Source organism: Genypterus blacodes, unplaced genomic scaffold (assembly GCF_046128005.1).
Source record: "Genypterus blacodes isolate CSIRO-AG114 ecotype Tasmania unplaced genomic scaffold, CSIRO-AGI_Gbla_v1 ptg000041l_1, whole genome shotgun sequence".
In the NCBI taxonomy this organism is placed as follows: Eukaryota; Metazoa; Chordata; class Actinopteri; order Ophidiiformes; family Ophidiidae; genus Genypterus; species Genypterus blacodes.
This window is the reverse complement of record NW_027466854.1, coordinates 243,397-528,085: the sequence shown is the minus strand read 5'-3', so window position 1 is coordinate 528,085 and position 284,689 is coordinate 243,397. Positions and strand designations below refer to the sequence as shown.

The following is a 284,689-nucleotide window of genomic DNA, read 5'->3' as shown; positions in this document are numbered from 1 at the left end:
GTTGCCTTTTAATCTTCCACACATTCACTACTCACCTTATAGGAAAGAACCAACATTTGTCTAGCAGTTTGTTTACATTTATAACTGCTCGGTTGACTTTTAAGCAGAATTTGTAAAACCAAGAAACCCTTAAACCCCCCTCAAATGGCTTTTGATGAACCTTTATGGCATAAATACATGGTCTAATAGCCTTTTTCTTCATACCTAAACTGTGTCATCTGATTAATTTGGCTTCGGGAAAGAGGAAGAGGTAAATCTGAGGCTTATTGGAAAGACGGTTTTCTTCAAGTGCTTTTGTTGGAGGTCAAGCCATAGCGGAAGTCTGCCCGTCTCTCCAGACACGTCTGAGTAGCTCCTCTGCCTGGCTGTGATGTGAGATGATGCTCCTGTTGCCCTGAAGTGGAATTTGATTGGGAAAGTGAGAAGCTTAAAAAGCGCCCATCAGTGCTCGTGACCCCACATCGCCCCGGGCAACAACCAGAGCTGCCTGGGATGCTTCGGGCGAGTAACATAAGACAAATTCTGCGAGATGCTTTTGCGGCGGCCCTGGTGTGGCACGCAGTCTTCTCATCTCTCTGAAATACCTTCAAAGCCCTCATCGATATGCCAGCTTAGATACCCGGCTTCCTTTCACAGGTCATGGAGCCTCCATGCACCATTTTCACTTTTTGACATCTCTGTTGCCTGTTTGTTTGGTAAACATGCTACACCTGTCAATGGAATGCCGGTTGCTAACGGGGCCAAGTCCAGAAGCATTTATTATATTCCTCCGGTACTTTCCTCTCCTCACCTCTCCACACTTTCCATCTCTTGCCCTTGCAGCAGTGCGTAGAGTAAGTGTGAAGGAGTGAAAGTGTTAAGATGAAGGTGTGTGTACGTGTGTGTGTGTGTGTGTGTGTGCGTGTGCGTGTATTTGATCATGCGTGTACTGCGTGCGGATGTGTTTGCACGTACACAAATGAGGGCTACTGGGTTGTTGTCTGGATCGCTGTCTTGTAATGGAGATAGCGTGTTTTTATTTATCCCTCCCCAGCTGTCACTGTTGTGTCTGGAGCCCTTCACTGAACTCGGGCCTATGGGACACTTGGAAACCTGTCAAGTCCATAAACCCTCCCAACTATGTAGAATGCTTCAGCCCCAACACACCCCGCATTCTTGTTATGGAAAACAAAAGCTATGAGGGACATTTAAGAAATGTTGGACACGTTTATCTGCCTCTGCTACCTATAAATCTGTGAACAGTGAAATTAGAGATGGAGTCATGTGATTGGCTGCTGCTGATCCTCATTTCTAAGTATTAAACTGGCTTTTAATCATATAGAATCACAATAAGGATGTTGGGCGTCTTTCATCTGATCTTAATACAAGCTGACAGGAAGACTAGAATGCAAAACTCTGACGTAAATCAACAACAGAATGGATGAGAAAGGAGCACATTTATATTTTGGTTTCCAGTCTTATGGGACTCATTAAACCATTGATTACTGCTGTGGTCATCCATCTGTCAATCTATTTAGGAAAGAGGCCACCAGCAGGTTCAGGAGGTTGACACCAGGATTCAGTTCATTATTGATGAGATGTTATCATTCTTTCATTTTGCTGTGAGGACAAATTGCTAACTTGACTTATTGTGATCCCTTATTTTATAATTGTGATTCTGATTAATCCATCCACTTAGTAACTAGTATAAATAAGTGATTCTTTCAAAAGCTGCTCATGAAGAACTGTGAGAAATATGCATCTTTATCTCAATAACAACAAATTTTGCAAGATATTCAAATTCATCAACCACACATAGGAATTTAAATGAGATCTCCTCCTGTGCGTACGAACAAATTCACAACATCTCTGGGATTCATCAGTCGTGTTCATCATCATGGCGTGTACGTGTCGGCATCCTGGATGTATTGCCTTCATTTCTGGGATGGTTGAGCTCGCCACATACCGTCCTGCTCCTGCGTCTGCTGGCTGATCTTCCAGTGGTGCAGGATCGTCCAGTGGCACGACACGATGCAGCTCTCATGCATTCAGCCCAGAGACATTTTGTGCTCCTAGTTGGACTTCAAACCACTTCTTCACTTCTGACGTGCCCCCTGTTTGCCCTCTGTGTTCCTGTAATTTAGCTTCTTGGAGTTGATATCTTACACACACACACATACACACACACACACACACACACACACACACACACACACACACACACACACACACACACACACACACACACACACACACACACACACACACACACACACACACACACACACACACACACACACACACACACACACACACACTGTCATGTGCTGCCCTTTCCCCATGCCAATCACCAACTCAATTAAACATTAAGAGGGATTCATCTATAAATTTGCTGGTGCTTGATCAGATGATGCGATTGTACGCAGGTATCATGAGTCGCTTTGTTTGTATGCTGTCAGGTACGATAACATGTTGGAAAGAAAATAACCAGCTAATGATGAATGAGGCCCGTTCTTCCCTCTGCTCTGTGCTTCATCAGCCTTTTCAGAAAGACTTGGACAACAGCAGTGAATGTGTAACAATGTTTCCTAATCTGTGTTCAGCTGAAACCCAGTAGTTCTGTTTGTGTTCAGCTGATGAAGGTCAGGCAGTGAAGATGAGAGTCTATTCATTATGAGCACCAATCATCTGGTCCACGATGAGTCTCATTCTCAGCCGCGTCTTCAGTGTGTACGAGTGTGTATCTGTGTTGCCATGTCCATCAGCATGCCCCTTGTTTTAGGACGCCTCCATTAGAAGGCCGGGCAGCCGCTCAGCAGGGGCGAAACTAAGCGCTGCTGACAGGCTGCTGGACGGGCTGGAGAGGAGGGAGAATGAGCCGAGTCTGCACAGGCACTCAGAGGCATATTAAGAATACCCACGCACACAAAAACACACACACACACACACACACACCACAGCCACCACAGCCATATTCATATTACAATCCTCTCATACACATACGCACCATAACTGGCTGCTATCTGATGCCCATGAAAATGTTTCAGCGCCATACAGCTGAGGAGAGTTTGATTTATGAGATCCAGCTTATGATCTGAACTCACTGGGCATTAACTCAAGTCACACTTAAATGAGTTTAGTTTAGTGATTTAGCGATTAACATTCACCTTCTGACCAACAGGGGGAAACAACAGGCAGCTTCAGCACAGAAACAGGAGGAAGTACAACGTAAAGACACATTAAGCTTTGTTTAGGGAGAAATAATTAATCAATAAAACCTCAAACTATTCTATTTACAAGGATTCCAAACCTGTTCTTACTCAGATATTTGACTGATGACATTTATGACACTCCTGATAGTTAAGAGCTTTTTTTCTCTCTTCAGTTTCCTCCTTTCCTCTCTTTATTGTCCCTCTGTTTTTATGATGGTGGAGCTTTTCTGAACAGGATTCAGAAAATGTATGATCTCATTTTTTGATCATCCTCTGGTTTGGTTATGACATGTTCAGGGACTTTTTAAGACACTTTTGTCTTTGTCTGCCTAAACCCAATACCAAAAAAATCTCAGAAAAAGAGAAAGATGCCAAACCACAGTCTCAATCTAACATATGACACATGAGCCATAAGTCAAAACAGCGGTATTATCCTTTAAGAATGTTAATCACACTGGTCTGGGCAGTGGCCATTTCTGCCTCAAGGGCCTGTTTCCTCAGCAAGTGGAGGAGTTTATGAGGGAGGTTAAGATGTCAGTCTGAACTCCTTTCACTGTCCCCCAGCCTGACCTCCGGCGCGGGAGGGAAGAATGTGATGGCTTGACGCTAAGCGAGTGCCCTGGCCTTCCCTCCTGTCTGACCCCCCGTCCCCCCCCCCTCCGCCCCACACACCCCCGGGGGGCTTCTGTGTCGGCCACCGTGTCCCCAGCAACCTCTTCGCAGTTTTGCAAATATGTGCTTGATATGGCCGGCATGTCGTACGCAGATGTCCCGGTGGCGGGAGATAAATTTGAGAGCAAGGAGATGTCAGGCTGGCGACAGCTGTAGGCTACAATTTCACCAGATGTCCGCCATTGCTAACCTTCAGCAGACATGAGCTGGCCGCCCCCTGGACGTACTTTACATGCACAGTAAATATTTTCTCAACGCGAAGCTTATAAGAGGCGCAAAGCAGAATGCGGTTGTCACGGCTCACATGGCCAGTTGCCTTCAGAAGCATGACTTACAAGATCTTGAAGCACATACTGATGAGACGCAGGCCTGAAAGAGAATCACAGCTGGAGCAGAGAGTAGTGACAGATGGAAAATAGAGATATTCTCTCTGAACACACACCGATACTCCCAGATACTCTTACTGGATCTAAAAGGCCGCCGAAAAAGGATCTTTAAAAGTGCAGAGGTTTGCTTCTAAGCCTGCCCCTGCCTGCTGGTGGCGCTGTGAGGCCTGTGTGTTGGTCAGACTGTGCTGATGGGTTGACTGTGTGTGTGTGTGTGTGTGTGTGTGTGTGTGTGTGTGTGTGTGTGTGTGTGTGTGTGGACAGAGTTTACATTCCATTGCGGCACAGTATGACACGAGGCAGAAGGTGCTGCACACACAAATATGGCACTTCCTGCTGCGCCTCTTTGGATGGTGTCCAGATTGTGGCACAGAGACATTTGGACACGGGCCTCCTCCTCATCCTCGTCCTCGTCCTCACAGAGACAATCATGCAATCCCTCCTGATGGGACCGAGCCCTGGATGACTCTGGTTACATCTGCATGCTTCCTGCCATTGCTGAAATCTATTCAACGCCTTTTCAGATTGTTTTGATAAGAGGGCTAGTGTGGTGTTTTGAAAGGCCTCAGATGGTGAAAGAGTCGCTTTTGTGTGTGTGTGTGTGTGTGTGCTTGTGCGTGAGTGTGTATGAGTGTGCCAGTGTGTGTGTGAGATGACTCCTTGTGACTAATTGTGGGGAGGAGGTGTGCGATGATGCCTGCTTGTGTGTTTGTGTGTGTGTGTGTGTGTGTGCGCGTGTGCGTGTGCGCGTGTGTGTGTGTATATCTGGAATTCTGTGGCGGTTGCCTTGACAGAATCACCTTACAATAAGTTTGGCACTTGAACACGTCTGACCGAGTTTACCCCATGGTTGATCTCTTTCCCATCCTCTGCGTCCACCTGAGGGTGTTGGAGAAGGTGTGTGCGTGTGTGTGTGTGTGTGTGTGTGTGTGTGTGTGGCAGCTGCGCACATTAACTTGGCTGTGTCAGGAAAGGTGGGGCTGAAAAGCAGCAATTTAGATTACAATGGAAAAGCTGACTGATGACATATTCATCACATTTTCCAGCGTTCCACAGCTTTTCTTTCAAACAGGAGCAGAGGATTAATGGATCCTAAAAGTCAACAATGCATATCAGCCAGCAGCACACACAACTTTCATTTAAACCCCAGACTCCCATCAGCGGGGCGTGTTTGTGTGAGCAGTGAAAGTTTAGAATGATTCATCATCGGAGCGATCATGTATGTTCTTCACAGGCTCTGGCTGGGTTCCATCAGAGTGGCTTGGATCTTTAGGGATCATTTACCTGAGCTGCATATGAGCTTCTGTCAAGATTACAGATAGTTGGTTTGTGCGTCTTGTGCAGTGCTGAGGTGAGGGGGGGGCTGAGGACCCACAGGCCCCTGGGGCTCAGCAAACCTGTCCTGCAACCTTACACACATTTTGTTTTTCAGACCTGCTTGTTCAATACTGATGTGCTTTGTGTTACGGGAATAATGAAGGCGATTGGAAGCCAGCCAGTGACAGAGTGGCAGATTTATATAGGCTTTATGTTTGCTGAGGCGGTAGAATCAGTCACCCCAGGATTTCACAAGCTTTCTGCTGATTTTTGTGATTGAAACAACAAATTCAGTAATTTCCTGAATTTTGCAATTGTTTCTCTATTAATCACAGCTTTTACTTTTTATATTTATTTCCACAAGCGTTAAACAGATCTACATGACACACAAACACAAACAACATGCACACAGCGACACGTCATCGACATTCTAATCATCATAATCATCTAAAGTGAGCGGATTGAATCATTCCGGTGATCCAGCCTGATAATCATCTTATACAACAGGGAGGAAACCCCCAGACTGACACTTGTGTGTGTGGCCCTGTTGCTTTAAGAGAGGAGTGCAGCCTTCACACCCAGCAGCTCTCCACTTCACTCCCCTGGTATGTAATATCACAAGAAAGAAACAAAGACTAACTAAACGTTAACGTCTGTTCTTTCCCACTCCTTTGCCTTGAACATGTTTCAGTTTCGTTGTTTGCTTTTTATGTTTCTGTTACTGTTACTGTTAAATGGAATGGAACTAAACCACATCAGGATGTAGTGTAGTGTAGTGTTGTGTAGGTGCTGTGTGCAGACCTGATGAGCAAACATGACACTCTGACACTCTGACACTCTGACGCTCAGTGATCAATGTGTTTCTCTGCTTCCTCACACACAGATTATATAATATTTTGTGATCGTGTGCGGTTATATAAAAGATTATGTGGTGATTATGAGGTTAATAGAAAATTATGCAGCAACATTTTGTATTGAATTGGCATTGAATTCCACAATCTGTGAACTGTGAACCTGGAGGGACTGATCATCAGGTGCGCACACACACACGAAAGGGAAATGTATGATATGCAGCAGCAGTAACACAATTTGTGTTTCCTTAGCCTAACTGAACATCTTAATGAGATATACTATTATTATTAGCAAAACAGAAACTATTGTCCCAGGTATTCCTCTGTTTCCACGGTGATAGAAACAGCATGAGGAATGAAACCTGTTGTTATTGTTGCATGTATGTGTGATTTATTTGTTTGTTTCAGGGTTTAATCTTAACAATTTACCTTTGAACATCCCACTGTTTGAATTTCAGGAGTAGAAAAACACAAGCTTCAGTTTTATAACTTCTGTTCATGTCGTTCATTTGACATAACTCTGGTTTCTTTGAAAAGTACAATCAGATGTGACTCAGTTCAAAGGTCAGAATATTAAACCACTACATCAATGTTTCTGTACAGTGAGATAACTGATCCTGATGACATCACCGGGGTTACTGGAGACATCTCAGGGTTCATGATGGTGATGAAGGCTAAAGTTTGAAAACTAAAGCTTCCCCCAGTCTTTGGAGAGGTTGAATTGTATGAGAGTTAATTCTGTTTTGCAGCCCTGTGCTGTCTTATGGATCATATTAAGTTAAAGTTATGAAGGAAACTGATACACATGAATGAAAACAACATTCTGTTTAACACAACAATCGTGATTTCTGCGGTTTTAGTTCTGGCAAAATTCTACTCTAGTTGCAGTTTTGTCCCTCAGTACCTGAAGGGGTTAATGACTATTTGAAGGTGGCTCAACTTTATGTGATCGCTGAACCAGGTGTCCCCCAAGGTCTGCCAAGTGACTCACACTCCACTTCTGTGACGTGAAGCAAAAGGTTGATATGGACGCCGTCAATACTAAATGTCACCTATGAACTTTTGAGGTGCAGACTGATCCTCCTGGGTCAGCATCACCTACTTACAGACGCTCAAACGCTTCCTCAGCGCTCAGTTCATTTGGCAGCAGGTAGAGAGAGATCATTGCAAGCAGCAGTACGGCCTCACACAGTTCTGCCTCCGTATCTAAACTCCCAAACGGATGCATACGTATAATCACAACCCTCTGGCTGACACTGACCGCTGTGTGACGTTATCCTGCTGGAACCTGCTCTACCTGACACTGCAAACAATCCCTCCAGACCCACTCCTGCTGCCCCTGGGTCAGCTTTCATATGTGGTCATTGCAATGTCAATTCTCTAAGCCTATCAATTAGCATTCTAGCGCTGCGGCTGACGTCGCCGCTCGTACATGCAAAGTGTGTCAAAAAGACAAATAAGAATGAAAGCCTAATAAAAGCAAGGTCACGTGGTGGAGGTCGAGGGCTGAGACTTTTTATTGAGCGTGACTCATGATAGGAATGTCACAGTGAAATCAGCACCAATAAACGCCAGCCTTTCCCTTTATGCTCAAACCCACACCGTGAATTCTGCCGGAGCAGGTGAGGGAAGTGAGACGGGGCTCGTGTGGATACAGGACTTATGTTTGTCATTGTTCTGGGATCCAAAGTGGAATTTTAGCAATATTGTTGTGTGTCCTGTCACAGATTTTGGGCCAAATGGTTTAGTGTGAACCTGACACACACAGCAGGCTGACCTCCTCCTGTTTTCTGACGGCTTCGGTGTGTTACAGTACTGGACGCACTATATCCATCCACTCATCAGAGACTGAAAGAAATGCTTCTGAAATATCCACTTTCATTCAAGCATCCCAGCACATTGACAGCGTGTTTTATTTTTAAAGCATATCCAGTGACAAAGGACACTTCAACCTCTTGCTTAGATTACATGTGGACGAGTGTAAGCTCATGGATGGAGGATAATGTGTCTGAGCGGCCTCTAGGCATCATTATATTCTACACATACATGCTTTTTAATAGGTTGAGGGGCAGACCAATCACACATGTCAAGCTGTTGCCAGGATACCGGCGGTGTGGTTGCTAAACACCGGTCCACAACTTTTACATCATGGACTATATTTCTGAAAGTTAGAATATGAAAGATTGTGTTACCTCACAGAAGTGCTGAAGCAGAGCCCAGGGCCACCTGCTCGCTCTGAGCTCCATATCATCACCTCTGCTCCCAACAACACACAACCTCCTCATTCTGAGCCCCTCAGGATGATCACGTCTGATTAGAGTCTAATCCTAACAACACATCCCTTCATTAGGCCTCATCATGGCCGAGGAGCACACTGAACAGAGAGACTGTTTGAGTTCAACCGTAAAGTGTATTGAGCTTCATAAGAATCATAATAATGAGGAAATCAATTCTGCTAAAGTAATTGCAAAAATAATCTCAATTTGAATGACATTTCTTGAATTTTTGGCTTTTTTTTTCTTGAGATTCTATCATTAAAACTTAACTTTTAACTTAACTTAACTTTTCTGTGTTTTATTAGTTTATACAGATTTGTATTCTCTCAGTCAGTCAGTTTGATTGATGTATTGATTGGCTTCTGCTCCTTCATCGCTGCTCATTGCTCTTTGTGTGATTATGTTAAATTTATTTTGCTGAGTGCTTGTTCTTTAAATGCTCTGTGTGAAAAGAACCAAGAGATAACTTTTGATTTGGCGCTATACAAATAAAGCTGAGTTGAATTGAATTGAATTGAATTGAATTGTTGTAGAAGACAATGTGCAAGGTCCTCTGAGGTCCTCTACCTCTTCCTCTTCCTCCTCCTCTGAAAGTCATTTTAATCAGGTCATGGTTCATTGCCGTTTGTATCAAAAAGTCCCCTTTTTTGTTTCGCTTCATTTTGTTACGGTGAATGTAAAATCGGACTGAAGCAACACGGTGCTGTGAGTGCTGACTGACTGATCAGAAGGTGGCCGAGGCAGGTTTAGTGTTGGATTAACTGTGATTGATGCTTTGCGGTTCACTGGATGTCTGCGTCTCAGATCTGAGCCTGAGAGCTGCAGAGCTTTGGTTGTGTTTACCAGAAGTGCTCTGCTCTGATGAGATTCTGTGGCCTTGGGAAGCAAAACAAAGCGATCCGGTCGTGCTCGTTTGAACCGCAGCAGGTTTTAATCCACAGTTTTATCTTTCTGTTTCGTCTGCAGTGTCTCGTGCCCCGCTGCTTCTCCAAATTTAGACAACTGTACACTGTAAAAAAAATAAGTCTGTGAACAGTAAACATAAATATATAGAAATAATAAATAGTAAAAAAAAAAGGTTTATTTAATGAACAGAGCAAAAGTTTTAAATTTAAAGTAAAAAATATGCAGCAGTACAGATTGTTAACTGTATTTTTCACAGTTAAACTCAGTAACCTATCTTGTGTGGAGGTGAGCAGTGAGAGTGAGGCTGTGTGTGTGTTTGTTTGTGTGTGTGTGTGTGTGTGTGTGTGTGTGTGTGTGTGTGTGTGTGTGTGTGTGTGTGCGCGTGTGTGAATGTGTGTGTGTGTGTGTGTGTGTGGGTCATTTCTCACCTCCTCTCCTTTTTCACTGCATGTCCACTGAATCAAAGCAACGAGCCTGTAAATCAATCACACTTCAGACTGGGAGATTCTCTCCGTCTGAATCTCTACATTTACTGTACATGTGACAGGATTGGACCTTTTAACAGTGTAGGCAGGTTGTTTGAGTTTGAGTTGCTTGTTAATACACATTCGCCCTTTTAAATGCCAAAACTGAGTGCAGCATGCGTGAACATTTATGACAATTGATTAAATGTAAATGTGAAGTACATTTCCTGTGTTTATTCCGTTTGATGTAATTGCCTTTGCCCCACCACAGTAATTATATGAGTGCATAAATATCCAACAAACAAATCTGGTTCCCACTGAAAGCTTGTTATACTGGATGGATTCATCAAATCTGGCAGGTTGCCTTTTTGTTGCCGCTGGCAGGATGGATTTTCCCATGGTGACACAAACTGATCTCAGGCGTAAAAGTCACTGTGACAAAAGACACACAGGGAGCTGAATCATACCGTGGGAAAGGATCCATAATTGTCTCAGAGTCTCAATATCGAACAAATAATGGTTTGGAGATTAGAAATACCGGTTTTACAGGTTTCCATGGGAACACTTCTGCTAGTTTACTGCTGTTAAACTGAAGTGGTGTTATGGAAGGACAGGGCCGACTGAAGAGGGTGGAAAGGTTTCACGGGCTAAAATGATTTGTTCACCTTAAAGAAAAACATCCTTCATGTACGTAACCTTATTTATTTGTCATTTTATTGTTTGATTTTTTTTGCGTGATGACATTGATGGATTTATTTCTGACTCATCAAATCGTTCTACTCCTTCCATTTCACGATCTGTTGAGCTTCAAGCCACAGATTGTCGTTAAACAGGCGGTTTCACTACAGGGATGATATGAACAATACGCTGTTGCTGGGCAGTTTAGTGCGTCGGCTGTAAATTATCACCTCTCAGACGCTGCACCGGACACTGGGAGTTTTGACTCATCTGGATTTCCCCGACATTAGTCACCAACTGGAATATACACACACATGCAAGTATGTCTGCATAACCCCCTCACGGAGCCGTCTGATTGGCCGAGCGTGGTGTGTGTGACTGCCACTCATAATACATCTCCCCATAGCACCGCCAACGTCGGAGCTACTTCATCAGCTGCTGCACCAACTGCTCTTTGGCATCCCATAAGTAAACTCTGGACATTAATAGGCTTTTTGAATGAGGCCGCACAATGCGTTGAGGAAGAAGAGCACACAGACAGTGCATGGAGGAGACGTTGGGGTGTAGAGTGACACTGACGAGCCCTGTTTGCTGTGTCCGGCTTTGCCCGCTGATACAATTAGAGATTAAAGGCCGCTTAGCACTGTGATCAAGCTGCTCTGCTCTCTAATCAGAGCCTGGTGAGAATAATAAGCACATCAGAGATATGTGCACTCCTGCTGATGACAGTGACGGAGATGACACTGACGTAACTGCTAACTCATAAACACACACATATATCTGAAATGAAGTAATAGGTGTTTGGTGACCAGCTCCCAACGCCCGGAGCCTAAGAGCAATCAATGACGTAGTGGTTTCATGTGTCTGTGTAAATCTCAGATTTAATGACATATGGAGGTCAGTTTGTCCTTGTTGTGTTGAGAGGTGGACACGGTCAAAGCCACACAGTGCATATAAAAGGTTTATTAGAGAGAAATCTTCATATTGATGCAACATAATAATCACCTTGGGGTTTTACAAGTGTGTGTTGTTGTGATGGACTTTGTTTCAGTGAGGAGGCTCGTTAACAAAGCTTGTTAACAACCTTTAGTACTGACAGAAGTGAGATACTTCAGACTGTTACACTAAGATCAGGCGTCAGGACATTTGTTGGTCAGAGGATGAGTATGATGGCCTGGAGGAGGAGTTTCTGTCTATAAAACACTTCAAACTTAAAGATTATTGGGATTTGTTCAGCACGATATCTGAGAAGGCAACGGATCTTGGTCTTGATTTTGTGGAAATTGGGTCACGAAAGAGTTCATTTGATTTTGAGGGAAATCTAGAACGGGACACTCGCTTTTTCTTTAATAGAACAAGATATACATATTTATTTATTTAAAAAAAAAACGAAGACACAGATCTTAATGAAAGAATTCCAGCGTGTGTGTGTGTGTGTGTGTGTGTGTGTGTGTGTGTCTGATTGAGTGTCAGCAGGTGCAGTTCAGCCCAGATCCAGGGCCCGGGCTCATATTCATGAGGGTCACCGTACATCACGTACATCAGTAAATAAGACATGAAACATTTGGTACCTTAGATGATGATGATGATTCAACAGTTACAGATATACATCCAGCAGCAGATGGTGTCTGATAAACCATTTGCAAATCAATTTCAAATGAAATAACCGCAATCAGAGGGCTGTTGATGGAGTATTCTTATATCATATCTCTGTGGGGAATTCCTGTGTGATAACTTAAATATAATAACAATAATTATGATAACGATCCTGTCTCTTTTTGTCAGTCCACTCCAGGTGATGTGACTGCAGTCCAGGTTTGATTGAGCTTGGTGGAGGGGTGGGGCTCGTGTGGGGAGACACACACACAACACTCAGCTGCCAATCTGATTCAGTGGCAGAACCTGGAATTTAAAGAAATGAAAATTCCTCTTATTATTATAGCTGTTTCTTTCCTTTTCGCCTTGTTTATTATTAGAAGATTAATTTTGTCTACCTTGTTCAGCCTTGGTGGAGGTATTTGCCCTAAATTAAAAGTATTCCACTTAGTAAATCTGCTCTCTTTATCCATGATGACCCAAAAGAACAGAATCAAAGCCGTATTTCTTTGTTTTTGTATAAATTTAGATATTCGAGGAGAAACAATTTGAATAACTGACCTGAGTGTTATAATTCCAGAATGAAACCTTGTCTGATATCGAACTCTCTCCTTTTGTTAATCAAACCAACAGCTGGGTGAGCAGACTCTTATGTCACCGGGCTGTCATATGTCCGGTTGATGTATTAGTGCGGTCTTTCATAGGTGCATTACATGCGGTTAAAGGGAAGAGAGGCTATATGTCTTTATTAAAAGTACAAGAGAGCAGCTTAGAGGTTTGTGTTCCCTGGATACACCACATCTATTTATTATCATTCCCCCCTCGGTGACCCCACCTTTTATTTTAGCATGCTGATTCATCTGCTGCTCATTTCTAAAAACCACACAAGACATCTCGGTTTACAATTTCATGCTGCTTGGGCCAGAGGGAGAGTCTGATATTGAATGGGAGTTATGTAGCCGGATGTAGCATGATATCTGTTAAAAATAAGAGAAGTTGATGTAAGTACTGTTCTACCTCAATGCTCCTCTCTTGTGCTGAAGATACTAATTTACTTTTCCTTTCTCTTCTTTTCTTTCATTTTGATGGAGTCGCCACCACATTGAGTCAAATGGAGTCTCCACCTCTTTCACTTCCTTCAATCAAGTCGCGTTTTTGTCAAGGAACTTAGCGGACAAATCTGTGGGGAAACATAGGGCACAGATATTCAGCAGGTATTCGGACACCTCTTTGAGTTTCAGTGATGCAACAGGGCGCACACGTCCTCCAGACCACAGGGGAATCTGGGTAGAAATGTCAGAACAGGGCAGAGAAACACATGGAGGAGTGTAGGGTTGAGCTTTTCAGGATAGTGGCGAGCCGTGTGTGTGTGTGGGCGACTGTGTGTGTGTGTGTGTGTGTGTGTGTTTGTGGGGTTGGAGGGTCAAATGTAGTTGCTTGATATCTATATCCTAGCAACTGAGGGTGAGTGATATTCTGTACAACTGTAGCTGTGGATTGGTCCGAGCGCTGGCTCAAGCTCCTCCTATTTGTGGGGTAGCCTAAGAAAAAATACCTAAATTCAAACATCTCTCTATCTTTCTCCACTCTGCACTGTACCCTCCAGCACTTTAATCCTGACCTCTTGATTTATTCTATTGATCATTTCATCCAGTGTATCTGCTCCAGTAGCTCATGCACGGTCACTGACACATGTGTGTGTGATCTGCTGCTACTTCTGAAGATTTCAGGACAGTGAAGCTTGGCATGACAACATGAATTCACCATACACAGCTGTGCAGTACTGCCCAGAATTTTCCATACATCGGTGAGTACCATACACGCTGTACAGGCTGTAGTAGTGTGTGTGTGTGTGTGTGTGTGTGTGTGTGATGTCATGTGATTTTCCACTTGAACCAGGCTCTGTCATTGTACAGTATAATGTCTTGTATTGGACACTGAAGTGGCTGGTAATGTCCTTGTCCATAGTCGGACCCAGACTGATCAATCCGAAGGTCCAAAGTGACCCAGGAACAGTTGCGTCTGCCCGGATCCTCAGCTGCTGCTCTGCCCTGATATTTATAAGTGTGGCATACTTAAGGCAACAATGCATGTGTAGAAAGACATCGGTGCTGAAGGGGCACACACACTTCATGACACACTCTGACTTTAGGGTTCATGTCTTACACCTTGGTTATTTAATATTTATGCCATTGATATTGAATGAATGGGTTGGCACAAACATCTATCTATCTATCTATCTATCTATCTATCTATCTATCTATCTATCTATCTATCTATCTATCTATCTATCTATTTATCTATATCTATCTATCTATCTATCTATCTATCTATCTATCTATCTATCTATCTATCTATCTATCTATCTATATCTATCTATCTATCTATCTATCTATCTATCTATTTATCTATATCTATCTATCTATCTATCTATCTATCTATCTATCTATCTATCTATCTATCTATCTATTTATCTATCTATCTATCTATCTATCTATCTATCTATCTATCTATCTATCTATCTATCTATCTATCTATCTATCTATCTATCTATCTATCTCTCTCTCTCTATCTCTCTCTCTCTCTCTCTCTCTCTATTTATCGATAGATAAATAGATAGATAAACACAAATGATTGAAACATTCTTGCCCAGCTTCTATGAAACTGTGTGTGAAATTGTAAAGCGGTAATGCAGAAACAAAAACTGCACTAACTCTGCTGAGCTCCGACTCTTCGGCCTCTTCACTCATACATACGTACCTGAACTCATCTTTCTCTGGTTTAAACAATAATATAAAGATATATGTAGATCACAGCCGTCTCCATAGCTGAATGAACTTTGCTGTGCGGTCATAATGTTTATATGACAAAGTAGAGTTTGGTCACAATAATATAATATATTTATCTAACTTTGTCTTGACATTCGGGAGCCACAGGCAGCTCCCCTCTGTAATGCACTGGAGTAAAGGATGTGTGCTTTATAATCATAATAATAATGATAATAATAGTAGTAATGATAATAACAGTATTACCACTAATTCTGTATTATTGTTGCACAGCCGGACGTGCTGGTTATGATTTCTTTTCAGCAATTACCAGTTGTAATATTTCTTGTAGAGCATGTTGTCATGCATGATGCCATGTCTTCATTATTACAGAGAACACGGCGTTCACATGCTGCACAATAATGCTGTTTGAACACCGTATGAACTTTGTGTCTCGCTTAATGTCCGTACGCTTTGACTGAGGACATTTCACTGTTTCAGCCTAGAATAATTCATTTATTATATCACTGCTTTAGGTTTGTGGGCTTTTAAACGCAAACCTGATGCCAATTATATTTAAATATATGTTAAGCAAGGATGGTTAAATTTGAAGGATTGTTTTTTTAATTTTGTAACAAAGTACAAATTACAATCTGCTTATTCTTTCCTCCTATTTTACCTTATTTTCGTTCCAAACCATAAAGGAATGCGCGAGTGTGTGTGTGTGTGCGCGCGTGTGCATCCTTTTGCCCCAGAGGATTTGACTTCAGACTGTTTCACTTCTATAAGGGTGAGAGGAGGAGAAACTTTGGGGCTTTCTATTGTTTAGCAGTCATGTCCCTCTTCCAGCAGGGGCTGACAGATGAGGGGGAGAGGGTCTTAGGGCTTTGAACAAGTGATTAATAAAGACACTGGAGAAGGCCCCCGATCGGCTGGGCTGTTTGTTTTGATTGCATTTTCATCGGTCGGTGTGCCCAACCTGCCAAGAGACAATGGCCGTCCCTGTTTAGTGCTGACCTCTGCCCTAGTCTCGTCTGGAGGCGCTGCACCGTCTTTAAGTGGATGCTGAACAGCCTTCGCCTCAGGCTAACTGAAAAACTCTCTGAGTAACCTGACACCCAGGAGCAGACACACGGAGCTAAACTCATCTGTCTGACCACGGATTCACTATCAAACACTGGGGTTTGATCTATAAAATACAATTACTAAGATATAGTGGTTAAATTCCTTAAACACGGAACAAAAGCCTGGGTGTGCATGATGGTGGCATATAAGGGAATTTCTATTTTTACTGTTACTATTGCATATATATATATATATATATATATATATATATGTATATATATGAGTATTTGACAAATCCATGACTTCTATGTTCAGATTTGCTTGTTCTGTATTTTTGATGCCGTTCAAAAAGACGTGAGAGTTGCCGACAGCTTTAAAATAACTCCAGCACCTCGTAAACACGGAGATGTGTACTAACTCAGCAGGACATCAACTTCAGATTACTGACATACACTGTTGTTTAGACACTATATTTGTTTGTTTTTTCACCTTTATTTCTCCAGGCAGGTCATTAGGAACAGATTCTTATTCACAATGGCAGCCTGTCGAACAACAAAAGCTGTTTAATATAAATCACACACACACACACACACACACACACTCACACATATATATATACAGTATATGGTAACAGAACCTGTTGTTGTAAATGCATAAAGCAATGGCGTAAGTCTTCTCGACATGTTGATGAGATGATGACAGCTTAACCTGCCCTGCTAATTAGAATTCACCTTTTAGAATCAAACATCAAACAGAAGGAAGGTTGACAGATGGACCACACCTTCCTTCTCCCTCCTAAATCCACAATAAAACCACACCTGCACAAACTGATTCCTACTTCTTATTAACTCTGACTCTGTTGTTGTTCTCTTGGAGTCATGTTGGCGGGAATAAATCAGTTCTAATTAAATTGAATTGAAAAGAAAACCCCACTAACCAACAGGATTATTGGAAAAAGTGTGGTAAATGTGTGAAGTAGAGCCGTTGTGTTGTGTTATGTTGTGTTGTTCATGTCTGGATCCTTTTGTCTGCCTGGGTTCTGTCATAGCGGGCCAACAATGTGCCTGACAGAAAGAAGCTGGCCTTTAGTCCAGCAGCCATCAGTCACACTTCATTAGCTACACCTGTGCCTGTCCTGATTATGTGCTGAGAAAAGGCTCTGTTATTCCACTTAAGGTAAATATATCTGAGTTAAGGGGAGGAGGAGGGAATCCTGACCCAGAAACACTGAATTAGCTACCGGTAACTAGCAAACAGGCAATAACCAAAGCTAAGTTAGTTCATCGTAAAACAAACAACAACAAAAATAGTCAGTTAGCTCATCGCATAATAGAAAAACTCTTTGTATTCACTTAATTTATTGCATGAAAATACTTTGTCGGTACATATTGTTGTGTATTTAGCAGCATGACTGCAGCTTGTTAACTTTGATTTACTCCCAGTGCATTAAAATGTCTAAATGAACCCTTATGAGCACAGGTGTAACTAAATAACATTAATAACAGCTCCATTCCACTCAGGAGCACCAGGTTCGCCCTGTGCGGTGGCTCAGAGGCCTTATATGCTGATATTCAATCACAAATGCAGGCAGAACGCAGATACAAATGATGCTTTTAATGCAAGATGCCAATGCAAGTCCCAACATTGGATGTCAAACCCCAAACCTTGCTCCTCATGTGTTTCTGTTGCATTGGTTGAATGATTTGCTCCATTAGATATGCCTGTATTTGTAAGCTGGGTGTTAATATCATTCACCACACAGTGTAGGGGAATTCCAAAGCCTTAAATAGTGCCAGCTTCAGATTATGGCCCCCTCATCTCCGCCACCCATCCCCCCCCAAGCCCGTCCAGCTGTACGCATACCAAAAGTTGCAGCAGTGCTATCATATAGACTGCGGGGGGAATTCCGCCTGTCTCAGACAGCAGCGTGCGCCACTTCAGCGGGAACAATGGCAGGCTGAGCTCTGAAGCAGGTGTAATGTTTCAGGGGAGCAGGTCAAAGTGCCTCTGTCTGAATGGTGCATAATCACCATTATGTGTAGTACAAATATTCAGCATTATGCAGGCTGACTTCTTCACAATGGAACTGCTCCTCATGAATGGCTGCCAGCAGGGCTCCTCCTCTGCCTTTCCTCCGCTGGCTGGGTGGCCACATCTCAACCCTGCACATCAACATTTACTGTGAATATTTGCCAACACTGCAACTACAAACTGCCTATTAAAGTAGTTGTGCCTTTTTCAAAAACGCCTCAGCCTTTCTCATTGAAAATATGAGCGATAACATGAAGAGCGTTGTGGTTGATTCTGTCTCCTGCAGACTCAGGGACCCTTCTTCCTGTTTGTCCTGGAGAGAGAGCCCCTTCCTCACCGCCATGTCCCAGAATCAGTCGGCACAGACAACTGACTTCTTCAACCAAGATGTATTCAACCAACTGTTTGATATGCTGGACCAGTAAGTGATTACACCAAGAAAACACAACACTGTTTTCAAACTTTACCATTTTGCAAACTCCTTAGAATGATCAAATCCCCCTTGGTTTTCTTTCAGATCTGCCATTCACTCAGTCCAGCCTATTGAGTTCAACTTCTCTGACAGTCCCACAGACGGTCCTGCAGGAAACACCATTCAGATCAGCATGGACTGCATAACCATGCACAGGCCCGATGAGATGCTCTCTGTAAGTACATGGCTTTGGACAGCTGCAACTTTTTTTTACTATTAGTTTCCACTAACAAGCGGAGTTGACTGTGATGGGTTTATGCCGACAAGTTCATCTAGTTTCATTTGCAATATTCCCTACATATATTAGTGTTAATCTAACATTGTAATCTATAAATATAAACTCTGCAGTGTCCATTTTCCTTTTTCGGCAACTTTTCTGGCTCTGGCAAACTACAATAAGTAAATATTTAAATAATATACCCTAGATTGAACAACATACACATACAGTACATATTTGAAATTTTAGAGCATTTTTTAATTTGCTTCATTAGGGCTACTTTATGAATTTGAATATCTGACATCATTGTCATTCATAACAGATGGGACTTCCAGTGGTAAATCCCATAAACTGTTCACACAGCAAACACATACAGCTGGCCATCTTCATGTTTACAATGGAATTTCCCCAAGACACATTTGAAAATGTGGTGCAGGCTATCTTATCAGCCACAGAATCAGGCCGGTTGATCTGTTTCTGTCTGCGATGTGGCTGTAAGGAGATGATATTATCTCCCTTAGCCTCAGTCAGTCGTGCTTGACCTGGGTGGCCCCTCTGAGACAGGTCGCTCTCACAGTCTGTTGATAGTAAAACGTGTATGTAGACAATCGCGTGCCGGACAATGTGCTTCAAGTAGTGAAAAATGAGTTTCCTGTTTTCTGCTTTTTCAGTTGAAGTGTGTGTGGCGGTGGCTGGCCTCGTGTTTGTGTCAGCTCATTAGACATAGCACATTTATTTTTAGCATTAAATGTGTCTAAATGTGCCTCTGTTGGACTTGTAGTGCAGACATACCTCGTCATTCCTGCTACTGAAGGATGGTGTGCATGCTCCCCTCCCTGTGGAGGAATGCTGTTGTCCAGCCAGAGTGGAAAAAATAGCAAATAAAATTGAGTATAAGGAGTTGAGTAATGCTACCCTGTGCATCCCCCCAGGGGGGCTGTGCTCTGTTGAACTGGTGATTAATGTCCCTACCCCCGCCACCCACTTCCCGCCCCATCAAAGAGGGCGTGGCGCGGTGATTGGCATGCCAGCGAGTCGGACAGCATCCATGTGGGGCTGAGAGCTTACTGCCATGGCCGCCTGCCAATCACCAAGCCCTGATCATTATTACCACGGGAAATGTTGAAATGGTGAAAAGCTGTGGTGGGCAAAGCGACTCTCCTGCTGCCCCACCCCCTCCACCAATGTGGAGGTGTGCCTCTTTCATGACTCATTAGAATGCAATTCAATGTTTAGTGCCCCGGGGGACTTATTTGTATTGTGTAGGGTTTATGTATAATCTGAAATTCCCTTTACTTCTGGATTTTTTTCTGTAGCTGCAGGGCAACAATTGCAGGCAGCACCTGCCTCTCCTACAGAGGTCCCTGCTCTCATCTATCAGTATGTGTCTTCTCTATGCAAAGGTCGGAGGTAACAACAAGGGGGAAGGAGGAGAGCAAGGGAAGGGTAGAATAACATGAAGGAATGTAGCTGGAATAGTGGCAAGAGAAACGCTATATCCCACCCCAAACAGCTGATTTTACACCAAGATAAAGCTCTGATCAGCTGTGCGTGGAAGACACAGTGATGAGCAGTGAGACAGGACTTCTTTTCAGGGTCTAAACAACGTCCCAGCAAAGGAACTCAATCAATCGACGCATGGGTTTTCTGAGATCTAATTGCATGTTTGTGTTTAGGAGCCTTGCATCTTCCTCCTCTGTGTGTTTGAGCGCTGAGCACCAAGTGCAGTTCCTGTGTAACTTAACTGATCTTCTACTTTTTACTTGGAACAGCGAAATCTGTAGAACAGTGGGTGTCAAATGTTGAGCAATAGTCTCCGTGGTGATTGTGTCACTATGGGATGTTTCTGACTGCAGTTTTCATAATGAGTCATTTCCTCGCTGACACACTACTCAGCGTTACATAGGTAATGTAACTCTGAGCTGTGAATGGTTGATTGCAGTTCAGGCAAATCATTTGTTTGAAGTCATCAACTAGTTTAACAAGTGTGTTTCATTCAGAATCATTACCAGCTAAGTTAAATATAAAGTAAAGGGATTTTTCTTCAGGTTCTTAAACCAGGTCTGATTCAAAATACACACATACCAATTAAATGCACATTTAAATTAAAATGAACAATACCATGGAACAAAAACACTATGTAGACTGTGAGTGTGTGTGTGTGTGCATTTATCACTCATATTGTATTTCCAACTCCATAGACAGCTCTCCATAGAAAATGCAATTATTTGTATTATGATATCATACAATGTTAAAACTGAAAAAAGAATAATCCCCTTAAATAGATTCTATAATCTCCAGTCAATAATTTAAAATAACAGATATAAAGAAGATTCAGGTCAAACTGTATTTGCATATTTATGTAGCATCAACATATTCACACAATATTGTATTGTGCCTTTTAAAGCAACATCTTATGCATTGCAAGCTGAAGCCATAATAGAAGGCAAATGGATTGTTTCTAAATGCACTGATCAGTTAAATGTGAAAGAAATTGCAAAATGACAGAAACTGATTTGTGAGTCTGCAGCAGTTTCCTTCCAAACAGAACTGAATCTCACCTGAGCCACACAGAACAAATGCTTCTGATTGGGTTCTCTGGGCCTCTGGGCTTGATAATGGTGCAGCATCTTACAAATCAAATTGCCAGTAGTTAAACAAAAGCCTTTAAAGCATTTGATGAGCTTGTGTTTATTTGTTCAACCAGCCGATAAGGACTCTGTGGCAGTGGATTGCAGGGTCTTAGGAAGTGCCACCCAAGCATTGCTGTCTCTCCAATCCGTGCTTACGTCTGTCAGTGGACGGTGCTTCCTCTGTTTTCAGGACAGGTGTCTGTGCCGTCCCAGCCTCTGCAGCCTGACACTTGATACTACACTGATCTGGCTGACTTAAGGAGCAGCCCCTGTAAAGAGAAAAACTTGAGCAAAGCCTCTTTTGTCTGAGCCCCTGGATCTTCAGCCCCAATCTTTAGCCTCTGCCTCTCGGGCCCGGCTCTCTGCTGAGGTCCAACCACCTCTGCAGCTTCTGACTTAATAGAGCTGTTAAGAGAAACTGAACTCTCTGTCACTGTAGTAAATGTTTGCTTGGTATTAGGATGCTGTTGACATCATTGTGGGTTTGTTAGCGCCTCTTCCAAAGAGGCCGTGTGTGTTGATTGGTTTGTGTGTTTAGCACTCTGAAGGTTCCACTGTGCCATCATTGATTCCTTCTGTGAGCCTTTAACATGTTCTCCTCATCATACATGTTAGACTGAGTCAAACTCAGGCTCCTAAAATACGGCATCAATAAAAAAACAAACATATTATTAGGATAAGAGGTATCTTGTTTATGTTTGTGAGGCCCTGATGGACGTCTCTGGTGTTTAATTTCAGAAAGAAAGCGTCTATGAAAAAGCAAAACATGCTGAGGTTCAGCAGCAGGGCGTGTCAGATTTTTTCCGTTTTTTATTCTGCAGTGCCTTTGTAATGTAATGTAGCGCCAGGTGGAAAAACCTCTAATAAAGCCTCTGCCTATTAAACCCCTCTTATCTGGTATATTTAGAAAGGATCCATAACCAACCACTCTGCTTCTCCCGTCTTCAGCCTCTTGTCTCTACAGTCATACAGCCGGTCCTCACCATAACAACGAGTACCCTAACTTCTTTACAGATGCCAATGTTGTTTTAACATAATTAGAAGTTTGTTTAGCTAAACTAATTGTCACCTTCAAAAGGTTTGTCCCGCACCGCTCTGACGCCTGGGTACCTTGGGAGGCTGTCCCATCGCCTCCTTTAAAGTGTTGCCTTGCTTTGTGACCAGACTGACCTGTAGAGCCGTAGCCCCTGGGCCTAACCAGGGTGTGGCGAGTGTTGGGAGACACTGACCTCAGGCCATAATTGTGCTTAAGTTTTCAAACAGCTTTTAAATCATCATGAGCGTGGTTTTAGCCCCTGGCTCTCTGGGAATAGAATTGATTTGTACTCTATTGAGCAGTCTCCTCCCTTCTGATCCAGCAGCACAAGGCCACTGCTCACTCACATTACCCTCTGTAGCATTGTCCCACTCTGTAATTAACCCTTAGATATGTAGAAATTCTCCTCTTACTCACTATCTTACTAAACGGTAAATGTAACAGGCTGTCATTATTGCTTGTGTAGCGAATTGTTCTCGAAATATCCGCAGCTCAATTAACGGCTCAAGTCGCTGTGGTGTGAAACATGTTGTCATCAACTCGATATCAGAAGTTTGAAGTTATTCTGAGCTTGAAATCCACTGGGCCTCATTCTCGTGGGGCCTAATTCAGCTTCACAGAGTCCATAAAGCCTGGAGGTGTTTTATTGCTTCAAATCTTTACTGAGAGTCATCAAATCAGTCACAGCATCACTGCAGTATCTGAAACAACAATGCATGTTTCCCAAACAGATCTACAGCGGTCATCTCTGATAGATACAAGCTATCTACAGCACTCACGTTGTGTTTCTGGAGGCCCTGTATTGTGATTGCTTAAGGGATGAATGAGGATCTAATTCTTATGCTAAACAGCTTCTGTAGCTGCAGTTGATACCCCTCCAGTCCTAAACCAGACTTCTCCCTCAGAGGCTTCAGACTCTGGCCTGGATTTCTCTCTGCATTAAAGTTAAATAGTAAATGTTTTCTTAGTTAATTTATACTCTCATGCATGTTGTGTGTGTTTTTCTATTGTCCCATTTTGAAGAAATTGTCTTTATTACCTATCTCTTTGTTAAATGGGAGTTCAGTTCTTCTAAAATGCTTTAAATTAAATTCAAACTTAAATGTAGAAAATAATCAAGACCAATAACATTAAGACAACAAATTTCTTATTTTTTTTAATTGTTATGTTTCTGGATTTTCATATTTTGCAAAATTAACAACCAAAAAAAGTCAAATGCACAAAGTAATAAGAAACCGTATGATTGAACCGTAATGATAAAATTGTTCTTGGTTCATATTAAGCCGCGTTGCACAGTTTTACGGTGATTTGCTAAAGTTGTAGCTTTACTGTGGAGCAGAATGAAAGGACAGGCTGAGGAGACGAAGCTCCTCTCCTGGAGATGGGTGTGGAATCAGGTATTGGACAGGTAGCTCCTCAGACCCCTCCCCTCTCTTCCTGGTATATATGAGATTCCCATAGATTCCTATAGAAGCTTCTTCTTGTCCACATTGCATCTGTAGACCACACCACTCTCTCTAGAAAATCTTTACAAATTGCCGTGGAATCCTGGAGCCAGTGGAGCAAACAGCAGCAGCTCTGCTCAACCTCAGCGCCAACATGTTGTACCTGGAGACCGGGACGGCAACGTCATACAGCGAGGTAAGGACAGTGGAGAGACTGGGACTGGAGCATCAGGGGCTTCAACCAGAGACTCACTCTCACCCCATGTCGGTGGAACAAACCAAATACCTGCTAGAAAGAAAAGGCCGAGAAATCTTTGGATCAAGTCTTTTCCAGATTTCCAAATATTTCTAAATGAGAAAAACTTTTCAGATGTGTTTTGGGTCGTTAGAGACTTCATTGTGTGATTTCTTGATGATGAACAAAGAAAGAAGTCTTCATTCACTCACGGTCACTATAGTTCATATACAGATAATGGTTCTATATACTTGATTCCTTTCTTTGCATTTTTAGTGACAGTGTATGTGTAGGTGTGTGTGTGTGTGTGTTTGTGTGTGTGTGTATGCATGTAGTTGTGAGAGTGCAGAGAGCAGGAGAATGTAAACACCGGGAGAATCTCTTGAATCTTTGGTTCTTTTGAAATGGCTGCTGTTTGACTTGCATTGATTTAATGGCCTGCTGTGATTTACCTGCAGTCTGCACGCTGCTGGAGAAGCTCCACACGTTTGATTCACATCTTCAAGACCTCTAATATGCTTTGGAGCGTTTTGATTGTTTAAATTCTCCAAAAGGACCCTTTGAAATAGATCCATAAATGATTGTAATGTGGACCTTGGCCTTCTACATTTAGAAGGCGGTTATTATACAGTAGTGTAGTTATTTTTAGAGTATTTAATTGTGTGTGGCTCGCTTGTTTTAACTGAATCACAGCAAATTAAAGCCATAAAAATTTGAAATGTTAATTATCACCATGAAAAAATGAAAACACAAATTCCAAAATGAATTCTCAAATATTTTGGTGAATTTGAAATAAAACCTTTCAGCTGTAGCCGTGTTCTTTAAGTTTGAGTAGAAAAAACATCATAGAGTTTGACGCTGAAAGTACAAGTGACATGAATGATGGATGATGTGTTTGCAAATCAGTGATAGTCGAAGGTGGATTTACAGACGTAAGAGTGAATTCCATATGAAACAAGGCTAGAACTGCAGTTATTCACAATTTAAACTCTACTCGCCTCATCTAAAGGCTGCCGTGAGCGTGTGTGCCTTTTGTCAGCTTCATTTTCTTGCAAACAATTTGGCAAATAGTAAAACTGATACATCTTATTTTAGAAAAGTAAGATGTTTAATTTCTATCTCAAGTCAACATCTGAAGTTCATTCCCATTTTGTCGTGAGTCAGTCTCTATCTGATCAGCGGCTTTGCCCCGCTCTGCCTTTAGTTGTGTGTGTAAAATGGTGCGTGCAGTATTTTGCATTTTTCAAACCAAATCCTGCATCCAAGCGTGATGTCAACCAAAAAGAGCTGTGCTGGTTTCTCAGATTGCAGGTTGCAGATAGCAGGTGTGTCAGGTCACCGTCTTTTAAGTTGTGGAGCAGGGGGTCTTTAAGTGGTGTCCGGCTCAGTCCCTCCTGTGTGTGAGGTATCAGGTTCCCCCCCCCCCCCCCCCCCCCCTCTCTCCCCCCTCCTCCCCCAGTCTCCAGGGAGCCGCTGCAGCCATTAGAATGTGGCTGGCCAGGCGCTGCTATTTAGTTGGGGATCGTAATTGCTTTAATGGTGTGTTGATGTAGATACAATCACCTGCTCTGCCCACCCCAGCAGGTATGAGTTGTAGATAGACCTCCACCCAGCCCCACCTCAACCCCCCCACACCCCTACACCCCCATTGCCTGCTGAGCCTTTAATGCCTCCCTCCCCTGTGGTCACTCATCTGTCCCCTAGACACTCTTATATTCCAGCCCAAGGTGCATGGAGCTCCAGAGAGGCTGGAATGAGAGCAATTCCCCCTCAGGCAGGGTCTGCTCTGGTTCCTGTCATCTACTGGCAGGTTAAAGTTTTGGCTCGATCACCCCTCACACCTTTGTGACCACCTAACATGGGGAATAGACAATATTGCAGAACTTTGCTCTCAAATTTAAGGAGTTATCTATCCGGCATTTTGATGATAAATGTAGGGCGCGCACACACACACACACACACACTGTTCACAGATATCACAGAATCTTATCGCCTGGTATCTACTGAGTCTGAAACCCACAGAGCAGCCATCAGACACGTCCCTTTGCATGCTTAACCTTATTGTCAACTATACTTTATTACTATTATGACTTACTGCTCAGATTTCAAATAAGGAAATCCCATTTTAAGTGCATATACTTTGGCTCTTGGGTCTTAAGATAGTGACCATAGATCCATAGAGCTGAAGGTGTCAGTAGGTTTGTTAAATGTCACTGTGGTGGAATGAGCAGTAACTATTTCTCTTAAGGTCAACGCTCTCTGACTGTTGCTGAAATGCTTACCCTCACATCTGTGTCAGACAAAGAAGAAGAAGAAGCCTCAAGCAGACTGCACAACCTTTTCACAAACATTATTAAAGGCTGTTGAGGATGTCAAGACTGCTGATTTACCGTTGCTGCACTAAGTAGCCTGACATCCCCAAGGCCTAAGCCACAGCGTTTGGCTATAAACAGGAGGAATGTTTAAGAGCAGCTAAAGTAGTTATTAAACTGTTGCTGTATTACAGTGGAATCAGATCTGGTTAGAGGAAACTAAGGCCCAACTCTTTCCTGGTGCAGCCTTTTAAAAGCGGAAAGCTCACTTCCAGTCAATTAAACATTCAAACATGATGAGGTTTAGGTGAGTGTCCCTGTATCTGGTTATTATCGCTTTATCTCCATTCCTCATCTTTGATCCTTGCAGTCATTTACACCATGAGAGGCTTTATCCCAGGACCGCCATTCAATGTTCAGGATTCTGTGACTGGTTGCAGGCTTTTATCTCAGATTGGTCCCTGGCTGGCGTCGGCCTTTCATCGGAAAAAATAATGTGACATTGATAATTGGTGCCTGTCACGGCCGTCGTCGTGGCAGCGGCAGCACCGGGAATGGGAGAGGCTGTGACATATGTGAGTGTGTGTGTGAGTGTCTGGGAACCAAGGTGCTGGGACTGCAGTAAACCTCTGGATTGCGCCACCATTCATGAGAATCACTGTGTATCACAGGCTGTGACTCACCTCAGACGGGAAGACGTTGTCAAACCAGGCAATGTCTTTTACTTTTAGTTCCCATTAAAATCTGGGAATCCAATTTGGCCGTGTCTCTCATGGATAGAATGAAAAGTAAAGTGCTGATGTTGTTCTTCTTTAAAAAGTTTTTAGTTCGGATCCCCATATCCACTTTAGACCTTTATTATATAGAATCTAGAATTATCCTATTGTTAAGGCTGGAGAGTCACCAGAATGGAGCTTACCTTCCCTCTGTGTGTGTGTGTGAGTGTGTGTGTTCCACTGACAAAACACTTGTCCCCTAACACCTGCAAACCCAGCATATTGTTCTCCAGACAAGCTCTCCTGAGCCCTGGTGTCATTGTTTCCGGGGGGGGTTAAGCAGCCTTGTGCCGCACACACACACACACACACACACACACACACACACACAGTGACCCTCATCCACACAGCCAGTTCCCCTGTGGCGCTGTTGCACAAGTATGCTGAGGTTGACTTGAATGACCCCTCTCAGGTGCTCTGTGTGTGTGTGTGTGTGTGTGTGTGTGTGTGTGTGTGTGTGGTGTGTGTGTGTGTGTGGTGTGAGTCTGTCAGTGCATGTGTTGGTTTTCAGCATAAATGAATATCAATCGTGTTTCATAGTCGGCTAACCTTCATCAGTAGTTTGATAAGCGATCGGCTCTTTGTTGTGTCGGTCGCCTAGCACACCAATCACACCTGGCAGTGCAGCGGTTGTGAGCTGGACAGCTGTGGTCAGCCGGGCTTGAAATAAACAAGAGGCCCTGGAGAGATTAATGGCTGTCTAAAGAGTGAGAGCCCTGGCACCTCGTCCAGGAATGTGCCTTTTATAAATGGAATGGAATGGAGTGAATGGCAAGCAGAGAAAGCAAGAAGAGTTTGGCTGCAGCCCAGGCGTATTCCCTATCCAGATATTTTAATTTCATTCCTCCCGTGCGAAGAGCTTGGGTTGTAGAAAAGATAAGCAGAAGGCTGAAGTGCAAAGATAATGTTTTTGTAAATGTAAATGAGCATAAGTGGTTGATGTGAGGAAGGAGCCGGAGCAGGAACTCAGCCCAGCCTCATGCTTGGTCTCAGTGCTCGGTCTTCACTGTGGGCCATGCCGGTCTGCTTTTCTTTTTTTTGGTTGAAACTAGATCTGTACTTCCCCTCACACACTTTGTTCAGGTGATGTGAGCCCGCACAGCCTCACTCCAGCGTTTGTCATACAACCCCCCCTAAAAAAAAAAGTACTAATTTCATGTCAGTAAATGTAGCCTGAAATCTGTGGCACGCAAATTAAAAGCTCAAACTTACTGGAAAGATAAAGGTCTGTGAATGTATCATTAAATGGTTTAACTGAGAAGAATCTCTAAGAAGGTTTAGGCATTTCTTCAGTTGAACAAAACGCATTTTCATTCCATCAGTGTGTTTATTTACTTCAGTTCATTTTAACCTTCTCAAAAAGTCTAACATTGCCAAAATACTCTCTTTTTACAGCTTTGTACTTTCATCAGAAGTTCTATTCAGTTAGATTCAGTAATGTTCAGCTGTAGTTGATCTGAAGTTGTCTCTGCTCTGGTGACATTCCCCTGTAATGACCTCAAACATTCCTTTGTCGTCGCTCCCTATCCCCCCTTTCCCCTCCATTTTGTTTGCAGTCCCAGTATACAAACCTGGGGCTCCTGAACAGCATGGAACAAAACATCCAAAATGGAAGTTCCACCTCCACCAGCCCCTACAACAACGACCACGCTCAGAACAACGTGACCGCCCCGTCACCCTACGCCCAGCCCAGCTCCACCTTTGATGCCCTGTCTCCATCACCGGCCATCCCGTCCAACACAGACTACGCTGGGCCCCACACCTTTGATGTGTCCTTCCAGCAGTCCAGCACAGCCAAGTCAGCCACCTGGACGGTAAGAGAGCAGAACCAGAACCACAATCACACAAACGGCTTATTTACACTTATGTCCAAATGCTTCAATCACATTGTGTATTGAATATTTAGATTCAGAGGCAAACAGGTAAGTTGTTGTGTGGTGATCTTCTCCTCTTCTGTCCATTTGTCCTTCATCTCCCACACACAGTAACACACTCAAATCACCTTTATGCCATTGATTGAACTGGCATGGTAGTTTAAAGGTATTCCAATAAGGTAAATCTTAAAAGATGTAGACATATTGATGTGGCAGTCATTTGTCAGGTTAAAGGTAAAAAGACGCATCATCTAATCTATCTATCTTCTATCTTCTAACCATGAAATTCTTATCCGGCCCATCGGTGCTCCAGGCAGATTGAGCTGCTCAGTATTTGAAGGGCCTCCATTACACAACTGGAAGAATGTCACTTTAGATGTACAGCTTGAAATCATGACAAATCCTCAGGCATCTGTCTCTAAAGCTCAGACGCTGCTCTTCACTTAGTAAGGAAAGAACAACTCTCAACCCTGACACACACACACTGTCACACACACTGTCAGAGACGCTCCGTGTTCACAATAATATTCTCTTATACATCAAATCAAGTCACTTTTATTTATAAAGCACATAAACTGAAGGTGCTTGACTGTGATTTATGTCATATCATCATAAATCTGTCACTCATATGGACGTATGGTTGAGCTCCCAGGAGTCGTGACCCCTGTTCAGATTTGGGGGCAGAGAGCCGTGGTGTTTTGTTGATTACAGAGGTCGTGAGTGTGTCCAGGTGTGACGGCGCTCCGTGCAGCTCGGTGTCACCATGTGGCGGCTCAGTAACCAACACAACCAGCTCCCCCTGCTCTGTCATTAAGCCTGACAGGCCTGAAGGACAGCTGTTGCATCAGAGCTCCACCTGCATGTTTTGTTTATGTGTCTGCGCTGCACCACGCTGGGCAGACAGTCACACACACACACACACACACACACTCACACACACACTAATAGCTCAGTGGACAGTCACGGTAGCTGCCTCTTTTTTAAATTTAGCATTTCACCTCCATTGAACCATGACTTTGCTCGTTTGCTGAATGATCCCCATGAGTTACCATGGCGACAATTAAAAAAGCTGTTATTAGCTGAACAATAATACATGTAATAACAATCCAGGCAAGCTTCCCTCATAAATGATGTCCAAAGCAACTGTTGAAAAACCTGTTGATCTTCTTGCATAAATTTCAACGCCAGTCTGAGTAAACAGGCTGAATGTAGGGAGTGCTGGGCGATCTCACCTCCCGCTTTGGCCTTGAGGAGTGTGGGATTATGACATTTACTCATTTCCCACAACGCCTCGCTCATCCCTCTCATTTTCACAGTCCAAAAACAAAAGTGTTTGTCTGGCGTGCAGTTGTGCCGAGGCTAAGCGTGTGTTTTGTGAGCGGCGGCACGCCCCTGAGTTTGAGCGGCGCTGGTTTAGGACACATCCCATTGCGTACACTTATAGTGCAACCGACCAGTATATCCCACAATCACAACACATGATGTAAGACAGGTTTGATTGGTCTGAAGTAATGAAGTCTCTACGGCTCTCTGTTGGACTGAGGAACACAAACGTCTTCACCTGGTGCCTCCACACAATACTTTGTGTTTACTGATCAGGTTTCATCCAAAGTCAATGACAAATGGAATGTTCTTATAAAGGTTTCTACATTTAAATTGCTAGTTAAACTCCAGTGCATCATCCCCCTGCTTCCACTTACGTAACTCTAAAGTGCAGACTCTTAATCCTCCCACCGTCTTTGCACCTTAGCGTCTTTAGTCATGCTTGTTTTTGGAGGCTCTTGCTCGTAGAGAGAGTTCATTCTCACTCCCGTCTCCGGCAGCAGTCAGCCTGGTTCTAAAGAATTGTGATTATAGTGTTGGTTCCCATCTTGAAGGAGGCTCCCGCACCTGATCTTGGGAGATCTTTTGCAAAGCTCCCATAATCTCAACCGAATAGCTCAACCGCCGGACCGACGGACTGATGGCAAAGCGCCAGTGAAAACGTCACCGCCGCAGCTTTAGTCTGTGCACAGATCTACTAATGCCCCCTTTTGAAGGCCTGTGGGATCTTCCATGGGACTTAGTGGACTTGTGTACTGTGCTTTTTGATGACTGTTCTTATGGAGACACACCTAATCCCTAACCCACACCTTAACCTCTTCCTGTCTGGGATGAGTGTGACACACAACAGAGGTGTAACACGTCAACATTTCCCAGAACTGCTCCCACAGTTTCCTTTGGTGCTGCTCACCTGAGCCGCAGTCTTCGGGGCTTTTATACTCAGCCTGAGGTCAAATTTATAATGTCTACAGGGTTAAGATGTGTTTTGTCCTCTTTGCTTTGCTAAATTAATGGAGTGTCGCGAACGAGGCGGCCATTGTTGACTGGCAGATGAAACTATTGTGAGGCTGAACGCTGCTTGTGTTTGCCGTGCGTATTAACTGCCACCACACAGCAGTCAAAGGAGAGGAATGTCACGGTCCGGGCTATCACCGGGACGCTGCAGAGCTCGGGGGGGATTACAGTAATGGATTGAGGGCCTGTAGATAATACTTGTGTAAATACTGCGTGCCTCTTCCCTGAACCCTGTGCTCATGGAGTGGGCTCTGTCGTTTTGAGAGAGTTAAGCTTGATGGTTCCATCTCACATTGCGCCGGAGGAGGAGGAGAGTCCTTGAATGCTCAAAGAGAAGAGTGTTCCAGCGAAAGGCGGCAAGACGCAGCTTGCCCCTGGAACATCTGCGGGCCCGTCCCACGCCTCACGAGATGGGGCTGAGACTTGTTTGTGTCAGGAAGCTTGTCAGGACTCGCCCGTCACATCACAGGGAGACGAGCCCTGGAAGCCACAGATGGGAAAAAAAAGGTAGAGGGGAGATTTTTTTTTTTTTTTGAAAGATTGAGTTGAAAAGGTTTTTATGATATGAGCTATGGGGTTTCTCAATCATCGGCGTGGAAAGGCCCATTCTCCTGCAGTTTAGATTACAAACACCTTCTTTACCTTCAACAAAGAGGGCCTCACAGATTCCTACAGTGTGCTGCAGCAGAAAACACAGGAATACTGAAGTTATGAATATGAAAAGAAGACAGAAGATGAGACTTCCTTGTTCCTGCTTCCTTAAACACAATCAGACCACACAGATTGTTTGGAAATCTGTTTTTGGGGGTAATAGAGACAGAAGAGAGTTTGAGTTTTGTGCAGGGATTTTTAAATCTATTTGTAGTCCCAGCTGATTGGCCGATCCCAGAGTGACAGATGCTCCTCTTCCTCTCTCAGTCTCTGACTCCACAGACATGATGCCACATGTGACCGTACAGATCTTCCTCTGGACGTGTGTCATCATGTGTCATCGTGTGTCATCGTTGGTGCTGATGACTGCAGAACAACATTAAATTAAAGAGACAGAAATGTAGAATCATATTTGATCGTACTTCACATTTAGCTCCTTCTTTATATTCTTTAAGAAGCAGGTGTTCTACGTCTTTTACAGACAGAGGAGGAAGAAAAAAACCCTCCTTTGCATTATTGTTGAATTAAACAGGTTGGGGAGAGGTTTGAGGCATGATGTGACTTGTCAGGTATGAAGAAGACAAGACCAGAGGCGCCAAACTGTGCTTGTTTAAGGCCTGATGTTTGTCAGGACTTGACTTCTGCATGCGCCCGCAGCGCCTGTCAGGGAGAAAAGAAGGCTCCAGCTGTGGGCCTGCCTCAACCCGCACGCCACGGGAAGTGTGTATTTGTGTGTTGGTGTTCCATGTGAGGGAAGGTAATTGCACACATGCAGCACTGTACAAGCATCAAAACAAATTATATTCTGCATTGAAGAGTTCTTCCGTGAAGGTTTAGATGTGGTGTGATGGCTCGCTGCCTGACTGCAGACTTTAGGAGCACATGTGTGTTTTTTGTTGCACAGAAGTTGCGGAGCGACGTTGTGTTTGAAAACCCAACCGGCCCGGCTCATTCATTTGTTCCCTCGCTGCCACTGTGTCACGCCAGCTCCTTTACAAACACTTAAAGGTTTTTCTTTCAAATGATTGTGATTAAGCAGCTCTGCATTGTGCGCTGTGTGTTCCCCGGCTGTGTAATTCACATTGTGACCAATGAAAGGCTCATAATTACATGTTAACACCTGAGCACCGCACCCTGTGTGAGCCACTCAATCCCATCAGTCAACTGCTTGCCCTCCACCCTGAGCAGTGTTAACTTTAGCCATGCGCTGCTTTCAGCAATCAGCAGCGGCTCGGCTCTGGCTGCTGAGCAAACAGCACCGGCAGCACATACTTGTCTCCTCAAAGTTTGTAGCTGGAGGGCTGGGATGGTTCTCTGCTCTCTCTCTCTGTGTGTGTGTGTGTGTGTGTGTGTGTGTGTGTGTGTGTGTGTGTGTGTGTGTGTAGACTTGGAGACAGTAGGTTTTAATCTAAACAAACTTTGTTTTTCTAACATTTCTGATTAGATCTTAGCACTTTTTGTTGTGTTGTTTTCACCCTGAGCTACACAAAAGCAGCACCCTGTAATTATTCTAAACACCATGTTGACCCTTCACACCAGGTTTCTCTCTCTCTCTCTCCCTATTGCTCTCTCTGTCTTCTGCTGCCTCTCTCTCTCTCTCTTTCTCTCTCTCTCTCTCTCTCGCTCTGTCTTCTGCTGCCTGTCTCTCTCTCTCTCTATCTCTCTCTCTCGCTCTGTCTTCTGCTGCCTCTCTCTCTCTCTCTCTCTCTCTCTCTCTCTCTCTCTCTCTCTCTCTCTCTCTCTCTCTCGCTCTGTCTTCTGCTGCCTGTCTCTCTCTCTCTCTATCTCTCTCTCTCGCTCTGTCTTCTGCTGCCTCTCTCTCTCTCTCTCTCTCTTCTCTCTCTCTCTGTCTTCTGCTGCCTGCCTCTCTCTCTCTCTCTCTCTCTCTCTTTCTCTCTCTCTCTCTCTCTCTCTCTCTCTCTCTCTCTGTGCTTTGGCTTCTCCACCTCATTTAGCTGACTGACAGAGGCGTACGGGGAGTATCAGGTTAGGAGCAAAGCGACAACTACAGCCATTCATCTTTGGGAGAGCTGCTTTGATTTGAAGCAAGACAGAGTTCAGTCACCGTGTTGATATGCGTGTGTGTGTGTCTGTGTGCGTGCGTGTGTGTGTGAGTGTCTGTGTGTGTGTCTGTGTGTGTGTGTGTGTCTGTGTCCCGCAGCTCCAACCGCACTGCCATTCACACAGACTTCATTAAATTAGTGTGTGGCACTACCTTGAAATGTGTTTAGCTTGTGAATCAAATGAGGAGCGAGAGACAGATGAGTGATGAAAGGAAAGGTTGCACCTGGGGGAGAGAGAGAGAGAGGGAGGGAGAGAGAGAGAGAGAGAGAGGGAGAGAGAGAGAGAGAGAGGAGGCTGTCAGTGCCAAGCTTGTGTAATATTAAAAAGGAACATGGATGACTTCTTTTCTTTGGAGGAAAACTTAATAGAGGTGGAACGTTATGTGCCATTGTTTCCAGCGCTCAGCCCCGGGGCGCTTTACACAATGTTCACTTTTCTTCACTCAGAACTGAACCTGACAGGAAAGTTCCCCCCCCTCCTCCCTCCTCCTCCCTCCTCCTCCTCCTCCTCCTCCTCCACCCTGTCTCTCCTGCACACGGAGGCTTTAACACTCTGCTTACACTGCACTGATTTGAATGGTTTGTTTACACACTGGGGTTATGCCCATGAGTGTTAATTCAATCTTTCTGCTCGCTCTCTGGTTTCCAGCCGTGCCAGAGAGAGAGAGAGAGAGAGAGAGAGAGAGAGAGAGAGAGAGAGAGAGAGAGAGAGAGAGAGAGAGAGAGAGAGAGAGAACACATCCATTATTCATAACTCCTGGATTATAAACCTGAAAGTCTTGTGATTAGTCTTTCATTCTTCTGCTCATTTCAACCGAGCCCCACAATGGAGAGTGTATATTGGACTTAACCACACTTTGTGCGCGGGTATAAAGCTCAGCGTTGCCGTGGCTCTGCTGCGTGTGATGAGCGGCCATCAGACGCTTCAGCTGCAGCTTCAGCTCCGCCCTGCAAGATGAAAGCCAGGCCCAGTTTAATTGCTGCTGGAGGGGTCCGTCTTTATGGCTCCCCTCGGAAGTCCCACAGGCTCTCCATCAGACATCTTTGAGGTTGCTCAATACACACTCAAGCCCTGTGTGTGTGTGTGTGTGTGTGTGTGTGTGTGTGTGTGTGTGTGTTTATCTAAGTGGGTCATAATCACAGTCTTGTCTTTACACTTTCTGCTCCAGGGGAAACCAGACGTTCACAGTCCAGCTAACAGGTGTTGCCCCGACCCATCCGTCCTCTCGCTCTCTCTCTTCTCTCTCTCTCTCTCTTATTTTGAAGCCTCAGCAGTTTCCTGATGTGTGCAGCAGCGTTGTTGACTTGTACACAACATGGCCTTCATCCTTCATCCCATGTGACCTTGTGTCTCTGTCCCCTGTGCTCTTCCTCCTCCACAGTACTCCACAGAACTGAAGAAGCTCTACTGCCAAATTGCCAAGACGTGTCCGATCCAGATCAAAGTGCTGACCACGCCCCCGCAGGGCGCCGTCATCAGGGCCATGCCCGTCTACAAGAAGGCCGAGCACGTGACCGAGGTGGTGAAGCGCTGCCCGAACCACGAGCTGAGCCGCGAGTTCAACGACGGTACGTGTTTCATTGAATTTGTTTTAAAGAATGATCACTTGTAACGTTTGTTTGTCAGCTCGGTGATCGTGGTCTTCTCCTTTAATGACATCACTGATTCCACCTCCAGGTCAGATCGCTCCCCCCAGCCACCTGATCCGTGTGGAGGGAAACAGCCACGCCCAGTATGTGGAAGACTCCATCACGGGACGACAGAGCGTCCTGGTTCCATATGAACCCCCCCAGGTGAGCTGTCCATCAGCCTGGACCCACACACACACACACACACCCCTCACCCTTGACTCTGACAGATACAGTGACAGGCTCCGAGCCTTCAGCTGACCTGTCGTGTCTCTCATGTCAGCCCCTCCAGCCCATCAGTCAGTCTGTGCTGACACGAGAGCCCAGACCCATCAGTGTGTCCCCACTTCATCTACACACACCTCACTAGCAAACACTCTGATATTGTTTTGATGTAGTAGGCTAATCTAGTTGAGGTCATGAGTTATGACTTTACTCTGGCTTCAGCTTTGTCCTCTGAAGCTTTACCTCCTTATTGAAAAGCTTCCAGTGAACTCTAAGAGCATGTTAGTCAGATAAAACACTCAGCTGTGATCTATTATGCTGCAGGAGTCGACTCTCAAGTCTTATACTGTGGTAGAAGATGAGGAAGATCAAAGTAAAAGGATGAGATCGGCCTTGATGAAATGATAAAAGCAAAGTTATACAATGGAAAGCTTCAAAAAGGTTCTAATAAATCAAGCGTGTGTGATTGAGGTGTAGCTCACCCGTCTCTCTCCTCTCCTCTCCTCTCCTCTCCTCTCAGGTGGGCACAGAGTTCACTACAATCCTGTACAACTTCATGTGCAACTCCAGCTGTGTGGGCGGGATGAACAGGCGCCCCATCCTCATCATCGTCACCCTGGAAACCAGAGAGTAAGACACAGAGCCGCCTCTCTCTCTCTCTCTCATCTCGCCTCCAGCGTAGCGGTGGAGTTGTTTCTGATCCGGCTGTAATCCCGTCTCTCCTCAGCGGTCAGGTATTAGGCCGGCGGTGCTTCGAGGCCAGGATCTGCGCCTGCCCGGGCCGAGACAGGAAGGCGGACGAGGACAGCATCCGCAAGCAGCACGTCACGGATGGAACAAAGAGCAGTGATGGTACGAAGCGCCGTAAGTAAGGCTGGGGCTGGTGAAGGGCTGACTGACTTTGGTTCTGTGACACTCTGGACCCTGGACCCTGGAGCGAACGCATGCCGGCCTCTCTGCTGCCACTCTCACTCTTTTCCTCGCTGCTCCTGCTTTAAGCCCACTGTGTGTGTGTGTGTGTGGGTGTGTGTGTGTGTGTGTGTGTGTGTGTGTGCGCACTCACTGTAACCAGCGGTGCTCTGAACACTCTCCCCTCCTCCCTCCAGCCTTCCGCCAGGTCTCCCACGGCATCCAGATGTCCTCCATCAAAAAGAGAAGATCAACAGACGAGGAGGTTTTCTGTTTGCCTGTAAGTTTGATTCCCTGTGACTTTGCTCCAGAAACAAAGTTTGAGAGTCTGGGCGGCTTATTGACGACGTCTCTCCCTCCCTCTCTCTCTCTCTCTCTCTCTCTCGCTCTCTCTCTCTCTTTCCCTTTCCCTTCCAGATCAAAGGCCGTGAAATTTATGACATTTTGGTGAAAATCAAAGAGTCTCTGGAGCTCATGCAGTTTCTGCCTCAGCACACTATCGAGTCGTACAGGCAGCAGCAGCAGAATCTCCTCCAGAAACAGTGAGTACCAGCATAAAGCCTCTCCTGTCTCACACCTCCAAACACACACATCTGCGTTCCTGTGCCGTCCGTCTCCACTAACTCACCTGCTGAATGAAGGCAGAGCTAAATCTCCCTTAACCTGTGTGTGCGCCGGTGTTGTTGTTGTTTTGCGTCTCCTCTTACCTAACGAGATGAACTTGTTGCCGTGACGGTGCATCACGTTGATAACGGCCGTGCATGAGTAGCCTGGATCCTTTTTATTGTTGTCGCCGAAGCGTTGCAGCCATCAAACAAAGGCCGCTGTTGGTAAGACAATAATTGCCCTTGAGAAGCCTTAAGTTGCTTTGTTTATCTCAGCGTGAACACAGATTTCTCTCAACGCCAGAGCCTCCGGGCGATCTCTGCACCGTGGAGCCCTGATTTATTTATTTGTTCCTTTCGCTCTCTCACGGGATACGAGCCAATGCTGATGATTCGTGACAAATGAACCTGGCGATGCTTTGTTAAGGTGAAGCTGCTAAAGGCTGCTGGTTACGCCTTTGGGTGCTCTGCCAGCTTTTGCACAACAGCAGCAGTCACACACACAGAAAAGAATCCCTTCGCTCGCTCTCATCTATCGGCTCGTGCATAATTAAAACTGTCTCAGACGCTCACACACACACACACACACTCACACACGCTCGGCCTGCTCCACGCCCAGTTTACTTTAAGCTATGGAGAGAGGGCTGATGGATGTAAATGATAGTTGACAGGCCTGTGATGATAATTACTGCTTGTGTTATAGTTTCCCATTAAGACACTGACACACACACACACACACTGGCACACACACACACACACAGAACACTGCCATTTGCTGCTTCTAACCTGTTACTGATGACATCACTGACACGATGGTTTGAGTGACTGATTTAGATTTGAGATTAGATTAATTTATTCTCATTTTTAGTCTCAATTTGCTGTTTTCTGCGTAGGATTTGCTTTATTTAGCTTCGTGTACGAGTCCATCTTCCTCTTGTTTATTCTTCACCTCCTCTTCCTCACTGCCGTCTCGTGTGTGTTCTGACCTGCGACACGTTTCCCTCACACTCTGAAATCAAAAGCCTCAGCAGGTGTGTGAGGCTCTCTCACTTCCTACATGCTGATCTGTGTTTGCATACTGCCACCTTCTGGACAGTGGCGTTAGTGCAGCCTGCGCTCCTTTTAGAGTTAGTATTATTTAGATATGCTACTGTTATAAAGTAAAGCGAACACTAACCCTTCACACATAACAAAGTCATGTGTGTGTGCTGTGTGTGTGTGTGTGTGTGTCCTTCACTTATATTCCATCTGTGGAGCTTGGTTTCTTGCTGTCTGCTCCTCTGGGCCTCTGTGTGCTCTCTTCTCTCTCCTCCTCCATCAGTGAGCCCTTATTTCTGCTCTCTCTTCTCTCTGGTTCCTCCCTGCAGTCTGCTAAAAACTCGCCTTGGTAACCAGCTGCTGGAGCCTGCAGGAGAGCCCAGGCGGCGCTGCACCTCCTCCTGAATCTCTACCCCACATTCCTCCTCCTCCTCCTCCTCCTCGGACCTCTGTCCTCTCTCCTCCTTTGTTTCATCTCCCTCCTCCCTCCTGTTGGACTCGCTGGGATCTTGCACTGAGGAAGGGATTTCACTCAAACTTTGTTTCCTGAGTAGAGTGACATGGAACTAAGAGGCTCTCCTCTCTGTGCTCATGGTGCAAAGTCAGTGTGAGCTCTGCTGAACCGAGCTCTGCAGGCTCTCCAGGCTCTCCAGGCTCTCCAGGCTCTCCAGGCTCTCCAGTCTGGTCCAGTCTGGTCCAGTCTGGTCCGCTGGCTCCAGTGAACTCCACAGACTGAGACGATGTGTTGCATGCGTTATGTTTGTCATTAAAGTGGATCTTTAGCAGGGTGATCCTCAGGCCACGCCCTCTTATTTACATGGCAGTATCACTTATCCGTTGCATAGAGATTGTTTCATGAAAACCTCGACCCAGACGTCCTCTTTAACCCACGGTGGACTGGAACCAAGCTTCCATGTTTGTTTGTGTTTACTTGAACCTCTTTGTTGTGTCTGTGCTCCATGTGAGAGCTGGACTCACAGAAGGTCCCGGAGTGTGTGGGGTTTTATTGGGGGAAGAGATTTTATTATTGAGGTAACTTTGCTAATGCTGGTCATGATTTCTAAAGACACTGCAGGTCAGTCTGAGCGTTTGTTCTTCATGGAGTTTATCAGAGGGAATGTTTACAGATGAACGTTTGCCTCTAAGGCCTTTCTGTTTGAAACAGATCCTTTGGTTATTTTTGTGGCTTTTGCACTTTTTGTTTGTCAGATCTTAATAAATGCTTTTTGCTTGAACTCTGTCCTTTCTTTCTATTCTATGACTTCATCTGATCATGTCTCCTTACATGCTTATCTGATTCCTCATGAATTCTACTCAGTGTTAAGTGTAACCACCATGTTGGTAGGGGTCGTTACCTTGATTGATTGATTGAGGTTGATTGATTGTAACGGCCTGTGACCTCCCCTCTCTCTCTCTCCCTCTCTCCCTCGTCCTCCTCCAGGAACTCTATGCCATCCCAGCCTTCCTACGGCTCCCTCTCCCCCACCCACGGAAAAATGAACAAGCTGCCCTCCGTCAGCCAGCTCATCAACCCTCAGCAGCGTAACACACTCACCCCATCCAGCATGTCTGGAGGCCTGACTGACAGTAAGTGTGCCCCCTTTGTTCCTCTTCCTGTCTACCTCAGGCCGTGTCAGCCCCCCTTCCATCCCTCCTGGGCTTATTATATATATATATGTGTTTAAGGACAGCGTGTCCGGACAGGCGAGAGGGTCCTGTACACCTCTCAGCCCCCCTGACACAACGCTTCCTCCCCCTAAAATAAGAATGTGATCCCTGTGAGCCCCCCTCCTTTCCCCCTCGCCTCCAGCCCGCTTTGTGGGCCTGGAGGACCTGTTGTGATGCATTACCTGTCATGTTGAGAGTAACCTCTGCATGCTCCCCCCCACCTCCATTCCCTATGTTTCAGCTGACATTACGTAAGCTTTAGATCCCAGAGCAGTAGTGGAAGCTCACGGTAGCTGCTTTTGTCTCTTCAGTGACTCCTATGATGGGCACTCACATCCCCATGAACGCTGACATGAGTTCACTGAGCCCCACACATGCACTGCAGCCACAGCTTCCCTTGGTGCCTTCCTCCCATTGCACTCCCCCTCCTCCATACCCAATGGACAGCAGCATCTCCAGGTACCTGATCCGAGCACAATGGGACACATCTGGATTTCACAGCTCACCGCAAAAGCCAGCGTAGTAGGGAAAGATTAAACATAGACACTGTCAAGGTTGAAATAGTCTTTAATTATGCAGCAAAATAAACTTTGGATATATTTAGGAACTCACAATGAAGTAGTTGCATGTAGTTCCCAGGAGGGCACAAAATAAATCACAGTTAGAAAGAAAGTAGCTACATTTTAGATTTTCTTTTCAACATAAAAACAAAGGAGACACAATCTTACCTCAGGACACAGGAGCCTATTGATCCACATGCTTAGTTTGACGTTAGTATGAGCCAGATTAGATACGAGCACTGATGCATTCTGAAACATAAACTATACACAAAGTTAGTGGCGCTTCCACCGCTGACCTCTGACCTCCTGCTCCGCCCCACAGCTTCCTTGTTCGGCTGGGCTGCGCAGGCTGCCTGGACTACTTCACAGCACAAGGCCTAAGCAACATCTACCAGATTGAGAACTATAACATGGAGGTGAGCCATTGCCTATCCAACACAAGTCATTTGAGGGGTTAGAGAGAAGAATGGCTCCGCCCCCCTCCTGCTGCGAATACTAACGCTACCCTGTGTAATGACCATTAGGACCTGTCCAGGCTGAAGATCCCTGCTGATTACCAGCACATCATCTGGAAGGGAATCATGGAGCACCGACAGGCCATGGATTTTTCCCCTCCTCCTCACATAGTGCGCACCACCAGCGGGGCCTCCACAGTCAGTGTGGGCGCCTCTGAGGCCCGAGGCGAACGCGTCATCGACGCTGTGCGCTTCACCCTTCGCCAGACCATCTCCTTCCCACCTCGCGACGAGTGGTCCGACTTCTCCTTTGACCTAGACCCTCGCCGTAACAAACAGCAGCGCATCAAGGAGGAGGGGGAGTAAAGACAGAAGGCTCCACTCACGTCTCCGCCTCCTATTTTTGTTTTGTTTTCCCATTTCACGCCCGCTGTTGGAACATTTCATTTCTAAAACCTGGTATTTAGTGCAAATGCTGTTGAGAACGAAATGCATATTGAAATAAAAATGCACTTATTTTTGTTAGTGTTCTGATTCTTGGTGGAAAAATGGTGTAAAGGTGCATTTTATTATGTTCAAATTTCTTGATAGCACTTCAGAAATGCTGATAAGAGTGTTTATGTGTTCATGATTCATTCCAATGTTAAAGCATGACTGGAAACAAAGCTTGTGTTAGAGGGCTTATTAGGGCTTTTATTTCTGCTGTGGCTCATGACGTATATTTGAGTTTGTAATCGACTATGTGACCCCATTATGGTTGTACACTGTAGTTAAGTACACTGGTTTTGTTCTGTGGCATAAGTCAGCCTTGATTGTAAACATTTCAGAAATATCCTGTCAGAAGTATTATGTTGATTGATGGGTGTTTTTTTCTGCCGCAGCTTCTATATTTTTGCTTTGTCATTGTGAGACCAACGCTTCTCCTTGTGTCAGATTCTGAAGTCTCATTTGTTTGTTCTAATGCTGTTGACCCAGTGTTTTAGAGTGGTAACATACCATGACTGATGTCCTTTGTATTACTGTTCTTTATATTTTACCGCTGTGCAAAAGCCGTGATTTCATTCAAAGGGCAATCTTGCCTTGCACAAGTATTTTTGATTCATGAACCACGTTGTTTTGGTAGAGGTTTGTTTTTATTTTGGCCAAAACTTATGGTATAAATGTATATAAATTTGTATAGTTATTTTTTTGAAAGTTTCCCTTAAAAAAAACAAGATTTTCATCAAGTCTGGTAGCTTTTATCAGGAAGAATCACGTTTGGAGCACATACAGTGTGTGTGTGTGTGCCCTTCATAGCCCATAGTCCATGTTTATGTAGCCTACATTGTTAAAAAGCAGAGAAAATCTGCGCTTCCATATTTTTGTACAATGTATTGTAAATATGTTGCAATATACCGGGGTATTTTGATATAAATCAAAAATAAATATCCATAGTTGCTGTAATACTCCTGTGTGTTGTGTTATTGTTGTTAAAGGTACAAGCACTGGTGTGTTTGCTGTGTGTAAGAATAAAGTCAGACATTCTCTACCTGTTTCCATTTTAAGGTTGACATTCCAAAATGTTCCTGAAATTTTCCGAAATTACGGAAATTTCCCAAAAATCTTTCGGAAAAAAACAATTAACCAACATTTTTCTTTACAAATTCTGAAATGTTCAGATTTTTTTTCTGAACGAGACAGAAATTGTCAGAGAAATTGCTGAAATTTTCCAAAATCTAAAAATGTTTCAATAGTTCAGAAACTAAAAGGGAACATTTTGAAAACTCTTAAGTTAATTTTGGGAAAGTTTCAGAATAATTTTGGTAAATTTTGGCCTAGGGAGCCCCCCCACTTCAAACCACTGAAGCTGTGACCAAAGCAGCGCTGTATAACAATCTGTAGAGTCACACAACAACAGAATGACTGGAGGATGAAGAGTTTCCTACACTGAGGAGACATCAGTCAGTCAGGAACAGATGACATGGAGACACAGTCATATCATTACCACCTTTATTTCTCCTGAGCTTCAAATGTTTAGCTTTTGTATCTGCATTAAGTATATTGTTAAATGGAGCTATTAACAGAAAATGCAAAGACCAAAGTGTAAATGTGCATGAGAGGAAACACAATGAACACACATGATGCTAAGCTGGAGCGACCACTCCTCATAATTCACTTACAGAATGTACAATTTAAGAAAAATAGCCATCTTTTTACATTTCACACAGATTGGGCCAGATGTGCTCCAGTCACTCCACCTCTGCTACATGAGCCACCTCCACCTCCATGGTCTGAATCACCTCAGTCCCGTCCTCTAGTTTCCCCCCGGTTATCGCCTGTTGGGCCAGAACATAGTTCACCACCTGCATGATGCCCTGATCGGACAGCGTGGCCACAGACGGGTCGCCCGCCGCCTGAACGGCCTGCACGGCCTGCACCGCCTCCATGGCCTCCACCGTCTCCTCCGTGATCAGCACCGTCTCTATCTCCTCTGCCGGCTGCTCCTCGGCCGGGCGGAGCTCGGGGGGCAGGTCAGAGGTGAGGATGCTGACGGCGTGCTCCACCTGAGTGCCTTGGTTGTGGAACTGCAGCGTGTCTTTCTCCAGCATGATCTTCCCCGGCAGGTTGTCGGCGTGGTACTTGGCCATGTGCTTGCGCAGAGTTCGTGCGTCGATGTGCGCCTCCTGGCAGATGGGACAGACGTACGGACGCTCCCCCGTGTGCGTGCGGACGTGGCGCTTTAGAGATCGAGCGTCGGCCCAAGCAACGCCGCAGGTCAGGCATTCAAACGGCTTCACTCCTGAACGCAACCACAACAAACGTCACGACACAGATCACACACATGAGCTCTCACACACACACGCACACGCACGCACACACACACACACACACACAGGGGCTCACCTTGGTGGTTGTTGATGTGCCGCCTGTATTCCCGCAGCATGGTGAACTTCTTCCCACACTGCTCACACTGCCTCTCCAGGTTCTGCTTCACTCGGCCCTTCTTGCCGTGCGTTGCTTTCTTCACGTGCCGCCTGAACAGAGCTTTCTCAAAGAACTCCTTCCCACACACGTTACACCTGAGGAGAGAACACATGACGCACAGAGGCATGAGCTCATGGAGCGGACACGGTACTCAGACTCAGATTGAGTGAGTCCAGAGTGTGTGTACTCACTTGTAAGGCTCGGCCACGCTGTGTGACTTGACGTGGGAGTACCAGTCTTTCTTCCAGCTGTAGCATTTCCCACACACCTCGCACTGGAAGGGCCTCAGACCCATGTGCTTGTTCATGTGCTGCTGTAGATCTTTGGACTCGTAGAACGTCTTCTCACAGCTGCAGCAGAGGGGAAACATAAGGTTCATGCAGTAAAGCTCATCTTCGTGTTCATCGCTCGTGTGCCTGTGGACAGATACTCACTGAGAACAGGCGTACGGGCGGACTTCAGGTTTGGGTTGATGCTTCTTCAGGTGCTTGCTCAGAGCCGACGCTCGGTGGAAAGTGGCCCCGCACGTGTTGCATAAGTACTTTGATTCACCTGCAGAGAATCACAACTTTATGGCACAGCTGCATAGAGACAGGTGTGGTTAGAGACAGACAGGAAGCTGGCGTACAGACCTGTGTGGACGCTGGTGTGCTCCTCCATGTTCCGCTTGCTCACAAAGGACTTCTTACAGTATTCACACTGGAAGTGCTTGGTGACGTCGTGCAGCGCCTTGTGCATCTTCAGGTTGTGTTTGTGAGCGAAGGTCTTGCCGCAGGCCTTACAGGAGTGCGGCCGCACGCCCGTGTGGCTCAGCATGTGGATGCGTAGAGAGTAGAGTTTGGGTAACGTCTTCCCGCAGATGTCGCACACAAACTCCCGCTTGGTGTGTCGGGGCGACGCCTTCTCCTCCAGGTCGCCGTCGGCTTTGCGCTCGGCGTTCTGCTCGGCGGTGAGCTTGGCGACGGGAGGACGCTGGCTGCTGTGCTGCTTGTGTCTCGCCAGGTGAGCTTGAAGAGAGGCAGAGTACTGGAACTCCTTACTGCACAGCTGCAAGGTCACAGAAACAACAACATGAACACCAACATGAAGTCACAGGGAGACTTCAGACTCTGATGTGGCTCAGGATGGTGAACATGTAAACTCACGCTGCATTTGTAACCCCGAGCTTTCTCGTGCTTTAACGTGTGCATGATGAGAGAGTAGCGTCTCTGGAAGGACATGCCGCACTCTGAGCACGTGTGTCCCGGGCCGCCCTCTCCTGGAGCCTGAGCCGGTTTGGATCCGGCCTCTGGTTCTGGCTCCGGCGCCGTCTTGGGAGCCTCGTCGGTGCCGAGCTCTCCTGCCGTTATCGACTCCACGGCTTTGGCCACTGGGTCTGTCTCTGCCTCACATGAGGTCTGTCCCTCCTCCAGACTCTCCACTGGCTGCTTGGGCGGTCTCCCTCTCTTCCCGGGCCGAGGACTCACCTGAAAGACACAAGCATGGTGGAAATGAATCTAATTTGCACACAGATGACCTGAAAGTATGACTTCTTATAAAGCTTATTGATGCAGAGTAAATCCCTCCTGGTTGACCTTTTGGACGGGGGCTCTCGGTGGAGTTGACCCTTTGTTGTCCTCCTCTTCGTTCTCCAGTCCCATGTGCAGACGAGCGTAGCCTCCTTCCCCGATGGAGCGCTGCCTCAGCCGCCTCCTGTTGGGGTCGTCAGCTGTGACCTCCAGCTTGTCTCCCTGGTTGTCTTCAGCAGGAGCGTCTCCCTCCTCCACAGGCACCTCCTCCACCAGCACCTCCTTCTTCACCTTCGCTGGACGCCCCCGTTTGCGTTTCAGCGGCTGTGGGGTTTCCTCTACCATCTGGACCTCGGCTGTCTCCTCCTTGGGCGATGTTGTTGTTGTGTTGTTCTGCAGCACGGCGGCTGTGACCTCAGCCAGAGACATGGCTGCCTCAACCTGGCTCTGTTTCTCCGCCTCCATGTTTATAAGAAAGCCTTCTGCTTCCACCTGCGGCTGCTCCATGGCTAAGCAGGCTGAGACCACAGCCAGGGACTCGCTGGCTCCGGCCTGTCCGCTGTGAGTGATCACAGTCATGGTCTGTCCCTCCGCTCCGTCTCCTCCGGGTGAGATCAGAGTCACCGTCTCTCCTGGCTCCTCCGCTCCAGAGTGAGCGATCAAAGTCATCGCTTCACTTTCTCCAAACTCTCCGCTGTGGACCTGCACCGCCTCTTCCTTCCCGCCCTGGGTGAGGATGGTGATGGGCTGCTGGATGAAGGCTTCTTTGGTGGGCGTGTCCAAATCCAAGGCCTTGTCTGTGACAGCGCCGTCCGTGTGCGTGACCTCCGCCTGGTCCTCGCCCTGTAGGGTCACCATGAAGGCGGCGGCTGCTTGGCTGGACTCGTCCTGAGAGATCTGCTGCAGCTGCACCATGGTGTGGACCGGCCCCCTCTGATACACCGTCAGCTTGTGATCCTCCACCTGCTTGTGCACAGACTCACAGATCTGCAGCACCTCCGCCATCAGCAGATGCCGCGCCAGGTTGGCGATGTCAGCCATTACGCAGAAGTGGAAGGTGAGATTGGATGTGTAAGCAAACTCCAGCAGCGGCAGGAAGCTGGCTTTGGTGAACCCTGGACAGAGAAAGAGACGGAGAGTCAAACAGAGCCGTCAGAGAGACAGGATCCACACAGAAACGGCCCAGAGACTCACCGGACAGATCCACCACAGCTTCATGAGTGGAGGCGGCGCCCTTCTCGAAGAAGAGCTCGTTGAAGTATTCGCTGCACGCCGCCAACACGGCTTTGTGCGCTCGGTACTCGTCTCCTTCAATCAGCAGAGTGATGTCACAGAACTGGTTACTGAGGCGCTGCTGGTTGAGTTTGTCCAGCATTGTCTGACTGTGTTTGGGCAGGAACTGGTTAACTTCACCTTTACTGTCCACCTGTCAGACACAAAGAGACACAGAGGGACACACTCACACCTGGGTTTACAGGTAAACATTGTAATTTCACTTCTTAGGACTGTAAAGACTCTGTGTGTCTGTGACTCTTACAAAGATGAGCTCATGCTTGGTCACTGGCTTGGCCCCTCTGGACTTAGGCAGACTGGATGACTCAGTTAAGCACAGCTCGTCATCCTCTTCTTCTTCCTCGTCACTTATGCTGACGGCCCCTTTGCGTTTCCACGGCCGCGTTAACGGACGAGTCCCCGAGCCGTCGTCCGAAGCCCGTCTGCTGTGACACTGTACACACTCTTTAATGAAGTGTTTCACATTCTGCAGGATGCCTGAGGAACACAACACACAGATATGATACAGATGTGACACTGCTGAACAAACATCTGGTTCAAACATCATTACAAATGTGTGTGTGTGTGTGTGTGTGTGTGTGTGTGTGTGTGTGTGTGTGTGTGTGATAGTACATAACTTTAAACTTTGCATTGTGTGACTACTTGCCTATTTACATCAGGTTTTTTTATTTTGTTTACATTCGTCATTCTATATAAAACGATTTTTATTATTAATGCGATTCATAAAAGTTATGAAAACTGGAAATTTGAATAGAAACCCTTGTGACATAACGTCTCGCTGTCATCCGGAGGCCTAAGAGAAACACAGAGCCAAAACATTCCACCAAACATCCGGCAGGTGGCAGAAGAGAGCAACCTGCTACACCATCACACAACCAAACACAGCGGCTGTTCCGCTGATTAAACCGCTGAGTCTTGAGTTAAATGTAGTTCTATAAGGAACATAATTACCTCTCCACCAGTATTTCTGTGAGATAGACTCCCAGGTGAGTTGGTGGTTGAGATGCTCGCCGTCCTCGCTGATGTGTGCCTGCTTGATAAGTTCCTTCCTCCCTCCTTCCTGCAGCACCACCTCCAGCTCCATGAAGCCATCCCGACCTTTCAACCGACGCTGATAATATAAAGTCCCGTTTCGTACAACGTAGCAAGTGGCCGCTTTGCGTATTTTTCTCTTCGTATTCCCAGGCGTCCCCGGCGCGTAGGGTTCACGTTCATCAGTCAGATAGCGTCTGATGGCCAGGTAGCTTTCTTCACACGACATGTCTCAAACGGCCCGGGCTTCATACGCCGAACTACGCATTTATATCGAACACGAGCGCCTCCTCGGACTTCTACAATTTAAGTCGATATTTTCTACGGCGCTCGATTAGAAAATAACTTGAAAATGGAAACGTAAATACAACATTTCGAAATGTTTTCCAAGGTGGAACTGCTGTTCGTAGCCGCCAGGGATAGACTTGCCTGAACAGACAAAATGGCTGCTGCACACCCGGAAGCTGCGTAAGCAACGGCGGAAGTTGACGACCACACGTCATGAACCATAAAGTCCACTAGATGGCGACACGTCCAAACACACGAATGGCTGCCGTGGCGGTTGTGTTGCTTTTGTCTGTTCACAGCTTGTTAAAGTGCAGATTCTAAACACGTAAGGTTCTCCAGTCCGGTCCAACCCAGTTTAGCACAACAGCACTGCGAACCCTACATATGTGTGGCGGATAAGGTTCAGCTTTTGTTGACATTGTCTCAGATGTCATGGTACTAACAGGTGTTTTGGAAATGTAGTCAGTCCCCTTGTGTAGTTACAGTGGTGTGAAATACTTCATTACGGCACACGATTGTCATACAAATACTTCCTCATTTAGACTTGATCTTTATTTTGCCTTACAGCCGTGTGGAGTGCTGGCTGATGATACACATACTCACTGTCACACAAGATATAAACACTACAGTGAGTACAGTTATTATCCAAAAATAATAATTTGGATATTTCAGCACAATTAACCGCAACAGCCAAATTCATTTTACTCAAGTTTTCTTTCTAATGCGTGAATTTTATTCAGAGTCACTCTTAACAGAGTCCTTCTTCACTTAAAATCCAACTTTGTGACACCGCCACTGCATATATGATTGGACCAGGCAACATATTAGAATCACATCTCAGTGTGACTCAGTCTCTCACAGCGGCAGCGCTAACAAATGGCCTCAACAATTACCACTGAGTTGCATCAACCTCTCTCTGACACAATGTCAACAAAAACTGGACACTAATGCGACATAAATGTCCAAAACACAGATCCTCCTGGCTGTGAAAGCCCTGTTGTTCAGTTTGTCTGGATAAACCAATGAAGGGGCTCAAACCCGTCAGCTCCCAAACCAGCCCAGGCCGTCCAGGAAGACAAGACGGAATAATCCCTGTAAAATCTTAGCAAGTAATTAAACAAAATCATAAGTCTAATACTCCACACATTCTGCATTAGTTTCAGTTACAGACATGCATCCTCAGGTTAGTGGTTCTCACTCTGGGTGTTGAGAAACCATGACGATGCACACGGTTCCCTGCAGTAACCACATTTGTTGGGCTAAACCATCTGTGTTCACTTAATCAAGGGTCGGGGGTCCTGCCAGATCTTGCGTGTGTCTAAATTTGAGATGGAGAGGATTGAGACTCCATGGGTAGATGATCACCACAGGTCCCGAAACAAAGGCCCTAAATAGTAACAGTCCAGCTGTATGAGTGAGAAGTGTGAGAAAATAGATGTTATACCCCCCCACCTAAAGAATCACAGCACTCACTTACTAACCTGTACAATCTCATGTAGGCTCTAGGGATTTATCTTTGTCTTTATTGATACATGAGGGGGTTTTATTTATTTTCACCCTGCACAGATTGAGGTCAGAGCAGAGAGGATTTGTCTGGAGGACGAATTCAAACTTGGCAGGCCTCAGATCTTTCACCTGAAAGATGGCTCCCCAGACTAGATTAGACGGCGTGCTATGTGAGGTGAGTGCCAATCCAACAACCTGTTTGGACCGAAGAGGGAATGTGAAATCACCAATGTCACCATTCTGCCATCCCCGTTTCACCTGGACCTCATTGGTTTAAAGGAAACGCCTCATTCCAGTTCCTCAGAGGCCGAACCAATCCAACCCCCAGGTGAAGCTTAAGGGTGTGACATCATCGTATCCTGGGATTCAGAACGGGCTGATTGTGTCTGAGGGGCACGGCTGCATTTGTTGACATACTGGGTTTTGCCCAACCTAGGGAGGATTCTTAATTTCCCCAAAGAAGTCCTATTATTTATGCTTCACTCGCAAAAACCTGTCATCAGTTTTGAAAAGAATGTTCCTGTGATGCATTTGACTTCAGCATTCATGCATTAAATATAACACTGATTGTCCCAGTCTGCACTTGATCACTTTTAGGGGGAAGGAAACGTTGGTACACAGTGAAACGCAATTATCCCTGAAGCTCTGTGTGATCGCTCAGTCCTGTCACCATATTTGTTCCTCTGTTACGATACAAATCGGCACAATCAGACCAGAGCTCTGTTCTTTCAATGGCAGCTGTTGTTTTCTCTGCAGCCTCTGGCTACTCATCTCGGTGGCTGCTGCAGAGGCCGATTTGTGGTTTAGCCTGAGCTCTGCCTACCAATCTGTGACTCCCTGACTGAACTGGTGGCTGATGTGGCTGCAGATCCAGTGTGCCTAACATCCACACAGGCTGGAGCTGTAACCCTTCCTGTCCAGCTTCACATTGCTTCCTCAGATGAAACTTTTCTCGTATTTGATGAAACAGTTTATTTAAAACAAAGTCCACTGCTTCCTCTGTTTGTGGCCTCTTCTCCTTTTCTTTCCTTCCTGGTTTAATACAACATACAAATATGATTCCATTGGTTGTTTACTCTAAGTGGTAGAGAGAGAGTTAACAGGCTGATCAGCACGTGTGTGTGTGTGTGTGTCTCTGTGTGTGTGTCTGTGTGTGTGTGAGGGGAAGCTCGATTTGCGTCTGGACAGTGTGTCACTATGTCAGGTGACACTTGTTTGCATCCTCCATATATCCATTGAGGTTTGGTGGATGAATGATCCCATCTTCATTCCTTCATATAGTTTCTTTAATTCACGGTCATGGCTCGGCTTGGACCTGCTTTTGCACATCTTACCTCATCTTACCTCTTCCTCCCCACAGCATCTTTCCTTTTTAAAGAGCATTGTTTGATCTAAGCAGGTTTGCTGGTGCCAAGGCGTTTATGACTCAATATAGATAATGAGCTTCTCTGTCATTCTGGGGGGGAAACAAACTTAACATCTACCCACGACAAGGTGCTGTGTGTGGAGAAGCCTTTCAGTCATATGCAAAGAGGATGACGAGTTAAGGCACTCGGTTGCCTTACGTGACATCTCAAAGAGATTACTCATGTGTGACAAATGAAGAATCGGGTTAAACTAACATTTGCCTGTGTATGGAATCAACACACAAAGCTTGTTCTAGTGTCCTGTATAAGATCGTATCTACACTTTGTGCTGTTCAGTTCGGTCTTTTCTGGTTTAGACACACAGCCACTGGAATACTGCATCCAATGTTATACCTGAACATTTCCCCATTGACAGTAAAGATTGATTAACACAGGTTTGATTCCCGTCCTTTATACTCAGAGTGCATTTGTCGTAATCCATATCTGCCTTGACGAGCTGGAGATGACTTTCTCTCTGCCCCATATCCCTATTTATAACCCACTCTGATGACCTCACAGCCACACTGATGCCATACTGAATGAGTGAGAGGAAATTGAATGACGTCCCATAATAGATTCTGTCTGCTGTAGTAAATACAACTTTTAAAGCCCACTGCTTTAAAAATGGATTATCTGAAACTGGAGTGTCTTCCATGTACAGAACAGCAGACGCATACCAGCCAAAATGGTTTACAGTAATGTCCTCCTCGTACTCTAACCTTGAAATGTGAGAGTAAGCAGAGCTGCTGGCGCTGTGGAGCAGAACTGGAGCTCTGATCGGTGCCCGTATCGCCCCCATGGTTTGCCACTCGGTGTTTGGTTGTGTATTTGCTGTTGAATCTATTTCCACTCGGCTTAATCAAGCCAGTATTGACTGTACACCAGGAGAGGAAGACTGTGGATTCTCTCCTGTCCATCCTAAATGAAGAGTCATGACCTTGATAGAAGTCATCATCGCCCCTCAGGCCTTTATTGTCTTTATTGTTATTCTTGAGTTTAGAGCGTACAGATCCTAACATCCTGCACTCAAAGTTGCTGATGAATGGACTTGATAAGCTCAAACTCATTTCCGGTCCGATAATAAAAATGAGTTTTCGGTACAAAGTGCGCCCGCCAGTCCTGCTTTCTGCCCATAGATGAGAAATCATCCATTATAACCTGTGTGCCTGGCTCTCAGACCAAAGAAAATAAATAAGAACAATAAGTCTCAGGTGTGGATTTGTAGTTCTCCTCCCATCTGTCCGGGTTTTTTTGCACTAATGGCTCTTAAATCAAGCTGAAAGGGAGTCAGAACGTTCTTGTGTCTAACCCAGACTCCTGGACAAGATAAAGGTCTCTGTCTGGGGACGAGTGCAGCTGGTCGGGGGGGGGGGGGGGTGAGTGAACTAAGAGGAGACTGACTTATCTCTCATTGTCTTGCTGCTTCTCTGCTCAAGGCCAGACACATTGATAGGAAGCTCGCTGTGGCTCTCGTGGCAGTGGAGTACTTTTCCATTACCCACTGCCCGAGGAGGCCGTTGGTGCCACGCCTTCATGTGCCACAGAGAGAGAGAGAGAGAGAGAGAGAGAGAGAGGGAGAGAGGGGGGGGCGAATAGAGAGAAAGAGAGAGGAGGGAAAATCTGAGCTCACCTGTAGATGAAAATGCACTCTTGTCCCACAGTCATTGCTAAACTAATAACAGAGTGTGGGTGGACATTTTATGCCAGGATTTATTCTGTAACCTCATTTCTCCAAATCTGTTTCCAGCCCTGTGTTTCAAGCAGCACACTGCTCTTCACAGCGGGGGGGCGCAGGAGGAAATCCAACATGGAGGACGCTGGCAATCACAGAGTTTCGTCAAGGAAACCAACCTTTGCTGCAGAGAGGACGGAATGGAGGATAATGATGTAAGAGCTCACAATCACCGCGGCGCTTATGTCACCGTGCTGGCTTATCCTTCAGTGCTTTGTTGTCTGGCTGGCTGAGAGGTCTTGCCCGCGTTGCAGGTCTTTCCAAAAAAAACGGCCTGAAATAAAACAAGTGAGCACTTTTTCCTCCTCAGGCCTTAAAGGACCCGGCGGCCTCGGGTGCTGGGGATGACGTCACAAACCGGCATCGCTGAAGAAAAGTGAGCGAGTGAGGAAACGGAGCCAAGCGAAGTCCAGGAGAAGAACTGACTGTTAATCATTACGGCTTTACAGCATTTAATAAAAACTACTGGTTCATGTGATATGAGAGGCAAACATGTGGGTAATAAAGGCAGCGCGGGCGCTTTAAGGCGGCGTGATGCCACTGCAGGGGCACCTAACTCATAAATTCAGTCAAGGCCGAGGTGTTGGATGTTATCTCTCGGATAAGAACGCCTGCACATCAAAGCGCACGGTTCTATTTGTGCAAGTCTGCGTTTATAATCACACATCTAAAAGAATGGAATGCTCATGAAACAAACAATAGACCCAGATTAGGGATTAATGGCCTCCAAGATCAAAGCCTGGAGAGAAATGAATAATTATATCACTTTAACATGCGATTCCTGCTTTCTCTTTGTCCACGAATCAACAGTTGGTGTTTGTTGACCGACTTAGAATTACAGAGCGAGGACCTCCAGAGGGACACATGGAATGAAAAAGTAAAGAGTGTTTGTGCCACCAGCAGCCGTTAAATAGATGCAGGGGAAGTGTGTGTGTGTGTGTGTGTGTGTGTGTGTGTGTGTGTGTGCGTGTGCGTGTGCGTGTGTGTGTGTGCGTGTGTGTGTGGCCCCTTTGTTTCTGCCCCTCTTGCATATGTTAATGAGGTTGGACAGAACATTAAAGGGGACATACAGTGCTTATAGTGTAATATACATGGCTGCACACAAAATGCATGTGTATAGAGCTGAGGCATTGTCTATTTTAGGCCGGGCATGTGGACCTGCGTACCGCTTATGTGCAGGCCTGCTAATACAGTTAGAGTTTGAGCTGAACTTTCACATGAAGTTCTCCCTTAAAAATGCCTCCAGTGAGACAAACACACACACACACACACACACACACACACACACACAGAGGCCCCAAACTACAATCAAAGCTGAATCCTTTATGTCTTTAACTTGTTTTCATCTACATGTAACACAATTCAATTTAATAGTAACTTGTCACTTCCTGTGAACTCTGTCCTGTACCTTGTGATGTACTTTTCTATACCCTGTGGATCTCAGGGAGTGGAGCTAAACTCTCAGACACGGTTGGGTTCCATACAACTAAGACAGGAGCACGTGCTTGATGGTGTGAGAAGAACCTGTTTTGTGTAACACAATCGTGGTACCGCTCTTCTCTCTGCCTGGGCCTCTGGCCAGCAGTTGGATTAACATACTGAAAGGCCTCAGTGCATCTTTTACCCTCACTGCCTGACCTTTCACCTGCCAGATCCAGGAAAAACCCAGAATTAAGTCGGACACCTTTTCAAAACAAAGCCTGCTCTGTGTGGCACCATGTGTTTGGTTCTTAGGCTTCCAGGAAATGCTGCCACAAACTAATCCTGTCCAATAGGAGGGACAGAATAGCCAGCAGGAGAGTCATCGGAAATATTGTGGTGTTAACATTTCCAGTCTGAATGACTGGAAACAGCAGATTCTGGCTTCCTAGTCACGGATCCATCCAATCCCCATCCCAGGATATAAAACGTCTAATTTACTCTGTGCAGTTCCAGGCCCAAGAATGCAGCGATGTAGAATCCAAGAGCAATAATAATGCTTTTGTCTAGAGGTGCGCTGCAAGCAGAGAGAAAGTGAGAAAGCCAAAGGGAAGGCTGGGAACCAGTAGGTCACTGATCTCACCTTACACCTCTTTTTTCCCACAATACTCTGGCTGCCTCCCAAATCACGACCTGCTCCTGCAGTCTGTGATCCATCCAGCTTCTATTTTCTGATAGCACCATTTTGTGATCACTGGACCAATGTGTGTGTGTTAATGTTGTTTAAAGTGCAGAGTCACCTGCTGAGTCCTCAATGCAAAGAATCCTAGAGGTTTTCCAAAGACCCACAAAAGGAAATAGAGGTTTAGCATCAGATTACTATCAGTTTATTCTCAATTATTCATTCAAACTGAATCTGTATGTATGCCGTTTCATGTGGTTGATGCTGGTAGAATCATCTGTAGTTAAAGGGGTTGATATGTCATTATTTTGGCCGAATGCTTTCATCCGTGGCACACAGATGTGATTTGAAGGCACAGGTTGATACGTGTTCCTTTGTGTCCTGTCCCTCCTGTTGGCAGCTCATAGTTTGGTGATCCGGCCTTCACATGCATGGTGTAGGCAGCTCTCACTGAGTGGGCTTGAACATGTTGCTGTGTGTCTACTCATGCAAAGAGAAAACGCTGTAAACAAAGTCAGTGGTGAATCATAAAGCATCAGAGAATCAGAAATGTTGCAGTGTAAAGTTAAAGCTAAACTTCTCCTCTTCTCTTTTCTCACTCTGTAATCCATGTTCCTTCATTGTGATGTAGATTGTATTTGGTTACACATTATTTGTCAAGTGTAACGTTGTGCAAACCGTGTTCCGGAGGCTTTACCCTGAACTGTACCCCTGTTTCTGTCAGACATGAACCAAGGCAGCTGTTTTTGTCCTTAAGTGAGAGCAGTGAGAGCGGGCAGAGGCTCCCTAAAATAAACAGGCTATCTGTGCAGCCCCAGGGTGGGTCAGGGTCACACTCCATGGTGCTCTTCCTGCTCACTCACTGATCTCTGCCAAACAAAGCCCCTCCATGCTTCTCTTTCAGAGAGTTCAGAACAAAGCATTTTCCTTGAAATATGCAGAGACTAGTTTATCACAAAAATGAGGGATTGTTTGAAAAGTATGAAAGATGATCGCTGCACCTGTACATTGCATCCCTGAAATACTTTCTATTACATTCCATTGACAATTTAAAAGGAAGAATTACTTAGTTTCAACACTGAATATGTCTGTGAAGTATAATTAGAAAGGTTCTGTAGCGTTCACAGTTAGGGATCAGGATTCAATCGCTCTCTGGTCCTGGAGATTGTTCTTCATTTTAAAGCTTTATGTGACATTTAACTCTCAACTCTCTAAGTAACGAAATGTATTGGAATATTGTTAACTAATCAAAATCAGTGATATGCTTATCAGACTTCACTGAGCAGCAGAGGACAATGGTTTAAACCTGAATGAATACTAATGTTATTAATGTTATTAAGTCAACAGGCTCTTTTGTAAACACACATGTTTCTGTGTGGGGCACAAGATCTGGATTGCAGCTAAATATACATCCAGTCCTGACCTATATACAGTTACAAACATTAGAGTGCAACCTTAAGGCCAATTGTCCTTTTGAACTGAATAAATGAATACGTTATCTGGATGATGATCTGATCTGGATACTTTTTTAAAGCTACTTCTTCTTTCTCATTTGAGCAAAGAAATTCAGACCAACTATAATAACATTTCTTCATCATTCATCATTTCTGCTTTGTCAGGACGCAACAGTAGCATAGTGGTCAGCTCTGTTGCCTTACTAAGGTCCTTGGTTTGAAGCTCTGAGCTCACTGTGGTTCCTTCTCTGACAGGTTTCCATGTTCTTGTTAGTAGTCATGATTAGAGAAGGAGAGTAAACAGGACTAGATAATGAGATTGTATGTCAGATAATCAAAATTCACATGTTGGCTTCTCCGCATGCATTTCCTCACCTGGCCTACTTCCTCTACAGCAGCTGAACCAGACAACCACTCTATGAAAGTGTTATAGTTGTGAGGATGTGAGTCTGAGTCTTCTATTTGTGTTAACTTTCAATAGGGGGGGAGGCAGTAGCTCAGTGGGTAGAGCTTCCGCTCGGGAACCGGAGGGTTGCCGGTTGGAGTCCCTGCCGAGTTGCCCCTGAGCAAGGCACCGAAACCCTCAATTGCTCCCCCCTCTGCGAAGGGAGGTAATGTAAGTCGCTTTGGATAAAAGCGTCTGCCAAATGATCGTAATGTAATGTAATGTAATAGCAGGTCGATTAAACGGTCAACGTTGTATACCAAAACAATGTCTCACTCAGTACAGTTTAACGCACACTTAAACTGTGAGTATACACATAACCCATACACATAGACCCATAGACTGTAATCAAGATAAATGTGTGTATGCTTACTCAAAGTCAAAGACAGAGAGTATTGGATTCTAACTGAATTGACTCTTTAATCAGACCAAGCCACCTCCTCAGTTACACTTATATGCAGTGAATGGATGAATCCTTTTAATTCCATCACCACACACAGCTGATATTGATGCCTTGGGTTTGCACACTGATTCATAATGCAGTTTACATCCAGCAAATTACTGAAACCATTTTCAGTGGCCTGTTATTCTGAGAAACCAGAGCTGGCAAAAGCAAAACAACTGCTGTGTTTGTCTCATTCTGGGCTGTGTCTGCCTCACTGGATCAGAGCTAATGAAGCCAGTCGCTGCACCGACTGGCCTCAGCTTCTGTTGAGAGAAAACCTTCTAAAGGGATTTGGCCATAAATAGAAACACATCACCTTCTTCTCTGTGAATCAACGACGCTTGATTACTGAGACGTTCCACTGCCATTGATCATTCTCAGGTTTTGTATTGAGTGCTGCAGTCTGATGGCTTTACATTGTTGTTGTCATAGCGCCACCATAATGTCTGCTGATGGTTCAGTTTTTTGCATAAGAAGTGAATCTACACACCCAGCAGGTTTGGTGACTGTAAACAAATTAACCCATGCAGCACTTGGTAAGGAATGAGCCACACACACATGGCTTCAAGATTAGACTTTGATTGGATTTCGTCCAGAAACTCCACCTGAACAGTTTTAGTGGAAAAAAAGGTTCAATGTAAATGAGTCAACATTAGAATCCTGATTCTATGACTTATGGTTTAAAACTTATAGGCCACAAGTGGTTACAGCGCCACCATCAGGCCAAACTGGAACAGGATCTTCCCTGGATCCTGTCTCACCTGCCCACCAAGTTTCATGTAAAGTGGCTTATAACTTTCAGTAGTTTCAGTATTCTTACTGATAAGCAGACAGAAGCCTCCTCTGGGAAGAGTCATTTGAAGTTTGTTGTTCTATTTTTCCACACTATTGTTTGCATACACATTACTCTGGGGGTTCTGCTCTCACAAGAGTTACTGTCATATCTTTATCAGCTTACTCTAATGTCCCTACATGAAATCTATTACACGCCAATTATGGATGTACAAACACAGATCAAATGTCCGTGAAAGAGCTCAATATCTCCATGCATAATAATTAAGAAGTAGGTGTTGTCTTTAATGGTTCTATATGCGTATCTTCCTACAGAAGTTCTTCAGCTGCAGCTTTGTGACAGTGAATGTAGCCTTAGCTCTTAATTATATCATAGCTAACTGTATATTTCCAAGGTGACTGCAGCTCTGTGGTTCTTCCTCTAGACAGGAATTACAGGCAGTTTAAATATTGTTTTGAAAAGGACAGAATGTCACTCAGCTGCAGCGGCGCTCCGTACTGAAGGAGCCGGACAATGAATCCCCATCATTCCCAGCTCAAGCAGGGAATTCCACCACAGGGATTCGGGTCTCCAAGGGAAGGAGGCTCCTGCAGGCGTGTGACTCGCCATCGGCCACACGCTCAGGGGACAGCTGTGTCCCGCTGCAGCGTCTGGCTCCATGCCTCAGCACAGCAGTTGACATAAACAAACAGGGCTGAAAGCCACTGGTTCAGTCTCCAAGTCTATTCAAGACGCTGTAGAGCCCACTGGCCCTCGCCCAGCCTGCTCCATTAAGTTAGAATGGATGGTGAGCAGCACTGTGAGGAGTTCAGCTGGTAATGAAAAGCTGCTGACCCCGTCCTAAACCAACAGAATGGAACGGGATAAAGTGGCTTTAAGACACATGTTTGTGAAAACAAATACTGGGAAAGTTCACATGGCTGTCACTCAAAATGAGTGGAGGCTACATTTATACTGCAGGTGTCGGTTCTCAATTCCAATTCGTTCCTATATCCAATTTATTTCCTGCCGCTTTCAATCTTCCTGTGTTCACAGGCCAGAGACCTGAAGCCCACATGAGCAGACAAGGGTTTAGTACCTGAGACAGAAGCAAACTAAACACTGTAGTGGATGCAAATGAGACCCAAATAAAAATAGAAGCTACTGCTTTTGAAGAATCTTTAGAGGTTTGCAGTGCTGAGCCACAGACACATATCAGACTTACTTCCACATATGACTGCGGCCCAAAACAGGATCAGAGAATATCAGAGTCCATGTGTTTCTAACTGTTTACATGTTTACATTACAGTCGCATGGGGCCACAATTCTTGAACTGACCCATGGAAAATCTGTGAAAATCTATGTGCATAAATGAATTTGACCCAAAACTTCTATGTGTCACTTTGTCTTTGAGCACACATTCTTTAACCAAGCAGCAGGAGATCCCTTTGCTTTTATTTCTCTTCCGCTTTTGATTTTTCAAACAAACACATCAATACAAAGCTAATTAGAGGTCAATATCAAAGTCCTGGGTGTTTCCTGCAGCATGCACATGCATACAGTTGACACACTCTTCCCTTACACTCTTTGTTGTGGCAATATGAATGTGTATCTTATCCAGGTAAAGCCAAAGGAGCTGTTGAGATAGTAACAGCTCAGTTAAGAGGAGATAATGCTCTCAGATAATATCTCCCTCCCCCCATAGACACGCTAACACTCTGTGATTGAATACATCTGTATAAAAGCATGTCCTGAATATATTTGTCATGATAAAAAATGAAATTGAATCTTCCCATCATGTGTAACAGTTGAACTTTATTGGTTGATCGCTGCGTTCTGAGTGTGAACACGCAGATGCAAAATCAATAATTGGCCCGACGAGCGAAGCAAAGGGAGGCAATGCTTTCATCTCATTTTTACAGGCAAAGTTGCGTGAAACATGGGTTCAATACATTAGACAGATAATTGCCAAACTGAAGAAGACACATTAATAAAGCAGGAATCCAAAGTCCATTGAAAGCAGGTGTGGTGCCTTTACTTGCATGCAAAGCTCAGGCTGTGGGGCAAGAGCCAGTGATTCTGAAAGAGCTTCTTGATCTTTCCAATATATAGACAATCCTTCCAACGCACAAGCCCAATCCCAGGACCCCACGGCTCACGCAACGATTTTATGAGCATGAAAATCATGCAAAGCGCATTTTTGGCCGTCACAGTCAGCGGATCTTAACTTTCAGCTTCTGGAACAGATCCTCACGCAGAGTTTCCCACCACCACAGACAAAGCGACTCACTTCCAGCCTCCACCTCATGCTTCTCCTGCCTGCTCCGTTTTATATATGAGGCCGTTTTGCATGATAAACTAGCAACATTCCTTTGAATCTACACATACGTACTATATATCAAAGGCAATTAGTTCACAAGTAGTAAATACAAAGGCTTGTGTGTTCATGTGTAATATCATAGAATGTTTTTATGTGTTTAGAGTAAACATGTATGATTAGTACTAAAATGGTCTAAATGCTGCTGACATGCTCACTAATCTATAAATTCTGAAATTCACAGTCAAAGTCTGTCATTCTGCACAGGATGTACTTCCACTGCCGATCTCTGAAACAAAGCACAACACAACAACATGTCATTTACACAACCACAAATCTCGGAATTGTTTTATTTCTCTTGAGTTTGTTTTGCCAGTAAATTCAGCTCCTAAGGCGTCACTGCAGAGGTTCGGCTATGAGTGTCTGAGGATTTCAAATATTTCTGGGCGGATTTGACATTTTCTAGAGCCAAACTGCCGACTCATGGGATCAACATTTATCTTGGAACAAACAATTGCTCTGAGTAAATTCTGTCAAACCTCAGCACGCCGCTGAAGGTGGTCTCGGCTCCTCTGATGAAGTAACCATAACCAGGGATCACCAGCTCAGCCTCCTGTTTGTGGTATTCAGGAATGTCATTGGTCTTCCTGCGCAGAACAACAAAAATCTATTTAGTGTTCTGGAGAGATCGACAGCAGTCTGAATCATGCGTAGCACTGTGGGAACATACATGCAGGAGTAGGGACAGCGCTTTTTGTAATAGCAGCAGTAGAACTGCCATTCCCGGTCCAGAACGGATTCAAAGTACTTGCTCTGCACACCAGCTACCAGGCCGTTACGAGTGCATGTGGAAGTCCTGCAAAGACACATGAGAGTCATTAAGGCAGATGAGTCACAGTCTCATATCCCAGTGAGGACACGTAGATAGACACTATACTCTGATTAAAGTCAGAGTCAGAACACAATTGTAATCTGATTATGATGTTTCCATGAGGTGGGAGAATCTTGAAGGGCATTTTCCACCTGCATTCACAAAGATATCAAACATATTCGGGGTAAGTGTTATCTTTAGGCGTAGGGTGATAAAGCACAGATCTTCTATACTACAGTATTTACTATGCAGCCATGTTCATACAAAACTAATACAAAGGTACAACATTTCAAAGTTAAGTGCATGATGGAGATGTTATAGGAGACGCTACAACATGATGTTTGAAAACAAAAATGTTCTGCCTCAATCATAATCGTAGGTAGTAACATGCATGTAAACACACAGTATTGTCCTGTGTCGCCTGCCGTATGCTGTAAGGGCCATTCTGCCATTTAGTCACATTAAGAAACACTTAAGGAATAAATGAGGAATGTGTGTCAGGCTAAATTACATTATGACCCAGGTGGCTGTGAGGAGATGGACCTCTGGATTGAATGTAAACACGGGTGTGTTGACAGTACAGTATGTTTATGGCCCGTACAATGCACTGTCATCACAACACATCCATGAATATCAAGGCCAAAGCAGCAGGAGCTGCAGCTCTCCGCAAATTTTGTCATGGCAACATGGATACAGCCTGCAGTCATCTAGTCAATGGGAATAGGTTAGCTCTTTCCCAGCAGGGTGATGTCTCTGCCAGGGTAATTCAGACAGACAGCTGTGTTAAAGAGAGTCAAGTGTGACAGCCTTTGGTGTTTCTGTCTCTGAATCAGTGGGTTTGTTGCAGTTACATCTGATCTTAATACACCACAAGCAAATCTGAAATAAATCTCAAGAGCCTGCAAATCCAAAGTGCTCATTATGTATTTACCCTGAAAACCACCTTTGTTAAAGGTCCTTCAGGTCCTTCAGAGACATTAACCATCCATCGCATCTTGACATAGATGAGCATCACTTAGATTAAATGAGGTGTTTGAGGTTTTGGCTGTGGGTGCTGTGAAGTCAGATCAGGCTGTAAAGGGAGTCGCTCAAAAGGAAATTCCAGGCAGAGAAATGATTTATCCTCTTCCTCTGGATGAAGCAGAGAGATGTACTGGCTCACTAGCTGCTGGATTTTCTTTCCCCCAGTTCTTCCGTTTTATGAATGGAATGTTGCAAAAGTTCAGGAAAATGTTGTAACATATGGCCAATAAAATGCAGCAGGGACTCCTTAAGGACGTTTAACAGCCGTTTGGATGTTGTTTACTAAATTCACTAGAGACTCTCGTGTTTCCAAGAACTGTCAGCTGTTTCATTCGCACTGCCTTAATGGAGAAAAGTAGTTAGAATCCACATTTTAAGACAGGGAAAAGGAAAGATATACATGTTGCAACCTTTTAAGATTGTGTTTTAATCCTTCACAGAGTAATAATGGGAAGAATATAGAGGAAATGTAGTATGAAGTATTTTATTATGGAGCAGTTTGCACTCCTCGGTTTGAAGTGACGCCTCGTTTGCAGCTGTATCTGCTCTTTGCTCCAAATGTGATTTGGAGGTGTTCCACATGTGTGTATACATTTATACCAACCTAACACGGGTGGCTTTGTTACTGCAACAGCTTCAGCAGCAAACTCCACACAGCTCTGCTATGGGCCTGTGTTGTCTGGTAATAGTGACCTTTCAGCACATACATCGGTTGTGAAAGTGTGAAAATTGGGATGAAAGATCATCTTTGGTCCCATGTTTCATTTTTAAATTCAAACTATTTGCATGTTTCTGTATTGAAGTGATTTGTCAGTGCAGATGAAACAAACTAGTCTTTCTTAAATCATCTTCTATCAAATTCTTCCTATCACACTTGGTCAAGGACATAAATCCTGCTCAGTCCGGTTATGTGATTCTTAACTGCATTAAAAGCTGTAAAGTCACAGCTCAGTGCAGTGAACATTCAGCTACTGTTCAGACATCTTATCAACAAAACCATTAAAACATTTTACTGCAGAGGAAGAGCTTCTGAACTCTGCTGCTATCAATGCAAGTCACTCACTGCCTTCAGCTCAGATCTGTTAAAAGACCAAGAAAACATCCATAGGTGGATAAAATAGTGAGGAGATATCAAAAAGGACTTACCACTCCATCCCCGCACGGTTGATGTCGTCCCACCAGCAGTCAGTGGCTTCCCCCAGAGACTCAGGGGTGGGCTGGCACTCAAACGACCATAAGCGATCTGAGCCTTCTTGTTCGTTGAAGAAGCTCCTGATGGCCACCAGGGCCTCGCCAGGGTGGCACTGGAAGTTGAAGCCTTGTCGGTAGACATTGACCCACTCCATGTCGTGGTGGTCGGTAGCCTGAGCTGCCACCGAGGCCAGCAAAGGAAAAGCCCACAACAAGAAAGCAGGATTCATCTTAAGGATTGTCTGCACTGCTCTCTCACAGCTGCCTCTATCCACGCTGCTCCAAGACGTTTGTGGTCCAGATGTTTTCTCCAGAAGTTGATGTGTAATTTGCTCTCACAGGACAAACCCAAAAGTTGACCTCACTTGACATTTTAAGGTGGACTGCAAGATTCTGCCTTAACAAAATCCACCATAGATAAAGGCATTCCTTAAAAGACAGCATCCACATGAAGTTCAGTCTTAATTAATGCAGTACAGAAGAATCAGGCCTTTGCTTCTGTTATTCAGGCCTGAACAACCTCAACACATGCATTTGTGACAGTTTCACAAGCATCTGTTGTAACCTTCCAGTCACACTCCAACACATCGATACATGGGTGACATTGACCTGAATCAATCACTATTTTGTCGACCTAAGTATTGATTGTGTCACAATGTTTTGGGGGTTGAACGTGCAGAGGCATTTTTATTGAAAATTTCACTCAGTGACATCTAATAAGCCCACAGAGTAGTGTCACATAACCCTACGCAACCTTTAGGACACAAGAGACACAGTATGCGTTTCCCCTCATGTTTGTAGTGCTACACGGTGTTTGTGTTGAACACTGACAAAGCTTGATCAAACCCAGAGCGCCCAAACTGACTGGAAAGCTTTGCTTCTGATAACTTATTTACTTTCCCAATTTATTTCCATGTTTTGTTTACAAGGCTTTTGAGAGAAGGCCTTAAAGAGACAGTACCTAAAAAGAAAAATGCATTTTTCACTCAGTGGACACAATGGTGTTGCAGCAAGGGAGAATAGAAGAGGGGGTTGATGTGTGTAGGACCCTAAATGAAGGATAAAAGCATTGCAGTCTGTGTATCATGGCCCCTTTAAGTTAAAATTACACTACGTATCATCACACACAATTCTGTTTCTGGTTTCCTATCACAGTCCGCACTCTTACATGCACATTAAAACTTACTTATCCTAACTATACTGCAGTTAAAGCAGTAAATATGTTTGAAATGTCATATACCCTTCCCTGTGTTTGCGCTTGGCACAGCCCGGCCCCGCATTATGGAGCTGTAAATGGATTTATTGTGGCTTTTAAACACCTCGTCTCTCACACTGCCATTACACAACACATCAGCACAATGTTGTTGATTCCTTCCATGCACACAGCTTCAAGTGATATTATGATTTTTTACAAAGTTTTTCAGGGTTTATGTGTGATCTGGGTCACTGTTGTTCTTTGTAAGTTGGAGCATTCAGGAGATATTTCACATTCCCTTAACAGATCCATCGCTCCTCTGAGTGCACACCAGTATGGATCTCTGTGTTAAACATGGAGACAAACCTCACACAAACATCGTCTTGTCATCTAGGTTTGGACCTAAAGGACTGAAAATCTTCACTGATCAATCAACAATAAGTGGAATTGAGTTTCGTAGGAGGTCACATCCTTTTCCTGCAGAACTGAACATGTGATTCAGCGCCAACATGCAGATGACCATCCTCAAGAAGCACTGATCCATTTTCCTCACTGTGTCACAGGATGTAACAGCCATAAGATTTCCAACAGCTTTTCCTGTTCCTGTGAATCTGTTCTTGCTAAAAGCTGACTGGCAGACAGATTGCCGCACTGTTCTAAAACGACTGAATATTTATAGCAAAGGCAAGTTTATAAATACAACATTTCATATGCAAGATCATTCAAAGTTCTTTACAGGCCATGTTCAAGAGATAGAACAGATAAAAAGAGCTTGTGTGAGGTTGGAGGCATTTTCTTGATATTGATATTCTTCTTTGTGTTTTATTGATCTGGTTGGTTTTGAACTTTGTAAAAGTCAAACCGTGTTCACACTGATGATCTCATGCAACCCAACATTTACATCCGCCATGTGTTTTAAAACAGAAAATACATCTTGAGGTCATTGAGACGGTCTAAAACTTAGTTTGCCTCTGACTAGAGAGGACGGAAATCCATTTTATGAACCAAAGCTTTTGATCCCACATGAGAGATCATCCTCAAAGCAAGTCAAATTAAATAAGAGCACGTGTGCAGCCGGTGTGTGTGGAGTTCCACAAACGTCAGAAGAGAAGTGGTTGGTATTTATAGATGCATATCTATTTAAAAATCTCTATTTAGAGCGCTGCTATTGGCACTTTGAAGATACAGGGCTCAAGTCACAATGCTCAAGTTTGACTGTAATACTTCACTGTGCCAAAGATCATAAACCGGAGACAGGTCCAGATCTTGATTCAGATAAAGTGACCAAGACCCAAAGACAGGCTTCTTTCACTTACATTAATGGAAGGGTCTTCCAAGGTAAACATTTGGGAGCTACGGTGCACATCTGCTTCTCATTGTGTTCCCCAGCAGCTTTCACACACCTCTCCTCCTGCTCCTACACTCAACGCTGCCTGTGCTGTGTTTTTCAAAGTTGCTTCATGATTCCTGTGATGAGTGGTGAATGCCAGCAGACGCCGGCTCGTGCTTTTACAAAGCTATAAGCCCTCTCAAAGTTTGTAATGGAGGTGTTGGTTCCACCTCATTTCAGATGCAGCAAGGACAAACACAAAGCCACAGAAGCCCAGCTACGCAAATACATTATTCACATTGAAAATCTAATTCCACGTTGTAGGTTGCAGGTTGCAAACTGTGGCGAGCAGATAAATGAGGTGTTACAGTCTGGCCTTTCCTTACAGAGCTGAGGCGTGTGGGCTGTCTGCATCTCTCCTTCTGTTTACACACCGTGGCTTTCTTCACACACAAGAATCTAAAGTATATACAGTACATGTTGAACCTCTTTCCTTGGTAAACATCTTAAGTGAAGATGGACATTGTCTTGCAAAGATAGTATCTGGCTCTTTGGGTAGAATAACAAATACAAAGAGGTATCAATACACAGATATATACACTTTGACATATGTTAGATGGCTTTCTGTTGCATGTTTGACTTTGATCCTAGTGGCTTCAAAGTAACGCCTCCATATTCCGTCTCTTATCATGGAACAACACTTAGACTCACTTTGACTCCCTGGTGTGCAAATTATTCATGTCACATTTTGCGTTCCCAGGTTTGCACTTTGTTCTTCTCTCTGTTTGCTGATCCACATGACACAGATGACTATTCTTAGTGAATTTCTTGTGTTAGGTGTGGTGCAACCTGTGACAAACCCCTGAATCAGTAATGTGTCAAGTGGAATCCAAACAATAATGTGTCTTAAGACATCATACGCTGAATGAATAGATAAGGAAATAACAGCATAACATGATGAATCAGTCTGCATGCATTTCCTCACATGTCAGCCTCTTCCTCATGTGCCAATTAATCACTTCATCATCATATGGAGTCCTATCAATGCTGTACACTTAACACAGATTTTGCTTCAATTCCAGTACAGTAAAAACGGGAAAACAATGACATCTAATTCAATCCGCACATCTCAAACTGTCATTATGGATAATATCAGGATACTACACCTCTAAAAACACAACCCACTCTGGTATGCAGGGTTATGTAACTGCCACTGTGAGGATGTCAAAAGGTCCCCTTGCATGGTCTGTTTTCCCATAAGACCTTGCTGTCTAATAGTGCTTCACTGATGAAATTAAGGGGCCACCCGAAAGGAAACTAGAATAACGTCTCCAAAACAAATCACTTTGCTTCAGGCTCTAACCTCATTAGAACAATGCGTGCTGGTTACTGGGAAGATGTGTCTGAGCCGTGGCTTGTAAAGCAGACAGGCAAAGATAAGCCTCAGTGACAGTGGTGATAATGGGAGAGCAGGAACGATTGCCTGGAAAATAATCACGCCCCAAAGTATTTCAGGCGCACGATACCCTGTTCTCATTGGTTGGGCTCTATCCATGCTTTAACTTCTGTCTTTGGCCTCAAGGTTATTTGTGAGATGATGTGCAACCTTCAGAAATATTTGACTGATCTTTTCAGAAAATTGACTTAGACAATCGTCCTTGGTGAGAGTGAATTTGTTCTAATTGCATTAAATGTAAAATGATGTTACACAGAAAACAATCACCGACCGAGCCGTGTTATTATTCTGTCAAAATCAACTCTGTATTTTGTGTGAGACATTGAAATTGAGGGAAACTATTCATTCTATTTGGAGAAACCCTTACAGCTCAGTAACTCTGTCTCATATCCTCTGACAGATCCTGAAAAAATATCATACAACTAACAAACTTATGCATTAAGTTAACTTAACTTAACTCTTTTGTCAAAATACATGATTTAGCCTTAACTTAGTATAATTCAGCATTTTCCATCTACATTTTGGTTACCATTGTTGAGTATGCGACCTGATTTAAATTAATTCACTACAAACAGCCATTGGATCAATAATCTGATCCCAGGCAGACAGAGATGTGGGTCGATAATGGTCATGAATGAGATCATGTTAAAGCAACATGAGGAATGACTGGGACTCTGTTGTTCAGCCACAGTTAGAGTGCTTAGTTATGTCTCCACCTTCTTCCTCAGGCTTCTCATATCCTTACATATTTAAAATTCAGAGCAAAACTCAGTCATGGAGGCATCAGAGGTGCTTCAGCGCGTCCAGGCTCCATCCGTATCAACATTTCCACTATCTTTGGCCACTTATTAACCACAAATCTCTGTTAATGTGCACTAAACACATGATTACTCTCCCTAAAATAGACCAATAGAACTGATCTAAAACAAACATGAAACATGATTAACTCCTGATTATCTTAGCACTATCTAAACATGTGTGTCAATATCCAGTTATTACCAGTAGAGAGTGGAGGTAACAAGAATGCACAGTGCTGCTGGAGACGACAAACATGTTGAGGTACATACACACACACGTACACATTCTCATGACGTAAAACAACAATCCTGTTTAGCAACCACCCAGTTATAACCCATCAACAACCCAGAGAAGAGGTGAGATGTTACTGCTGTGGTTGTTTACTATATATTTCTTTCCCAAGTAAAATATATTTCTAAATTAAAGATAATATATAATATCCTAATAAATGACGAGATGATGTCATGAGTGTGTTGCTGCACCTTGTTATTAGTAAACACGTTCCTACCCAAATGAAACTGCTTCATTATTTTGTCCCTGATCTTATTTTCATTTTCCCCACTGTGCATTGATCAGAAAACCCAATATTCCCTCTTATCTGAGTGTGGAGATGATCTTCCACGCTGTTCTGTTTGGCCGTCTGAGTAAAATCTCTCTCGATCTTTACATTTTGCAGAATATTGCAACATTATTATGCCCCTGTTTATTTGAATCGGCTGTTTCAAAGATTAACTCCTCACGTGCTGCTGCTGCTGCTTTCTCTGGGTGAAACTACAGGAGAGGGAGAACATAGATCTGTCTCTGCGTGACCTTCTTTACTTTGAATGGCCGTGTCAACGCTCTGCAGATTTCTGTAGAGGATTGCTAAATTTGCCTCACACTAACCAGCACAGAGCTCATCCACTACTATGTTCTATTAATTGTATAATAGGTCAAATAGATCATAGTTCTCAATTAAAACTGCCATACTATGTTAGCAGATTGTGTTTGCTGTGGCCTGGCTGTAATGTTTGGAGCAGTGGCCACCAAACGGATGAATCTTACTCGTTTGGATTATCTACAATTTAAATACTCACATAGTTTATAAACTGGACTACCAAACTAAGTCATGTGCTGCCAGACATCCTAGAGTTCGACATAACAAGCTGTTTGTTTTGACATTAGGCAAGGTCAGACCTCAATTGCAATATATTTGAATGGACTTTGTTGGTGAAAGACAGCAAATGATGAGCAGGGACTGAGCATGCAGGGTTACAAGTGGACCAGCATTCAATTTGTGCTTTTAATGTGTTAACCCGTTAATTTAAAACATCTTAAACAGTGATGTGGGTGACTGTGTAGAGCTAATGATGGTTTACTGAAGACACAAGGCTGTCAGTCACAACATATAGTGATAAATAATTACAAAATCACACTCGAAGGTTCGCAGCCTAGACATTAACTGCCAACTTTATTCCTTTGTGTTAGAGATGCAGTGTAATGCATGCATGTATCCCAACATACTGGAGGATTTCCTGTGTCCATAGCCTATGTGTGTTTAAGTTCAGCACGAGTGTTACACATAGTGGCTTTAATATACTGAGAATACAAACGCTGGAGCCAAAATGATGTAACTCAGTGATAAAACAGATCTCCGACATGGATTTGATCTTTTGAGAGGATCGGCTCACGCTGTGGACTCATTATGGAAAATAATGTGACGTGCTGCTTATTGATTTTTGCCGTGTAACTCAGACAACTGCTGCTCGCCATTTGGCCTTCAGGGCATATTATCCATCAGCACACACAAACCAAACATCCCTGCCATTACATCAGCCTCTGTAACTGTGGAGTATTTCTGGAGCAAATATAATGGATCTTATTGATCAAATGGTAACTTGGTATTTTCACCATTTTACATGAGAAGGCAGTAGGAATCCCTGGATTTCCAGCTGTAGCGGTTCTTCTCTGCTAAATCACTTCCATGAGACATAGCCACTGGTGTCCTGTTGATCATTTTGCCCACAGTGTGAAGGCACGGTAGGCCTGCTTATTCACGTGTGTCATAGCATAATGGGTAGGGCGCCACACAGCGAGACAGCTGCCCCATAAATGGTATAAGGTCAGATACAATGACCTCAGAGGGACCAGGGGTTGTTTATGAAGTTAAGAAGTAAAATATGTGTGGACCCGGCTGGAATTTTGTATCTTTTCTAGGTGGAAACAAACCCAAAAACAATTTCATGTCTACATTGATACCAGATAGACTTTATAGTAGAGCACAGAATAAGCTGTACATGACTCCAGGGTGAGGATTATAATGTTTACATTTGCTCTGAGTAAGTATATGTTGACATAAGCTCATTTCAATGGTGTTATGGTGTTCACAGGGTTGAAAAGAAAGATTGATTACTTCAGTTTTGAGTATAGTTGATGAGAACTCCCACTTTGGATGATATAAGTTAAATATTTTATATACCTGCAGTGGAAAGTTCAATCAATGAAAGGCAGAGACTCCACCGCCACAACAACACTCTCAAAATAGAATGCCAGAATTTTTAATCCAATTCCTTTCAAGTAAAGAGCATAGTCAATGCTGCGACTGCTTTAAAGGATCAGGGAATAAAGTAAGAACTTGTGTTTGAATGCCTCTGGACACAACCTGAGGGGAAATGAAATAAGTATGTCTCCTTTCTTGAAACCAATGTGGCATGGCAGAAAAAATGTTAATAAAATGGAAAGTGTGTGTATCAGGAAAAATGATTAAAGTGAACCAAATGTTAGGTTTGGTAATGCAATGTGACCTGCTGGGCGTCTCATGGAGCTGAACTGAAAACTGTTGACATTAATAGTCTGTCTTTCTAGTGGGACAGTGTGATGGTTCTGTATTAAGGTATAGGTGTGAATCCACTGCACAGCGAGAGGATCGGGTCCAGGAGGCCATCAGCCCTCTGGCCTGCTGCATAGACATGCTATTGTTGAGGAGCTCAAGTCCAGCTCACACGCCGCATACCAGATTCCATCCACAACCTATCTCAGAATGCTGCACCTCGTGGTAATCTTGGCAAACCCTTGATCTATGTAAACAGTGAGCTGCTATGTTATCACTGCAGAATCAATAGTCTTACAAAGGGGTGCATTACAGCATATTAAAGATCACATAACACTGTCTGCTTTATTAATCATTAAAGAGAAATATCTGTTTGGCAGAAACTGAAAAAAATCTAAAGTCTGTTCTGTGCTTCAGTCAAACAAAAAGTGAGTAAGACATAAACATGGCTGGAAACAAAAGGATTCCAAATTCTCCCTAAACTATTTGAAGTTAATCTCACATGAGGAAAAAATAAGCACTGCACACACTTAATCAAACACGGAGCTGGACATGTGTCTTCCCCTTCACAGAGGCATGCTGCATGCCATTCCAGAGTATAGTTGTCAACGTCTTCTGTACTGGACATTCATTAGGGATTGACATGGTTCCCCTGCTGGCTAGTTTCAGTTTATGACTTCTGCTGTTGTTGTCTCGTGTTACTTTCATTGTCTACTTTTCCGAAGGCTCCACCTGATGGTAATGCTGCTGTTAGTGACCAATACTGCTATGGGCTATAAACACAATGAAGGAATACCTAGCAGAGCTCTAATAGAAGAAACAGTGAACTGCTGCTTTAAAGTGAACTGTGAAGGGCAGCGGAGCTTAGCAAGCTTAAAATGGAACCCATCCAAAACTGAACAGCATGGATTTTATAGTAGTTGGCTGTTGTTTCCCATTGAAGATAAGGTGTGCCAGGTGTCGTTTAACACATTCTCAGTCTGCTGGGATAAATTTTCATATTTAGGTGTGTCTGTAACCAGCAAATCCTGTTTATTACAATTTCAAAGCTGTACAAGGCAGTGGGGGAGGGGCTGGGGGTCACTTATTTTAAGAAGCATCCTGGATTTAGGTAGTAAATATGGTTCATTTGTAATCATATCCAACATGGCCTGGATGCTCAATAGGGTTGAATTAATCAGTAGTGAAATGGGGGAAACTACACCCAAAGCTTAATGACTGTTGTCTGTGGAAAAGATTCAGACGAACCAGACTGACCTCTGAACTCTGCTCGTCTGTTCCTTTTCAATTCTGACCCTATAAGGGGATTTTGGGTGTGGTATCAGAGGAAGTAAATGCAACAACAAACCAGGCAGAGGCTGTAGTCTTTTCTTCACTGCTTGTACTGAAACTGATTCTTTTCATATGCAAAAGCACCACATCTTCATCCCATCAATGCTGACATGCAAGGCAAGAAGGTTTCTTTGTAGAGACCAATATCACATGCAGAGTCTTTGTAGGCCTTCGCAGCAAATGTTCTCTGTCCAAAGCATGTAAGGAGAGAAATGCAAGACAAGTTAAGAGAATTGCAAAAGAAAGTCTCTCTTCTTGAATGTTTAGGTGTGTAACTGGAGCTGTAGGTGAGGCAGAAAACAAATGACCAAAGAATAGAAGAAAGATGTAGTGGAAGATGTGGAGGAAGACACAAAATACAACTAGAGGCACTCATTAAGGTCTCAGAACACACAGCATGAGAGCTTTACAACTATACAATAGATCTTGGACATGTCTGTGGATATTATCCTTTTATTATTATATAAGAACAACCAATAAAACTGAAATAGCTATAAAGGCACAAGGCAAAGAAAACCGAATAGCAAGTAATAAAAAGAGCTGCTAACAATAAATACAGTAGAGATCATCTGGGTGGGTTTGACATGATCAGACAAGACAACATGATGATGTATGCACCTCAGATAAACCTATCAAGAACACACAGAGTCCCACCCCTGAATCTGGATCAACACTAAAACTGAATGGCTTTTCCTCTGGGACATGCCCCACCCATGACGCCTGGTGTAATTGCCACTAAGCAAACAACCAACAGACATAGGTGAAAACACAACCTCCTCTGCTGGGGTGAAACAAAAAATGAGCCATGATCCTGCAAGAGGATCTTAAATCCACATTGATTTATTAAAGCCAAGATTGTAGAAAGTCAGCGAGATTCTCCATTCAACAACTGCACCCAAGACTGAAACTGAACATTTTACAGGATCTGGAAACACAGAAGGAAAACACATCAAAAGAATCCCCCTCCCATCCTATTTACCTGAGCATTGCAAACCTTTTGTGAATAAAAATTCACTGGAAAAACACACACACAGACACAATATTCACAATCAAACAAGCAACTAAATTTTAACAGACCCACTTTATCCCTCAACTTGAGGATGTACAAGAGGGAGATTTGAGCAGACAAATGGGTGAAGCCATGATGAATATTTTTACAAATGACAACAGCAGAAACACAGTGATGTCATTCATATTGGGGCTTCTAGAGTTCATGTCAAATGTGATACTTGACAGGTCATTATATGCACGTACACTGTGTTATGGTCTTCCACTACTATAATTTGGCAATACATAGAAAATAAAACTGTTAATTGTATGTTAAGGGAATGAAAAGGGCTCTATGCAAACTCAGGAGCTACAAACTAATGATGTTGCCAAGTTTGGAGGCGATTGTAGGAATAGTGCTCCCTCCAACTCAACATAAGCATACATACACAAACACACACTCTAGAGACTAGACTATGTTATTGTTCAGTGTTTCTTTTTCACGTTAAGTTCCTCTGGTATGAATGCTTCCTCCTGTTATCCTTAACAAACAGCGCACACAGTAGTGAGAGTGACACTGGTCGCCATGACGTAGTTTGGATCGTGGGCCGGTGGCATCATTAAAATGGTTGAAGCCACATGTTGGACATTTTGTGTAGGCTGGCCTGTCAGTCTGTACATTCATTAGCCTGCTCCAGCCTGTGACTCGCCCCCCTTTCATTTGCCTCTTACGCAAAACGCAGCGGCTCGTTGTGATTTGCCAGGCCGAGCCCTCCTCCTCTTCGGGGGGTAACTTATTACGGAGTTTGCAGGCGGAGTCGGAGTCTCTCTCACATACATTGTGAGTGGTACAATTGGCGGAGTTGGGTACGAAACTGTCCTTTCTCATTTCCTGTTAAGGACAGTGAATATTCCAGCACAAACTACACAAACCAAACCGTTCACAACCCCAAAGGAGACGTTAGTGGGGAGTTAACATGTCGGCACATAAAGAGGCTGATGGCGGATGGAGGAGTTTTGTGTGGAATTCAGAGAAGAGGGAGTTTCTAGGACGAACCTGGATCAGTTGGCGTAAGTGCAGATTTTCATTCAATGTAGCCGCTGGTAAAGACGCTAAATATGTTGTGTTCGACGTTATATTGTTAATCTGAAACAGAGAAGGGGGATATTTGGGGAAGACGGAGCAGAAAGTGGCGGAAAGCGGGTGTTTGCTCCGTTTTTCCACGTTTCCCGTCGACACGCACACACACACAGCACCTGTTAGAGCTCGCGGACACGCTGCTGCGTCGTGACTTGGTTTTCCCCGCGAGCTGCGTGCTCAAGTTAGCACATTAGCCGCCGTATAACGCGTTAATAACACCCCAAATGTGACAATTACGCCCAAGTTTATCCACTATACACGCTACAGGTCGAATAATAGCCATAATAAGCTTAGTGACTGTAAGGAAAATCAATTAACTCGCACGATTAATTCATAGTTTAGTTCTGAATCGTACTTCCTTGTACTGTTAAACTTAAACAATTGTGTAAAGATTTGTTCGTGATACAGTGCAACAGGAGGCGAAGCACATTAGGGGCCATTCATTAATGAACGCCCTTTATGGAAGAGGTCATCTTGAAGGACAGACTGCTGGGCCAAGACTTTAGACTACACCTAAAGCTGAGAGTGAAAGTTGTAGCATTGTCTTCATAAACTGAAGTGCCAGGAAAGGCAGAGGGGTTTTATTCATTTGTAAAGAATAAACATTCATTATCAAATCCTAGTATTTCTCTCGTTTCTGCCCCCCTCGCGCTCTCAACGCGATATTAAATGTGTCTAATCGTTTTACGACTGTTTTGAATACTTTAAATCGAGGGAATGTCCGCCTAATACGGTCAGGAGTGGCTGTAGATTCTTAACGATAAGTACGACGTCATTCTATAGATCGGTTTAAGCTCAGTAAAGCATTTTAATGGTCTAAACGTGACATTTCAGCCGGGGTTCAGACTCAAACTGCCTGGTAACACTGCGCTGTCTCTCCGGTCACGACTCACATGTCTGAGGCCGCCCCTTCACATTTGCAAGTTATTTTCTCGTGAAAGGAACGAGACGACTTTCTATTTGACCGCTGAAGTGCTCGCTTACTTAAATATATCAAATAAACACTGATTCCGAGAAAGACTAATAGTTATTTGTCGATAAATCACAGTAATGTCGCAATGTTACCGTAGTTTGGAATGTGGCGTTCAATGGCGAGTTTGGAGCGAATTTACGGGACTTGGCGCTTGCTGGAATGTATTTATGTCTTTATGTTAGTGTTGATATGCTTTAATGTTGTTTTGCCGTTTGCTGGTGTTTTTTTCTGACCGTGGCGTCGTATTAAAAGTGAACATTGTTGCACTAAAAGCAACAGGTACGTGCTGCTAGTTTCCCTCAAAGCTGTCGCCATCGGTGCTTTGACACGAATGTGACGTTCATTTCGTCAAACTCAACGGCGTTTGGTGTTGTTGTGCGGCTGCAGTGTGTAGGAAATGGCGGGTATCAAACACGTTGACGGGTTCTTCTCCCTCGTCGCTTCGCTTCAGACACATTTAGGTGCACATTTCGAGCTTCTAGGCGGCTGCGAGCCTCTGAAAACGTGTGAAGTCGTTCTAACAGCGTCAGTGAAAGTGGAGACATGATCCTTGTGTGAATGTGGTGATGCTGCAGCAGAGGTGGGGGAGGTGCTCTCCATTCAAACACACACAGGCACACACACGCACATACACACACACACACACACATGACAGCAGCAAAGTTGATTTCCTCTTTCTAACATGACATCCATCACTCAAATACACACATGAGCTAATTTAAAACTTAAATTATGACCTCATTGTCTGTTTGCCAACCAGCAACGTTTTCCAATCATTTGAAGGCAACACAGAGCCACGGCGGGCAGGAGGGAGCGCTGGATTGCAGTTTTCCTGGCCCAAATGAAAACACGAGGCGTCTCACCGACTGCCACGCCTGTTTTCCTCAAATGCCTCTCACTTACATGCAACAGAAAGAAAAAAGAAAAATACAATTTGTTTTGCAAATTGTAGCCACACACCCCATAGAGCGGCGGCTGACTGGCAGTGTGTCAGTGTGTGTGTGTGTGTGTGTGTGTGTGTGTGTGTGTGTGTGTGTGTGTGTGTGTGTGCGGTGGCGTAGTGATTAGAAATGTCTGCACACGTCTGAGATCCATAGACGAGCATGGATCTCTAATGGGCCGGTCCGGTTCTGAGCCAACAGGTGCATCGAGCCCAACGTGAAACAATGGAGACGCATTCAGGTGTCTGTCTCTGAAACAGACAGATGGCGCTTAAAGATAGACTGATAGTGATCATGAGTGTGTTTGTAACTGTGCTGTGTGTTAAATCGCCTCATGTGGACTGCAGGACTAGTATCATCTAACACACACACACTCACACACCAATGCGACAAAACATTGAATCTGAGGCCACATTAAATGGATCACTTGTTGCCGTTCTCATGCATTAATCATGTTACAGATATGTTATAGATCTATATCAGATTAATGTAAGTAAGTGCACACACACACACACACCGTCCTCAGCCTCCCCTGGTGTGTGACAGGGAAACGTGCAGAGACACACCGCTGTCGTCTGTGAGAAACTCGCCAAACCGGTTTTGCCGCGGCCAATTTGGACTTGTATTTGGCAACGCAGAGACGCATTGGGAAGTTGCCCGGCCAACATATATCAGCAACAGGAACACTGATACAAGCCTGAGGGCCCAACGGGCTGGAGGGGCGATCAGGAACCCCAGAGCACCAACAACATGCGTGTGCTCGCCCTCATTCATCCACTCAACACAAAGACGCCACCATTAAACATCAGTATCGACCCCACGCATGTGTTTGTATAGGAGAATAGCAACGACTGTAGCCAGGAGAGGTTATTCTGGGATGTCAGATCAACAGTAGGTCTCTGGTTGTTGTTATGAGTATTATTGAGCCCAGCACAGATAGCAGCATGATGTCATGGATACGTGTTTATGAGGCGTCCAGGACAAACGGGCACCATCGGCCCCGTGTAGAGGGGATACAGGGCAGTGACGCTCTATCACAACCAGAGCACGCTCATCACCGCGGCAACGCGTTTTTGTTTACATATTCGGAACAAATTGAGGAGGAAGTCGGTTTCCTCTCCCTGTTAAGCAGAGAACCTGTTGGAACGGCCGATTGGGGGGAGGGGAGGTGTGTGTGTGTGTGTGTGTGTGTGTGTGTGTGTGTGTGTGTGTGTGTGTGTGTGTGTGTGTGTGTGTGTGAGAGAGGAGCTAACAGGAGCCAGGAGTGACTCATCCTGTCGTACTGGAACCACAGCCCTCCGCCTTATGTTGCATCACAGAGAGAAAAGAATCCAGCGTGATGAAGAAAACAGAAAACAGCAAGGAGCGAGTTTCTAAAATGGCTTCCACCGTGAGAGGAGAGAGAGGAGAGAGAGAGGGGAGAGAGAGGGGAGGCCTGGAGACTCTGAAGGCTCTGACTCGCTGAATGTGTGTGTGTGTGTGAGAAAAATAATCAGGACAGCAGAGGAAACAAACAAAGACAACAAAAACACAACACAATAAAGCCTCACTTGACTGAATCGTGGAACCAAAGGTGTGTAGTTTCTTCTCTTTCCTGCTCTGAACCTCTCTCTCTTTCTTCTTCTCCTCCCACAGTAAAGATCACCTTCTTCTATGTCATCTTCTATGGATGCTTGGCTGGGATCTTCGTTGGAACCATCCAGGCTCTGCTGCTCACCTTAAGCAGCTACAAGCCCACCTATCAGGACCGGGTGGCCCCCCCAGGTACACAGGAGAGAGAGAGAGAGAGAGGAGTGTGTGTGTCTGTCTGTGTGTGTGTGTGTGTGTGTTAGGATTGGGCGTGCCTTTGAGCAGCTCCCCGCTATCAGAAGTCTGTCTGACCTTAGATAGGTTCAGCCATTTTGTCCTTCACTCCTCTCATTCAGTCAATGCCCCCCCCTCACACACACACACACACACACACACACAGGGAGCGGTGCAATCTGCAGCTCTCATTCACACTCAAACATATGAAACATGTAGGATCGACACATTTACATGTTAACACTTTTAAAACATGATTTACTCTTTGACACTTCTCTGTGTAATCTGAGCACACACACACACACACACACATTCATACAAGTGTTTCCAAAGGTCTTGTGCGTTTGGTCTTGTTGTGTAGTTACGTGTTTGCACAGCACATGCTGTCGCCTCGCCGGTATTTTTAGCAGCCATTGTAAAAGGCCTCACACACACACACACACACACACACACACACACACACACACACACACACACAGGGGCTGGTTTACCCGTCAGCCCTGTCTCTCTCCCAGCTGTTGATAGTCGGTCTGTAGCTCAGTAAAGTATCGGGGCTGCAGAGCGTCCCAGCTGAAGCCAGTTTCCAGCTCGGGCTGATAAAGGAAGCAGAGAGCAGTTAGGCTGAGGCTGCGGCTGAAGCCCGCCTCTCACTCTGAGGCTAAAAGTTTCCATTGTGAGAGACACACACACACACACACGTGAGAGTGGAGGGGTGGGGGCAGGGAGCTGAACTTTCACAAGCTTCCAGTCAGAGTTAAATGGCCGCATGTTTGCCCTGCACACAGACAGACAGACAGACAGACAGACAGACAGCTCCAGGTTCAGACTCAGCTTCAGGGGAAACAGAATCAGAAGCTTTCTCTCCTCTCTGAGGAGATTCTTCTGCTGTTCCTCCTCTCACCCATGGCATTGTCTCCATGCCACGCCTCACCCAGGCCCGGTGCGCGCACACACACACACACACACACACACACACACACACACACTCACACACACACTCTGTGGAAAGTTACAGCTCTAAAGAGCCGACGGAGCATCGGAGGAAACCAAACCCCCCCACCCCCCCAGCCTGAGAGCTTTGTGCTCAGAGGCTCTCTCTCTCTCTCTCTCTCTCTCTCTCTCTCTCTCTCTCTCTCTCTCTCTCTCTCCCCCTCTCCCTCTCTCTCCCCCCTCTCTCCCTCTTTCTCTCTCTTTTACTGCACATTGTTTCACACACACACACACACACACATGTTGCTGTAAAGTGAACAGAGGGTTAAATGTTGTTCTAAGCCTTTTCTCTCTGCGTGGTCATGTGACCCTCAGGTCTGTCTCACACCCCGCGCTCTGAGAAGTCTGAGATCAGCTTCAGCATGAAGGACGACGCCTCAATTACGAAATACACGGAGAGCATGGACAACTTCCTCAAGTTATACGAGGCACAGCGCCAGACTGAGCAGCTGAACTTTGAGGACTGTGGAGGCAAGTATCACACACACACACACACACACACTCACTGGCTCCCTGCTGGTGTACAGTGTGTGTTAGTGCGGGCGCTCCGTCTTCATTGTGTGTGTGTGTGTGTTTGCAGCCGTTCCCGCCTCGTACAAGATGAGAGGAGACCTGGACAGCGACACCGGAGTCCGTAAAGCCTGCTCCTTCAACCGGGACTGGCTGAGCGCCTGCTCCGGCATCACAGACAAGACCTACGGCTTCAAGGAAGGACGGCCCTGTCTCATCGTCAAACTGAACAGGATCGTCAACTTCAAACCACGGGTGAGACGAGAGAGAGAGAGAGGGAGAGGGAGAGAGAGGGAGAGGGAGAGAGAGAGAGAGGGAGAGGGAGAGAGAGAGAGAGAGAGAGAGAGAGAGGGAGGGAGAGAGAGAGAGAGATCAAACTAATGCAAAGTGAATATGGAGATAAAGTGTTATCTCCCCACACATAAACACAGTCTGTGTGTGTGTGTGTGTGTTTACTGAGGGAAAGGGTGGAGCCAAAGCCCGGAGCGGTCAGAGGGTCAAAGTTCAAACTCAGATTTGCGCAGGAGAGTTAGTGAAAGGTTCAAATGTGAAACGTGACGGTGAATGAATTCAGCTTGACTTCATTTATACCGCAGCAAATCACAACAAAGGCGATCTGGAGACACTTAACTTAACAGAGCACTTAAAGAAGATAAGGGAGATAAGATAAAACTTTATTATCCAGAGGAAAAGTGTTGTGCAGCCGCAGTACAGTGGAGAAAGAAAACAAAGATTCAGAATAAGAATACAGGTAAGATAAGAACGCCCCGAGAGAGAGAGAGAGAGAGAGAGAGAGAGAGTTTGATATTGTGTTAGACTACCTGAGCTGAACAAATTAATAATAATAATAATACATTTTATTTGTAGAGCACTTTTCATAGTTAAGAACAGTGTGAAATGAGCCGGTGTAAGCTCCATGCAGGCTGCAGGTGAAACCACGCTCTGCAGCAGCGGCTCTGCACTCTCAGCCCAAACATCTCAGGATGTCACTCATCAAAGGTTTCCCTCTCATTTCAGGCTCCGCTCACCAACGACTCTCTCCCAGTGCCTCTCAACGTCAACCTGCTCCCCATCCACTGCAAAAACAAGGTAAGGTGCACCGTCTGTCACACACACACACACACACACACACACACAGCACGCCTGAGCTCGGCCACGTCGTCTTCATTCTGAACTAAACCGGGAACGTTCCCTTGCAGAGAGACGAGGACGTCGACAAGATCCGCGACATCCGGTACTACGGCATCGGCCCCAACGGCGTCGTGGCCGGCGACTCCGGCGACAAAGCCGGCTTCCCCCTGCAGTACTACCCTTACTACGGCAAGCGTCTGCACTCCCAGTACCTGCAGCCCCTGGTGGCCATCCAGTTCTACAACCTCACCCTGAACGAGGAGCTGCGCATCGAGTGCAGAGCTTTCGGCGCAAACATCGATTACAGCGAGAAAGATCGCTATCAAGGACGCTTCGATGTGAAAATCACAATCAACTCGTGACCTCAGCTGTGTGAGCACTGTTCTCCCTCATTTTAAAACAAATTAATGTAGAGAAAATAAAAGAGTTCAAATAAACACCACTAGTCTTTGAACATTCATAATATACAGGACCTACACTTAATCCGTGTGCTTTACACTTAGCTTTTCTGTGTTTGTCGAGGGTTAGAATGTAAAATACAAGAGTAGCAATAGCATATATTTATTCTACTGTAAATGAAAATATTCCTTGAGCCATGGGACGTGTTCATCTATTACTGTAAACCTGCAATTCCACTACTGACGTGTAGCGAGCTGTGTTTCTGTCCCCAAAGTATTTCATCCTGATGTGGTTTCTATATATTTTTGGAGTGTCCAGTGCTGTAGAGTCGTCTAGTCACGTTCATGTAATCTGTCGTCTTATGTCAGCTTTAGTGGTCCAAGGTGTGTGCGCGCACGCTTGCTTGTGCGTGTGTGTAGGTGTGTGTAGGTGTGTGTAGGCGTGTTTGGATGTGTGTGTCAATGTGCTCTGACTAACTGAAATACTGGCATGGTACTCTGAACCTCTAAGGCCCATGTGTGAGTAAATGACTGCGCTCCATGGAATCTGTTGTGTTTCTTTACTAAGTTGTTTTAAGTGTGCAACTGTGCAAGGATTCATGTGTACACCGTTTTTTCTTTTATTGTTCACCGTAGCTGTAGGACAAGGTTTGATGACATTTCTGTTCAATTATTCTTAAAAACCTGCTCATTCTTAATTCATAGCGTAGAGCTTTGTGGGTCCAGCCTAGAAGACTGTCGCCTCCATGGAAACAGTGGCAACTCTGCTTTGAAATCTGTTTTGCTGGAGACATCACAATGACGTGATGCAACTTTCTATTGAATGTTTTAGCCATTTTCATGGTGAAAGAATTTTATATTTATGCAGTTGTACATTTTTTTCAAAGTGTAATGTATGAATCCAATACCAAAGTCGCTGGTCAAAGGTTAGAATATCAGAGGCAATGCAGTATCCCGTGTAATAAGATGTTTAGTTGGTGTGAAACTGCTTAATTCAATGTTGAAGATCAAAACACTTGTCAGGAGTCTGCTCTTGTCACTTTATTTAATCTGGAAAGGCTGAAACAATAAACAGGAAAAATAACATGATTGTGAAGTTTTTGAATACATAGGAAAGCGTCGGTTTGATTGACAGCAGTCAGTCGTCCAAAATCTTGAAGAAGTACTCCACCTGGGAGAGAACACAACGATCAATCACAACCCTAATAATCCAGACAGCGATCTAGAGGAAGGCTAACTCTTCCCCTTCATTTCACACAGTCTGGCTTCCTGTAGATGTTCTCTGCCATTATGCACTTCCCCTGGGAACATGGCAGCTCAGTCAGTCACAGGCTAATGGTTAACAAGGAGGCGTCTGTCCAGGCCACAGATCAGGAGTTTTCCTGAACAATGACGTGCAGCGGGTCAGACCCACTCCCTTTAAAACAATGCTTCTGTTTCTAAATCCCTCTGCCATTCTTCTTCTCCTCAGACCAGTGTGATCTAAGGTTGCCCAGCCCACAGAGTCATGGGACTCGTGTAAGAACACAGACACACTCAGTCCACTTTTCTCTTCTTGGCTCAATGGAAAACAGTTATTTATGGGAGGCCTGAATGTCAATCAGTGCAGCTCGTGTGTGTTTGTATGGGTTCTGAAGGATCAAACATGAATGCGTGTGTGTGTGTGTGATCAGTGAAATACCTCCAGCACTCCGTCCTCTGGCAGGTCTGTGCAGTGGACGGCATTCTGCACCTTGTCTTTACCGAAGAGCGCCCGCAACGTATTTGGACGAAGATGTCGTGCAATTTCCTGTTGAAGCAGAAACACAGTGTAACTCATAAAGCACACACACATTCACACCATCATCATACATCTGAAAATGAACCAGGATCTAAAACAGGAAGACGTCTTCCTCCCAGATCTGAGCCGCGTGTGTGTGTGTGTGTGTGTTCGTGCCATGGATGAGTTTTGAAACTGTACATGCAGATCAGTCGTTACTCAGCCTGATTACTCAGCAGCTGACATGTGAGCACAGAGGAAGTGACAAAACCTCCCACAGCGTACAGGGAGAGGAAGAGTAGGCACACATCCTCCTTTGAAAACTGAGGTGTAGACTTTCACAAATGTTGCTGTTTGTCTCAGGTAAGAGATCTATTACATCTTAAATACATATTATATCAGTCATACATGAAGGTCCTCCGAAGGACTGTGAGCCTGCTTCCTCTCAGACTCAGCAGGTCACAGCCCGGCTCCTCTGCCCCTCCATTCTCTGTGTCACAGGGAAATGGAACGCTCCCACAGGGGAGAGAGCGTATGGCAGTCAGAAGATCAGAGAGCCTGAGACTTCACCCTGTGGAAGCCTGAAGGAAAACAAACACTGGAGAGAGACGAGGCTCCTGAACTGGTTGGTGAGGTGGAAGTCAGCACGTGAGGTCATGTGACTCTCTGGTCATGTGACTCTCTGGTCATGTGACTCTCTGGTAAGAAGCCGTCTGCTCACCTCAAAGCCCGACCGAGGTATGTTTTAAATTACACTCTGTACTTATAAGTGCAGCGATAACCCTGACCCAAAACACAAACTGACGAGTGAAGTTAGAGCTGCAGTGGCACAGAGGTCAGTTTAGAGTCAGAGTAAAGAGTGGAGTCAGAGTAAAGACTCCACCGTGTCTGGAAATCGTTTTCTCTGACACGGTGTTTACGCTGAAGTGCTTTATGAGTGTGCAAATAAAAAGGAAGGAACCGGTCTGGACGTCATAACACAGCCGGGGCTCAACGTCACGCATTGTCTCTGAATACTGCCATGGAAAACGGCTCTGCTGGGGACGTTAAGACGTTTACAGAGCTTTGTGATGAAAACAATCAAGGGACCATAAAAGAGGGAACGAGGACAGAAGAAGAAGGAAACGCAATGGGAAGAAGAAGAAAGGGGCAGCGGCTTAGAACCTTGGGAACAGGAGAACCACAAAGAGTTAACTTCCTGGATATATCTGGAATTAATAACTTTATTAATTACAAAAAAACAAACAAGTAAATATGTGAAGTTTAAACGCAATAAGTCAGTAACTACAATGAGAGGCAGATGTAAAGCCTGTTTGAGACATTTCCTGTTGTGAATAAATGGTGTGCCAACGGTTCAACAGCTTAAAGCTTAAGGGTAAGGACAGTACAGGGGACAGTAAGGGTCACGGTAGGATTTATTTAGTAAAAGCTTTTATATTCCTGTAGAATCCTTCTAAAATGTGTCCTGCTTAATGCACGGCTGTGAGACTGAACCTTGAGCCTGCTCTTAGGTATGTTGATATAGTGTTGTTGCTTAATACGCCTGCTTATGTCATAACTGAAAGAGATGTCAAAAGAATTCTAAGATTGCGAGGACACACACACACAGCAGCCACAACAAACACACACACAACACAACACAACACAACACACGGCCCTGAGTTGCAGCCCTTTTGATCCAATCCTGACCAGTTACTCTCAACACCTGTAAGGAGACATGAGAGGAGTCAAAGCCATGTGACCCCTGCCCCCCAGGCTCTGTGCCACAAACACACTGTTGTTGTTTGCTTTAAGTGTAGTACACAAACATGCTGCAGGAGAAAAGGATCAACCAACAGATGGAGGATGGGCCAACATTACTACATTACTACAACAGTGAGAGGATCTGTGGATCAAATAGTAATCGTATGTAAACTACCTGAAATGTGTGTGTGTGTGTGTGTGTGGTGACTCATCAAATATGGCCGCCTAGTGTGTGTGCACAAGTCCTTGTGTGAAGTCTGTGTGTGTCTGCAGTAATGAGTAACCTGCCAGAGAGTTTAATGAGCTTGTAATGAGTCCCACAGTGAGATGGACGGCTGCTCATGGAAGCATTACAGGCTAGGGACAAGAATGTTCAGGACAGTGTGACCTGCTCCGGACAGGACGGCTGACCTTTGACCCTTCATGCATCACAGAGCCTCCAACTTAACTCTCAACTGTCAATCAGGAGGCGACCCTCACCCTTTATTAGGTATATAGAAGATAATCTAGTTCTATGTACAAAAGACCATTTGAAGTCACACTCCTTCTTAGAGGCCATGTCACACTTTAAATGGTTGAATACATGTGGAATACAGAGTTCCTCCTCTCTGTAACTCTCATGTCTGACACAATGACCTCTCTGCTCTGAGGGGCAGACCAGTGATGGCTGTCGGCTCCAAGGGCGACCAGCAAGTCACCAAGAGTCATGGTAACTACGGCAGACTAACACATTACCATGACGATCTCCCCTGGTGTTACACAGCCTGCAGAGAGCAGAGCACCAACGTTACCTGCTGTCATCCTGAACAGAGGAGTACAACAAAAACTGAGCTCAGATGATCAGGGTGGCTCAGACTCAGGCTGAGGCTGAGGCTGAGGCTGAGGCTGAGGCTCAGACTCAGGCTCAGGCTCAGGCTCAGGCTCAGGCTCAGGCTGAGGCTGAGGCTGAGGCTGAGGCTGAGGCTGAGCCTGAGGCTGAGGCTGAGGCTGAGGCTGAGGCTCAGGCTCAGGCTCAGGCTCAGGCTCAGTGAACATAATGGACAGGTTTGAGTCACAACAAGTTGGATGATGTCATCCACACAAGCTCCTGATCTGAGACAAAGTGAAGCGATCCAGGACGTGGTGACAGCTGAGCACTGCTAATGAGGCTGTGTGGCTCTGAGGTTGAACTGAACTGTTGATTCAAAGGGAGAGAGAGAGCAGCAGAGGCTCAGAGAGAAGAGAACACAAGCTGGAGCCAGCAAACAAGAGGGCTGTTGTGTCTGTCCACACCGATATCAGGACGCGTCACGAGACAGAGCGCAATCTCGTGACCGGCTGAGTGCTGTGCAAGGACGCTGTGGACGTGGAGGTGTGAACACACTCAGATCCTTTCTGGCAGGAATGCGGCCGGTTAAAGGAAAGAGAAGCCGCCTGAATATCACAGAGAGGATCAGACGACCTCCTGTTCAGATCTGCAGTCAAGAGAGTCACACATCCAATAAGAGAGAAAGTGTTCAGAGTTCAGTCATGCAGCCCCTGGTCTGTGCAGGTCACATGTTTATCTACACACTCTGGTGTTTACATATCAGGCTTTAATGGACTGGAATGAATCAATAAACTCTTCTTACCATAAACAACTGTCCCTTAAGGATCCAAGGAGGAGCTGACCTCTTCACACACACCAGAAGCTCTGCTCTGCTTACAGACTGGACCTTTCTATTGTGAACTTCCTTCAGTGGCTGTATTCTACACTTCCTGTGTCATTGTTACTCTCAGGGATCAAATGTCTGAGGTGTGCTGAGGACAGAGGCACAGAATGTGTAGGTTATCTGTCAGACAACACCGAGCTGCGTCTGAGGTCACACACTGATGAAACGCGTTGGCCTCACTCTTAGTCAGCACACTCTGAGGCAATTAGGGCGTTACCGAGGTTACAGAGGTGACAGAGGTTACAGACGGGAAACCGACCGCAGATGTGACAGCATTAAGGGTTAACCCTTTACTGATGGAACTGAACCTAGACCAATACAGATATCACACATTTCTTACACACACACACACACACACACGCACAAAATCAAAAGCTTAACATGTTTGACTTTGTCCTGAAAGTAGAGTAGAGAAAGTAGAGAAAGTAATAAGCAAGTTTAAAGACTTAATAATGAACCCTAAGTGAAGCTACTGAACATGTTGTAGTTGTGAGAAGAGTCAGTCTTGACAGAGGCTGAATCTATAGAGAGGCTGTACAGGTGTGTGTGTGTGTGTGTGTGTGTGTGTGTGTGTGTGTGTGTGTGTGTGTGTGTGTGTAGTTCCATCTGATGGTAACCAGGCAGAGACTGGAGACAGAGCTGCTTATTAGATTCACATCACGCACCGGCACAGCCCTGCAGCACTGATTCCACACTATCCAGGAACACACACACACACACACACACACACACACACACACACACACACACACACACACACACACACACACACACACACGCACACACGCTGGCATGCACGTGTGTCTGTGTTCACATTCTCTCTCTCTCCCTAACATGATAATGTGATACTGGGATGGCATATGTAGAGAAATAAACTAAAGTCAAATGTGTTCTACAGCCGTCCAAACTAATGAACAGCATGAATAATTAACTCTTTACAGACTGGAGATTCTCTGTTTCATCACATTTCTGTCCTGACTTTATCCAGCAGGTTATTTATCTGATGTGTGTACTCACCGGGTCCGCTGGTCCACAGAAGCCTCGGAATATCTTTGGTGTATCTGAGCCGTGGATCTCTAGGACCATGCAGGGTCCAGAACACAGCTCAGCCACCATGCTCTGCAGAGAAGCAGCAGGAAAGTATAAAGTCAATGAAGATAACAGGAATAGAACAATGTGTATCTACAGCCAAGCACGCCACAGGCTGAGCTGAACTGTGACTATGAGAGTCAGTCAGAGTCACGACTGTGGAGTCGCTCTGTGCCTCGGGCTGTGAGGCCTTCATCACCTCATGACTATTAAAGGTTGGACCAGACAAAAATGTTCAAAAGGAAGTATTACTTGCGATGCTGACAGCCAGAATGACCTCTGCTGAACAAGAACTATGTGGAGATTGTTAAGGTAGATAAAAATCGAATCAAATAAATCTATGGATGAAAAGTTCAGCCTATTATGTTGAGGTCACCGCTCTTCTTCATCGCTGTAAGTGGGCCACTTACTAAACTGAGTCAGACCTTTCTGCCACCTCTCTGCCAAAGAACAAGCTGAACTCATCACAAGCATCGCAGCCAAACGCTGGGCACCATTACACAACGTCTGAGTCAGACACTTCCTCTTCTCCCCTCTAAGACCCTTACAGATACATGTGTCCTTTTATAATGACTGGGCAGCGTTAAAACAAACATTTGAGTGACACACAATGAAATAAAGAACACAACTCACAGTGCAGCATTCATACTCACAGGATACTCTGTAACAACGCCTTTGTAAACTTCATAGAACTCTTCTGCATTTGCTTGATCCACACTGAACTGGGTTAGATAACAAATAACAAACATATCACATTAATAATTCACAATGAAATCATGGAATTTACAGAACAGGAACGTTAAAAATCAAGTCTGGTCATTAAAGATACAGGAGGAAATGGTTTTCTATGTGATAAGAGACTTAACACTTCAACAGCTGGAATGTGTCATGTGTGTAACATTATTACTGAGTAACCTGCTGCTTATGTACGTTTTCCCTTTGTTGCAGAGTTTATAGTTTTAAGACTTATCCTATTTGTTTAGCATCCAGTTAAGATAAGATAAGGAAGACTTTATTGTCCACAGGGGAAAATGCTGTGCAACAGTTGCAGTACAGGGGAGAAGGAAATGAAGTGTGTTTCTATATTCCAGACAGGGCAGGATAGGGGTGAATGGGTGCGTGTGTGTGTGTGTGTCTGTCTGTTTAGGTGGGATTTCTCCCCTTCTCTTCCGTCGTTTCCCCCCCTGTGTCTCGCCCCTCCTTCTTTGGTCAAAGCCCACCATACGTTTTGCAACTGCCGGTAAGGTGGCACGATGACATCATCCCATAAAAACTGCGCCTATGAGATCATCTTACCGACGACTCGGATTCATTTGAGTCTCCATGGTTACACTATCTTGTCGTTAGGCTGCTCTGCCTTCGTTCACATGTACATCACACTTTCTCTCTCTCTTCATTGTTTTCCTTCGTGTAATGTCTTTTCTTCCCTTCTGTATGTAGAAAATAATCTCTCAAATTGTCCCTCATTGTGACGCCGGATGCTTTCTTCTATAATAACATTAAGAAAGAAAGTAGCACAGGATGTAACATGACAGTAGAAGAAGAATCCCACCTCCCTCAGCATCATGGCTCTAAGCTCATTCTGCACATGTGAACTAAAACATTATCACTCTGTCTGTCTGCAGTGATATTATCCTGATTGATTATATTTGTCCTTGGGCCCTGAGTATGCAGTGATGTCCTCTGTGGTCTAATGAAAGGTCACGGATTGGCGGAAGTGATGTTCAATTATGAGGTCAGGTTGGATCAGAGAGAGCCAATAGATTTTGGCCCAAAGTCACAGCAGTCATTTGCACCGGCACACGCCTGAACACACACATGTGCTCATGTGTCACAGATTACAGTCAACTCTCACCATTTTAAGGGCTGAGATTTCAAATCCAGCTGCAGTGATGGAGTTCAGGATCTTACCAGTGAGACCTGTGGAGACATCAAAGTTAAGAGAAAAGCATGAACAATGTAAGTGAAATGCCTTAGAGTTAATATGCACGCCTCGTCTCACTGTGGACACCGAGAGCGTCCTACAGATGTCTGTGCTGTTAGAGACATGTTATTTATGAGTCAACACTGAGGAAATGAGCTGTGCCTCTTGTGCATTTTGTCACAGTGATTCAGTGTGTGGCAGTGTGATGCTGATGAAAAAGGTGCAACAGGGAGTGAGAGAGTCAAGCTGCTCACGGTCGTGACTGAAAGGGCGGCGTGCTGTAATCAGTCTGAGATCCTGATTAAACCTGGAGTACATCTTTGATTCTCCACGTTAGTGTGTGTGGGCAGAGTCAACCCTGTGTGTGACATTAATGCAGAAACTGCTCTTATGTTTGGTAAGCATTCAGTCACAGTCCACTTAAGCGTGTGTGAGGTGTATAACCTCCTCCTGTGTCCTCTGTGTCCTCTCCATGCAGCAGCCAACCACATGTCTAGGAGAGGCACACTCGACACAGCTCCCAAAAGCAGCTGGTGCTGTTGCTAGGAGATCCTATTCTGGGTGCCTGGCAACAGAAGCTTCTCTATTCCAGTCATGTCTGAGTGCATTTTCAGTGACAACGTCCTTTGTCACTGTTGTGATTGGCTGTAAATTGTCTACAGTGTAAATGAGCCACTTAAGTTATCCTCAAGAGAAAAAAAGACACAACTTGCCTTTAAAAGTGACAATCTTAGACAATCCAAGTCGTTCACAGTTACTATTCCTGGCTCAGGCTCAAGCCTCATCCCAGCACACAGGGGAACGCTACATGGTCAACTCCACTGTGACTGCTTACAGGAAGGTGTCACAGTTAGGGAATTCAGGAAAGAGGTCAAGCAGATAGTAGAAAATGTCCCCAATATACAATTTCAATCAAATCTGAAATCTTCTTTGTGAGGTCTTTATCCTGATAGCCACACCTTAAATAAGGAAAAGACAATGGTGCAGATCCAGTTTAACACCAGGCTCAGTAGATTTCTGCTCATCAGTCCGATGCATACGGCTATTTTCATGTCTTCAACTGTTTTCTGCCAGCATTGATTCCATTAATTATGCAGCAAGATGGTGGCAGAAGCACCAGAGGCACAGACAAGGCAGAGGAGCTAATGACTAAAGATAACCTGGAGGAACACACAACAAATGAATCAAGATGACACTGAGGTAAGCTTGTCAACTCTTATCAGAAAGGTTTGAGGTTCATGTAGGAGGGAAAACTTGGAGCGAGCTGCGTTTGTAAATCAAGCAATTGTGTGTGTTATTATGACTTTGAGCACTTTTGATGAGTAATTATTGTAGTACATAATTCCAAACGGTCTAACTAACTTTCTCTTGCCACAGTGTAATCTCTTTGGAGCAGCCGCCACACAAATCTCTGTCTTGTTGTGCGCATACTTCAGCTCTGTCCAGAGAATTTCACATTTCACAGGTCAGAGCTCTGGTGGTATGCTCGGTGAACAGGGATCAGAGCAGGGATTAGGAAAAAGTGCCTCTGTGCGACACAAAGACAACACATAACCACGGCTGGGAGGAGGGGGGGAGAGAGAGTTATGAAAGAGTGCTTTTACTCCAGGGACAGGTAGAGAGACGGTCGTATGCAGCATTTTATACAACACACGTTATCTACCTTGAGACACAGCGTGAGGTTTGATGATGCAGCATGTGCACTCGCTGCAGTGGGCTGTGTTTGAAGGACCGCGGCCCATTGTTGATGGAAAGAAAAATTCAAGTTCCTGCGCAAGAAAATGAAAAACACAAAGAAACTGTAAATATTTAACCCTTTACTGTATTAACATTGATGGGAATGTGAAGCCGGGTGTTTGCTTCACACATACAGACCATTTAAAGACCAGCTATGCTTACTCTTGCTGCTGCTGCAACTGAATCAGACCCGTGTGCAAAGTCTGCTCCGAGCTGGGCTCTGATGCTCAGTGGTGCCTCCCTCTGTGCCTCAGCAGAGTCAGCAGGTCCCAGGAGCTTCCTCCAGACAGACATGGCCTCATCTCCCATCACCTCCATGGCAACCACAGGGCCCGAGGACACAAACTGCACCAGGTTGCTGCAGAATTGACCAACGCCTGAATATCACTTTAATGTTTGACCTGCCAACACTTCAGTAGCAATAACTCTGTCCCAATGTCATCATATTGTCATTATCCTCATTGATTAATGAAGAAACCAACTCTGCTTATTCACACCATAACCACCTAATTCAGAGCTGTTAAATAATTACGAGAGGCACTCACTTGAAGAAAGGCTTCGACTGATGCTCAACATAAAAGTCTGCCGCTTGACTCCTGCATAGAAATCATAAAGCACTGAGTTAATGAGAAGCCACATTCTCTCAGATATTCAGAATCATGAACCACTGACAAAGCATTCACAGAGCTCACTGACTTCTTAATGAGTGTTAATGATGGGACATACACATTCTTTGCAGGAGGAAACTATTTAAATGTCAGCTTTGGACTCTTTACTTTCCTCAGGCGTTGGCTCATCTACTCCGTCAGATATTTTCAGAGCCGTGTTGTTACCTAAAATATGTTCTTCCCTGCTTCAAAGAGAGCGATGAGCGTTTCCAAGGCTCACTAGTATGACAGAATTCACAATGATGGATGATTCCTATCAACAAAGCAGTGTGTCTCTGGCAGGCATCTTTACTGCTCAGCACAGAAGTGTAGCTAATGTTCTCTGTGAGATGTGACCAGCAGCACATATGGGACGCAGGTTGTCTGAGTTTTCACTGATGCCAAATGATGTTGGTAATGAGCCATGGGAAGAGTTATGGCCTGCTGCCTTCGTCCTTGAGCCTGTCCCTTCATTCTTCATATGCCAGGCTGGACAGCACACAAGTCTCACACCGTACCTTCGTTCTCGAGAAAAGCGTTGCAGCCGTAAATTAACAAACACAAAAATGGGAATTCCGAGCACAAAGTCGCCCTTAAATCAGCACGCCACCAAAGTTTGACCTCTGAAGCCACTGAGCTAATGAAACACACATTAGTGAGTGTTTATAGTATTCACAAGTCACATTGACTTAAACCTTGAATAAGGAATGATCAGATAGCAACAACAACAAATACATCAGCTGAAGTATTTCACAGAAGTGCATATTTATAACAAATACATTGTCAGGTTTTTCTGAGTGCATTTGCTGAATGAATGCCTGACAAACCCTAGGTAGTGTTAGTTGATAAAATGCTGATCCTTAGTACCCTGCAGTGAACCATATGTTCACGAAATGTGTGAAACGGCTGAACCGATCCTGTCAATGTAAGAACGTAAAAAGACTCCCACTCCAACAATGTTGAGTCTGATCCACAGTGTGACACACTTTGACCTTACCATGTCAGCTTTGTCATCTTGGCTTTGGTCACAATCATGTTGGAAGCATACATCATCTCAAGGATATCTCCCATCTTTGAAACAGCATCTGGCTTTATCAGAGCAAGAGTTCTGGACAAAAGAGGGAGGAAGAGAGGGGGAACATAAATAAAGATAAAGCACAAGATGTTCAACAACATTCTAAAGATAATGACAGCAATTGAATGCAAAGAAAGGAGGACACCAGCATGTTCACTTTGTTTACCAAACTTAGAAATGAACACAAGCTAAGAATGGATATTTTTAATGAAGTGTTCAGCAAAAACATTCAACACTAGGACTGGGTGGAAGTATCACACCTTCACAATCATACCTTTCCTTCTTGCTGCCCAGTTTGTTTGCCGTGTATTGATCTCCATAATCAATCAAATTGAGCTGACGGGAGAACACATTCACTCGATTCCCAACAAACAGGTCTTGTAGATGGAGGTTTTCATATTTAGTCTTTCTCAAAAAGATTTTCTGCTTCTTCACATCAAACTGCAAAACCAAAAACAAATAGATGGTTTGATTCACATCCAGTAGCTGAGAATGAATCATCACTAACAGTTTACAATCAGGGTGGAAAATATTATCAGTGCCGCTCATTTTGACACATCTTTTATTTTATATATATATATATATATATATATATAGTTTATATGTGTTTATTTCATTTATTAATATTATGTACATTTACATTAAATTAGCAGTTTATTTATATTTATGTTACCAAATTACAGTGACCCCCCCATAATGACATCATGAATGATGTCACAGTTGACAACATAAACCCCAGCAAACCCACAGAATGACATCATGAATGAAGATCTAAAACATTCAAATGCCAAGAACCCTTTGCACCAGGCTGAAGACGAAGCGGCCTGCACCGTCAGTCAGCAACGACCCACAAGGCAAAGCAGCAGAGACCGGCTCAGACAACTGAATCTCCAGAAGGGTCTGGTGAGTATTGCTGACATGTTGAGGGGTCTGACATTACCATAGGGGGCTTTCATTACCATTGCATTGTACATTAACACTTGGCTTGAATGTTGTCACAGTTGCCATGAATACAATCACTTACAACCCACATATTCAAATCCTCAACTGTAGAGCATGCATGTGTTTGTTTACAACAAGCACCATTCCTACAATAACCTCCAAACCTGCAGAAACACGAGTTCAGGGGTTCAGTATTTGCATAGGAGGACGACCGCCAGACAAGGAGGCTGAGCAGAGCACTAGAGTCGCCCACGGCTACAGTTACATATTCATGCTTTCCTATTAAACTATGATGACTATATCCCAGCATTACACTCTACTAAAAGGAGTGTGTGTTCTTTAAAGTTGTCCCTCGCACAGAGAGCTTCTGAAGTGAGGTGAAACACTTTGCTCTAGTTTCAATAATGTGGCAGTTGAATGCACATTCATTCAACAATCGAAGCAACTTGTGTTGTTGTCTACTTAAAGAACAGGAAAACAGGTTTGAAAAATTCTAATTCTGGTGGTGAACAAATGAATCATTTCTAAAATACAGTAGGCGTTATATGAACACAGCCATCATAATGAATCATTTCAAGAAAATATTAAAGGCAGTGATAGATGTTTACCATTTCCACTGAACCATCTGTGGGGTAGAAGAAGAGTTGGTATCGCCGTAGGAGAGCAGCTGTGGGGTCGTACCACTCAGCCAGGAAGGCAAAGCGATCCTCCTGATAAAATAGAGATAAAAACAATTAGAGTCAAACAGGACGAGCTGTATCAAGAGGAAGTCGTGATGTAACCACACATCATTACTATTATAATAATAATTAGGCAGTAGTAATAAGAAGGCAGTAGCTCAGTGGGTAGAGCTTCGGCTTGGGAACTGGAGGGTCGCTGGTTCGAGTCCCTGCCAAGGTGCCCCTGAGCAAGGCACCGAACCCTCAATTGCTCCCCCCTCTGCGTAGGGTGGTAATGTAATGTAAGTCGCTTTGGATAAAAGCGTCTGCCAAATGCTCGTAATGTAATGTAATGTAATGTAATTATTCAGAACAGAATGTTTGTATGTTAGTTGTCTTTCCTTTAGAGTAGAGTTGACACAATTTATAACAGAGCCCATTACCGTATGTTAACAATTGAGTTTTTTCATATGTTGCTGGCAGCTGCAGACTTCTCTTCATTATAGTGGCCTATAAATCAGTTTGCAGAGATTGGAAAAATCCAAAATAAAGGCAAATTAGCTGCAACAATGACACTAATTAATTCAGACAATAATCTGTTTCTATATAAATCCTTCCAACACATTTGTGCACTAAAATGTATATAAAATCCAAATTTTAAAGCATTTTAAAGTGAGGTGACATGACTTCCTGCAACAATACAGGATTACATTAAGTTTAGCACCAAGTTTAACACCTACGAATGAACAAGTGTGTGAACTATAATGGTTTATGTGCTAAAGAGAAATGATCATTTATGTCCTCACCTTGGCAGAAAAGGAAGCACATAGGGAAAGTTGAACTTTATACTCAAAATGTTCAAACTCTCTACTCACATTAGCAGGGAGCTAGCATGCTTTTTAGCACATGACAGAACAGTGACAGACATAAAGAAGATACTGAAAAGTAGGTTAGGTGTTACTAAGCACTTTGTAAGAGAAACTGTGTATGTCGATACTAAAACGCCGGTATTGATACAAATACTTAACCTATCTTTAAAGTTGTTGTTGCTATGCTAAAGTATGTCAGCTATGCTAGCAAATATCAAACTGTTCGGTCCTGCGTTTCATTCAAATTCATGCGGAAATTCTCAACCAATAACTTAACAGACTGACGTGTTCGTAGCGTTAAAGAGTGGAGAATTGTAACTTACCATTTATGACGCGGTAGCAGCCTCTATTTAACCAGGTTTGTTGTCTATTTATGAAGGTTTGCGACTAATAAGCAAACATTAGCTACCTGGGCTCCGTTTCCATAGTGACTGTTGTGACCAGTCGAGTTGCGTTCAAGGACAATTTGAGATTATAGAATCAGAAAATAATCGGTTGACCTTTCTCAAGGCAGACATTCTGATATAAGAAAGATATAAATCACTTATAATAACAGCTAAATTCTAAGTTGATCTAATGATGGGTCACTGCATGGCTACTGACACACATAGATCCATTACAGTTGTGCTTCCCCTGTTGAAAATCAAAATATCCACTCTGACACAGTTTGACCTCAAACTCATTTTATGCTCAGCCAGCACAGGACAGCTCAATACGCAATTTAATGAATAGTACAGAAACAATAATTGTGTGCTTTTCAATCTATATGAGTGAATGTTGATTTAATATATACTCATACTAAGAAAACCATGGATTACTTGCCGTCTTTCAACCCATCTGTTGTACATTGTAACTTGAACGCACCCCGTCTCATTGCATTGTGTAATACGCCATCTAGTGGTACTAATCTTTCTCAAAAGCATTGAAAAACGAAAGCGCCCTGTAACCCGGAACAAAAAGTGCACTTGTCATTGTTTGTGAATACTTGTGGGAGCGCTTGCAACATCAATTGTATCTGTTATATTTTTACTGTCAGCAGTGTCGGAGGGATTCTTTGCTCCTCTTTTCAATGTGTTCCTCTGCTCCTCTAAATTATCACAAGATCGACGGCCAGCCTTTAATCTTAGATGGAGGACTGGCTACTGAATTGGAAGCTCAAGGTTTCAAATTACAGGTAACGATGCAAAATTATACATATAATTACTTTGTCATCGATTACTTCAATTGTGCATCATTATCAATCAATTCATTTCAGTGGGATTGCAATGACAACGCTGATTTCTCTTTAGATGTCCCTCTTTACATTAGCTTATGCCGGTAGCCATGGCCATTGGGCGAGACCATGCTGTCATTTCTAATACAGCTGCCAAAATATTACAAGATTTGTATAATGTCAGTCAGCTTGGGTGTGAGTTACATCATATCAACCATGTCAAATCCAATTTAATCTACAAATAAGCATCATTAGTCACAAAGAAAGGCAGCTAAACAAAGACCTGAGAGATACTGAGACCAATGCAGATGTAGATGGAAATCAGAGAAATAGAATAAATCAAATAAATAACTGCATTACAAACAATACAGTTTGTAATTTCAATAAATGAAAGAATAGGAATAAGATAAATGTGAGGAAAATAATTTTCAATAAAATTCATGCTTAAAGTCTTAGAAAGACTAAATAAAATAGGACAACCTCAGAAAGACTAAATACGATTTTAAATTACATACATATTAAGAAATTGAATGTGCATGTACTGTATGTTTACATTGAAGGATTTCCCACTGTCCTGAGGTCATCAGGTAGTAGGTTCCAGCACTGAGGAGCATAAAGCTATAACAAGCTGTTGAAGTCAACAGAAAATGCAGAATTTGGCTGATTAATAAAGTTCTCCTTATCCCTTGTTATGTAATTCTCAATAAAAACCAGCAGGTGGGGCCAAATATAAAGTCACAGGGTTCAAAGCTCAATATTTATATATATTAATATTATATAACGTGCTGTCTCTCTTATATTTAGGGGGATCCTTTGTGGAGTGCCAGACTGTTGCATTCAAATCCCCAGGCAATAGAAGATGCTCACTACAGGCAAGCCCAAGAAATGACTCAATAATAACATGATCAAATTACAAATAATGGTATAAAATCCTTTTACAAACCTGATTTGCCTGTCATGTGATCCGTCTGTAGGTTCCTCCTCAGTGGTGCGGATGTTGTCACAACAGCCACATACCAGGCAAGTGTCACAGGATTCATCGATCACCTGGATGTGACCTCAGAACAGGCCGGCCAGCTGATGATGTCTGGAGTTCATCTGGCTAAAGAGGCAGTGAAGAAATACGTCTCAGACAAACATGCAGCAGGTAAATATTCAATCAATCAATCAAAATGGGTATTTGAAATGTCAATAAGAACATTCTTTCAGTAAACTGTGAATGTACTTCATTGTGTTTCTGTGCAAAGGGCAAAGGGAGCCTTTGGTGGCCGGCTCTGTTGGTCCCTATGGGGCATTCCTGCATGATGGGTCAGAGTATTCTGGGGCGTACGCACACGGGATGAGCATCGAGGTGAGTAGCTCCTAGTTCATCACTACATAGTTATTTTTAATGTTTACATGCCTAGGTTTACTGATCAGACACTAAATGTCATCTTGTTCAGTAGTGTTTGTTTGTGGGGTTACTAGTTCCCTGATATCCAGGTGATGGATTCATTAAAGACAATTCATGATCCAGGCTTTTGGTCGTCTATTTTGTATCTATTTTTAAGGAGCTTAAAGATTGGCATCGGCCCCAGATCAGCTCTTTATCTGCAGCAGGAGCTGATCTCATTGCTTTTGAGACCATCCCCAGTATGAAAGAGGCTGAGGCCCTGGTGGAGCTGCTCAGAGAATTCCCTCAAGCTAAAGCCTGGCTCTCCTTCTCCTGTAAGGTAACAATGATCAAAGACATCAGCGTTACTGTTCATCCATCCAGTAAGTGAGTGTTTCACATAAACATGACGCGTGTAAAAACGTTTACAGGATGAGAAGCATATATCAGACGGCACGCCATTTAGTGAAGCCGCCCAGATTGCAAACAGATCCAAACAACTTGTTGCTGTAGGAGTCAACTGCTGCTCTCCAACACTGATTGAGCCGCTGCTGGACTCCATCAAATCCCTACAGAGTCCAGACGTGTACTGGGTAGTTTACCCCAACAGTGGTGAGGAGTGGGACAGGGAGCATGGGTGAGTCCAGGTGCCACAGCATCACACTCAGTCACTGTCACAGAACATCTGACATGTCAAACTGAAGTCACTGCACATGTAATCTGATGTTTGTTCATCTTAAGGTGGTTGGAAACATCAAGCAAAACATCTTGCATAACTGAGCTGAGTCTTAAATGGAAGAAGCAAGGAGCAGGGCTGATAGGTAAGGCTCAACTTTCCATTCATACTGCTTGTCCTGTAATAACACCAAGGAATCACTAGATGGCAGCAGAGACAAAGGACAGCACAGCGAGCCTTCAAACCAAGGAATCAGATTATAAAGGACAAGTGTGCACTGAAATACTTATTTGTTAATGTTATGGGAACAGAGGCGTCTTTAGAAGGGAATCAGAGGAATCTGTTTGTACGCCGTATGTATTCAGCACCAGGGACAGAGAACCACAAACTGCAGACATTAATACACCTACCCTCACACCTTGTGATGGCTGCACTTCCAGGCCTGTGTGATATATGACACGCATGTTTCTGAGAGCGAATGGTCTCTTCTTCCTTTAGGAGGCTGCTGTCGCATCCGTCCTGCTCACATACAGAAGCTACGACAGCATTTAAGAGGAAGCTGCACCTCTTCAGCCTCCCTGGTGTGACCGGACGCTGTGTGAACATAAACACAACTATGCTACTGCACTTTCTGCTCACCAGTTCCTGTAAATGAGAGAAGAAGAAAAAAACTTCTATTCCAAAGAATTTAGGTTAATAAAGAGAACAAGCTGAACAAACTCCCATGTACTATTATGGGATGTATCTTAATGAATATTATGTAAAGTGTTACAAAGTATCGCTGCACTGAGGAAGAATGATAGAATTAAAATGATGTGAAATGAAAAGAAGTCTGTTGTCTGACTGTAACATAAAGCAAACTCTTCATCTGTCATATTTGAGTTTAAATATTTGTGAGTAAAGGGTTTGAACAAAATAAAAATCACCTTATAATCAAATGCAAAAAGGCTGCAGTGAATGCAAAGTGAGCTCATGGAGTTAAATCAACACCAAACAGGGAGCATTTAGCTCCAGGGTCATCTGTTGAGACTTAAACAAATATCCTGTTAAGATTGACCTCTGTTCCTCCAGAGGTCCTTGAGGCCATGACCCCAGGGCCACAACCAATTATGACCTAACTGAGGTACAGTAATTATGTCATGGAGAAAATAGAAATCCCCTATTTATACAGTATAACATTATAGTATAGTAAACAATTTCAATTAAATGACATCAGTAAAGGGATTTGGTTGCGAAAAGATTAAGGAACAATACATCTATGCACCCTTCCATGAACTGTGTGTGTTTAGGAAGTATAGATTCTATAACAGTATTCAGAAAAGCACAAAAAAAAAAAGAAAAAGTAAACTCTTGTAGTCGTACTGTACCAACTATTTCATAGATTTGATAGATTGACTTTATTGATCCAGCAGCCCGGTCAAAAGAGAAGCTAAGGATAAATGTGGCAGAATCTGGAAAAGGCTGAAATAATAAACAGAGGGATAAGATGATTGTGAAGCTTTTTAATGCATAGATCTGTTTCACTGACCACAGCCATCCAGAATCTTGAAGAAGTACTCCACCTATAAGAGATGACAACACATGACCTTTCAATCACAACTTAACCACCTAGACACTTCTACACCCCGATGTGTAGAAGACTGTTCACTGCTTCTAACCCATATGAAGTCAGGCTTCCTGTACACAAGACGTTCTCTGCCATTATGCACTTCCCCTGGGAACACGGCAGCTCAGTCAGTCACAGGCTAATGGTTAACAAGGAGGCGTCTGTCCAGGCCACAGATCAGGAGTTTTCCTGAACAATGACGTGCAGCGGGTCAGACCCACTCCCTTTAAAACAATGCTTCTGTTTCTAAATCCCTCTGCCATTCTTCTTCTCCTCAGACCAGTGTGATCTAAGGTTGCCCAGCCCACAGAGTCATGGGACTCGTGTAAGAACACAGACACACTCAGTCCACTTTTCTCTTCTTGGCTCAATGGAAAACAGTTATTTATGGGAGGCCTGAATGTCAATCAGTGCAGCTCGTGTTTGTGTGTGTGTGGGATCTGAAGGATCAAACATGAATGTGTGTGTGTGTGTGATCAGTGAAATACCTCCAGCACTCCGTCCTCTGGCAGGTCTGTGCAGTGGACGGCATTCTGCACCTTGTCTTTACCGAAGAGCGCCCGCAACGTATTTGGACGAAGATGTCGTGCAATATCCTGTTGAAGCAGAAACATTTAGTACCTAATAAAGAAGTGGCTTATTTAATAAAGCCATGATAATGCATCATATTCAATGTAATGCATGAACTCCCACGCCCCCAGTTGGATTATCTAGCAGCTGAGTTGATCTGCAGCCGTGTTCAATGTTCAATATTTTGTCACTTCATCGACTCGTGTTTCTATTTCAATATCACTTCATTTTCTTTTTAATGTCCGGAGCTTATTTAGGATCCATATTGGCCTGATTCCACCGTTCCACTGTGCCTTTAAACTCATTCACACATCCAATGCAGGCAGGTCCATTCACTGATTGCATAATTAGACACTCATTTATGCAGTTTATAAACACACACACCTATATTCTTATGGGGCTGTGTTCAAACTAATGAACAGCATGAATAATAAACCCTTTACTGACTGAAGATTCTGTATTTCATGACCTTTTAGTCCAGACTATATTTAGCAGCCGACTTATCTGATCTGTGTACTCACTGAGTCTGCTGGTCCACAGAATTCTCGGAATGTCTTTGGTGTATCTGAGCCATGGATCTCTAGGACTATGCACGGTCCAGAACACAGCTCAGTCTTCATGCCCTGCACAGAACCAGGAAATGAAAACAATAAGACTACAATCATGTCAGCAGAATCTGTGGCAACCTAACGATACTGGATGTGGATGTGCAGCCAGGCAGTGCACCGTGAGATGGACTAGTTCTGTTTTCTTTATCTTACTTTGTCTGAGAATAGTGACTGAAATTTTTAGAGAGGGCACTACCCAGATTGTCCATTGAGTGGCGCTGTAGCTGTCGTTCTCATGCCTGTTTAGTTCTCCTGACCACTCTACTGTCTCCATGCCAGAAGGTTCCCTGTATTCTTTAAGATGTCACATATATGATGATGTGTTTATACTCACATAATACTCTATAACAACCCCTTTGTAAACTTCATAGAATTCCTCTGCATTGGCTTGGTCCACATTGAACTGTGTTAGATAATCAATTAAAAAAGTGACAGGTTAATATTGGTTGGGTCAGAGAAAGCCAATAGATTATGGCCCAAAGTCACATTGACATGAGCATACATGTAAACAGATTCACAACACTTCATTAGATGTCTCAGTGATGTGTGTAGTTAGGTATGTGTCACAGATTCCAGTACAGCAGACATGGAGCAGTAGAGCTCTCACCATTTTAAGAGCTGAGATTTCAAATCCAGCTGCACTTATGGCGTTGAGGATCTTACCAGCAAGACCTGTGGAGACATCAAAGTTAAGGGAAAAACTGAATTTCATCCTTTTTCGTCAAAAAAAAGGATAGAAGGAAGTCAAAGTCACTCTGGACCCGCTCAAGACTTGTAGATCTTGTTGACAAGATTTGTATACAATGTTGTCATATTGATGTCAGTATACAGTGTAGGGTCTGTCTGTCTGTCTGTCTGTCTGTCTGTCTGTCTGTCTGTGTTCCCTTACTGTCTGTTGGTTTCTCAATCCTGTTCTGTGTTGCTATGTGATGGGCTGTCATCCTTGTGTGTGTGTGTGTGTGTTTGCAATGTTGTAAATCCTAAGCAGATAAACGTCCCCTACCATCAGACACAGCGTGAGGTTTGATGATGCAGCAGGTGCAGTCGGTGCAGTAGGCTGTGTTTGGAGGACCCTCGCCCGCTTTAGATGGAAAGAAAAATTCAAGTTCCTGCACAAGAAAATAAAAAAACACAAAGTTTTCTTAGTTTTCATCCTTTCACATTGACCCACATGTATGTAACTACATTTACACGTATGTGAGTGTGAAGCATGGTGTTTATATCACACATAATAGCATTAATAAAGACGACCAAAGACAGGCTGTCCTTACTCTTGCTGCTGCTGTAACTGAATCAGAGGCGTGTGCAGCGTCGGTTCCAAACTGGCCTCTGATGCTCAGTGGTGCCTCCTTCTGTGCCTTGGCAGAGTCAGCAGGTCCCAGGAGCTGCTGCCACACAGAGATGGCCTCGTCTCCCATCAACTCAATGGCAACCACGGGGCCAGAGGACAACAACTCCACCAGGTCTCTGCAGAATTGAACAACGCCTGTTTAATGTTTGACCTGACAGTTCAGTGGCAATAATTCTGCGCCAATGTCCCCATATTGTCATTGTCCTCATTGATTATGTAATGATGAAACCTCCTCTGCTTATTCACACAGCGTCAGAGCTGTAACATCATTTAGAGAGACACTCACTTGAAGAAAGGCTTCGACTCATGCTCAGCATAAAAGTCTTTCGCTTCCACACTGCAAAGAAATCATAAAGCACTGAGTCAATGAGCGGCCACACTCTTCAGGTTAACAAAGAGCAAGAAACTGGGAGAGACATCTTTAACTTGGGATTGTCACATAAACAGTACAACTGCTACCAGCTCCCAGTTATCCAGGTTGAGGTTTTTACGGCTGTACGACACAGCAGCACACTTTGACCTTACCATGTCAGCTTTGTCATTTTGGCTTTGGTCACAATCATGTCTGCCTCATACATGATCTCAAGGATATCTCCGAGTTTTGGAACTGCATCTGGCTTTATCAGGGCAAGAGTTCTGGACAAAAGAGGGAGGAAGAGAGGGGGAACATAAATAAAGATAAAGCACAAGATGTTCGAAAACATTCTACAGATAATGACAGTTGGCAAGGAAAGGTAGAAGCAGCTAAAGGAGTGGGACAGGAGGGGTAAGGAGGAGGCTGGGGTTAGGGGTCACAGGTAGGGCTGGGGTGAAATATCAAGGATGGGATGTAACAGGAAGGTCGGCAGGGAAAAGGGGAAGGTTGAAGTTGAGGAAGGTTATGGTTAGTTTGTTAAATTATAAGCATCAGTTAAGGGTTAAGTAACAAGGCTGGTATTTTATTTTGGAGAGGACTGGGTGGAAGTGTCACATCTTTGCAATCATACCTTTGCTTCTTGCTGCCGAGTTTGGTTGCGGTGTATGGATCTCCATAATCAATCAGATTGAGCTGACGGGAGAACACACTGACTCGATTCCCAACAAACAGGTCTCGTAGAAGGAGGTTCTCATATTTAGTCTTTCTCAAAAAGATTTTATGTTTCCTCACATCAAACTGCAATAACAAAAACAATATCAATCAGGTGGTTTCATTGTTATTGATCAGTCAATTCATTATCAGACACATTCAGAAATAAATGTCATTTTCTATTGTGATTCTACAGAAATGACAGATGTGACAGATGTTTACCATTTCCACTGAGCGATCATTGGGGTAGTAGAAGAGTTTGTAGCGTCGTAGCAAATCTGCACAGGGGTCGTACCAGTCAGCCAGAAAGGCATAGCGATCCTCCTGACAAAAACAAGCAGAAACACAATTATTGTCATTTTTAAAGATGATTTCAAATGACTGTGTTGGATGTATAACTATTATTATTATTATTATTCAGACACAGAATATACGTCAGCTGTCTTTCCTTTAGAGTTGACAAAATCTATGTTCAATGATGAACGTAGTCAGCTGCAGGTTTCACTTCATTTTAAATCTCTGCAAGCTGTCTCATATAATAATGAAGTAATGAAGTAAACACAAACATCCCCTGTAGTGTGGGGGAGCTACACTCTCTGTTCCATTCCATCACTCATCACACAATTAAAAGTCAGAGGTGACATAATCAAAGTCCAGGAATATAATACAATTAAGCATAACACCCACGAATGTACAACAAATAAGATGTAGACATGAAAGCGAGCACACAGGGAAACCTCAAGTACATCAAGTGTCCATTTAGAGTCAAGTTCTATTCTTTACACACAAAACACTTAACCTATTTTAAGATTGTTGTAACTATGCTTAAGTTTGTAAAGTAATAACAAACAAGCGTTTCACCTCAATTCTTGCCTCAGCCTCACAGACTGACATGTTCGTAAAGATTAAGGAGAGATTCGTTACTCACCATTTAAAACAAGCTAGCAGCCAATATTTAACAAGACGTCAGCGGCGCCAGATAGCTGCTTTTAATACGAGAGTCCTACTAACAGTTATGAGCAAGTCAATTAAGAAAATATAGCAAATTGATGGCGCAAAAGCGGACCTGGGAGCCCAAACTGTGTTTAATGCGTCTACCGCAAGCGCAGAAACGAAAACTAAAGCTGTCAAATTGGTTTGAGCTAACTGACGCCACACGCTCGCACCTTCGCGTTCAGATCTGTATGACGTCATCTATTATTGTCTGATAATGGAAGTTTGCGACTGATGAGCAAACGCCAGGCTTCGCTCCGTTTCCATGGTGACCGCCGTGACCAGTCGAGTTGCGTTCATGGACAATTTAAGATGATATAAATCAGAAGACAATGGCTTGACCTTTCTCACATCAGTAATTTTGATAGATCCAAGAAATACGTTGTTATAATTATTATTATTATAATGGAAAATATACAGTTTAGTGAAAAATACAGTAATAGCCTTACAAGTAGTAGTCTTACACGTACTCCCCCCCGCGAAATGAGAGAATAATATCAGGAAAGATGTAGAAAAAAAAAAAAAAAAAGCCCCAATAATGATAGCAATAGAATAATACAGCAACAAAAACAACAAAAACAACTCAGCTTGACATACTGTGGCTGGTCAATGTATGCAATAGAACCAATACCCGTTCTAATGTAAAACAATGTAATAATATTTGTATGCTTTTCGATGTGTATGGGTATTAATCAAATGTACAGTACAGTATACGTACTTACTTGGTCTTGAACGTCTCAGTTGCGGCCTCTCCATCTCATAGCACTGTGTGATACACTATCTAAAGGTAATATTCTAGCAGAAGGAATATCAGATGTATTCGAGGTAACGACACACAACTAAAAATACACTTTCTTCATAATCAATTACTTTATTTAACTTGGATTAATTCCAGTGGCTCCTTCGCAGCCTCGGCAGAAAGACGAAATAGTGCTGTCATTTCTATTACAGCTGCAAGGATACAATTACAATATGTTTCACATTATTCTGTTATGGTGAGAGATACATCATGTCAACCATGTCAAATCAAGTTTAATTAGAAAAACTCAGGCCCAGTCATTAAGAAAGGCGACAAAACAAAGGTAAACCAAGTAAAACATGTGGGAGACGATTGAGACCAAACAATTAATTGGTTATACAAATATATACAAGAACAATATAAATAAAATATATAAGTAAAAATCAATTCAAGGAAAATAAAAGGAAAATTCATTGGAGCCTGCATTAAATACAAACAAAATTAAATATTAACAAATAAGTGAAAAGTGTCAGTGTAAAAGTAGAAAAAGAAACTTTAAAAAGAGGACTTAGAAATTGTCAACATTCATCAGGTAGTTGGTTCCAGCACTAAAGAGCACAACAGCTTCAACTACAACAAAAATGTGGCTTAATTAAGTTCTTTGTATCCATTGTGGTGAAATTCTCGTTAAATCCGGCAGGTGGAGACAAACATAAACTCACAGGGTTCAAACCTCTATAAAGCCTCTGTCATTTCTCCGCCAGCTGATGATGAATTTTCATGTATTTTTTTAAAAACAGATTGGAACCAAATTAGGGTTTATTGCCAAAATAAGTCAACCTAACACACTTGTTTTTTGTAGGTGGCTACAATAATCTAACTTAATTGCCCTTTGTCATTGGAGTTTTTTTTTTAAATATGTCCTGACCCTGACTCAACTGTACCAGTTCAAACAGGAGCTAACATTACCTGCTTAGTGGAGACGATGCCTCCCCTGATGTCTGGAGTTCATCTGGCTAAAGAGGCAGTGAAGAAATGTGCCGGCCAAAGTGTAACAGCTTACTGTTCATACAAATCAAATCGAGTGGAGTCTTACTTGGCTGAAGCAAGGTGCAGCAATGACAGACAGGGCTACACAGATTTCAACTGTTCTATAACCACTACCAAGGAGATTGTATTTTAGTTTCAGGGTGTGTGTATTTACATACATTTTGAGGCAGATTTGGATTATAGCTTTCAAGTATTTAATCTTTTAAATATCATTTCTAAGGCCATAGACACCCATTCAGACCTCTTGTCCTGTAATAACACTAAGTAATCACTAGATAGTAGCAGAGACTAAGCACAACACAATGACACTTCAAACCAAGGACCAAATACTTGTTTTGTGAGTATTATGGGAAGAGAATTGTTGGGGCCTTGGTGAGGGTTTGCACTCTGTGCTTAATGGTTTCTGTCAGTGTTTTCTCTGAGTGATGTCTCTTCATTTAGGAGGCTGTTGACGCTCACAGAGATGAGCTATGACAGCAGCTAACAGGAATTTGCACCTCTCCAGCCACACTGACCGGAGCGACGTGTGAAAACAAAATGTTCTCTAGAAAACACAACTGCACTTCTGCATTTACTGCTCACAACTTTAGTACAAAGAGAAGAAAACAAAAACTTATATTCCAGGATAATAAAAACTTTAATTTACTGGAAAATAAATAAATAAACCACTACACTGAGTTCACTTAAGTACATGACAACAGTGTCCCACAAAGGTGTCAAAGGAAGAATAAGACTAAGAATATGGCTGTACAGAGACCTGCAGTCCTGTGTCTGCCTGGTTCACATTTTCAGAGCATTTGAGTGACAGGGAGTCCATTATCACGTCCAGTCACATGTACAGCTCCAGGTTTTCTAACCAGGGTCATCTAACGAGCCTCAGGTTTCACAAAGCACATCAAAGTGTCAGCTGCTTTCACCACAGCACATTTCACTGAAAAGCACTCTACTGAATTACTGCATGTCAATCAGAGAACAAGCTGACTCACCTGTACAAGTATGGGATAAAGGTTATCTTTCAACTAAATTTACAGTAAACGTATCCATGTTGTTTGTTGTTCTCAGTGACTTCTGTTATGAAATGAACATAAGTCTGTAGTGTGACTGTAACATATAAGAAACTCTTCATCTCTCCTATTTTGGTTAACATATTTGTAATTCAAGGGTTTGGACAAAATAATAATCGCCTTATAATCAAAAGCAACAACGCTGCAGTGAATGCAAAGTGACCCCTGGAGTCAAATCAACAGCAAACAGTGACCATTTAACTTGAGGGCCATTTGTTGAGACTTAAGCAAATATCCTGTTTGACCTCTGTGCCTCTCTGCTGTCGTGGGCTTCACGTGCCGTACGTCCTCACACTCATTTTAAAGTGTGTAGAGCTGAGAAATCACAAATTAGGCCAACGATCATTTAGCCTGGTCTTATTTAGTGAAACCCTGCTGATAGTAACACCGAGTCAAGCCTCTGCTCAAGCTCACACACTGCTAGATAGTTATTAGGCTCACTTGTATAGCTGCCATATAAGTGTGATTGATAGTAGACGGCTGAAGCGTTCTGAAAGCTGCCAAACGAGATAGTTTTGCTCAAAGCTCTACAAATTGTTATCAAAACATCCATCCAATACTTCTGAAGGGGACATTATGATTGTTGCTGTTGTTGCCATAGAATAATGATACGATATTAAATAGTATCAAAGTTGCAAAACATTTGATTGATGCCACCATCCACTGCTGATTGAATGCAAATGAGTGTATTATTTGTTATTGTCATGGGAGAGGGGAGCAGTTTGTGAATTGTTCTGAAGGCTTTGTGAGTCTTCTGCTTCTATAACATGTTGAGATCGACCTGTAACACACCTGCATAGACGCCAAGGGAACCTAAAGCTAGCAGGCAGCATCTGTCATCTGTCAGGATGGAGGAAGGCCTTAAAGAGACGGTACCTAATGGGGTTTTCACTCAGTATGCACAATGATACTGCAGCATGGGAGAGAAGAAGTGGATCGCAGTATGTTTACATGCACTCAATACTCCTATTATATGTATTAAGTGCTGTTAAAAGGTTAATGAAGTCACATGTATACTGTATATATAAACACTAGGAGTCTGCCGTTCCCATGATATGAGTGTACATGACATGCTGCATAATTGCAGTATGAGCGTATCTTCCTGTAGAGGAAATGCGAGCAGTCAGCACACTGGATAAATCAATTTAGAAATTGCATAGTCTAGGTGTGTTAGTAGAGTACGAAGAGTCCATTTGTGCTGATTTCAATCACATTCAGGCGGATACATGACTAAAGGGAAACTAAGTATTGCCTTGGCCGCAATATAATCTGAGTTTTAAAGAGCATGTAAACATACTGAAGGTGTGTGTGTGTGCCTTATAGGCCTCCTGTCACCATTTACTGCAGAGCTTTTGCACCATAAGATGTCTCTTATTTTGTCTCCCCTCTGTACCTGTGTGTCCCTCAGCCACCTTCAGTCTGTCATATCTTCTTCAAGATCACTTTCAGGGGAGCGCCTGTGTCTGTACTCTGCCGTGTTGGACACGTGTTTCCAGCTCGTGTCTTTCTGGCTTCCCATACTGTGTGAGCGGCCCAGATGAGCCAGGCGCTTCCCTGAGGATCTCTCCTCCGCCGACTCAACAGCACTCCCCTCGGCACGCTCTGTGCCCGAGCGGTGTAAGTCATGACGTAGGTTCTCCAGATTCATAGCCCAGGGACCCAGTTTCTGCCAGTTTACCCTCTGGAAGGCCATGATGCAGTGAAGGTTGCCACCCACCTGTAAGCACGGCAACACTAGTTTAGTTACATCGTCACAAAACACAGCAGCATTTTGAACAATAAGACATTTAAGCAACCTTTTTGGTTTTGCGCCGCTGAATGCCTCGGTCTGTGTGGCGAATATCCAGGTATTCTGGATTTTGAGTGTTGAGGTCGGTCACAACGTCCAGCCATCTGAAGAGAGAGAGATTACATGTGAAGCAGATAAATAAGAGAAGACAACTGCAGACAATAGATCCTGACTGAAAACTGAAAACTGACTTTTTACAGTGAATAGCTGGATGCTTCCTACTGGGTTCACCGATTAAGAGCCAGTATTCTGTTTCATTCACTGGTAGAGGTCCCCTTTGAACAAAGAAGAACAATACTTCCTCAGTCCATATTCACCTTATTTACATTAGGCTGCATGAAATTACATCTAGAGGTGATTCCAGTACCTGTAGGCCTTTGCTGATTTGAGTGGTGTAGCTTCATAGCCCACGGGGCAGAAGTAGTGGTTCTGGCAGTGGTAAATGTAGGCCATAGTCTCATCCTTCAGGCCTTGAGTTAGTTTCATTAACGCTCCTTCCGCTAAAAGCATCGGAGTGCTCATCACACTGACGAATCAAACTTCAAGAGTACACAGGCGACAAACAACTGAGCCACTCACCGGTTTCTCCTGCTGTCTTGTGTTTCCCGTGAGGTTTGTAGAGAATATAAGAGCAACCCCTGACTCTGAAGTTGTCATTAATTTGTCTGAACCATCTGTCAAGACGATGCAAAAGTTGTCAAATGACAGAAGTTCACAAAGAGAGACTGTAGATGTGTGATAGTATTTGTACGAACCGCATTAGAGTGGCATTGCCCGTAAAAGGCCCAAACTTGATATCTTCAAACGGAGGCTGAAACCCCAGAATATTCAGCGCCTCCTCTTGGGAGATTGGTGGAAGACTGGCAATACAAATGAGCACAAATGAATGAATGTAGCGCTCTACTCCAAGTCTACACACTGCATTTGTAGGTCATTTCCAAGATGTCAGACATGAATGAATAGAGGAGAATATGTGCTGCACACCTCCCTGAACCCAGAGTGCTGTAGAGGAAGTTCCAGCAGGACACCAGTGAAGATATTCCACAGGATGTTTTGTACTGTGGCCGACTGATACAGTACCTGAAATCAACCCAAGGACAGGAAAGCAGAGATCAAACAGAATGACCTTAAAAGTATACACACTTTATTTTATTTAAAATACTAACATACTAACTCAAATACTAACGCTTTATCAGTTGTCAAAATCCAAAAATAGAACATCTAGAAGACAGAAATAAAGAGGTATAAAATATAATACTACCATCGTCTGAGGTCCAGGACTTTCCTCTGCTTGATCTCCTCCGCTGAAGCGTGAGGAGGAAGGTCTTGCAGATTACGGCTGGGCCTATCTGACGACTTCATCTTCTTGGAGCTGCATTTCTTCACATTGCCTAAACATTCACCAACAGAAAATACAAATAAAATATGGATTTCATTAAATTCAAAGTATACAGGCTATTCTGTACAATAATAAAGAAACCGTGTGCAGAGGTGCAGTACTGCTGATGACTTATTATGAAGTATAAGTGAAAAACACTGGATTTATTTCTGCTTACTTGTTCTATTTTTTCTGGTGAGCACAGCATTGAAGTCTGTTGTATCGATCTCCCAGGCCAGAATGGGCTTCATGTTGCTGGAGGTCACCACTTCCATGTCATCTGAAGCCACATCAGGACCTGAATCAGACTGAGGAGGACTGAAGCCCGATGAGGGTTCGGGCTTCACGAGTGGGGGCCCACTATCCTGTCGATGTGGGACCTCCCTGGCTGTGTTGGGGGGACAGTACACTGAAGCCGCCTGGTTGAGAAGAGCATAGTCAGAGCAGACGGTGTAGAACTTCTCCCGGGAGTGTGTGACCGGACAGGTCCACGGCAGCTGGAGCTCAGCACTGGAAGCCCGTCTTACTCTTGCACTGTCCCGGGCAAGAGAGCTGATCAGCGTGCGTGCCTCCTGCCCATTGGAGGGCCTTTGCAGCCCAGACGGCTCTGTTGGCCCAGATATGTTTGCTCCTTTATCTTCTGATGTGTTAGGCATTGAACAGCCACTTCGATGAAGGATGGGAGAATTAGGTGAGGCTGATTGTGTTGTTGAGGAGACTTGCTGCCTCTTCAGGGGATGGAAGGGAATTTCTGTCAACAACAGAAATAAAACGAGGACGGAGAAGCAGAGACAGATATTGATGAAAACATAAAACAAGTGATTAAATCTTTGTTCACCCCCCTGCGGCCATGACCCTGAATCTCATCATTACAACTTACAGCAAAAGACATTAGGCAGCATTATGTAACGTTAACCTAGAAACAGCCGAGCAATACAAGACAGATAACAGATAAAATAACCTTACATTTACACAAACGTGGCTTTTATTTCTCCCGTGTAGCGGTGAGGACGCTGTTTAATCCCTAACATACATCACCTGTGAAGCTTTGTGTTGTCGACATCACGCGCACAGCTCCATCAGTAGCTAACACATGTAAACACACCCAGTCTGGGACATTATATCATACCTTGAGCGGCTGCCAAAGGTCAAACGGGACCGAGAGGAAGTAAAACACCAGGTTAGCTACATATTAATGATTGTAGATACACATTAACTAGCTACGAATCAAAGAATAAACCCTCATTTTGAGATACGCCGTTCTCTGACCCGTATCTTCTTCCTGTCGAGGTTTGACGGACTGAACCATTCTGAGCATACAGAAGGGGTGTTCAATAACGAAAACCAAAACAGCAACTCGCTTATGAAGCATAAACTTGGTACATGTGTTAAATTAAAGCACACACCGTATATTAATGTATCACAATTTAATATAAGCATATTATAATAAATATATACGTTGTTATGTTTAACTATGTCAATACGCACAACCCGCATGTGTGGTTCACAAAAATACTCCTTCAGTTGAAACCAATCACAGCAAAGATTACGACTGCGCTTCAAACTTCACTGACTGACTGACCGCAGGTAAGAATGTGGTGTTTTAAACTCAGACTGACACAACGACATAAATCAACACGTATCGTATTAGTTTAATATTGGCACTACAAACACATAGTAGTTTGGAGGCAGTGCTGCCAAGTATGAGCGACAGTCAGTACAATTTGTACTTTTTCCGAAATTTGACACGTTCAAATCAAGGACTTTATTTTGAAAGTCTATGTTTAGACACTCCAGTTTGCGCGTGGTCACTTTGTCAAGTTAGATCTGTTAACAGCGGGAGTCGAAGCGACTGTTGAAATGCGGAAGTTGAAACTTCGTGTTGTTCCTTTTTATTTCACATTCTGTTCTTTTGCTATTTTCGTATTTGACGGGAAAAAAATTTGGACATCTTAATCGAAAACAGTACACGATGAGAATAGTGGATAATTAATATTTCACTGGTGAACTTTATTCTTTTGTAAATATTTACACTCAAACATGATGCCTGCAAAACATTACAAAAAGTTTAGACAGGGCAGAAGTTAACAAGTGTTATGTCGCCTTTGCTTTTAACAACACTTATGTAGGTAAAAGAATTTTCGAATTAGTTTTTTATTCACACCGCTGGCTCTCTCCCCCTGGAGAGGCTGTGTGACCCTTTGACCCCTGTTTGTCCCTATCCTATCCTTCATCTGAACCATCACCATCGTGGTGCCGTTCTTGAGAGTTCCATCAGGACCTGTTTGCAGGTTCCTAACCAGCATGACTGGGGCTACTTTGATTTTCACTCCATGGTCAGGTATCCCAAAGGCTGTCAATAGGTTTCATGAGAGCCAATCAGCTTGGGGCAAATGGTGGATTTCAATGTTTACCTTCATTCATGATGCCACTATGGAGGGTTGCTAGGGTGGTTATATTGTCAACTGTGACATCATTCATTATGTCTTTATGGGGGTGCTAGTGTTTTTGATAATTCAACTAAAAATAAAGCTGCAGATTAAAAAGTTATGTACAATACAATGGCAATGAAAAGCCCTCTATGCAAACACAAGACCCATGAACTAATGTTTTGTCAAGTTTGGAAGCCATTGTAGGAATGGTGCTCATTGCAACTCCAATCTCACACACACACACACAGAGACACGCCGCGCCCTCCAATTATTCTTACCAGCCTTGAGAGCCCATCTCTTGCTATTTGCATCTCGGGTTCTAACCGACAGTGACAGCCACCTCTTCTTCAGCATGGTGCAGATGACTTCTCTTTGGAACTGGAATGGTTTTTCGCTTCATTCTTGATGTCATTATGGGGGGCTGCTACCGTGGTTATATTCCTGTCAACTGTGACATCATTCAAGGTGTCATTATGGGGGGGTGCTAGTGTGGTAAACAGACACACACGTTCTACAACTAAAGTAGTATATAGTGTAGATGTATTAAACATCGTGTAGAACATCAATCATGAAGTCTTCAGTTTAAAGTCTCATCACTGAACTATCAGATGACTAAGTGCCAGTTTAGTTACAGGTCATACCGATAGGGGGCAGTGTGTACCGTTTTATATGCAGCTCACAGTAATGAACTCTTTTGCAACACAGTGTGCAGGAAACTAAATTCTACAGAAAGCTTCATCGTTGCTTGAAGGTACTGAACTTCCCCATCTTGATGCAGAGGCTCTCAATCTGCTGCTGCTCAGACTGCATATGCACATCTTTGTTTCTTTTGCATGAATTCATTAAATTGCAGCTATTACCACACTATTTGTCACCACTAATAAGGTGGAATCTCTGAATTTAACAGGAGAGCATCAACCATGGCTAAGAAGCTGGTGATTATCGACACAGACTGCGGCATAGACGATGCTCAGGCTCTAATGATGGCCTTGGCAGCGCCCAACATTCAGATCCTGGGCATAACCTGTGTTTTTGGTAATGCTGCAGTTGAGAACGTCTGCCAGAATGTTTTGCGGGTTCTCTCTGTCTGTGAACGTCAGCAGGTAAGCTCAACCTGTTTAAAGTGAAAGTAGTGACATTGATTTGTTACCTGGTGGCTGATGGGACTCAACCGGATGCTTCTGCAGATACCGGTGTTCAAGGGATCCGGCGTTTCTCTCATTGGTGTCAGCAAACCGTTCAGTGACCACTTTGGCACAGATGGACTGGGGGACGTGATAAAGGACAAAGATCCACAGTGGAAGGAGAAAATCCAAAGAGAACATGCTGTCAATGCAATGATTAGACTGGTGACTGACAACCGGGACCAGGTAAGACCTCCTGTGCCGCTCATGGACCAGAGTGAATGCAGCCTCGGCTCTGTTCTGCAAGACTCTCCTCTGTCCACAGGTCTCCTTGGTAGCTCTGGGCCCTCTGACAAATCTAGCATTGGCTATCAGGCTGGATCCAGACTTCCCCCAGAAGCTGAAAGACCTGTACATCATGGGTGGCAACATGGAAGGTAATGCTACTCTACGCTTACAATGCTTGATGTGACACACAGGTCTCTGTAACGTGTTTCTATGATTGTAGGAATAGGGAATGTGACGTTATGTGCAGAGTTTAACTTTGACATGGACCCAGAGTCTGCTTACATTGTGCTGGAAGACTTCCTCTGCCCTACACACATTGCATCATGGGAATATTGTTGCAGAAATGCGCTAACATGGGTAAGATGTCGAGTCGAGAACCCATTTAAAAAACCCTGCAACGTCAGTCTTACTTTTCTTTAATTTCCTATAGGAGTTCTTTAAAGAGCTGATGAATCAGGACACTCCTGCTGGACGCTTCATGAAGATGATCACCTCCAAATGTTGGGCCTACTCCAAGACGGCTATGAGAAACAAGAGAGACATCTACTTTGGATCGGGCTTCGTCTCTTACGACGCCTACGCGGTGGCGGCCTGCATTGATGCCAGTGTAGTAACGGAGAACATTGAATGCCCCGTCCATGTTGAGCTGCAGGGGTCGATGGCGCGCGGCATGATGGCACTGGATCGCACAAACGCACTGAAAAAGAGCCACAGTGTGTTTGTTATGAAGAAATGTGACGGTGCCAAGTTCAGTCAGCTGCTGATGAAGTCACTCAGACAACCACCTGCTGAATGAGATGTTCTGCCTTGGTGGAGGTACAGGCCTGCTGTTGTGTGCACATTAAAATAAACACTTCTTCCTGATGTACTGAATGGAGAGTCGTTAAGACGTATTGCTGAAATCTTTAATTTAATTTTGCTGACAGAGGCAATGTACAATACAAACCTCTAACTTAAATATTCTCTGATCACGTGACCCAATTTATTCTCACAGCAGTCATACTGATGAACATGAGGAACATTAACATTCATGAAGGTTTTGAGCTGTGAGGGATCACATTTCAGGGAATGAAACATCCCTGCAGCCAAATCATAGCCTGGTGCAATGTTCCCCAAACAATCAAACTGAAGACACATGGCTTAACATAAAATGCATTTTCCAAATTAATACTGAACTTCAGAGAAGCTGTGCCATGTACTAAACTTTATGGAGGAATGCAAATTACCAAACGTGGCTTTCTAGATCGGCAAAACATCTGCACTGGCATCGAACGCCATGCATATTTTATTTGACTTAAGGGCACCTGTTAAAACAAATCCAAATAAAAGAAAGCATTTCTGCCCTGTGAATAAAAAGCTGCAAAGACCTAAAGGGGGCCGGTAACCTGGAGCGCTGGGCTGACAAACGCCATATCATTTATTGCAACACTGCTTTGTTTTGAGATAATCTGATTTTAAAACGATTTAGCGTACAGAGTACATTTAATCGATTCCCGGGCTTGTGTTAAGTAAAGTGGTGTGGTTTAGTTGACATTGTCCGAGGAGCTGGGCCAGGGCTCTGAGCTCCGCCTGCTCAGGGTGGGTCGCCACATGTTCCAGGGGTTGTAGGTCCGACTCATCTCGGTGGGCGCTGGTGTGGAGGGGGCCGGACTGCTGACCAGATCGGTCAAAGTGGGCGAGTTGGTCGATGGAGCGAAAGGGTGCAAGGCTGAATCTGCACTCGTTGACCAGATGGAGCTGCCGAAGGGAGTGGTGGCAGCCCAAGGGTTCCGTGTGCTTCCCAGGAGTGACTGCAGGAGGAGAGAGAAGCATCATAACCACATCGCAGAGAGGAGGAATATTCTTTGATATCGGTTAAGACCAAATAGGGAAACGTACTGCGGTTGGGGCAGTCGGTGAGCTGGAGCTGCTAGGCCAGGAGTGCAGGGAGTCGCTGCTGGGGATATCCCAGATGGAGGCGGACACAGCTGGGAACTCAGGCCAGCTTTGCTGAGGCTCTGAAGACTTGGGGAAATTCATGCCACTGAAAACTAAAGAAGAGTGAGAGAGTGTTAGACCAGTTACTCTGCATGCCATGTGTGCAGAGTTAGTAGTTAGTTAGATAGTTAGTTAGTTACCTCCGGACAAATTGAAGGAGTTGTTGGGTCCAAACGCAGAGAAAGAGTTTCCTGAACTGTAGTTTTGACTGCTGGTTGCATCAATAGGACTCCACAATCCAGAACTATGCAAGGGATCAAAACAATGATGAATACAATATTTGATGATGAGAATAGCCGGTGCCAGTGTGTGGTCCTGCTGCCCTCACCTGTCGGAGCTGTCACTCTCCACTGAGGTCATGTGGGCCAGACTCTTCCCGTGGTTCTCTGTTTTCCCTGAGCCTGTGCCACCTGACACACACAAAGCAGGGGATGAGTTAGGTTCTTTCCACATACAACACCGGTGTGTGTTCACACCTTGATCAAGTATTACTCTGTTGTTTACCTGGGCTTCTGTCGTAACCAGCAGCCACAGCAGCAAAAGTGGGGTTCCCGTTTTTGCCTGGGAGCGAAGTCGCTGAGGGCAACTTATTTCCCGGAGCCTTCTTCAGGTTTACCTCACTGCAAATGTGCCAGAAAGTTCTCAAGCATCTTCATGATGTAAGTGACCCGACAATTCTGCATTTTGCTTGTTTGGTTGAGGACATACCTGTTACTGTTGAGCACGCTGCTGTAGCTGCCTCGGGACAGTAAGCTGGGGGAGGTGGGGGGAGGGGGAGAGCAGGGCCGGGCTGTGGAGGAGCGCTTCAGGAACAGGTCTGCGTTCATCGTCTGGATGGAGATCTGCTGGAGACTATCTGCTTCTGCGTGTTAGGGAACAGGAGAGTGGAGAGGTCATCACACGGCTGAGCAGAGAGGGACAGGAGTGTGTGCACGAGCAGAGGGGACAGGAAGTGGGTATCAGTCTCAGACGGTGACTTACGGACACTTTTCGTGAAAGGAACGTCCCATTCTGGAGGAGCAAAGTCTTTCTCTCCTTCAGAGCTGCTGCTGTGGCCCAGCTCGGGGACGGAGCTGCTGGACAGCAGCTTAGCCAACAGAGAGGGACGGCCGTCTTCCATCTTAACAGCTGCTGACAGAACAAACATGTCTCACAAACCTTGGACTGAAGCTGAAGGCGCAACAGGTCTACACTTTATCAAAGGAACTCACATCTCTGTTTCTGCAGGGTCCGAGTCTTTGGGATGTTTGTGAGAGGGTGGTGAGTTTTGGATGTGAAGCTCTTGCGTTGTTTGTTTTCCAGTGGTGTTATATAAGGAAGTTCAAGAGAGCTGAGGACGAGAGAGAGAGAGAGATCTGTCAAAAGAAGCAGAAACAAAGCAGCAGTGACTCCTGGCTGCTACCTGGCTGTCAGTGAACAGACCTGGACTTCTCTGCTTGGCCCTCTTTCTTCATGGTAACTGGCTTCTTGGGTTTGGGTTTAATTAGGAAATTCTCCATTTCCTCTTTCCCTTTTCCTGTGGCCACCGTCCTTCCTTTCTTTTTCACTGGCTCCTGGCGGGAGGAGACAGGGAAACGTTCTATACTTCCATATGGTCTACTTTACATTTCCACAGTATTAGATGTAATTACATGAACACAGTTTAGTGACATACTGCATGGTTGTGTCTGGAGTGCTTGCTTACCTCTTTGATGCTGGTCTCCACATCTGGATTGGAGGTCTCTGTCGTTGTTGAGGAGCTGTCGTCGTTGTCAGCCAGCGTGTCTTTGAGCTCGTCTCCCTGAGTCTTTACCACAGTCTTTTTCTCCTTCTCTTCTTTCTTCCTCTGTGCTTTTGTTTTCCCTCTCAGCTTCCCTTTAGATTCCAACGCTGCAAACAAAACAGAGGTACAAACTAAGCCTCAAAGTAAATTAGATACTCCCAGTACTTTAATTAAAACCAAAGATCAGAGAGCGTACCTTTGTTCTGTATGGACTGAGCGCTCTGCTCCTGGAAGCTTTCTGCACTCAGTGACTCTGGACGGTCCAGGTCGTCGTCCATGGCCACTATGAGGTTGCTGTACTCTGCATCATCGGTGCAGACGCCTCTGTGAGGCAGCGCTGACCCGGCTAAACTTTGATTCTGCAGGTCCGGGAGAACACCCGGCGGTTGTTGCTTGGTATTGCGAGCCTTCCTGTTGGTGAGCTGGCACGCGGCTGAGGGGCCGTCTGGGCCCGAGGCGGAACTTCCTTTGGTCAGCTGGGAGGAAGTAGCTTGCATAGATGTTCGGCTGAAGCTTAACCTGGACCTTTTATCCTGGCTGTCTGGGTCTGACATGGTGCGGCTGCTACCCTGTCTGCCTCCGACCCGTGAGGCTCCGCTGCTGGAGCCGTACAGACCCCTGGAGCTCTGGGGGGAGTCGCTGTAATCGTTCAGCCTGGGAGTTCAAACAAAGGGTCTGGTTAAACTAAATGACATCAACCCTCTAACCTTTGCTATACTTTTAAATGCAGTGTGTGTGCATTTTCTACTTATTTACTGTCATTTAGAATTGAACACCAGACAGATCAATGGATAATGGATCAGATCAGATTGGACCAATGTACCTAACAAACAGGCGAGTGGGTGTAGAACATTCTGCCATGGTGCACTTACTTTGACTCGCTGTGGATTTGCACAATTTCCCTGAGATTAAAAGGTCTTCCTGTCTCCAAGGTGGAGTTGGATTCCACAGACAGGCGTTTCTTGAAAGGCTCCCATATGCTCTGAGCCTCCAGATAGGCTGTGGCGATCACCAGGAGAAACATGAAACTGAGAAGACAAACACATACATACAACAGCTTTGTTAAGTTTGGTCGCATTCGGATGTCAAGTCAAGCTAGAATCGATCACAGGACAGATCAATCACTGTTCATAAAAAGTGCTGATCTGTTCTAACGTGGCACAGAATAATAATGATCACATTAGACAGTTCAGATGCAGTCCTGTGAGACTGACTGGAGAGGCTACTTCTTCTATTTGTTGTTGTATAAAAAGGTTTTAGTTTAAATTGCAGTATTGCCAAAACAAGGTGTGAGAATGTGGTGGTTTGGAAACAAACATTGCCTTTGGATGAGCAGGGATTCAGCAGGCAGCTCTGCCTCCAGCCTCATCTGGCGCCCATCCTACAGCCCTGGAGCCAAAGCATCAGAAAGGCTTCACTGTCTAACACCGCACAGGGCGACACTCACCTCATAATGAGACACACGATGATGTAGAGCTCCAGCTCCCAGCTGGGCCTGGGTAAGGTCTCGGCACATGTCGCTAACATGTGGTACGGCAAGGAGGCGTTCAGGACAAACACGAACTCTGAGCCTCCACATGTCACCAACTTCAGCTCCCGGATCACTCGAGATGAAGTGAAATCAGGTGTAAACCTGTGGGGGAGGATATGTTCAGTTCAGAAAGATCACTAAGCTACAGACGACTGGAACAAGACACATGTTGTCTCTGGAATCAACCTGTGTGACTACAAAGGGAACTAAATGAACGGGTGACGCCTATGTGTCAGTCAGTCAAGTCCCCAGTAGCAGACCCAAAGGTTTGCTTACTTCTGTCTCATTATTCTCTGTAGTCTCGCTGTCACTCACACAGCAACATTCAGCAATTTAAAACAGGTGAGCTCATCAGTGAAACGTGATCAGGTGTGGTTGAAGACTTCCTCACACTGGCCGGTGCAGATTAAAATGACTCATACATCAAAGTAAGCTTGAATGATTCATGCTGAACAGAAGAATGGTGACTGATCGAGTGCAGTCTGTTTTTAATTAGCTGTATGTATTCAGTCTAATTAGTTTGGAAGCAAAGCATTCAAAACAATAATTGATAATCACAACAAGTTCAAATTGAAGAGAGAAGCTCTATTGCATTGTATTCTTGTGACTCGACAGTCTTGTGTGAGCAGTTTGGTTTGATTGATGACATTTCTTACAGCAAACCAGCCGCACAGCATTTTCACAGTGATAACAGTGTGTGTGTGTGTGTGTGTGTGTGTGTGTGGGCGCGCTCACAGCAGCCACAGGGCCAGCAGCTGCATTTCTGTTAGATGAACTAGGAGTGTGTATGAGGAGAACTCTCATGATCTTGACAGGCCATAAAGAGATACCACTCTCTTGTTGTCGTCTCTCTATAACATGTGCGACCATTTAGTGGTGGATTCCACCTTTAAATTGTTTGAGGAAATGAGTTTCTGATGGGAGGAAGCAAAGAGTACAAAGAGCAAATTCATCCATTACTGCTGCCTCACTCACCAGAGAGTATTAATAGAGCTTGTGGGTGATGGGCAGAGTACATAACACACATTCACCGATATGCAGTGCACACACCCTCTTCTCAGCTGAGAAGAGGGTGTGTGTGTGTGTGTGTGTGTGTGTTTAGTGACACGGAGTTCCTATGAAATGCCTAAATTCTTAAAGTGACCTGATTCTCAGATCGTGGACCCACACCAGACAAAAGCACACCAGGTTCACCAGATTTTGTCCACTCACAGTATGATGAGGTCTTTTGAAGCGTTTGGCTTTAGTGCAAATTCCTGACAGTTGAGAACTTTGAATCCATATCCTTCACACACGTGGCCGTTGATTTCTGCCGACTTGATGGTGATCGGGAGCGAGCCTGTGTTCTCCACTCTGAATGTTCTCCTCAGGGTGAAGTTTGGCTCCTTGACTTTTGTCTCTGAAACAAAACAAGGAGGCGGGGGGGGGGGGGGGGGTTAGGTGATAATAGGAGATTAACACACAAAGGGTTAAAAACAGGAGGTCACCCAAGGAAACAGATGTGGATCATAAACATTTACATCTATCTGCAAGTCAAAGGTTACACACACACACACACACACACACACACACACACACACACACACACACACACACACACACACACACACACACACACACACACACACACACACACACACACACACACACACACACACACGGTAATGTCTTTTTGCGCTGTGGGTGTGTGTGTGTGATGGCTTCAGGACGTGCTCATCAATGTTTCAACATGTGAAATGATCTCCTGCTCACACACCCTAAAGGCTCCTACAGACACGAGGTGTTTACAGTGATGTGTTCACCTCATGTCACTCTTTGTGAGACCTGGATCAGAGACCTGGATCAGATCCCTGTTTGCTTAAAGTCTGATGCAGCTGTCGCAAAGCCAACAAGGAGGAGGGATAATGACATGCAAATCAAGCACCTTTTGTCTGCGCCCGCACAGTCCAGAGATGAGGTCAAATCAGGCCAGATTACAAACAAACCTGAGTGGGTGTGCCTGCCTGCTTTTATCCATCTGTATGTTGTTGTACGGTTTGCATGTGCCGGCAAATGAAAACACTGGAGTGCATGGAGACCTTACTCCTCAACTAAAGAGGGAGAGGGAACTTACTGACCTGCCGTTGTTCTAGTTGCATTTATCTATAAGATTGTGTGTTGATATTATTGTTTATTAAATGTATTAACGATCAATAACAGGGATGACCTTCAAGTCATTTCTATTATATCTTCAGTTATTTGTGCTTTGACCCAAAGATAAAGTTGCAGTATAAATCAGTGTGTGTAGGAGTTCTTATGTGAGAAAGTTAGGTGGATGTTGGTTGGAGTGAAACCGACTCCCATGTTGACACTGAGCCGGGCTCTGGCAGTACAAACTCACTCTCTGTGCAGTCCTTAAGCAGGGCCTCGGTCATCTTAAACCTCAGTGAGCTGCCCTGTCCCGGAGACTTCCCTGCAACCTTCAGGCTCTCTGTTGTTCCCCGGCCTTGGAGTACGATTGTGTCGATCACAGTCAGGTTATTCCTGAGGAGGTTCACAATCATGCAAACAATGTTAGGACGGGAGAACATCAAACTGAATTGTTGCTTTGTTAGATATGCGACATGTGTATTTGTTTTTTAATCTTACCTGACTATGAGGAGGGAGGAGACACTGTGGTTGCTGACAGGAGTGAACCTGACATTGAAGGACTTGACCTCACCCGGCAGGAGGAGCAGATTGTACACAAAGGGCCTGGTTGATCCCTCTACAAACCCTGTACTGCTCTTCATTAGGGATGTCTGCCAAACAAACAAAGGCTCTGTTAGACACAAACAACTGCCACATGTGATCTCAATGATGGGGAAGTGTGAGGACAGATTCAGTTACAGGCCAACCCACTGATTCAGTGAATACCTGCATACCTGTGAGAATTTAAACTGTGGGCCATTATACTCACGTGGTTTCTGTGGACCTGGAACTCTAAGGTTTTCGTGTCAATGTTGATGTTGGACAAATTCCCCAAGGGTAACCTGCAAAATAAAACCAGAAGATCAGACTATTTTCTGTAACATATAGAGAACATAAGCATGTAGTAATTGATGCCAATATGCTGGAGTTGTGCCAGTTCCCACCTGTCGGCCAGCCTTCCAGAGAACACGGAGGGATTAGGTAACAGGGCCAAGGGGAGAACCTGGACAAACACCGGGACATCAGAGGGGTTCTGCAAAATCACCTCCTCCTCCTGCAAAGAACACACAGCTCCATATTAATACACACATTTACAACCTGAGATATATTCTCTCATGTGTTTGTGCAGTAAACATGGAGGCAGTTTGTTGACACTCACAGAGGAACTGTTTGTGTTGGTCAGAGGGAACATAATTCGTTGTGAAGAGTTGACTAATGAAGGCCAGGTCAGGTGTGCTGTTATTTTGGCTTGCACATTTTTCTGAAGATCTGTGTTGACTTCAAAGACCGCTTCAACCCTTCAATTAAAAAAAGACAAACAAATTGTAGCAAGCCCACAATCGTGATGACACCATAACAGTAAGTGACCACTCATAAGCTTTCATCCCTACAGCCTAAACCAAAAACAACTTACGTGTGACCCAAGCTCTCTTTCAGCTCCTTCCACCGCTTGAGAAGTTTCTGATGAAGATCCACATCAGCATCCCAAATGTCCTCCTGTAGCACCAGTCCATGTGGTTTGGACTCAGCTGTACAGAGACATTTAAAGGTGTTTATTTATGATACTTAAGCGTGTGAAACTTCAATGTGACAGCGACACAGAAGCTAGAGTTTCACTTCACTTACACTTCAGTATGAAAGGCAGCCCGACGTAGCAGTGGTCTCCACACTGCAAGCTGGCATCAAAATAAATATTTGCTACCTGAAAACGGAGGAGGGAGGTAAATAAACAAAGTGAGATGTTGTCAGTAAATACCTAAAAATGATCTAAATGAGCCGGGTGAGATGAGAGCCTACCTTAGATTTGCGTCTGGGCTCCAGCTCGTCTTTGTTGTTGCGGAGACGTTTGTAATAGAAGCGGATATCTTCAGTCAGGGAGCGGATCTGCTGTAGTCTCACCTTCTGTGTGAAAGAGCTCTGTATGCTAAAGCTCTGGTGAACAACTTTGCCCTGAGGGCAAATATCACACACACAAGCATGGGTCAAGGGTCACACAACTCAAGTATTCAGGCATTCAAGGCAAGGCTGGAGATTAAGTGCAATCATTCTTATTGACTTACTGGAAAGGTGGGTGGCAGGACGATGTGTTTGGGAGAGCTGTTTAATGCCCCCACTGCAATAAGAGCTTTCACAGGGATGGTTAAAATCTGCATGGAGGTCAGAGGGAAGCAAAGATCAACGTTACAATACTGGCAAACCATGATCAACCCCTTTAACCAAACCCAACCGCCTCATAGACGCCCATCTGAATGACCTCATGTACCGTACCTCATAATCTGTGGTGATGTGTATGGCCCCGTCATACGTGCCCTCCAGTGCCTTGGCAATGAGCGTCACTCTGAAGGCTGCATAATAGCCTGAAGCCAGTATCACCTTTGGATAGACAGAAATATGGATTAGTCTCATTGTGTATTTAAAGCATGGAGGTGTACCAGAACAACATTTACACTTTGTTTTGATTTCATTTCTTCCCCTCTCCCCAGTTATGGTGTTTTCTCTTAAATCTAGCCATGGTTAGTGCAGACATCTTACTGTTTTGTGATGGGAGGCGGAGGTGTTCTGCAGCTCTCGCATGCAGCCCAGAGCCACTGTTGTGTTCCCCCTCTCCGTCTTCAGGAGCTCCATGGAAAGACTGTCTCCTGTGACGAGCCAGTACTTAATCTCCAGCTGGAGGAGGGAAAGAGATTTGGAATGAGATAGATGTGATAAAACTACGAATGAGGATGTTTTGTTTTTTTGTTTGGGTGTACTGACAGATTATCATTGTTTAACCTCTCACACACACACACCATATCTACTGCCATTTTGTCAATGAACGGATTCATTTAGAGCGGTGTGTGTGTGATTAAACAGACATGTCTTGCGCAATAAAACAAGTTCTGCATAGGAAATGTCAAATTTCAGCATCATCTTAGGTCAGGTTAAGCTTCCTCTGTGAACAAATGTCAGAAATGTCTTTCTACACAAGAGCACCTCCTGGTTCCTGTGCAGCAGAGCAGTGTTAAGTCCATTCTCACCTCTATGGGGTTGCTGTTGACCACTACAAAAGTGATGCTGCTGGTGTCTGTGGCGCTGCGGACGCCAAAGTCGAGGAGGTTCTCCTTCAGACTGGGTGGCAGGACCAGGGGCTGTTCAAATCAGGGAACACACACATTAAAGAGAAGAATAACACACTATCCTACTAAAGAACAGGACATAATGAGACTGAAAACCATCTGTAGATGTGTTGTGTACCTCTAAGAAGCCTGTGTAAGCCCTAACAGGCAGGTGGAACTTGGAGGCGTTGGTGAGGAGCAGGATATTGCTGTCTATGTGAATCGACGGCCGGATGGGCCGGAAGAGGAGGGAGAAGATGTAACGTGACTCATGTGGAGGAATGAGGATGGGCGCGCTGAAGTTCTGCACCTTAAAATGAAAAGGCGGGGTGATGTTTATTTAGGTTCTTCGATGAGTCACTTTAGGTTCAGAATGAGCTCCGTGGCTACACTCACGTTGAACATGGTCTTAGCCTCCTCAGGCAGGGACACGTTGTGGATCTGAATGGCAAAGTTGAAGACATTTGTGAGGAATATGGGTCTGTCCACCGGGTCAACAGGACTGTCCCTGATGTGGAACAGAGTGGCTGTGTGATCAAAACCCAAGTATCTGAAAGAAAAGACGGGGAAAGACACTTCAGTTGACAGATTGATTAATAGTTGTGCATTAGATGTTACACAAGTATGTGTGTTATAACGTACCCTTCTAAAACCTCCGCTTGGTATGGGATTTCAAGCTTTGAGTAACTTTTCTCTTTTGCTTTCACTGTTATTTTACCAGAGAACTGATATGGTCTTCTTGCTTTCGAAGCTGTAAAGTAAAAGGAAAAAAAGATTTGAGCAGCAGATAAATGTAATGCAAGAGCACACAAGGCCCCACAAGAGGAAGTTGTGCAATACCCACCGCAAATAGTTTAGGAACAGCTAAAGTACAAACATGCTGTAAAACTCAAAAGCTCAAGCACAGTACAGACCATAGAGAGTATGAGACATGATCTGCTATTGGACACAAATTAGGGGCACAGGAGTTAAAGGTGTTTCCATCAGTCAGGGGGTTCTCAAAGGAAGGCACACAGCACTTTAAATGGGTAACTGCTGGGCCCCTCTAAGCAGACGTGGCCGCGAAAGAACTGACCCTTCCACATTCTGGGTCCAAACGCTCTCTGACAGCTCTCCCAGGTCTGAGGAAAGAAACCCTGTACATCTTTTGACAATGTTTGCCTCTACATTCAACTGCGAGGCAGCTTTCTCCACAATGAAACTAAATATCGCTCAAGGCTCACCAATGAGCCTCTCTCCACCCGTCTATGAGAATGGCCTTGACTCCATTCAAGCACAGATTCAAACAAAAACCCTGGCAGGACAAGCTAAAGTTCAATTATCTCACTGAGCAAAAAAAGTTGGGGGAGTGAGAAAGTGAGAGGAGGAAAGTGAAACTCTAAAACTGTTCAACCGTTCAACCGTTCAGATGTGCTGAGATTTAGTATTTGTAAAATAGTTTTGCGACTGTTAAGTGAGGATGTGAAACAGAAAAAGAGGAAATTCAACCCCTAGGCACCTTAAATATACATATCACACTGAAGAGTTAAGACATTATGATCTTCAAGACCTTTCCTTATAGAGAGTTCCTCTAACTGGACATGTGACTCTCCATGATGCTTCATTCATCTAATACTACTCGACAGGCACATGTATCCCATGATCTGGTCTCAATCCAGATATAGGACTAAAATAGGGGGCATATAAATGGAGCTGCTGTATAGAAACAACAGCTGATGTGAAGCTGAGACCAAGCTGATTAAGTCGCAATGAGACAGTTGTGATCTTTAATAGTTACGGGGAAATGACAACTAAAGAAGATTCTACTGTTATCTCCAATGACGTCGTGTCACAAGCTGCACATTTTGCAAATCATATTGCCTCTGGAAATCCTAACATATGAGTCTGTATCTGTGTCATGGTTCAATGTGTCTTTGGCAAGCGCCACAAAAACGCCAGAAGATGTTTAGGAACCATATATGAAAGCTAAACTACCACAACTTACCATCAAAACTGATACTGGCTACTTTGGTGTATCTACTCTCTCCAGCTTTCAGTGTGATTGCTTTGAAGTCGACCGTGACGGCTTCATTAGATGGAGTTGTCCGTACACTCTGAAGCAGAAACAGAAAGGATGTGGTCAAATCAAACCATTCAGAGATCCTGTTAGGCACGTGGGTGTAAACGTGACAGAGACACATACTGTGATTGGGACATCTTTGGTTCCCGAATTCAAAAGATGTAGATTTAACATCTTTGGACGATCTGTTAACATAAAGCAGGCAGGAGGCGGCAGGATGAGAGGAATGTGGGAGAGCAGAGAGAGATTGCTGGGCAAAGATTGTAATATGTAACATTTTTGATGTTGCACTCAAAACTTTGTAAAGACTTTGTACCTTGTGACCTCAGCGTTCCGAAGTCAAGCATCTCTGTGGAGGAGTATATACCCGGGGCTGCACAGGATGAACAGAAACACACAAAGAACACAATGTACTGGGTGTGTGATGGCACATTTCCCAGACTCTTGACTGTATCAAAGGACAGTGAGTAATAGAACAAGTGTGCGGTATGCTGACCCACCTGACGTGACCTCAACTTCTACAGGGAGGATGATGAACTGATCCTCGTTGGGGGCGTTGGTTTTGATCCTGATGAACGCCGTGTGGTTGTCCACGTCTCGTGATGAGAAGCTGGCTCTCATAACCCCCTTTGTCTCGAAAGGAGGGATCTCCTAGAAGAGGAAGAAAGGCAGCGTGAGTCACTGAGTTCAACCACGATCTCCGTGCAGAAGTAACGCAGGCGTGAAAACTAACCCATAAATTTCCAGTGCCTCCTTGTTGACCTGTGGGAAGCTCTAGATGCAGGTCACCTCCACTGGAGTACATCTCAACAACCTGCAGTGAGTAACAAACACACAAGGCACGCTGTGAAACTTTCTGGAGGAAAGATAAAGTAAACATTGACTTATTTAATAGGCAGAATATCTCTGTGCTGTACCTGCAGTGGCTCACTGAATGGGTTGTGGATGTTGATTAGAGGTGAGAAGCTGCTGTTTACTGGGACTCTGGCCCCGATGAAGGGCCGTAGTCTGTAAGGGTTTGGGATGCCGACCCCAAAAACCTCAAGGACACAAAGGGGAAATCAACATGAGGTCATCAGCTGCACTTTGCTGACTGTAAACACTTGAAACAAAAGGTGGGTTTGTTGCTTAGGTCCATACCTGGTATGTAAACACTCCATGGTGTGATGTGTTAATAAATAAAGTGTTTTCTACATTCCCAACTACTCGGGCAAGAAACACAACATCGAACGACGTGTTCCCTCCAGGTATAATAATCTGTGAGGGACAGAGGACAACAACACAACATGGTGTGGTTAGTAACACACAGAGGAGATTACAGCATGACAGAGTCTAAGTACACGTGCTGACCCCCTAACAGCTGGGCTAATGACCTGGAAGATCAACACAACACCTGACTTTAAAGGTCCGGTGCTATGAGACCTTACAGCTACACTCCAACTTTGGCATTTGGGTGGCGACTGTGGCAGCAAGCGCTTCAGTGTTCAGTGCTTTAGGTCTCAGATCCTCACAGATTCTCCCCTCTCTATTTAAAATATCTTCTCACCTGCAATAAATAAATAAAAATCAAAAAGGGGCACACGCTGCTGTACAGAGACAATCAGGTCATAGCTATGTGAGGTTACAGCAACGCTTGACTGCACAGTAGAGGAAGAACTCAACACTTCCTTTATAATCACAGCTACCCTAGAACTATCAGAGAGACTCAACAAGTCAGAGGGGGAGAAGAAAAACTGTAAATGGCCAGAACAAAAAATTACTTCCACTTGAGCGAAGCTAAAAAAAACGGCTTGAACACAGAGCAGTGCTGCAGAGAAACCAGAGGGACATTAGGTTTAATGATGGACTCGTGCTGTTTAACCTCATCATACTACACTGAGGAACTCATCTTTAGAAATGACGCACAAAGCTACTTTAAGAAGAACAGTGGAGACCAAAGCACTGTGGTCTTTCATGTACATTTCAAACTTCTTTTTAGACAAGATGTTTTATCTTAAACTTGTGAAGATCAAGTGCACTGTGAGGGGACACACTGATCTGTTCTTTCAGACACGGCAACCATTTCTTCCCTATCTGCCAGACCAATGACTGGAACCTGAACACCAGGTTTTTCCTCCCCCCTCCCTTTCTCTTCACCACAGCCTATGATGCCATCTGTAGCTGCCTGCGCTGCTGTTTGACATCGTCCTGTAAAATTGCATCTACGAGATCATCGACCCAACAACACTGATGTCATCCAGAACGTTTCATGCACTGCAGTGGATTTGAAGTTTGATGTGAGCAGATTGGAACACTTACCCTATTCTGGAAAAAGGAGGCATGGAAATGTGCCGTGGTTGCTGATATTGATATCAAACTAATTTCCTCCACGCTAGGATTATGTAAATAAACTTTCTCCATTTTTGGCATTCCAACAGACCTATAGATGAAAACAAAGCACATGGGAACAAAGTAAACACACAAGGAACAAACAGTTAATACAGAACACACCGCCCAGGCCGATTCATCTCTAAACAAAAGAACAATATGTCTGTAGATCCTTTCTATTTGTGTGTGTGTGTGTGTGTGTGTGTGTGTGTGTGTGTGTGTGTGTGTGTGTGTGTGTGTGTGTGTGTGTGTGTGTGTGTGTGTGTGTGTGTGTGTGTAAAGGAGATACACACAGATAGAAAGCAGCTCCTGTGTTTAAAAAAGTACGTGCTCCCTCTTTTACTGCACACTTTGTTACCACACATCTTAACTACATTATTGTTGGGTTATAACACATTTAAAGCAAGACGATTGATTGCTCTTCTTTTCTGGCTCGCTCTTCATTCTCAGGTGTCAAAAGATGTCCTTGAAAGCAACAGAAGCGTTTTCACAACAGTTCCTCCCCATAGCTGATTAACAATCCAATGATAATGCACCGTTGATAAAACAGAACAGGCGTTGGCTTTAAGTCTGAGCTGTGTGCAGGTTGATTTGTACTCTACAGTATCCTGACACGCACAGGAATCTCTCCAAAGGCACGACGATGGTAATGATGTTGTTCTCTACACCGCATTTGAATACTCTCTGGGCTGATTCACCCAGGCTCTGTCTCCTCTGGAGTGTGTTAGAGACAGAGTTTGTTTTCAAATTCTCAAGGTTGCACTTCCATTCCTTCACAACATTCAGCTGATAAGAGGTTTGTTTTTATGGAGGACGACGGACAGAAGACAGGCCGAGACAGCCGGGCGGACTCAACTCACTCAAATTTGGGTTGGGGGACATTTTTGAAGAGAAGCCACTGGGACATAACATTAGTCTGAATATATTTTACGACTGTAAATGATATTAAAAGTGCGACCCTATAAAGCCACAGAGAACATGGCTCCCTACTCTTCAGTCTCAACTCATTCTAACTAAAGTGGAGAAGTGTTTCTTCAGTCAAACTGCCATTTAAATGACTTGTACTAATGTATCACAATAGAGAAAGGCAACAGAGAGAGAGAGAGAGAAGAAGAAGGAGAGAAGAGAGAAGTCCATTTGTAAGCAGAAGCAGCACTGTTCACTCACTGTTCATTAAAATCCAGCATTGGAGGTTCGAATCGTATTGGCCGGCAGTTCCCACGGTGAGGGGACGTGCTGTGGGAGAGAGGAAGAAGGGACGGGAGTAAGACAACGCACGCAAGGGTGGCAAAAATGGCGTCCATGTTTCTGTCCGGCTCAAACAAATCTGTGTCGCGGGTTCTTTAACAATGCATAAGATGTCCCCGGGAAGGCTCCCATCTGTGGCAGCGTATTTCCATATGTAAAATCCACATGAAAATCCATAGATTAAGGAGGCACAGGGCAAAAAACCACTCCCCTGTCACAAAGGGAAAGCTTCAGTGTGCCGCCGTGCTCAGTCTCACACCAAGACACGATATAGACAGCATCGGTTTCACTGCTGTGATGGCAGGTTAACAACTCACCCAACCTGTTCAACAGCAAGTGTGTGCGCTTAACAATAGACAAGGCCGGCCCCAAACAGAAGCATAACTTCTTTGGGCTATAATAAATACCTGGAGAATCTGTGTCAGTGTGTGTAATGAGAGGCTTTATGTAAATGTTGGGTTAACGACTTCACCGTGACTGGAGGTGAGGAAAGAACTGAACTTTAATCATTTAACAATTAAAGAGGAAAACACCTGGATGTCAAATACTCAAACACACACCCAGAACAATCAGTGAAAAGTATTAGATGACGCCTTCTAAACAAATGCAGCTGTATTGTAGTGGCAAACACAGAGACGTCACATGTCTAATAAGTCAAATGAACGACCCGGGCCATCAGAGATCTATTTCACCCGTTTACAACCACGTCTACATGTACAGGAGCAGACAAAGGTTACAGCAGCCTCCAATAGCTGTGAGGAGCTGGAGCTGGGATGGATTTCCTCCCCAGAGGCAGGATGTAATCCACACAGGGACCCGGCCATGTGAAGACTCCAACCTTCCTCTGGGATAACTGAGCAAACCCGTCTGTCCTCACGTCTGCCATTAATATAACAACTACTGAGAAGATTCTCACTTGGATAAAGGCTTCCGACGCGTCTCAGCCGTGAATTCTGCGCTGCCTTTGCTCGGCACTACAGAACTAATGTGTTGAATGTCAGCATGTAATAGGAGTAGTGGGGGAGATCGCGGGTAGGGCTCTGCCTCTTGGCTGCCGGTCTGCATATGTCCAGTGTCAGGCTAACCTTAGGATGAGGACATGAAAAAGGTAGGGAATCTTTTTCAAATCCTCTGGAGGTGCCGAGAATGTTCACGAGAGAAAGGGAAGGACTCCGGGGACGGGAGAGATGTTTCAGTTACAGAACAGATGGGAGAGAATGATGAAAACCAGAAGATGAACACTTCCAAACACGCAGCAGATTCAGAGAATGATCAAAGGGGAAGACGAGGAAGTTCATTCAGAAAACCCAAAAAACAAAAGCACAAAGCTAAATCACCTCCCTCCTGCCTGAGGGAGTGGTCATGCCATGACCGTGCAAGATAACCCTTTTATGGACTAGAACATGCTGTACAAACACTAAAGACTGGCTGTATGCTAGACCCAACCAGAAAATGTAAACTGTGTCAACGTAAACACGACCACAGATTAGCTATTTTACCATAACTAAATGACAAATAACAAGAAAGCTGAAGTTTGAGCACCTGGCTTTACTACACGACAAGGAGGGCAACCGTTTCCTGCCTGCTTTGCTCATATGCAAAGTGTTCACCACTTAGAGCTATTTGTTGGGCAAATGCAACACAGCCTGGTGGCTCAATCCAGACAGCCACACACACACACATACCGTTTGGGTTTCCTAACCAACTTTAATTAGGAGTGCACCTTTTACTACAGGACCTCAGGAGGATATGGTGTAAGAGAGACACATCCCTGTGTCTGTGCTCAAAGCATGAAGTCAAGCTCTACTGTGAGGCCGAGTGGAGAAAGAGACAGAACAAACACATCTGCCCCTAGTTCCTCCTCTATGGCCTGTCAGTGTGGGCAGTATTGTCTGTGTCTCTGTGGTCTGGACGGCTCAGACTGATCTCTGGTGTACAGAGGTAGTTCTGGTGAGAGAGACAGCTAAGAGTAACAAACAGCACACAGTTCACAGGGGGCAGGAGAACTCTGCACATATGGGTGTGAACCAAGAAGAAAAAAGCCCACAGTTCTCTGCCCCTCTTTCACAAATGGATTTCATGCAATTCAAATATTTACACGTTGTTAGAATTGCAGTGCTGCAGCTTTGTCTCCTCACTTTGGTGATTATAAAGATCAAACTTTGAAGTTTTGCTCCCGAATCAATTCTTTAAAGTCAAATGAACACAGAAAAAAAAGGCAAAACTCAAGCCCAAGGTTCTTTCCAGGCCGTCTTGTTCAGATGGTGCCAGTAGCTGATAAAGCATGTGATAGTTTGTTTCAGTATAACTGCACTGGAGTCTTTGTAGCTGTGCATGTTACTGTGGATCACAAAGTAGCAGCCTGCACTCGACCGCTGTTGTTTTGCCCAATCAATTCAGTAACGTTGGCTCGAAGAATCTGAGACAACTCCTCGGGTTCTGCTTACGCTCGCCACTTTTAATTTTAGCAACACGTACAATATAGTGCAATCTAATACAACGCCACCACAAAATAGGGCCGCAGAATTTAGCAGTTGAATCGACACCTGTTTAATACGGCCTCCACTCTAAACGTAACGCGATAAGCTTCACAGTATTGCTCGGTTATTTTATTAGTTGTCATTAGGTGATAAGAGCCGTTGGTGAGACTGAATTGGAACTTCCTGTAAAGACCAACACAAAAACCCACAGAGGCAACAATCTGTGTGCTCTTCTTGTTACTTATGCTTCAGGGCGTCACACCTAAAGCTACATTTACTAGGCAACTGTTCAGTCGTGACCCATGCATGGAAAAGGCTTTGCTGTTAGAAACGAGAGGATATTTCTGAATGTAGTAGTATAAACGGCTTACCTTTGTTGATGATATAAACTAAAATCAATGTCGGATTCTGTCTGCAAAGCGAGAAAGAACAGGGATGTTTAATTAGAGGAGAAGCGTCAGCAAACACAGAGGCAGAGAACTTCACATCTACATTAAAAGTTCAATTAAAACTTAAAATAGATGGAACAAAATTGAGCAGTGCTTACCTGTAAACCCTCACCAAAATTTAGAACTTCTAGTATTGTGTCTGACTGAATGAATGCTGTGGGGAAAGAAAGAAAAAAAAGTTTTAGATCACTTAATCACACCGACAATCTGTGACATTCAATTATACTATGAAATAACAGAACCAAATATAACGACAAACTGCTTGCCAGTCACTCGAGGCAAGAGCTGAGGCGGACATGTTTCACATATTTGCCTAGCAAAGCACCTTACAAACCACTGCAAAGCCAGAGGCCAAAGGAAGAGCGATGATTCAGGCAGAGCAGGAGCAGCGTAGATTTTATTGATTCAATATGAATATTAACAGCAGAATCAATAGAGGACAATAAAGCTGCCATGTGCTGTATTACATCCCAGACTCAAAACAATAACAGCCCCTTAGATCTGAGTGAAAACAAAGATAACTCCTCATTTGAACTTTAAACTGGTGGCTGACAACTGGTGACAATCTGTTCCACTTTCTGTTGTTGAAGTTTGGTGTTTAAAGCAGCTCAAAATTGCAGAGAGTGCTTAAGGTGATAAGTCATTCTGTAAGCAAAGCTCATACCTCAGGTGTCTCCTGAGGGCCGAGGCTAACTCAGTTTTCTTTCATATCTCTGGGCTGTGTGTCACAATAGAGAGCTTTACCTACGAGCCTCCTGTCAGCAGGATTTGCAGCACTGATTTCCCAAAGTGAAGGAAGTTTTTGCAGCGAGACTTCTGATACATGAATGTGACTTCTTACATCCATTTAACTTACTACACAGCATTTATAATGCATGAGTGAAATGAGAAGCTTTGACACCTGACACAAGGTTGAGCTCCGTGATCGACCTTTGTGGCTCATATTCACAGCCAACTTTCAGCAGTGCAACACATTGTTTGACCTGGTTGACACATTTGAATGCTTCTTCTCCAGTTAAACATCGCTGAGGTGAACCAACATGTATGTTTACATTGTTTTAGTGCTTCAGCATGTTCAGAACTCACTACTTAAGCCCACAACTAGCAACTAAATGTGAAATGTTTGCTCCTGTGAAAGTAGGAGTCAGGTTGTCATTGCTGGAGTGAATTTGAATACTTGTGTCAACTTTACTTTGACAGTTGCGCCACATAAACATGCACACTGACATTTAATTAAATATGTTCCCTTCCTGCTCCAGCAGATATAAATATGAGAAAGACAACCCCCTTTTCTGAGAATGTATAGAGATGTATTCACCTTAAAGCTGCATCTATTCTTTGTACAGACCTTTAATAATCACATACTTAAGAATGTGTGAGACTGATAATGATGTAATGGCTCACACACAGACTGTGCCTGTCATTTATCCTCAATCTGTTCTGAGAGGTGGAGGAAAAGCAAATACAATCTCTAGAAACAAACTAAGTCCTCGGAAGCTCCTTGTGTGTATTTCTTGACAGATAAAGGTTCTTTTGTGGAGATTTGAGTGCAGAGCCATCACCTAACCCGCCTCACATTGACCCAGCTTATCTGGGACCTGTCCGCTCACGGTTGGTCACACATATCACCGTGACAGGTCACCAGCGGTTCAGTTGACAGCGTTATTTGCTCAACTGGACCGGTCAGTGTGGAGCCGGAGCCTCCCCAGGGGCAAATTACAACTCGCAGCCACGTTTACAAAGCGAAATCATTTTCTCAACCGCTGCAAACATGTCCTTCCTTTGAGTCAGAGCGGAGCAGAGCCTGTTAGCCGGCCTGCCCGCGGTCACTCTGTCATCTCTACCATCATAGCTGCTGTGGGAGGTGTTAGCTTCTATGCTAACGCGCTGCCCATGTCAACATAACGCTGTTTCGTATGTTTGCTAGTAAACCAACGTTAGCCTGACTTAGCCTTATATGGAGGCTGACAAGATGAAGAAGCTAATCGGAACTGAAACGCTATCACTATGATTAATGTTTGCATCATTCCTGCTGCCACCACACTGAAGTTCACCAACAGTCAGACATTTAAACAGATATAAACCATAGCTTTGCAGTGTTGTTAGCGGCGTTAGCAGGCTAGCTGTGATTAAAAAGTTAGCCCGACCTCAACCTACACTTCGTACCAATGTCTGCGGAGTTAGCTAGCTAGTGCAGCTGTAGCCAGCTAAGTTACAAACCTTGTTTATTCGCCCGAGTCGTGTGAATGAAAGCAATAAATAACATCCTCAGTAATCCGATACATGATGTTCTTGTTCTTGTTGGTGACGGGCGAAGACTCTGCGCTCTGTCTTGCCTCGCCATGCCGCAGAGCTTTGCGTTATGATAACAAGCGAGCGAGTGCGCGGACATGTAAACCTCTGCTGACTCTGTCAATCATAGCCCGGGCACAAAAACACTCCCAACTCAGAGCGAACTAGTGAACAGGACGTTGGCCTCTCTTCTTCTTTTCCTCTTCCTCTTCATGTGTGACGCGTCACAGGTTGATGCAGCACACCATGACGGCGCTGCGCGCTGCTGCCCGCTGTGGCGGAGGAACGGGGGGGCTCCGTTCACTTTGGCTACCGTGTCATCTGATGACCTTGCATACAATTGGTTCAGTACAGCAAAGAAATGTGGTTCTCCTCGCGATCCTTCTTTCTGCCCGAACAACGCGCCGTGGAGCGTTACTTAAATAAACAATAATTGCGTCATCACACTAACAATAACGAGGTTTTGGAACAAACAACGTTCAGTGATGATGTCATGCAAGAAACTTTGGAACAAGCGCGTCATGGACACTAACAGAGCCCCATCACCAGAGGTCCGTCATCTATATACAAAACTAACATTTCAGAATATTATGGACCTTATGAAACACTTATCATCTAAAACATTGCATCATTGCAGTTTCAAAAGCAACAGTGCTTTACTTCATTCTTTCTGTGGAAGAATGCTCTAATGACAATTTAGATATTTTTACACAATTAATTCAATAACTACTATTAATATCTGCAACTCTCAGATCATTTGTGATAAAGCACAGTTGTGACTTATATAATGTTGATAATGGCTGCACAGTTAGTTCCTGTTCCAGTCAGTCAGTACATCTCTCCCCTCATCTCCACTGCTTAAATTGGAGAGTGTGCATGTGTGCGTGTGTGCGTGTTTGTGCGTGTGTGTGTGATAACATCAATGTACAAAATAAAACTGCAGTACAAACAATGAACCCAACAACCCATTAGCTACACCCCACACATACGTGTGTTTGTGTGTGTGCGCGCACAATATGTTGGTTGAAGATTTCCCTTGGTCTTTCCTAACATTTCTTCCCTTTGTGGCTCAATGAAATGACATAAAATACAGCAGACACAGACACACATAAGTTGTGTTCACCACTTCGTGCAGAAGCAACAGGGAAATCTTTCCAAATCTTGCAAAAATGTCTTCCCTTTCCCTGGACGCCGGATTCTCCTGTGGCCAGACGCATCCCACCGCCTGAGAGCTGTCTTTCAGTGAACATGCCTGAGCTTCCAGTCTTGTGTGTCATGCATTGGACATGCTGGCTCTGAGCTATGTTTTGAGCCATGGCTCTTTTGTCTACGTTAAAATTCTTATGAAAATTCCTCAGCATAACCGTTATGATATGGTTAGGATGAGGTGAGGTTTGCCTATCTTGCTCGGGTTAGTTGCTTGAGATCTGTCAGTTTCACGTCAGTGGGTGAGTACTGGCTGGGAGTGAAGGCGCCTTTGTGCTCAATCACCACTAACACACACACACACACACACACACCGACACCAACACCAACACCGGCACACACACACACACACAGCTGCCAGGCAGACACCCAAAGGAGACATTTTCAGCCCCTGACTATTTGTACAGTTATGGGGGCAATTTTTATTTTTCACTTCTGAAATAATAACCTCATAGCTGGTTTCAGCCATAAAAAGAAGGTACACTTTCTAATTTCATTAGGAATGATTTCTTGCCAAAAGCATCAGATAAACATCTTACATGTCGACCTTTCCTAATGACTGTTTACATTAGCATTAATCCATAATACAGTATTTATCAGGTGTTAGTGACAGTTTGGTTTACAGTCAGCTAATTCCTTATTTGATTAGATTCCCATTATTGATCTGATACCACCCGATAACCTCCAATGGGTCCTAGCAGTGACTTATCAATTGAATTGACACTCATATTAAAAAGAAACCCCATTGCACAGCACAAACAATAAAGTAATTTCTGACACCAAAGTTATGTGCCATAAATAGGGTTAGTTTAAGATCCATCTTATCAGCAGTCGACCATATGACTAAACACTGCTCAAGGTGAGATAAGAGTATGAACAGATTGTTTAATAATTACAGGAATGACAAAGGTCAAATATGTTTTGTCCTGCTTATTGCCTGCTTCCTGCTTTCAGTATTATCAATATGCTGGGATCAAGGTTTTTATATTTGACAGTTGAACCAAGTTAATCTTCATAATGCTGAGTGTTGCTCCCTAATACAATAGACTGTAATGTATCAAAGTTGTTCCAGTTTAAAGATCATCAAATGACACAGGAATGACTCTGACTCAGACTCTGGCTCTGACTCTGACTCTGCAGGCAAGAGACTGTCTAAAGTATTACAGCTGGCATGTCATTAGTTTACAGCTGTGTAAAGTAGTGAATGCCACGACAAACATTTACATTTGGTCTGTGCCTGAAAATACATGTAAATAAATATTGAGCCCAGACATTAATGGCTTATTACTTAATGAACATTACCATTATTTACACATTTTGAAGGGAGTTGGCTCAAAGTGGATCACAAGCCTAACGTAATGCGTGTACATGTAACAAGACCAACACGAAGCTGGACCTGACGGCAGAAAACTCTGAGGCAGGAGTTCATTAGAATGGCAGGCAGGCCCAAAAATACATTCAATACACAGAATTTAATCATTTTGGGGTAAAATCTTCAGCCTTAATAAATATGAGGTGTGCAGATCATCAATGAATGAGTCTTAGAGGTGAATTATGATTGAGATACAAGCGCTGTTTTGTGAGCTTTCAGTTTGACCAAAAATGACAAAATGAGTGATTTTATAAAAAAAACTATGTAAATGTTATAAAAAACGTTGTTGCACCACAGTGACAAAACTTGCAGAACGACTTGTACAGCTCACTTCCTGTTGGTGGAAGCCGGAAACAGTACTACCCAACCAACCACTAGATTCCTTGAGATGTTCTTTCAGTATAGTGAGCTACTGAATCACAATACATGAACTGATGAATGAATACCTTTCAGAGAATATACTAGAAAATGTGTTTAGGGGAAATTGGTAAAATCTTTCTTCGGGTTGAACTTGCATGATGTGAGAATCTTATTTTTTATACACGTAGGTATTTCATGTTTAAATGTAAGATAGAGATATAACCCAATTGTTTATGATGATTGTGAGCAAATGAACTGAAAAATGAAAACCCAGGTTATAAAGTGAAGAGTTAATGCGACATCTAGCGGTAGAATGTGAGAACGCAAGTTATGAACTGAACTGCTACAGCACAAGAACACTAACAGATGTTCATTATTAGTCAAATGTCAAATGACCACAATCATAGTGTAGCTTTTCTTTCGAAGACCACACACTTTAAGAGGGACTGGAGACGAGTTTAGGAGAAAAGAACAGCAGCTTTTTGACTGAGAGAGTAATGTGGAAAATGACATCATAACATGATGTCAACGTGTTTGTCTTTTTCTCTCTCTCTGATGTCATCACTGATTTCTATATCCATAAATGGACAGGCTGATGCACAGATAGAAAGGGTGTGAAGCAGTGTGAAGCATTTGATGTTATGACATCATTATTCTGCGTTTAAAGGAGTTGATGTCATCCCCTGGTAAAATGAGGACGCAGAGGAAGCAACTAAGATGGAGCCCGCTTGCTTTCAAAGTATGAAGTTGCTGATGTGCTTGGCTCTGTTGCACTTGCAGCTCAATAATTTAGCACCAGCTGTTATATTGAGAATAATCCTCACCAACAGGAGCAAAGAAACATTTGTTGAAGGATGTCCAGCTGATCCCTGTTCAGATCTGAGCACTTTGAAATCTGAATGGAGTCCAGCTGAGACTGCAGACAGTTGTCATGCATGGTGTAGAAGGCTCAGGTTTAGGCCCTCTAACTCTTGGGCCCTCATTCAGCGATCCACATCTGGAGACAAGGATTCTTTGTATTCAGAGAGTAAAATAGGTGCAGCCTGAGGTCGTATTAGAACATTTGTACAGTAAAGTGTGATTCTGTTGATCTTTCTTCTGCACTGCCTGCAGCAAGTTTCAGACAACATGAAGTATCTAGAAAAGCCACTTTGTCCCTGTGGTTGTTATGGCAACAACACACAAGTGTTTGATGAAGGAGAAATCATCTTCACTCATTGGAATACGACGACGACGAGGCACAAGTAATCATAGCAAGCATCTGATGAACACGTAACTCATCAGGACAAGAGGACTCAGTGCTGCTAAGGACTCTCAAACTGATCCGGACTGCCAAGACACAATCACAACATAACAGGCCGCATATAGAGCACATGTATATAAAGAAGGATCCTGGTACATATGGAGGGACTGAAGGATATTTGAATCACTTTGCATATATAACATCTCTCTTTCACCTCTTCCCAAACATGAGAAAGGGTTTTGTCATATGTGTTTGTTTGTTTATTGATTTAAATGAAACTGGTATAAAGTAGATTCCCACACCAGGACATCAAACGGCTCATTACAAACCTATACATTTATTTATTACGTCTAGCTTATCAACCTTTATTACAATCAAATGTTGTGCATCTGCTCTGTTCTAGAACATTCTCTGCTCTGCTCCTTGATACCAGCTGGTGACCTGATTAGAAGCCCATCACATCAGTTTGGATTCAGCCGGTTGTACAATGACTGATTGTCATAAATGAAGGGGGCAGAGTTGCCTAATTTACTTGGGGACACAGCGAACGCAGCGTGGAGACGGGGGTTGTTGTACCGTGGCCCAGTGCACTCTGGGAAAGCCGTGGGTTTAGGATGCAGTGATTACCATGGACCTGCTGGCAGATGTAAAGAGGCTTTGAATAGATCGGGATGCACCTGCAGTCTGTTCTAATGGTAATGAGGTTGGAGAAAAGGGAAGAGTGATTGGTTTGTCATTTCTTTGAAATAAGGAATCCTTAAGAAAATGGCCTTGGTAATAACTTTGTCTCAATTGATTATTTGAAGAGGCTTAAATTCAGTTTACAGAGAGTTTCCCTGTTACAGTCGAGGAATGATGGCTGATCTGCTCCTCACACATTTGAGTTCTTTCATAATATAACATAAATACACATATATTGTGTATATACACTCAGAATGAGTTGTAATTGACTTGTAGTGCAGCACATCCATGGGGGCATTACGCAGCTGAAATAGGCACTCAAGTCTAAGCTGGGATTAGCGGAGCAGCTCTATATCGCCAGGGGATTTCTCTTTAACCTTCTGCCCCAGGATGATGTGGGGCGGGGGGAGGGAGGGGTGATGTGACTGAGCTCACACAGGCAAAAGATGCTCACCTGCACGTTACCTGCTCATAATGTGCATACACACCCAGTAAGAGGGGTTCTAATGTGTTCATGTGTTTGTACATCATTTTATAGATCAATCAGTGACACTTGAACTCTAGTGAGGCTTTACAGACGAGTCTTAACCCTGCCATGCCTAGGTCCTATCACTGACCTGGAACTGTCATATAAGAAGGACTGAGATGTGGAACGCTATAGGTACTCTTTATATACACTTTAGGTAGTGATGTCATGATGGGCGGAGTATGAAATACAAATTTATTTTTTATTCATATTTATATTTCATTACATTAATTTATATGATTTACTTCTTTCAAACTTGATGAGTAGAAAGTAAAATAATAGAATAATAAGACTAAAGGTTTAAATGTGTTTATGATGTCCCTTAGCTCTGAGGGTGAGACAGCGTGAGACAGTGTGAGACAGTTCTGGACGGAGCCCCGCCCCCCCACCGAGTCCGGTGTGCTTGACACACACACACACACGGACACACACGCGCGCACACACGCACGCACGCACACGCGCACATCATGATGGACAGACAGCAGCGAGGCTTTTGAGGACATTTCGCTCGGACTAAAGCGTTGGAGTTTATTCTATTTTGCTGAAAATGAAAATGGAATTTAACCGCCACAGTTTGAGCTGATTAACTTGTTTTGATCAGCAAAGATGGAAAACTGCGCGTGAAAAAGCTTCATCCAGGTGAGCAAAGTCTGAGTGCGTTTAAGGGAGGATTCGCTCAGAGAAGTGGGAAATGTTTGAACAATAATAAGGCTGTGGTTGATCCGTTTATCCTTTCATTATTGTTCCCTCAGGGTTTAAATCACGGGGATATAAGATCTGAATTTCTTGAATCTCTTAAATGTCTTTCAGGCTAATTTGATGCTTAAATGGATCCTCACTTCATTTCACTTTATTCATTTCATTCTCTTCTCTTTATTCTCTCTTCTGTTTATGGTGAAGTTGTTAGAGGAGGACTCACTGTGCGGAAACATAGACATTAAACGAATCTCGTCCTGACAATGTAAAATGTTATTCAGCGTTCGAGTTTAGAGTTTAGACTGTGGCAGCGTTAATCAATTTCGTTTAATTATAGGAGATTACAAGGAAAGTTCATATTGGTGTGAACATGAGCATTATATTTCTTGTAAAAACGATCAGTATTAGCAAAATAAAATAGTACATACAGTATATCACTTCTTCTTATATCTGTATATACTGTGATCATATGTATACAACATCTTAATCATCATTTTATCATCTTTGATATGTAGAAACTAGAGATGAGAGACAGAATAAGAGGGTTCCTGGAAGCAAACATGCGGCTCAAGGAGATAAAGCCTAATTCATGACAGCAAGCAGGACTGTGAATCATCATACATGTTGCATTAAAGCAGATGATGATGATGTCTCAGGTAATAAGTTGTGTACCTGTGATAAATGTGTTTGATGGTGATGTAACACACACATGTGTGTATAGGAGCCTCTTGCTTTAGCTTCCAAGCCTCCGGGAGTTTCTCTCTCTGACAGTGTGATTTAATTTAGTGGGGGTGCTTAACTCTCTGGTATTAGTGCTAATCTGTGTGTGCACGTGTTACAAACACTGAGCTTCACACTGCAGCAGGGACTCACTGAGACTCAGGAAGCTTTCAAATAACATCTATTAGGGCAACAATACTTTATTTCCATATTATGAATTGCTCAGGACAGTGACATTCAAAATATGGAACTAATTTCACACAACCAAAGTTTTATACTGAAAAATAAATAAATAAACCCAAGAACATATCCACATGTGTTCCTATTTCAAAGCCAGCGTTTCAGTTAGTGAGGTAGTTTAGTTTACAGTATCACGCACATTCACCCATATCTACATGTTGTGCTGTTCATAAACAACACAACATAAGCAGAAAGCTGAGACCTCACAGGGTTAAATCAATAATAGAAGTCTGAATAATGTTTGTGGTGAGCTGTAATATATCAAACATACATTGAAAATCCTTTTCTTAGGTGCACTTCCTGGTAAATGTACAGAGCACAAGTCATATAAGTGTGCCATCTTAGAGCTGAGGAGAGCCCTGGCCCCCGGCCCCCGGCCTCAGCCTCAGACTCCTTCCATATGTGGCAGCTAATAGACTTAACCTGCTGCATACATGAGTGAACATACTACACATAAGCCACAGATTAGTTATTTTAAAACCCAGATGATCTTTGACACTGAGAAGGTTCTGAGCCTGTTTAGTGTTAAAGACATAATTAAGACATATTTTTAGATTCTATACCTCAGACAGACAGACAGAGAGTAACAACACACCAACACCGCCCTCATCTACAGGTTAGGACAGGGAACAAATGGAAAGAAGGAACAAGAGAAAGCATCTTTATCAGAGATCAGAACCAGTGAGCCACAAGTCTTACAAGTCTTACAAGTCTAAGTCTAAGCTTTAAAAAGAGGATCCCTCCTTTGGTGTTATGATGGCAGAGATGCTGTCTGCCCAGATATGTCTTCAATATGGTTGAGACCTGCTGAGATTGTCAGTGTCAGTGTCCTGTCTCTTGTGTGCCCCAGGCCGGCTGGATCAGTCAACATGGCCAACACCTGCAGTGAGAAGCCCCGATCACCCAGACAGCGCTGGTCCACACACACACCTGATGACGAGCTCGCTGTCATAGAAAATGGGGACAGCAGGTCTGAAGTCACGCCAAACATTCATGCAATGCTTCAACATTTAAATGATTGTGAATTGTAATCTGAACAGTTGTTTGGTGTCTTTGCCCCCCTGCTGTCTCCCAGGACTCACTCTCTCTGTGAAGACAACATGCAGGAGGACAGAACTGTGTCTGCAGCCACCAGCAGACTTCCAGATTCCCACAGAGATGCATTTACAGGAAACGGAGCCATGGCCAGGTACGCGTCCATTAAAGAGCTGATGAACAGTGGGTGTGTGTTTGCTGCTCCGGGCTAGGCAGGTGTCACTTTGTGCTCTTCTACCTCTCGTTGACCGTTTAGGCTTTCTTACTTCTTCTTCATGCTACGGAACTGGGTGTCTCACAGACGGAACCCTGTGCAGCAGAGACACGACTCTTTCCTGGAGCGCTTCAGAGGCCCTGAGCTCAAAGACATTTCCATTCCTGACAGCAATGCTCAGTCTTTGGACCTCCATAAGAGAAAGTAAGCACTGTATCATGTAGCTACAGTCTGGGCTCAAGCTCAACACCTCCTGCAAGAATCCACCACAGGGTTTCTCTCTGACCAAAACGAAACATTTGAGTATCAACAACAACAAGCCACAAACTGAAAAAAACAACTTTATGACACAAATGCGAAGAAAAACTAAAACAACAATAGTGCACAAATCTAAAAAAAAAACAATAATACAAGTTGAAGCTATGTCCTTGTGTGTAAACGTCTTATTTCCTCCTCCATGTAAACAAAACCCCACTTTGAAGTCTTTCAGCTTTAACAAAGTGAACAATTCCTTTGCACCAAAGGAGCAACAACACGTTCACATCAGCAGGCTTTAAGTGTCTGAGCCTTCACTTATACAGAATGTGTCTTTCTTTCCAAAGCCTTGTCAATAAGTGGCCGCTGGCTACTTACAACATGAATAACTGTAACAACACGGATGAGTAAGTGTGTGTGTGTGTGTGTGTGTATCAGAAAGTAGAAGTAGAGCTATAGAGGAATCAGCCATAGAACATGATGCATCTTAGGAGCATCTGTTGTGGATGTAGATCACGGTGCTAACTTCCTTTTCTGTGGTACCTAGCAGATATAAAATAGCAGCAGATTTCCCTCAGGCTCTGTTGTGTATTTTGCCTCGTAGAGCACAAACCTCCTCCGCCACGTGAGTCAGTGAAGTCATGATGCAAGTTGTACTGATTTCACCTTCAGCCACGATGCTGAAGGACAGTTTGGATGTGAAGCTGCCCTGTGATCAGATGATTACATACAGAAACCACACATGGCAGCACATCTATGTTACTGATCTGTTTGATGGACAGATGTAGGACTTGCATCAGATCTTCCCTCACTTCAGTGGAAAAGAACAAAGAGTCAAACCTCCACTAGTTCCCTCCTAGATCACCTCCCTTCACTTTACAGCATAAAAAACACATTTGTGCTCCGTAGCAAAAAAGAAGACAAAAAAGAGGATATTAAAAAAGATGAGAAAAAGGAGGAGAAAAAAGAGGAGAAGAAAGATGGAGACAAGAAGGAAGAGAAGAAAGATGAGAAAAAGGAGGAGAAGAAAGATGATAAGAAGGATGAGAAAAAGAAAGAGGAGCCCCCGTAAGTACACAGCCACGTGCAGTGTGTGTGTGTGTGTGTGTGTGTGTGTCAGTATTACACAGGTACCTGGGAGATGAGAGTGTAATTCTTCAAAGCTCACACACAAACACACACACACACACGCACCCCAGACTGATTGATTAATGGTGATTAACGGTGACTTGTTTCTAGAAAAGAGATCTGGATTATGGATCCATCAGCTGATCAATACTACAGGTGGCTCACCGTCATTGCAGGCCCGGTGTTTTACAACCTGATGATGATCGTGACGAGGTGAAGTCTTTTACACACAGCCCAGTTTGCTCTTTAATCACTGAAAGGTTGATCATATATAATATAATCTCGCTTTCCCCTGTCTCTAGATCGTGTTTTAATGAACTCCAGAACTCCTACACAAAGCTTTGGATAGTCTTGGATTACACCGCAGACTTTATCTATTTCACAGACACCTTTGTCAGATCAAGAACAGGTGAGATGTGAGCTAACCAAAGGAGCAATGAGGTGTAAACATTGATTTGGATGAAGTTTCTAATCCTGTGTTTGTTCCCTCAGGTTACCTGGAACAGGGGCTGCTGGTGAAAGACGGCAAGAAACTGAGAAGTAAATACAGAACAACATCTCAGTTCAAATACGACATGATCTCTATGATACCCACTGATTTATTGTTCCTGAGATTCGGTTACAACAACCCAGAGTTCAGATTCAACCGCCTCTGTAAGATGCCGAGGCTGTTTGAGTTCTTTGAGCGGACTGAAACCAGAACCAGCTTCCCTAATATGTTCCGTATCAGTAACCTCGTACTTTATATTCTTGTTATTATTCACTGGAACGCTTGTATGTTTTTCGCCCTCTCCAAAACCATCGGGTTTGGATCTGATACCTGGGTCTATCCCAACATCAGCCACCCAGAACACGGCCGCTTGGCTAGGAAGTACATCTACTCCCTGTACTGGTCCACTCTGACCCTCACCACCATCGGAGAGACCCCCCCTCCCGTTAAAGATATCGAGTTCGTCTTTGTCATTGCTGACTTCCTCACCGGCGTGCTGATCTTTGCTAGTATCGTCGGTAACGTCGGTGCCATGATCTCCAACATGAATGCCTCTCGTGCCGAGTTCCAGGCGAAGATCGACTCCATAAAGCAGTACATGCAGTTTAGAAAGGTCACCAAAGAACTGGAGGCCCGAGTGATCAAGTGGTTTGACTACCTGTGGACTGAGAAGAAAACCTGCGATGAGAAGGAAGTTCTGAAGAATCTCCCCGACAAGCTGAAGGCTGAGATCGCCATCAACGTCCATCTGGATACTCTCAAGAAAGTGCGAATCTTCCAGGATTGTGAAGCCGGCCTGCTGATTGAACTGGTGCTCAAGCTGCAGCCACAAGTCTTCAGTCCTGGAGATTACATCTGTAAGAAGGGAGACATCGGCAGGGAGATGTACATCATCAAGGAGGGCAAGCTGGCTGTGGTGGCTGATGATGGAGTGACTCAGTTTGTAGTGCTGAGTGATGGAGCGTACTTTGGGGAAATCAGTATCTTGGGTATAAAGGGCAGTAAGGCTGGGAACAGGAGAACAGCCAACATCAGGAGCGTAGGTTACTCCGACCTCTTCGCCCTGTCCAAAGACGACCTGATGGAGGCGCTCACCGAGTATCCAGACGCCAAGAAGGCTCTGGAAGAGAAGGGCAAGGCCATCCTGATGAAAGACAACCTGATCGATGAAGCGGTGGCCAACGCCGGCGCCGACCCCAAAGACCTGGAGGAGAAGATCGTCAAACTGCAGGGCAACCTGGAGAACATGCAGTCCAAGTTTGCCAAGCTGATGGCAGAGTTCACCTCCAGCCAGAGCAGAATGAAGCAGAGGGTCACCGACATGGAGAGCAAGGTCAAATCCATACGGCCAGAGGACGCGTCTGAGGTCGTGGCAGACAAGGACAAGAAGGTCCAGTAATTACAAAAGAGTTGAAAGGAGGACGATTCATTTAGAACTTTAGTGACACTTTTGAATGTCCCATGTTTGTATCTCTTTATACGCCACCATCTTTATTATGATCCTAATGTGTCAAATTGTGTACAGTGTATGCAGCAATGACTTCTTTCTGTGTGTATGCTACCATGGACGTGTTTCAGGATCGTCATTTAACTACGTTGCTTTACAAGATGGCGGTCAGAACTTTAGTGTAAACAGAAATAACTCGACTGTGAATGTGTGTTTACTGTGAATACTCAGAATAAAAGGAAACGCCTGCTGTAACATGTGAATACACCTGAGAAAGAAACATTCAAATGTACATAAAAAAGATATAAAGTCAATATTACAACACACTTTGTCCATTTCTTTGTTGTTCAGATCATTTTTCCCAACTTTATTCACTTTGCATAACATCTGTGTTACAAAGACGTCTCACACCGTCTGCTTCCCTTTTTACCTGAGATATTTGGCAAAAAACAACAATACAAAAAAAGCTGCTATTCTCCTGCACACACACACACACACACACACACACACACACACACACACACACACACACACACACACACACACACACACACAGGCACTGTACATTTGTTCAGCTGCTGCACGTTCAGCCGATAACACTGTGAAGCAAACAAACCCAGGAAAGAGAAAGACTTCTTAATGACGTGGAAAAGTGAAATCAACCAGGAATAATAAGTGTAAGTGCATTCTGACACCCAGCTAGCTACCAAAACACAAAGTATTCACTTCAATGTTACAGTAAAATGAAGAATACTAATTTAACACTTCTAAATGAGCGGTGAGCCTTTCACACACACACACACACACACACACTCACACACAGGGGCTTAACGGTAGATTATTATTTTACAGTGTATCATAGTAGGGACTTCTCTCTATGTAGCACACTGTAAAAGATGAAAAACTCAAAGATGAAATTTTGGACTCTTTGCACATTGATTTACCAAAGACACAAGTTGTAAATTTGAATTTCCTCACCAACACACCTGGATACACACAACCAAATATCAGAGGCCAACACGTAGCAACCAAGAGAAACTACAAACCGCCATCTAAACAGAACTGAACAGATTAGACTGATATTCACTCAATGTGCACAGCGGTGCTACAGCAAGGGAGAGCAGAAGAGTAGAATTAGTATCTGATCAGAGTAGTAGAGTGTTGAATTTGATCTACATATAAACCCCAACCCCTAAAAACCTGTAAAAGACGGTAAAATGTAAATAACAGAACAGATTAAAAACAGGAAGAAGTGATTTAAAGATTCTGTTTGACCTCTACTGAACTGAAAACAGAGCAAACAGAAGATAATTAATGTTTTCACTGATGCAATTCATTTTTTGCAAATACACACTCATTGTAAAGTCGATGCCTGCACACAGCACACACACAGGTGGGGCCGGGGCAAGAATGGGAATGTTGAGAAATGTTCATAAACATTCCACAGGTAAACGTGTTCACTGCTAACAGCTCAGGCAATCAGGACATGTTGACTGACAAGGCTCAGTCGTTTACGAGCACGGATGCTTCCAGATCCACCACTTTGTGTAAAACTGCATGAGCCAACATGCAGACGGATAAAGAGCAGCGTGTCTCAAGGCATGATCAAGAGGGATTTAGGGATTTCCCCATCTACAGTTAGTACCACAGATTGGATTTGGCTGTTTCTGAAAATGGACCTCTTTTTCTCAGGAGCAGAGAGGAAAAGGAACATCCCAACTGTTACCAATCGGTCATGGTATGTGGGAGGAGTTAGTGCCCAGGGTCACAACAACGTCTCTGAAGGCAACATTAATGCTGAGGACTACCTATGTATGATTAAGCGACACATTCTGCCATCTAGTCGTGTTTGTCTGGGACGTTGCAGCCACATTCTGCATGTGTGAGCAGAGCGGTGCATGGCAGCAGAAGCCTGTGGGAGCTAGACCGGCCTGCCTGCAGCCCAGAGAGAGGAGACCAGTGCTGCATTATGAAGACATGAAGCTCTATAGCAAGTACTCAGACTGTAGAGAAGCGGATGTCTGATATCCAGCAAGAATGGAAGAAAGAAAACAACTACAGATTACTGTCCTCAGCTCCTGAGTGTGGCTGATGTAACAGTGTGTGTGTGTGTGTGTGTGTGTGTGTGTGTGTGTGTGTGTGTGTGTGTTGCAGGCATCAGGTTTAGAATGAGTACATATAATCACAAACAGCAATTTGAAAGTTAAAATTTAAATTCTCTTGTATTTGCACTGTTTTCAATGACGTAAAAGTTAAAAAGAAGAATTTTCAAATCTGCTTTCTGTTCTTTTCTGTTCTTATTTTCCCGTCTCAACGTTTTAGGGATCGGGGTTTGTGTACTTTCAAGCAATGCAAAGTCTAAAACATGAAGTTAAAAAGGTAAAGATATCTGTTTATGCCTCCTATAAATAGTTTATCAGTGCAGCTTTTTGGTTGAGCTGTAAAATACAGGACCGACCTGAAGATCTCAATTTAGTATCATGACAATCATAACCATAAGCACCATGAAGCCCAGCAGTCCAGCAGGGAGCTCTGGGACCAGGGAGGATCAAGTCTACTCCACTTTAGAGAGCTACCAGACCAGCTCAGACAGTCAAACGACACAAAGAAAAACACTGCTGGCATTCTCTAAAGTGTGTTTGTTTGTGTGTAAGTGCACTTTCACAGCTTTTTAAAAAGAAAGGGTTAATATTCCTCTGTGTGTGAGAATGTTAATTTATTAAAGTGTAACTTGTAAGCTACACATATGAAAGTCAGAGGGAGGTCGGGCCGGTGGTGGAGCATGAAAGGCCCAGAACGGAGTTAGAAACAGGAAGTGGAGGCACACCATCGCTGCAGTACTTTCCCTCTTTGATGAAGTTCTAAACCAACTTATCCTTCACAGCATCCCAAATCCTTTGGCGTAGGTGATGGCTTTGAGGAGTCGCTCCTTCAGTTTCTCTTTGGAGGAGTATTCAGGAAGCAGCAGAGCGTTAAAACAAGTGTGAGAGGTCGGTAACCTGGGAGAGAGGGATGAAGAGTGAGAGACAGACAGGCAGTATGTGTGAGTTTGCATTTACATTTCATTTACTGTTTGAATACATAAGATACCAACATGCACTCAGGTTAGCAGCCTCCTCTCTACTGCCCCCACCTGGCCGATTGAGGGAGTTTTAAATAGTTATAGTGTAAAGGTAAGAACCTGAGTCTGATGAGTAAAATGATGAGGTCACCATCATCAAACACCCAATAGCCATTCACACAGGATATAAACAGTGTGTAAATATTGATGTTAAAATGTTGTGTGTGTGTTATATGTCATGTTAAAGCTGAAAGTCTGCAGTCTGTTGCATTTGTGCGGTTCCCAGCCTCTGTACCTCTCTGTGTCCGAGCCGTTCTTAGCGATGATCATTTTTAATTTGCCCAGGCCGCCGACCGGAGCTCTGTCTGTGCCTGTGGTGAACTGGAGGAACAGACGCTTCTGCTCCTCGCCAAATGAATGAATTGTTTCCCAGAAATCCCTGAGTGCAGAACACAAACAGAGGCCACAATCAAAGCCAATATTCTAAGAACCTGCTGTTCTTTATAGAAGTATAGTATAAATAAATTTACTTGATGATCTGACTGTCTTTGCTGTAACCTCCATCATAGTCTGTCGTCTTCTCAAGAGCTTCAAAGTCCAGTTTCTGTGAAATCACACACACACACACACACACACACACACACAGAAGGTTACATTGCAGGTTCTTACACAGTAGGAACATCTAAGCTTCCTCTCCTTACCCTGCTGCCACAGATCAGCAGCTCCACCTCCTCCGGCCTGAACAGATACTTGAGTGGAGACTCGTTGGTCACCATCAGGAAGCCTTTCTTAAACGCCTTGAATTGTCTCTCCACACTTTTGTTCAGGATGTAGTCTGCATACAAGTCCACAAACTCCTGGGAATCAGAAAGGAAATACACAAAACAAAGTCAGGCAATTTATCAGTAAGATTTATGTTCATAACTGCTTTATGATGAATCAGATCACATGACACCTGATCACATGACACCTGATCACATGACACATGATCACATGACACATGATCACATGACTAACTGTGAGGCTAGAGTCCATTTATTACCCCACACACAACACACACACAACCACACACTGCTGGAGCCATGAAGAAAGCCTCGGTGAGCTTGAAGGTGATTGGAGGAATGGAGCTCCTTCTATTGACACACACACACACACACACACACGTGCTCTCTAATAATAGCAGTTATATTTATGGAGAGAAACACTTCCTGTTGCCATGTGTGACAGGAAAAAGAAGAAGCAGAACAACTGTCAGCTATAGACTGTAGATGTGCTGTAGATGTGCTGTGGAAGTTTGTCAGAGAGAAGAATCCATGTTTATGGCTTTATGACATCATAAACACGCCCAACTTCACCTGTCTGTTCTCCTCGGTGACAGGGATCTCCTCTCCCTCTTCCTTCAGGTCGTATGAGACCGGGCTTCCAAACAGGTCTGTGTAGGATATCTGGAAGGTGATCACCATGTCTTCCTCTACATTGCTGTTATACTCCAGCAGCTCCTTCAGACTCTGGTGGAGAACCTGCAAGAGCAGATCAGCTGTCAGTCCCAACAGATTCAGTTTCATGTGACAGCGTTTGATGTTCCAGCAGCCCTATAAAGAAGTTCTTAATTTACCGTAGTAGCTATTCTAGAAAACAAAGCCCTGGAGAACAGGTGAAGTTAAAGTTACTATACTGGATGTGAGTCTGCCAGGTCCATGTAGGTTCCTTTCTTTCCCGTGAGTTTCCTGTAGGCCACCATGGGGAAGTGGACGTCGAGGATGCAGTTGTTGTAAATGGCGAGACCCAGGACGATTCCAATCAGAGTGTACTGGGCTTCAGTCTCCAAGGAGGAGGAGTTAAACCAGAAGAGCTTTGTGTCGTCATCATAGGTGAACATTCCTGTGCAGAAGGTCAAGCAGAGAGGTTAGATGTTCATGTGTGTGTGTGTTAAACAGGAACAGCTGTGATGTGATGGGGTCCTTTTGATGTCTCACCTATGTCAGGGTTGAAGATTTCCTCTAAAACCAACTGAAAGAACTCCTTAGACACGCCTCCTTCATCCACACCTTGTTCCCCTTCAAACTCCACAAACAGCTGCTTCTTCAGGTCTGAGGGGTTCTCCATGGAAATCATCTCCAGCTGAAACACAGAAGAGGGGGAGTTCATGAACAGGCAGAGAGGGACGGGACTGAGCCCCCCGGTCCTCACACACACCCTGACCATGTGACAGTGTTGTGTGTTTGGCTGTGACTCACTCTGACCAGGGCGTCGTCGATGATGTGATCTCTTCGTACTTTGAGTTTGAGGTAAGGGTTGGGCTGCTGGCCCTGGACCATGCTGTAGAGCGCCGTCAGCCGCCGCTCGCTGTACATCCGGATCCTGTTGTCGTAGTACAGTCCCTGGTTCTTGGTGATGATGTTGAGGATGAAGGGGCAGGTCTGGAATGAAAACTTGGTTTCGGCATCCACCTTGAAGAAGGTGAAGTCCTTGTCCATCTCCACCACCTCGTTCAGAGACTCGTTGATGAAATCCTCAAAGGGAATGAGAGGCTTCCTGCTGTCGATGGGTCTGACGCCCAGCTCCGTCTCCAGGGGGTCCACCCGGGGTCCCTTCTTATAGAGCCGGTCCTCACCCAGGAGTTCGTGCAGCGAGAGCTCGTCGGGCTCCGAGTCTTCGTCGTCTTCCTCGTTGTGCTCTATGTCCACGTCTCCGGCCAGGATGCTCGCGAAGAAGACGACTTTTAAACACTTACTAGCAGCGACTACCGTCTCGTCATCGTTCACCAGATTATCGCTGTCGTACTCGTTACTGACCACGGTGAAGGTGATGATCTGCTGGAAGGTCTCCATCATGCGGCGGATCTGTGGGAGTGTGTACTGGGACCACAGCTTGGCCAGCTTGGCGAGGGCACTCACTGGTAGTTTGCTCATTGCTTTGCAGAACTGTGGCATTGCTACTTCCAGGTACTCTGGGCTGTGAAGGTTGCTGTTCTCCATCACGATGATGAAGATATTCAGGTAGTCTGGGTTTGTTTCGTACACGTCTAGGTACTCCAGGTCCAGCTCCATGTTGGGCGTGAGGTAAACGAGCGCGTTCACGAGGGCGGCCTCCACCTGGTCGATGGAGAGCAGGCGGTCATACACTCTCCTCACTGCGTCGATGTCTACAGAAACCTCACAGGGGCTGAGATCTTCAGCTGGCTCCTCCTCTGCTGGGGTCAAAGAGAGAGCATCCATATTTGTTGAGCTCGGTGATTGGAGCTCTTCCTCAGGACCGGGAGCATCTTTCCTGAAGCTCTTCGTCAGCGCATCTGCATTGGAGAAAATCTTTCCAATGACGCGAATGAGTGTGGAATAATCTCCTTCCTCCTCACAGAAGCTCAGGATCATACAGATGTTGTTCTCTGTGAGGTCGTGTAGATCTGGAAACAGCAAAATCACAATGAATAACAAGTTAAACACATTCAGAGTGAGCAACCATGAGAGTCCCCGGGTCAGACGTACCTGAGAAGCTCTCCTTGGTGGGACAGAGATCCGGACCGCTCATCTTATCGTCCAGGTCGGGGATCTGGCTGGCACTGAAGTCCGGGCGCACAGTGTCAGAGTCTCTCTTGGAAGGGTGAAGGTCACAGAGTTTGGCATTAATCTTAAAAAGCTCAAGCGCTTTGACAGCTGCCGTATTGTTATCCATGGGTTGAAAATCACAACATGACGCACAAAACTCATTCGTGCAGCGGCCATTTCCACAGCCCTCTGTTAACTGCCGAAAGTAGCGCTCAATTAGATGCTTTGCAGTCGCTCTGTTCCTGTGCAAGACATTCAAACAGGAGGTCAGGCTGGACATCAAAGGACAGCAACAAGCTTACACAGAGACTTGCAAATGCAGAGAATAACATCAGGGTATCTAACAACACAGACAGAATGATGAACAAACATGGACGCACATGTTCATTCTTGTTGTTGTACACAGATTGAACAGTGACAGGATCAGGAGAACAGTGTGTTAGTGACGAGTCAGAGTCTGAATGGAGGGACTCACATTCGGCTGGAGTCAGGATCCTGCTGCAGGCCCTCTTCGACAGTCTGATGGAAAAGGGAGAGAAAAGTGTGTTTTTAGTTCAGTCTTATTTAATAATAACACGGTAATAATTCAGATTGCTTTCATCTAAATGTGATTCTTCCCTCTGCTTCAGTCTGACGCCTGCAGGCTTCGTTCACTCTGTTAGATTTATGATACAGCTTTGATTATAACCTTTTGCAGAAAATCTATTATAGCTTAATAAGAACACTTCTGGGCTCTTTGCTAAAAAAAAGTGAAATTCTGGTCATAGTTTTGATTGATAAATAGCTTCTGGAGTTTTCTTTCTATCAAATCTTGGTCCTGGCCTCAAACAGCTGAGTTATTAAACCATCATGGCCCTGAGAGTCACACTGTGGAATGTTACGTCATTCCAAATGCATCTTGATGTCAAAACAACGTAACAATGTAGAGGTCAAATATATAAACAATCCACTCCAGAACTTCATTTTACTACAAAAGTGAAATGTCATCAGTAATAGTGAAGCTCCAGTTTCCACACATCTTCAGATCTCTGACACATAAATATAATTGAGCTACACATCTACCAACATCTCTGCTTCATGCTGGCAGCGTTGGCTTGACCTCGGCTCTTAATAATGAAAAACCATCTTCTATCATGGAACCTGAGGAACACATTTCTCTATATTTCAATGAGACGTCTTTATTATTCCAAATTGTAGTTTTCAGCACGGAACAGCCGATATTAAAACGTTTGCTACTGTTAATGATTAAGTTTGTAACATTTAGGATTGGAAACTGTAAGAAAATGCCTTTGATTTAATTTGGAAAAAGTAGTAAAAGTCTTTTCTCAGTGTACTGACAACCTTGCCTTCAATAAAGCTCTAGAAATCTGCTTTGGTACGTGAATATAATATTAGATTATAATTTGTTTTGCACCCATTGTGATAAATTATAAATATCTCTGTTTATATTAATATCATATCACTATCGAGTATCGCGACCATGGCGACATAAGTCATGCGTGATCCTTCTGATGTCACAGGGGTCACTGCCTGCGCTACACAGCGCCCTCTGCCGGCACACAAGGCATCATGCAGATGTTTTCACGTGTTGAGTTCAGTGTCTCCTTCAAAACAAAGCAGTGACTAAACAACTGAAAACTACTGTTTGTTACTTCTCAATATGAAGACGTGAGTGTGTCTTTCAAGCAAACGAGTTGTTAAAGTAAAAATGTATAATGACTGGAACAACACAATGAAGTATTTTAAAATTAACACAGGATATAAGAGCACAGCCATTTTAAATCAGAATTGTATCCTTATAATCAAATCTCTTCCCTTTAGAACAACTTCCTCATGTCGGAGGAAAATATTACTCACGAATTAATGACATTTCTTATCACACACATGTCGAGATAAACGGCAACGTGATGCTAAAACACAACAACTAACAGCAGTCCATGTTTAGCTTTAACGGTTTAACGACACTAGTTAACTGTTGTTTACTTAAGCAAACCAAAAAATGAGTGTGTACACCAACCTGTGATTGATCACGCACGGAGTGTGTGTGAGTGTGTGTGTGTGCGTGTATGGGTGTGTGTGTGTATGTGTGTGTGTGAATGACTGTGCAGAATCACGTCTCTCAGTCTGTCCGCTGCTGAAGCTTCACGCCGTCCACGCAACTTCACCTGTCAACTTGAACGCACCGCCTCCACGGGGAAACACGCACGCGCTAAATAACGCGCAGAAACGCGAGAATGCGTGAATCGTTCGTGTTTGATGTCTCATCCACCATCCTGTAAACAACACCGAGGTCTATCCCGGCATGCAGCGCGGCTCTGTCACCCTCTCCCTCAGCAGCCACATGATGTCAGTAAGTCACGGTGCGTTCAAAACAAAGTCATAAAACACTGGGCAGCAGGAATGAAACATTCAGGGTTTCATTTTTACTATCTCACCTCAATATCGATAAATATTTATATTTAATGTAACTCCAATAAAGTGTTACGTTCACTACAGTGCACAGGTCTTTGTATTGATCTTTAAAGTGAATTTGATCTTATCTTAAGGTGGTATAACAGGTTTGTGACACTATTTTAACACGGATTTATCAGGTAAATAAATATATGGTATGTTTAATAAATTATCTAAACAGACCATTTATAAACACAGAACACTTAACAAGCCCATATATACTTTATAAAGTGAAGCTTGTCAGCCTCGATCACTTGAGCCAGTTATTGCAAAATCACAGTCACGCAATAAATTCCAATGTGCTTAAAGTACAAACTGTTTTTCCTGATGAGGATTGAGAAACTGTCAAAATCTGTTAGTAAGTAACTAAATGATCCTGAGGGCTCCAAGCAGCTGCTTCATTCTCTTCATATGTACTGGGTGAGAAGTTTATATTAGAGGTAATCAAACATTATGAGTCTTTTGTTATGAGTGAATTACCCACATTCTACACTTTACTCTTCAGATATATGTGGACACAGTGGATATGCTGTTGTCCTCACAGTCACAGGCTTTGCTGATAGAAGCCAAGACACTGCAATATCATTTGTAACCTGTAAATGATATTCATAAACTCTAAATCAAAGTGGCACATCCAGCAGGTAGTGGAAACCCTGCGATCTCATCCTGCAACAGGGCCTTGTAAATTATGCATCATCCAATCCATGTGCATTGCTCCTGTGCTGCTGGGAGATGTTTGTTATTCTGCCAGCGTACAAGCATGAGATGGAGTTTTACACTTACTGTAATGTTGAGGGAAAAGATGACGACTCAGCTGGGGGTTGGATTGTCCAGAGTTTGTACCTTTTTATTTGTTCTATACGTGTGTAGTAAAGTGAGACTCAGGCTTAGGAGCGGCTGCTGCAGGACAGACGGAGGATCAGACTTTTTATAGATGTGGAATGTTAAGTAACACTGATTTGGGAATCGGTGCCTATTATGAGTTGCAGCTCTGTATGCAATAACTCTGAGGCTTTGCAACTAATGAGATAAGAAGACTCTGGAAGTTTGTAGTAAAAAGGGGCTGCTGGTAAAAGGTCACACACTGGATCAGAGTCGCTTCACTACAGGAGCTGAATGCATCCACGCAGGCACAGAGATAACTATAGAGGAGGATGTATTTAGAGACATTCATGCTAGAATATCAGTTACGGTCCTCCACAAGCAGCATTCATATTCAAAAACTTCATTAAGATCAACGTTAATCCCCCTCCTCTTTTGTTTTGTTTTTGACATAATTGCAGCACTGCAGTTATCCATATGGCCACTAGGGGTCTCTGTACTCACACATGGCAGCAGGCTTCTCTCCTCTCACACTGGGAGCTTCAGTTTGATCTCCAACAGCGTGAAAGGATCTGTCAGTCACCGGAATCTAGACATAGAAAACTGACACGTGATAAAAGACTTTAAAAAAGGTGACGCTCATATGAAGAATGTGTGTTCAGATTTTATTTTTCTTAATGTGATTTTTAAAAGGGTTCACACACACACACACACACACACACACACACACACACACACACACACACACACACACACACACACACACACACACACACACGCACACAGAGCTCTGGTCGGTTGGTGATAGTGTGGATTTACGGGCAGCTGATGGTTCAGTGTTCTATTCTTTGTGACATCATGTAATAAGCTGCTTTGGTCGTTGCCTCTGAAGCCATTAGACATAAATGAAGTGTCTCTGCTGGAGGAACACACACATTAACCTCAGCTGCACTGTGAATGCAAGGTAGTGTAGAGTTGAGATAAGGACAGTGAAGGGTAATGGAGAGGATCTATGGGATTATTTCCTTATCACTGGTAATTGATTGTTGGAAGAAGAGCATAGAGGTTAGGATTGGTTGGAGGTGAGACATGGGTCAAGGGTCGCTGAAGCAGCTGGGACAGACCCGGCTGCCTCTGTGATTGGACACGTGGAGGCTTCCTCTCTGGTCGGCCTTGCTCTGGGCTCCTCCCCGCTCATTACTGCAGGAACTTTCATCTCTGACTCTGAACGTCACAGAGCAGCGAGAAGGGAGAGAAATCATCATCATCATCAAAATATTTAGCAGACAAAAGAAGGAATTTGCTGTGTGTTGCTAGGGAGCAGGAACACGGTGTGCTTCAGTGTTGCCTCTGCCTCTCTCACATGTTCTCACAGTGAGTCGGCTGCTGGACTGGACAGGTTTCCTCCCTCAGCCCAGAGACGTGAAGGTCAAGTGACCTGAACATGGTAATAATCTGGAGCCACATTATCTCAGCAAAGTGGAGAGATTCCCCTGAAGTTACAGCTAAACTGTGCTCTAAGAACATCAACGTCAACGCCATCCATTATTAGGTGGTAAACAAATCCCAAACCCAGTCGCCAGAGGTTAAACATCTATGAATAAAACTTAACAGCTCCATTAACATCTCATCATCTGTGCACTCACTGCTTTGGTTGATTTGTTACTGTGAAAGATTCCGCTCCTTAAATAAATGTTAAATTAAGTTGTCAAAACCATTCAGACGTAAGACTGGAGATCCATTCATTCATATTTCTGTGTGTAAAGTCAAAGAGTTATTTTTAGTGACAAAACCATAAAGACTCTGACTTCTGAGTTGTTGTTTTGTCTCTTAGTCCAGTAAGTAGACAGCACCGACGCGCTGAGCCAACAAGCCTGTACCAGATACAACTCTGGCTGAAATGACATCATCACTAAAGGTCTTCTGACATGTTTATTCATCATTAATTCTGATCTAAAGGGAAGAACAAAGAAGACTCCTTCCTTCAGCAGAGGAATGCAGATCAGATCCTGGTTTCCTCCTGGATCCCAGTGCAGGGATCGTAGTCGGCTTGACGTAGGAGGAACACATGGAACCCATGACCCTCTGACCCTCCTCACTGACTGTGTGTCTAAACTGAGGCGCGGTTATAAAGGACTCTCATTCCTCTGCCTTTGATTTAGATATAAAGTCAGTGAGGATCCTGGGTGGTCGTCCATGTTGTTTACTCTGCCTCCATGAAACACATTCATCTATCCAAGGTTACACGTTATTAGATGTTATGAGCATAAGAACCATCTGGTAATGTTACAAGATGTCCTGATCTTACAGTAATTCATGTCCAAACAAGGCCACTGGCATTGTTTTTGTAAGTTGCAGCAGTCTGGAGATATTTGTTATAAGTTCAGTCGGCCTTTGAATGGACTCTTAAGGATCCATGAGCTCCAAGAACAAAGCTATGCAGCCAATTATCTTTCTTCTGCAATACTGACAGTAAGACCTTGTAAAATCTATTTTCTTTGGGTGCAATGTTTCCTTTATACACTCTGCATGCGTCTCAGCTCCTTTACATCATTCTACAGCCTGCAAGCCTGCGAGAACTAATGTGAGACGCCACCTGGAAGTCACTGTAGGATTGCAGTCCATGAACATTACAGATGTTTCAGGGTCAAACGTCACAGGGAAAGACTTCCTGAACAGTGAACACATCAATATCTAACTAAACCTATAACTTCATGCATAGAAGCTTTCAGAGGCTTCTCCAGGTCTTCCATTGATCCAAAAGGGTCCATTCTTTTACCCACTGCACTTCCTGATTGCATAATGCTTCCACTTTTGTCCTGATATGAAAACTTTACCAAGCTTTAAATAGTAAACTGAGCTGTTTCTCAGTGAATGTGAAGCAAAAACAGTTGCTCAGAATGTCTTTGTGTCTGTGTGTGTGTGTGTGTGTGTGTGTGCGCTCCCCCCTCCCCTGTGACCCTGAATGGTAATAAGTGAGGAGAGAAAATGGATGCATTTCTGTCTCAGCGGGAACTTAGACTGAAAAAGAGCAATAATGGTTTGGCTGGGCTCTCCTGCAGAATAGTGAGGAATGGAGCATCGCAGTGCCTCCACCAACTGGAAGACAGATGGCTCTGGCTCGCAGAAGCCTTCATTTGTTATTTGGAATCAAAAGTGCTGCAGTGCATATCTCCAGTGTTGTAAATGAACAACGCTCTCTCTCCTCTCCGCTCGCCTCTGTTAGCCTGCAGAGGGTTTCAGAGCGCAGATCCAGAGGAGCGCTGATGGCGGCGGCGGCGGCGGCGTCGGGGCCCCATTATTTACGAGGCAGCTTAGGAAATTGAAAATGTCCTGATCTCAGCTTGTTAAAACAAAAGGTTGTGAATGAGGTCAAGGTGACTTTAATGATCAGAGTCACTCAGGCTCTTATATGACAACATGTAAATCAGCCTCCATTAGCTGGAGCTGAATGAGTCTCCTGTCAGACTGGAGACTGGAGCTAATCAGAGAAGTCACCAGAGGAGATGGAGGCGACGAGTGAAGCCTCCCTCCATTCCTGATTATACTATGAATCATTTACCTTCATAAAGAAGTATAAAATACAGTGTGTGTTGCTTGTGTGAAGCCAGAGAGAGCAGGAGAGGAGCAGGAATGTTGAGGGACTGTAAGATTCCACACAGACCGAAAACAGCTGATCAATCTGCCTGCTTCCCACCCGGGCTTTGAGAGAGACGGAGGGAGCAGCGAGGGGAGAGGAGTCATCATTATATCGCACGCTAGGACGAGGAAAAGTGCAGCGATGGTCAGTAATTTGGTTATTCCAGCATCAGCACAGCGTCCCCTTCCCTTTTCCCTCATCAGGCCTTAAAAGATACATTAATAACTTTCCCCACGGAACAGAAACGCCAGACGCTGTGCACACCAGGCAAAGACAAACAGCTGCAACACCAGGCCGAAGATCATCCCTCATCTTCCTCCAGGCCTCTCATCTCACACCTCTGAGGGGCGGAGGTGTGCAGGTAGAGACGGAGGGCAGCCACAGACAGGTTAGCTACTCAGAGGCCTCTTTACAGAATTGGATGATATTTGAGGGAAACTACATCCGTTCACTCAGCAGGTCCATAGATCTGTAGTCTGTAGATTGGACCCTGATGGAAGCAGAGAGAACGATCCATGGAAAGCTTCTAAAAGCCTCTCTGCCTGAAATGAGACATTCAGGTAGATACTAATGTGTTCACTGTAGCCTCAGGAAGTCTTTTCCTGACATTTGACCCTCAAACGTTTGCGTTTTTCATGGATTTCTACCCTGTAGTAACTTCACTCATCAGATCACTGCTTGTCTGCACTCTTGCCTTGTAATGTGAAGTAGCTGAGGAAATACAGAACTCAAGGAAAATTCATTTAGCAAGCAGTTAGCGACACTGTAGCTCTAACGGTTGATTGGCATGTTGTGAGGCTGATCTACAAGGAAAGGAGGAGAAGCAAAACAGTCGCATTCATTACAAGTCAACGATCAGGATCCAGAGGAACACAAGCTGGACAAGCTCAACCAGTGAGCAATGTTTGTTTACCTGCTGATGGCTTTTCATGATTGTGGCTTTGAACTTGATGTCACTCTTCTGCACTAATCAGACTTCTTCTTCTTGAACATGAAAAGGCTTCCAGCTGGAGCCTGTTTGGCCTCAAACGTTATCAGCTGTGGAGGAGTGTTTGGAGAAGCCAGGAAAAGGATTTTATGAAAACGTCATAAATCTCCCAGCATCACAGACAAACGAGTCCATCTGGAAGATTATCACTCGTGCTTCACACCAGGCTCACAAGTTATCAATCAACACCTGCAGTCCTGAATGTAACACGATGACTGATGGAATTGAAAGCGTCATGATGTCACATTGTGATGCACAGCCGTTGTACCGTCGCTTTAACATTGAATCTAAAACATAAAACCCCCTTAAATCTAAACCCTTAAGTCCAAATGACTCCTTAATGAGGTTCAATCAGCTCTGAATCAGACCGCAGCCCTAAAACACTCAACATCTGACGGCAAGATCGAGGGAGATAATGTTTCTTTACAAGGTTGTCTACACTTTTTAAGAATTTACATTTTCTGTTTCCATCATTTCATCCGATTTCAAGATTTTAACGTTGCAATAAAATCATAAAAAAGCAACAAAGTGTTGAAACCGAGTGTGGTTGAGCTCAGCTATAGAAAGACGTCCGGTCACGTGAGTAAATGAAGCTTAAACATGTTTTATTAAGACATTATTTACATGAAGCTCGAACAATGAGACAACAAAAACACAACAGCAAAGATTTGGTATAAAAAAAATAAAAATCAGATAACGCACAAATCAACGGAACACGTCGCTGGGTTCAGTATATAAAAAGTGTTTGACACTAATATTGTAAAAATGAAACCCTGCGTATCTCAGACGGTCCCTGGTTTAAAGTCACAGAGGAATCAGGAGCTAAAGGGAACTTAGAAGCCCTGATATGAGATGTTACAGATTGAACAAGGAATTGAATTATTAACCTGAAAAAGGATCTGGAACTGTTCTGTGTGTGTGTGTGTGTGTGTGTGTGTGTGTGTTGTGTGTGTGTCTAATTCTCCACAGACCAGGGCAGAAGATTTGAGATGACAGCATATCAGACAGTAGACAGATTCTCTCTCTCTGTAGGGTTCCAGTTCCATCTTGAACAAAAACATAAAAATGGGAAATGAGATCTCTTCCAGGTTCGTGTTCCTGTGAGGAATGTCAGCCCATGTGAAAGTTGCTATGTTGGAATGCAGCCGTGAATAAAGCTGGAGCTTCATCCCGGCACACACACACACACACACACACACAGCGCTACAGTGAAGCACGAGACGGACGCAGACACACACACCCAGGGAGCCGAACTAAACGTGTGCAAAAACAGGAAAAAGGGGACAGAAAACGTGCGGGACGTCGTCTCATAAATATCACTGACAAACACAACAACACAACGATGCTGGTAAGCTTCCAATGAACGACAAAGCTTCAGCATCCAAGGCAAAGTCTGTAACATTTGTGGCTTCTTCCAGTGTAAAAGCACAACATGCACCACCGTTAAGACAGGACAAGACAGAAAAATAGATTATCTTTGGTAAAATGGTATCAAAAATGTACTGCAATGAGAAAGAACACAGCATCTGGTGCAAACGACAACAACACAACACTCAGGGTGCTGCTTTAAGGCTTTGGAACGCTCAGAGCAGCGCCGCTTCAACTGGAGAGACTTTGGTTTGTTTGGAAGGTAATCAGGTTTGCAAAAGAGCCACTGGTCTCCTGCATCGCTGTGGCAACAACACACTAAAACGGTTTCATCAACTTCTTTCAATCGCCAATATTCTGCATTAAAGCTGAACAGAAACAAAAATGACGTCGAGTGGAAACACAGAGGAGCGAGAAACCAAGAGGAGCTTTAAGGGAAATGCTTCGGAATTTGGTACTAAAAGAACACACACACACACACACACACACACACACACACACACACACACACACACACACACACACACACACACACACACACACACACACACACACACACACACACACACACACACACACACACACACACACACACACACACACACACACACACACACACACACACACACACACACACACACACACACACACACACACACCTTGGGGTGCCATTAAATATGTCCAGTTTTAGAGAATTTCCTCACATTTGGTTGCGGCAAACTTAAATTTTACATGTTAAATTAAGTCTTCTAATGAAATCCTTAAATTCGAACCGTTGTCTGTTGAGCACCCAAGGGACGTTTTTGCATAGAAAGAGGTGGCAGCAGTACTCTGACTGCACCTGGACAGGAGCAGGAAGCAGAGACAGATTGATCTCTTAAATGTGAAGAAATCCAGGGGAAAAACGGAGAAGAAGGAGAAGTGATAAGACTTAAAGAGAGATATTTACAGACGGTTCCCTTAAATGTGACTCTCCTCTGGCGTGTCCGTATTTATTCACACTCAGGTCGTTTCTGAGACGTTCCTGTGCAGTTTAATGCTTTCGCCCTGCCGCTGCCCTTGGAGGAAGTTGTATTTTATCCCCCTACACTGAGATAAACGAGGGCGAGCCGGTCCGCGGGCGACACCGCTCACGTAGCGACTGTTTGGTGGAAGTGTGCGTGTTGTTAACCCCGGGCCCGGCCCAACACCGTCTAATTTACACACCTGCACACCGGCTCAGACCCACCAAGTGCAAAGCTATCAAAGCCAGCGTCTGTTTGGTCAGCATCCAAAGACGGGGACGCGGTTTCTACAGGAAACCACTGCAGCCATTCACAAATACTGCATAATGAGAACGGGACGAGAACATGGAGATCAATACAACATGTCCTGTTTAGAGACTACAGCCGTGGAATGTACAATGTGCTGGGAGAAGCTATAAACAAGCGCTTCAAGGTCTCAGAGAGCTGAGGGGAGAATGTGTGAGATTGCATGGGTGACAGCGACAGGAGCACACAGGGGCGACGCCGCTGTAGCCACCGAGGATTTGCATGAAAATCCCCCACATAGAAAATGAAACATGCTTCTGCGGGGACATGGAAGCAATAAAACTTCTCTCCTCAGGCAGGCTGACAGTGATTCAAGGCCGCGGCGGCATTGGGTGCAGGTCAGAATACATTTCCAGGCCCCGGCTGAGGAGAGGGAGCAGGGGAGAGCATGGAGGAGACGCCGCTCCTCTGGAATGTGAGGCTCTGCTCCTCCTCCATCAACCACTGAGATGCTTCTGTGTGGAAGAAAAGGATAGAAACTAACAAAAACAAACAGGAGATATTCCAGTTCTTCCTTCTCCCAAACACCTGAAGCTTTAAACATCAAACCTCCTGTAGAAAGTACCGATCTGTAGCTTTTATAAAAGAATCCTCTTTGAAAAATACAATAAAATTAGATAAAACTATCGTGCAAAATTTGAGTTTGAGTAACATATCAGAGCCTGTAAGGCCTCATAGAGCGGTGTAGAGCGACTCCTCCTCCCCCAGCTGCTCTGTCCTCTGTGCCGGGTGGAAGGCGAGGTCACAGCCGGCGCTCTCCTCTGAGCTCCGGGTGTATCTGACACACTGGGAGCCTCCAGTAGGGGGCAGGCTCAGCTGGACGCTGTCAGTCTGTGTGAGCGTGGGAGTGGACGTGACCCAGCCGGACTCGCTCAGCTCCGACCGCTCTAAAGTCTGATCCAGACCGCCGGCGGCTTTGGCGGAAGGAAGCTGAGCCTCCCCCGGCTGCAGAGGAGCGTCTTTGGTGTACGGCAGAGTGTCTGCTTCTGTGGAAACTACCGTGCAGAGATCTGAGAGGCCCCCCCAGCTGTCTGTGGGCCCCGCCGGGCTGCTCGGGCTCTTTTTATGAGACGTCCCCTCCACACGCCTTTGTAAGACCGAGTCCTGACAGCCTGGTGATGTTGTGGAGTTGGAGAAGCTCTTGCTGTCTTTGTTATTGCTGTAGTTTGGCGAGGCCTTGCCGTGGGACAGGCAGGGGGGCTGGGGGCCGAGCGGCGAGCCCACCTTCACTCTGCTCAGGCTCAGGATGTTCCTGCGGGTCTCGCCGGGGAGTTTGTCCAACTGTCTCCCCACTTGGACGGGGCTGGGGAACAGCGTGCCTTGACACGCCCTGTAGAAATATCTGCAGAATGGAACAGAGACACATATGAAAACACGACTCAGCACTATTCCAGATATGAAGCGCCGACTCCAGGGCCAGACATGAAAGACATCTGCTACCAATAAGACCGAACTCATGAGGGAGCAGAAACAAGTTTGTGGATTTGCTCCTCTTCCAAGTCCCCCGTGTGTGTGTGTGTGTGTGTGTGTGTGTGTACCTGGGCAGCAGCGCGGCTACAGGTGTGATGACACAGAGCAGGTAGAAGAGGGGGTCCTGCAGGAGCCTCTGCATGGTCCAGTAGGGGTTGGAGGGGGAGTAGCAGGTGGGACAGGAAGCGTTGTAACACAGAGCCACAGTGAAGAATAAAGCCATGCTGAAGGCGATGGACAGCCAGTTGATCCACGTCTGCAGGGACAAAACACACAAGAGTGACGACAAACACACAACAAACTGGAGATCAGGAACCAGGAACCATTTTCATTACTAGCTCCTTCTCTCTGCTGGGTAGAACTTTAACTCCCGACCTCCCTGACTGCTCAGATGTTAATTCTGTCAGACAACTACAGCTGTGACAATCAATCATGATCAACCACGCCTTTTAGACAATTAGACGCCACCACACTCAAACAAAGACCATTAAACAACAAAGAAGAAGGTAACAGCAGTATGGATGAAGATGAAGGTAACAGCAGTATGGATGAAGATGAAGGTAACAGCAGTATGGATGAAGATGAAGGTAACAGCAGTATGGATGAAGATGAAGGTAACAGCAGTATGGATGAAGATGAAGGTAACAGCAGTATGGATGAAGATGAAGGTAACAGCAGTATGGATGAAGATGAAGGTAACAGCAGTATGGATGAAGATGAAGGTAACAGCAGTATGGAGGAAGGTAACAGCAGTATGGAGGAAGGTAACAGCAGTATTGATGAAGATGAAGGTAACAGCAGTATGGATGAAGGTAACAGCAGTATGGATGAAGATGAAGGTAACAGCAGTATGGATGAAGATGAAGGTAACAGCAGTATGGAGGAAGGTAACAGCAGTATGGAGGAAGGTAACAGCAGTATTGATGAAGATGAAGGTAACAGCAGTATGGATGAAGGTAACAGCAGTATGGATGAAGATGAAGGTAACAGCAGTATGGATGAAGATGAAGGTAACAGCAGTATGGAGGAAGGTAACAGCAGTATGGAGGAAGGTAACAGCAGTATTGATGAAGATGAAGGTAACAGCAGTATGGATGAAGGTAACAGCAGTATTGATGAAGATGAAGGTAACAGCAGTATGGATGAAGATGAAGGTAACAGCAGTATGGATGAAGATGAAGGTAACAGCAGTATGGATGAAGATGAAGGTAACAGCAGTATGGATGAAGATGAAGGTAACAGCAGTATGGATGAAGATAAGAGCAGTATGGATGAAGATGAAGGTAACAGCAGTATGGATGAAGATGAAGGTAACAGCAGTATGGATGAAGATTGTGAGGGAAAGCTACTCTACACAAATATTGATTATTTTAATTAACACTAATTAATTTATTCAACAAATGATGTCCAGCTTGTTTTGTAGACGGTGAAACAGCAACAATGACGTTTCAAGACGTTTGAAGAAGATGAAGATGAAGAAAACTGGACTTAAGTATTCATCCTCACATTGGAGGAGTGGAGATGAAGCTGTCGTTTCTGTCAACCATCAATCTGGGGCGTTCCATTGGAATAATGAATCGGGTCATAATTGGATCATAAGCAGAGTTGGTGTGTGTGTGTGTGTGTGTGTGTGTGTGTGTGTGTGTGTGTGTGTGTGTGTGTGTGTGTGTGTGTGTGTGTGTGTGTGTGTGTGTGTGTGTGTGTGTGTGTCATCATTTGCACCTCATTTGTGGTTTTCCTCCATAAAAACCAAGCTGGAGAGTCACTTTACTCCCTCTGGCAACACTCCAACTGACATGATGTGTTTCATTATATGTTAACAACCAACACGAGTTTGAGCTGTAAACAAGAAGTCTGAACAAAGATCACAGAGCAGAAGTAAACACAGCAGCTGACGGCTCGAGAAGTCAAAATGAAATAGATTTAAGAGGATTTAGTTGTGTTCCTTCTGCTCTGAGTGAGAGATGTGTGTGTGTGTGTGTGGCTGCTTCATTAATTAAGCCTGATTAAACAGATCTGTATAAAGGGAGTGTGAAACATCCCATAATAGTTTTTCTGCTATTAAGCTGTTTCACTGTGATTTGTTTTGGTGGAGGCTTTAGATGAGAGGTTTCAGGTTCCAGATCCAGTTTGATCCCCGCTGTAGCAGCAGCAGTGTGTGTGTGTGTGTGTGTGTGTATGTGTGTGTGTGTGTGTGTGCTTATCCTGGCACGTGAAAGCAATAACAGGTAATGTAATTAGAGATGACTGCACAAACCACCATGTCACTGCTTTAATGAGTTTCCGTGCCTTCGTCAGGAGCAGAAATAAAGTGCTTCTCTCTCTCTGAGGCCTTCTGGGTAATAAATAACCCGAGTGAGTGAAAACTATCAAATCCTTCACAAACTACGCTCTCCTCTGACACACACACAAAGGCACGACACGCAGGCACATCATTCATTACAGCTCCACCAACAACAACAACAACGCCTGCGTTCTCTTTCAGCGAGCGGCGTCTGAATGAAGCAGCTGCCGTCCCAGCGTCAGGAGATGTTTACTTGTAGTCGACGCTGTTCCCTACAGAAATGAAGTCCTGTGCTCCGGAGCGCGTCACGTCCAGGGCGGTCGTTAGGGAAAAGGACATTTTTCACGTACAAAACTTGTCAGGCTTAAATTTACAGCCCTGGCATAATGGAAACGACTCCATGCAGGGGTCATAAATATAAAGGAGGCTCAGGACCGAGACCACTGTGACATTTATGAGAATCACACATGGATACCTGAGAGTGAAGCCCGTGGGCCGCTGGGATGTGGTTACAATCTAAATGAAGAGGTATTTGGGTCTCTGCGGCTGTGTTAAGTGGTGCTGTGCTGTAATGTGGTACACACAGTTTGCAGAGGCAGACGGACTGTCAGGGTGATGTATGGGCTCTGATGCTGCACTGCCTTCTGCTTCAATCTAATCAGCCAGGAAGAAGTATCCATGTGCCTGTCAGCCTCCGACGCCACCACACACTCACACACACACACAGCACACAGGCTGATGTGAGTGGGGAGAGGCAGAGTGATGACATTTGGATCTAATGTTTCCTAACTGGCTTTCAGAAAACTCAAACTTTCCCCCCAAAAGCTTTTTCACAAACTCAGGGAACTTTCCTTCATTCTGCACCAAAACAACCAGGATGCTGGAACAGATCTGTCTGAGCTCCTACTCCGGGGCAGAGACGCTCCAATGACTCACAAACTGCTGCACGGGGATCACAAGACTGAACATCATCATTGATTGGTCAGGTGGAAGGAAGCTGTTCAACCACTCACAACAAGGAAGTGGGTTAGCTGCAACAATGATGGAAGATGGGAACATGCACAAAGCTGGAGTGACAGCTGATACTTTGTCACACACACACACACACACACACACACACACACACACACACACACACACACACACACACACACACACACACACACACACACACACACACACACACACACACACACACACACACACACACACACACACACACACACACACACACACACACACACACACACACACAGTCTTTACCCAGGTTTTGGTCTCAATGCCCAAGTGCAGCAGAATGGTGAATAATGCGATGGTGGTGATGGGAGTTCCCCATGTAAACAGATCCACGTCAGAGTCAGCATAGGCCTGAGACAAGGGAGAAGGAAAGAGAGAGAGGAGGAAATGATGAGGAAGGACAATCAACAATACACAGAGCCAAGAGCCGAGAGCCAAGGGAGGGGAAATGGATCCAGACTCACAAAGTAGGGGATGAAGAAGCAGACCAGACTTTGGTAGCAAGCATCGATCATGTTCATCCAGAACATGTATGGCTTATATTCCTGAGGAGAGGAAGAGTCAGGGATGAGGCTGAGTGTTAAAGTCACATTCATAACTCTGTGTGTGTGAGGGTCGGGGGTCTGGGGTTCCTGAGGAATAACAACACCTGAAACTGGGAAATCTATAAAGCTGGGCTTCAGTAATTCACTGGAATAAATATGTTTCCCTGTAAGTGATATTATTATTATGACTGTAACCACACTTAGATATGTAATCAATTAAAAAGCTGGAGGCATTTTCAGATTAAGACGTCAATATTCTGTGTAAATTAAGAAGTCTGAACTCTTAAATGTCTTAAGGGCATAAAATTCATTTTAAAGAACTTTATCAAATCAACTGGGCAAATGTAATTATTAGAAAAATCATTTATTAATGATCCTCTCAGTTTGTTCTTATTGCTTTGACATTGGGCCCGACTACACACACACACACACACACACACACACTCTGACACTCTGACACTCTAAATGAATGAGGGCCGTTTTTCTCTCTGACAGGCGGCGGCGGCGCTGACCTCTGAGTTCTGGCCGTTAGTGTACAGCTGAGGTAGTTGTTGCAGGGTCTCTGCTGACACGTCTTTGTCCAGCGTGCCGGTGATGAGTTGTGGGAAGGCAGAGAACATCAGGTTGAAGAAGATAAGATACCACTGGTCAATCATGGCCGAACCTGAGAAGCCACAGTAGAACTGATACCAGAAGATGAGCGCTACAAACATCTGAGGGGAGAAGAGAGAGAACAGAGCTGAGGACAGAGTCACTGCAACACAACTACAGGGAAGTGTGTGTGTGTGCATGGATCAACTGAGGACGGTGTCACTGCAGCACAACTACAGGGAAGTGTGTGTGTGTGCGTGGGTCAACTCTCATGCATCTGCAGTCATGTTCTCTTTTAATAACAAAGAAGTCTTCTCCTGCAAGATCCTGGCTGCTGAGCTTGAGTGTGTGTGTGTGTGTGTGTGTGTGTGTGTGTGTGTGTGTGTGTGTGTGTGTGTGTGTGTGTGTGTGTGTGTGTGTGTGTGTGTGTGTGTGTGTGTGTGTGTGTGTGTGTGTGTGTGTGTGTGGTGGAACAAGCTTACGGCGTTCTTGTAGAAGAAGTACAGAATCATGTTGGCCAGTCTGGAGTAGCACCAGTGACCGTGGACCAGCAGAAGCTTCTGGAGATACGAGAAGCGTGGGAGGGCAAAGTCGCTCGCCATCACCGCCTGCAGCAGAACACAAACACAAACAGACGAATACGGCATTAGATCTGCTGTTCCTTTATCCTTCAGTCTCCCTCACACACGCACATGTGACACGTGTGGTTATTAGTAAATGGCTCAGCCTGGCTTTAATGAGTCTGCAGTGGGGATCATCTTTCCAAAGCAATAACACTTAAATGGGTCTTCCGTCTGCTGGGACTCATAGCTTCAGCGGCAGGAAGCTTTCAGTCTCATCCATCACCATCCAAACCAAAACCTTCCCTGTGGTCAAAGTCCTTTTATATCTTCCGTTCAAATGACAGCGGTAACCCTGGGTGACGCATCTCCACCCTCAGCATCACCTGCCACCTTGAGAGATACCAGCAGATGCCCAGGATGTACTGCCGCTTACTCTCTGCTGCGTTGTAATAAAGGACTTTAAACGACTTCATGGGGAGCGAGCCGCTAACAGAGGAGAGGTGTGTTCATCATAATGCAGCCCGGGCAGAGAAACGCACACCTCAGCACGCCGTGGGATCCTGAGGAGTGACTGCTGCCTCATTAAGGCTACGTTTGATTAACGGTGATTAATCTAGCAGCCCGGTTAAGGACAGGATTCTTTGAACAGAGCAGTGGAACAGATGTGATGCGCTGCAGTGCGCCGGCAACGCCTCCCTGGGAAGTTAATTGGGAATCTACATCATCGCTGTGCAAGATCACCTTTGTGGAACACGGTGCTGGAGTGAAATGTGCATGGGGGAGGAGGGGGAGGAGGAGAGGGAGAGAGAGAGGGAAGGGGGAGGGGTCATCCAAGCTCCTCTCCACCGCTGCCATTGCCAAGGCTGTTACCTTAGCTGTGACCTTAGAGACGGGGATGTGTGAGCCCAGCAGCTGGGGATGGAGTTTAAAGGTGAAGCGGCAATAAAAGTCTAACTGCTCCTCTGCAGGACGCAGGACGAGCGACTGAGTCTGACTCAGCAGCACCAGGCCGCCCAGACTGTTTAGAGGACTCATTGTTTTATGTGTGTGTGTGTGTGTGTGTGTCAGTTAGTTACATTAGGCTGAAACGTGCATAAGCGTAATGAAAGCCCACAACAGAACCCTCGGCTCCTCCCACACCTTCAGCTATACCCTCCCTCCTCTTCCTCCCTCATCCTTCATCCTGCGGCCGTTTGTCTTTCACTGCCCGCTTCAAATCCCCTCAGAGTGGCGTGCCCTCCCACCCCCTCCCACCCCGTCCCACCCTGTTCCCGGACGTCCCCTCCTGGATGTCTCCTCACCTGCATGCCCTCCTGTCCCGAGATGCCCACGCCCACGTCAGCTACCTGGATCATGCTGACATCGTTGGCCCCGTCGCCTGGGATTAATGATGAGAGAGAGGCGCGCACACACACACACACACACACACACACAAAGAGAGGGAGAGGGAGACGTGTTAGAGCGGCGGCAACACTTCCTCCTATAACAAGATGACCCAAATCAGGGCCTCACTTCAGTTTCATCCGCTTTTCTGGAGGGAGACAGAAATTACAAGAGGGAGATTTAGGAGAGTGGAGGAAGGAAAACACAAACATACACACACACACACACACACCTCCCTGTGTTACATTGTGTGGTATGTGGGAGGAAAATCATGGCTTCACACTGTTGTCACTTTCTTTAGCCATTACACCGTCTCTCTGTGTGTGTGTGTGTGCGTGTGTGTGTGTGTGTGATTCTCCGTACACCCGTGTCCTCTACCTGCTCATCTGTCGCCTCCATTTGTCGCTGAGAGCTGTGAAAGCTGTCAGACCTGCTGCGGCGGCGGCGGCGGCGGCGGCGGCGGCGGCGGCGGCTGATGAGCTGGGCTTTTTTGTGTTTTTTTGCAACACTTTCAGAAGTGTGGACGGTGTTTTTGTCACCACAGGTGGTGAAGTGGGACATGAAGTGTTGGTGGGCAGGCAGAGTTATGTTGTCACAATAATAAGCAGTGCTTAAGTGGAGGAGTCGGCTGAAAGCAGGAGGGAGGTGGAGATGAGAGGTGAGAGTGTGTGTGAGCAGGAGAATCACAGATATGGAAGCCTAATGTGTGTTCCAATATCTCTGAGTATGACCCAACACACTCATATAGACTGTTACTGTATACGGACATGTCCTGACCTCTAATCAGGGTTTGAAAACCTTCAAGCAAACCAAAACCATGTTAAAAAGGCAACATGAGAGCGTTCCTCTGCTCATGGGCCTGAGACATCAGGAGGAGGAGGAAGAGGAAGTTACTGTGTGAGGAGGAAGATGACAGAGCTGACACCTGCTCCTGTGTGCTGCCTTCATTTGGGTCGCATCCCAAACTAAACCACAGAACAAGGAGATAAGAAGATAAGAATCCAGAATCCAATTTAAATGATTCTGTAGAAAACCTCTTTCCTTCCTTCCTTCTCTTGCTTCCCATCATGGATGTCTGAACAGCAGAACAGAGTGCAGTTAAGTTTGCTGAATCCAATGCCAGGACTTCCAACTGAAGTGAGAAGGTAAACGTGTTCATAACGTTTCTAAAAGCCCAAAGCCTTCTGTTATATTGATTTACTTATAAACTGGGAAACTGCACAAGCTTTGACCTCAGGTTAGGGGGAGGAGTTACTGACAGAGACTCCACATGATCTCACACACACACACACAAGGATACAGATGGATGGAACAGCTCTGCCTCAACTGTTTCACTTTCACAGTGTTGAAATTTACACAAAAAGAGAACTTGAGAGCGAAATCTGGCCCTGCCCAACTTTCAGAACTCTCCATAGAGGGCTGAATGCTGCGTGACGTGGCCGAGCCTGAGTGGAGGAGGAGGCCTGAGAGATGCAAGCTCTGATTCTCCAACAGGCTGATCAACTGAAGCATCCGGCCGCCTTCAGCACAAACTACTACTCTCTTACTAAAGGGAAAATGTGCTGGGGTTGTTATGAGGAAGAGCAGCTTCATGTTCACAACACAAAGAACCCAACATGGTCACACTTTTACGTCTCTTAAAGACTTTTACATGCATTCTGTTGTAGCTTAAGTGTAAAATGTAAGCTAACCACGATATAGAGAGACCTTGATGATGAACATAGAGCCGTGCCCCTGGCTGTACTCCTGCTCTGACCCTCCTGCTGTTGTAACACTAAGAACATTACACAACCAGCTGATAGCCGGTGATGACGCCGGAGCTTGTGGATCGTTTGGTTTCCCTACGCGGACGTAAAAGAAAAGATTACTGAAGATTTCCCTCATTATTGCTGGGGGAGCTGCAGTATTTTCTCGTCTGGTTCTCCACTTTCCCGCTAACGTAGCAATGACAGAAAAGCGCTTGGTTGGCAGAAGTGGCATCCTCCCGAGTGCGGCCGCAACAAATAAATAGTGAGCGTTGAGGAGAGGATCATAAGTCACACTGTCATCCCTGTGTCACCTCTGCTGGGCCACAGTTTCATTACAACACCATGGTACATTACTGAGGTGCCTGGATATCAGGTTGTTTCCCCTCAGTGGGCACAGCGTGGGGGCCGTGTGTGTGTGTGTGTGTGTGTGTGTGTGTGTGTGAGAGATGAGTGTGCAATTCTCGGGACAAAAAATTTCAAAGCCACCACAGCAATAAAGAAACACAATCTGCATACATTTATAAAGACAAAACCCTAAACACCACAGCAGGGGGCCGCATGTGTTCAGACACGTGTTGGCCCTCTCCATTGTCATTGTGTGTGTGTGTGTGTTTCTAAAATAAGACCCCTGAACAACACAACACATCTCCTACACTTGTTGTGAACATTGCTGCAGAGTTTCTAAGATGGAGGGAGTTTGAATAATGATGCAGTTGGTTGGATACTTCCTGGACAGGTAGCTGATCTGGAAAAGCAGCTGTGCCAGCGCTGAAACATTTGATTTGACATTGTTTGAGTCAAATTTGGATAATGAATTTCCCTTCTGCCACTCTTTGTTAGTAAAGACACAGGTTTGACCCGTTGCACCTTTAAGTGGGAGTCTTGCATCATTAAGTTTGGGGAGATTGTGGTTAAATGTCAAATGCTTGATAACATCCACTCAGGTAGAGAGGCTGCACTCTCTGTCATTTCATACAAATAAAGATATATGCATATAACTCAGCCAAGCAGATTAGTATTCAAGCTCCTGATATTGTGGCGTTACAAGTGCTTTGTTATTCGGGGTGATTCTGCTAAAAATTGCCTTTACCTCTCAGCTCGGCCTGGAGGGGTTTGGTTTTGTCCGTCTGCTCGCTCTTTAAATCTGCACTCGCTTGTGACTCACAGCTCTACAGATTTTTACAGCCGCCCACTCCTTCTGATGCTAAATCAGGTGTGCTGAGCTCAGAGAGGCACCGGGAAGAGCCGGCTCTCACATGGAAACTAAAGAGGAATTCTCACCGCTTCAATGCTAAATAGTATAGTATACAATAGGATTTAGTCCAGCACTCTTTACTGTGTCTTTATGAGCTCGCCATGTACACAATTATCCCATAATGCAACAGAGAGCAGTAAGGGAGGAGCTACTCATCCTGAAAACTGTTTATAAAGCTAGGGGATGGCTTGTAGTGCAGTGGAACAGAGCACAGGTACAGCTACAGCTAATGAACACACCTGAGTAAGATCATCTGGTGCTACAGCCTCTCTTTACTGGCTCTGAAGTGGAGACCAGCCAACTGTCAGCTCCTCCTTAACTTCATGAGTTTTGTTAATACTCTGCAGAAATGACACAACTACTGATCCACGCCAACAAACATCATAATAGCAATAATTAGCCAAAGGGACGCTGACCCTAGGGTGGGGTCACGTCTGCAGGTGGTTGGACACAGGTGAGTATTTGTATGTGTGTATGAGTGTGTGGGTGAAAGCAGATTGTATGCTGTGTCTTACCTATGGCCAGAGTCATGACCTTCAACTTGTTCCGCACCAGTTTGACCACCATGCTCTTCTGCAGCGGTGTGGATCGGCAGCAGAGCACAGACCTGCAGCTCCGTGCTACAGCCAGGAACTTATCCTCCAGACTCTTATCAAGCGCATAGGCCAGCGTCCTCCCGTCAATCACCAGGCCCAGCCGGTGCACCATGAAGGGGGTGGTGTGGAAGAGGGTGGAGGAGGAGGAGGAGGGTGGAGACGAAGTGGGATAGATCTCAAAGGCAGCAAAGTTAGTGTTGAAGGCCTTTGCAGCTTGGTCTGTGGAGCTGCAGAGGAATTTGGCCTGGATGTAGTGTAAACTCTCCTCCAGCAACAACGCACACGCCTCCTGTTTCAGAGACAGGCACAGAGCGGGTCCACCATCAACACACAGGCTTAACAATGAACTAGCTGACCTGCTCCACATCTGGATGCCACATGAACCAACAGAACAGAAGTAAACGATTTGAATACATGCTTGCCACCATTTTTCATCAAAGGAAACAGGAGCGTATCACAAACAATGATTAATATCTAGCATTTACAGACTTTGTTTACACTAAGTTTGCAGCCTGAAACCAAATCTGATTCATGTGTGAATTTGTAAAATCAAAGCTGCTGAATCTGAAGCTCACCTGGGAATCAGCATTGAGTGTTAGGATCTCCTCCTCGGGCTCCAGCAGCTTGCAGGCATACGCAATATTGACAGCTGTTTCTTGTTTGTCGCCTGTTAGCACCCATATCTGCAGGCCAGCCTCCCGTAGAGACGCGATGGTTTCAGGCACGCCGTCCTGCAACCTGTCCTCGATGCCTGTGGCTCCTGCAGGCAGAGACATGAGACTCTCCATCAGGACATGAATACACCAGGCAAATAGAAACAAATCACAGGCTTGAGGTTTTTGAGTTGATGGGTGAGCACGTTACCTGGATAAAAGTGTTGGTACTGTTCCATTACGACCACACACACACCATCCACCCACCATTCTTTATTCCATATTTCAATAGAACCGACACTTTGCTTTTGATTTCCGATGCAACACATTATTTAAAATAATAAAAGTAATGATAACGCCCTGGACAAAATTATTGGGACCCATTAACCCATGGGATCCTGTTGGTATTTGCACCTATTGACAGTCTATCATGGCAGAATTATGCCTTATTTCATTGAAATTGGCGAAGAACTAGTAAGGAAACACACTATGACACACTGTTTAATCGTCATCATTCGAAAAATATCCAATCTCTTCTTTGATTGATTAACATGATTACCCAAAAGATGGAGGTTTGTTTCCAGTCGAAGGGCCGACTCAAAGAGCAGCTCCTCTCTTCCCTGGATGGACGTCTCAGCATCTAAGTGATGCTGCAGCCAGCACGCATACTCCTCCTTACTCAGAACCTGTACACACACACACACACACACACACACAGCCACACACACACACAGTCTGTTGTATTAAAGGGGAAACAGTGGAGGAGCTCCTACTTTGCCTATACGGCAGTGGGATGTTAGAGAGAATGTGAGACCTTGAGAAGGTGTTTTATTCCATCAGTATGGTGAGGAGTCGGGCCAAAGCAGAGATATATTGAGCCCCGGCTTGTGAGAGCATAAATTAACAGGCTGGAGAAGTGGCACAGATTGCAGCTGAGTCACTTTGGGGAGTTGGTCTGTGTAATAATCTGAGCTGGGCTACAAAACCAAACCTCCAAATAGCCTCAGTGATAAACAATTAGCTTCTTACTTTAAAACATCACAAATAACACACGTGTTGTTCCTGTTACCTTCTTTGCGATGCACAGTGTGCGCAGGCCGTCTGCAGCGTACAGGTCCAGGTAGTTCTGGGTCCTGTAAATGATCTTTTTCTGGCGTTTCCCTCTGGAGTTTCCTGATTTGCATAAAAAGAGAAGAAAGGACAGAAGAATTGAGATGAAGTAACGCTGATTTCAAGGATCTGGCACAAGTGGCAGGTGGTTCTCCCTCAGACGGCCACAGGCTTCTGTGTTTAACAGAGGAATTAACTCTCAAACCTCTAACCAGGTCCATGTGTGACCTCACATCTTTATCATGTCTTTGGAATATAAATGGAGTGAATATTCCATATTGCAGCTATGTGGAAGGAGGGGAAACGTCTCCCTGAAGCATGTCGGGTGTCTTTCTGGCAGGGCGAGCACACAAACAGATTGGCTTTAACAGTCTGCTGCTGACACCAGCCAACACGGAGACTGCCAGCCTTGTAATCTCACTAATAACACAACAGCTTGGTGTGCACTGCTTCACATGCAAAGCCACACATAATTATTTTTACTGAGGAGAACAAATTAACACAAAACTGTGAGTAATTTCAAGAATTTGAACAGAAAATGAGATTTCCCACTTTATTATGAGGAGAGATCAGATCAGATGAAAGTTTCTCTCTAGATCGGCGTGTTTGTTTCACTATGGAATGATATTTGTGTCAGAATGGAAGTGGTTTAAGGACAGAATGAGCTTTTCCTTTTGGACAAATAGCTGTAATGTGTAGTATTACAAGTGCAGGTGGAACCGAACACACTGTTTACTTTTCCTCCTCCCAAAAGCGGAAAATCCACCTTAAACTACAATGATGTTCTTTATGTTCGCTATAAGGTTCTGGATACACAAACTTTGACTGGAGAAGTTTAATCCGCAGGTCTGTAGTGCCATTGAGATCTAAAATGGATCGACAGGGCGGAGCTTCTACCTATACGACCTGTGAACTCTGTATTTAAGGTGGAACTAGCTTTACGACTTGTTCCTCTGCAGCCGGAGTGAGACGTCTGTTACGTCAGGACAAACAAGAAGTCTCCAACTCCTAAGCCCCTGAGGTCTATCATCTCCCTCCAGCACCTCAGTGTGTGCTGTTATTAGAGTGACACTCAAACACTCCCTGCACGCCTGAATGGAGCCATTATGGAGGCCGGTGTGTGGACGGGGAGGCCCAGCTCATACTGCACTCTAATTGGCTGCTGCTTTACCAAACGGTGAAACAAAGTACTGCGTTGTCCGAGAAGACCCGCCCACTCAGCCATAAAAGCTGATGGAAGACAGTGAGCGCAGACACACAGAGGGAGGGAGGGGGTGTGAGGGTGAGGACGTCCCGTAGGACTCAGCCTCTACTGGGCTTTAACTAAGTGAACAACTTATGTAAATGGCAGCTCATGCTTCGTTCAATACTAGACATTAAAACGACGAGCAAGAGAAAGATCTGTACAATAAATTACACTTTAATCCAGAATTCCTCCAAAAAGCCCTGTGCTTCATCTTAAAGACGACAGAAGGAAGGAAGCCTCTCTCCACTGATGTGTGGAAGTTAAATAGTCTTCCTTCAGTATTAGAGACTATTTACACTGCAAACCATTTTTTCCTGTGAAGCCAAACGCTTTGATGAAATGAAGTGGCTGCCTTTAATGAACAGGAGGGAGCCGCGAACCAAGCACCTGGAGTAAGTGTGTGACCCACACAGCATGACAGCACACACACACACACACCCAACACCATTACCCTGAGGAGAAACCCTGATCATAATAAGTCAGGGCCAGTTTGTGTAAGCCGACTTCATGGATGGATTTCAAACCCTGGATTTCAAAGGCAGAGCTCTCATATTGTTATGGCAATCCTTCAATCTGTGAGCGACAAACTATCCTTGCTAAGCTCTCCTGGACAGATGTCTGGTGAGTGTGTGTGTGTGTGCAGAGCATTAGTGAAAAGTGCCTCTGTAGTTCTGTGTGCCTGGAATACTAATGAAGCCGTACACCTTTACCATTAGGACGTTTAAAAAAAACTTGAAAAGTACAGAACAACGCTTAGATTGTAGAGGAGAAACATATGCAAGGAGGCCCAGAGGGTTTTTTCTTTTTCAGTGACCAATCAAAACAGTCCATTGGCAGCGACTTACTCTTAAAATACAGTACAACAAAGTTACACTGTTGTTACGCAACATGCTGGTTTATACCTTTACATCAGTGGGAAGCATGAAAGAGTGTGGTGGAGCCTATATAAAGACAAAGACCTCCTCCTCCTCCTCCCTGTGCAGGCATGTTGACACATAAACAGGGCCGGAGCTCAGGCACAGAGCCGTCTGACCCAAACTGGAGCAGCTGGACCTGAGAGCACTCCATCATGTGTGACTGAACTGTGAGAGGAGAAAATGTTCTCTCTGCAAACATGTGAGCTGGTGCCATGTGAAGATTCCACCAAATGATTTGTAAGCAAGCCTGAGCTGAAAGAAGTCTACAGCCAGCACCTGGGCCGAGGCAGAACACACACCTGGCCCCGCAGCAACGCACAACACACAATAACACAATGTACACAGCCCTGCCATCATATCCATCACACTTCACTCACACACTGTCTTTAGAAGCCTTCTCAGCCTCCTGTATGTTGCTCACCTGTGTCAGGAGGTTTGATGAGGTCCATGATGGCAGAGTCTGCTCCTTTAGTGTAGACAGTGATCTGGTCCGTCAGAGGGTGTCGGACCACCACAGACATGCGTTTCCTGGTGGAGTCGAAGCCCAGTGTGTGCAGCAGTTCAAAACTCAACTTCCCCAGATGAGGCAGCTCCACAGTCACCTGGTCCGGCAGGCGTCCCACCAGGGAGCACTTGTAGGCCCTGGCGGCGTAGACCAGCGCGGCCTCGTCGGGCGACTCTGCCTCGTAACGCAGCTCGCCCTCCCCCAGAACCAAAGCATTGTTGTCGTAGCAGGGAGGCACGGGGCTGAAGGCCTGGCCCAGACCTCCGGCCGCCCTCTCCTCATCCAGCTTGGTGAGCGTGCTCTCTGCAGACGGGGACGACAGCACACTGGAGCAGCCCCTGTTGAAGGAGCGGTTGGTGATGAGGCTGGAGGAGCTGCTGCTGTTGGAGCCGGAGGTCAGGCGGCTGGGGGTGAAGCGTTTGATGAAGTCCTCAATGGTCTTCACTGGGGACTTCAGCTCAAACCTCATGCGGACCTGGAGGACACAAAGGTCACAACTGAATAGAGGAGAACTCATTTAATCAGAGAGTCAAAAGGAGCAGAGAGTGTTTCCAGACCTGTGCACATTATTCAGAGACTGTAGCAGATCTGGAGTAACAGAGGAGACGACAATGCTGCACCTTCTGACTCTAAAGCCTGAGCCAGTGCTTTATCCCAAGGTGGTGCAGTACAATAGCAGAGACTGACTCACTTTGTGCTCTCCTGGCAGCAGGAACATCTGTTCTCACGTATAAATCATTCAGGTGCAGGGTGAGCCACAAGGGCATCACAATAAAATGTCTACAATTACTGGGGCACAAAGGGAAAACAAATAAAAACTATAAAGAAAGCAGAAAGGATGCTGCATCAAAGGCAACGCTTCCTCTCAGATTGATATTTCCTCCCACCTTATCAGATAACCTCCAAACTGAAATACAGGGAAACACAAATAATGTGGCAGTTTATGTTTAATGCACAGGGAGTGATAGTGCTGCAGCGTGATAGCACCCCTGACAGAAGCCCTGACCTGGACAGCCACACCCAGGCTCAAACATAACAAAACACGGATACGGGGACCGGACCGAGCTCGCCAGAGGTCCAGGGAATAAAACACTGAAAGCTGCACATAAAAGAAACGTTCCTGATTACTTTGAAGGGTTTGTGTATTGTTAAGGTTGTGCTTTTGTGTAAAGAAAAGAGAAGGATACAAAAATGTGCACAGAATCAAAAGGTGGAGACTTCTCCTGTGCTGGGTAGAAGAGAAAGGAACAAACAAAGCCATGCAGCAGCAGAGACACCGCCATGTTAGCTTTGGAAGGAAATCTGTAGATTAAACTCTGTTGGACTCTATTGAAGCTCCAGCAGAATTTCCTGGTGTTCTTGTCATTAAACCTGTTTTATAGCCGGGCTGGGCCGCATGCTGAGATGATGGAAGTGCTTTGAGGACTGCAAATGATCCAACTAGCCTTCTCACTGCTGTGCAAATCTGATCAGCAGCTACAAGAAAAGTTTGGCAGAGGTTACTGTTGCCACCGGCGTCTCTTCTCTCTGTGATACATGCAAGGTACACACACTTTCAGACCAGGTAGAGTGTGTGTGTGTGTTGTGATTTGGGTGCTCAAACTGCATCGGATGACTAATTCATGCAAAATCCAGGTTATTTGAATTGTCACTTACTATTGTGTAGTGTAAATGGTGCTTATATTGAATTATTCTGTATGCATTCAATCAAAAAGTGATGACATTTGTTACCTTGTAAATAAACAAACTGGCTGCATATCAAACCAAAACAACAACTTCATTAATTACTAAAGATTATATTGGTCTGGCTTTTGTCTTTCTTATTGAGCGAAGGGTTAATCTGTTGCAGTGAGCTTTACCTTCTGCCTGGGCTGGTTGGGTGAAGACACGACCACAGTGTTGCAGATGGTGAGAGCGATGAAGAAATCAATGATGTCAGAGAGGTCAGAGGGCAGCTGAGACATGGGCTGGCTGTGGAACCGCATGAAGTCCATCTGACTGCTGCATTCATTGACTTTGTCCAGCAGCTGAGGGTCAGGAGTGATATCTTTCTCCTGTTGAGCAGAGGGGGGGGGGGGGGGGGGGGGGGTTATCAGTGAGGAGCAGACAGCAGAGAGGATGTTGATGATGATGATGATGGGACAGTGAAGCACCGACCATGGGGCTGCTGAAGGCCGTGTGCTTGGACAGGATGCTGGCTCGCTTGGCCTCCGCCCTGCTGCCTGTCCTGCGATGAGACTTGGTGCTGTGGGAGCGCAGCACCACCCGAGCACTCTGATGGCTCGCCACACTGTCTCGCCTGGGCAGCGTGCCTCCATGAGACATACACTCCTCCTCCTCAGAATCCACCTCTTGGTACATAGCAAGTCTTCTAGCTGAGTAACACACAGACACACACATCATACACACATCCATGTCTACTCTATTCAGTGGGCTGTTTCTGAGCTATTCCGTAGTGCTGCAGCACTATTGGGCACACTGAGGGAGAGTTTTCAGTGCTGTTTGTCTGAGTGCCCATCCTAAGCCTGCTCTGATTGGCCAGCCATGTCAGGCTTGAGCTGGTAAAGTCAACAGTCTATAAAACACACATGCTGACACACTTTATGGTTTTGTCTCAGCATGTATGTTAATGTAAACATAAGGAGGGAACCAAATACTAAACAAGGCTTTCAGAGCAGCCCAGGATCTTTGGATTCATCCTACAGCCTGGCTTTGACATTGTTGCCCCTCCTATATTACACAATCACATTTCTAAAAAAGGCATAACCCCTTTAAAAGACAATGGCTGCTGACTACAACATTGTATTTATAGCGCAGGGACTGTGTTTAAAGTTTACTGGCTCCTCTCACCATTGGCATCATGGGAGTACTCCACCCCTGCCACAGTGCAGCGACGGAACACCATCTTGTTCTCTGTCAGGGTGCCTGTCTTGTCAGAAAAGATATATTGCATCTGGCCAAGATCCTCAGTGATGTTAAGAGCCCTGCACTGCAGGTGAGAGTCTGTCTCCTCGTCGTACAGATCCATGTCGTGATGGATGAAGTACACTTGGCAGATCTTAACAATCTCAATCGACACAAAAAGGGAGATGGGTATCAGCACCTGTGAGAGGACACAACGTGTGTTAGTAAAGACAATGAACAGGTTTTAACGTATCTGTAAATACTGCAAAACAAAACTGTATCAACCTAAAACCTTTTTGGAGAACTGCAGCTTTTAGGATGCATTTGTTTTCATTCAGAATTCTATTAATGCAACTTGAAGTCATCCTCATTCTGGTAACAGGGTGTTGTTTACAGAACTACATGCTGCATTGTGTGAGGTATGGGGCAGTGATCTTGACTCCACATTTCCCACTAACATCCAGGGAGGAGTTGTGTAGAATGAGTCATGGCACTGGGAGGACAGATGAGCCTCAGCATTATTTACTACCCTGAGCCTGAGCACTATGTTTATATGAGACTATATTAAAGAGCAGTCTGGCTTCACTGGGAGTCTCCTTCTTTAAACTATGAGACATATACAACCAAACATCCATCTTTAATGCTTTTGTATTTATTTGAGCCGTCACCTCACATTATTTTAACGAGCTAGCATCAACATCTGACATTTAAAAGATTAACTCAAATCAATAACTGTCAGATAGTTACAGTTTTTTGCAGGAATATAAAGGTTATTTTTGAGAATGAAGCATAAACACAGTCTCTGAGTGAATGTCACACACACGCACACACACACACACACACACACACACACACACACACACACACACACACACACACACACACACACACACACACACACACACACACACACACACACACACACACACACACACACACACACACACACACACACACACACACACACACACACACACACACACACACACACACACACAGTTTGATGAAGCATCGCCTCTGTACCTGAAAGACGATGATCAGAGTGAGGAAGAGATAGATGGCTGACATGATGGGCGATATGTCCGTCCCGTCTGGACTGAGAACATCAAACACAGGCCTCTTATCTCCGTACTGAAACATCCACAGCCCGTGACCTGGAACAGCAGCAGCACAAGGTCAACTCATACAAACATGTCACATAGACACAAATAACAGCAGAGTGAACAACATCTAAACATGAATCCCTCTTTCTCTAGAAATCAAAGACAATAAGAGCAAAACAAAGCTCTTACATCACTGAAGCACACTTCCTGTGAACATACTGTACATGTTTAATAGTCTGTCATTTTAATGTTTTCTATGAATGCTTAATAATTGATTGCTACGCACCGACAGCAGCAAACAGGCACATGACCAGCAGGATGATGACACACCAGAACACATCTACATTCATCTGTCTCTCCAGTTTACTGCGTTTGTAGCGTGGGCCATTATTGTTCAGCATGGCTTTAGTCTCATGACCTGTAGAGACACCGGGGGTAGGGGGGGTTAGCGGGAGCAGGCGGAGGTGAAACATGAGCGATGACAGGCAGACGTTTGGTCCTAACCTGCATAGATAACTATCCCCACTGCCTCCTCTGTGTTGCGGATGGTGCAGCCTCTCAGCAGCAGGTTCTCTTTGTAAAGTGCATCTCTTCTGCCACTGCGATGGATTCTGTTGAAGATATGTTGGGAAATGCTCATGATGATTCTGTCTTTACATCAGATTACAATGAATATACAGTAGCTAGTGAGCGGGGGTGTATTCTAGGACAAAGGCAGTGTAGTGTATAGCATAACAGCAGCCAACTCCAGACAACACTTTATTCCACTGAGTGCCTTGATCGATCATGCTCTTAAGTATCCTGGGTTCCCTTCAGCCAGAGCCCTTAGCTCAGCACAAATTCCCTCTAATATAGAAGAGCTGACTGCCGCTCCACAGCCAACCCTCGACTTTACAGTCAATCAGGCAATTCACCACTTCATCACTGACCTCAAAGATCTGCTTCACAATCTAGGTTGGGAGATTTTCAGGCTCATTAAGAGGAACGACAAAGAGCTTGGATCAATAAGCCGACGTGAACCGGCCCACCAAGAAAGTTCAAACTCCTCTTTTACAAAATCTGGGATGAGTTGTTGAGCCATAAATTGTCATGGGGCTGTTGTGTTAGAGAGCCAAGCTTTTAACATCAGCCTTAATCCCATTACTAAATCAAGGATTAGAAGTGTGTTATTCAAACAGCGTCCAACCTTTAGCCAGGAGCCACGCTTCATCATCTCTGTGTAGCTTTCCCAGCATCATGCATCTGTCAGCGTGTTTACTAATGTTCATCCTTTGGCCTCTGACAGCAGGCAGACTGACACGTCACTACCATTATAGATTAATAACAGTGTCCCTGAGCTCTGTGCAGCCGTTAACCGTGGTTCACAGCTCGTCCTAGTTCATTGCTCACACTGTTCAACAAATTGATAACACTCTGAGAGAGAGCGCCTTCTCTCCCAGCAAGGCAGCGAGATTAGACTTGGTGCTATTGCCCGTAATGTAATAAAACACAGCTGAGACAAGACCCCCGCCCCCCAACCCCCCACCCTCACCTCCACCACTGTGCCCTGCGCTCCGCTGTAGCCTGGCAACTGAACGCTGACTGCATCTGGTCTCCTTCAGAGCACAGAATAAATGTCATAATCATGTGCCATCAGGTCAGCCGTGCTGCTGGACTGTGTGCTTGAAGGACGTCTCCCATCATCTGCCTCACACAAACATACTCAACACGTCTCAGCCCCCGGGGAAAATTAAACACTCAGCAGACACCGGCATCTGGCTCACATCCAAGTTTGGAAAGACTCACATAAAGCCGGCCGTCCCATTGACAAACATGACAAGCTCAATATAATACAACAAACAAGAGTGACACTTTTTATAGCATCTAACTTCTAAAATGACCCGAAGAAGAACACTATTTAGACTCAAAGAACCTGTTGCGTTGCATTTCAGTACATATTTAAATGCAGACACTCCTTAGCAGTAAACAAACACAACATGCTCCATGTAGAGGAACAGATACGACTGAACTTCAAAGGAAATGACCCCTAAATGCACTTGTTGGAGAGATAAGTGTGGTGTAATGAATCACTGAAGTGACAGTCAAGCCTGCACCCCACAAACTTGCCTGTACACAGGGGATTGTGTCATCTTTCAAAAATCAGTTAGGAGTGAAAGAAGAAGTGAGCCCTGATAGACATCACGGACATCATCTCTGCTCACTCACTCACTGAGAAAGTGTCTAATTCTGGCTGAGTAACCCAAGTTTCAGTAAGAAGCTAAACATTCTACCTCTCCTGGTCATGATGAAGACCACAATGAACATGTGCTTCCCTCAAGGGACAAAGAAGAAGAAGAACCTGATCCTGGCCTCCAGATGCATATGGACAAACTCACCATGCAACCACATCCTATATGTGCCAATCATGTGTTTGTAGCTTGGAAAAACTGTTTAAGTCCTAATTATAAGTTGGGCAGTCTTGGGTCTTCAACAAACCACGGTTTCACATCATTTCCATTTTGGAGGTGAACTTAAAAAAATGTCACTGCAAGTCAAAACTAAAACTGAACCTTTCAATGTGAGTCACATGTATGAAAGTAACACATGGGCTGTAACTGTTGTTCTCAGACAGGCAACACTTGATGGCTGACTATCAGGCAAAGTACTGGATAGATAAGAGAATAAATAAGAGAATACTCACATGTAGCCTCTGAATCTGTTCAGGTCATTGTTGGGCTTTTCACATTCTATTGTGCTGTTGTACTTTGATGGGTCAAAATCACAATCCTGCAAATAGAACATACAGCTGCTTGTTCAGTTCAGTTTCAGACTAAATTATCCTTTTGACAAAATAGAACAAACCTTTCAGTTTTAGCTCAAACGTATTTACCAAATGAAATGTGAATATGGTTTCAGTAGCTCCGGTCAGCTTTCATCATCTGAGCTGAACTTGGACTCGGAGGGGTTGAATAGCTTTATATCAATATGAATAGATAGATATACTACTTCAAAATCAAAGGGATAAATATATAAAGTCAGATCTTTTAATGACTTCCGACTGACCACGCACTGGATTGAACTATGACATCATTCTTCAAACTGCAGGAAGCAAAGTAAACGTTGAAGAAGTTGCAAACTATGACTTGTTGCTTCATAAACCCTTCACATCCAAGTCAAGTTTGTTTATCAAAAGTTCATTCTGACCATGAGCAAGGCAGCATGGTGGAGTAATCCTGTGTGTGGTGTGTGTTACAGGATTAACACACTCTTTAGCAGCTAATGCCTGACTGACTTTTACAAACAGAATCATAAGGACACGGATTTCTGAATGCTAATCAGCTTAACTGGTAAAACAGGAAAATTATAGACTTCAAAAGAAACCACAAATACCAATTTTGTGCGTGTAAATGTTTTGTTATTGAACATCTAACACATCTCCGATTTGTGCCAAAGGTCTTCAAGACGATCAAGCACAACTGGATTAATGATGTCATGGGTTGAAGTACTGTTGACCGCAGTGTTATTCAATTAAACGGGGTTTGCCTCACTACAGCAACAAGTAAACATCTACAGCACAGCCCGATGTCTGAGAGAAACAAGAAACATGAGGAGAGCAGCAGCGGTCTCACCAGGTCAAAGAAGCTGCGTACGACCTGTCTCTGCTTCAGGTTGGTCTCTCCGTCCAGCGTGGCCGTCTCAATGTGGCACAGGCGATCTGGGTCACTGGAGCTCAGCAGCAGAACATCAGCTGGGAGGATTTCGTTGCATCGCAGCCTGATAAAGTCTCCCACCCGTATCTCCTTCCAGTACTTCTCCACATAGCGTTTTTCTCCTCTGTCAAAGCAATGAGAGGGGACACAGCTGGAGTAACTTGCAATTTAAAGATATGGAGCCATTGTTTAAAATAATTTGCAGTGCTATAAACAGAACAGCGTCTATTTGTCTTGAGTGAAACTGAATGATGGGAAACATTTATTTCATGAAGGATATTGATGCTTAAAATGTTAAATTCAGCTTACTCCTGTATTGAAGATGTAATAAGACCCGTCATTTGCAAAAATCATATTAAAGGGGACATCTTGCGCTTTTTGGTATTATCCCTCATTCAAGTGTAATATAGTGACTGTGTTGAGCATTGTTGAAGCTGTAAAACGTGAAGCTCGGGCCTATAGATTGTATTGTATTCAAGAGGAGGAATCTATACGGCCCTGCAAGCAAAGGTTCGTTTCTGATTGGTCCTTCACTTCTGTCTTTAGCTGTTTACACAAACCCGTAAAGTACAGGGACTGCAAGCAAGTGTTAGGCCAACATCTGTGTTTCCCACTCTGTCATGTGTTGCTGGGACGTGCCTGACACAGCTGGCCAATCAGACCAGAGAAAGCTTCTGGGGGCGGGGCCTTAAAGAGACAGTACTTTAAAAAAAAAGACCTGTTTGTACTGAATGTGTTTTTTGCAGATTAAAGCATGATCACAAACATTTAAAAATAGAGGCCTAATCAAAATAAGAACATAAAAACCAATATATGTCCCCTTTAAATGATAAACTGTTGTGTTTTTTTTTTTTTTAAAACACAGCCATATTACAGCATTGTTTGTACCCAACTGGTCCAAGCGCTGACGCACTTACGTAAACTGGTTTTACTTCTAAAGTTCTCAGTCCAAATAAATGGGACTCAGTAGGGCAAACATGTTGTTTCCACCATCAACCAACTGACTAACATAGCTGTCCTCAACCTTTAACTCCAATATGACATTATGCTTATACAGACAAGTATACAGATCTGGATTGTAGGTCAATGGTTTTTACTGTGGACTTCAGAGACACGACTGCCACAGAGAAGAAAAGACCCCACTCATATGACCCAGCATTGTCTTTCCCAAAAGGCAGACATTGTTTCAGAAAAGTATCCCAAGCACTTTCTATTTTAAATGTATGTCAATGGGCAAACAAGTTTACAGTGCTACAGTCCAACACTATGAATCAGGTCATAAATGTAAGAGAAAACATGGCTACATTTCATCCCTCTAAGTGTCTAAAAACACAGAAGGATAACCAGGAGACTTTATTAAAGGTCACCATGGTTTATTTATGGACAGTTTCATAGTTCTGGCTGCAAATACGTTAAATATTGCACATCAGTCTGGCTATAAACAACAGCCCTAAACTGAAAGGAAATACAGTTATTTATTCATAACAGCCCATTCCTAACAACAAAGACTCAGCCAATAGTTTGGGGCAGATTAGATGATAGCCTGAAAATGTACAACTGTCCTGGGATATAAGTGAAACAAATCAACAGTAGAGTTTTATATACAGACTGAGATACAGTAGCAGTGTAGAGGGAAGGCCTGTCACTTCAGATTCACTGACAATATAACATGTGGAAGCTGAGTCTATGGAGACGATGAAGTATTAATGATCACAACATACATGTTTATGCTTTAAGATGTGCTTTTTTTCAGCCTGGGCTTGTTCTAAGCTAAAACGCAGTATTTGAGCAGCCAAATGTAAATAAATACATAACAGGTTTTGTTAAATTGTCTCCACTACATCGCGAGGAACAATCCCAAGAACCGAACAACTGAGTTTAGACTTCAATACCAAACTGTGTATGTAGGAATATGACTGCTTTTGTAACAAACCTACTCATTCTTTCCATATAGTTTCTGCTCCGTTTACAACTCCCATTAACAGCCAGCAGTGCATTTGTCCTGAAAGGAGGAAATTCCCAGCACGTCTGTTCCTTCTGTTTCAGGAATGTCTAAACTCATGCCAGGTAACATTGTATTGTGTAAGAAACAGTATTAATAGTTTGCTTCATTATACGGCTGTTTACTTGAGTTAGTTTATTTCTGAGCGATACAGAAGCCAATCACATCTGCAAAAGAGGAGCAGATGAACAACTATGTGAAGTATTTCTCTAAACAAACAGGGAAGGTTAAGTGAGGGCATTGGCTACCTCAACGCTTGAGTTCAATGAATTTCTGCTGCACTCTAATCGCATCAACTGTCAGTGGTCGTATTAAATTACCTTTTAATTTATAGTACAAGAACCCAAACCCGCAGCAGGTTAAAGAAGCTATATGATCACCAAAGTCCATTCTATTTATGAAGCTCCAAATAAGCTAAGTTATTGTCTACGTCTTTCTAAAGGGCCAACATCTACAGATAGACTGCTCTTTGGTAAATCAGCCCTGACACACAGAGAGAACATCTACCAGCAGATAAGCTGCATGTCCATCCTTCATCCTTTGTAAATATTAGCATTTTTGATCAAAAATAGGAATTTCCTTTATGATAAATAAGAGCTCTCTCAACTCAAAGAAATTCATTAATTATTTCTGCCAAGAATGTTTTTAAGCAGAAAGATTCTAATACAATTTGGATCAAACTTAGTGGAAAGCTGCACCATGGCCCGGGGAAGAACCCGGTGAACCTGAGCCCATCTGGATGCAGGATTTGTTTACCATTTATTTCCTAACATTAGAACATAATGGCATTTTCCATATATTTTATCAGTTTGTTCTAAAGTCGTACACTAACCTTAGGGAAAGAGAGATCACTTTTATGCTCTGGGCTACAATCTGCTTCTAATCCAAACACGTTTCTAACGCGTTTCCAACTTCTGTTAGGCAATTAAATCATAATATTCTTATCTTGTTCTCTTAGGTCAGCATGGTTCTGTTGCCTCCCAGCAGGAGAGTCATAGGTTACAATCCCAGGCTGTGCCAGCTTTGGCCCTCTGTATTTGTGTATTTATCTTCTTACCATCCTACTAATTAGGATGGAAAAAATTAAGATAAAGAACAATTTTACAAAATAAGTGTAAGAGTGTAGGGTCAGTTACAAAGATATATTACTACAGGACGACAGACTTTATCAAGGCTTGTCTACGGGTAAAACTTCAAATGAAAACTTTTAATTCTGTGTATCCAACAGTGACAAACTGAGATAATGCCTGGTGTAGCTTTAAGCTTTGGCCCAGTCAACCAAGGAGAAGATGTTATGCACAATCTTGACCACAGCAGAAGAAAATTCAATTATGTCCAACCCTGACAGAACAACTCTGGTAAAGACTCGGCTAAAACTGTGGAGCCGGTAAACACTGAGCCTTTTGATGAGGATGAATTATGCTCTGTACATGGGCCACAGTGCTGCTTTTCATTAGCCAAACACACACACTCTCCACACTGATCCGGGAATATAGGTGGACACCACGTCTTTCAGCACCAGACAGCTCGATAGATACCCAGGTTTCTATAATAAATACTGACAGCAAACAGGCAACAGCTGTGCTACTGCTACAGAAAAAGCTGTCTGACACCTATCTGACAGAGAGGTGGGCAGGATGGTGGGTGACAAATTAAACTGGAGTCTTTCTGGAGGGGTGAAAGGTGCTTGGCTGGTGTCTACACGTGATATATTCCTCATCTGTGAGCCAGGCTCAAATCTGAGGCCTGCAACAAGACTTTTCGTGCCATCCTGAGCCCACAAATGATGAATATCTCACCGAGGCACTGACAGCCAGGTCACACACAAAGGTCAGCCAGCAAAAAAGGAACAAAGTCACGAAAATGTGCCTGGCTTTTCCTTTTCTCTGTGTTTTTTTGTAGAAGTGTGTAACAATCTAAGCCTATCAGCTGACATGAGTGTGTGTTGGCTGGGTGATCCAAACTTACCTGCTGTAAACCAGACAGTCCATGTGATTGATCTCTTTATCCGACCTGTGTCTCCTGTAGTCCTCCCATAGGTCTTTGATGGCAGTGACAGATAAAATAAAAACTACAGGAGCTAAGGCGAGCTCCGGCTGGAATGCATTGACAACTGGGACAAAATTCAGCAATGCAATAAAAACAAAGTAAACATTCGCAAACCTATGGAACTGTTCAAACAGGTTCTTTGGCAGGAAGGACAGCAGAGTGTATTTGGTGGTTTTTATCTTGTTGTTAGCGTAGTGCCGGTTTGGGTTCTCCTCTCCTTTGGCCTGCTCATACAGTATGTTTGCGTGGACAACCCTCGTCTTGTTCTCCTTGTTTTTCTTCTTTCTTTGCCTTTTCATCTTTGTCGTATTCGCCATCCCGGTGTCTTCAGCCTCCCGCGCCATAGCAGCCCTGCTCCAAACTTTCCCACTGGAACTTTTCCTACTTCTCCTATCATACGAATCAACGCGCCGCTAGCTTAGGTTATCATTCTTTCACCGTGTGAAGAATTAGTTCGCCACACTTCTCCTACCAGCACGCAAACATACTTCATTTTCATCCATGTCGACTCCTCTTTTCGCCAGTCAGAGGAAAACTTTTGCTTGTTTGGCTTTTCCTTTTTCCTATTGCTGGGAAGGATGCTGGGGTAGTCCTCGGCGCATATTTCCCACAGCTCGAGATCAGATTTACAAAACATGCGGATACGCTCCCGTCATTGGTGCAGCGCGGCGTGTGGGTTTGTAGAGCAGCGCAAGCGCGCAGCTTCAACGCAGATAGGACGTTCGTCAGCGAGTCAAGGGTCGCGCTTGTGTGGAAATCTGAGCCGCAGGCCCCTCCTCGATCACTTTTTTGTCTCAAAGTGCCACGCGGTATTATTGAGAGTTCACACTGTCCTTCAGGAAGTAAATACGCAGAGTGGGACATCGGGACACACGCTGTACGTTCATAAACCACAGTTTAGCAAGCGATCAAATCAGTTCGCTCAGTTAAATGGGTTTTTCCACGTATGATTGTTTTTGAGTTAGAATAATGACGTACGGTTAAACTGACTCCTACTTCGGTGAACTACCGCTCCTACTTCGCACAGACGTACTGGGACAGCCCATGCATCCAGCCCATAGCATGCACAGTGTCTGTTAAGTGTGGCATCACTGCTACTTCATTTGTAGTGACATCATTTTGCGAGTTCAACGACCTCTCTTGTTTATTTTAGTAGTCTGACACTGTTGGATGCAACACAGTTTTTTGACCGTATATTTGATTCTGTAATATGTGGTTTTATAATGAAACAGTTTAAACAACTAAACTAATAATGAAACCACAGCTCTTTATATCTTGGCAACTTTTTAAAGCTTTAATGTGAAGAAGAAAAAACCCTTGCTCTGCCCCCTTTCCACAGACACCTTGTGAAAAAAGATTTTTAAGGCTTAATTCCACATCAGTTGATACTGTTCTATTTAGCCAGCTGTGTGGTTTTAATAAAGCAGGCATTTGACATGACAATCTGAGAAAATGGCCCAGTGGTGTGGATGCAGGAAGACGTCAGGGATGCTGATGTGATGATCTGATAGGTACAGTTTTTACAGGATGTTGTCAAACAGCAGGTTCGGCGGCTACAGATCGCATCCTAGGCTCTGGTGAAGAGAAAGAGAGAAAAAAGGAGAAGGGGACACACGAGGGAGAGAGAAAAACAAAGAGAAGACATCCCACCCAAAGACCCGACCCATCCCAACAGTCACACAACCCCACAAACACACAACCCTGTCCTGGGCCGCCTGGGATAAAAAAGAAAAAACTGTTTTGTGTTCAAAAGCCGTCCTTAATTTGACTTGAAAAATAACACTGGACTGATTCACCTGCATTAGTTTAAAAACAAAAAGTATGGCCTGATGCTTTTCAGACTGCATAACCTGATTTAGGCCTTTGCTTTATTGCTGGGTGTAGTGTCTGGCTGTTTGAAGCCAGATTCAGCCCGATGTCTCAGATCCACCTAACTTCAGTCATTCATCATAGAGAAATTGAATTGTTCCTCATGCCAAGATGCCATGGTGTGCAATCAGCCATTAGTTTTTAACCCAACAGCTAGGTGCCCCGGGAGCCAATAGCTGTGCCGTGCCCAGGGATGGGCCTTTGATTTATCTCCTCTGGGGCCTCTCTTGGCTAAGTGGCCGCTCTGTCCCTGAAAGTAGTAATATTTCACAGCTTCAAGTCTTGTGCTCATTTAAAGCTACAGGGTGAAACTTTTTACATACTGGTTAGCACTCTTGCCTCACAGCAAGAAGGTTCTTTGCGTGGGTTTCCACCAGGTGATCCAGTTTCCTCCCACCCCCAAAGACCTGCAGCTTAGGTCATTTGGAAAATCTAAATTGCCCATAGGTGTGAATAGGAGTGTGACTGATTTGTCTCTGAGTGTTTGCCCTGCGATAGACTGGCCACAATTTAATTTCTTTGTCTTATCATCTGAATATATCTTCTCTAATTATGTGATTGCTGGAGGGACAAATTATGCCTTCTGTTGTTTTCCCTCATTTCCCTAGTGTCTCAAGCAGTGGCTGATAAAGTACCTGGAAGTCAGACTTGCTTAAAAGTGGAGATAGTGTTTCTCATTCAAAAGTGACTCAGTTATGTAACATTTGCCAATTAGAAAACCCACTTGAGTAAAAAGTAATTTAACTGCTGCTGTTAATATTACATACATTTGGGATCCATTTTTGGATTAATAACTGTATCCTGCAGTGTAGACTCGTGTTCTGAAATAGTCTCCCATTTCATATTTTATAATATCAGTCCAGGCATAACTGGTCATTATCGAGCAGATATCACAGGAAGTGCAATTTCTGGTCCTCTTGTAATTATTATTATGATCATTATACTGTCCTCATCTCCTCTCTGCATGGGGCACTTTGAGCAGTACCGGATGAAGAGCAGGTCATACTGAACCCTGCTGCCCTTGACTATAAAGTCATGTATCACTGTTCACGGGAACTGATGTATGTTACATAGAAAGAATTTACATGAGGCAGAATAAACTCTATATGATGTATATAGTGTATACATATAGCATCAAAGGTTTCATGTGTTTTGGATATACAGTATGTGTGATAAACTGTACATCAAATGTAGGGTAAACAGTAATCTGACCACAGAAAAATAGCACAAATGACATCATGGTGCATCAGAGAAACTGGGTTGTGTAAACAATGTAAGGTTTATAAGCTCCTTGATATCAACCAAATATACCCTGAATCTAATTGGGTAGAAGTTTTCCACAGGATCGTTTCATTCTGTTGATCTCATGTCCATATCAAAGACAACCATGAGATCAGGTCACAAGAATGTTTACAAGTGTGAGAAGTATTTCTTCAGGAGTTGGAACAACAGATGCAGTTGAATATGAATATGGTTCATATATTTCAGGACAGCACATAAATAAACATGAGTTAAACAAGTCTCTTAACTCATATTTGCTCTCTGTCTTGTCTTAAAATCAAATTCTAACTTCTGCTAACTCATGAATCTCAATGAGATGATTGGATTACAGATGTGAGACCTATAACACACATTTAATCAGAAAATGAAACACCACACCAGAAAACAACCACTGACTCCTGGGAGTAAATATAACCATACAGCAAACAAACACACGGACCACGTAACAGTTGAACTGTTGGTGAAGTACACAGAAGATATTGTGGGTCAACAGAAAGACACAGCTGCAGTTCATCCTTTTTCACTGAGAGCAAAGAACCTGCCAGAAGAGGGCATGCTACTCCAATTAGTATTATCCTGCTGTGTATGTGTGTGTGTGCGTGTGTGAGGTTGAGTCTGTGTGTCTGTGTGTGTGTGTGTGTGTGTGTGTATATCTATATATATAACACTGTCCCATACAAAATCTTTGGCTATGTGCCAATGATAAGCTTCTTGTTTGATTTAGTTCCTTTCATGTTTACAGGAATGTTTGCTGATCTAAATCATGATGGTTAATTTTGAACTGGTTTTATTTAGGCAAGTTACAGTGGTTGCTATAATTGAGCAATGTTAAATCAACAAGCAACAATGAGCCTTCTATATTTGGCAGATTTTATCAACTGATTTTAAAATGGAGTTCTTTTAATATCCACATCTGCATCGCCGTTATCGGTCAAGTAGAAGTCAGAATCTCGACCACTAAGCTGTAGCGCTACCTATAGATCACATGCAGCACAGTTTTTCAGGATAGCATGGATCTCTAGATGTGTATGTACTTGTAGTATACTGTATGTTTCAGAGTTCACTTTAGATATGACAATAATGTGGATACTTTGTTTGTTTAAAGATGTAAAAAACGCTGGTCTTGCACTTTGAGTTCCTGTTTAATCTGTTATATCAAGGGACAATATCTACTGGAGAAAGTTTGGACATTACTCCATCCAGACTGGTGAAGTGCAAGAAGAACCAGGAGAACACCATTGTGAGTGAAAACCTCTCATACTTAAAAACAGAAAGCTGGTTGAAAACAAAAGGCTGACCGGGAAAACCGGCCGTGCTGATCTGAAAGACAACATGATCACCAGCTTCAGGCAGGAGAGAAACACTGCCAGGAAAGAAGAGCAAAGGCTCGACTTAGTCTCAAAGAGAATGAGCAGTGTGGCAGGACAAGCAGAAGGAGGATGGGTGAGAGGATGAAAGTCTGGAGGAAAAGTAAAAACAGATGGAGGGAGCGATGAGCAAGACAGAAGCCGTGGTTTGACAAATTAAGATGCTCAGAAATAAATTCTTCGACTAAATGCTCTGGAATCAGACCGCTATGTCTATACTGAGAACAGCTTGCTCCAGTTGCCTAGAGACAGAGAGATGTTTGCCACCTCAGCTAAGACATTATGGTGAATACACAAAAGTGAAAGCAAAGGCAGATATTAGTACTTTAGACTTCCTTCAGGTCTGTTCACACAATATTCCACATGTTTGGTGCAAGAGGAGTGGGAGAGATGGAGGATGGTCATGGTGTTGAAGTTAATCGGCACACACACTGCTTAGCTGTAAGTAGGCTGGGTTGTAGCCTTTGTTAGGTAGACGATGAGGGAAAACAGGTTGAAGCTTATGGATGAGTGTTGAAATAACAGGCAGATCTGGGTCATGGACATTGTTTTGAATTTGATTAAGTAGTGAAGACTCAGAAATTCCACAGAGACGTAACCCCAAACCACAGCTAAATAAGGCTGTTGTTATTGTTCTGCTCAGACAATGTGGCTTTGAGAGAACATCCAGATAAAACACATCCATACAATAAAATCTATCATTTGTATCATGATATAAAATTCAAAAGTCCTGATAATGCGGCCCACATGTCAACTGATCCCAGACCGAATTTCCGGAGCTGTTTCAGCCAAATCTGTTAAAGGAAATATTAAGTCAAGACTATATGAGGAGAAATACTGAGGACCAAAAGGGGAAATTCAAAAGAGGAATATTATATCACACTATGATGCCTGTCAGACCATCTTACCTCTTATTTAATAGGAACATTAGTGAAAGCAATCAAATGAAATTAAAGATTCTAAAAGTACATACATTTGTACATAACTATGGTAGATGGTGGGTTGGTTTCTTCTTTGTCTGTCTCAAAATTAACAGACCGTTTTTCATATGAGTTCAGGTGCATTTGACATTTGACAGGTGTATTTGACGTTCATTTTATACATTACAATCTAGTATTTAAACTATAGCACATATAAAACACAGTCAGTTTTACACATGGCTCGTTTTTATGGAAGAAGTGTCTGTTATTATTCTATTCTCTCCCTCACTCTAACCACACACACATCCACCAAAGTAATAATGGTAGAGCACTTGTGAGACTATATACCACAGCCAAGGAAAACAGTAATGATGGGATCAGGTGTCCATTTAAGCTAAGAGAGGAAAACACGTCTCCTGGAAGCTCTGTCTTCTGACAAATATCTACCTTTGCCACAGCTAGAAAAGCTGGAAAACACAATGAAAACCTTTGAAATAGGCTTATGTTGGGAACAATCTATTCATCCATTCATCTATTCTTGCCACTTATTAAGGGAGTAGAGAAGACAAAATGGAAATACTGATTTCCTGTGAGTCCTCTCCAAGAAAATTGCTGTCCAGAATCGGCCAAAAGATGCATTGTCTCCTGTTCTGTCCTGTTCTGCCTCTGCTCTGGGTTTCATCCCAGCTGGCTGCTCCAAGTGTCTGCAAACAAAAAGCACCTGGGTGGCTTCCAGTTAGGTGGATTAAAGACTTGTATTCTGAGGTACCCTTTGAATTACTGAGTTCCTCGTTCCCTCAACCACTCTGCAAAGGAACGTCTCTGTGGTTGTGTGTCTGTGTCAAATCTCTGCTCGTGGACATACAGTAGGGGAGAGATGACATGAAGACTGAAAGGTCAACTTTATACTATCACTGGTATCACAAGGTAGCAACCGCTATAACATTTATTACTGCAGCTACATCACCTAACTGGTGGCATAGTGGTTAGTTTGTGACCTATCCATCTCAAAATACTTCATAAATTGGTTCACTCTTCCATCATCAGAGTTTTGCACAGCGTCTTTTGTGTTTTGGTGGCTTGTAGTCACACAGCAGAGCAGTCTGCTCCCCTTGTAAATGCATCGCAGCCTCCAGTCCCTCTTTGACGTAGTTTGTAAAGTTACATCAGCATGTTTCTGTGGTGTGACTGAGTAGCTCAGTGTGAACACTCAGGATGTTTGCCTGAGGCTAATCAGCCACCTGAAAGAAACTCTATATCAGGCTGGATCATGCCAACACGACCCATACACACGTCACCTGCCTCTTGACGAGAAGCTGCTTCCATTAAAGAGTTGTAAACCGTGAACATTGGACACAGCAGTAGCCAGTTTGAAAGTTATTAGCATCTTGACGAGAAACTGCTAAACAGTTTGGCATTAACTTTTACACATCTCAAGTCTTTTTCTGGCTGTTATTCTTGTAGTGTTAATGTGTTTTTTGGTAAATATAAAAGGCACCACCATGGATTGTTGTGTGCAAAGAATCTGGGTCTGATTGGTATTTAATGAGAAAGCGCACTGAATGAACATTTCTCCTGAGAGTATAGGAAGTGGATACTGGTGTGCTTAATTAAAGGAACAGCTTGCCATTTAGATGTGGGAGAGTTTAAAATTAGGATCTCCCTCAGAAGTGAGCATCCCATGTTTCTATTCATCTTAAATTCTGCACCCCAGAGACAGAGGAGGGACGTGACTGCATAAAAGTGTTTAAAGGCAATTCTGCAAGATAAAGACAAGTGATAAATAATGGATTTGCAGCAGAGGAGGTGTGCAGCGGTTTAGTTTTGATCACATTAAGTACATTTAAATGACTAACAAAGCTCAGATAAAGTGTAGATTAAGGAAATACAATTGACCGCACACAATAATATGAATATTTCTAACAGATACTAGAACTGCAGATGTGTTTGCAGCTGCTCATGCAAACTTTGAGCCTGGTTTCTCTTCCTCCGGTTCATTATTCACACCGTGTCTGTTTTGTTATTACCGTTGATCCTCGGCAGCTGAAAAACACCGCTCCACTCTGCAACGCCTGTATGATCTGGTTATCAAAGGATTTAGCTGACTGACTCTTGAATGTATAATACACTGTGAAGTTCTCTGCGCAGGGGTCCAAATAAATCAAAGTTATTAACTCAATAATTGATTTGATAAATCTTCCCATAAAATGGAGACATTTTTGCTAAATCTGCAGAATTGTGCAGCTGGAGGCGCTTGGGGAAATCATGCAGAGAAAGATCTTGCATGAACAATTGGCACACTGAGCCAGAGGGTTAGTCATGTTTAATTACACCACACAGGAATGCAGACCCACACCATGACCCTTTCATCAGTGATTTAGCTGAAGATACATGCCAGTCAGATGGGAAAATCTAAACAGATAGGGGGGCAACACATCCTCTCAAGCAGATAATGATGATTCTCCAAAGCGGTTTGCCCAAAGTGACCCTCATCTTATTGCCATCACAAGATTTACACATTGCACATTGATGAATAATGAATAATAATGAGAATGATAAGGGCTGGGAAGTGTGATCACAGTTACAGCCCATAGCTCCACATAACCAGTTTAATACTGACTTTGTATGAATCATGTGATAAATTAACATCTCAGGCAGCAGGTATGATGTGTGGAAATGATTGCTTAATTAAAAATGGTAAGGCGGCCCTGGCTCCTGTGACACGGTTGACTGATTGGTATTAATATTTAATTCCACATTAACAGCAGTTTGTTCTTGGGCAGGTATTGATCTCATAGACAGGAGGAAAAATTATTACACAAAAATCATTAAAAACTATTTTCCTGTTCCTGCTGCTCTGACAGGTAAAGGAGACGTATGAGTGTTTCCAGGCTGAGGTCAGATGATGCATTCATATTCACACAAGTCCACAGGAACAGAGCTTTCATAGAAAAGACCTAAAGGCTGGAAAAGGCTGATAAATGTACCTGGCATTTATGCAAAATCAATCACACAGTATCGATCGGCTGATGAGTGAAATTAACAAGAAATAATAATATATATGATAACAAGAAAAGGTATTTAACTATTTGGAATCTCTGATGTAAAGAGCAGCATGGTGGTTAAATAAGTAAATCAAACAACAACAACAGTAAAAAAGGGCACAACTAACATCAGGAAGAAATACATAAAGTGATGAGTTCATAAAGAGCCAGAGATTTCATCATCGGTCATAATCAACATTTAGGCCTTTTGGAACCACTGTACTTTGCTACATGGGTCAAAATGTATGAAAGAAAATCACAAATAACACAAATACTATTCAATAGCAGATGTACTGAGGCCTACGCACAGTAGAATGATACTTAAAATCTCATTTGACTGCATATTTATTGGCATAAGGAGATTAATTATGTCTCCTTTGTGAGCCAAAGTCCTTCATAAATATTCCTCTTCCCCTCTTCCTATTCTCCCCTCCTATACATCACTTTGTTTCTGCTATGTAATAATTGTAAGAACGTAAAAGAAACAAGGATATAAAAAGTTTTTGCCATACTGCATCACTTCTTCAAGTATAATCTCTATGTTTTATGGTGTCATCTAGAGAAGAGCATGGCTTGCTGAATAAGGATAATAAGGCCAAATGTCAGGCTAAGGGGAGTCCTGAGCCTCGGGGGATCTAATAATCCTCAGCAGGCAATAAAGTCTTTGAGCTGAGCTTGTCAGGAGATGTCAGGAGAGTTAGAAATCTATTGTTAAAATGAAATCGACTGTGATTAAACATCACAAAACACCAAAAAGATCCCATGATTGTGGGGGGAAAAAAATTAAACTTAAATATTTGCAGATCCCTGAGTGAAATATGATTGAAATGCACAGATCCATGATTGTAATGGAGAGAGATGCCAAGGGCTGAGCTGTGTGGACAATCATTCAAGCACAAGTGAAAGCTACGTATATCTTTGCTGACATTCTCTTCCACTGGGGGAATACGGAGGCCTGACTGTCGCCCCGGGGGAACACAGCTTTGTTCCAAGAGTCCTTCATGTGAACAGCCACAGAGCGAGTGAAGCAGCACAGGGAAAAGTGGAAAAACACCAAACGCACAGAGTCTGCACTTTCCCATAAGGGACCTGTGTTTGAGTTCCCCCAGCACCTCTAACATCAAGCCTCAGGCCCTGCTGTTTGTGCTGCCTCAGAGGGACCACACTTCTGCTGGAACGGTAAACGTCCCAAGACTGAGCAGAGAAAAAGAGCTCCTCCATTAGGAGCTGCGGAGTGTGAAAGGCTGACATACATTCATATGCACATTTTGGTTACCGCCTTGGAGTTTCTCACCTTGAGCGCTCTTCTGTCTACAGAGCAGGGAAACCCCAAGGTCTCTGAGGAATCCTGTGGTCTTTAATTGGGCAGAAAAACACCATGAAAAAGTAAAAACACATCTAGATCTATATTTTTTCTCTTCCATTATGAAAAAATAATGAAATATGGGAATAACTTTAAGCTCAACAAACTTCCTCTAACAGAATTGTTGAATTGTTTTAACTCTTTGTAACCCCGGGTAGGAATCCAAATGTGCAACAGGCCTCAGAGCAGATCAGATTGTTCCTGACTGAACCAGCCAGTTTAATAAAACAGAATGTGTGTGTGTTATTTCATGAAGGCTGCCACGGCTTCAGAAGAGTTTGAGGAATGAGTTGGAGTTTCACCCCGTTGAAGGTCTCCTCACAAATCTTATGCACTAGGTGTAATTTGACATTGAGCGCCGTGCTTACACGACCTTTGACCCCCTGAATTATTCATTTGTGCCTTTTACAAAACAGCTCCCTGCAAGACATGGCAACACAAAGGGCAGAGTTGCAGTGCTACAGGCTCAGGTTGCTTTAAGGAACTTATGTGCTTGTGTTTCGCTCTTCTTTAAGATTCCATCACCACACCATAAGTCACATTTTGGACGATATGCTGGCACCAGATTCCTTTGCCTACCTGCTGTTGTGCATCCTTCAAAACGTTGTTTTTAGGTGATGCCATTCAAAAAGTGTTGTTTGTTGGAATATTTCCTGAAGCTGAAGGCTCCAACGTTGGAGAATTACATTGTTATGAATCTGCATATATGATGATACGCAAAGTTGGAAGCCACTGTGAAGCAAACATTGTTCAATTGTCTTGTTTTTTTCTTTTTGGTCTTAATTAGCTTCGTATCCAGCTGTCAGAGTCAAAGCCATAGCAGACAGTGTTTATTATGTGGACCTGTACTTTTCCTTATTCTAACAGATGTTTTCATTTCAGAACTCCATTAGGTAACGAGCAAGGTAAGAGTGAATTTCAATTAAACAAATAAATGAACAGACAGCTTCTTTCAATCCTCGCCGTCCAAACCTGATTATTGACTGTGGCTGCAAATCAAACCCCGAGGCTCAGCGCTGCTGCAGGAGCAGGGCTCGCTTGCTGTATCAGTGCAGGGAAATCAAGTGAACACAGCATATGTGCAGTTATCTCATTAATTTAAAGGGTTTCTGGGCAACCTGCCAGCTTCAATGAAGTATGCCAAGCCAGCAGAGCGTCGTGGAGCTAATATTATTTAGAGATATTACAATGATCTACAGTATGCTTCATTACGCACAGGTTTAAGGGTGACTGTTTTACAGGGTCGACTTTGCTTAGCTGGCTGACTTCTCCCTGTGCTGACAGCTTAAGGTGTGCGGCAGTTGCAAGTATTTAACATGATCCCGTTTTAGGAAATGTAGGACCTTTTGCTCTACGAGTACTAGAGGGCAAATGTGTGATCAGCAATGTCTTAAGTGACCAACACAAATTCTTGGGGCACATCCCAGGACTGCAAAAAGAAAAAGAAGCTGATGCCAACAGACTGCAGGGCTGAGGGTTTTTATGGTCAGAGACAAGTTAGGACACAAGCTTGAGCACACTGTATTAGGGCTTCTGTTCATTGTAGATATCTTATTATGCACTCACTCTACCCGTGTCAGTTTTCTCCACCTGTATATATAGATACAGTGACTTAAATTGAACCCATTATGGGATGTGGGCGGGCATTGTTGGCGTCATGGTCGGTCATTAACAACGGACTAATCACATTCATTTTTACCTTCTGGCAAATCAGGCCTTTCATGCCCACAGCCACACACACACACACACACACACACACACACACACACACACACACACACACACACACACAGAAAGACTAAACACACACACGCACATACAAGTCTAGCCAAGAGTCTTAAAGACCTTGGCATTACTGCTTATTGTTACGGTGATTGTATCATTATAAGAGGGAGATGATGATGATGTAAATGATGTAATGAACGGCTGAGATGCTGTGTTTGCCAGACAATGCCGACGATGCATGTTTGAGTCCAAAAATGTTAAATATCTCATCAATCCTGACAAAAAAGAGGAACACAAATCCCTTTGGCAGTGTGTTGGATGTTGCCTTGAATAAAAAACGCCATTAAAATTACAACCTGCTGGTATTAGTTGGCTTGGCCTTCATGCTTAGGACATAAACTCAAAATTGATGGCATCAGAACCTCTAAAACTGTTAAATGTGAACCAATTTGATGCTTTGATGCTATGAATCACTTTTGTACTTGTTTCATCGCCCTATAATGAGTGAGACATTAATTAAAAATCTCTACATTCACAGTCTGATTTGTATATCTACACACTGCCCTTGAGTTGATGGCTCTGTGTCCTGTGCTCATGCTGCATACACACATTCCTTCAGAGCTGAAGTTGATGGAAAAGTTTATTTATTTTTTCCTCTGACTGCTCACAAATTCTAATGCCACAACAACACTTTTGCCACTTTGCACATTTGCCTTTTTTTAATTTCACACCATTTCACATCAGCTTTAATTTTTCAGGATAATGAGCATGTTCTTCATAATGTGCTGATTGAAGAACAAAAACACAAGTTGCAAGTTGGCTACTGCTATTTCCGCCTCGTTTGCTGCTCAGGCATCAGCAGCCAAATGGGCGCCCGTTCCTCCGGCCCTGCTCTGGATCCAGCAGCAGTCGCATTGCCACTAGCAGCTACAGGGGCTGCTGCAGTCCTGCCGCCATCCATCTGGGATGAAGGTGTCCTGTCATCTATTCCCTGAGACTGTCATCTGTCCTGCCTGGTGCCTGGTGTGAGGCTCTTCCTCCTGAGTCCTCTCTCCTGTCTACATCCCAGGGGTTCTGTCCTCCCCTGTTTCCCACCCTCAGATCATCTACCTGAGCCGTCAGTCTTGCCTGGCCTCAAGGCTTCAGGCTGTCAGATTGAGGGGCTTGATTTATTAAAAGGAGGGAGAAAACGTCATTTACAGTATATTAAGAAATATGGTTAACATCAGTTGCAGTTGCTTCTTCATTGATTAGTGTGATTTATCAGTACATATGGTTTTGTTTTGTTTTTGTAAATTGCTTCTGATCTTCTATAGCTCCTGATAAACACTATCAAACCAGTACTTTGTTCCACTACATGTCACAGTCACACATTTCTTAGCGTACATTTTTATTACAGAGCACTTCTCACAAAAACAGGAGCAAGGGTTCATGGAAACATCCTGGAAACATTCAGCATGTTCTCACCCTGCTCCTCTGCTTGTTGTCTTCTTGATAATTCACATAACATTAATAGATAAATTAATTTCAGATCATACAATACAGTTTGGAACGTATCAATGTAGAGTTCATGTCAGGGGAGTTTAAAGCAGAAGTGCAGAAGTATTAAGCACGGTATGATATACATGATTTAACAGCAGGACCACATCTGTCTTGTATTAATACTTTATGAAGACTGTTTATAGATCTTAAAAGTGGGATGAAGTGAAATTACAAATGGGATTGTAAGGATCCACTTACAGTATATAAAAGTGGAATGACTTGACTTATTTTTAAAGCGGAAATATTAAGATTTTCTCATTGCGATGCTTGAATGTGCAAAAAAGAAAAACATTGATCCACTTTTGTTCCCTCTCTACTGTGTGTGTGTGTCTAATGTGCACGCAGCTGAACAGTGTGATTAGGCGCCGTCTCTTTAATGCCACGCTCTGTCGTGATTGGCCGGCACCATTAGGCCTGTCAGTCACCGTCAACTCCTACAGGCTGCGACACACGGACGCTGTCCTAACACATAGCAACACTAGCTTCAAACTTAGTTGGTAGTTGGTAAATATGTTGAAGTAAACATGCTACAGAAGACTCGGACTAACATGAAATATGAACAACATGATGTAACTGATGATGTGATGGTGAATCGGACGCCTCGTAGAGAAACAATCCAACAAAAACAAACAAACAAAGCAGACAGACTTTATTAATCTCCCTCCAGACAGACTGATTTGACTAATCTGAACATTTGACACCATCTTCTGATAAACAGCCAATCACTGGGCCCGGCTGAACGAGGCTGCTGCTGATATCAATACCATACATCTTCACTGAAAGCTTGTGTTGATGAACCTGCAGATCTAATTTGTGCGTCTCCTGGTTATTGGTCCTGCCGCGCTGCGGGACTTCACCTCCTCCAGGTTTAATATCACTCATGTAGATTAATTATCCCGTGTGCATTTACCGATGTCCAAACTGTCTCTCCCATCACGCTCCAAAAGGAAAATGATTGCCCGGGTCTAATTACCTCACAGGCAAGTTTCCCAAAGAAGCCCAATAAACTCCCTGATTTGTTTCCTTTATTGTTTTTATGACCCATCTAACACACACATGCCCCGAGGCACAACCTCTATGTTCTAAAAATAATTACCTCACTCCTATTATTTTTGTTATTTCCTGGTGGTTAAAAATAAACACCTCCTCTGTTTACGTCTCACTTTGCCCTTAATCCCTGTGCTTTATTCCTTTCTTCTTTCGTTTTAACGACCCGATTCCTCAAGATCCCTTATGTTCATGGCATTTACAGAACAAATCCATACCGATGATTAGTGTAATCAGTGACTCTCTCCTCCTCAACCATCTACATTTCCTGTAAATACTAAAACAATGCAGCCACAACTTTAACGTTGAGGGTTTACAGTCCACCAGTTGAGTCTGTATGGGGCTTTGATCTGATCACTTCAAGCTGTCTTTGAGTAGTTCACTCTTCACTCTTCTGTATTGTTGTTTCCCACATCCTCATTGAGTTCTCCAAGGTTGTTGTTGTCCTCGTGAGCCAGACCTTCCAGGATCTGTATGACTTGTAATAAGTCCAGACTCAGGTTTGTCTGCTTTTGTCTGGACTTTGTATCCCAGGAGCTGTTTCTTTGAGTCTCTGATGTTCTTTCCAGTATCCTTCTGTGATGTTTCCATCTTCTGCCCAAGGTCTCAGCTCAGCTTCATGGAGTTTGTTTCTATGCCATACGCAAGTTGATGGAGCTGTTCTTAGTGGGAGGTCTTTTGTGATTGAGGATGATATTGTCCTGCCTCGTCTTTGCCTGTGCTGCTTGGTTCTTCAGCCAGGAGGCATGGATCTTCTCTGGCCCAGCTGTTGTCCACTTCTTTCTGTAGTATAGTATTGTTGTGATTGCTTCTTGTTCTGGTAGGTTGTGTCCTAGTGCACTCTGGTAAACTTGTGTTATGTGACGCTTCCTTCAGCATTGTTTCCTTTGGGCTCTTGGTGTCTAAGATCTCTGCATGTTGCTGAGCTCTAGCTGGGAGAATACTTGCTATGGTTGTTTAGTGAAGCAGGCCTTTATCCTTTTGGCCTCTGCTTTTCTGCTTTGTTTCCTTTGTCTGGCTGGGAGCCTTTGTTCAGCAGTATACTGGCCCATCCATCTGTATATTCTCATTATCTGATGCCTCTCCTTGATCTTTACACCTGCAGCTGAGCCAGCTTATTGACCAGGATGTTGCCTGTAGCCCACAAATCTCAAGTTGTGAGTTTCGTCTTATATATGTTGAAGCATTGTGTTAACTGTACCATAGTTAGTGTGTGTGTGTGTGTGTTGGTCATATTTGTATTGGCAGCATGCACACACTCCCCTCCCACTATCTAATGTTGCATGTAAACATCTGTCATCTAGTGCACCAAGAACTACCTTTGACTCTTTGTGCTGCTGTGTGTGCAATATAGAGAGAGAGTCCAAAGTGAAATGAAATCTTGTGTTCTCCTCTGATCTTGTGTGACATCATTACGATGTGCACCACAAAGCAACAAACAGCTGCTGTTCATTTATCTGAAGTGCGCCGCCATAAATCAGCTGTAATTTGTGAATTGAATTCTTGCAGCCGCGTCGGCTCTGGGATATCACACAATTGAGTCTTGAGTCCATTCATCCTACGCTGCAACATGGGAATAACAAAGGGCAGACTGACAGAAAGGAGAGTGTGGCTACGAGAATAAATGGAGAATGTAGATAAGGAAGGAATGAAGGGCACGGATAGAGAGGGGAAACATGGAACACTTCCATCCAAATCCTGTAAAGATCTTATGTAAAGGATGTGAACAAACCTATATGTTTTATGATTTAAACCATATTTCAGGTGCCTGAGCCTCCATTTGGACTTTGTTGATCCATTTGATTCAGATTTGGACTTTCCCCAGACTAAATCTCAGAGTGAGTCTTATTGGCTGATCTATAACAAAGATCTATAACTGAGAGATGGGAATGGATTTCTTACATAGAACAATTGGTTCTTGCAGTTAGAGAGGTCTCTCTTTGTTACACACTTTGCTGTGTCATCTCAGTTAAACCCATTTTGGCTGAATACATATTCTTAGAAACAGACATGTACTGAAAAATGTTTTCCTGGAGTCACAAAGCTTCTGGAATGAACACATTTCTAATTGTCAATAAAAATAAGTGAATGAAATGTTTCCTTCAGTCTGAGTCTCATGTCCCGCTCTGTCACTGTGTCACTTTGATGGTACAGTGTATGAGTTAACAAAAACCTACTGAATGACTTCAATTGCAGAGTACTTAAGCCGTCACTGAGTGGATGTTTCACAGCACTTATTCACTTAAAAACATTCAGGCCTCAGTATCCAGGACATTCATTCATATTGTTCACATTCAAATCACAGCTGGGGCGTCTTTGGTTTGAGTGCAGTCATTTCATCAAGTTTGACAAGTTCTGTCAAGAGTGCGCTTCATAGCACTGGTGACGTTAGAAAGTGGCACCTGGCTCAAGGTGGATGAGAACTTCGCTTTCAGAGATGCAGAGAGGAAGAGGAGCACAATGTACTGAAGAGTCCTTCACTTGCAGATTCACCATTTGAGCCACATTTAGCCATCGTGAAAGCACATGTGAAGCTTTCTGCCCTGTATTGTATCTGAATCTGTACTGCACACATGTATCATGATGATCTGCGCCATCATTATCTCCCATTGTAAGAGGTACATTTCAAAAGGAAACATGCACTTTACTAGACTTTACAAGACTTTTGTTGTTACTAGTTACTTTGCTGAATAAGATTTTATCAGCACAATACACACACACACACAAACACACACGCCTGTATAGCTTTGATACCAAAGGAAGCAGCATAAAGCAGGACTCTTCCCTATGCAGCAGCTTCCCTGGGTCACCTCCTGCTTCATAGCATCAGTAACGGGACGCTGGTGCACTAAGTGACCTGAGGGAAGCTTTAAGAATGAGCCTCAATTATCCTGGCGCTTCAAACTTGGTACTTTGTAATTATCTTACCTCCAATGACTTTTAACTTAACGGCTGTAGGGAATTTACTTGATTTATAATAGAACATTTTGTACTTTCTGTTCTTTTTCAGCAGAGACCATGAACATTACCTACATGGAAACATGATGTGACCCAGTTAGAAACCCCAGCACGTCTCACGCATCTTTGATTCTGGACTCTGATACATTTTACATCGCAATGTTTCCAAGGTGACGTTTTGTACCGATTTCTGTGTTCTTACTTTAATTTAGGACTGTTTTGATAACTTTGCAGAGATCTAATGTATAAAAATGCATCAGTTCACTTCTACTTCTCTTTGCTTGCGCACTGATGTACACACTGAGTGTTACATACTGTGTGTTGTCATTTAAGAGCCATAATAATGCAGCAACTCCTCCACTTGTAGTCATGGTCTTGCAGGCTGATGGTGTATCTCCTCTGAGCTTTAGTCTGATTTGTTCTGGCATGCTAAGTAGCGTCAGGCTGATGCACATGGATGTCATTGAGCTGCGTGGACTTGTGACAGGTGGTGTCACTCCTACGCAACACAAGTTGCCGAACCAAGCAGTGCAGATGGTGCGGCGCTAGCTGTCTGAGACTAGAGTTGTTGTTTTGAAGCTGCTAGATAAAAGCCCCCCCCTCCACCTCCCCCCCATCTTTCTGCATTTATAGAATTTCATACGATTAAAAAAGAAATTACAAAAATAATCACAAACTCTGACACTGTGTTTTATATTTACAACACATAAAGGAAATAATGGTGTGTAGAGATTAACAAACAAAACAGCAAGACCGCAAATCATTAAGCAAAGCATTGTTGAAAACACACAGTCCATGTACTGTTATGATCGTGTACAAGTGTGTGCAGTGTTACAGTATATACAAACCCAGGGGAGGTAAGAAAACTACATCAGAAGGGACGTCTTCAGAAAAAAGCTCTGTTTCCCTCACATGAGATGGAGTCAGAAGAGAAGAAGTATGAAGTCACATAATCAATCAAAGACATATTCAGGGATTTGTGACACCAGTCCTGAAATGAAGTGATGAAAAGCACAAAGTCAAAATGTGTACAGTGATCAAATGATGCACATGTCAAAGCATGGGAACCTGTGTGTGTTCCATGTAAACAGTTCAGTCATGTGAGTGAATGTGGAAGGAAATCTTTACAAAATGCTGGTATGACTCAAAACAGCTGTGACCCTTAAAAATCCCTCACTTGATGGATTTGATGTGACCCAGATGAGCACAGGTCACAGCCCTTTATTAAGTGGTTACTTATTGGAATAAACCAAGGCAAATGAAATTCTATCCTATCCATCTCCAGATACTAAAATGAGGATTTGGCTCATTTGTATAAAACACTTTTCAATGTGCGTATTTATTATCAACTACAAACAAACCGTGAATCTTGTTTCTTGCCTTTGTGATGTTGTGCCACAGCTCATGAGGAGCAGTAAGTTGTGTTACAGTGACCACAATTTGTCCTTAAACCATGGCTACGGTCATAAAAAGCGACCTGTAACACTGCTGCTCGTGTGTAAAGGTCAGGCTTCAACCCAGGAGGTTAAACGTCCCACGTCATCAAAAAAGGGTTGAGTCAGGGAATAGTTTACATGAAAACATCTGTAAAATACAAGTTTTGTACACAAATCCTTGCGCATGCACAAATGCGCACCACTGAGAGAGTTCAGTCACAAAAGTCTTAAAAAAGTGTCCGTAAGGATTTGACTGAATTATGTCCTTTGCATAAAGACGTTGTTTTCTCATCCAACAACACGAATGAGACTCAACAGGTTTTATTAAAAAACAAACAAACAGTGCATTAATTGACATAATAAAGCCAGTAGATTAAATTAAAGAGGGAGAAGGTGAAAGGAAATATAATCCGTGACATTCTGTCGATGGCGTTGACATCGGTCAGGTCAGGGATTTTGATTCTGAGCTGTGAAGATCGTCTCCGCAGCCGTGTTTTCTTTATATGGGTGTTCCTGTCCAGACTGTGCTGCCGTGACTCGCTCTGCCTCCTGAATTGGACCCCTGAGTGGTCAAACACCATGGAGGAGTTGCGAGTCTCACTCAAACTGGTTGTGATTTCATTCCCTCCCACCTCGTTGTGTATCTCCAGGGTGGTGAGTAAAATGTTCCCCTGCGAGTCGACCTGGACGGAGCAGACAGACAGACAGACAGACAGAGTGTAAAGAATGGGCTGCACGCTGATGCTTTAGTGACTGATGACACGTGCAGCATATGCCAGGCGTCTTCCAGCAGGCTGACAAATTACAGGCCGGGACGCAGAAAACGGCCTTCAGCATCACGTTCCCTGCCCCAAACTTAAATCACGTCTCACAAATCAGATCAAGGTTGGATTGGATGCCTGTAACACTAACGCAATGATGGCGGCTACACTCGCCACACAAAAACAGATCAATCATTCAAGGCTATGGGAGAAAAAATAGCGGTGCGAAATGTAATTTGTAAGATATAAGAAATATGCAATAAACTGATCTTATTCTATAATCTTTCTAATTCTATAATGTCAAAATGATTATGATAATACTATCATAGCCCTACAGTCTTTTAAGGATTTTAAATGGGGGTTGCATCATCGGGTTCCTGCAGCTGTGACATCCATCTTTGAAGAAAAAAAGAATCATAAGTCAATTTATAATTCACACTTCCATAACATGTTGTAAAAAGCTTCCTGCAGCAGATAAAGAAAGAAACTCTATCTAGATCTAATTCATTTTCAAATAATTGCAGTTGAATTATTTAGGAGCAAACATTGGTTGTTGCCCTGATATTTTATAAGGATAAATAATTGAAAGTGCTGTGGCTGAGACTCCCAAAATATGACTCAATGCAAAACAACCAAGCAGCTGCAGCTCAGCCTGACGTGTCTAAGATGAGAAGGGAAGGAAGCAGGTTACAGTCCAGTTAAGACAAAGCACAGCAAAGTCGATACGTAAAGACCAATACGTTGTTTATGATGAGCATGACGGCTAAAGCGTTTGGTTCAGACTCTGGAAGAAACTGGAAGAAGCTACGACTTTATAACAAAATAAATACAACAGATTTCAGCTTAATGAATTATTAAAATCAAAGTTAGAGAGGATGAGGGGTGAGAGAAGGGTGACTCACAAGTTTACTGGCAGAAAGGAAACAAGGAACGTTAGGATTACATGGTATGCATCCTTAACCACTGCTCTACTAGGAAGAACACTGAGCCTGTCGTCTTTAAAGGAAACATATTATGCACATTTACATCTAGACTTTTGTTTTTGCAACATTTTACTGGGCTTAAATACATTGATGCACTCATGAACCTCAAGATTAGCAAATGCAACAATGTTCGACACCATCTTCCTTCTGTATGACACTATATAATAAAGGAAATGACAAAAAGCATCATATGTTCCCTTTTAAACTCCCATGTCGTCTCTCATTGGGCTGTGAAGCAGAACACGACACTCTGATGAAGGGAGATCTCTCACCTTGGGCCTGTCAAACTTATTGTTTGCCTTCTGCGCCTTCTCTGCCAGCTTCTTCTGCATCTGTGGACCTCTTCCAAAGAAGATGTAGTTGACGAAGGCGTACTCCAGCAGAGCGAGGAAGACAAAGACGAAGCAGCCCATCAGGTACATGTCTATAGCTTTGACATAGGGGATCTTGGGCAGCGTCTCTCTTAGATGGGTGTTGATGGTTGTCATCGTCAGGACAGTGGTGATCCCTGAAAAAAAAAAAAAAAAACTGTGTCATCTTTATGCAAATACGACTGAAAGACTGGCCGTATAAATCTAAATAACTTATTTACCTATATGCACTATTTATTGAATGTATAATACCCAACCAGTGATCCCCACTGCAGCCCCGGTGCCAAACCACAGGCTGCTCTCCACAGACGCCTCTCTAATAAGCAACATATTTCATTATTGATAAATAATACCCAGAGCATGAGCGCTGCATCTGCTGCTGTGAGGCTGTTTGTGTTTGGGAGCTTTAGCATGAAAAGCCCTTGCATAGGCACAAACTGTAGGTGGTGATGCATGAACACAGGAAACACACACACACACACACACACACACGTTGTATAGCAGCTCTGCAGGTTAAACCAAGGGGAACAGATTAAAGAGGGTAACATGCAGTAATTCAACATGCCTCAACAAAAAGACAAGAATCCCTCAGAGGGAGAGAGAAAAGAGGGCATGAGAAGAGGAAATCAACTCTGAGCTGATATTCAATTAAATAATAAATTAAAGCATTAAAGTTGTATTGCTTTTGACAAATATTTCAGTAGAGCTCAAACTACTCAAACATTGAATCCACAGCTTTGAAGTGATGCAGATCTTCTCTCTGTTTTTGTAGATTTGTAGATTCTGTTACATTACAACATGCAGATTCATCCAGCTGAGTCCAAATCAACACGAAAGCCGATAACACAGAAATACGGACAACATTCAGCCTGACAGCCGCTCTCTCACAGAGCAGTGATGAGCTGCTCTGTTGCTGTCACCTCCTATGATCTGAACTCAAATTGTTTACTACTACTGGAATGTAGAGTGAGAAGCTGATTCATATTCCTCCTCCACAGACCTCGGAGGAAGGAGGTCTAGCTTGATAGGTTAGGCTATCAAAACATGTCTGTTCCTTTAATTACACCTTTAATTAAAAAGCTATTTGTGTAGCGTTACAAAGGAAGTGACAATGAGTCATTGTGTTAAATAAAGGCATATATTTTCATTACAGAGAATGCTGTGTGTTTGTGTCAGGCTCTGAGCGTGAGTCGTGTTCATCAGCTGCAAGTGTAGCAGCACATAAATCATTTATTACAAAAGCCTTACGTTGAGTTTGTTCTCACACTTACTCCGTCTCATACAGAGGAGGGTGTGTGTGTGTGTGTGTGTGTGTGTGTGGGGGGTGGGGTCCTTTCTTCCGTGATGACTCTACTTGGTAAGCCTACATTTATTTTGATTTAGGATGCACACAAAATGACCCTAAAGCCAATATATGTATGTAGACCTCAGCAGATTCAGCTCCGTCGTCTGCACAACACGCAGCATCCTCAGTCTTTCCCTGAACGTCTCTCCTCTCCAAGCAGGAATGCTGTGTTTATTTCTGTCTGTTCAGGTTTCTTACATAAACCCAAATGTTGCACTGTACAGTATGTGTGGGAGTGTCAGGAGCACAACAGTACATGCCATCGATTTCTACACAGCAGAGCAAGTTTAGGGAAGAGCGTCACTCAACAAACCATAGAATACTTTTCAGCCAAGTACTGCAGAGTTTAGCATGCGATTACATCACTGAAAGGTACTGCTGGGTAATGAGGAATCAGAGATGTTACTACAAGTATCTACATCTACATATCCCCTATGTAACTGTGCCATCGGTCAATGCAGTGCTATGAAACTGTTTGTATTATTTTGAAGAGAATAATGAAGTGTATGACTGCAGTGAGATCCAAAATAAAGAGAAACTCATGCAGCGTCAAGGCTTTTCGTCCAACAACTCATTCCCTGGTTAAAGAAGAAGAGAGCATTATGGGAAATATAATCCAGAGCCCTATGAAACTCCAGAATACAGCAAATTCACTGAATTCTTCACAAGACAGCAAAGAATACAAAGAATTGATCAGAAACACGCTATAATGGGAGAAGAAAAACAGATAACATTTCTTAATTTTCATAAGACAATACCCAGATTGTACTGTAATGAATGAATGTGATGTTCTTCAGCATAAGTGACCTTGTTTTCACTCAGTCAGTGCAGCAGTTAATAAGGAAGTGAGGCCTAAACGGATCCGGCCTGATATTAAATGTCAAAGTTAAAACAGCTTTTTACGGCTCATCTTAGAAGCTTGATACGTGTTGCTGCAAATTTATCACAGCTCATAATACTCTAAGCACCTTAACGGCAGAGAGAATGGACACCTATAGTGAATTAACACAAAGGCAGTGATTGAATTTGGCAGTATCATAAGTGTAAATGCTGTCTAATGGCATTGATCTCATGGTGTCTCAGACGGTGTTGTTGTGGACGGGGATAAGCTGTCCAGCCTGTCAGTCCCTCGCCTTCCTGATGTGCTGCTGCTGCTGCTTCAAACTCCAGCTCAGATCACTTGAACATACTACAGCATGCACAACATTTAAGTTGTCTGGGTTTAAAACTTTTACTCCACAACTAAAATGAAGCGGTACTACAAAAACACAATAACACATCATGAGTGCAATCAAATCTTCCCAATGCTGGAAAAGCTACAGAATGTGTTTGAGGACTACAGGCCTATTAATAAAACACACATAAAACATTACACACTCTCCTGATGAACACACGCTAAAAGCAGTTTCTAAGCTGTTAAATATAGAAATGGCCTTTAACTTCTTAGCATCAGAGCAGAGCACTTCTTTGATTTACAAAGTCTCATTTCAGTCCTGTTGTATCTCTGCTCTTTTGTTTTCCCTGTTGGAAACCCAACCGACCCACTGTAAGTACTGTGGGGGTGTCGGTGTCAATTTGTAATATTATATGTATGACACATGTGATTGGCTGAGGATGATCAGTTTGGACAGTAAGTGTCAGACTGAGTGGGCGGGTCAGCGTCTGTGAGGTGGGGACCGTGCCAAACTCATTTCACATCTTCTTTTGTCTGCATTCATTAATGTCAAAACGTGAGAAGTAAGAAAGATTTGGAAACAGATTCATTTCCCATAACCTTCAATGTTTAACGTCCAACAATCAGACTCACTTTACTGATGTTAACTCACACTCAATTTCCAAACTAACCATTGAAATCATTCTCTTATAGGATGGAAACCTGCAAACGGAAATAATAAAACATGAAACCCATCTGACTGAAGGACAAAGTAACGATCTCCTCAAAACCTTGCACATTTCAAACACTCAGCACATGCAGGGTTGACGGGGGACTGGAGCCCCTCAGTCTTCTCCATGCACGGCTGCCTGACTGTGTTTGGCTCCTCTGCAGGAGAGGGTTTGATACTGAAGAGATGAGTGGAGTGCTGCATTAAACCAAAGAGCAGAGGTCAACCCACAGTATGGGACATATCCTACCTAATGCCACTCTGGCAGCAGAGGCATCATAATTTATCCAGAATGATACCCAGGACAGGATGGTGATCAGGATGGAGGGCATGTACGTCTGCAGGATGAAGTATCCAATGTTTCTCTTCAGCTTGAAGCTCAGAGACAGGCGAGGGTAGGCACCTGCAGACAAAAGCCAAGGAGAAGTAGCCCTCTTTAATTCAAGAGGAACACAGTGATGTCTTACACTTTGTTTCGGTTCCTATGGCAATGGCTTCATGAACTGGTTTCATCACCATGGAAACAAGCAAGCGTGGCTGATACTGCAAATCACTGCACATTACATTAGCTTAAGGCTAAACTTCATCCAAACATCACAATGGAGACAAATACAGTCTAATCTATAAATGTATCTATTTATAACATTCATTTAGTTCAAGGTTCATTTGATATCAGATACAGGCATTTAACAGTTCCTACTGCTGGGAGTGCTGCATGATTAGTTTCTAACAGGACACAGGACTGAAGAGAAGATTGTATCTGAGCCTCTGATTACAGGAAGTCTCTAAAGGTTGGAGCCTTTGATCCTGCAGCTACACCATGTAGGCTAAGTGACTGCTCCATTATCTGTGCAGTGCCTGATCAAAGGTGCATCGTTGTCAGGTTCATCCATTACAGATCGCAAACACACTTTATATGGTTTTCTTTAAAACATTTGGCCCCGGCATTAATGCGCTTAAAATGTCATTTCATTCTCGGACAAAACAATTCTCAGTTCCTGTGCCTCTGAATATTTGTATTATAAGAGAATAACTTGTGCTGTCAGGGCTCAGCCTCATGAATACATTCTATAAAGAATGACCCCCTTTGTTTTTATTGGGTTTGAAGGAACAGAGGGGTAATTGCCTCTCTGTTATTATTCCCACTTCTGGTATTACAGTGAGAGAAGCCAAGTGATGCAAATCCTGCAATTAGGAAAGTCTAATGTGAACATGACCTCTCCTGGGAAAACAATTCAGGAAAGAAGAAAAGGAAAGAGGATTCAGTGACATGTTTGGGTTCTTTCTGGAGAATTAGAGAGTATGGAGCAGAACATGAACACAGATGGAGCAGGATTAGAACAAAACGATTCTGTTATTTCTCAAGAAAAGGTGATGAAAGCATGAAAGGGATGTTCTCTCATGGCTTCAGTGTGATAAATGAACAATTATCCAGTTACATTATATAAACAACACGGCCTCAGACTTGTTATTGTGCTCTTTGTTTACCTGTGGAAAAGACCACATTCCTGGAAACCAGTTTGTAGTTGACTATAGAGAACTGAGGCAGCTCGATGCGCGTCACCCCGGTCACAGCACGGTCTCCTCCTTTCCAGTAGAACTCTATGTCATCTGTTGTGTACCCATCTGTAAATAGGGACAAAGCAAACAAGCCAGGGTGTCACAAGCAGAAACACATCTCAAAGGGCTGTTGTCTCATTTTGTCAAGGCAGTTAAATTAATAATGCATTTTCTGGTTGCAAAGAAGTACAATCTGGGGTCTCCTGACTTTAGCTAACTGAAGCCCCATGAAGCACTGAAGGGCTCCAGACTTATACCACAGTAATGATTTCCATAAGCATCAATAGTTTGATAGCGGTGCAGTGGAGTTATAGCAAACCCGTCATTAAGACTGATGGAGCTGCACTAATCTTTACAGTGCAATACTTTGGGGATCACTGTCTGGATGGAATCTTTCTTGACACACACAGTAACTCTAACCAGAAAGGGTGAAGCAAGCAATCACATAGAGAAATGACAGCTTACTGTTACTGTAATATACTGAAAGCAATTCAGCAGTGTGTGCACTTTCTATCCCCACCAAAGGGAGGGGCTTCTTTGTCAGAATCTCAATGCTACTCATATTTTTAAGTGATGAAAAAGTCGAGCTGTCACCCATCATTCGCTACCAGGCTCAAGATGTTGGGCTTAAACTTACAGCTCTCAATTTCCAGAGTGCAGTTCTGTTCATCCAGTGGGTATCTCCTCAGATCCATCATACACGCCGCTGTTGTTGTGATTCTGAATCAAACCAAGAGCACAGGGGAACACACATCACTACTGATCTTTACTCCAGCTGCAGTGAAGAGACATTTCCAAAGAATACTATCTGTTACTTTTTTCTATATTATACTAGGGAGAACATTCTGTGGATCTTTGCAATGTTGGAATGTGCAAAAACACCCAAATACACTTTTATTCCTCCCATGCATCATTAGCGATGTGCACACTGAGTGAAAACACACAATGTCAACCCAACCCTTCCAAACAGATCTGATGTATTCTGATTGGCCGGCCCTGACACGCTGCAGGCTGGACTCACACACACCATTGGACAAATTAAAAACAAACACATTGTCTATAAAACCAAATGACAAAATGGAAAAATTGTTATGTCCCCTTAAATAAAGCCGTTATTAACCATTTAAATCGAGCTGTAGTTTATGGTTAATGGGTCTAAACTTAGGTCAGTAAACATCAGTGGGTCAGAATTATAAAGCCCTTTATATAAAGTTCATACTCTGCACTGTTACTACAGTATTGATTTTGTAAAAGTGAAACAAAGCCATATACAGTATATCTTTGAAATGTAAAAGGCACTTCCAGGTTGCAGATTGCATGGCTGCTGTTTTTACGAGATCTCAAGTTTGACACCTCGTCTAAAGAAAACATGTCTGTGACCCGGTGCATCAGCATAAAGCTGGGAGAACAAATAAAAGTTTCCTGCTTACAATCTGTCTTTACCTCCATCTTTTCCCCTCTGTAATGTGCAGCAGTAACTCCACAGTGGATGGAATCAATGGGGATTACATCAGTCATAAAAGCACAGCACTCACCTGAGGCCATAGAGAACGGTGCCGTCCGGGTGGAGTCGGATCATTCGGTTCTTCACTGTGACACCGTGAACAAAGGACTTCTTGTCGTTGAGGAAGTAGGTGTCGGGAACCCAGAGCTGGTCTGCTACTCTGTTGTCCAGCGTCAGGTTGAGAGGGATCCCTGCATAGGCCAGTCTCTTATCTCTCCAATACTGCTGGAAGTACATAGTCAACGTGTAATCCTGTGGGGAGGGAAGACAACAGGTTCATGGATCTGATCTCCACATTACAGTCATGTGAGTCAGACTAATGCATTCTTATCGGAGGAGAATATTAGTCAGCTACAGGAATGAATGATGTCATCGTGTGTCTGAGATTTTGAATCACTCCATGCCTGATGCAGCCTGTGTGCTTGTAAATGTGCTCAGGGTCAAAGAGCACCAGGTTCAGCTCTCCATGTCTACAGCCTGGAGCTCAGCATGGATTTCCTGTATAGCAAAGGTGATATTTATAGAATTGTCAAACAACTCTGATTGTCATCAGTCTGCCCTGAGCGGACATATTTCCTAAGCTGTCTTTAGGAGAAACCGTCCTCAGCCATTCCACACTGAAGACTGGCACCGACTCTCAGACTATAGATTTCCATTACTGCAGGCACAGCATCAACGCTAGGTTTCAGCTCAGAGGGCTGAGTCCAGCACTGCTGCACAGACAGACAGACAGACAGACGGACGGGCAGACAGACGGGCAGACAGACGGGCAGACAGACGGGCAGATAGAGATAGATAGATAGATAGATAGATAGATAGATGGATAGATGGATAGATAGATAGATAGATGGATAGATAGATAGATGAGCCTGTCAATAATTCAGTGCACATTCAGATTCACAGCGGGTTCCACAAGTGGGGCCATCAAGCACAAAAGCTTTTCCGGTCCTTTAATGGAACTCTTTACTCGCTGACTTGGCGTCATTCTGCTGACTAATGTTCTCTTCAATAAATAAGCAGGTTTCAGGAAACAAACAAAACACGGAGCCATGCTGACATTTTAATCCACTGGTGCAGGAACATTTTCAGAATAATGGGTTAAGATCGCCCATCTCAACGCTGAACTACAGTAACTGTCCACAAATAAGTCTTCAATCTGTGGAGTGACGCTTGTTTAGATCAGATGTTGGGGGGAATGAAGTGGGGAGAACTGGAAGGAAGTGTTGGTGTGAGATGTGAGTTGGTGTTGAGAGTGTGTGTGTGTGTGTGTGTGTGTGTGTGTGTGTGTGTGTGTGTGTGTGTGTGTGTGTGTGTGTGTGTAATAGTGTAAGATGCTTGGATAGATGATGCACTGGTAGCTTCTCTCCCACATGCTGCAAAGCTGTGGATGAGGTGATTCACATTTACACAACAACCCTTCAACTCAAAACATGGAACCTATCTACCTACTATCATGCTCCATTTCTATTTCAGTTTGTTTTCATTCTTTTAACCCAACGCAGCAGAGGAACACTCTCTGCTCTGCAACGCTTTGAGATCCAACACAAACACAATGACCCACATCTGCTGTCCCTAGATGCAGGACTGACCAACCAAGCCTGCTTCATCCTGATTGGTCGAGCTGCACCAGACTGTCACAGATGCTGCTCTCATACTTTGTGGGCGTGTCTAACCAGGTGTATGTTACTGTAACCATCTCCTGAATGTAAAGTAAAGGACTGACAGCCAACGTTGCCAACTCATGAGCAAGGAAAGTTCTCTCTCCTCTTCCAGTTCAGCTCAGGTGCGGTTTAGGCACAGTGGGCATGAAGGGTGAGGCTGTGTTGTTGTCAGATCTGTAGACCACGAGGGACAGACGGAGGTTTGTGTTCAGCTCCAGTGAGTAAATGAGTCCCAGTGGGAGGATGAAACTGTCGCTTAATTCTCAGCTCACAGAGTTCACAGTCTCATACTCAGACTTGGTTACTGTGTGCCAGTCAAACGTCATCTACGTCAACTAACACCCGACTAACACCTCGTCTGCTGGGAATACAGGAATAGCAGGCAGAGATGATCCATGTGAGTGTTCCATCACTTCAGAAGACACAAGGGTTCCCAGTAGATTCTAAAGTCTACTAAATATGGATAGTTGACAAGTAGAAGGGAAATTATTTGATTATCTAGCTCCTCCTTCATGATAAAGGAGTTATTCATAAAAGAAATCATCTTCATCAGCTCAATCCTCAGCTCCATACTAAAGAAGGGGCGCAATCATATGTGGCATTACCAACAAATTTAGCACATTGCCAATATGTGTGTGTGTGTGTATGCGTGTATGTTTGAGAGAGAGAGAGACAGAGCGAAAGAGAGAGAGAGAGAGATGCCGAGCACAGAGATTGACGACAGAGGAAGAGGTGCAGTGCTAGTAGAATGTGTGCCAGATCAAATCTAAACTTTCCATTTAAATGAACCCATTAAACAACTGAGTGGGCCTGAACCAGTAATCATCCATGACACTCCCATCAAAGAGAGGAACAAACATACTGGGGTCCATACTGACGCTGCATTCATACACAGAGCCCACGTTTAGAGTCTCTCTGCTTAGACTACAGCAAAGGTTAGATCTCTGAAGAAGACTCTGATGTTTTGCTTTTGTGGTTTGTTGTTTTTATTTTAGCAAGCAGTTGTAGGAAGCTTAACAAGCTATGGAGCCCCAATAAAAATGTAAGTTGTACAAATGCTGATCATTACCCAGTAACAGTCTGCACTCAGGTAACAACCAACCAATCAGGTCAGAACACAGCTGAGTCTGTGAGCGGTGCTTTATGCTTTTATTGATCAAACTCTTATTTCTTTACCACATTTTATTAGGTCTGACTCAAACCTTAATGAATTGTTGTTACTGTTTGTTTTATAAACTGTTCTACCTCTTCCTTTATTGTATTTTAACTAAATGTACCAAAGTGCCAGTCCCCAGCCTTTATGAATGAGAACTTAATGAAAAACCTGGCCTGAACGACACTCCAATCTTTATGAACGATCCCTTACATGTCTTCATCGGTACGTCACTGCATATCTCTGTGTTTTCACTTCATCATCCTCGTTGTTTTGACAGCTCTGTTGCATGGCAGCATGTTTCTGTGGACGGATGGGGTCGAGTTCATTCAGAGGTGTTAAAACAGAAACACTTCCTCTGCAGAACCGTCACGGCTTCTGCTTCAAACTTAATGCTTACTCAATATTCTGTGACACACACATGGTTGAAGGCCCACTTAAGTCTATTCTGGATATGCTGCTAAGTTCTGTGAAATCTAAATATGTGCCATGAAGTCTTTTTGAAGAAGAAGAAGACACATACTTAGAAACAATGGAAGGCAGCACTGAAGATGAATCCTGATGAATAGCTGTAATATATAATATGTAATAATGGAAAATGCTAAAAACATCCCACTCAGCTGAATTGGATTTGGTGGCAAATCATAAAACTGGGCTCAATAACAACATTTTTCATTTCAGTATTGCAACAATCTTATCTCAGCTCTATACAACTCCATCGACCGGCTATGAAAACATTTTGCTCTGACAAATGATGATCTAGCAGCAACAGAGCTGGATGGATTTCACAGGGGGGCCATTTTGAATTGGTTTACATCTACATAGATAGAAACACTTATTAATGTTATGTCTGCCCTGAGAGAGGCACTGCTGCTGCCTTCATGTGCTCCTCCAAAGCTTGTAATCCTCCCTGTTCAGAAGTTGTAATAACCATATCACACACACACACACACACACAAAAACACACATACACATACACACAGTGTGTTTGGTGGGAAACAAACAATAATAAAATAGAATCCAATAGAATGAAGTTATTTATGGCTGCTATTCATCACCCAACAACTCAATTAAATGGATATGTTTTATGTATGTAATGAATGTATTAATTATGATCTTTATGGACATCATTTGATTTGTCCTTTACAAAATGACCATAAAAGGTCACAGCTCAGCAATGTGCCATCTGATAATTACAAATTTTTTTCAGGTTAATATGCAATAAATATGATATTTCCATCTGCAGGTGAATGCGTAGATACTACTTTGACCTTTTGACCTCACCAGCAGCAGGTTACAGATTATTCTCATTGAACAAAGTGGAAGCATCTGGAAAAGGTGTGGAACTCCCAAAGATTCCAATAATACAATGAAATATAATAATATTATAAAAAATAATTCAGCTGGAATGCAAAAGACAGTCATAGGAGTTCATAGTGTAAAAAAGGTTGAAGACCACAGCACCATGTGAGTTTCTCCCTCCAGCAGGGCCAGACGCTCCAGTATCACTGTTGTGTAACCTAACTGCAGTATTGTTCCAGTGGAGGAAACTCCCAGCATGCTGTTGTTTTGGAACACTACACAAGCTTTCCTATCTGAGTTTCTTAACCTTGTAAGTTGCTGGACCCTGTGGCTATTTGGTGCCTTATGAGCGACTAGGAGAGCAATCCAGGAGAACATCTGTAGTTTGTCTTCTTAAGGGCAACACTTCCTCTAGGCAGAAGGTGGATCATGTTCAGATGTCAGAATGGATTGGAGAAAGATTTGTCCTCCTGGTGACTCGGACTTTGAGGTAAATGTGTGACAGCATGACTGAGTGGAGGATCATTTACAGCTTAGAATGCTTGGTTGGTTGAATGCTTAGTGACCTCTGATGAGTCAGTACTCTGGGTCAAGCCTCTGGGAGGGATTGCTCATCCTCATACTCATTTAGTTTGATTTCACCTTTGTCATGGTGGAGTAGAAAGGCCCAATAAGCATTTACCTGAGCATGTGTCCTGTGTAGGTACAGTGAAGGTGAAGACACTCAAACCTTTTGTGTAAACACACGGCTCACTGAGTTTTCACACTCATCTCTGCCCAGCAAGCATCTCTATTACTTCAAATGTAATAAATGCAGCATAGTATTTAACATTTTGTACATTTTACATCAAATCTTGACTTGAGCAGGCTGCCATCAAAACAATCTCCTCACAACAATGTATCCAGTCACAGAAAGCTCTATTGTAAACTATGCAGCGTTGAGGATTCCTTTGAGATGCTGCACTGTTGCTTTATTTGTTAAATATGTCTAAGGTAAGGTTACGCTCTCCAACAGTGCAATCCCAGTGAGCAAAGAGGATTCTCTATGAGCACACAGGTTCACAGCCCTGAGATGCTCTAGTGAGCTAAATGTGAGCGGAGAGTACAAATGTCAGAGCTCTCTGGAGAGGATCTGCATGCAGCTTAGCTCACACAGAATGGAACAAAGGAATCTTGTTCAGGACCACAGACAGCTCCCACGGTGTTTGAGCTAATGGCTGCTGCTGCAAAACATCAATCTACAGCTCCACAACGCTAGAGATACCTAATGCTTTATGTTATTTGCCCTCATTTTGTGGCGTGATACAGTAATACAGTATAAAGTATACTACATACAGATACAGGTTTACACCGGTAGAAATGCATCCAGTGAGTGAAACACATACTGTCGGTCTTATATGGCCCAGAAAGCTTTGTTTTTACTTTACCTCCTTTACCTCACGTTGATGGTTAAAGTAAAACATTTGAATTTAACCGTCTGCAGAGGTTATAGCAAGCAAGCTTGGTCAGCATCTAGGTTTCAAATTCTTCAGATCGTACCTCCATAAGCTTCAGTGAAGTATCAAGCAACCCGTACCCAGAAATCGAGCTTCACAGCTGGCATGAACACGGCAGAAGAGATGGGTAAAGTGCATTGGAGGACTAAACCTCAAACATGAAGGATAGATAACTTTCTGTGGTGACATATTTGATGTCTTAATTGACGTTCCATAACCAATACTACTTTCAAAGTTTAAAGATAATATAGTAGCTTTTGCATCTCTGGAAAAGCAAACAATAAAAGTCTAATAAGCCTCTGAGTTGAATCACGATATTGATGAATATTTCTTCTAATAAAACTGCCAGGACAACTTGAATAATGTCTCATGGACAGGATGCAATCAGCTGCAAGTCCTGTATCAGCACATAGTCCCAGCCTGCTGGATGGGTTTGTTTGTGTTCAGTGGCTCTGGTGGGAGGAAATACATTTCCTCTGTCCCATCTGCAGGCCGGCTCCATTACAAAACTCTGTCTCATACACTAAATACTATCATAAGGACATGCAGAGGATAATAACTCAAGTAAAAAGCGAGTGCAGGCTCTAATAGCAAAATTATGTTTGGCCCATTAGGTGGTGAAACTTAATTAACTTAGCTTTTACTATGGCTGACTATAGATTCTCTAAGCTAATGGGAGAGAAAATGCTGGGTTGATTTGATTGTTTATCTGAATTATTTCCAATCAAACTCATCCACACTGGAATTGTCTCTGTGATAAGTAGTCACACTTTAAATTAGTGTCCAAGGTAACGGATCTGTTTGGAATATGAGTGATGTGCATCATTAAGTAGGCGGAACTGAATGCCAAGACACAAGACATGTAAACAATAGAGCTGCTAAATAAACTCAACCTGCGTAAATAAAACCATAACTAAAAAGAATTGTACAATTGTCACAATAACAACATGAGTTAAACTGCTCTGTTGCTCTCATGAAGCCCTGTGTTGTTGTGTAGAATGCAGCAGAGTCCATTTCATCACACACACACACACACACACACACACGCTCTTGTCAGGACAGCATGTCAGAGGCTATTTCCTCTTAGTAACATGTGATCAAGCATCGAGCTCTGTCAGCACTTCTGACCTAAGATAGATGGCATACGGACGATAAACTCTAAAGCCCAGAGTGTTTGCCAAGACACACACACACACACACACACACACACACACACACACACACACACACACACACACACACACACACACACACACACACACACACACACTCCTATAGGTCCGGCCTGTTATATGAAAGGAGAAGACATAGTAAAAGAACTTGCTGACTTAATCTTCTAATGGGACCATTAGATCATCAATACTGCACCGCATACTAAACTACACAGCTTGAACCGCTGCACACAACGCAGGGGCGGAGGCAGAAAGTAGACAGAAGCAGAAGCACATCACCAACAAGCCAACGACTCCTCAATACACTCACAGAAACTCATAGAAAAATGCTGAAATGGTAAAGTGTAGAGTTCCAGAGCAGTAGGTTGCTGTTGTGTGTTTACATGGGACAACAACAGGAAGATGTCATTCATAAATCCAATACTGTTTAAATACACATTATAGAATTGATGTGACATTTTCATCACATTTCTGATATGAATCCATAAAGTGAGCGGTCTGGATGTGATGATTGGGGTCGTTCCAAATTCCTCCACTTTACAGTTTAACAGGCTGATTTAAAGGGAGGACACCACTGATTTCACACTTTACAGTCACTTTACTGGTCAGGGGAGCACGACAACAACAACAAGCATATAAAGCTTTATGTGACTGTGTGAAGTCTGTGTTTAGTAAAGACTGTAAGTGTGATTGATCTCTTTATGTATGTTAAACTTCCACATGCATTTTCACACTGCAGCCACCAATAAATAAACACTTTGGATCACATTTAAAACTGTATACTGTTTAAACTAATTGGTGCTGTAATGATTTCTTGTGTAGAATTGTGAAATTGCAAAGAGAACAATAATTAATTTTAATTTAATGTGAAAAATTTCCCAGATTTAAAATGACAATTACATTAAAAATAGTTAAATGGTCATAATTCCTTTGCTGTGCACACTGTGTGGCGAGCCAGGTACCACCAGTGTTTGTCCTACCACAGTTTGAGAACCTCTCATTCCCCCACAATGCTGTTCACCAAAACAAAATAATCCAAACAAACAGCTCAACAACTCACCATGTTGACTTCTGACACCCTGTCAATGCTCGCCACGTCTATACTCATGCCGACAGCAACCGGTGGACCTGGAAAAGACACGAAACAAAGTTAAAAGTGCATCTTTACCGGAAACAACGCGATAACTAAACTCAATCTGACGCCACATGGATCCTTTACCTCCAAAGTCTGGACGCAGCCGGATGTCGTATCCTTTCAGCAGTTTGTCCACCGTCTCCTTGACGAAAGACATGTTCCCCGGTTCGTTGACGCTGAAAGAGAGGAAGAGGAGCGTAAGTCACCCGGTAAACACGCGTCCACCCGCGTCTCCGGCGGAGGCGTCTTACCTCTGCGCACAGCACATCACCGCCACCATGAGCGGCAGTGAAACATCCCAAAAGCCCGATCTCAGGGACCCCCACATCCCCGCCTGACTCTGCTCCAGACCTCCAACTGAGGACTAAAACGCTCCCGCTCCTAAATCAGGTGAGACTTGTTCCGCATGACGTCTCCTGCTCTAACATGCTTAAAGCGTCAGATGTGTGTGTGTCCCCGGCTGCCCGTGACATGGCAGCTCAGCCACACAGACGCAGAGAGGTTGGTGCGTCTCTCCATCCTCCGGGCTTCAGGCTACACACACACACGTACACACACACACACACACACCGCGCACAACTCTGTCAAACATCCACATCGCACTTGTGGCCCACGTATGAAGAAGAAGAAGATGAAGAAGCAGTTCCACAGGTCCACGCGAGTAAAGAGGAGTGTGCCTGATCTCAGCTGACGTGAGGATGAAACATCACCGTCAGGTCAGAGGATGAAGCTACTGGAGAGTAATTAAGGACCACGTGACTGAGTCTGCATATATATGAGCTTATTGAAGAGGAGGGCAGGATTGGACAGCACACACAGGCAGCACACACACACACACACACACACACACACACACACACACACACACACACACACACACACACACACACACACCGTGAGCTCTGGTCACATTTCAAACCTTAGTAACCAGCCACCAATAAGAATCACATTTTGGGTTGCCAGGTTGTGAAATATGATTTTGACTGTATGTTCAACTTCTACACAACATTCCTTGTAGTCTTTAATTCATCATTGTGAGGAAGGAAATAAGAGTAAAGCATTGATGTAGCAGCTGCTTACCTGGTGTCATAGATGGCATAAAGCTTTTTGTTCCCCTGGACAGCATTCCTGTAAAAACACAAGAGACAGAATTACTTTCTTTACATCGGTGCATTTTATCTTAGAGTATATTAACTTACCATTACGATTTCTTGTGACCTGAATGTCTTTTATCTACCTATGTTGAAACACACTTATTGGAAGTCGCTTTGGATAAAAGCGTCTGCTAAATGACCGTAATGTAATGTAATGTAATTTACATGGTTCTGTTTTCCATTTTGAAAACCGAATGCTTTAATGTACAAAAACAGGAAGCTGCTCTGCTCTGATTGGCCAACCTGGACCGGCCCGAGCAGGTATGAGTGCTGACCAACACTCATACCTGCTCATGACTCTACTGACTCACACAGTGCTGCTGCTGTTGTTGTTGTTGTTGTTGTTGTTGAACTAAACTCCTCCTCAGAACCGAAGTATCCAGTTTAGCTCAGTTCAGGTTTGTGTGTTTGTATCACTGAGTGCATTGTGAAGTTCATGTTTTGCAACTTTACCAATGTTATAAACACAAAGCTTTATTAAACTATAGAGGGAAATAAGAAGAGAGTGTTCACTTTGAGCTTCTTCTCCCTCCTTATCTCATATTCCATCGTCTCTGGATGACTTCCTGTTTCCCTGTTGGAGAGCTTGGGAATCTGCTGCTGCACAGAGTTTTAATAAAGACAAAATGAAACAGCTGTAGTTGCTTATCTGTTGATATTTGAAGGAAATCCACCTCAGTAACAGAATCATTTTAAACTAAACTCAGCTCCCACAGGAAATCAATGTGGAGGGATGAAACAGTTGCACTCATGCTGCTGGCAGGACGGTGGGGACAGAATGTCTCTGAACCATCAACCAACACACCTGGACTGTGTTCTGATGTGTGTCCCACTACAGGCCACAAACAATCTCACACACACACACACACACACACACACACACACACACACACACACACACACACACACACACACACACACACACACACACACACACACACACACACACACACACACACACACAGCAGCCACGTAGCATTGAGGCTATTCTGCCCACTTCACACACATTTGCTCCGTTGAGTTCCGTTCCACATGAAAATGGACCCGAATGACAAATTACAGACAAACACGTTGTGATTGAATCTTGTAGAGATTCTGCTGCAACATGAAGCCACTTTACTGAGCTTTCTCCCCAACAACATTCCTCCACACTGTGTTATCTGCTGCACTATGTGAGGCTGGTGAGGATATCCTGAAAAGATTAGCAATGACTTTTGGAATTTTTCCTGTAGTGGAGATCCCTCAGTGTGTGTATCTCTCTCTCTCTCTCTTTCTCTCTCTTCCTCCCCTGCTCTCTCTTTCTCTCTTTCTCTCTCTCTCTCTCTCCCTCCCCTGCTCTCTCTCTCTCTCTCTCCCACACACAGACACACTCTCCCTCTCCCTCTCCCTCTCTCCTCTCTCTCTCCCTCTCTCATAGTGGGCAGTATATCTTACCGCCTTGCTGGCTCGCTCACACACCCGCACTGCACGCAGGCGTCCATCTCCACTCATTCACACCAAGTCTATTTTGCATTCGCACTTTGCCTTTTGGATTCATTATTGGATTTTATTTCCTGTTGTGTTTTTTGTGCAAAGCTCGTCGCGTCCTCCGGAGACAAATCAAGCAAAGTAAAGGATGATCAGTCAGCACAAGTGTCGGGAAACCCCTCCACAGAGATCCACATCTTAACCCACAGCTGCTTTTCCTCTCCTTCTTCTTCTTCTTCTTCTTCTTCCTCTTCTTACATGTCATACAATATGAATTCCGGGTGCGCGCACAGAGGTGAAGTCTCTGTCAATTGATGCCAACACACTCTACGCGCTCCAAACCACGCGTCACATCCACGGAGAGACACGCAGAGTGAAGTTTGACTGCGCATCGTCTTGTGTGGTAAGCTTTGGTCGGCTGGCTGCTGTGTGCGTGCGTGTGTGTGTGCGTGCGTGTGTGTGTGTGCAACGCAGCGGTATTGTTGTTGTATAGGCCAGCGGGCAGTGTGAGCCGCGGTGGGATGTGTGGGCACTGGAGGAGAAAAGGACGCTGGGATGCTGCTGGCCGATGGCGATGAAAGCAGGAGAGAGAGAGAGCGGTTCACACTTTCCGTCCTCTGTAGCTGAGGAGAAGGAGGCGTTACAAGCTACAAGCGGGCTGTGGGTGAGTCGTGAAAGCGGGGGGGATATATGCGGTGCATGGGGGGGGCGAGGGGGGGGGCGGTGCGTTCAGGCACAGCAGCACCACCACAGAGGGGATTTATGTGGAGAGTCCAGCTGTGGTGCAGACAGGATTGCGGGATTCGCGTGTGAGGACTGAGGGCTGGCTGGAGATCCTGCAGGTAGACGCGTTTCTGTGCTCAGTGCAGCCCTAGGTGCTCTGTCAGAAGTCATCAACTTATAGAGACCTTAATCACACACACACACACACACACACACACACACACACACACACACACACACACACACACACACACACACACACACACACACACACACACACACACACACACACACACACACACACACACACACACACTGGACTCAGAGCTATTGCAGCTTTTTGTCCATTGGTGCCTCGCTGGGAACTACAACAAAATGTAACAAAGGGGATCTGTGTGTGTGTGTGTGTGTGTGTGTGTGTGTGTGTGTGTGTGTGTGTGTGTGTGTGTGCGTGCGTGCGTGCGTGCGTGTGTGTGACAACTATACATTTAGTGAACATGCTGCATTGGCTGTTCTGATGCTGTCAGCATATTCCTGCATGTGTTGATGTGAAGTAACATCTGTGCATAATAAAGGTTTACAAGAGCTGTGAAGGCGTGTAGTAACAGAGAACAACGCTACTGTAACTGTGGGGGAATGCACATTACTCCATATCACAAAGGGATTTCAGAGGGAGAGGTTATTGAATCTTATATAGAATCGCCCTGACATTCTATACACAATCCTGTTCCAAATTGAAGACTGCTGGGTGAAACAGTGAGCCTGTGTTGTTGCAGGAATGGGCGATGGAATGTGCTACAGCTTTGCAATGAGGAGTCTGTGGATCTGTGTCTTGCTTGTGAGCATCACCTGCCGTCTGAGGTAAGAAACTGAAACTGACCGCTGCTACTCTGTCAGACGTGTTGGCACATATTTGGAAAAAAATGGATCATAGTGGTTTGTAATATGGGCATGAATGATTGACAGCTAACTCCTGTTTAATGAAGCTGTTCTGTTTTATTCTGAATCATCTTTCTCTGAAGTCGTCATTTGCAAAGTGCACTTGATTCCTTTGTGTGTGTGTGTGTGTGCAGCCTCTCACAAGAGCTCACTGGGACTCCCAAAGAGGCAGAACTCAATGACAACATTACTATATTCACACGCATCCTGGACGGACTGCTGGACGGCTATGACAACCGACTCCGCCCTGGACTGGGAGGTGAGCCTGTAGAAAAGAATACAACCCTTTTGTTCTCTCCTCAAACTGTGCCCGTGCATCCTGAGTGCGTGATGTCACCATTAAACACACAGTGAGACGGGCAGAGTGCTGCTGCCACCTTCATTAAACCACGACTCCCTTCATTGTTCTCAATGTAGAAGCTGAAGGTGACGGCGTTTCAATTTAGTTCGTCCAGCAGAAATACAGAAAGAGACGAGCAGCAATGTGGAGAATCATTTTTTCTATTTCTGTTCATTGTTATTACTGCACTAGTTGTCCAGATGTGCGTTCCCTAATGTTGTGTCTGTGCTGAGGGTGGTCCAGGGTGTGAGGGTGGAGGGGCTGCAGCAGGAGAAGTGGATGCTAAATAAAATTACACCTCTGTCAATTAAATGTTGGCTGCTATATACATTTAATCATAAAGTTAGTTTACTCATTTAGCTGTAAAGATACTCCAGGATGTTTTAATGGGCGGAGCTGTGTTGCAATGTGTCCTGTCATTCATCTTTACTCTCTATACGCTGGAGTCTGACTTTCCTGCATTCTCCGCATAACTTTGTAAAGTTTAAAAGTATTTATTCCAACATAAAGCTGATATATTAAACACATTATGTTACTTTAATGTCTGAATTTAATGGAGAAAAGATACACACTGATCCTCTTCTACTCTCCCGTGCTGCAGTGCGGTGCACACTGAGTGAAAACGTCTCTCTCTAAGGCCCTCTCCTGAAAAGCTTGTGAGTGGCCAGCAGATTCAAACCTGAGCCGGATTAATCAGAGATAAATCTTCCCTGTTCTAAGGGTTTCCTTAATGAATCTGTTCCTGCAGGCCTATAAACTTCACCTTTTGCAGCTTTGACAATGTTCCACACACACGCCTGTGATGTATTGCACTATAAAAGCCAGAGAAAGAAACCTCTTGTAATAGGGTTACTGTCCCCATTTAACTCCTGTAGTGTCAGAGAATGGAGTCTTTATATTTAGGAAGTGCAGCTCACACTCGCTCGGCTCATCAGAATGGAAAAGGGAAAACTGTCAAATCTGTCAATGTTCTGTGTTTCTTACAGAAAAGGTGACGGAGATCAAAACCAACATCTTCGTCACGAGCTTCGGTCCTGTCTCTGACACTGAAATGGTAAGAAACTTTTATTCAATTATGTTTTTAAATGATACTTAAGAGACAAAGAACACTGGGATCTGGATCTGGAGAGACTCAGACGCTCACAACAAAGTTTGAAACACTCTCTTCAACAAATCAGTATGTAGGATAATAACAACCTCACACTAATCTCAGTGTGTTGTAGTTAAACACAGTCTTACACTAAAACACCAGGCACTTGTTTGCTCCTTCAGGTCTTCAGTCTGTGCTGGGCCTCATTCCATCTCTACCAACACACAGCCTTTACACTGCTGCTTCCACATGACACCTCCTGAATCTGATATGTAACAATGCTGGAGTGCCCCTCTATTTCTACATCATCCATATTATGTTCCTACATTTCCAGTCCATATCTGCAGTCTAGAGTCCATAGTGCAGCAGAGAAGCTTGTAATGATTTCTTAGGTTATTTCTAAGACCTTTAATTGGGGCATGGATGTATAGAAATGCTGTTCTTGTCCATGCTGTGTTTATGAGCTGCTGCACCACCCGGCCCGTCTTCTTCTCTGTGGGCAGCAACCACACTTCCCGTCCTCAGTGTTATTTCTGCCACAATGGTTGCCCTCACTGTGTGGTCTCTTCTGCAGGAGTACACTATCGACGTGTTCTTTCGGCAAAGCTGGAAAGACGAGAGGCTTTGCTTCAAAGGGCCGATGGAGATGCTTCCCCTGAACAACCTGCTGGCCAGTAAGATCTGGACCCCTGACACCTTCTTTCTCAACGGGAAAAAATCCATTGCACATAACATGACGACGCCCAACAAGCTCCTAAGGCTTAAAGATGACGGAACTCTTCTCTACACAATGAGGTAAGCATTCCCAAAGTCACTCCATACTGCAACTCAGCTTTACGAGTGAAATACTGTATCATAACCGTTTACTAGAAATGTTGTTTAATCCAATTAAAATCCAAATGACAAAAACATCACTCAGCCCCTTCTATTTGTTTGGTAATGGCTTTTAAGAGCGCTGCTGCACTAATACATCCCACACACCCTGTGTATGTGTTAGTGGTGCATTGATGCGTCATCTAAACTCAACTTGTCCTCGTGCACTGTAGGTCACAGGAACTCAAAAGCACCTCCTGTATTTTGACCCCACACCCTGTAGTTTGCGTCTGCTGCCTCCTCTCCTCCTCAAACGATCCGGTCGGTAACATTCACCACCACATTCCCACCATGCAGCCACTTTTTACTTAGACGACTCCAAGCACAGCGCCAATTAGTGTGACCTACACACTTTGCACAGGTGTGAGGCCCAACAAACAGATCTTGAGCTTCTTTGCAAACGGTTTACCTAAAGGTCACTTACCAGTTGACAAGTGATTCGTTTTCTCTCGCTAAACTACACTAATCCACGGCAGATTAGTGTTCAGAATGGCTTTTGAAGGCTTGGTGGGATTAAGAGCTCTCTGTAGTGTGATGGTTTGCTCTCACTTCCAACATATCAGTCATGTCCACGCTGTAAAGACACACACACACACACACACACACACACACACACACACACACACACACACACACACACACACACACACACACACACACACACACACACACACACACACACACACACACACACACACACACACACACACACACACACACACACACACACACACACACACACACACACACACACACACAGCAGCCTGGACTGTTATATCTCCATACATTCTGATATTGCTTTCATTTCAGTGCTGTGTCATCGTCTTATCTGGACGGCGAATCATTCAAATGAAATATTAACGAGGGAAGTCAGAGGAAATGGATGTGGGTGCATGTCAAAAACGACTATTGATCCACTGACTTTCAAACTGCTACAAATCCACAGTGCATTTGGTAACAGTTCAAGCCATTAGAACGGTTTCACAGAGGCTTCTTAATGCGTTTGTGTTCTGGGAAAAAGGTTATTAGGGAAACGTTGTATGCATGCATCACTCTGCCTCATCGGTCCTTCACATAACGAGTACAGCGCCTGAGTTACTTTACCATGAACACATCATCACAGTGGAGCTCTCATTCATACACATCACTGCATTTATACAAATACATCTCACTGTGATCTTATACTTACATGCATTAGAGGTTTTGCTTTATATTATAGCAGCATAAACGTCACATTTCAATTCAAAATCATACTTGAAATCTATATTTTTGTCATTTTAATTGAGAGCCTATGTAAAGCTGCACAGACACACACACACACACACACACACTGATGACCTGGACATTATTTATTCAATAATACTCTTCTTTGTTTGAAATTCATCTCAAATAAACATTGATTTAAGAGACACAAGCTCCATCAGCGGAGGCAATGAATGACTGCAGCTGTTATTGTTATCAAGTGGAAATGCATTGTGTGTTAATATATGAATACAAAATTGACAGACATATACAGAGAAATGCATTTTAAACTAAATTTGCATAATGATCACCAGAGGGGTTGTTTGTTGTGTTTCTTTCTTTTTTGTAGCCAAGTAATTGTATTTACTTACATTAAACATATTTGAGTTGGATAAGCTTCTGGAGCTGTGGCTGTTCAGAGTCTGGCCAGCAGAGGGCAGCATTAGATCAGGCTGTGGAGTTTTCCTGATGCCTTTTTTTTTGCATCAGAGCTCCTGGATTAGAGCTGTGGGTTTCTGTTTTTGTTCATAAAAAGCAAATGCAAGTGCTTTACCGTGATTCCACAGCCAGGTGGCAGTCTTGCTCTTATAAAATAATTCCCAAGCTAATTTTAGAGATAAGGATCATCATGGGTCCCTCTGCTGGCTCAGTGGCTTATTGCCCTGTGGCTCAGCTCTGCTTCAACTTTATATTTCTGCTGATTTCTATTCATTATTCATGTTTGAATGCAAAACTAACGCAACCAACATATAGACCCCAATGATTGACCAGGTCACATCATTTAGTGGAATTGTGATGCATGATGGATAATTGATGTGATCTTAATGTCTTTATTCTTTCAGACTAACTATATCAGCAGAATGCCCCATGCAGCTGGAGGACTTCCCTATGGACGCCCATGCTTGTCCCCTGAAATTTGGAAGCTGTGAGTGAACACTTCTCTTTGTTTTCCCATACAGTCTGTAATATCATCAAGTAACAAAGGGAAAGGGTCAGGATAAACATGTCTATAATCTACAGACACGCGTTTCTGGAAGACATGACATTAGAAGTTATGAAGTGAGTAATATGTGAAACACACACACACACACACACACACACACACACACACACACACACACACACAGACTCACAGACAGACACACTTGTGCGCTTATCTGTGCTTGTATTGAAACTTGCACACTTAAGCACGCACACACACCCACACAACCCTTAACACCCAGTTAACCTTGCACAATCCAATTCCAGGCCCTCTAAGCTAGTTAGGTCGCCGCATACAGCTCGCCTCGAGTCAAAAATACCTGGGGAGCTCCTGACATGCAAACAGAAGATTAACATTCAGGTCTTCCTGTTGCAGCTGACGTGTGGGTTATCCCAGGCCTTAGCCGTCTCTGAGCTCAGAGGCAAAGCCATGCTGCATGCTCGCTGTCCTTACACTTAACCACGCCCACTCCTGATTCTGTCAGCCCACCAGGGGGGAACATGGAAGGAGATCATCAAAGTAACTCAATGAGACTGTGAGACTGTGAGACTTCATCATATATGGACTCACATGTTCCTATGTCCATGTAGGGCTCTATTTTCAAACCTTTGCAATGCTTTAATGTCCAAAAACACATTTGCCCACTTCTACTCTTACTTGCTGCCACACCACTATGCACACTGAGTGAACATAGGCCCTTTTAGGTTCTGTTCTCCTTTCAGACGTGTGCTGACCCTCATGAAGGCCCCCAACTGACACACATTGGATTCTTTAACACCCCTGACCCCCTGACTCAGCGCACCTATTGCCCATTTATCTCAATATGTGAACAGTTCTTGCATTTAGAGACAAGCTGCCAACGCTTTATAGAACTTGTAGAGCTGCTAAAGGGTAAGGGTCCGTTTTCAGCAGCATCCGCTACAAGGGAGAGGCATTTCACAGTGTTGAACTTTCATCTCACGTGCTTCTCGTTGGATTTATCTTATGTTATGGTTCATTTTCATCAAATTTACCAGCTTGGTGTCAGCAGCAGAGCCTACCGCCCCTTATAGGAAAAGAGCTTTACTTCTCTGGCTCTGTTTGCAGTCACACCCCCAGAGGGAAAGCAAGGGACCATGCATGGTTTAAAAATATTTGCTGTAACTTTATAAGGAATGTCTTGATTTATGTTTGGTGTGCTCACATAAAGATTTGTGCAAAATTTGACTGTAAATGACAGTGAAACAGTGACAGCGGGAGATCAAACAAGGTGGTTAATAAGTGTTGCTGGCCTGTCAGAGCTGGAAACACTCTGTAACGCTCATGTTTCCTAACCTCCAGTAATATCAATATCTTTTTATGAAAGATTTAGGAAAATAGCATTTGATGCCAGCTTTGATAAGTTTTTACATGCAGATGTTTAAATGATTCTTATCTCGCTGTTGTAGAAGCAGAATCATGTGCGTGTGTGTTTGTCCAAAAATACCTCAGCTACCATGAAAACAAGTCAGTTCTCTCTACCTGATATCTTACAGATCCAATCAGCTCCCTCGCTCACTCAGGACATTGGTGTGCACATTAAAGCTGTAATCAACGCCATCATTACTTGATTAAGACAATCAACACCATCATTACCTTGAAATTGGCATTAATCTGTGTTTACCCTGAGTAACAGATCGAGATTATGCAACTGAAAAGTGGGATACATTCAGTCTGCATGTATTTCCTCACCTGATGGCCTCTGATCTGTCCATGTAGACAGTAGCACTTATTTATATATATAAATGTAATTGATTTTATATTTTCTCTCGGGCGCAGTCGGCAAAAACAACTTGCTTTAGTTATTTAGTGTTTTTAAACAAACATCAAGTCTGCATACATTTCTGTCAACATTCCATCTTGAATACTCATTATACTTTGACTAGAATGAATGCAGTGGAATTGTCTCATAAAGAGTTTTTAGATTAAATTTGACTGTAAATCAATGGCTGTCCAGATGGTGGGAAAGTTGCTTTATATTAAAAAAAATAAAATATGAATATGCTCAGGCACAGCTCTATTTTTAGTTATGGATATCAAACAGTGGTATAGTCCTTTAAAGGTCGTCTGTAAAGGGAACATCATGTACATATTTCACTGTGGAGTGATGCTATTTTCATTTCTGGTTCTGTTTTGCTTGAGTGAAGCACAACATGCCCTCTGTCAGTCCAGCACATGCAGCATAGGGAACTATCTGATTCACTTCCACAGACAGAATCAATAGAACACTAACTGAAGTACATGAAGTCCATATATGTATGTAGGAAGGATCATTTCTATGTCCTGGTGTAAGAATACATCCCATGTGATGTCCCGTGTGGGTATAAGCTCTGAAAGTTACCACGGTGCAGTACAGCCGGTTTGCTCTGACTCCATTAACTCTAACTAATCCTTTGACCTAATGGACAGCACTCACCCTTCAGCACAAGGCTTTCAAAGCTAGACCTGTCCTGTTCTGTGTGTTAATCACCTCTTATGGACTCAACACTGCCGTCCGCCTGCTCCATCAATCCTTTACTGAGGAACATCATAGTCATAATGTGCTCACTCTGGCTTTCTTACTGTTTACACCAGAAAACATACGGGTGTCTTTTGGCACCACTGAAATCAATCAAGTAGAAGATTTATGAAGATCTGAGTGTTGGACCGAGGGAACCTCTTTAGATTAAGAGGTATGAGCTGTAATGAGCGCACATTTAGTTTGAAAATCAATCCCCATGCCGATGTCTTTGGATGAATGTCTGACCTCAGAGTCACAGATGATTATTCAGCTACAGGTCTCATTTCTCTGATCTCTCTAAACCTCTGTGATGCTCTGTTTGTCTCTATCCATCACCTCTGTCTTCCCTCCACACTCTGCTCCTTCTGCCTCTTCTCTCATTTTATGCTGTTGTTCAGTTTTTCTCCCCCTTTGCTGTCAACTTCTTCACACCTCAGCGCTCCCCCCCCCCCCCCCAAAAAGAGAGATAGCTAATTTATCAGCACTTTATCAGTATATGGTAAAGGAAATAGTGTGTTAGCAGAAAAGCTGCCAACAATCATTACAAATGTCAAACTCTGAGTGCTTCTGAACAGATGATTAGATATTTGAATCATCTCTATGTATATAAGCATAGATAGAATTAAAGTTTCACATAGATGAGTCACTTCCTTCAGTTATATTTGTTACACACACCTGTACTCACCCAACATCACCCGTCTTATATAAGTAGGATGCATTGTTTTGAATGGGTGTATCTAAAAAAGTGGCCATTTGGTTATTTACCTATTTTCTATCTTCTAACATAGTGTGTGTGTGTGTGTTCATGTGTGCCCAGACCCCATGCACCCAGGAAGTTCTCCCCCTTGAGTCCTTTAGCCACTCACACATCAACATGTAACACCTGCCTACACACCTCTCTCACTTTAGACACATGAAACACATCAAACACCAGCTTAGTCCTGAGACAGATGAGCCATCAGAAAAGAGCCTCTTCCTCCAGATGGTACCTCACAGAGACAGCACCTCAAACCAGTCACTCTGGAGTCTAAATGTTGGCACAGATATACAGGAAACAGATTATATATGTATATGTATGTATATTAATATATATGTATGTTTCCGGTGCATAGAGGACAAACAGTTGTAACAAGCAGATCCCTCCCTTCAGTCAAATCCTCCAGGTTGTCTCTCTAACTCTGAGTCTAGTTCATGGAGTTCATTCCATTGAAAATATTACTTTTCTGAGGTAACTTTGCTGAAGCCTCAAATTAGAACGCATGCTTAATGGATTTAAGTGCAGATGAGAAAGTGAAGGTGTGGGCGTGAGTCAGTGCACACAGAATTTAAGGTTACAATCAAAAGGGAACACAATTATCCTCCTATTCGCCCACACACACACACACACCCACACACACACACACACACAGTAGAATATTGAGCTTTGAAAGAAATAGCTACCTTTGTGTGAATACTTTCATTTTGAAAGAAGTGTGAGAAGGCTGTGACTGTGTGTGTGTGTGTGTGTGTGTGTGTGTGTGTGTGTGTGTGTGTGTGTGTGTGTGTGTGTGTGTGTGTGTGTGTGTGTGACACCCACAGGGTCACAGCTGTGGAGGTGTTTCATCCCCATCACACTATAAAAATGTTCCTTCTGATATTCTGGGTTGTGTAGTTGCCACCCTTGCTTCTACACACAACCATGACACAAAACAGGACAACAAGTACACGGATCACGAAGTACATGTTGGCTAACACAGGATCACCATAGCAACCAAGGAAGCATGACTGTTAATTATCACCACAGTTGGTCTGCATATTTAGCAGCTAAGACTGCTTAAGCTACTTGTTGTATAATCAGCATCCTCCTCTCTGCTTGGACTAACACTCAGACCAAACTAACATCCGCTGCTCCTGTTACCAGCCAAAGCAGAAACATCAGCATTTTGTTCACGACCTCACATTCATAACAACATGTCACCTTGTTATGGGGCTTTGCAGAGGTTGAGTAGAGGTCACAGTCCAGGAGCATTCAGAGCAAATGGACAAATATACTGAAATCTGACTGAAGATCCAAAACATTAATCTGACTCAGTTTTCATTGTTAATATTATTAAGTTGTGAGGTGATTTGCTTTGACAACATCACAAGAGTTGTTTTGTTTTGTATTCAGTCAGTCAGAGGGGAGGAAAGCCAGTGTTCAAAGGGTTAATGTTTGATCAAAATCTCTGCTCTCTGATTAATGAAACATTGAATGTTCATTAAAAACACGGGGCTGTAGAGGACCACACACACACATTCCCTCACTCCCTCACTCACTCACTCACTCACTTACACTCTGGATGTTGTGTGAGTGTGTGAGTGTGTGAGGTTGGAGGTGGCAATTCCAACAAATGTAGACGACGTAGTCAGGTTCATAAATGAATTCATTGCAGAGTTTTCCAGCCTGCAGCATTGTAAACATGAGTTCTCTTTCAATCAAACAATGAGCAACTGTTCTAATTAATATACACTTTTGTAGTGTAACTATGATACATTAACATTTATTCTGATTCATTCTCTTGTACTTTAACAGTTTAACCTATAAATGATAATAAGATCTTTAGCTTCTGGACTTGTGGATCATCTTTCTCTCACTCAGGCTCAGTCACAGCTACAGGATGTCTATAGTTTGGACTTTTATCACTCAGAATGGAGTCATAAATTATAACATTAACATAATAATGTGATTTGTAATTATGAACAGTTACAGTTACTGTTTGTGTTGCACTGCAGTGATATTCAGTAAGTTGTCAGTGTGTTTCTGCCATCTTAGCCTGACTGTAAGCAGTGATTTACATTGTAAAGCAGGATTATTACTCTGCTCTGCTGCCTCACAGCTCCTCTGGGCCTTCTCACCACCAAGGTTTGTGTCTGTGACAAACTTAAGTTCATAACTGAAGTTGAGACATAAGCATACCTCTTGGAAAGCAAACATTTTTATGGTTATGGTTCCCACGGCAACACAAGTCGCCGGCATGAGTGTCCTCAAAATTATTCAGGTAACAAGCTATGATGTCATAGTGGAGGTAAGCTAAACAAAGAGATGTGTGTGTACTGCAGTCACAGGGTCACGTGTCACTGCGACAAAGGTGGAAGTGGTCCATACTGTGTTGAGCTGTGTGTGTACGCGTGTGTGTGTGTGTGTGTGTGTGTGTGTGTGTGTGTGTGTGTGTGTGTGTGTGTGTGTGTGTGTGTGTGTGTGTGTGTGTGTGTGTGTGTGTGTGTGTGTGTGTGTGTGTGTGTGTGTGTGTGTGTTATGTATTATAGTTCCCTTGCAGGTGCCTTATTGTGAGTTATTACTTAAACATAATTCAACTGATGGAATGGAAATAAGATTCCTTGCAGAAGCAAACTGAAGAGAAATGCTGATCCTCCTCTCTATAAACAGTTTAGGGAGCTGGAGCAAAAATGGATGAATGATGATTGAATCAATAGATGAAAATAAGCCATAAAGGTAAAAACACGGTGCCTATATAAGAGCAACAACTAAAAAAAAGAGACGTTGTTTGTTCAGTTCTGATCCATATCGACCCGTTCTTACTTCTTCTGAACCGAGCGATGGGTCATGAACTCAAAGAGAAACTGTGGGGTGGAATTCATTTTTGTCCCTCATTAATTTTCAAATGCTGGACTGTACTCATCCAGCTTTGACTTCACATTCACACATTGATGCCATGCAAGGTGCCAGCCTGCACATCAGGAGCAGCTGGAGGTTCAGTGTCTTGCTCAACAACACTTCAACAGGCTCATTAGGAGGAGCCTGGAATTGAAGGAGGAACCTTCCAGTGCTAACACCGCTCCGCTGACCGCTCCTCCATTCTGAGCCCTGGCCTCACATGTACACAGTCGTTCTTGTGGGTTTGCTGAATGATACACAATAACATTTGTATGTTTACGATCATCCAGTAAGAGACTGACCTACATTAGAATAGAAGTAATACAATGAATAATAAAACAATAATCAATGATTAATCACAGATTGGATTGATCCCCCAAATTCTATTCCTAGAATCTGGGACAATCTAAAAAAAAAAAAAAGGTTCTGTTTTGGCCTGAATTTTGAGAAACGGGTCCAAAAAATCTTTTATTCTGATTAAACAGCACACATGCTCTCATTTTGTCAGTGATGCGTTTCTTGGCATGCAGTGCTTCTCATAGAGTTCAGAAGTGTGTTTCTGAGAGAGAGCAGCTCTACTGAGGCTGCTGAGACGACGCAGAGTGTCTTTGAGATGATAATCCACAGACTGACACTAGACTGGGGTCAATCTAAATTGCTGTCTTCTAACACCACAGTTGTTGGATTAATGCAATACTGTTAGATTGGACACTGCACTCTAAAGTATGATTGGGACAGAGAGTGACACACACACACACACACACACACACACACACACACACACACACACACACACACACACACACACACACACACACACACACACACACACACACACACACACACACACACACACACACACACACACACACACACACACACACACACAGATTTAGTGCGTCAATCTGTGGCATTGTTGCTATGAGAGAGGGAGACGTTTCTGCATTTTTGCAAAGCTTTCTTGTTTTTAAAATGAACTTGTACATTGTGTGTGTGGGTGTGGGTGTGTGTGTGTGTGTGTGTGTGTGTGTTTAGAGACAGAGCCACATGTGAATTAGGCAAAGGCAAACTCGGTATAGCTGTGAGTTTGTGACTACATCTCAAATCTAAAAGAAGGTAAACAAGCTGAACGGTGTCAACACTCACACATACATCACAGCATTAGTGACATCTGCATATTGTGATACACTCAACAGCTTCAAACTGAGGCTCTTAACAGTGACACCAAGTTAATCTCTGCATAATGAAGGAAAGTGGGTGAAAGGTCAAGTGTTGTGCTGCACAGCCACCACATGTCTTTGGTAGAAGAAGAGCGGCACCATTTAGATAACTGATGACTGAAGGTTCCATAAGAGCCACACAAACATCTACCATTGTATAATTATCCTCATTGTTGAGTTTGTGTTTGTCTGTAGTGATGAAAATCCCTTAATGCAACTTTTTAAGATCAAATGTTTTGTAGGAATGAACTTTCTGTTTGTTGTCTAATGAACTGGGCTCAACATTCAAGTGTAATGTAGTATTAAGATATTAAGATATTCCTTTATGGATTCTTTGCACAGCTGTCAGAGGAGAAACCAAATGATGAACAATCATTACTGCTGTCACTCTATATGATCAAAACTCTTCATATTATAGATTAATGTAAAAACTTAGGGGCCACTTTTGTTTCTTTTACGAGCCAAACGCTCCCAATCCACCACATGACATAATGACACGACTTATTTTTGCAAATAATTCTGTGCCAATAATAAATCACTTAAACCTATTGAAAAACACCTTAGAGTAAGTGCATGTGCACCGACATTAATGGGAAAATTGGTTCAGTCTATTTGATGGATTCCACACTTTTTTTTTTGTTTTCATTTCCTTCAGCACCTACACCTGAATTGAGTTGTGTATTGACAGACTCAGTATTTATTCTGAATATTGACTGTTTGCGTGTGTGTGTGTGTGTTCTCTAGATGCCTATCCGGTCTCTGAGGTTGTCTACACATGGACTCTGGGAGCAGCCAAGTCTGTAGTTGTGGCAGAGGAAGGCTCCAGGCTCAATCAGTACCTCCTGATCGGTCAGACTGCGGGGACAGAGGACATCTACACCAGCAGAGGTACAACCAGGCAGAGCAGCACTGCCACCTGTGCATCCACGGCCACGTTTAACCCCGCCTGTCATCTCCATCCTCCTCCCTTCATTCACTCATATTACTCTGTTATTTGTATTCACCAAACATGAATTACATGGCAGCTCCTGGATGAGGGGACGTTAAGCTCCCACCTCACCCCATCATTCAGCTCTGTGTCATTACTGTGTGTGTGTGTGTGTGTGTGTGTGTGTGTGTGCCATCCAAAGATGTTGTGAGAAGAAAATGTTTTCAAATCAAGCTGGATAGAGACAATGAATGAACCACAAGGATTTGAGAATGCCTCCCACACACAGCCAGCTGTCTCTAGGGCTGACAGGAGAAGAGAAGGGGGAGAGAAAAATCACTTATCCGTGGTCTGAGCCATTGGTTCTGCAGGGTTAATCCGTACGCAGGCCCATCAGTTGTGCTTTTACTGAGTGACGTCACAGCGAGCCGATTGGCCGCTGCCCCTGAGACACGTGGGGGCCGAGCGGCATCTGCTTAATACTGTTATGTAAAGAAGTACGATAATACATTTCTGCTGCTTGTTAGTATGTTGGCAGTTATGATAGGGAGGGGTTCCCACTCTAGATCTGTAATGTACACACAGAAAGTTGCTTTAACCCGTATCTGCTGGGGGAAGATGGTGTTTACGCTGGATAATGTATTAGGACTAAACATATACTGTTAAGTACGCCACAGAGCTTTTTAAGCGCAAGCCGGACTAAATCCTGTAGTGGTCTGCTGATGGCTCTGCTGGTGGAAGACTCTGCTGTCAAGCTGTCCTCCCTCCATCCAGGACGGCCAGCAAGTTCAGATTAACTCACAGGTTGTCATATATAGATACAAACTGAGCTGTGCCACCGCTTTCACAGCCACGTTGCTCCGACCCGTTCAGTTTAGAGAGGAAGCACAGAGCCTGCATGGCCTTAATTAGCGCCGCTAATCTGAGGTGCAAACCCTCTTTAAAGTGCCAGGAATAGCTCGGCGAATTGCTCACTGTGTGTGAGGATGACCTTTGACCTTGTAGGTTAAGCCGAACATAATGGAAAATACGCAAAGCAAGGCTGTGATTAGTTGTGATATACAGTACACACACCGGTGCAGCTCCATCACAACAGAGAGCAGTATGTATGTCACACAGATCAACAGTTACTCCTCAGTGTAGGGAGTGAGGTTTCTCTTCTGTACTCACCAGTTGACCAACATAGCTGCATTGTTCTCTGCTATGAATGGCAGTTCCCCATAGACGCTCCAAAAACCAAGCAGTAAAATCCACCAAAACCACATTTTCATGCCTTTGAGATTTCCATCCACTTCCCAGCATAGAAGACAGTCGATGCTGAGTGGGCTTCCCCCAGCCGTCCCGCCTCACACCAGGGCTGCTGGCTAGTAGTCATTGGAGTGTAGGCAGCACCGGTGTCCTCCTCATTAAGGACATGTTGGTTCCAGCAGTACACACACCATCCAAACTCTTCTCTGGTCCGGCTCAGCCCCCCTCTGCTTCAGTCATCTGTGCACCTGCTCCTAATCACAACAGGTCCGAATCGCTTTGAATGTTGTCGTATGCTCCCCAATCAAGTGTGGCCTTGCCTGACAGGATGAGATGGACCGTGTGTTGGAGAGAGAGAGACACACACACACACTCACACAGAAAGAGAGAGAGAGAGGGAGCGGCAGAGAGAGAGGGAGAGCAAGAGAGTGAGAGAGAGATACAGGATGCAGATTGTGACGAGGGATTAGCGAGACAGAAAAATCCGATTTTGCCAAGAGAAAGCAACAGTCAGCTGTGGATTCTCTGTAGTTTGCAGACTCTACAGCTCCACAGGATGTTTTAGGAAAAAGCTTTAAATGTAATATTTTGCTTTTCACTACCACTTATTTTAAATAATAATTAAATTAAATAATAATAGTTAATAGTTTGACCAGAAACAATCTTACAGACCTTCACAACATGACAGACAGTGATGGAACAAGGTTAAAGGAAAACACAAACCACATTAGAGAATTTACACGTGACAAATTTGCGATTTTGCACCGATTTAATGTCAAAGGAGGCGTTCACATTTTCACACCGTTTCCATATCTGTCATCGTCAGTGAAGTTAAGACCTTAATGTCTTCATTTGCTGTTGTACATGGGAACTTCAACTACAGCAAAGCATTTTACAAGTTTGACTCTACAGCTAATGACTATATCAGTCTGTATCCAGAGTGTCCCACAGCTGCTCCTCTGTGTTTACAGGTCAATACACCGTGATGATGGCTCACTTCTATCTGAAGAGGAAGATTGGATACTTTGTGATCCAGACCTACATGCCTTGCTTCATGACTGTGATCCTGTCCCAGGTCTCCTTTTGGCTCAACAGGGAGTCTGTGCCAGCACGGACCGTCTTTGGTGAGCCACACACACATGACACAAACACACAGCAAGAGAAACCACTCAAGTCTGTTGATTTACTGACAGAGTAAGATAGTGTCTGAAACTGAAGCTGTATGAAAACTAAAACACAAGACTAAAGATGTTTCTTTATTTAATGAACTTCACTGAACTCTATTCTGCTCTACTGTTCCCTCTTCGCTCTCTAACCAGGCGTGACCACGGTTCTGACTATGACCACTCTCAGCATTAGTGCTCGGAACTCCTTGCCCAAAGTGGCTTACGCCACGGCCATGGACTGGTTCATCGCCGTCTGCTACGCCTTCGTCTTCTCTGCTCTCATCGAGTTTGCCACAGTCAACTACTTCACCAAGAGGAGCTGGGCCTGGGACGGCAAGAAGGCCATGGAAGCCCAGCAACCCAAGGTGTGTGTGTGTGTGTGTGTGTGTTCCAAACATGGATAACAATAATCTATAACCTCTAAAAGTAAACATTTGTTGAAATAAGGTTTACAGAACAGTATATTAGTCTAAATGCTTAATAAAAGTCATTTGTTCTTTACTCTACAGAAGAAGGATCCTTTGGCTTTGTCTAAGAAACCAAACAACACGTGCTCGGCGGGTGTGAATTACACAACCAACCTCACCAAGGACGCCTCCATCTCCACCATCTCCAACAGTACGGCTGTGCAGCTCAAACCCTCTGAGACCAAGGCAGCAGACCCCAAAAAGACTTACAACAGCGTGAGCAAGATCGACAAGATGTCCAGGATTGTCTTTCCCGTGCTATTTGGAACCTTCAATCTGGTGTACTGGGCCACTTATCTCAACAGGGAACCGGTGATCAAAGGAGCTGATTAACCTCCAGGCCAGCTCCACATCTCCACATCTCCTCCCTAACACTTCAGGATTTCGTAACTGGAACGCAGTGGAGAATAATTCTAAGCTTCTATCATAGATGTGTGTTTTAGTTCTTCTGCATGTGCACAGCCACAGAAAACGCTGCCATTTACACCTTGAGTTTGTTCTGTAGGACTTTAACCTTAAAGGTGGCTGACTGCATCCCATAATAGAACTCCAGTCCCTTAGCAGTCTTCTCACAAATTCCAATTAGCATTTGAGTTATTCTCTGAGTGTAGATAGTGTTCAGAACTACAGCAAGTCCAAATGTTATGCAAAACACATTTTTTTAGTGTATTGTGACTCTAAACTGGCTTTTACCTTTGTAACTCTTGCATTGTACAAACGGGCCAGAGTTTCCTGGCTGCGACGCTGAGCTGAGGCTCAGGCTGAGGCTCAGGCTCAGCCTCATAGGACTTTGCTTCCTTGTTAAAAGCAGACAAATAGCCATGCTAAATGTGTTGCCTTTGGAGTGTGATGACTCATTATGAATGCACTGAAATCTCCTGCAAATCTCTTTTCCAAAAGCAAGAACTGAAATTAAGAAGATTTCCTTTCTTTTTGGATTTTTTTCCTTTTATCCCACAACTTGGAATGGACAATTCTTCATAAATATGATTAAGTGTCTGTGTCTGTTTGTGTCAAAGTTTCATCTGGGACAGAGTCAAAGCTTCTGTTTCCATGTAACCATGTTGAGAAACGCGCGTGTGTGTGTGTGTGTGTGGGGGGTGGTAGTTAAAGGATGGTGTGTGTAGATAAGGGATGGTGTGTGTATATAGGCCTGCTGTTAGAGCAGCACTAAGCCGGTAAGGTCCGCTTCTATGTTATGCATATACAGCAGCACAGTGTTACGCTAGTCTAGTGCTTCATTGACTGGATCATGAGAAATGAGCAGAATAGCTTGAGCTTCCGCAGTTTAGGCAGAATATATTATGCTTTTAAATCTATTTTTTAGATCATTGCGTTGTTTCTATAAGCTTTAATGATAAACTTATCTTGATACATATTTGGATGCATTGAGAATAATAACTTTTTGTCATAATCTAAAGTCAATGGTAGTAAATGATGGTGGTGTGAAGAGGAAAACATCACAGTCAGCAGGTTTAGAGAGGAACAATGAGAGCAAACAGTGATATGGATCGGCCATTAATATAGGAAGCCTGTTATCAAATCTGTGTAAAGGCCCAAGTGAGTGTGTGAGTTGGTTCTGTTTGGCTTCGACATGTGAAACTGGATGTGTTGATATCCGACCGTCTTTTCACAGCAACTGTTTGATTGCTGTAGCTAATCAAAGGGATATATAGATAGAGATATACGTAGATGACTGTGCCAAACAAATGGTCCCGATATGGAAAACAAGCCCAAGTCTGCCTGAGCTGGACTAAACTAAAACATTTAACCCTCTGCAAAGACTTCATGCTTCACTTCAGAAATTCCAATTTGCGGTTGAACTCTATTGCCTCTCTGGATAACAATGTAAAGGTAACACATGCGGTCTCCACTGTGTGTGCCTGTGTGCCTGTGGTGTGGAATGTTAGGATCAGAGGATGGAGCAGCAGTTGCACAATGTTATGGCTTTAAGGTGAGAGTTTTAGGTGTAGGACGTTCTTTAAATGAAATGATCTGAAGCAATAAATACTGCTGATGTAACGAATGACTTCTGTTTATTGTAATACAGAATAATTTATTGTTAAGTTGATCTTTTGGCAATAGTCTTTTTCTATATGCAACTCTTCTCTGTGGTTTGGCTCCATGTCTCTCTCTTTGGACAGAGCAGTGCTTTCTGCCTGTATATTATTATTATTATTATGACTTCTTTTTACTTGATTGTAAAAGGCCACTATGAGCCTTTGGGCCGCTAAACTTGAGTTTTCTTTGGTCTTAATTGTTATGCCTACCTGATTCTAAATAAAGCTTTGTTCACTCCGTCTGTCTCCTGCTACGTTCAACCATCATATGAATGTTGGAAGAGTAACTAAGTATTCATTAAAGTCACTGCTCCATCATGTTTCATAAAGCTGAGTGATGCAGTGGCCTGGGTACACAGCTGGAATTAGAGCCTGGGGTTCTGGATAAATGCATAGATGTAGATTAACAGTGTAAAAAAAATAGTGTAGATAGAGGAGCAGAGTGCATATTTACATACATTTATACATCAGACGTGATAAAAAGCAGTTTAAGCTCGCTTGTTGGAACAACGTGAGAGCACGTGCTGTTACTCCTTTGATTACACACATGCACATGCAGGTCATGCAGCTTCTGCAGTTGGTGGGATGGTAAATCCATCTTGGGGGTCTCTGTGGCGGTAACATCTGGCTCACATCTGTTTGTAAAGGATTTAGCTCCATTTAAGTTGTTTTTTCCATTCAGCCCGGCCGTACTCTCCACCAAATTAAGCCGTCACTGATGGCACCAATCAATCATAGCACTGAGCTGTATATAGCTGGAGAAGGGAAATTCCTCCCATGTGAGCACTATTAAAACATTTTTCACACTCTCACTCTGTGCTTTGCCTCACAGCTTTACATTACACCACATATTACACTCACACACAGCAACGCAAACACATGTGAAGGGCTGCAGATGGAATAGAATCTATGTATTGTCTTAATAAATGTTTTAACTCAATTTCCTATGAACCTCTAGGGTCAAAAGTAAGTTTAGCCACTTTACTTTTCTTTGACTTTGGCTCATATCAACTATCAAAAGGTGAGAATGTGATATTCTGATATATATACTGTGTATAAACTGATAACCTCTCAAGTTTCTCCTTCTTCCTAGAAATGTCTTAAAATATAAAAGAGGGAAGATCATCTAGACATAAATCTTGAAAAAATAAATTATAGACGATATTGAGAATGAATTAAAATAAATTTAAATAAATCCAGGTGTGTGAAATTGTGAAATATATATACTTAAAAAACCTTTGAAACCGTATTTAAATCAGTGGACGACTTCAGTGAAACCCACAAGGTGCTTGTGAATATTTTTTCAATTTTACACTTTTCTATAAAGTGCCTCAGAAAGGGCAAGAACACATAAATTCAACATCTAAGCAATAAAAACTGGTGAAAAAATATAATAACACCAAATGAATGCAGCGTCATAAAAGGAAGGACAACAACAAGAAGACAGGTCATTAAATAGAAACAAGTCTATAAAAGGAAGTTTACACAGGAAGTCATTTGAAAGTTGATGCAGATCTGCCGACTGCAGTTTAACAAAGACTCATAACAACAAAGACGTGGCGGCATCACTCTTTCATTCACTCAGCCTCTAAAAGCTGAACATGAGGAACCACCCTGTGCTGTTTGTCATGTTGGGGCTTAAATGAAGGGACTTTGGTACAAGAGACAAGCAGGATCAAAGAGATTCCACAAACAAGCTTGGTGTGAAGTTTGTTGACTTATTTCTACGCCTTATGAATGACAAAGTATGAATCAAATACCTTTCTGTGGCAGCTGCTCACATCATCCCTCATGCTGTATGTTTGTCCTCCGGGTTCAGTTTTTAATCTCTGCATTTCTCTGTTTAACCACCAGAGGATGACAGCAGTCAGCTACAACAACAACCTCAGGGATGTGAGCTCCAGTGTGAGATCAGGCTCAGTGTGAAGCAACACGACCCCACCGTCCCTTAGAAAGATCGGATCTGTTCCTATTGTTTCATACCATTAGAGCAACAACCCAAACAAACTCTATTTATGAGCTGCAGTTCAATGTGAAAGCCAACAGGGTTTTTGTTTTGACATCAGGTGTTTCTACCTTTCGTGGATGTGTGTCAGTCGGGGCAACAGAGGAAGAAATTGCCGCTGCCCTTTTGGCTCCTGGTGCCAAAGTGCTCCACTGGGCCTCAGCCAACATTTCCCAGGGGAAGTTCATTCATTTGAAATGATTGCCACAGAGAGGGCCAAGGGCCGAGGAAGCAGTCCTCTGTGGAGCCGCTCTCTCCCTTTATATGAGCCTGCTGGGAGGAACCTGAGCAGCTTCAGTCAGAGGCATCATAACAGTGTCAGCCTCATCTATCTAACACAAAGGCCAGCCTGAGTTATCTCCTGCTCTTCTCTGGAGTTACTGCATACCAACACAATATTCACTGCTCTCTGCTGGACGTCTCCAAAGACACTACTAGTTTTTATTAAAGTGTTTGTCCTTTCCACACCATCAATTGTGCCACAGTGTGGGACAGGGGACAATAAAAACACTGGGAGCAATCTGAAACTGCAACTGTGTGTCAGTCACACACATCAGGGCTTTGATCTGGGAGATTCAAACGCCAAATCCTCTGTGCATCGCTCCAGACATCTGACTGGAGAAAGGGACTGGGCGGATGCATGAATGTTACCAACCAGCTTCCTGTGACCCCCCCGCCCCTCCATAGCCCCAAAACATGCAGGAGAGAGAACCTGCACAGGATAAGTTAGGATGGATGGAAGAGGAAGAGCAGGAAGGAGGGATGGAGACGATGGAGACATTGAAACAAGTCACCAGGAATATGCCACAGTAAGTGTGTGTGTGTGTGTGTGTGTGTGTGTGTGTGTGTGTGTGTGTGTGTGTGTGTGTGACATAGACAGCTCTGTTTGGAATGATTAGTTACTTCTTCATGATCACAGTCTTTCTTTCTTCCTTTCTTTGAAAATAGATTTACTATACCTGTTCGTCACACACACCTTCTCTTTAGCTGGTTGAAAACTTTGTGTGTGTTCTATTAGAGTGAGCTGTGACGCAGACCTCACCCTGGAGGAGCTGCTCTTCTTCTTCCCTTTTTATTTTTTTGATGAATTGATGTTTTCAGAGGAGGACTCAGTCTGTGCGCACCTGCATAAACCAGCCTCATCCGCCACACACACACACACACACACACACACACACACACACACACACACACACACACACACACACACACACACACACACACACACACACACACACACACACACACACACACACACACACACACACACACACACACACACACACACACACAGCTGAGGAGTGAGCAGCTGCTGCGTCCTTCCCAAAACTTCCAGGAGGGGAAGATTCCCAGCGCGGAGATTCACACCGGGATTACAAACTATGAGACGCGTTTCCTTCACTGGAACCTCCGTGGAACCGCGCTGACCAGACCCGAACCGACCCGGACCCGGACTCCCTGTGCGTGTGCGTGTGTGTGTGAGGGAGAGAGAGAGAGAGCTCACACACGCCAACATGCCTCCGAATCTACTGGCTCATGTTTTACTTCTGTCAGTTTTCCACACATGGTAAGTGGCTGCAGAAGCACCTGATCGGTTCGGTTCGGTTCGGTTCTTCTCTGTTCTGTTCTGCTCTGCTCTGTACTTTTCAATGCTGTTCTGTTTAGATATTGGTTCGATTAGTGAAACTTAACCTCTGCAAATTCCCACATCGATCAGGTTTGAGAAAACTTCATTGTTAGTTTGCGACATTGACAGGGGAATCAGGATTTCTGGACATGAAAATAATGAATCTGACTTCACTCAGCGCTGATTTGGTCTCATTGCTCTCTGGCAGCGTGATCGCGTTTCAATTGCTTCCAAACTTTGCTAGAAAATGTGTCAAAAAAAGATCAATCTGCTGTTTAACTCATTCTGACGTCACCACTTTAGTGCGTTAGTGTTTCTGTCCACTTCACCTGCTTTGTTTTATTCCAAAGCTCCCAAACAATCGAGTATGAGGAAGAGTATGAAGACGTCACCGTCAACCAGATGTTGGCTCCCAAATCACTGGAGACCGACGCCACGGAAATACTGAACAACCTGCTGAGGGAATATGACAAGAAACTGCGGCCGGATATCGGAGGTAAGAAGAAGAAGAACATAATCTGATCGGAAATTCGGATTTGAAATGATTGGAATGATTGGTTCTCAAGCTGCGAGACGCGTACCGCCAGTGGCACTTCATGGTTCCTGCAGAGAATCGTCAAACTAAAGTAAAAATGTTGCTGCTTTTATTTGGATTCAAAAAATAACAAAGGGGTTTTAATTTCTGTTAATCAATCAAACGTTCTGTCTCTGTGAGCTCAGTTTGGGCTCTTCTACGATGCTTTACCTGCATGATGCTCTACAGGAGTCTCTATACATCGGTGTTATATTCAGATACATTCAGATAAAGATAAGATAAACATCCCTTTATACAGAAGCAGCAGCCATTATAACACTGTAGAGATGGAACTGATACTCTGTATGGAGTCGTTATGTCACCATAACGATCAGAAGCTCCTGTCTGCTTCATCATCTCACACCTCGTTCTCACAACTTGCTCATTTTCACTTCGTATGGGTTTGGTATTGATTCATCTCAGATATTTATTGGGCGTTATAATGACTTGTTGATCTGGGTGCCATTTAGCCGTTTCAGTCAGATGACCTCTTTCTAATTAATTGACTGTCTCTCTTGTGTTTCCATGGTGACATTTCTGAGTCAATCAAACATGTGGTTTCATTGTGGCGAGCCTGTCTCTGTGAGGATGTGTCCAACGCCACACTCACTCACACACACACACTCACACACACACTCTGGATCTGGCAGCACCCCGTTGTGCTTCAGAGACACTGTTTTGACACAATGACAGCTTCAGGCGTGTGTGTGTGCGCGCGTGTGTGTGTGTGGGTTTTTTTTCTATACCTAAGCCTAAACTTTTGACCCTGTTTCCTCTTGGCTGATCATGAAGTTTGCCTGCAGCGTTTGTGGTCGTGTCTGTCACCGCCTTTGTCTCTTGCTACATTGAGTCTTTTGCAGTTTCTGTGACTGATGCCTGGAGGATGATGTCGCTGTAACTCTCTTAGTTGCTTTATCAGTCTGATGTCCACTTGCATGCAGAGATAATAAGCAGTGTAATGTAGTCTTATCTCATTTAGCTACTAAGATTAACTTCAGGACCTTGTAATGTGTGTGTATTAATTGCAGTGTCTCCACTCATAGGACAGGAAATCACTCAGGCTTCCTTAGAAACACTCACAGGTTGTTTAATTTAAAAAGCCTCATCTGTGCCTGGAGGAAGTTTGCCCCAATTTCTCTTTCCGGAGCCACATCCCCCCCTCAGGCTTCTATCAGGAGATCCCAATGCTGCCCCAGGCAACATCTGCCATTCCTCCAATGAGTTCAGCGTTGCCTTGTGGTCTCTATTAACGTTTTGAAGTCATTACAGCTGAATCGGAGCTGCAGGATGGCAGGTTATCCTGGAGTGTTGACCCTGCAGTCTTAATAAGCTGCTTCTCCCTTGTTTCTCGTCTTGGGGCGGTTGTTGCACGTTGGCAGTTGCTACTTCATCAAATCTGTTACTGTGGATACCAGGCAGCGGAGGTTTGTTTTCTTAGATAGAAGCTGAAGATAAGCTGCTCACAGAGAAGCACACACACCTCCAAGCACCGACACATTCAGCACTAGAAAAGGGATTTTGATGTGTTCCTCTGAGCTCTTTCTCCCTTTCCCCCCTGATGTAACAGTGTTGGTTCAAAGCTCCTGTTAGTGCCTTAAATTCCTTCCTGGAAATATAGTTTATGGGACCTTAGGAAGTGAATAAGCATGTGATCAATTCAGCCTTCATTCAGCCACCACACATCTGTATATAGATGACATGGCTTCCCTTTTCCTCTACGCTCTGATGAAGACACTTTAGCATGTTTTGTTTACATGGCAGAGTAAGACATTGAGAGTGTTGCACGTGCTGATGAAGTCTACATGTGAAACACTGACCTCTACAGGCAGATCAATGCATGGAGCCCATTGTGCTAGATACTAAATGTTGAACTTTATGATTCTTAAAGTGCACTTGAAGTCACACCTATAACATGGTACCGATTCAAACCATGCATGAAACTACAAGAGACCATGGCAGAGCAAAGAGATCAGAGTCAGACTCAGCTGCACGCAACTACAACATGAATGTTCAGGAGCTTCTTTAATGACCCAAACACACAAGTCACAGTAGGAAAGGAGCGACACAAAAAATACAGAGAAACACATCAAGATACAAACAAGAACAATGCTGCAGAGGACAAAGGAAGAACAGGCCGGTGTGTGTATATACACACTAATGAGGGCAGGAGGTTCAGGTGTGTGAAGGGGGAGAGGAGCTCAATGATTGGGTGAGTGTCAAGTGAAGGCAGGTGCAGAGAAGGAGAGCCAAGAGGGAACACACACGGGAACACACACACACACAAGGGAGCAAGAACACCAGAGCAACACACAGGATCATGACAACTTCACAATAAAAGCGTTCAGGTGTTAGAATGATGGAGCAGGCAGACGCTGCTGGAGGACTTTGGACCTGTTGTTGTATTGGTCTGATATTTGCTCTTATTTAATGAGGTTTCACTGTTCAGACTGATTCATTTCTGCAGTAACTGCTAACAGAATAAATGAATAATGGTATCAGAAACCCTGTAGTTTTCCCATAAACTCATATTTGATTGCAATCACTCAAGATAACGGCAATTTGAGTATGAAACCACACTGTTAAATAAATCTTCATATAGCTTCATGGAGTTTATTTCCACTGACAAACCAGATGGCAGATTGATAGATATGATCACGAGGCTGTCACATATCTGTCTCTGCTACACTGAGTCATTGATTTAAATATTTCCTGAATTAGTTACAAATAAAAGAACACAGATTCCAACATAAGGGACCGCTTGTTTCACCAAGTCTCATATTTTAACATGCATTTAATTTATGTTAACCCTCAAGGGCTCAGTACTTAAGGGGTCATCAACCATATCATCCTTTATCTCATAGCAAACTGTATACAAATATCTTTCCTATCACTGCTGGACACCATAAAGCCGTTCTTCTTTGTTTCTGTCTTCTTCCTAGACAGCAGATCCATTGTTGTCTGAGGGTTTGGCCTGGAGCTCCTGTAAATCAATCTGTAGAGCCTGAACACCAGCGTATCCATCTAATACTGAACAGCCTGACTGATCCTCAAACCACTCTGATAGATTCTCACAATGCCTTCATGTAGTTCTGACCAAAGCTGAAAACTCTACAAATAAACTTCTTAAACCCCAGGGGTAGGAATCTTATATCCGTGCATCTTAAGCGAGTGCAGAGGATGGATGTTGTGATATCGTGACTTGATCTACTGATGAACTGATGCTCTGGATATCTAGGAATTCATTTACTCCTCATACCAGCTGCAAGCAGACGTGTTGTGGGAAAGACAGATAAGAGGAAAAAGTGTTTAAACTCCTCTGTGCATTTTGTTTTCACGAGTCAAATATGGGCGTTGGTCCTGTGCTCTTGTTGTGCTTAGTGGAGTCACGGTGTCACACTCTGTCCTCGCTCCTCCCTCTCAGCTAATGTCCCATTCATCATGGCAGGACTCTGCTCCACTTCAACCCTGAGAGATTAGCTAATGTCTCCATGGACGTGTTCGTCTTCCGTAATGACAAATAAATCTCACGCGCTGTTCCGTCTCCCTCTCCGCCTCACTGGAGGGTTTTATGAAAGTCTCCGTGCCGTCGCATGCTTCTTATTTTATTATTTTACCGTCTTTCAATCTGCTTTCAAGTTTCAAAGTCTGAGGAGGCCAAAGTCACAGCCTCGGAACCCAACAGGCTGAACCACGGGAGATATCTGTTGTGTCGCCAATGTGCTGCTCAGTTAATCTACAACCACAGCATGGACCGATTGATTCATGTCTGCTGTTGCTTGGACTCAAACTGGTGTCATGTCTGCATCATCTTACAGGACTTGCTCAGGCACAGATCATCAAGCAGCTATATTTAGTAGATGGCCGTTCCAAATTGGCCTGATGGCTGCACCGATACATCACACACACCCGTCAACTAATATGTAGTTCATGTTACTGTATGTGTTTCACAGCAGGCAGGTGCAGATTACCGGCCTGCAGCATAGCGGCTCTGTTATGGAAGCGCTAACATAGAGGAGTTTCATTGAAGTAATTTAAAGCTGCGCAACTCGGCTCGGTGTCTGTTACAGCCAAACCTTTTGTCTCTAACTCAAAGCTGTGGAACCACATGTGATACGGCTCGTGCTGCTCTCTTCTCTGTTTGGATGTAAATGTGGATCCTGCCAGTCTCTATTCTTCCTGCTCAGCCATGTGCAGCTACAAACAGCGGACATGTGCAGGCTAAGCCATTTGTCACAATAAAGTGGATACAGAAATGTAATATAGCTCCTTATTCAAAGATACACAAGCTTAAGACTGGTGTGTGTGTGTGTGTGTGTCAGAAGATGTAGATGCTGTCATCATATTGCTTCCATACTCTCCTCAGTGTGTGATGACGCTGGCAGCACAGCAGGACCTGCAGGGATGTAAGGTTCCTGCTTACAGTCTGGGATTAGCATGCTGTGAAGTCCAGCACACACACCTGGGATCGGGCCTTTTCTTTATGTTCCCATTTCTTTTTGTAATTCTCTCTACAGTCACAAGGTGGTAGGTTGTTCAAATTCATTTTAGTGGATACAGATCTTTAGGTGGAGCGCTGCAACCCGACGCTCTACAGTGGAACACTAGTTAGCAAGTTTTCTCCATTTCCTTCCCATTGTTTTCCTCTCACAAATCAAAGACGTTCTGTTTAAGTGCAGTTTAGACTTTATGATGTTTATGTTGTTGAAAGTCTATAGTGTGATATTATAGTGTTTCTGTGTTGAACATTTGGTGCCAAAACTTTATGTTCACAGTGTAAGGTTCCACCTCCAGGCCTACACAGGTCACACAGATCCACCTGCTTCTGCTGTGGTCTGAAGCATCTGGATAGTAGCTGTGATGTTCCAAGACAGAGGAGATGAGCTTTTATGTCTGCAACAACATTGAGTTTGAGTTTTGTTCTTTTACTCAAGTTAGAAATAGCAAACTTGCAGTAAGTGTGGCAGTCTGCTAACTACACTGTTTGCTTATTAATTTTACCTTTAGCCACATTTGTAATCTAAATTGAATGAAAACATTTCTCATCCCCAGCCTTGTGTCTAATGAGCCACTTTAACAGAACCGGCCCACCAATGGGATCAAAGCACTAATGAGCTTCTCTCTCTTTTCTTCTTCTACAATATGAGGAATCCACCTTTAATCATCTGACTCAGCAGGTTAGCACCAAAGTGTCGCATTACTTCAGTGAATCATTTGAATTATTAGGATATCAATGATCATAGCCGTAAACAAGAGGCCAGAGCTGCTGCAAAGTGTTTGTTGGTGTTATTAGGGTGAAGTCCTGATAACATATGACCTCATTATTATCAGAGAATCTGCGCATCTGCTCTTGAAAGTGACCTGGCGATTATTGATCTGTATTCATTAAAGAATCCATTTGGTTGCACCGCGAGGCCGTCTGCATATTAATGCTCTCTGCCCGAGGAAGAGAGGGAGAGGAAGAGAGGGAGAGAGGGAGGCAGAGGAGCACTGTGGTCAGAGCCAACCAGTGAGGCTGATCGTCTCCAATTTGTTTCTTGTCATGGTAGCTGCTCTGCAGGTCAGAGGACTTCCTGTTGCAGGCTTCCACAGTGTTACCTGACAGCTCACACACAAAGGGCCTTTGACTTGATCACAGGTGCATCTGTGTCACTGCCAGAGGGCCGTTTGTTTGTTTGTTTGTCCTTCTGTTGGCAGCGTATCCTAAAATGTGATGATTTAAATTGAATGTTGTACGTTAATGGAGCTCGAGTCCAACATGATCTGATCAGATTTGGAGGCAATCAGAAACATTGGGTGACAGCACTGCATTGTCAACGGTTTGGTCTATTACTTGAAAACTATGATAAGAATTGCAATGAAGAGAATCAAACATGTTTATCCTCTGATGGATCAACAGGTGCAAATTAGCCCAGATCTAGGTATTGATCCACATCTGGTAGATTAAAATAAAAGCTTGGACAAAACTATGGCATCACTTTACATTAATAAACCTGCAACTCGCACCATTTATACTTTTTGACATATTTTCAACATTACAGACAAAGATCCAGAAGATAGATGTACAATTAGTTTGTATGAAGTGGGTCCCATCCTCCCTCATCTGCTGGTAAAATGGCTTGAATAATTAGATGATCAAAACAGTTTTATGCACAGAAATGCACCCAGAAAAATGAATTTATATTCCGTGGTTCATCCAGCAGATGTATGTAATTTGCCTAACAAGTGTTGTGAACACACTCCTTTTGAAATCAGCCTCAGCAGGGGATCGCTTGAAGTGTTTTCAAGTGTGCCGTCTGTCTGCACGTGAGCAGAAGCCTCATACTGAGACTGGCAGGTGGAAACATTCTTATGTGGATTTAATTGGCCGAGACGTGAAGCCAAAGGCAGGTAATGTGAGATGATTGAGGAGCTCTTTGCTATGAAAATGCAGAGCGTTCGTGTCCCAGCTGTCACTTAGCCATTTTAACTGATTGGGCTCTGAATGACGTCGTACATTCAGCATGAAATTCTTTGTGGAGCTGTTGTCCTGACAGGAAGTTGGAGAGCAGCAGAGCACGTTCCACCAGCAGCAGAGATGAAGGCTGAAGGACGCATTGCAACGCAGAGGCTGCTGACATTTGTAGGTGTAATTATGCAGTCTTATCTCAGGCACTTTGAGAAGCTGGCCGGTTTGGGTTTATCTGATCTTACAGGGGTAGGAAACATTTGCATGCAGACCCAGACCTCTCCTCAGACCCAGACCTCTCCTCAGACCCAGACCTCCCCTGTGACCCAGACCTCTCCTCAGACCCGCTGATGTGAACTTCCTCCATCAATGTCCCCTTATGAATATTTACACCCAAAGACAGGATGCATTAAACTCTCCCACAGGGGCCGGTTCACTATCTTGTACTCGAATCGGCTGGAGGCCAATTTAGTCAAATGTTTATTGTTTGACCTTTGTTTTGTGTGAGAATGTGATGCCAGGAAGTCTTGTGGCTTCTGACATTAAAGGAAAATATAGGTTCATAGATATAGGCAATACAGCAGCATGGACCTTTTCTTTCTAGATGTAAACATGCTCATGTGCCCCTGGTTGTGTGTTATCCTGTAAGTCTGTGTCCACTTTGGTGCTGTAGTTAAAGAGTGATCGATGCTGTTTAGGTTATAGACTACATTTAGGCTTGTCAGTGTCGTCTTGGTGCAGGTAGTTCTTGGCTCAAGCCCCCACATCAATGCCCACACCAGTGCTCAGGGGGCTTTGTTCCACTCACAGTGAAAGTACAGGCGATTCACACTGATCAATACATTTGTTACCAACAAAGGAGCGACTCCGACTCTTTGCCTCAGTGAGCTCGGCTGTAACATTTTGTTTTCCACAGAGATGTCACTTTGTCACGTGTGCTTAACGTTCTTAAGGTAGTTTAATCACTTAAGTCAGAATGAAATTAAAATAATGTCAGATTTAATTCCACAATCATTCCAGCCCCATGCGTTCTCTTTGGGCGTCTCACTTCAGCTTTTTAAAGTGTTTCTTGTCACTGTTTGTTCTTCATCATCTTCTATGTGATCATTCCACATATCTGCTTCCATGCAGTGTGGAAAGGGTTTAACGCTCAAAGTTATGAAATGCTACAGTAAACAATGCATTACAAATCTGTACCAACTCAAACATTCAGCTGTGTTGATGTCAGCACCCTGAATGATCCAGCAGGTCTTATTATCTGGGAGGGTTTAGCTACCTAAACCCTGTTTAGCACACGGTCACCACATGGACAGAAGAGAATATTATTGGCTCAACTCTGCATGTGTGTGTGCGTGTGCGAATCGTTGCTTTATTTCCTGAATAGCATGTCAGATTACATATATAGATAAAATGATATTGTGTCCAGGGGATGGAGAGGATAACTGTTATTTATTAGAAAATTTGTTAATCAGCTAGTGTTCCACAACCAAACCAACCCATGATTACATGTCTTCAGACTGAACCTAACCCATATTAGAGGTTTCTGAGTGCAGTGGGGGATCTAAGGTGCTTTGTGTTGATGTCTCTTAGTTTGAATTGCACATTTGTCTCCATATAGAAAATTCACAGTAAGAAGCCCAGACTAAACTATGTTCCTTTCTCTCTAATGGTGCAGACAAATCATTTTTCGAAGCTTAGATACATCTTTGGTCCATTCAAAACAACTGAGGTGCTTTATGACAGCAATTACTCTGATGAGGACAAATGTGTGATCGTTACTAAGAGCTGCCGGCCTCTTACGGTGGTTAAACCCAGCAGCTGTCCTCTCCTCTGAATCCTCAACAACGCAGCCTAATTGATCAGACTTCTCTTTGCCCGTCTTTGATTTGAAAGGGACACAGGTACGGTGCCACAGCTGAGACAGGATGTGTAATGTGTTTGTCTTTCTTTCACAGTGAAGCCGACTGTCATAGATGTTGACATATTCGTGAACAGCATTGGACCGGTGTCATCAATAAACATGGTAAGTCACATGTTTTCTGCACATGTGTGATTTCTCTCTTTACAATTCAAGTAGCCCTATCACATGCTGCTATTTTCTCAACTCATCAATTATCAAGTGATGTGGTGTCGTTGTTGTAATCACAATAGTCCATAACCAAATCTATAAATTGTCCAACAAAGGAGGAGACACTAAACCAAAACATGTCACTCTCTGGATCCATCAGGTCAGATCAGATCACTAATACGGCTCATTAAGATAAGATAAGATAAAAGTTTATTATCCCGAAGGAAATTTCTGTGCAACAGTTACAGTACAGGGGAGAATGAAACAAAAGAATCACCTCTAGTGCAAAAGAACCTGCAAGAATGCATGCAAGATAACAAAAGTACACACAATAGGGGAACAAAGTACAACAAAGTACATCGTACATAAAGAGTACATGGGGTACAAAGTGCAGAAGGTGCATCTGGCTGGGAAAGTGAGAGTATTTACAATATAAACAACTTGTACAGCATACATGTGTGGTAAAAAAAGTGAACGTTTGAATATTACAGGTGTTTCTGTCTGTCATTAAGTCATCTCCGTTTATAAACACAGTAATCCAAAGTGACAGAGTGCTCAAGCCAGAACCAGGCTGTTAAATTAACCAAAATGTGAAAACTTCAGTTTCTCCTCAGCAGATTTTACATCTTGCTGACATATTGAATTTCAGTTTAAGCTCCCTTGATTTTTTGCTTGGATGGACGACTCACAGTTATCAGATGTGGGTGTAGAATATAGACTTCCTGAAAATGCTCAGCTCCAGCAGAAGGTGCAGGCAAATGATGTCTTTTGGAAGTATGACTTTATATTCCATTTGAAATCTGAGCTCACAGGAGTTTATGAGGCTTTCGTTTGAAGCCTTCACTTTCACGCTCGGGGATTGAGGGGAAGAGCGATAAGTCCAAGTGAAAATAGTTGCAGATCAGATGGAGATGAAGAGGCTTAGGATGGATATGGAGGAAGGAAAGGAGTAAGACAGTAACTTAAAAGGAAACGACGAGAGATGTGGGAAACTGTAAGAATTCCTCTGCGAGTGGCAAGAGAGTTTAGGATAGTTATAGTTAAGTGTATCGGCAGAATGTTGAATGAAGGGAGAGTTGTGGGTTCAGGAGGGAATACTGAGAGTCTCCACGCTCAGATGTCTCCAGGTGAGAGGTAGACAGTGAATTAATGCCAAGTTAGAAGTGTCTGAGCTGTGTGTTATCATGGGACCTTCTGACTCTTCTCATCAAGATCACGTCTGCTGCTCCTCAGGTCTGTGGTACTACACAGGTGATCCTTATGATGGGGTCGATAAAAGGTCACCCTAAAATGTTTTGTTGTCCAGCACTGTGTCACAGATGCCACAGAGTCAGGAGATTGGCATGCAGACTGCAGGAATGTCCTCTAGATCTGTCATCTTGGAGTCATGAGTGTTCATTTCTCCACCATAAGCCACCTGCAGCATCATTTCAGAGATTTTGGAAGTTCATCCCACAGCCAAATTGGAAAGCTGGTCTGTGTGCTCACTGCCCTCACCGCAGTCTTGATTTGTCTGCAGTTCAGTATCACAATCCCTATTGAAGGAGAGTGTGAGAATATTCCACAGGCTACAATCAATAACTGGATCAATTCAATGCGAAGAAGAAGTGTTGCATTGCATGAAGCAAATGGTGGTCAAACTAAATATCAGTACTCTTAATGGGGAACCTGTGACTAACAAATGCGTGTATCCTCAATCTCCTGCCTGATAGATTGTATGTATGTTGACCTATTTACATATATTACCTTTGAACACAATAACATCTTGAATATTCTCAAGTGTTTTGTTCTATCTGTTGTTGAACTGAATGAGATGTGGAGTCTCTGGATGAAGTGACCTGAAGAGGCACTCACTGTACATACATGATGTGGGCCTTCATGAGGAGCTCTTTGAAATGATGCCGTGCAATTGATAGATGCTACTGTGTATCCAAACACAGGAGGTCAATTTGAAGCAATCACTCACAATCATGCACTCATTGGATCGCAACTATTATTCTAAAGTCATCTGAATTTGCTTCACGTCTACCCAGAATGTCTTAGTCTTTCTCAAATCTCTGCTTAGGGACACAAAAACCAGAAGAAGCTGAATTCACAGGAGTGTGTATTAGTCTGAGGCTACGAAGCAATGAAGTTGCATTTGGGAACAGATGAACAAGTCAGGCGTTGTTTTGTGTGTGTGTGTGTGGATGTACTGTGGATTGAAGTGATGTGAAAAGACACTTAGTGTGTTCATGGTGCTTCCTTCATTCTGAGCCCTTTGAAAGCATGTAGTGCAGGAGCGACTGTATAGAGGCAAGGCAAGTTTATTTATATAGAACATTTCAGCAGCAAGGCAATTCAAAGTGCTTTACGATAAAATATCAAAGGCCTCGGGAAAAGAAAAGGACACTTGAAAGAAAATGAAATCAAGCTAAAACAGGTAAAAAAAAATAAGGTTTGAGTTAAATGAAGTTACAGTGCAGTGAAGGAGATGGGTGAATATTTGGTTCAATTAAAGTCTTCAGCCTTGATTGAGGAGAGGAGGAGGAGTTCATGCTTTCATTCAGGGCTGCCAGGTCCAACAACACCGTTTATGTCCAAAACACTTGATAATTCACAAACAATCACAAGTTTTGCAAATATAAAAAGTGATTCAAACTAACCTGAACCTGTAGCCCGAGTGAAAGCCTTCTTAAAATGCATTTGTGGAATTAGAAACCCATTTCCATCGTCATTGTCAGATGATCTGTAGGCCTCATGAAGCCTTTAAGGCCCAGATAACTCACTTTGAAACATGTAGGAACATTACATTACACATCAGTTGTTTGGGCCCAACTCCTCTCAGTTGGATCACTTCCTGTATGTCTGATGTGTGGTGAATCTGTGCAGCCCAGGTCAGAGGTCAGAGAGTTTGCAGGACAGCGTTGTATGAAGCAAAGACTCCTACCAGAACTCGGACCTGGTTCTTCCATCAGCATGATGGCTGTGTTACCTTATGACAGCACAGGAATGTGTGAGGTTGCTACAGCGCCCTGCAATGGAGACACCAGGCATGACAGGCTTTTTCAAATACCTTTTAATAAATGTACCTGAACCCTACACACCATTGTATCAGTTTTGGAGCATGAGCAGCCGCAGCAGCCACTGCAACACACATGGACCCAACGCAAACCAAGACTCAAGAAGCTCTTGTGTTTAGGAAATAAACCCAGATAGAGTTTGACACAGCAGTGTGTGTGCATGTGCACCATCAGCAGCATTTAGTTCCTACCTGTTGCTGTCATCTCGTTGTTGGATCAGGAGAATTTAATTCTTACCTTTAGCTGTCCTCTTGTTGGGGGATCAGGAGTGTTTGCCTCTCTTTTGTAGCTGTCTCCTTGTTGGGAGAAACCAACTCAGTGATTTCCAGGTGAATCATATTGAGCCGGGTTAAGCCATGACTGATTGGGTGCGGGGAGGACATGTTTAATCTGGAAGAGGTTTAGTCTCTTTGTCGGCTCATACTGACCAACTGTGACAAACTACAACAAAATGATTCAAAAGTCAGAGTTGCAATTTATACACATTCAACATGCTGGCTCATAAGATTAGACATCAGATTTGAAAAGTGACACGTTAACATTATTAGCTTTATCTTCTTTTTTAAAACACACAAGTTTAGCCAGGTTCGTTTTAAATAAAGCCTATAACACAAATCAATCTCATCAATCTCACAGTCTCAGCTCTATAGATTCACACAACCAATGGTTCTCAACCTGGCTCATAGCCCAAAGACACCAAAGAAACCCCTGCAAAAACAGAACTTACAGGGAAAAGGGAAGAAGGAGAGAGAGAGAGAGAGAGAGAGAGAGAGAGAGAGAGAGTAAATAGGCTGACTGATCACTCTGCTGCACTACAGAGTCTGTGTTTATTTCCTGTAAGAACACACCGTCTGTCCTGTAGTATTCTCTTTTACAAATCTAAAAGTGTTTTGGTCAGTATGTCTCAGCAGAACAGTAGTGGGACTCTCAGCATCTGCTCAGTGCTGCATATTTGGTGCTGCTCCATGGAGCACTGAGGCGTCGCTCTCCTGTCTGACAGCTCAGTCTAAACCACACTGCTGTCACTGGAGGATCAGTTGACATGCTTGAATTGCTTTCACCTACATTTTCTGTTGAGTGAATGCAATAGAAAAATGTGTCTCTCTGTCTGTCTCTCTGGCTGTCTCTCCGTCTGTCTGTCTCTTTGGATGGATCATCATTCTATGCACATTATAACAAACTACGGGCTGGATTTAGTTTCTGCCCCGTCTGCCTGAGCCGGAGTATCCAGCAGTGAACATCAGTGATTGATTCCACAAACAAGAACAAGGACAAACACTCATGTTGACTTTATGTTGCTTTCAGTCTTCTTCTGCCTTTCTGTTCTTACATCTATTCAGCCATCAGTCACTGTAAATGACGAGGGAACACAGAAACATGACACACATCACACTCTCGTCTGTCTAATTTGTCCACAGCAGTCAGAGCATTGAAGGAATGTATGTTTAGTGTATGTATGGATGTTGAAATCACAACTGAGATCTCAAACTGCTGTGGTCTTGTCTAAGTGTTTGTATGAAAATAGATCTATAATAACCACCAGGTGAAACTCTCTAAAAGTGTCCAGATGCTGAGAAAACATTGATTAATAGCAGCCGAAAAAAGTGCTTGTCCAATGTAGGAGGTCAGAACAGCTCTGAGTTTGCAGTTTATTGAATCTGCCATGGAGGTGCTGAGCCTGATAAATGACTTCAGACGTCAAAGCCTGTCAGAAGGAAACAAGTCCTCCCCATCGTCAATATCTCTGTGTGTGTGTGTGTGTGTGTGTGTGTGCGTGTGTGTGTGTGTGTGTGTGTGTGGAGACGAGCTGCACCAGTTCTGTTCCAGTCTCATTAAGGGAAATCAAATTCTGCACCACAAAAGAAACTACAGAGGTGCCAAAGCCTCATCTGTATTCAGTCCCTGTGCAACACTAAAGCTTCTATTTAGGCCAGTTTGTTTCAGCAACTTTTATTTCAAGGCATACTTCACAGTTCAGTTCAGCTTTACAGTTAAACCAACACGGCAAACTCAATATCTGATTGGTTAAAGAAAGGGAAAATCCACAACATCGTCCCCGTTTGCTTCAACAGCAGAGCTGAGCAAGGATTCCTACTTTCCATTCTGCATAATTTAGATAAAACATTACCCAGTTTAACTCTGATCTTTGTCAACTAAAGAGAAAAGTAAAGTGCAGTAAATCTCTGCTCTGTTTGGATAGTTTTGGCTTTATTGGCTGGTGGGGTTGAGAATATTACAATAATACAAGATAAGACAGAAACGTGTCATATGAAGGCCTATGATCATTATGTTATGATACAAATGGACAGAAATAAGCCAAGCATAAAACCGAGCTATTGTCTTAGTGTTATAATGATGATGACTCAGTCCAGGCGCCTCACACTTCTCCTCAACAATGAGTTATGCATGAATGAAGATTCTTTTCTGTGTAAATTGAAACATTTAAACCAGCAGTTTTGATTGTTAACACATGAACGTCTATTTGATTCATCTGTCACTGAAGGCTGCAACTATATGACAGCAAGTTCTGTGTTAGTCTTTAACATTCAGCGGTGTGGAAAAGAAGCAGGTGAAAAACAAACTGTATCTGTGTGTATGTGTACCGATGTGCAATATTGCTGAACAGGCAGGAAAACAGGGCAGTATTTTAAGAGAACCCAACCTCAGCAGCAGCAGCAGAGGCGCACCTGTCAGAGCCTCACGGGAGCCGGAGGGGTTGGATGATAAACAAACTATTCTGTCCTTTTATTCAAATGCATAAATTCTGGGATTTTTCTGTGTGTGTGTGTGTGTGTGTGTGTGTGTGTGTGTGTGTGTGTGTGTGTGTGTGTGTGTGTGTGTGTGTGAACAGCTGGTTTACTGCTCTGAATAGTTTAGGATGAAGTTAAAACCGTGCAGCAGCATCATCAAAAGCAAATATGTTGCCCTGGTGATCGTACTATAGAAAACCTCCACCCTGTATTTGTGTGCTAATTTGAAAGCTTTTTATTTATGAAATGCTTTTTTTTTTACCATTTTGCTTTGGGTGTTTGTTAAGGATGATAACCTTGCAACATATCAGCACAAAGAGGGAAGTTTGCTTTGTGTTTAGTGGCTGAAGCCAAGTTGCCTTATAGATGTAGAAGAGAAAGAGAATAAATAAAGAAATCTATTAAACATGACCCGGCCATAGGAATGATGATAATGTTGAACATCAGACTTTGGGCCCTTATTTGTTTTAGAGCGGTTTGTCTCTTGTTTTGGGTTTTAGAGGCCCTGAGCATCAATCAGCCTGCGCCCCTGTTTTCCTCTGGGAAACTATTTAATGAATGACTCATTCTAAACAAAGCATGAGTAATAAAGTTATTAAAGTTGGAGAATTCAGCTTCTGTCACAGTAAAGTTTCTATTTCTGTGTGTCTGTGAATCCAACAACAATCTCTTTAATCCAGTCCTGCAAAGACTAAAGGCTGCTCCAGTCCACTCTGCTGGTCTGTATCATACACATACACACACACACACACACACACACAGAGAACACAGTGTTCATGCAGAAACACACTTCATCTTCCAGCACAATATGAATTTACAATCTTTCAAAAATAGTTTGTCACCTGTTTCTCTAAATAAGAACTAAATCCTCAATCATTATTTGCATCATGTAAACGCTTGATAACACAAAGGTGAGGAGGTTTGTCTGAGTTAGAGGAAGATTCCGAGCTTGTTTTCACTTAATAAGTGCAGGAGGTGCATCTGATTTATTCATCTTTCTGGGTGGAAGATTTGTATAATGAAGTCATCAGCATGAGAATCTTATAATGAGGCTCTTGGTAATGCCACTGACAGAACACATCTCAGTGGAATATGAATAAGCTGCTGGTGTTGTTCAGTCAGCACACAATGAGCTGAAGAAGTGTTGCTTTCCTCTTTCATGACTGTTTTTAACTCGTCGTGACGCCACTGAAGCTTTTGAGACAAACTGCATCCGGCCTGTAAGATGAAAGTTGATTGTGTGATTTCATTTCTATCAGACCAGGAGAAATGACTCGACCGTTTTCCAGCATGTTTGGCTTCATTGCCAGTGAGAGAATGCAGAAATGCACCTTGCATCTTCCCAATAAGCATCCTCTCATCTGAAACCCCACCTTCAGTCTCTTCCCCTTCTTTTTCTACTGAATGGCAGTTCACATCATCACAGTGAGTTGTTCTGTAATTCTTGCGTGAGGTTTCTGGAGTATCAGTTTCAGACATTGATCATCTCCTCCCAGGGGAAAGGTTTGATGATTTAGTCTGTGAGCGCTCAGTAGTGTGAAGTGTTTGCACCACAGCGAGTTTATTGTGTAATCTGAGCGACTGAATGATTTGGGGAATTCTGGAGGCCTGGAGTCTGAGCTTGGAAACAGAGGCACTAATATACGAGTGAGTGAGGAAGCACAGCTGTAGGAGATTCTATAAGCTACACCTCCCACACAGCATTAATACCTTACTTAACTGAGACATTTTGCATTGTGACTCTGCTGCATGAGTCATTTCCATCATGTGCCACTCCTGGTTGAGGCCTGCAATGTGACTGGCTGAGATGTGATTAATCAAGCAGCTTTCAATTTACATTCTACCCGAACAAAAACCTTTTCACGCGTCACACCGCGCACACGCCAAGCCAGTGAACATAACAAGTGTGCTTCCATGTGTCCTTGTTGTCCTTGCACACCTGACCTTCCTGCTCGCTGGTCCTGATTGCATCATTATAATCCAGCCCCATGTTTGATTCCTCAGATGCTTCCTCGGTCTGAGTGAATGACTCGGGTTTCAATCATCATCCATCCCTCTTTAATTGCAATTTCCCCGAAATGACAGACTGTTCACCATAATGAGTCACAAAGGTGGTTTTTGACATCTTTGATTACCCTTCTGCCAGTTATGTAGAGTGCTCAGCGGGGGAGCTATAATTAATCATTTCAAGTAAGGTAGAGGCTGAAGAAATGGATGCTTTTTCTGATTTTGTGGTAAATAGCCAAAGTTTTTGAGGAGCTTCAAAACTCCTGTGGCTCCCCCTGAGTGATTCTGTCTCACTTTATAAATACATCTGCACTTACTTTACATTAAGAACATTATGAAACGACCCCCGATGTGAAGCAAGGGAATGAACCGTCCAAAGTCAGGGCCTTAGCAGAGAGCACTTTGTTTTTAAAGCCTACTATCTAAAGCCTACTACCTCCTTTGTGAGTCTCTACAACCCTGTTATTTCCTGCATGTGGTAGCAGTTTGCAATTATGCCACCTTTGGTAATTACCACAGCTGAGAAGTGGAGGAAAACAATCACAGCAGCGTCATCGTCATTATCCGCTGATCTCAGGCCACAATCACCAGCTGAAGATGGACTGCTGGTGAATTTAGATTCATCTGCAATCAAACCACTAAAGATACTTCACCATCTTTGCTCTGAAGTTTGTTCTTGAAGAAAGAGAATCCATTACATTACTAATACTTACAGTACACTTAAAGTACACTTGCTATGCTTTGTTACTCTTTGATTATTATTATTAATGATCTAGTAACCTTGTCACATGTCCTTGTAGGTTTTTTACATAGTTGAGAAAATTAAATAGTTTACTTTGTACTTTGTAATTAAGATATAAAAAAGTGTAGATAGGAAAGAATCCCAGCTGACCTTCACTGAGCCCCCCAGTGTAAACACACACACACACACACACACACACATACATGAGACCCTCTCCTCTAACAGCTTCTGTGCTCAGCCCAGTTTGCTTTCTGGCTTGTGTGGTTTGCCAGCAGGCCACATCAAAAACCCTCCAATGGGAGAAGAGCAGCACAAAGCACAAAGCAGAAGATATTGTTTCTGGTTGATTACATCTTTTTCATCAATAAAAGCCTTTTTCAGATTGCCAATTTGCCTGTTTGTGGTTGAAATAAATGGATGGAATTTTGAATAGTTGATTAAAAAAAAACCCTCCCCCAATATTCAATGTCACCCAGACTCCAGTAGTAGTTGGACCAAAGCAGACAGCAGCACACACACAGCGTTTCCCTCCTTTATTGTTCTGTGATTAGATTCTACACAGTCCTTATCAAACTACAATGAAGATGAAATAGCTTCAAAACTTGTTCTTGTCCTTTTACCCTTTTAACAAATAGTGTGAATTATACATTATTACGGAAGCCTCTGCAAAGTTAAGCTTGGCTCGTTTTTAACAAGAAGTCAAGCAAGAAATGAGTGGATGAGGAGGAGAGAGGAGAGATTTGAAAACAGAGGTGTTTGGCGTGACGTTGGGTTAAAGAAACACTTCATACGCTGTAACTGTTTGAGTTAAACGGATGTTACATGCACGGCCTAGTAGCCCATTCACCAGACGGACAATCAAGCACAGAGGAACATGAGCACATCTCTCTAAGTACAGAGCTTTAAGTGCATCGGCCTTCAGTGGCAGCTTCACACTGCAGAGCACGAGGCTTTGTCCTAGTTTCTCTGCTGCACTGGACTTTCCAGTTCCTGCCTACTGTTTCTGAATGAGTGTGCAGGTGTGTGTCTGTAGGAGACAGAGACACACTGCTTGCTGTTAAAAGCAAATGAAATACTTCACATGAGAGTGCTGACTTGATTTATCAACACATTCTGTCTAAACTAATGAAATGATAAACATCTTTACTGTTCATGTCTTCACTCACCACATTGTTTACCTTGTGTCTGGTAAAAGTGTGTGATCCTTGTGTTTATTACCTGCAGAGCCTCCACAATATGCTGCCTGTAGCTGCTGATCATACTCATATAACAGGGAGGAGGAATCATCACTGTCTCTGTCTTAGTTGATCAATATTTCAGGGCTTTCTTGACTTCAGGTCATTCTATAGAGATCTGAACTCTGCTTGTATCAGTTTCAATCAAGCTTAAGGAGACAGACTGCTACCCTCACATTCTCCTCTAACATCTATTCATACAGTTTCAAATTCATTCTTCCCTCAATGAATGTCTTGACCCCTGTTCAGTTCCTCCAGCAGGGTCGGTCCCGTCCTTCAGCATTTATCTCACTTTCTTCCATTTTGTCCGTCCATTAACACCATTTTTGTTATTTAGTCGTAAATCTTTTTCACAGCAGCCAGTATTGTTCTATGTACCTAAGTTGATATCCTGTATTTTCTAGTAAATGTATTAGCTTGTGTTGGTTCTTACAGCATAGCAGCACCTTTGGTTTCAGGTAAACAATCTCCAGCTCAGCAGTCTTAATATAGCAGCTCTCCTCTGAGTCGCTTGATGTGAAAAACCCATTTTCTTCCCAGCAGTCCCTGTTGTCGCGGCCAAAAGCTGCTGCAAGGTCAGGGCAGACACAGAGAGTGTGTGTGGTTGATACTCTGTCAGGGCAGTAACATTACAGTCTAATGTGAAATGATTTAACAGTTTACAAAGCTGAAGAGTGTGTTTGTGTGATGTGACACAATCCTAACATCCTTTATCTGCAACAAACTACCTCCACATGTGACTGCAGCTCAGATTGGTTCCATTTATCTGATTTGCAGCACTTCTCTGCAGCCTGGATGATGTTCTGCTTTTATTCAAATCCACTAAGCGCTGTACAATTAAAGGTCATAAGCACCCAGTGGTTCTTTTGATTATGGACTTCATTTTAATTGGTGAGCTCTTGAAACAAAGTTCTCCGTGAGCAGCGACTGGTTAAAAGGTCAAATACATTTCTGGGGGCGGCAGCAGTGAGAGAAGGTGTGGGTTGATGGTGGAAGGTGGACTATTATTAATTTCATTATATTGTCCATCTCTGCTTGTGCTGTGGCTAAAAAAAGACTTTTAAGAGCTCAGCTGTTGCCGTGGAGTTTGGACACTGAGTTTGCACAAAAGCACGACTGTTAGGTTCGTTAGATTGAAGATGATAGAGTCCTAACATCAAGAATACATCCATTTGCATACATACATAGATAATTATACATTTTCATCATTACATCAGCTAATGAATAAATTATATTAATCTGTCACTTAATTACTGCTAAATGTAGTAAAGTACAACACAAAGTATGGTCTTCAAAGTAATGAGTATGTCTATCAGGTACAGTGTAGCCTCTCTGTGTGTGTCTCTGTGTGGCCTGTCACACTGTAAACACACGCATGATGACTGATGAGAGACATGTTGTGTTTGGTTGCAGCAGCTCAGACAGACAGATTGACTTTGTGCAGCTGTAATATTCTGACTTCTTCTCTTCACTGTCATGGTGGAAATCAATACGTGATGTTGTTACCCTTGTCTCTCTTTTGAACTTTGGCTAAAGGACATTAAAGGACAATCTTAGTAATATTTAATATGTTTTCTATGACATTACATGAATTGAAGATGCACTTTATATCCACTTACATGTGTCCTTCCCTCCTCTCCTTCAGGAATACCAGATTGACATCATCTTTGCTCAAACATGGACAGACAGCCGCCTCAGATACAACAGCACCATGAAAATATTGACTTTAAACAGCAATATGGTTGGACTGATATGGCTGCCAGATACCATCTTCAGAAATTCCAAGAATGCAGACTCCCACTGGATTACAATGCCCAACCAGCTCCTTAGAATCTGGAATGATGGGAAGATTCTTTACACCCTGAGGTGAGCTTATAAAAGCTTTTTGTGGGGATGAGTTCATTCACACATTTACACAGGTGGGGGGGGGGGGCTAAACATTTCTATAGATCTCAATCATGTTTAACATTCACCTGATCAGCTCAGACTATAGCAGCCTTAGTCGTGTGGGAATCCGTAGAGATGCAAATTGTTATGGATATGGAGCCCAAAAAGAGCGCAGCAGAAGCAATTAGTCTCCATCATTAGCAATCGCAAGAGCAACCTGCCCGCTTGAGCCTGAAGACCAATTTACTAAGGCAGACCCCCGGTGCCCTACAGCAGGCTTTGGAAATGAAGCACTCTTGACATTAATATGAACTGCTTCTCCTGCAATTAGCAGCTCTAGATTGCCCTCAATCTTATTCAGCATGGCCCTTATGTTTGGATATAACCCCAGGGCTTTTAATTGATCGTGTTTATCATTATTATGTTTAGCAGACTGTATTGTATACATTCATATTAAGAATAAACTTCTGCACTGATTCTTAAGTATATTGTAAACGCCATCAAACTGTTTCTGGTCACTTCTGTGCTGCTTTAGAGGAACCAGAGCAGAACAGATAAAGTTGGGTCGGATCAGAGGCAGAATGTTTGCACAGCAGCAAAGGAGCGCCACCATTTCTGAGGGCAGGGCGAGTCCCAGACCCAGGCCCAGTAAGAATCTCCCTGGTGGGGTTACTCTGCTGTTCACTATTCAGGGACGTGCCGGCTTTGAGGAGTAATATCCGTTGATGGCATGAGAGAAAGACAATGAAATGTCATTTGGTATTAATTGTGCATTGGCTTGGTTGGAGTAAACACAGATGACATTTGGTGATATCTGTGCCTCTCCCACTTGGATGGGATCGTCCCCATGCAGTGAATTAATGAGGCTGAAAGATCATGGCAGAATAGAGATTTTTTTCCCGTCATCATTCCTGTACAGCGCTGCATATTTATTTACACCATACGATTCATTATTTTTCATTATTTTCATTATTTTTGCAGGTGAATATCACAGGTATTTTAAGTACTAACAATAATATGTAGTGAACTCTGTGCAATAATCTATATAGTGTCATGTTTAAGCAGCTGTGTGAAGAATAAGAAGATACTTAACAATAAACTAACCAGAAAACAGGCAAACTGACATAAATATGATTAATTCATTACATTTTAAGAAAACAGCTAACTCAAAAATGTCCATTCAAGTGTATTAATAACCCATCTTTACTTCCATGCCATATCCATAAGAATACAGCACCGGTGAGCAGAGACTGATAACAAACTGGTGGTGATGTTTTCTTGCAGACTGACCATAAACGCAGAATGTCAGCTGCAGCTACACAACTTTCCCATGGATGAACATTCCTGTCCACTCATCTTCTCAAGCTGTGAGTACACAACCATCAGGCCTTCAGAGTTACTGTAGCATGTGTCATCATCAGCATGTCAATCAGAAGCTCACATCTATTTGGTAATGAATCTACTCTGGAAAGTCAAGCAGATTTGTTTTTGTGTAGATCTGCTGTTTTCTGTTGTGCATAAAAATAGGCTGCTAATGTCGGTGGTAATTTAAATCTATGTATGTATGTTGGAAATGAAAGCGAAGTGATCTGTGGATGTATAGTGCTCTGCTCTCAGCAACTTACTGAAATCAGAAAATCATTCCGCGTGATAAGACCTTGCTCCTTTCACAGCAAATTAGAGCTTCAACCTGCTCTTTAAATCACACACCACAAATCTGGACCACTCCTGGTGTGATCCATTACACCCATTTCCTCACTGGAGACTGGTTTCTATGGCAATGAGCATGTGTCTGTGATTACCAAAGAGTTGTTTACTTTCAAGGCCATCACGTCTAAAGGAAAATTGAAGAATCAACTGAGAAAGAAGCATAGATTTAGGATTTGGGAGCAGTAAACAGGACTGCAGTATACAAGTAGTTCTAATATAACTAAGAGAGGCCCGTCAAAAAATATTTAACATTTAATATTTAAGCTCAGCTGACTGGCAACAAAGTCCAGGGGCAGAATTTAGGAGCAGAACCTCACAATGTGATCTCTGCTATCACCCACATCTCTAAACCAGAGAAACTGGATGACAGGTTGTCATCCTGACATCCCATCTTCTTCTATTGACTTGTATTGTGGGATGGTGCCTTCTTGTCATTTCAATCCAAGAGCCAAACAATGCTGTAAAGGTTGTTGCATGGTGGAATGCACTTCAAGCAAGGCCGAATAATAACCTAGAGCTGGAGTCTTGAAGCGCAAAACAAAGCCGAGAGCAGAGCAGAGAAAAGTGAATCCCAGCAATCAGGTGTGAGTGTCAGCTGAAAGAATGAGGAAGCTGTGGGATCCTGACGCTCCATATGCTGCCATTACTTCACAGTTCAGTTCAATAAGTTCCCCCGTTGACACATTGTTCTCAAGGCGGAACATGACGCAAGGTGCTTTTCTATTATCTAGCAAACCACTCTTATGTAGGTTACTGCTCTTTTCAATAATGGCCAGATTTCATAAAAGAACACTGAACTCCAAATAAGGGCTTTCACGTAGCACTTCCATTTGTGGCTTATGTGCTACACTTGCTTCTGTCTTATATAAGAGAACAACAGGAACATTTGCAACAAACAGGAGCGTATTCAGCCAGAGAGGGGTTAAATATCCAATTAAAAGGCAAATAACCATTCTGCACACACAGATACATGATATACAGTCCAACAAAATAATGTAATAGTTGCAATTTGTAAAGGTTTATAACAATTAAAAGGTGATTTCGACCACAAATCTGTTCTCAATAAATAAAGTGACTGTTGAATCTTTAATGACATCATTAAGAGCAAAACGGAGAACGTGGCAAATGTTAATGGGACTCATTCATCAAGTGTGTTTGAAAACAATAAGAAGTTCCGCTAACATCTTTTTCAGCAGTTAATGTTTTTGTTAATTGAAAGCTTATTGCAGCAAATTGCTACCAGGCACAATTATAATTTGTTAGCTTTTCTTGCTAAAGTGATTCTTTGTCTGTTTGGGCGTCTCGGGCTCCGGTGTCAAACCAGAAGGAGAGGAGCTATCATTAACCTGTCTTTAACCTCCAATGATCAATGTTAAAAGCGCTCCCAGGCTCCGTGCACATTACCTGAAGGTCAGCTCCTGCATCAAGATGGATTCAGTACATTATCCAACCTAAGCTTTCATTTAATCCACCTTGCTGTGCCTCTGTCTTCATCTCACACTGTCTTTCATTAGCCAGCCTCCAGCACAAGACTAATGTTACCCTGGGTGGCCCTAGGTCTGTCTGCATGGCTTCTCCATCAATGGATGCACCGTGTACAGCCATGGGTCTCACACACACATGTGCCCTGTGTGATTACAGATGGATACCCTCGAGATGAGATGATTTACAAGTGGAGGAAGAACTCTGTGGAGGCAGCAGACCAGAAGTCCTGGCGTCTCTACCAGTTTGATTTTATGGGCCTGAGGAACACAACGGACATCTTAAAGACCACAGCAGGTGGGCTCGGTCTATTTACTGGACCCTCTGACAACAGCACACACACAAATGAAAGTCGTTCAAGTCAAGTCACTGTGCACAATGTTGTATTAAACCCATTAAAGAGTCTAAAGTCATTTTCTTATTTAAATGTTGATTCAATTTGGCTTTTATTTTCAAATTCTACATTTTTCTACAGAATCCTGATTTTCTTTTTTCAAAGTACATTTTTAATGCCTACACCTGAACTCTGAAAGTTTGAAGTTTTTATATTCCTAAGCCTCCTGCATTATAAGACAGAAGAGTTTCCTTGGTAAGTAAGTAAGTTATTGATTTCTTACTGTCCAGCAGCTATGAAATTGCAATTATAATGACATCTCTGCTCAGATTAAGCCAATCTGACCGTCGCTGAGACAGATCTGTCCCACTCACACTAATCACATATGGATTTTACTCTTTGTGGTTGTATTTACCGTTCACAGTCTGTTCTCACTCTGTGTGTGTCACTGAACACTACAGTGACTCCCACCATTCACGGCATGGCTTCATAATGAAACTCATATTTTGTCTGACCATGATTAATTATTGATCCCAGCTGGGCAGAGATAAAAGAGCCAAATATCTGTGATCAGTGATTAATCAGAACGCAGACAGGGAAGCTGGATGCACTCTGCTGCCACGTCCTGCTGACTGAGCACTTTGCTTCAGAAACATTATACTCTTTTCTTTTCTCATTAAACACTTCACCAATACTCAATGAAACAGCATGCAGGACAGAATGATATGTCAGTATTGGAATTACTAAACACTTTGACGTCAACGACAGTTTGTTTACGTCTCCACCGGCTCAAAGTTCTGTGGTTTCCTTGTCATCTCTTCATCATTTTGAGTTGGTGGCAGTGTTCATATGCTCCAGTAAAGCTTCCTGTCAGGATCATTCACTCTGTGCTTCTCCTCTGCACAGGAGAATATGTGGTGATGACCGTGTACTTTGACCTGAGCAGAAGAATGGGCTACTTCACCATCCAGACCTACATCCCCTGCATCCTCACTGTCGTGCTCTCCTGGGTGTCGTTCTGGATCAAAAAGGACGCCACGCCGGCCAGAACAGCATTAGGTAAGACACCAGCAGCTCTGAAGGTCCAAGGACACGAGCTCAGCACACAGAAATCTGCTGTTCCGCTCTTTTGTTTTGCTCTTTCCTTCTTTTTGTCAATCATGCACCTGATTTGTCTTTTTTATCAGTTTTTTAGCTTCTTCTCCCTCACATGTTGCTCCTTTTACACCAGGTTTGTTTATCACAGGTACCAAGTCCTGGTGGTTTGTTAGTGAACATGTCTTCTGTATCTGTTCATCATCAAGGCACTAAGTACTGAGTTTGCTCATGTGGGACATTTAGATTTTTGTGCTCAGCTCTTCCCAGTGGACATCTGTGGCTTCCTGTGCCCTCTTACCACAGGTGACCCACTACCACTCTGACTCACTGCTGTCAGCTGCCCCCACAGTGCCCGAACACACCACTCAATCCATCTCCACGGTGACAATGTGTTACATTTGAAAAACATGGAAAGAACAGAGGGAGTAAATGAATAATATCACAAAGTTATTTCACCGTTTGTGTCAAGTGGGGAGAAAAAGGAAAGAGCTGTTCATCATCTATTAGTGGCATTCAAATCGGATGCAGGGAATTGGATAATGAATGGATGTTACATGTGGGGAATGGTGAATGGTTTGTGAATGGAGCAGCCGAGGCAGCGTGGGAGTGAAAGCCCCCCCCCCCCTCCTGAGTGTGATCTAACCAGAGTGAGTCTGTGGCAGCAAAGCTCTCAGCTCAGCTCTCTGCCTTAATCACCACATAAATGCTGAGTGAAACCATCGCACAATCCACCTTTTTTCTCTCACTTTCATCGAGCTTCCATTTAAAATCCATATGATACATTGTTCAGGCCACAGTTCCATATCACAGTGATTCTATTGGCAGTGGAGTTGAACATGTTTGAGACTCTGCCAGTGTTCAAACCTGCCGCCCGTTCTGTTTGGAGCTGAATTCAGCTTCAGCAGACTGCAGGCAAAGGTAATCACAGTGGCAAGTAGAGGCTAAGGAAAAGTCAGATGTCCGCCCTAAAATAGACAGATCCAGCTTGTTGTTACCATGGGAACCTCTGTAAGTCCTAGATTTTTTTTCTTCTTATATGCAACTCTGTAATGTTCATGGAAGAGAGTCGGGGGAGAGAGGAAGGAATGGAAAAAGAGGATTTGTCTTCTCTCTTTCCTCTGTTACAAATTATACTGAAACTAATGCACTTAATGAGCAAAAGAAGAAAAGATACCATCGAAGAAAACCACTCGGTCTTTGAATTAGTTCATGCTTAGTCGCACAGAGGTAATGAGGCTTTAGAGGTTCTATTGATTAAACACAGGAAGTGACAGAGCTTTGGGTTTGTCTAAATGTTTGTGATGTGATCTGTTTTCATGTCACCATAAAAGCTTTTCAGTCTCAGGTGTTGTGTTTGGTGTGGATACCCGAGCTTCAGAGTGGGCCCACAGAACTTCTTTCATGTTGTCTGCTTTCTCTTCTTGAGACTCAGCCTCTGAGTTTCTCATGGAGGATATGGAGTTAAACTCTGCATGACCCCCTCCTCCAGGATCTGAGTCTGGCTGACCCTCATCCACTGTCCCCTCGCCTTTTTCACATGGACTCTGCTCTGTTCTTATACAAGTCTCATACAACTTGTTCTGTCCTTGGTATAAGGTCCAAAGGATGTCACAAGGAGGAATGTGTGTCAGTTCTGTCATTCCTCCATCTTACATCTGTCTTCTCCTTCTCTTCTCTTCAGGTATAACCACAGTGTTGACAATGACGACTCTCAGCACAGTAGCAAGGACGTCACTGCCCAGGGTGTCGTACGTTACTGCCATGGATCTGTTTGTCACTGTCTGCTTCCTCTTTGTCTTTGCTGCCTTGATGGAGTACGCCACCTTAAATTACTACTCATACTGCACCAGGAGACCCAGCTGCAGGGAAAACAAAAGATCGGTAAAGATGCTTGCTTTCTTCTCTAGCAGTAACATTTCTATTTACAATTGATTCACGACAAACTTACAGGGAAATGTCATAATGGGACGATGGAATAGAAGTTCAGCCTGTATATAACTCTTATTTGATAGCTGATGTTTCCCGTCCTGCCTTAGTAGTAACACGACGGTGGTAAGAAAGCCTCTCAGGGTGGAGATGCTGTGATGTCGCACATTAAAAGCCACTCTGATAAGGCTGCTTCTATCTTAAGCGCTGCTACATCACTTTGAACACAAGCGTTCAGGATGGACGAGCTTTATCTCGTCCATGAGCAACTGAGAGGCCGGTGCCGGGTGTCAGGTCCTGTGCTTATGTGCCAAAGACCACATCTAAAGCTTCTGCCAATGTCAGACTGCTGCAGTTAGAATGGAAGAGTTATGCAAAGCCGGTCTACTATTCCTTTCAACAACACCAGAATGCTCATCTGTCCTGTTTGTACTTTGGGGGAATTTTCACAAGAACAGACTCTCCCAGGTCTTTCAAGTTCTGCATCAATGATTACAGTCAATTTGTTCATGCATATCCTGAGTTTTTGAGCTAATATGTTTGATAGAACTGCATAGAATAAACAGCTTTATACAGATGACATGTTAATCATCTGAGACCTAATTTACAGCAGGATTCTACCCTGATTCTGCACAGGAAATGGAGTTTAACTGTTCATGCAAAACACTATTCAGCATGTGGAAACAATGAAGAGTGTAAAGTTGCATGAATAAAAACGAGCAGCGTTGTCAAACAGAAAAATAGAAAAGTGGAAAACCTTCAGTAATTGTAAATCTGTCCTTCTCTAGAACTACTCTGTCCTGGACGTGCGACCTCCACACACTGTCATCGCCTTGAACAACTCCATGTACTGGCAGGAGTTTGAGGACGCTTGTGTCTACGAGTGTTTGGATGGGAAAGACTGCCAGAGCTTCTTCTGCTGTTACGAGGAGTGTAAAGGAGGCGGGTGGAGGAAAGGACGCGTTCACATAGATATACTTGAACTGGACGCGTACTCCCGGGTCTTTTTCCCAACCTCCTTCCTGCTGTTCAACGTTGTCTACTGGGTAGGCTACCTCTACCTTTAGCACCCTGCAGCTGTGTGGCGCAGGACAGAAGGACGGCACGGTGAGAGAAAGGTAACAGCAAATCGTCTCTTTCTTGTGTTACCTTGAGGAAACGTTGAACATTGTCAAGAGGACCTTTGTGTTCAAGCCTGGCAGAGATTCTAGACTCTATGACCTTAGGCACGAGAACACAACACATTGTTTATTCCCTTCATATGCTGAACACAGGTGGGGGGGAGACAGCATGGACTGAAGATGAGACTATGACAAACTTCAACTTCTCAGACAAGAAGACTTTGTATATGATAGGGAGGGGGGGGCGGGCAGCGGGGGGCAGGGGGGGTGGTATGTTATTTTCCAGCCATCAGTCAAACCCAGTTGATGAAAATCCAAGGACATTCAAAACCAATTTTAGTGCCTTCCTCTGGAGGGGTAGATACGATCTGCTACAATAATCAGGGAATAATGATAAAAAGAAGAAGAGCCTGGCTTTGACTGATTGTTGCTGTCATCATTCAGAGCTTTGATCCACAATTATAAATCAGCCGTTTGTCACAAAGAAAACACACAGAGTGATTGTTCTTATGTCTGCACACGGACTTTCAGCCATTAGAAATGATTAAATTCTCCTCCCTTCAACGCTATTAGTGCCCCTATATAACACATCAATAGGTTCCCAGGGAAGGAGAGGATCTGTGTCACCGTACACCAAGGGAGAACCATTTGTGGTTTTGTTGACATAATTTCATGTGGTTTAAGATGTGAAGTCAATTGTTTCCATGGGTCTTTATATTTTATTAATTCTTTTCCTGTTTATAATCATGTGCCTGGGTTTTGCACTCAGGCAGCATGATGGTGATCAGCATATCAGTAGCTCCCTGCAGGTGTCGGGACAAAGAGCATCAACACATGAGCTTAGAACTGCTTTAACATCATGTTTAAATGGGTCAAATGATGCTTTTCCTTCATGTTTATGGTGTAATATAGACGGGTGTGTTGAACATTGTCAGAGCAGCATAAAGAGGTTGAATCCACAGTTTGACAAACTCCTCCTGAGGTCCTGAGCTGGACTGGAAGCTTTGTTTTCTTTACTTTACTCTACCATCGTGTTTGCATCAACATGGGAAATATTTGTGTTCACACTCTTACACACCTGATTAGACACACACACACACACAGTAAGTGAGTGAGAGTTTGGGTCAGTATTTAGCTTTCTGTGGAGAAACTATACAGGAAATCAGGAGCCACAGAGTAAACATCATGTATGACGCCATGCATGGTCAAAGATTGAGTCTGGGACATGAAACATTCACAGAAATGAACTGTTTTATTCTCTATTTCAGAGTGTTACACTGTATTCATCTACCTATTCTCCTCTATATGTTTTGCAGAGCAGAGACGTATAGCCTCTGCTCTGCATACACACTGAATACAAGTGAGGAGGAATAGAAACGTCTTTAATAATGCAGGGATTATTCTATTGCCTCTGTTTTTTATTTTTTCTACGCATATCCTAAACTAACTTAGTTTGTTCCTTAATCGGCAGGTAAATAAGATCCCCAGACACAAATCATTCGTCCTGTACTGGAGGCAGAAACATGTTATTCACTCTCTCATCTCTATTTGGCTTCTGACGCTTATTTGCATGCAAAGGTCAATTCAACACGAGCCTGAGGAGGTTGAAATACATTTAGAAATATTAGATTATTATTCTCCTTTTTAATATAGACGGCTTGTACCATAATTTGATTTCTGTGTGTTTAGATTTGGCATTAACAGCCGGTAAATTGCCTTAGCGTAGCGTAGCCTGTCCAGAGCCGAGCTGAAGACCATAAAAACATATTTACCTCTGATTAAAACCTCAGCGTAAGGAAAAGATCACTTCAGCAGAGGCTACATCTCCGCCTTAGGCAGGAGATTTGAGTGGAACTTTTTATATCCCTTATTGAGCTGTTTTCTTTTTATTATGTTTGCTGTGTATGTTCCAAATAGTTCACACATGTGCCTCGGGCCCTTCATGGTGTCAGGCAATGTTGAACAACCCCTAAAAAGTGTGTGTGTGTGTGTGTGTGTGTGTGTGTGTGTGTGTACAGGCCAATCTCGGACACTCCTCTTAAGAAGATAAGCCGTTATGATCTATTAAAGGGAAGTATATCTGGGTAGCATGTGAAGGTTCATCTCAACCATCCGGGCAGTCAGATTTTGGCTGAAGATGTGTTTTGCTTTCATCCAAATGTTTTTTTTCAGTTTATGTGAGTGTGAGGATGATGTAATGCCTTTTAGAAAACCAAGGTCGACAGAAAAACACCAAATCTGACAAACAAAGGGCCGAGGGCACAAAGCAGCCCCAGTCATAACAGCACAACACACCAGACAACACACTGAGACTGAGCTGAGACTGAGCTGAGATCACACTCTCTAGTTTGAACTGAAGAACCCTTTTGGAAAGGGCGAAACCAAAACCTTGGACCAAGACCTGACCTTAAGCTCCCAGACACTCTAACAGTATGCAGCCGGTGGCAAACTGGGTGGTCACTATTTTTAATAAGAGAACAACCATGAACAGTCAGCACCAGTGTTAATTGTTGCCTACTGTGCCTGAAGACGAAGAAGATGCTGAATCAACATGGATGCAACCACACACACATAAAGTTAGTGCACCTGCTCACACTGTTCGGCAACAACATTTGACACATTTATGGTTTTGCTGACTCATACCCAATGATGCCGACTGGTCTCATTAACTTTAGGCCGCGATGCAAACGCCGATGTGTTTGTGGTTTCCTCCGATCCCTGCAGCAGCACAGGTGTCACATCACTCTGATCCCCGTCTGCTCAGGTGTGAGAATGCAATAAGGTATTCTGAGTGGTGCTATACTTTACAATAACCCTTAGAGTTTCATGATGGGAGAAGAAGTGATCAAAGACTGAGGGAACAAAGAGGGGAGGTTCATTTATCTCATAACGGAGC

At 43.7% G+C, this 284,689-nt stretch overlaps 16 protein-coding genes and 1 long non-coding RNA gene across 31 annotated transcripts; 8 read left to right on the top strand and 9 right to left on the bottom strand.

The window, feature by feature from the left end:
- Nucleotides 1-6,083: 6,083 nt before the first annotated feature.
- On the top strand, nucleotides 6,084-18,839 carry LOC142999209 (uncharacterized). 2 transcript variants are annotated; one of them, XR_012963297.1, is made up of 3 exons: nucleotides 6,084-6,171; nucleotides 18,485-18,619; nucleotides 18,716-18,839. It is a non-coding gene; the product is annotated as an uncharacterized LOC142999209 (long non-coding RNA). The 2 variants fall into 2 exon arrangements; XR_012963298.1 differs by lacking the exon at nucleotides 6,084-6,171 and adding an exon at nucleotides 13,944-14,144.
- A 5,171-nt stretch (nucleotides 18,840-24,010) lies between these two features.
- tp63 (tumor protein p63) lies at nucleotides 24,011-42,783 on the top strand. 3 transcript variants are annotated; one of them, XM_076148631.1, is made up of 12 exons: nucleotides 24,012-24,197; nucleotides 28,881-29,138; nucleotides 35,632-35,818; nucleotides 35,928-36,043; nucleotides 36,624-36,733; nucleotides 36,831-36,955; nucleotides 37,210-37,292; nucleotides 37,430-37,554; nucleotides 40,097-40,242; nucleotides 40,635-40,782; nucleotides 41,206-41,299; nucleotides 41,408-42,783. In XM_076148631.1, exons 1-12 carry the CDS (start codon nucleotides 24,156-24,158, stop codon nucleotides 41,702-41,704), a joined length of 1,731 nt encoding a protein of 576 aa, XP_076004746.1. In that variant the 5' UTR covers nucleotides 24,012-24,155; the 3' UTR covers nucleotides 41,705-42,783. The 3 variants fall into 3 exon arrangements, with proteins under 3 accessions (XP_076004747.1, XP_076004746.1, XP_076004745.1); XM_076148630.1 differs by having other exon boundaries at nucleotides 36,831-36,967; XM_076148632.1 differs by lacking the exon at nucleotides 40,635-40,782 and having other exon boundaries at nucleotides 24,011-24,197; nucleotides 36,831-36,967; nucleotides 41,408-41,546.
- Nucleotides 42,784-43,318: 535 nt separating this feature from the next.
- zbtb11 (zinc finger and BTB domain containing 11) lies at nucleotides 43,319-48,578 on the bottom strand. Its single transcript, XM_076148651.1, has 10 exons — nucleotides 48,055-48,578; nucleotides 47,348-47,580; nucleotides 47,005-47,236; nucleotides 45,877-46,925; nucleotides 45,448-45,768; nucleotides 44,935-45,349; nucleotides 44,737-44,854; nucleotides 44,494-44,652; nucleotides 44,222-44,397; nucleotides 43,319-44,117 (listed from the first exon to the last, which is right to left on the bottom strand). Exons 1-10 carry the CDS (start codon nucleotides 48,362-48,364, stop codon nucleotides 43,567-43,569), a joined length of 3,564 nt encoding a protein of 1,187 aa, XP_076004766.1. The 5' UTR covers nucleotides 48,365-48,578; the 3' UTR covers nucleotides 43,319-43,566.
- Nucleotides 48,579-60,088: 11,510 nt separating this feature from the next.
- dpt (dermatopontin) lies at nucleotides 60,089-64,858 on the bottom strand. The gene is made up of 4 exons (XM_076148600.1): nucleotides 63,642-64,858; nucleotides 61,332-61,457; nucleotides 61,141-61,248; nucleotides 60,089-60,890 (listed from the first exon to the last, which is right to left on the bottom strand). The coding sequence occupies exons 1-4, from the start codon at nucleotides 63,914-63,916 to the stop codon at nucleotides 60,824-60,826; spliced, it is 576 nt and encodes a 191-aa protein (XP_076004715.1). The 5' UTR covers nucleotides 63,917-64,858; the 3' UTR covers nucleotides 60,089-60,823.
- A 9,543-nt stretch (nucleotides 64,859-74,401) lies between these two features.
- Nucleotides 74,402-82,564, top strand: atp1b1a (ATPase Na+/K+ transporting subunit beta 1a). Its single transcript, XM_076148599.1, has 6 exons — nucleotides 74,402-74,664; nucleotides 78,284-78,412; nucleotides 79,757-79,912; nucleotides 80,022-80,206; nucleotides 80,969-81,040; nucleotides 81,151-82,564. Exons 1-6 carry the CDS (start codon nucleotides 74,571-74,573, stop codon nucleotides 81,442-81,444), a joined length of 930 nt encoding a protein of 309 aa, XP_076004714.1. The 5' UTR covers nucleotides 74,402-74,570; the 3' UTR covers nucleotides 81,445-82,564.
- nme7 (NME/NM23 family member 7) lies at nucleotides 82,274-96,045 on the bottom strand. 2 transcript variants are annotated; one of them, XM_076148597.1, is made up of 12 exons: nucleotides 95,939-96,045; nucleotides 94,696-94,797; nucleotides 93,420-93,586; nucleotides 93,068-93,178; nucleotides 91,969-92,019; nucleotides 91,586-91,781; nucleotides 91,350-91,455; nucleotides 89,618-89,682; nucleotides 88,416-88,484; nucleotides 87,691-87,792; nucleotides 83,162-83,269; nucleotides 82,274-82,651 (listed from the first exon to the last, which is right to left on the bottom strand). In XM_076148597.1, exons 1-12 carry the CDS (start codon nucleotides 95,939-95,941, stop codon nucleotides 82,619-82,621), a joined length of 1,113 nt encoding a protein of 370 aa, XP_076004712.1. In that variant the 5' UTR covers nucleotides 95,942-96,045; the 3' UTR covers nucleotides 82,274-82,618. The 2 variants fall into 2 exon arrangements, with proteins under 2 accessions (XP_076004712.1, XP_076004713.1); XM_076148598.1 differs by lacking the exons at nucleotides 82,274-82,651; nucleotides 83,162-83,269 and adding an exon at nucleotides 86,595-86,761.
- Nucleotides 96,046-96,551: 506 nt separating this feature from the next.
- Nucleotides 96,552-99,789, top strand: LOC142999184 (betaine-homocysteine S-methyltransferase). Its single transcript, XM_076148596.1, has 8 exons — nucleotides 96,552-96,789; nucleotides 97,633-97,700; nucleotides 97,803-97,975; nucleotides 98,076-98,179; nucleotides 98,379-98,540; nucleotides 98,632-98,837; nucleotides 98,942-99,021; nucleotides 99,375-99,789. The coding sequence occupies exons 1-8, from the start codon at nucleotides 96,685-96,687 to the stop codon at nucleotides 99,461-99,463; spliced, it is 987 nt and encodes a 328-aa protein (XP_076004711.1). The 5' UTR covers nucleotides 96,552-96,684; the 3' UTR covers nucleotides 99,464-99,789.
- Nucleotides 99,790-100,249: 460 nt separating this feature from the next.
- Nucleotides 100,250-105,178, bottom strand: LOC142999207 (nucleoside diphosphate kinase homolog 7-like). The gene is made up of 12 exons (XM_076148629.1): nucleotides 105,006-105,178; nucleotides 104,300-104,401; nucleotides 103,998-104,164; nucleotides 103,537-103,647; nucleotides 103,298-103,348; nucleotides 102,932-103,127; nucleotides 102,664-102,769; nucleotides 102,268-102,332; nucleotides 101,995-102,063; nucleotides 101,574-101,675; nucleotides 100,971-101,078; nucleotides 100,250-100,438 (listed from the first exon to the last, which is right to left on the bottom strand). Exons 1-12 carry the CDS (start codon nucleotides 105,006-105,008, stop codon nucleotides 100,397-100,399), a joined length of 1,122 nt encoding a protein of 373 aa, XP_076004744.1. The 5' UTR covers nucleotides 105,009-105,178; the 3' UTR covers nucleotides 100,250-100,396.
- A 759-nt stretch (nucleotides 105,179-105,937) lies between these two features.
- LOC142999206 (basic immunoglobulin-like variable motif-containing protein) lies at nucleotides 105,938-112,383 on the bottom strand. Of its 2 annotated transcripts, none has more exons than XM_076148628.1 (10): nucleotides 112,220-112,383; nucleotides 111,269-111,841; nucleotides 110,974-111,103; nucleotides 110,697-110,792; nucleotides 110,468-110,572; nucleotides 110,292-110,386; nucleotides 110,080-110,212; nucleotides 109,904-109,987; nucleotides 109,720-109,816; nucleotides 105,938-109,640 (listed from the first exon to the last, which is right to left on the bottom strand). In XM_076148628.1, the coding sequence occupies exons 2-10, from the start codon at nucleotides 111,744-111,746 to the stop codon at nucleotides 109,338-109,340; spliced, it is 1,521 nt and encodes a 506-aa protein (XP_076004743.1). In that variant the 5' UTR covers nucleotides 111,747-111,841; nucleotides 112,220-112,383; the 3' UTR covers nucleotides 105,938-109,337. The 2 variants fall into 2 exon arrangements, with proteins under 2 accessions (XP_076004743.1, XP_076004742.1); XM_076148627.1 differs by lacking the exon at nucleotides 112,220-112,383 and adding an exon at nucleotides 112,129-112,200.
- A 214-nt stretch (nucleotides 112,384-112,597) lies between these two features.
- Nucleotides 112,598-116,273, top strand: LOC142999190 (nucleoside hydrolase). Its single transcript, XM_076148603.1, has 6 exons — nucleotides 112,598-112,677; nucleotides 114,430-114,625; nucleotides 114,710-114,892; nucleotides 114,972-115,083; nucleotides 115,155-115,291; nucleotides 115,365-116,273. Exons 2-6 carry the CDS (start codon nucleotides 114,443-114,445, stop codon nucleotides 115,728-115,730), a joined length of 981 nt encoding a protein of 326 aa, XP_076004718.1. The 5' UTR covers nucleotides 112,598-112,677; nucleotides 114,430-114,442; the 3' UTR covers nucleotides 115,731-116,273.
- Nucleotides 115,818-136,631, bottom strand: tmem131 (transmembrane protein 131). Of its 2 annotated transcripts, none has more exons than XM_076148601.1 (41): nucleotides 136,292-136,631; nucleotides 134,170-134,225; nucleotides 133,994-134,034; nucleotides 131,062-131,130; nucleotides 129,826-129,946; nucleotides 128,668-128,784; nucleotides 128,445-128,567; nucleotides 128,261-128,341; nucleotides 128,028-128,178; nucleotides 127,844-127,900; nucleotides 127,651-127,712; nucleotides 127,453-127,561; nucleotides 126,111-126,219; nucleotides 125,865-126,018; nucleotides 125,608-125,778; nucleotides 125,391-125,501; nucleotides 124,906-125,040; nucleotides 124,642-124,746; nucleotides 124,434-124,520; nucleotides 124,171-124,323; nucleotides 124,000-124,075; nucleotides 123,788-123,902; nucleotides 123,533-123,671; nucleotides 123,318-123,427; nucleotides 123,143-123,215; nucleotides 122,833-122,984; nucleotides 122,585-122,727; nucleotides 121,417-121,603; nucleotides 120,121-120,306; nucleotides 119,546-119,701; nucleotides 118,870-119,327; nucleotides 118,596-118,780; nucleotides 118,334-118,464; nucleotides 118,123-118,241; nucleotides 117,893-118,042; nucleotides 117,620-117,773; nucleotides 117,416-117,531; nucleotides 117,240-117,321; nucleotides 117,052-117,155; nucleotides 116,813-116,964; nucleotides 115,818-116,724 (listed from the first exon to the last, which is right to left on the bottom strand). In XM_076148601.1, exons 1-41 carry the CDS (start codon nucleotides 136,461-136,463, stop codon nucleotides 116,458-116,460), a joined length of 5,439 nt encoding a protein of 1,812 aa, XP_076004716.1. In that variant the 5' UTR covers nucleotides 136,464-136,631; the 3' UTR covers nucleotides 115,818-116,457. The 2 variants fall into 2 exon arrangements, with proteins under 2 accessions (XP_076004716.1, XP_076004717.1); XM_076148602.1 differs by having other exon boundaries at nucleotides 117,893-118,039; nucleotides 136,292-136,630.
- A 7,645-nt stretch (nucleotides 136,632-144,276) lies between these two features.
- cnga3a (cyclic nucleotide gated channel subunit alpha 3a) lies at nucleotides 144,277-148,236 on the top strand. Of its 5 annotated transcripts, XM_076148633.1 has the most exons (8): nucleotides 144,277-144,377; nucleotides 144,483-144,596; nucleotides 144,699-144,860; nucleotides 145,259-145,318; nucleotides 145,821-145,979; nucleotides 146,151-146,252; nucleotides 146,342-146,448; nucleotides 146,532-148,236. In XM_076148633.1, the coding sequence occupies exons 1-8, from the start codon at nucleotides 144,277-144,279 to the stop codon at nucleotides 147,926-147,928; spliced, it is 2,202 nt and encodes a 733-aa protein (XP_076004748.1). In that variant the 3' UTR covers nucleotides 147,929-148,236. The 5 variants fall into 5 exon arrangements, with proteins under 5 accessions (XP_076004748.1, XP_076004749.1, XP_076004750.1 ...); XM_076148634.1 differs by lacking the exon at nucleotides 144,277-144,377 and having other exon boundaries at nucleotides 144,491-144,596; nucleotides 144,744-144,860; XM_076148635.1 differs by lacking the exons at nucleotides 144,277-144,377; nucleotides 145,259-145,318 and having other exon boundaries at nucleotides 144,491-144,596; nucleotides 144,744-144,860.
- A 237-nt stretch (nucleotides 148,237-148,473) lies between these two features.
- On the bottom strand, nucleotides 148,474-156,919 carry ube3a (ubiquitin protein ligase E3A). Of its 2 annotated transcripts, XM_076148616.1 has the most exons (12): nucleotides 156,600-156,919; nucleotides 155,058-155,101; nucleotides 154,736-154,824; nucleotides 154,523-154,628; nucleotides 153,275-154,440; nucleotides 153,014-153,158; nucleotides 152,713-152,918; nucleotides 152,393-152,557; nucleotides 151,739-151,894; nucleotides 151,568-151,641; nucleotides 151,333-151,476; nucleotides 148,474-150,975 (listed from the first exon to the last, which is right to left on the bottom strand). In XM_076148616.1, the coding sequence occupies exons 3-12, from the start codon at nucleotides 154,757-154,759 to the stop codon at nucleotides 150,855-150,857; spliced, it is 2,307 nt and encodes a 768-aa protein (XP_076004731.1). In that variant the 5' UTR covers nucleotides 154,760-154,824; nucleotides 155,058-155,101; nucleotides 156,600-156,919; the 3' UTR covers nucleotides 148,474-150,854. The 2 variants fall into 2 exon arrangements, with proteins under 2 accessions (XP_076004731.1, XP_076004730.1); XM_076148615.1 differs by having other exon boundaries at nucleotides 154,523-154,824.
- A 7,748-nt stretch (nucleotides 156,920-164,667) lies between these two features.
- Nucleotides 164,668-193,390, bottom strand: atp10a (ATPase phospholipid transporting 10A). The gene is made up of 21 exons (XM_076148643.1): nucleotides 192,711-193,390; nucleotides 188,660-188,864; nucleotides 187,732-187,817; nucleotides 185,556-185,662; nucleotides 185,338-185,469; nucleotides 184,972-185,102; nucleotides 183,895-184,147; nucleotides 183,202-183,419; nucleotides 182,904-183,098; nucleotides 180,961-181,519; nucleotides 178,336-178,439; nucleotides 177,826-177,952; nucleotides 177,189-177,373; nucleotides 176,533-176,902; nucleotides 172,933-173,009; nucleotides 171,551-171,676; nucleotides 170,990-171,190; nucleotides 170,397-170,477; nucleotides 170,179-170,283; nucleotides 166,700-166,887; nucleotides 164,668-166,503 (listed from the first exon to the last, which is right to left on the bottom strand). The coding sequence occupies exons 1-21, from the start codon at nucleotides 193,133-193,135 to the stop codon at nucleotides 165,834-165,836; spliced, it is 4,545 nt and encodes a 1,514-aa protein (XP_076004758.1). The 5' UTR covers nucleotides 193,136-193,390; the 3' UTR covers nucleotides 164,668-165,833.
- Nucleotides 193,391-211,690: 18,300 nt separating this feature from the next.
- gabrb3 (gamma-aminobutyric acid type A receptor subunit beta3) lies at nucleotides 211,691-227,997 on the bottom strand. Of its 3 annotated transcripts, none has more exons than XM_076148666.1 (9): nucleotides 227,921-227,997; nucleotides 227,754-227,845; nucleotides 227,595-227,662; nucleotides 219,782-220,002; nucleotides 218,884-218,966; nucleotides 218,175-218,312; nucleotides 216,937-217,089; nucleotides 213,330-213,595; nucleotides 211,691-212,026 (listed from the first exon to the last, which is right to left on the bottom strand). In XM_076148666.1, exons 1-9 carry the CDS (start codon nucleotides 227,995-227,997, stop codon nucleotides 211,691-211,693), a joined length of 1,434 nt encoding a protein of 477 aa, XP_076004781.1. The 3 variants fall into 3 exon arrangements, with proteins under 3 accessions (XP_076004781.1, XP_076004783.1, XP_076004782.1); XM_076148668.1 differs by having other exon boundaries at nucleotides 213,360-213,595; XM_076148667.1 differs by having other exon boundaries at nucleotides 211,691-212,047; nucleotides 213,366-213,595.
- Nucleotides 227,998-230,252: 2,255 nt separating this feature from the next.
- gabra5 (gamma-aminobutyric acid type A receptor subunit alpha5) lies at nucleotides 230,253-249,907 on the top strand. The gene is made up of 10 exons (XM_076148665.1): nucleotides 230,253-230,693; nucleotides 231,790-231,874; nucleotides 232,087-232,211; nucleotides 233,279-233,346; nucleotides 233,957-234,177; nucleotides 236,340-236,422; nucleotides 244,596-244,739; nucleotides 246,999-247,151; nucleotides 247,347-247,558; nucleotides 247,703-249,907. The coding sequence occupies exons 2-10, from the start codon at nucleotides 231,792-231,794 to the stop codon at nucleotides 247,991-247,993; spliced, it is 1,380 nt and encodes a 459-aa protein (XP_076004780.1). The 5' UTR covers nucleotides 230,253-230,693; nucleotides 231,790-231,791; the 3' UTR covers nucleotides 247,994-249,907.
- Nucleotides 249,908-253,239: 3,332 nt separating this feature from the next.
- gabrg3 (gamma-aminobutyric acid type A receptor subunit gamma3) lies at nucleotides 253,240-281,739 on the top strand. 2 transcript variants are annotated; one of them, XM_076148624.1, is made up of 9 exons: nucleotides 253,240-253,292; nucleotides 253,703-253,848; nucleotides 262,327-262,394; nucleotides 273,881-274,101; nucleotides 275,407-275,489; nucleotides 277,474-277,611; nucleotides 278,555-278,707; nucleotides 280,428-280,627; nucleotides 281,461-281,739. In XM_076148624.1, the coding sequence occupies exons 1-9, from the start codon at nucleotides 253,240-253,242 to the stop codon at nucleotides 281,737-281,739; spliced, it is 1,341 nt and encodes a 446-aa protein (XP_076004739.1). The 2 variants fall into 2 exon arrangements, with proteins under 2 accessions (XP_076004739.1, XP_076004741.1); XM_076148626.1 differs by lacking the exon at nucleotides 253,240-253,292 and having other exon boundaries at nucleotides 253,724-253,848; nucleotides 280,428-280,660; nucleotides 281,467-281,739.
- Nucleotides 281,740-284,689: the final 2,950 nt, after the last annotated feature.

Coding starts and splice junctions, on each gene's coding strand:
- tp63 (XM_076148630.1), top strand. CDS start 24,156: ATGTTGTACCTGGAGACCGGGACGGCAACGTCATACAGCGAG. Junction 40,243..40,634: donor GTCTGGAGGCCTGACTGACA/GTAAGTGTGCCC, acceptor TTGTCTCTTCAG/TGACTCCTATGATGGGCACT. Junction 40,783..41,205: donor ATGGACAGCAGCATCTCCAG/GTACCTGATCCG, acceptor TCCGCCCCACAG/CTTCCTTGTTCGGCTGGGCT.
- zbtb11 (XM_076148651.1), bottom strand. CDS start 48,364: ATGTCGTGTGAAGAAAGCTACCTGGCCATCAGACGCTATCTGACTGAT. Junction 45,350..45,447: donor CTCGGGGTTACAAATGCAGC/GTGAGTTTACAT, acceptor GTGACCTTGCAG/CTGTGCAGTAAGGAGTTCCA. Junction 44,653..44,736: donor CGCCCGTACGCCTGTTCTCA/GTGAGTATCTGT, acceptor CCTCTGCTGCAG/CTGTGAGAAGACGTTCTACG.
- dpt (XM_076148600.1), bottom strand. CDS start 63,916: ATGAATCCTGCTTTCTTGTTGTGGGCTTTTCCTTTGCTGGCCTCGGTG. Junction 61,458..63,641: donor AACCGTGCGGGGATGGAGTG/GTAAGTCCTTTT, acceptor GTGTCTTTGCAG/GACTTCCACATGCACTCGTA. Junction 60,891..61,140: donor ACCTTCAGCGGCGTGCTGAG/GTTTGACAGAAT, acceptor GCTTTGTTTCAG/AGATCGGCAGTGGAAGTACA.
- atp1b1a (XM_076148599.1), top strand. CDS start 74,571: ATGTCGGCACATAAAGAGGCTGATGGCGGATGGAGGAGTTTTGTGTGG. Junction 74,665..78,283: donor ACGAACCTGGATCAGTTGGC/GTAAGTGCAGAT, acceptor CTCCTCCCACAG/TAAAGATCACCTTCTTCTAT. Junction 81,041..81,150: donor CCATCCACTGCAAAAACAAG/GTAAGGTGCACC, acceptor GTTCCCTTGCAG/AGAGACGAGGACGTCGACAA.
- nme7 (XM_076148597.1), bottom strand. Junction 91,782..91,968: donor CAGTCGAAGCCTTTCTTCAA/GTGAGTGCCTCT, acceptor TCAATTCTGCAG/CAACCTGGTGCAGTTTGTGT. Junction 91,456..91,585: donor CAGTTGCAGCAGCAGCAAGA/GTAAGCATAGCT, acceptor TTTCTTGCGCAG/GAACTTGAATTTTTCTTTCC.
- LOC142999184 (XM_076148596.1), top strand. CDS start 96,685: ATGTGTTCCTCTGCTCCTCTAAATTATCACAAGATCGACGGCCAGCCT. Junction 98,180..98,378: donor CACACGGGATGAGCATCGAG/GTGAGTAGCTCC, acceptor TCTATTTTTAAG/GAGCTTAAAGATTGGCATCG. Junction 99,022..99,374: donor GCAAGGAGCAGGGCTGATAG/GTAAGGCTCAAC, acceptor TTCTTCCTTTAG/GAGGCTGCTGTCGCATCCGT.
- LOC142999207 (XM_076148629.1), bottom strand. Junction 102,333..102,663: donor ACCTCACGCTGTGTCTGATG/GTAGGGGACGTT, acceptor ATGTCTCCACAG/GTCTTGCTGGTAAGATCCTC. Junction 101,676..101,994: donor GGGTTGTTATAGAGTATTAT/GTGAGTATAAAC, acceptor GGTTCTGTGCAG/GGCATGAAGACTGAGCTGTG.
- LOC142999206 (XM_076148627.1), bottom strand. CDS start 112,153: ATGTCGACAACACAAAGCTTCACAG. Junction 110,213..110,291: donor CAAGACAGCAGGAGAAACCG/GTGAGTGGCTCA, acceptor CGATGCTTTTAG/CGGAAGGAGCGTTAATGAAA. Junction 109,988..110,079: donor AAATCAGCAAAGGCCTACAG/GTACTGGAATCA, acceptor CTTTGTTCAAAG/GGGACCTCTACCAGTGAATG.
- LOC142999190 (XM_076148603.1), top strand. CDS start 114,443: ATGGCTAAGAAGCTGGTGATTATCGACACAGACTGCGGCATAGACGAT. Junction 114,893..114,971: donor TGACTGACAACCGGGACCAG/GTAAGACCTCCT, acceptor CTCTGTCCACAG/GTCTCCTTGGTAGCTCTGGG. Junction 115,084..115,154: donor CATGGGTGGCAACATGGAAG/GTAATGCTACTC, acceptor CTATGATTGTAG/GAATAGGGAATGTGACGTTA.
- tmem131 (XM_076148601.1), bottom strand. CDS start 136,463: ATGTCCGCGCACTCGCTCGCTTGTTATCATAACGCAAAGCTCTGCGGC. Junction 119,702..120,120: donor ATCGTGTGTCTCATTATGAG/GTGAGTGTCGCC, acceptor TTGTCTTCTCAG/TTTCATGTTTCTCCTGGTGA. Junction 117,322..117,415: donor TGGTTACGACAGAAGCCCAG/GTAAACAACAGA, acceptor TGTGTGTGTCAG/GTGGCACAGGCTCAGGGAAA.
- cnga3a (XM_076148633.1), top strand. CDS start 144,277: ATGGCCAACACCTGCAGTGAGAAGCCCCGATCACCCAGACAGCGCTGG. Junction 144,378..144,482: donor ATAGAAAATGGGGACAGCAG/GTCTGAAGTCAC, acceptor GCTGTCTCCCAG/GACTCACTCTCTCTGTGAAG. Junction 144,597..144,698: donor GGAAACGGAGCCATGGCCAG/GTACGCGTCCAT, acceptor TTGACCGTTTAG/GCTTTCTTACTTCTTCTTCA.
- ube3a (XM_076148615.1), bottom strand. Junction 154,441..154,522: donor CACCAAGGAGAGCTTCTCAG/GTACGTCTGACC, acceptor TGCTGTTTCCAG/ATCTACACGACCTCACAGAG. Junction 151,895..152,392: donor TCACCGAGGAGAACAGACAG/GTGAAGTTGGGC, acceptor TCTGATTCCCAG/GAGTTTGTGGACTTGTATGC.
- atp10a (XM_076148643.1), bottom strand. CDS start 193,135: ATGGCGCGGGAGGCTGAAGACACCGGGATGGCGAATACGACAAAGATG. Junction 183,099..183,201: donor CGGCCTTCAGCAGCCCCATG/GTCGGTGCTTCA, acceptor TCTGCTCAACAG/GAGAAAGATATCACTCCTGA. Junction 177,374..177,825: donor AACAAACCTCCATCTTTTGG/GTAATCATGTTA, acceptor CTCTGCCTGCAG/GAGCCACAGGCATCGAGGAC.
- gabrb3 (XM_076148666.1), bottom strand. CDS start 227,997: ATGTGGGGGTCCCTGAGATCGGGCTTTTGGGATGTTTCACTGCCGCTC. Junction 220,003..227,594: donor GGGTGTCAGAAGTCAACATG/GTGAGTTGTTGA, acceptor CCCTCCCCACAG/GATTACACGTTGACTATGTA. Junction 213,596..216,936: donor TGCTGCCAGAGTGGCATTAG/GTAGGATATGTC, acceptor TTTTTTTTTCAG/GGATCACCACTGTCCTGACG.
- gabra5 (XM_076148665.1), top strand. CDS start 231,792: ATGGGCGATGGAATGTGCTACAGCTTTGCAATGAGGAGTCTGTGGATC. Junction 231,875..232,086: donor AGCATCACCTGCCGTCTGAG/GTAAGAAACTGA, acceptor GTGTGTGTGCAG/CCTCTCACAAGAGCTCACTG. Junction 236,423..244,595: donor TCCCCTGAAATTTGGAAGCT/GTGAGTGAACAC, acceptor TGTGTTCTCTAG/ATGCCTATCCGGTCTCTGAG.
- gabrg3 (XM_076148624.1), top strand. CDS start 253,240: ATGCCTCCGAATCTACTGGCTCATGTTTTACTTCTGTCAGTTTTCCAC. Junction 253,293..253,702: donor CTGTCAGTTTTCCACACATG/GTAAGTGGCTGC, acceptor TTTATTCCAAAG/CTCCCAAACAATCGAGTATG. Junction 275,490..277,473: donor TCCACTCATCTTCTCAAGCT/GTGAGTACACAA, acceptor GTGTGATTACAG/ATGGATACCCTCGAGATGAG.